We start from the raw sequence: 288358 nt of genomic DNA on the forward strand, positions 1-288358 counted from the left end.
TCCTTGATTAGGTTTCACCCATTGCTTCTTGTCCTACCCTCAAGTGCTTTGGATAATAGTTTGGCTCCCTCTTCTTTGTGGCAGCCTCTGAGGTATTGGAACACTGCTATCATGTCTCCCCTAGTCCTTCTTTCTCTTAAGCTAGACATACCTAGTTCCTGCAACCGTTCTTCATATGTTTTAGTCTCCAGTCCCCTAATCATCTTTGTTGCTCTTCTCTGCCCTCTTTCTAGAGTCTCCACATCTTTTTTACATCGTGGCGACCAGAACTGAATGCAGTATTCCAAGTGTGGCCTTACCAAGGCATTATAAAGTGGTATTAACACTTCATGTGATCTTGATTCTATCCCTCTGTTTATGTAGCCTAGAACTGTGTTGGCTTTTTTGGCAGCTGCTGCACACTGCTGGCTCATATTTAAATGGTTGTCCACTAGGACTCCAAGATCCCTCTCACAGTTACTACTATTGAGTAGTATATAGTGTAATATATAATGTAGTAGTGTATAATGGAAAAGTCTGTACAAAAATACATATTCAGGAAAATAATGTTGGGAAGAAAATATTACATTACAAATATTACCCAATGTATACAATACAATGGCTAAAATTACAAAGGAAAATGTTAGGAAAATGTGCATATTTTAATGTAAACTTTAAAACAACATTCTGAAGTCCCACAAATGTTATTTGATATATAAAAATGAGGAACAGAGAAAAGCCAACATTTACATTTGCCTATTTCTAATAAATGTCAAAGTCAGAACTAAAATCAGGATGTGAAATTTAAATTCCACTCATATAAGATGCATGTTTTAAAATATTGCAAATTTATGTGATTTTTATCACATAAGACCAAGACAAATGTGAAGAATAGTTGCCATAACATCCCTCTAGTCTGATGTTTAAGTATGCAATATATAAAGTAAATCATTACTAAAAAATGCAGATATAACTATAATGTACTACATATTGATTGGGTGATACATATCAAAAGATTTGTGTGGGATGACTAAAATACATTATAATCTATTAATATATCAAACGATAGAATTTCTGTTCAAATGCCATGTCAAAATTAAATTGATACCAAATTAATTTTATCTGTTTCCTGCATGTTGCACTTTAATACAATTGATCCAAAGAAAGGATATTTTAAAGAAAATGTTCAAATTCATTCTGTATGCTTAGTAAATCTATGCCCCACCTTTCTTCCTAGTATAAGGTAGCAGTCCTTCTCAAGGTTATTCCATGAAGTTCAAGAATGAATGAATTGGATCTTCTCAGTCCAACTTTATTCTGCAAACATCATCAAATCCTGCAGGGGTGAGATTCAAAAATTTTAGCAACCGGTTCTCTGCCAAGTTGCTGGTGGGTGTGGCCCACTCAGCCTCCTGCACCACAAGGGGGGGGGCATTTTTCCCTCCCCAGAGACTCTGGACACTTTTTTCAAGACTCCAGAAGGACAAAAACGGCCTCCCTCAGACTCTGGAGGCTCTCCGGAGACTGGAAACAGGCTGGTTTCTGGACTTCCAGAACTTCTGGGAGGCCCGTTTTTTCACCTTCCCAGAGCTTCCGCGTGGGCCCTGCACTTACCTTGTATCCAAAATGGGATGCTTGGAGACTCCTGGGAGGGTTGTGGCAGGGTAGGTGGGGCCAGCCAGTCCTTGCAACTACCGGTTCAGCAAACCAGATGTAAAATTAGCATCTGGTTCGCCCGAACTGTTTCGAACCAGCTGAATTCCACCCCTGCCTGTGAGTCACCTTTACAGAAGACATCTTTACAGAAGTCACAGAAGATCCACTCTGCTTTTAAATACACATTTAGAGACAACTAAGTTGGCAAGTCAAGAGAACTGTTGCAACATGAACCGATCCTAGTGTAAAACTAGTGTAGTATGCAACTACAATCTCTGGTTTGCTAACATCTTCCAGGAAATCCTGCTTCATAGCAAAAAAGAAACAATCAGTCTTATGGGCTGTTGGGTTCATGGATCGGGGACATGGTTTCTCCTCTAAAGATGGAATAAGCATATAGAGTGCTTATTTTTCAAAAGGCAACTGGGCTTTGTTTTTCCTTGAAGATGTTTCCTTTGTCATCCAAGGAGCTTCATCCAAGGAAAAACAAAACCGTTACCTTTTGAAAAACAAAAAGCACCTTTGGGATTCAATGCTAATTCCATCTTTCCCAGTAGAGGAGAAATCATGTCCCTGATCCATGAATCCAGTTTAGTAGCTGGAAAAGTAAAGTGTATAATGGTGGGAACCAGTGGTGGGATTCTTTTTTTTTTACTACCGGTTATGTGGGTGTGGCTTGGTGGGCATGATCTGGATAGGAGGGCGTGGTTTGGTGGGGAAGGATATTGTAAAATCCCCATTCGCTCCCAATCAGCTGGGACTCAGGAGGCCGAGAATAGATGGGGCGGGGCCAGTCAGAGGTGATATTTACCGGTTCTCCGAACTACTCAAAATTTCCGCTACCGGTTCTCCAGAACTGGTCAGAACCTGCTGAATACCACCTCTGGCCAGAACACACAGTTGTAGTTGATTGATTAGAGAGTACTGGCTCCTGCCTGAGGCAATCTGCATTATGATTGGTTGCTGCCTTCCCCTCTGCCTTTGTCTTCTGTGTGCTCTGTATGCTATGTGATTTCCTTGATGATTTACCTCATGACGCTGGTCGTTCCTGACTATTTTGTCTGCTGTAAATATAGATGTTAAATATATTTATTTATATAAAACTACAAAGTTTGTGTCAACCTCTCTGACTTTATTTGGACACCTACTGCACAATTTCCTGACAACAATCATAATACAATAATACAATAGTAGAGTTGGAAGGGACCTTGGAGGTCTTGGCCTGGATGGCCTGGTTGACTGAGAATCTCCACAGACAATAAGCATAGATGACTGAGAATCTCCACAGACAATAAGCATGGATGACTGAGAATCTCTACAGACAATAAACATAGAGGTTCCCAAACCCTATTTCACATGTATTCCTCCTCATAGTTGACATGCTATAATGTTCCACCTCTATACTGTATTGCTTTATTATTATTGTTTTTATCATGAATAATCTTCCACAATACACAGCCAGGAATTTACTAATTTCAGGGACAAAGAACTGGGAACAACACCAGGAGCTGATCAGAGTAATATTAACAGATTAACAGAGTTGGAAGGGACCTTGTAGGTCATCTAGTCCAACCCCTCCCGCACCCAAGCAGGAGATCCTACACCATTGCTGACAGGTGGCAGTCCAGTCTCTTCTTGAAAGCTCCCAGTGATGAAGCTCCCACAACATCTGAAGGCAACTTCTGTTCCATCGGTTGGTTGTTCTCACTGTCAGAATGTTTCTCCTTATTTCTAGGTTGAATCTCTCCTTGGTCAATTTCCATCTATTATTCCTCATCTGGCCTTCAGGTGCTTTGGAAAACAGGGTGACCCCCTCCTCTCTGTGGCAGCCCCTCAAATATTGGAAGACTGCTATCACGTCTCCCCTGGTCCTTCTCTTCACTAGACTAGCCATGCCCAGTTCCTGCAACCGTTCATTGTATGTTTCAGCCTCCAGGTCACTAATCATCTTGGTTGTTCTTCTCTGCACTCTTTCTAGAGTCTCAACATCATTTTTATAGTGTGGTGACCAAAACTGAATGCAGTATTCTAGGTATGTTTATTGCTACTCATCTATCTCACTAGACAAAATCCCCCCCCCCAATACATCTACTACATATACAAAGCAAAGTTCTAAGGAGAATTTACTTCTAGATTCTAGGGCCATGATGGCAAACCATGTGGCACACGGAGCCATGTTTAAGGGCACACGAGGTCAGCTGGCCAGCATGTTTTTTGCCCTCGTGAGGCTTCAGAGAAGCTCATGAGGCCTCCGAAGGGAGTCCAGGAGGGGGGCAGGAAGGCTGTTTTCACCCTCCCCAAGCTCCTAGAAAACCTCTGGAGCCTGGGGAGGAAGAAAAAACTGTGCCAAAAGCGGGGGGAAGCGCTGGTCACGCACACCTGCGCAAGGGGATGTGTTGATCGTATAGCATTATGGGTGTGGCACACCTGTGCACGACCCCCCCTGTGCTCCCCCGCTTTTGGCACGGGAGCCAAAAAGTTTCGCCATCACTGTTCTAGAGAGTCCCATCAGTGACTTAAGGCTAGCCAGCCTCTTCATTCCTCCCCTCAACTCAGCTCAACTTCACTCAGCCCCTCAACTCAGATTCCACCACAAAAAAGCTTTCACCATGAAGTTCAGATGTGAATCCTTTGCACACGCTATACAAAAAAGAAACATCTGATTCCATGTGTGTAAGTGCTCATTCAGGTAATCATATCCAAGTGCAAAATGATGCTTGGTTAATCCTGTATTAAGGTTTCATTTATTCTAAAATCTGAGGAGTCCTTTGTGTTCTCCAAACTTGGCTTTTTTTGCAGACGTTTCATTACCCAAACTAGGTTATATCATCAGTTCTAGGTGGTGATGTTACCCAGTTTGGGTAATGAAACTTCTGCAAGAAAACAACCAAGCTCAGAGACCACCAAGGACCCAAATTTCAACCCCGAGATACAAATGTTCTGGGGCTGGGGAGGGACTCATGGTGAATGTGCATGAACAATTTGGTTTCAAGATGAGGGGGAAAAAATATCCCATCAACCAGTGTAACGTATGAAGAGAATCTCACACCAGTGGAAAGCATTCCAATCCACTCTTTTAACACGTTTACTTTTGCAAGAATGAAAACAAACACCAAATCACAGCACAGCTAATGTAGAGATAATTAGCTGCTTTATATACTTATAATCAAACAAATTTTCCATCTGTACACAAACATGTTTCTCCTTCCGGCGACAGTGAAGCTCTTAATCAGATGAAGGTTGGAGAAAAATGTTCTCCAGACAGCTTTTTATTAGTTTCCAGATTGTACTTGTGGCCTGCTTTTTTGCACAATTATGAAAAGGATGCTAAGAATTTCAACACAAAAATACCATATTCATTGTTCATGGGGTGTGTGGGGTATCCAGGGAGGGGTAACACCTCTGGTGTAGGGGCATGTCATGTACTTTTGGGGCAGATTGTTTTAACTCAGCTCTCACCTGTGGCTCCTAATAGCTGTAGCATGCACAGCGGCCACACCCTGGGCAACAGCTTTGACAGGCTGGCCAAACCAGATTGAGAGTAAACGTTGGGTCATTGACCTTCAGTGAGATAGGGACCTGTCTATCCCAAGCATGTGAAGACAGATTCTGGTGGATTGAGTGGATGGAACCTATTAGAATAGGACAACGGTCATCAAGGCAGTCTCTGCAAGCGATGTGGTACACTAAGAGCACGGCAAGACACAAAAGATGCCCTGGTCAACCACTACACTCAGCCCATCTCCAACTGTCTCGACTCTTGTCCTCCTATTGGAGCAAGATGGAATCTGGGAAGAGAGAGTGAGGCTGACTTTGTGTACCCCTCCCTCACTTTAATCCAATTCACGTGCAAGTTTTGACATCCCATCAATTAGATGTCAAGCAGGGGTGAAATTCAGCAGGTTCTGACAGGTTCTGGAAAACCGGTAGCGGAAATTTTGAGTAGTTTGGAGAACAACAATTACCATCTCTGGCTGGCCCCAGAGTGGGGAGGGAATTGAGATTTTGCAACATCCTTTCCCTGGAGTGGAGTGGGAATGGAAATGTTGTACTATCCTTCCCCTAGAGTGCTGTGGGAGTCGAGATTTTGGCAGGGAGACTTCCCCTGCCATGCCCACCAAGCCAGGCCCACAGAACTGGTAGCAAAAAAAATCGAATTTCACCCCTGATGTCAAGGTCCTCTTCAAACAGAATGAACAAACATCAACCATTATTCATACCACTGTGATAACTGCTGTTCTCGCAGTGGTGTGAATAGTGGCATTTTTGTTTCAGGGTTTACTACAGAAGACTTTGGATGACAACAGTCCTGAGAAGGTTTCAAAGCCTACCACAACTTTTGTATCATTTTTAATATGATTATAATAAGGCGAGGATGGATTCCAAGTGGTCCATAGACATCTGGAGCTATCATTTGATTGTCTTCCATTGATGGGACTAGGAGCATGGTTGCTCACATGGTTAGGCCACTAGGTCAGATGTTAGCAACCCCACATTTAAGATTTGAGTGCTGCTGTAGGGTGGGGTGCACTCCCATCCTTTGTTCTCGTTCCTGTTGAAAGGAACCCCCTCCTGCCTCCGGGCAATGTTGATGTCACCGGCTAATCCTTTTAACCTGGAAGTGCAACTTGGTGCTCCTGACACAAATACGATCCATGGGACAGGGGCTATTAAATTCACTAAAATTTAATACAATAGTAAGAAAAACTTTAAATAGCGTTTAATTTAGGGGTAAAGCATGGTTCCAAGAGCCCTTAGCTGTCCTAATGTTTTGCTTGATTTACATTTTACATAGGGTTTAAACAGTATAGCAGTCTTTCAGGACCCTTCTGTTGTAGCCCGCCAGTAGCCAGCGGAGCTGGCAGCAGATTCGAACAGTGAGGAGGTTGGGGAGGAACATTGGCTAGTCCTGGAATCTGGGAAAGGCTCTGATGAGGGCTCTGTGTCCGAGGCAGAGATGGGGCCAGAGCCATATCAGCTGCCTTCGGAGTCAGACATCAGTGAGGCAGACAAACTGGAGCCTGTTCCCAGTGTCCGCATGTGCAGAGTTGTCAGATGAAGGAAACAGCTAAAGAACAAGAGTTGACTTGGGAGTAAGGCAGGAGTGGGTTCCTGCCAGTTCTAACCTCTTCTATAGAAGAGGTTCCACAAATCTACAGTGCCATTTACAACCGGTTCAAGCTCCCTCCCCCCGCCTGTCCGTACATCAAAGATGAAGAGCAAGAGGAGAAATTCTGGGAGTTGAAGTCCACAAGTCTTAAAGCTGTCAAGTTTGAGCACCCCTGGAGTTTTTTTTCTAAAGAGTTAGGGGTGCCAGGGTGTTGAACTTGACAGCTTTAAGACTTGCATGCTTCAAATGCCAGAGTTTCTGAGCCAACATTTTGGTTACTAAGCAAGAATGTTGTTAAGTGACTGTCACCACATTTTACAAGTTGGCCACGCCTACCCAGTCACATGGATGGCAAGCCACTCCCACCCACTCACATGGCTGGCAAGCCACTCCCACAAAGCAGGCCACACCTACAGAAGAGGTTCTAAAAAAATTTGAAACCCACCACTGGAGTAAGGCCACAGGTGGATAATGAATGGCCCCTCCCAAAGGAAATAAAAGAGGAGCAAAAGGGGAGTGGAGTTTGCAGGAGACAATTAGTTGCCTTAATTGGTTCATGACTCTCCGAGACTCCTTGCCAAGTTTTGCAGATATCTGCTTGTCAGCTCTCCGAGCCAGATAAGGTCTGTAACTGTAAATCCTCCTTTGAAAGACTTTACTGTATGTTAATGAGCAGAATTCACAATAAATTAATAAAAGGGGGTTTTGTCGGGACAAGGAGTTTGCTTCATGCTCTTGGAAAGTCTAGGTCAGAACACCTTCTGATAGTTTTCACAAATCCTTGCTCTTGTTCCTTATCAGTGACAGAATGTAGTAAGAAGGTGGGTTTCCTGGAGGAAAGAGGTGCATTCCAGAAGAGTAAGAGGCAACTCAGCCCAGATGTTATGTGCAAGAGAAAGAAGGTGAAGACAATCCCTTCCTAATAGTTCCCATGTTGTAGATGTAGATAGTAGATTGCTCACTATGGCAACATTTTGTCTATAGATGTCGAAAAATCAAGAACTCAGCTTGGAAGAATCACCATATAGCTTTCCTGGTTTTGAGCCTGATATTATTGGACCCCTTTCCTTAGAATAATAAGGTTGAAAATGATAATAAACTTGTGGTGGGGCTTTGAAATGTGTGCAGGATTGTTATCATTCAAAGAACAAGAATGTTGGAATAGTTACACAATGCAGTTTGAAAAGTACACTAGAAGCTTTCTATCCTACTTAATTAGTAAGAATTCATCAGAGAACATCTATCAGTAACAAGAGGCTCTTACCCAGTGGTGGGTTCCGGATCCCGTTGCAACCAGTACGATCAACGGGGCGAGGCTTCCACCACATGCAGGCGCGTAGCATGCACACAGCGTGCACATGTGTACTTACCGCCCATGATGCTCCAATCGGTGGAGCATCACTCAAGCATCATCCGCTCCTTGCGCATGGGCAAAAGCCCTGATCGGCTCAAATACAGGTAAGGAGAGTGGGCGGGTGGGCCCTCCAGAACACCGTACTGGAACGGTAACTGGTGCTCCCAGCAGGCACCGGTATGCCCACAACCAGTCGTATCCCACCACTGCTCTTACCTATTTCCTTCAAGTTTAAGAGAGGATAAAATGGTGTGCTTGTGCTCTCCAAGAAAATCAACTCAATAGATTTGGTGCTATGGAGTGAAGAGTAGTGGGTGCAAATTGTTTCAAATTCAAACCAATTTGCAAAATATGACCTGAGTGTCAAATGCCCATTTTGAGTGTAAAATGGACTATTTCAATCTTTTTGAGCTTAAAACAGAACACTTTGAACTCCAAAATAGAGTTGCTTTGAACTTACAACACCTCCAAAAAAGACAGAAGTAACCTATTTTGTACTCTGTAGTAAAACTACACTCTAAACTGCCATTTTGCTCTTAACAAGGGCATTTGAAATATTTTGATTTTGAAATGTTTTGTATCCCGCTAAGAAATGGGGTAGATTAATCTCAAACTGTAGCTTTTCTACCATAGAGATAATACTTGTTTAGCAACCATAGTTGTGACCAGAGATTGGTCATTAAGGGAAAATATTACTAAAGTGAAACCACAACAATACCTATGATATTGTTTTACATTTCCTTTGTCCCAAAAGTGCTTTTCCAAAAAGGCAACTAGAAGTTGTTTTTTCCTCCCTTGAAAACATTTCATTTCTCATCCAAGAAGTTTCTTCAGTGAGATGAGATGAGAAGCAAAACATTTTCAAGAAAAAAACAAAATCAAGAAAGTCCAGTTGCCTTTTGGAGAAACATCCTTGAGGCAACCATGACCTGGATGATTGAGAATCTCTATAGATACCTTTCCTTTCCTTTACTGACTTTTTATAGAGGATTGGCTGCAAAGCCACTTTTTCATACAGTTGTAACTGCAAACAATTGCTAAACAAACCAGTCACTAAACAAGGACTAGCTCCAGGGATGGGATTCAGCTGGTTCGGACCGGTTCAGGTGAACCGGTAGCTTTAATGGTCAGCTGGGGAGCAAACTGATTAGCTCTAACGATCAGATTGGCCCGCCCACCTGCCTCTGTGCTTTACTTACCTATATCCTCTCAGCTGATTCGCACGACAGAGTGGATTGTCACACCTCAGCTGTGTTACTCCCCAGAAGTAACGTGGAAGGTTTGTTAAAATTGCTGAAGCATGCAATCACCAGCCGGTTGTTAAACCGGCAGGATCCCACCACTGACTAGCTGTAGTTGGATCCTCAACACAAACTCAGTTACTCGCTACTTGTGGGAAATGCATATATTGGAAATATTTCATCTTGGTAAAGTGGTATGAGGGCTGCTTTATTAAGATGAAATGATTTTGAAATCTGATTAAATTTCATCTTTCTTTTCTTTGTTGGCTTTTTAAAGTCATCTTAAGAAAAGTGAGATCAAAGAGCTTACATCTTCTTACTTCTGACCTAGGTTGTTACCAAAGTGGCATTCATTCATTCATTCATTCATTCATTTATTCATTCATTCACTCAAGCTATTGTTCAAAGAAGATCTAAGCAGGGTGTTTAACAAGCCCAAGTCATTCAAAACCCCCAATTTTTCCCCCTTTTAAGCTAGAAGATAGAGCAAAGGCTTTATATCTGAAGGTTGGCGCAGAGATAATTTCTCCTTACTTCTTTTCTTCTCAACAAAGTAACTGAAATTGTAACTAGGAAAATTGGCATTGCCGTTCAATGTTACGCATAATGGAAAGAAATGTTTTTAAACACCTTTTGAGATAAGATGCCACAAAGCTCAAATGAACTAAAAGATGGAAGACAACCATTTATTTAGCAGAGTTTAGGGACATTCCGTGATGCATTTTGTCTTTAAGTCAGAGGCCTGTAACTTAGCTTAAAGTCAGGGGTGGGGTTCAAAAATTTTAGCAATAGGTTCTGTGCCCGGTTGCTGGGTGGGCATAGCCACCCTACTCGGCCTCCAGCATCAGGGGGGCCGTTTTTGCCCTTTCCAGGCTCAGGAGGCTTTTCTCGAGCCTCCGGGAGGGCAAAAACATCCTCCCCCAGGCTCCGGAGGTCCCCCGGAAGCCGGAAACAGGCCTATTTCTGGACTTCCGGAACTTCCAGGAGGCCCGTTTTTTGCCCTCCCAAAGCCTCTGTGTGGGCCCTGCACTTATCTGGTATGCAAAACGGAATGCACGAAGATTCTTGGGGGGGAGGGGTGGCCAGGTCCAGCCAGTCCTTGCAACTATCGCTTCAGTGAACCAGATGTAAATTTAGCATGCAGTTTGCCCGAACCGATCCAAACTGGCTGAATCCCACCCCTGCTTAAAGTTATGTGTCAAAATGTTTAATTAAAAGAGATGAAGAGGATCCAGCGTCCCCAATTTATTTATTTATTTACTGTGCTTCTAGACCGCCCCCTCTCCCAAGAGGGACTCGGGGCGGTGTACAGTCCATGCAAAGAATACATCACAATATAATAAATAGGAAAATTAAATATGTAAAGTTAAATATGGAGGAGGTTAAAATAGAGTTAAAAAGAACTGTACAGTTAGCCAGTATATATAAATATAATTTTGAAACCCCTAAAAATAACACACAAATTAAATTAAAAACAATGCCCCTAAAATAACCAGTTTATAATACGTCTACCAGGAGGTAACAGTTGTAATTATGCCAGGCCCGCTAATCAGAACAGGTGAGTCTTCAATTTTTGCCGGAAGGAGCGGAAGTCAGTGGTGGTTCTGATATCGGGGGGGAGGTCATTCCAGAGGGTTGGGCCCATCACAGAGAAGGCCCTACTCCTTGGTGTCGCCCGCTGGCATTGCCTAGTGGACGGCACCAGGAGAAGCCCCTCCCTGTGTGAGCGAATTGGCCGCAGGGATGTGTGTGGGAGGATGCGATCCCGCAGGTAACTAGGTCCTGTGCCATGGAGCGCTTTAAAGATGGTAATCAGGACCTTGAAACGCACCCGAAAAACCACAGGTAGCCAGTGCAGCTCGCGCAGGAGAGGTGTTACGTGGGAGTACCTAGTACTCCCCATCACAGCCCGCGCGGCTGCGTTCTGAACTAACTGCAGTCTCCGGGCGCGTCCCAAGGGCAGCCCCATGTAGAGAGCATTGCAGTAGTCCAGGCGGGACGTCACCAGCGCATGAGTGACCGTGCGCAGGGCATCCCGGTCCAGTAGGGGGCGCAATTGGCGCACCAGGCGAACCTGGTGGAACGCCCCCCTTGCCACGGCTGCCACATGGTCATCCATTGACAGCCGGGCATCAAGGAGGACGCCCAAATTGTGCGCCCGTTCCACAGGGGGCAATTGTTCGCCCCCTATGGCCAACGATGGGATCAGCTGGCTGAACCGAGGTTCCGGTAGCCACAGCCACTCAGTCTTGGAGGGGTTGAGTTTGAGTCTGTTGTCCCCCATCCAGACCCCGGCGGCTTCTAAACACCGGGACATCACTTCGACAGCCTCGTTGGGGTGGTTTGGGGTTGAAATGTACAGCTGAGTATCATCAGCGTACAGATGGTACTCAACCCCAAAACCACGGATGATCTCACCCAGCGGCTTCACATATGCGTTGAACAGGAGAGGCGAGAGGACCGACCCCTGTGGCACCCCACAAGTGAGTGGCCTCAGGGTCGACCTCTGTCCCCCTGTCAACACACATTGCTTCCGGTCGGAGAGGTAGGAGCCGAACTACCGCAAAACGGTACCTCCGACTCCCATCCCCTCCAGCCGGCGCAATATGATACCATGGTCGATGGTATCAAAAGCCGCCGAGAGGTCTAATAGGACCAGGATAGAGGAACAGCCTCTATCTCTGGCCCTCCAGAGATCATCGACCAACGCGACCAAGGCTGTCTCCCTGCTGTGCCCGGGTTGGAAGCCGGACTGGCGTGGGTCTAGATAATCGGATTCGTCAAGGTGTCGTGGAAACTGCTGCGCCACCACATTCTCGACACCCTTCGCTAGAAAGGGAAGGTTGGAGACTGGACGATAATTAGCTAGCTCCGTTGGGTCGAGTGAAGGCCTCTTAAGTAAGGGCCTCACCACCGCCTCCTTCAAGGCAGTTGGTAAGGATCCCTCACCCAATGAGGCATTCACCAGGCCCAGAAGCCAGCCTCGAGTCACCTCCCAAGATGCCAGTACCAACCAGGAGGGACACGGGTCCATTAAACATGTGGTGGGTCGCAGCCGTCCACACAACCTGTCCAAATCCTCGGGGGCAACAGAATCAAACTCCTCCCAGAATGGTCTCACAAGACTCACTGTTGACGGCCCGTCCGGTCCACTGAAGGGGGCCCATCCGCTCCGGATCTGAGCGACTTTGTTCTGCAGATATTCCCCAAACTCCTCTGCTCTGCCCTGCAAGGGCGCCCCCCGCGTCCCCTGCGATAAGAGGGAGCGGGTCACCCTAAACAGGGCGGCAGGGCGGTTATCAGCGGACGCAATAAGAGCGGCACAATATCCGGCTCCATCAGATGCTTGGGGCGGTACCAGCTTGGACAGTCTGGTCCCGCCTCCTCACGGTGGGGGGTAGCGCCAGGGAAGTCCAGCCGGAGACATGAGTGATCTGACCATGACAGACAAAACACAAACACGGTACTGTGAGGTGGATCATGGCTTATGATGGCTCCTCTCTTGTTTAACATCTACATGGAGCCCATGAGGGAGATCATCTGATGGTTTAGAGTGAGATTTCAACAATCCTTGTTTATTATTGATTAAACTGATATGCCAACCATCTCATCTGGTGGTTGACTCAATATTCTCATGATACCCAGCTTTACATCTCTACTCCAGGTAATTTGAGTGATGCCATTTGTCCCAGTGCCTGGAGGCTGTGTGGGTCTGGATGGGGCACAATAGATTTCAGGTCAATCCTAGCAAGATTGAATAGTTTGGATCTCCTGGTTCTGGGGACTTTCCATCTTTTGTTCTGGATGGGATTACATTGCCACTGATAGAACTAGTGAGCAATCTGGGAATCCTCCTGTATTCATAGTTCCTGCACAGCTTCTAATTGTGCATCAGCTGTGCCCATTCCTGGATTGTGAGGTCCTACTCATGATCACTCGTACCCCCTCATGACCAGATTGGACTACTGCAGCACATTCCACATGGGCTATCATTGAGGAGCATTCAGAAGCTTCACCTGGTGAAAATGTGAGCAATGTGCAGCAATGTGAGCAGTTAATGGTGTTGTTTTTTTGCGTTTGTGTGACACCATCGCTCCACAACCTGCTGTTGTGGCCCGCCGGCAGCCAGTGCAGCTGGCAGCAGAGTCGGACAGTGAGGAGGTTGAGGAGGAACATGGGCCAGTCCTGGGGGTTAAGGAAAGCTCAGACAAGGGCTCTGCATCAGAGGCAGAGAGGGAGCTAGACAGCTGCAAGGCAGAGGAACAGCTGGAGCCTGTTCCCAGTGTGCACATGCACCGAGTCACCAGAAGACAAGAACAACCAAGAAAGCAGGATCAACTTGGGAGTAAAGCCATACCTTGGAGGTGATTGGTGCCTCCAATAGGAAACAGAAGAGGAGCAAAAGAGGAGTGAGCTTTTGCAGGAAACAATTTGTTTATTCAGTCATTTCAAGAGTGGAAAGTTCTGTTTGTGACTATAAGAGACTCTGTGCCAAGTTTGTCTTGACCTGCATTTGGAAACTAGTTGTCTGGCAGCACTCCAAACGAGATAAAGTGTGTGTGGATAGAGGTTTTGCCAGGACCAAGACTTTGCTTTTTGCTTTCTAAGGAACACCTGCACTGGCTACCGGTCTGCATCTGGATGTCATTTAAGGTGCTGGTAGTTATCTTTAAAAACTTTCATGATTTTGGCCAGGCTACGTATAGGACAATCTCTCCATATTTGTTATCTACCCCTGGTTTTTAGATGTATCCAGTTTGGCTGGAGTGCCATGTTTCAGGCTCTATCAGCTAAGTAACGTTGACTTCCAAAGCTCCGTAGGGGAGCCTTGTTTCATGGCACCTGCCCTCCGAATGTCATCCCTACAGAGATTAGATTGCTCTCTGTCTGGTTGGTCTTCTGTAGTACCTGAAGACATGGCTGTGTGCTTCAACTTGTGACCCTGGATATGAGGCAGAGCCCATTTCTTGGTTATGTGGTTTTCATCTTATTGGTGTTATAATTTTCAGACTACCATGGGTTTTTGTATTTAATTTTTATTGCTTTTAATATTGTTAGCTACCCAGAGTCATTCATTTGAGATAGACAACCATATAAATCAACTCATTAAATAGCTGTTAAAGAAAATATACCTAGAATTTCCCAATAAAATGCATAGTTCAATTAAAATAGCATACAAAATCGTATGCTATTGAACTATTTGGCTGAAATATTTGGGTGGGAAAATGCATGTAATAGAAATTATGTATACGAAAGGGCTTACATTTGGGAAAAAAAATGTCCAGGCATGAAAATTTGCTTAGACTATTCTATGGACTTTTTTCTTTCTTTTTTCTTTTTTTCTTTTTTTAAATTGCGAAGTAGGGTAGATAAGGGATGAAATGACCATAAAGTTGAAAAATGATACAATGGGCAAAACCAAACATGACAGCTTCATCCATCTCGTAGTTTAGAAATCTAGCGTAGGCTGGAGGCATTCACGGTTCTCCGGACTTTGTTTTCTGTTCTCAAACATTGTTGGTCTGAAATCAATTCCCAGATGCAAACTGAAGCTAATCTTGAGATGTAAATTAAGAGAGCATGGACAGATAGAGCTGGGCTAGGGAGGAAAGCGTGTTGTGATATTGAAGAAGAAAGGAACCTGAAAGACATCTGTGGAGCTGTTATAAAGCAGATATAAAGTAAAAATGAACCAAAACAGAGCAAACTTTATATTCTCAGGATCCAATCTGGGTCGGTCACCGGGACCAGACGTATAGTCTTCTGAGCTTTCTGACCCATGCTGGAAACCATCCTCAGGGAACTTCTCTCTCACCAGAACGGCTCAGGGTGTCAACTTGCAAAGCATCCCTGGCCTGCTCTCGAGTTACCATAGGCAAGGGGGATGGGGAACTGACGATGCAGCATGGCAGCCACAAACAGAAGCACATTCCATGCATATCTCTCTCAAGGCTGTCTCCCAGGTTACCTGCAGTAGCTGGAGGGGCATGATCTCTACAGCCCACGAAAGTGCTCCATTGGAGAATGTGATTTATGACACGCCCTGGGGTGAGGGAGGAAACAGGGTCATAATTGGGTCATAAATTTTGTAGGGTCAGAGCTGGCTTCACTTGGGTATGTGCTGACATGTTGCTCCTAATAAATAACTGGATTTCTTTTGAAGTTTGGCTCAAGGCTCATGATTTAATTAGAGCATCCGCCAGAACCCTGACAGCGGGAGAAGTTTCCTGAGGATGGCTTCCAGCACAAATCTGAAAACTCGGAAGACTAAACCTCTGGTACTTGGTGACCAACCCAGATTGGATCCAGCAACATTATCCTGGGACACATATATTTGTCTTCATTCATTTATATTCTCAGTACTGCGTTTGATGAGAGCTTGTTTGGTACAATGGTTAAGGCATCAGGCTAGAAACCAGGAGACCAAGAGTTCTAGTCCTGCCTTAGACTAGAGTGGCAACTTGGTGACCTTGGGCCAGTCATATTACCTCAGACCTAGGAAGGAGGCAATGGCAAACCACTTCCAAAAAAACCTTGCCAAGAAAACTGCAGTGACTTGTCTATGCAGTCTCTGAGAATTGGAATACAATTGAATGGAAATAAAAACAACTGTGTTTTATTATTCTATTTACAGGGGGGAAAGTAACTACAGTTACTAAACTGATTATATTACATTGATTAAAGTGGCAAATTATTTGAATCCAGATAAAATAGTTTTCTATGTTTTCCTCAGGCACAAATTCTGCGAAGAAGAAGAAGAAGAAGAAGAAGAAGAAGAAGAAGAAGAAGAAGAAGAAGAGGAGGAGGAGGAGGAGGAGGAGGAGGAGGAGGAGGAGGAGGAGGAGGAGGAGGAGGAGGAGGAGGAGGAGGAGGAGGAGGAGGAGGAGGAGGAGGAGGAAGAGGAAGAAGAGGAAGAAGAAGAAGAAGAAGAAGAAGAAGTAGTAGTAGTAGTAGTAGTAGTAGTAGTAGTAGTAGTAGTAGTAGTCCTGACTTTTTGGTTCCCATTCTTGAAGAATTCTGCATGAAAAAATAGCAAGCTGCAGTTGGCTAGCAATAGAAAACAGTGACTCTGTAATGATGTCATCACCTGGCAACTCCTTCATGCAGGGAGAACCAAGTCAACAATTGGTCCAAATGTGCCAGCAGACCATAGCAACAGTCCAGCCCCAGACAGCTGGGCAAGAACAACAAGGGAGACAAAATTGCAGATTCAGTATATGATATCTTTAATGCAGGTCCGGGGATAAATACAGAGATTGCAAAATATAGATGTGATTTCCAACCTTCGTTTTGTGAATTCACTAAAGTGGAGTCTCTTTGCATGATTTGAAACATCTCTTTCCAGGTTTCCGGAGTTGTTCTTTATACGAGAAGATGCCGACACTTCCACCTTTTGTCTCCTCATTGTTTAGGTCTGCTCTCTCTTCCTTTCTGTCTCCACCCATCCTGTGGTCCCTCACAGCAAAGGTTTGTAAGCTTGTTCTTGGGAAGGTCTTTTAATATCCTAGAACTGTAATGGCGAACCTATGGAATGTGCACCACAGGTGGCACATAGAGCCCTCTCTGTGGACACATGAGCCGTCACCCCAGCTCAGCTCCACCGTGCATGCACGCATGCCTCCCACTGGCCAGCTGATTTTCGGGTCTCTGCCGTACAGGCATGGGGACAGGGGCATGTGGCAGACATGTGCGCATGTGCGGGGGGTCGCATGCATATGCATGGGGGTTGTACATGCATGTGCATGGGGTGGGGGAATGTGTGGGGGTGCAGCGCCCATCTGCAGCCCATGTTTGTTCCCAGGAGGCTGCTGGGAGGCCTACTAGGTTCAATATGGGGCGTGGGGGGATTGTGTGTGCCTGCGTGGGGGGCAGGGAGAGCGTGGAAGGTCATGCGCATATGCGCGGGGGTCAGAGGGTGTCAGCCGCACATTGCACACAATGACAAAAAGGTTAGCCATCACTGTCCTAGAATATTGCTGTTACTGGGCTGTTGTGGCCCAGCAGGAGCCGTTGCAGCTGCCACCAGACTCCGAGAGTGAGGGTCCCTATGAGTCGGCTCTGGAGAATGAGGAGGATCTTGGGCAGGGTTCTGACTCTGAGCAGGGATCGGAGAGTCTGGTCGGCCACCAGGAGCCTGAGGCATGGAGCAGCGGTGAGAGCCAGAGGAGGGGGGCTCCTGATGCCATGCCTTGGAGCAGTGGGGAGGAGTCACGAGACAGTGAATCAGAGATCAGCAGGGAGTTCTTGGACGCCCGTTATCGCCGCGCCCATAGACGCAAGGAGCGAGGGCGCAATTATCGGCAGTAAGGGCTCTCAGCTGCTGATAAGTAGACTCCTCTTCAGGCTATAAAAGGGTTGACTGAGCATACGCCCTTTGCAGCAGTCAACAAAGAAATCCTGCAAGAAGTTTTGGTCTTGAAAACGTAGCAAGCTGGATAGCTGCTTTCGTGTCTTGTGTTTGTGAGCCTTGTCGTGGTGGTTTACTACCACGGATCTGTCTGTCTGTCTGTCTGTGAAATAAACCCTGTTAAATAGTATTGTTCCGGAGCATGTTCTGTGTGGGCGAAGGAGGAAGGGGGGTCAGAACACTGGGCTATGTTTTCCAATTGTAAAGTCTCAACATTGGGCTTCAAGGAGCTAGTCAAAGTTGAATGCAATGATCCAACATCCACAAATGTATAATTAGCCATTGTAAAGGTAGTGACAGAAGCTGAAGCTTAGTACATCTGGAGAAATATTTTAGGCTGAGGAACTCTGCCCTAACAGATGCTAAAATATCCCTTTTATTTTATAGCATGACTGGCTGAAGAATTACGGGAGTTGAAGGTCCATAAGTCTTAAGGTTTCCAAATTTGGAACCTCTGAACTAGATGGGCCAGGAGTCCCATCCAGCAGGGCAATGCTTCTGTCCTTACCTCCATATGCTTCCAAAAGGCTACAAAGATCTAGCTTCTTTAAGGAAGGCATTTGAGTATGTAAAGGACTATCCTCATGGGCTCAGGGAGGTGTTTAAGGCTTGATTTATTTTTATTTTTAATGTGTGCTCTGACATTCTTTAAGCTCTTTAAAGCTTATTGGACTTTAGCAGCATACAGGAGAAACTTCAGTAAATAAAATAAATGCATTTTCTCACCGTAGCTCCAGGTTGTCTTTCATGTATCTCATCCGGCGTGAAGGGGGATGTTTCCCAACCACAATTTGTTATTTTGGTATTTCTGGAAAAGGGTTATCAAAGTTGTCTTTTCCTAGATGGGTAGCATCATTATATGATATGATATAGAAGAACGAAAAGCAGAGCCTGGGGTGGAGTCAAGAAAGGAATCAGCCTAGAGCAGGGATGTCCAAACTTGGCAACTTTAAGACTTGTGGACTTCAACTCCCAGAATTCACCAGGGAGTTGAAGTCCACAAGTCTTAAAGTTCCCAAGTTTGGACACCCCTGGCCTAGAGTCATTACTTTCCAAAAAGTGGTCCAAATTCAACCTGTCTTATATTGCGTTAACGCTTATCTAGTGTCAATTTAGTGCAGGCAGTTAATTGACTAGATTCTTGTGTATAGGCATGAGCAATAAATCAGTTTAACCAAAACTAAAGCTTGATCCTGAGTCTTCCCACCTGCCATGTCCCAAAGGTACTTTTCCAAAAGACAAATGGACTTCCTTGGTTTTTTCCCTTGAAAACATTTAGCTTCTCATCCAAACAGCTTCTTCAGAATCAAGAATGTCCAGTCGCCTTTGGGGCAACCATGATCTGGATGATTGAGACTCCCCACGGACACCTGACATATGGTTAGAATTAGTGGTGGGATTCAAATTTTACTACTGGTTCGGTGGGCATGTCTTGGTAGGTGTAGCATGGCTTGGTGGGCGTGGCAGGGGAAAGATACTGTAAAATCTCCGTGCCCTCCCCACTCCAGGGGAAGTTTACTGTAAAATCCCCATTTCTTCCCAATCAGCTGGGACTCAGGAGGCAGTGAACAGATGGGGGCAGGACCAGTCAGAGGTGGTATTTACCGGTTCTCCAAACTACTCAAAATTTCCGCTACCGATTCTCCAGGGCTGGTCAGAAGCTGCTGAATACCACCTCTGGTTAGAATAGAATAACAGAGTTCGAAGGGACCTTGTACATCATCCAGTCCAGCACCACCACCACCACCCAAGCAGAAGACCCTGTGCTATTTCTGACAGATGGCTGTCCAGTCTCTTCTAGAAAGCTTCCAATGATGAAGCTCCCACAATGTCTGAAGGCAAGTTCTTCCATTGGTTGATTGTTCCCGTTGTCAAAAAAAAAAACTTCTTATTTCTAGGTTGAACTGTTCCTTGATCAGTTTCCATCCATTATTCCTTGTCTGGCCTTCAGGTGCTTTGGAGACCAAGTTGACCCTCTCTTCTTTGTGGCACCCTCTCAAATATTGGAAGACTGCTATCATGTCACCCCTTGTCCTACTCTTCACTAGACTAGCCATGCCAAGTTTTTGCAACCATTAATAGATGATTCTGCGGGAAAGTAGTCTGGATTACATTCCAGAGGAACAAGGAGAGAGGGGTTACATTCCAGAGGAACAAGAGACAACTTGAAAGAGAAAGGGAAAGAGAAAGAGAGAATTGTTGAGAGGAAGAGAATAAAGATGGCTCTTTCCTAATAATTCCCAGAGTATATGCTTTATGTGGGTGGTAGTTTGCTTTAATTTAACAAGATGTTGTCTGTAGGAGAAGAGCATTAAAGAAATCTGCTATAAAGAATCACAATGTGTCTTCCTTGGTTTTTGGAGCCCGACAATGGCATTGAATTTTGTCTATGCAAAATCAAGACACTTATGCTTGCTTCTTACTCTTAATATTGATTATACATTTTAGATTCTGTTGCATCTTGAAGAGAGCCTGGTAATTGGAACACATCTTTGTCTACAAGACAATGGCAACATTTGCTTAATGTTCCTGAAGTTACTAATTATATCACCAATTTGCACAAAAATATAGTTTTCTTTTATTTAATATTATTGCATAAAAGCTAAAGCAAGCTTAATTGTGGGGTGGTGTTGTTTTTTACAAAATGGGTAAATGCTCCTAAATTGTTGTGATTTTAATGGAATCAAAACACCTGTTTTCCTTCATTGTTTTGTCAAAGAACAAAAGGGCAGCTGAGTCAACAACTGTGGAAGTAAAAATAACCCTTTCAAGCTTATTTTCCCTTTCTGTCAAAAAAAAAAAATCCCCGGCTTTACTAGAACATTTTAAAATTCTAGGAACTAGCTCTCCGGCATATTAAATGGAGCAATGACTTCTGCTTCAAACTGAGAGGCTGTCACTGCTACTGCAAATGAAATTGATGGTTTATCAGAACAAAGTGTTTGCAATTAAATTGAATGTATTAACTGTTTACTGATTAATAAATCATGTGTCAATAGTTGACCTTGGACATGTTCATTTGTTACATTAGAGCTTTTACTTTTCTAAGAAGATATGAGCCATAGCTCTGGTAAATTAAAAAGAACCGAGGAAAGACATATCTAGCAGAAGTGGAATTCAGTAGGTTCTGACCAGTTCTGGAGAACCGGTAGTGGAAATTTTGAGTAGTTCAAGAACTGATAAATACCACCTCCGGCTGGCCCCGCCCTCCCTCTATTCTCTGCCTCCTGAGTCCCAGCTGATCAGGAGGGAATGGGGATTTTGCAGTATCCTTCCCCTGGAGTGGGGAGGAAATGGGGATTATGCAGTATCCTTCCCCTGGAGTGGGGAGGAAATGGGGATTTTGCAGTATCCTTCCCCTGGAGTGGGGAGGAAATGGGGATTTTGCAGTATCCTTCCCTTGGAGTGGGGAGGAAATGGGGATTTTGCAGTATCCTTCCCTTGGAGTGGGGAGGGAATGGAGATTTTGTAGTATCCTTCCCCTGGAGTGGGGAGGAAATGGGGATTTTGCAGTATCCTTCCCCTGGAGTGGGGAGGAAATGGGGATTTTGCAGTATCCTTCCCTTGGAGTGGGGAGGGAATGGAGATTTTGTAGTATCCTTCCCCTGGAGTGGGGAGGGAATGGGGATTTTACAGTATCCTTCCCCTGGAGTGGGGAGGGAATGGAGATTTTACAGTATCCTTCCCCCGGAGTGGGGAGAGAATGGAGATTTTACAGTATCCTTCCCCTGGAGTGGGGAGGAAATGGGGATTTTACAGTATCCTTCCCCTGGAGTGGGGAGGGAATGGAGATTTTACAGTATCCTTCCCCTGGAGTGGGGAGAGAATGGAGATTTTACAGTATCCTTCCCCTGGAGTGGGGAGGAAATGGGGATTTTGCAGTATCCTTCCCTTGGAGTGGGGAGGAAATGGAGATTTTGCAGTATCCTTCCCCTGGAGTGGGGAGGGAATGGAGATTTTACACTATCCTTCCCTTGCCACGCCCACCAAGCCGCCCCCACCAAGCCATGCTCACAGAACCGATAGTAAAAAATTTCGAATCCCACCACTGATATCTAGGAATACTTAGAATAACTGGTCAGAATCTGATGAATACCACCTCTGGCCTGTGGTTAATATGTTGGGGGATGGGGCTCTCATGCTTTATTTTGATGAATGTTTTTTAGTCAAGCCTGGCTTGTTTCATTTTCTTTAGGTTTTTAACTCTTTGGATTTTGTATTAGATTTTATAAAACTCCCAGAGTCCTTTGGAATGGGCAATTTAATGAAATCAGTAATATAAAACCACAAGAGCAGAGCCAAAATTCTGCCCCATTTTACACTTGTGGTATTGTTACGGGTATGTAAAAAAAGAGAAAACACTGGGCATTGCTGTGGCTGCCATGTTGTTTTTTGGAACATACATACAAACACAAACATGTACACATATCCCCCAAATATCCAAATAATCAGTGAGATCAAATTTCACAAGGCAGCCAAAGTTTTTTGTATCTTCGACTGATCCTCACTGTTTTCGAAATCAATTCTTTAAATTTATTTTATTTTTATTAGCTTTTTTTAAATCTCACATTTATTGCTTTATAAGTAAAGGTGGCAAACATGTGTAAAATTCCTTCCTCTTCCTATTTTCTCCACAACAACAGCCCTGTGAGGTAGATTGGGCTAGAGCAGTGTTTCTCAAACTTGGCGACTTTAAGTCCTGTGGACTTCAACTCCCAGAATTCCCCAGCCAGTTATGCTGGCTGGGGGATTCTGGGAGTTGAAGTCCACAGGACTTAAAGTCGCCAAGTTTGAGAAACACTGGGCTAGAGAGAGTGACAGCCCCAAGGTCACTCAGCTGGCTTTCATGTCTAAGGCAGGACTAGAACTCACAGTCTCTTGGTTATTGGCCCTACGTCACCCAGTTGGAAGGGCCCTTGGAGGTCTTCTAGTCCAACCCCTGCTCATACCACCCCAGTCCAATGGTTGTCCAGTCTATTTTTGCAAACCTCTAGTGATGGAGCACTCACGCGCCAAGCTATTTTATTAATTGTTGCCATTGTCAGGAAATTTCTTCTTACTTCTAGGGTGGATATCTCTTTGTAAAGTTCTCACCCCTTGCTTCTTTTCCTGCTCTGTAGAGCTTTGGAAAATAAATCCATCCCCTCTTCTCTGTAACAACCTCTCAAGTACTACCCTGTTTCCCTGAAAATAAGACCTTATTACTGGGATAATAAGCCTAATCGGGCTTTTGAGCGCATGCGCTAAAATAAGCCCTCCCCCGAAAATAAGCCCTCTCTGAAAATATTGCAACACAGCAGCAGCCATGAGGTGACCATGCTCACTGCTTCCTGCACCTCAAAAATAATAAGACCTCCCTGAAAATAAGGCCAAGTGTTTATTTCAGGGGTCAAAAGAAAATAAGACCCTGTCTTATTTTGGGGGAAACACGGTAGAAAAAACTATTGTGTTTCTCGCAAATTCTTCTCTTCGATACGCTGGGCATACCTAGCTCCCTCAACTGTTCATCAACAGTTTGGCCACTCATCATCTTTCTTGCTCTTCTCTGACACTTTCTAGGGCAGTGGTGGTGAACGTTTTTGGCACCAAGTGCCCAAACCAGAATATCGGTGCATGTGCATGCATGGGCACATGCCAGAGTGTTGGAAACTCAAAGACCAACTGTGCTATTTTCTGGCCATTTTTCTGGCCATTTTCTGGCACTCTGGTGCCTGCGAAGACCATCTGACATGCGCCCCGGAAACCAGATGAGCAGCTGGCAATGGTGCGCGTGTCCACAGAGAAGTCTCTGTGTGCCACCTCTGCCATGTGTGTCATAGGTTCGCCACCCCAGTTCTAGGGTCTCAACATCATTTCTGTATTGTGGTAAGGTCAGATGAGACAGCACTGAAGGAGCACGGGAGCTGAGTTGTGTAGAGCTTACTAAGTTAAAAACAAAACTTTTAAGGGGCTCCCAAAACTCCAGTCAATCGATGACAGGGGTTCAACAGCAGGTGAGGGCAAACAGGACAAAGAAAAATTAGAGCTGAAAGAATGAGATGAAAGCATAAGAATAAGGTTAATTATAGCAGTCCGGATGTGAGATTGCAAGCTTCTGAATTCAACCTTTGAGCCTCAAAAAAAAAAAAAAAAAAAATTAACCAGATTATACACCAATGTTCTTTGTCTAAGCATAGTCAGAATTGCACAGAAGAGCTATTTTTATTTTCTCCAAGCGATTGTCATCTTTTTATTCAATCAACTTATACGTACTGTGGTTTAATTGCCTAAGGATCTGTTTATAGCTTAAAGCATCTCATTACTGCATTTTGGCATCATTTATGCCTTTCATTTATTCTTTGTACAGAAGCCGCGAAAGCAATCATGTGGCTGCCATTTTGCGGTTTGATTTAATTTGCTGAAAATCTGCGACCAACTACAATAGTGAAGGACTTGTTTTAAACTTTGTTTCTTCACAAAGGCACAATTGTAACATTAGCCTAGCTGGCTCCATATGGCTCTTCTAGAATAGATAATTAAAATGCCATCTCTCAAAGGGACTCAACTGATTTTACATGCAAAAGAACTGTGATCTGGTCTCCATTACCTATAAGAGGTCTTGGCCTCTAGCAGATTGGGATTACGCTATCAAAATACAGCAGGAAATAGCAACCCTCTTTTCTACTCAATTCTGGGGACACAAGTGTCAGAAAAGCTAGTACACCCAGAAAAGTTTCCACCTTAGAAAGCCCTGTTCCTATCCTGCCTGGGATTATATTGGCAAATTTCCATAACTTGGCATCTCACATCTGGAAACTACTGGGGGGGGGTAGAATTAAAATAGCTGAAAACTTGTTGTTTTTCATTTTCAGGACAAACATGAGCCGTGGTTAGAGCGCAGTGGTTAGAGTGCAGTACTGCAGGCTACTTCTGCTGACTGCCAGCTGTCTGCAATTTGGCAGTTCGAATCTCACCAGGCTCAAGGTTGACTTGACCTTCCATCCACCCAGACTGTTGCGGGCAAGATGCTGACTCTGTAAACCTCTTAGAAAGGGCTGTAAAGCATGGTAAAGCAATATATAAGTCTCAGGTCTGATCTGACTGATATCAAATTTCCAGGATTTCAGGTCAAAGAATTTTCATATTAGCAATAACACTTATGTTATTGCTAATATGAAAATTCTTTGACCTGAAATCCTGGAAATTTGATATCAGTCAGATCAGACCTGAGAATCTAGAATGATCCTGGTACAGTACTGCTCCCATGGAGACCTGTTTTGATGGTTCCCATTCAAGATTTTTTTTACATCCTTAAAAAATAATCCCAGAAAAGTTGGAAGAAGCCTTCAATCTAAAACAAAAAGTATCTTTCATATTCCATTCTTTATCTAACTCCTAGCTGGTACTAATGGTCAGTTGAAAATATTCCTGTGCATAAACACGAGTAACAGTAAATCAATTTAATTGGACTTTCTCATGTGGACATGATCTTTCACACCTTTCATGACATTTGAAAGCAAGAACAAGAGGGGGTGCTATGGATGGGCTTCTCACTAATAAGGTAACAATACACATTTCAGTGATGTGCGAGGTGGGGGGAAAGATCTACTGCGCCATGTGTCATATTTCTCCAGTTCTTGTAGACTTCATGGCTTCACCCAGGGCGACCATAGCAGAAAAGGTCCCTGCTCCAGACTTTTCAAATCAGGAAGAGAGCAGAGTAAGGAATCTGCATAAATATACAGAGAAAAAGAAAACAAAGTGGGAATAATCATTCTGTAAGAAGCTTAACAAAACTCTCAGAGGGTTAACTGCAGTGGCCATAGATAAGGTCCTTCTCCTTCCTCTTCTTCTTCTTCCTCCTCCTCCTCCTCCTTCTTTTTCTTCTTCTTTTTCTTCTTTTTCCTTCATCCTCATCCTCCACTAATTGTCTACAGGGAATAATTGTTATTTTGGTTTCCTTAACTTAAACTAGGGCCTTATTTGGTGTCAGCTAAATAATTTCTGAACTTCAAGGACTATATTATTTTCTGTGTGACAAAAAAACATTAAAAATTCCACATTGTTTAGAGAACATTGTTTTGGTGAGAAATAAGTACCCTTCAAGATTCACAGATCTATTGTGTTTTTTTTCTAAAATTCATAGTATTTTTATAAATACTAGCACTCTCAGAAGAAACTTTGAATGGGATTAATTGTAGATCATGACATGGAGTAGAGATCCCGGAATGAGCAAGTCAGTAGCCTGAGTTAAATTTTAGGCTGATAAATCAAGGTAGATTGTGGAAATAAAAAGGGTGTCAGTAAGAAAAGATGATGAATTTTCTTATTCTGGGTGCATTGATGGTTGAAATTCAATTCACACATAAGTATAGAAAAATCATAAGGTTCACATATTTTCTCTGGGAAAATTAGCAAATACCAAGCTACTGTGTCAGATATAGAAAAAAAGAAGCAGATTAGAATTGCAGAAGAAAGCAGCATAAATCATGTCCAATGAGGGGATTTTTGAAAGCAAGCTGGGGATATGGATTTATTGAGAAGCTAAGATTTCTATCTGACTTGGCAGATTGGATGATATCATGGGGCAGATTTTTAACCAAAACATGTAACACTAGATAAGTCCCACTCTCTGACATATTCCATTTTTCTCTGGAGAGAATGCAGAGAACCACCACTGTCAACTCTAAAAGCAACCCTGTCCTGCTCTCGAGTCGCCATAGGAAAGAGGGGATGGGAAACCAATGAAACAGCATATCAGCAAAAGACAGATGCACATTCCAGTCTTATCTCTCTCAAGGCTGTATTCCAAGGTTACTTGAAGCAGCTGAAGGGGAGTGATCTCTACAACCTGCAAAATTGCTCCATTGGCAAATGTGATTTATGACACACCCTGGGGAGAGGGGGAAACAGGATCATAACTGGGTCATAAATTACGTGGCGTCAGAGCTGGCTTCACTTGGGTATGTGCCAACATGTTGCTCCTAATAAATAACTGGATTTCTTTTGAAGCTTGGCTCAAGACTCATGGATTAATTAGAGCATCCATCAGAATGCTTACAACCACAACTTCTGCACTCCTGTGTGGAAATAGATGCTTGTTGGACAAAGGACAAATCCTAAAAGACATTCTGCCTTCCCCTCCAGAGATATAAATCAGGAATTTGCAAATCCAGATTCATACCAAAGGTAAATTGAGGCAGCTCAGTTTGACTCATAGCATGGAACAATTTACCCAGATAATCCCACTTTGCTTCCAGATTTGAAGTTTCCATGTCTGCTTAGAAGGAAAACAGTTATGATGAACTGCACCTGGCATGGAAAGCCAGAGTTAAGGTCACCTACTACCCTGTTGACATTCTAGTTATGTGACTTTAAACAGGGTTTAGACAAATTCATAAGAATATTATTGTTTAGTAACAGAAATATTCAAATCTGTTATAATCCTGGTGGACTCTGAAATATTCCTGAGTTGTTGTTGTTCCTTCCAGAACTTGCTTATTAAATAAATCAGAGCAACTAGAAGCAAATCTGTGTGGAACATCATTGTTGTACTAGTATATGAGAATGAATTTGGGATACAGGAGGAAGAGTCACAGACTAGCCAATGTGCAGACAAGTGACAGCTGGGTCTGCAGAAGGAATGTTGGCATGGCAAAAGTTTCAGAAGGAACTCTTCCTAGTTTTTTGAACCGTTCATAGTTTCTTGAATTGAGGAGGACGAGACATACTTTCAGACCTAAAAAATTATATTAATGTAACTTTTCAATAACATTAGAGCTATCCCTTTGAGTGTGTTTCTGGTCAATTTTTGCAATCAACTAAATAGCAAGAGCACTTAGACTTATATACCACTTCATAGTGCTTTTACAACCCTCTCTGAGCGGTTTACAGAGTCAGCCTATTGCCCCCAACAGTCTGGGTCCTCATTTTACCCACCTTGGAAGGATGGAAAGCTGAGTCAACCTTGAGCCTGGCGAGATTCAAACTGCCAAATTGCAGGCATCCAGCAGTCAGCAGAAGTAGCCTGCAGTACTGCACTCTATCCACTGTACTGTGGCTCATATTGCTGATGATGTTCATACATTTTTAGACACGTCTACCTGGTTATTCAGGAAACCCGTCTATGTGGTCCAGTTAGACTACGCCGACATTCCTATACTGAAAGCTACTGTTTTAGCATTGTTGGAGTTGTATTTGAATCAGGAAGACCCAAGATCAAGTCTTCAGCCAGTCGCATACTTGTTCATTTGGAGTGAATTAATTCAACCAACTTTGGTTATTGTTGGGGAAACAATGGAAGGGGGGGTGTTATGTATACCATATTGAACCCTCAAAAGAAACGATTAATAGCTCTAATTCTTTTAAGCATCTTCATCCTCTGCCATTGGAAGGAGAAGCTAGCAGAATTTAAATATGAAAAGCAGAGAAACAATTGCATGGCACGCTATCATAGTAAGCACACGGTAGGTTCAATTACTGGACCATAAAGACATAAACATTTTAGACTGCATTTCATTCTTCAAAGAAAAGGCATGTGATTATCTGCTTCTTGGAAGCATCCATCCATGTGGTAAGGAACACTTGCTGGAAGAGCTTGCTAATCCTCCCTTTGTGCAGACCAGGCCATGTGGTTCAAAGGGCTTTCAGCCTAGACCTGTAAAACAGAACAAAGGAAGCGTATCGCTTTCAATGCGCAAGACTCGCTTGGTAACAGGATGTGCCGATCCAAAGCCACAACTCTGGCTGGAGAGGAAAGAGAAGATCGGCATGACCAGCCCAAACAGGAAGCTTCGTCCGGATGAAGATGACTTGCCACGGGAACAGAATGGCTCAGTGTGCCGCAGTTGTGCAACAGACAAATTCCATGCCAGGAGTATTAGGGAAAATAACAAAAATAAAACTTTACCACTAACATTTCTGTGGGAGGGGAGGGGAGCCTTTATGCAAAGTAGGATATCATTACCCTTAGGAATCAAGATGATAGGCCCGTGATGGCGAACCCATGGCATGCATGCCACAGATGGCACGTGGAGACATTTCTGAGGGCACGCGAGGCATTGCCCTGTCAGCTCCAGCGCGCATGCCTGCATTGGCCAGTTGATTTCAGCCATGATTTTCGTGCATTTTTCTCCCTCCGGAGGCTTCAGGGAAGTCTCCGGAGGGAGAAAGACCACCCAATATGCAAACCAGAAGTTTGGACCACAACATCTCTTTTGGACATTTGTAATGTTCTGCGCATGGGCAAACCTACTTATAGGCAACTCGCTTGGGCACCGAACTGACAGTAATGCTGGCAGAAACCACCCTTGAGCATGCTGGCTGTTGCCAGCTGCTCTTCTGGTTTCCAACCTGCACATGAATGCCAGCCAATTAGTCTTCATGTAAGCGGAAGCAGGAAACCTGAAGACCAGCTGGCCAGTACCAGTATGAGCGTGCCGGTGCCTGCTGGGAGCACCAGGTACCATTCGAGTACGGTGCTTTGGACGGCCCACCCACCCCCACCCACCCGCCCTCCTTACCTGTATTTGAGACGATCGGGGCTTACGCGCACACACACAGAGCGCACGATGCCTGCGGGATGCTCCGCTGAGCAGCTGGAGCATTGCAGGCGGTAAGTATGCATGCTTGCGCTGCGTGCGTGCTGTGCACATACATGTGGTGGACGTCCAGCCCTGTTGCACCGTGCCGGTTGCAATCGGGATCCGGAACCCACCACTGGTGCCAGCCAGCTGCTCTTCTGGTTTCTAGCACATGCATGCCGTCTGGTCTTCGGGTTTCCAGAAGTTTCCTTTCACCTTGTAAGAGGTAGCGTTTTAATGGTGCTTGAACCAGAAACGGAACAAGGCAATGAAAATCACTGCAAAAGAAATTCGTTGTCAAATTTATCCTTTTATCCTTGCTTTTGTTAAGATGCCTTTCTTTACCATCATAGTTGCACAAACTACAGGTGTACGGGGAGGTTAATCTAATAAATTATGTGAATACATGAATTCAGAAGGTGCTTTTGCTCCAAGAAACAAATAATGTTGCTTTAACGTTAGGCACTAGTTAAGAGGGAATGCCAAACACAGATGTCTTTTAGTGAGACTGTGATATTTAATCATATACATACACACACACGCTGAATGGATAATCAGGCAGGCAGTTAGATCTGAGTCTGTTTTATGAATATTCATCACCTTGATTTAATTCATGGACGTTGTTTTTTTTTCTTCGTCTGGGTCTCCTGCAATTTATCTATTGTTTTAATAATGACCAGGAATGGGCCTCGGAAAAGTCAGGCTGTACAGTACCATAACAATCAATAAGCAGTCGCAAAATGGCCACACTTTGCATTGTTAACATTCACACCAACAGCAGGTAGTCCTCGACTTACGACCACATATTAAGCCACAGGTTTCTGTTGCTAAGCGAGACATTTGTTAAGTGAGTTTTGCCCATTTTGCCCCTTTTCTTACTACAAGTTGTTAAGTGAATCACTGCAGTTCTTAAGTTGGTAACATGGCTGAATCAGTGAAGCTGGCTTTCCCGTTGACTTTGCTTTCCAGAAGATCACAAAAAGGGATCATGTGATCCCAGGGTCATAAGAATGAGTCACTAGCCAAGCGGCTGAATTTTGATCACATGACCATGGGGACGCTGCAATGGTTCTAAGTATGAAACATTGGTTATTAGTCACTTTTTTTCAGTGCCGTTGTAACTTTGAAGTGTCACTAAATGAACTGTTGAATGAATTGGTGGCTCAGTGGCTAAGACGCTGAGCTTGTCGTTTAGAAAGGTCGGCACTTTGGCGGTTCGAATCCCTAGTGCCACGTAACGGAGTGAGCTCCCATTACTTGTTCCAGCTTCTGCCAACCTAGCAGTTCGAAAGCATGTAAAAATGCAAGTAGAAAAATAGGGACCACATTTGGTGGGAAGGTAACAGTATTCCGTGCCGGCCACATGACCACGGAGACATCTTCGGACAGCGCTGGCTCTTCGGCTTTGAAATAGAGATGGGCACTGCCCCCTAGAGTTTGGAACGATTAGTCCAGATGTGGGGGGGGGGAACCTTTACCTTTACCTTTAAATGAACTGTTGTAATTTGAAGACTAGCTATGTGTTGCAGATGTGTTGCAGCTCCCCTGATGTTTTGGATTCATAAACCAAGCATCCAAATTATAATTGATATCACAATTTCCTAAGGGAGAGGGTTGCTATTATTATCCTTTTGTTTCAGTAATATCCTTTTACATTTGTACAAAAATAGATTTTGCATTTGTATAATTTGTATAATATTTGTATAAAAATAGATTTCGCATAGCAGCCAGATTTGTTCCAAAGGAATTGTCATCATCTGAAGAATATGCATGTTTAAAATCTGGATAAATTTTTAATATTCTTGTTGTTTTTTGTTTTGCAGAGTAATTATAATGGGTTTAGCAAAGTGGTGATAGTTTATGGCAGGGGTGTCAAACTCGATTTCACTGAGGACCGCATCAGAGTTGTGTTTGACCTCGGGGGAAAGGGCGTGGCCAGATCAACCTCACTCATGTTGGGGGTGCCTATGGTGGCCTGAGGGCTCTGCCAGCAAAAATGGGCTCTCATTTTTGGTTGCAATTGCCTCCTGCAACCCTCTGCCAGTGACAATGGAGCTCGGGAAGGCGCTCGCATGCTCGGTTTTTGCTGGCAGAGGCACTGTGTCATGTAATACATGCATAATTTCACATTTATTTTGTCATGTTTATGTAGTGTATATTGGAGGTGGTAGCCCTTTGAGTTTTGCATGCCATGAAATTTCATTTTAATATATGCCGGTTGGTGTACATTCAAAGTGACAATAAAGTTATTTTAAGTCTAAGTCTAATTTACCAAGGCCAATTCATGTTACTTTAAACACATTATGCAAGCTCTCTAGAGAAGACTCTAATGCTGGGAAAGGTGGAATGAAAGAAGAATGAGTGATGTGCATGGAGGTGGATGGACTCAGCTACATTGCCGATGGGTGCACTATTGGATAACCTGAAGGACCATGTTAGGGGTAGAATGTTAGGGGTAGATAGTCATGGAGGAAGGTTATCTCTCTTTGTGATCACTAAGGGTTGACACTAATTTTATGGCACCCAATCAATCAATCAACCTATTTTAAAGCTTTGTTCCTGATTTGGTACCTTCTAGATAATTTTAAGGCACTGAGCCACTTAGCTCAGTGGCTAAGACGTTGAGCTTGTCGATCAGAAGCTTGGCAGTTCAGCAGTTCGAATCCCTAGAGTCGCAAAACAGAATGAGCTCCCGGTACTTGTCCCAGCTTCTGCCAACCTAGCAGTTCGAAAGCATGTAAAAAATGCAAGTAGAAAAATAGGAACCACCTTTGGTAGGAAGGTAACAGCATTCCGTGTGCCTTCGGCATTTAGTCAGGCCAGCCACACGACCACAAAGACGTCTTTGGACAGCACTGGCTCTTCAGCTTAGAAACAGAGTTGAGCATCACCCCCTAGAGCCGGAAACAACTAGCAGGCATGTGCACTGGAATTTTTAAGTTTAACTGGACTGAAATCACAACATTTCCATCCAATGTTGTGAACAGCTATTCACCATGGAGCTGTAAAAGCAACAAATCTATTAGGCACTAATGTGTAGGCAACTCTTGAGATCCCAAGATTCTTCTGAAGCATCCATAGGGAAGGTTCAAAAATGGAAGTCTGAATTTGAAGCCCCACATCTTTTTATATAAATCACACAGAGTGTGTTTGCGTGTGCATATAAAAGTTAGTTAGTTTACACTACATTATGTTACATAACATTGCATTATATGTTGTGTTATGATGTGATATCATTATAGTTTGCGAAAGAGTTGTGATTGTGGACTTGCTGCCACAATCCTGTCTTTTTTGTTACACGAATATCTTCGCCATTAATAACCAAGAGTTACTATGAAAAAAAAAAAACTCTGTCTGGCTTCTATCAATTTTTATGTATCTATTCTTGGGCAAATTGCTTATTATATACATATTAATTAGTCAGATAAGTCTGAGAAGTCTTTTTGAGGGGAATAAATAACTTTTTTTTTCTCAAACGCTTCTGTGGATGGTGAGGTGGGGAGAGTCTCCAATGCTGAAAGCATCTTTTGTTACAGACCTGAATGGCTGCCTGAAAGATTAAAATTTGGCGGCCACGTGTGGCCCTGATTAAGCCGGCATTATTCTGTGCCTTTCTTTGAATATCAAGGTAAGCAGACACGAGAGCAGCTTAAGACCATTAGTCTTCTAAACAAAACTGGAGCCGTTCGGCAACTGCCGTCAGATTAAAAAATTAACACGTAGGCAGGGAGTCTATCCAGAATGGAAATTAATGCTCTCTTTGACCCAAAGCTCATCAGTCACCTGAAGCACAAAGGAACATCATTCTGAGCTAAAGCAATATGCCTTCCCTTTGGAATTTAAAACAGCATGACCTCAACAGTTCCAGTTATGGAAAACTTATTGAAAAGGAAAAGATAGAGAGAGGAAAGAGAGAATAAAGCCACGGGACTCCATTATTTGTCCTGTAACTAGGGAATTATAAACAAATGCATAATGGAAACAAAGAAGAAAGAAGAAGAAGAAGAAAGAAGAAAGAAGAAAGAAGAAGGAGAAGGAGAAGGAGAAGGAGAAAGGAGAAGGAGAAGGAGAAAGGAGAAGGAGAAGGAGGAGAAGGAGGAGAAGGAGACGGAGGAGGAGGAGGAGGAGGAGGAGGAGGAGGAGGAGGAGGAGGAGGAGGAGGAGGAGGAGAAGGAGAAGGAGAAGGGAGAAGGAGGAGGAGGAGGAGAAGGAGAAGGAGAAAGGAGAAGGAGGAGAAGGAGGAGAAGGAGAAGGAGACGAAGGAGGAGGAGGAGGAGGAGGAGGAGGAGGAGGAGGAGGAGGAGGAGGAGGAGGAGGAGGAGGAGGAGGAGGAGGAGGAGGATGCAAGTCTGCTGAGGATTTTTTTAAAAAATTTACACCAAGGAGATTGGATCAATTGTTTGCTTAAATCCTTCCAACTCTATAACTCTATGTCACAACATCCAGGTAGTTAACAACTCAAATACATTGGAGCTGTACACTGAGTAAAAATTCTGGAACTTGCAGATCCCACTGTCCAACCTCTCTACAGTTGTGCAAGATCAAGAAAGCAAAATGTGTTCTTACTTAGGCTTCGCAAGAGCATGTCGCAAATTCCTGGTCCCAATTATTAATTTGCTGTGAATTCTGCTCATTCAAATACAGCAAAGTTTATCGAGGGAGGATTTACAGTCACAGACCTTATCTGGCTTGGAGAGCTGACAGGCAGATATCTGCAAAACGTGGCAAAGAGTCTCGGAGAGTCACAAACCAATTAAGCAAACTAATTGTCTCCTGCAAACTCCACTCCCCTTTCGCTCCTCTTTTATTTCCTCTGGGAGGTGCCATTCATCGTCCACCTGTAGCCTTACTCCAAAGTTGACCCCTGTTCTTTTGCTGTTGCCTTCATCTGGCAACTCTGCACATGCGCACACTGGGATGTCCAACTGTGAAGGCAGCTGATAACTGGCATACGGCTCTGACCCCCTCTCTTCCTCTGACTTTGAAGGCAGCTGATAACTGGCATACAGCCCTCATCAGAGCCTTCCCCAGACTCCAGGACTGGCCCATGTTCCTCTCCAACCTCCTCACTGTCTGAATCTGCTGCTAGCTCTGCTGGCGGCTTGCGAGCCACAACAAAACTATGGTGCTAGATTGGGACAAATACAGAATCTCGGAAACCATAAGAGTCTTCCCTTCATTGATAGTGCTTTCATTAAAATGGAGCCTCCTTGAATTATTAGAAGTGCTTCTTCTCATCTTCCTTGTGACATCTGGTCTAAGTCGCCATTTATGAGTTGAACTGCCAACATTCTTGCCTTCAATTTCTTGAATCTGCTCTCTCCTCCCTCTCTTCCCCAGCCTCCCCCCTGCCCTGAGCTTTCATACCATCACATCTTGAGATCCCCCAAGCTAAAGAAAAGTTGGTTTAAAATGTAGCCTTGAATCAACTCAAGTGTGCGTTAGAGCATCTGAGTTAAATTTCCCACTTGAGAGACGTGACTGTGTGGACTCCTTGAGGTTCGGCGACAGTAAGAATAAGTGACACAATGCAGTTCAGGTTCTGTAACCTCCCCATTATAAGGTGTTGCAAATGCATTTCCCAAGTCGCGGCATTAAGAAGAGTGATTACATTATTCATTTATACTAATTTCCTGCTCGGTAATGATTCAGCTGATTAGGAGCTTGTCATGCAAAAACCCCAGAAATTAGAGTAACTCATTAAAGGAAGAAGAACTTAGCAGCATCACTAACTTAGCTCCTTAGTTTGATGGAGAACCCCTGGCAGCGTGTCTGCAGCAGCCTACTCCCATTCTCTAAATGGATGCAAGGAAACGTGGTCTACGAAGGTGTTGAATTTATTTTACCAACAAAGAAACAAAGGGAGACTAGTATAGATCTATTTCAAATCTATACAAGTCTCCAGTGGTCGGATCCTCCCAGTTTACCAACCGTTTTGGTGATTCATGCCATTTGCTCTGCCACACAAATCAGCTGAGAAAGTAAAGGTAGGAAAATAGCGCTAGAAGGTGGATGGGCCCATCTGATCGTTGGGAAACTGTGACTGTGCGTCTTCCACGCATGCACTTTGCTCACATGTGTCAGTTGGAAAATGTGGCTAAATAGGACAGCATAGCGCTGGGGCAGGTGGGTAGCCACCCACAGGTTGCCACTACTGGTTCATCTGAACCAGTCTGAAGTGCCTGAATACCACCACTGGCTCTCTGTAATGACCCTGCCAACCCATAGATTGCAATGTGTTTTAATGCTTTTTAAAGAACGTTTTAGTTGTTAGTTTGATTGTGCACTTCCCACAGTCACATTTGTGACATGGGCACCCATATAAATTTGTTAAATAATGATAGGTGGGTGGAAGATGATAGATAGATAGATAGATAGATAGATAGATAGATAGATAGATAGATAGATAGATAGATAGATAGATAGATAGATAGATAGATAGATAGATGATAGATAGATAGAGATAGAAAGATAGATATAGAAAGAAAAAGGAAGAAAGAAAGATGGATAGATAGACAGATATTAGATGAGAGAGAGAGAGGGGTTATTAGATAATGATAGATGGAAGAGAGAGAGAGAATAGATGATAGATAGATAGATAGATAGATAGATAGATAGATAGATAGATAGATAGATAGATGATAGATAGATAGAGAAAGAGAGAGGGAGGGAGGGAGGGAGGGAGGGGGGAGAGATAGAAGAGAGCAGCAGGAGGCCGTTGTGGCCGAAAATGGAGCTCGTGAGCCACCACACACACACCCAACACAAGTGACATCAAGCTGTCCATGCCCAACATGGCCATGCCCACCCCAGCCCCATTTGTGACATGGCACCCATATAAATTTGTTACATAGATGATGGGTGGGTGGAAGATGATAGATAGATAGATAGATAGATAGATAGATAGATAGATAGATAGATAGATAGATAGAGATAGATAGATATGGATGGATAGAGATAGATAGATAGATAGATAGATAGATAGATAGATAGATAGATAGATAGATAGATATAGATAGATAGAAAGAGATAGATAGATATAGAAAGATAGATATAGAAAGAAAAAGGAAGAAAGAAAGATGGATAGATAGACAGATATTAGATGAGAGAGAGAGAGAGGTTATTAGATAATGATAGATGGAAGAGAGAGAGAATAGATAGATAGATAGATAGATAGATAGATAGATAGATAGATAGATAGATAGATAGATGATAGATAGATAGATAGATATAGATAGATAGATAGAAAGAGATAGATAGATATAGAAAGATAGATATAGAAAGAAAAAGGAAGAAAGAAAGATGGATAGATAGACAGATATTAGATGAGAGAGAGAGAGAGGTTATTAGATAATGATAGATGGAAGAGAGAGAGAATAGATAGATAGATAGATAGATAGATAGATAGATAGATAGATAGATAGATAGATGGATGGATGATGGATGGATGATAGACAGACAGACAGACAGACAGACAGACAGACAGACAGACAGATAGATAGATAGATAGATGATGGATGGATGATGGATGGATGATAGACAGACAGACAGACAGACAGACAGACAGACAGACAGTCAAAAAGAAGAGAGAGATGGAGGGATACATAGATAGCAGAGCCCATCAGGAGGCCATTATGACCGGAAATAGAGCTCGTGAGCCACCACACATGCCCCCAACACAAGCGACATCAAGCTGGCCATGCCCAACATGGCCACGCCCACCCCAGCCTGATGAGATCAAATACAAGCCCAATGCAACCCTCAATGAAACCATGTCTGACAGCCCTGAAGCAGGCAAAGGATGGCTACTTATCAGGGATGCTGTCGTATCATGTTCAGGGTTGGGTTAGGCCTCCTCTTCCATTCTGCAATTCCATGAACAGCAAATTGTGAATGGCTGATCCATTGCCCTGTAACTAAACGAAAGATTTTCTGCCTTTGATCACTTCAGGACCAAATTCAGTAACCCTTCCCCTGTGGTCTTTTTTGTAATGTTCTCAAGCTATTCACTCTGCAGCAGTAATCCCTTGATATAATAAATTCAATCTACTTTGCTCTATGCCTACTACCTGTAAGTAATTTCCAGGTCCCCAGAGGATAACAAGATTAAAACAAATGATCTCCTCTTTTGAATTTTGCATTCTGGAATGACTCACGTGATCTTTCCATCAAGCTGTTCCACTTAGTGCAATTAAGAAGGAATACATCACAGGGCAACAAATGATCTAACTCCCTTTATGCTCTCCTCTCTTTGATAAAATTACCCTCTTTTCATGATTCACGTTGACATTTTGGAATCAATGCTGCTTCTGAATTAATTTGGTTTTTCTTACATCAAGCCTGTTTCTCAATTGCAGGCTGTTTCCCTTCATGATTCTTATGTCTGCCTTATTCCCTCCTCTCTTTCCTTTTTATGATTTCTGATAATTTGTATAATTTTGAAGATCTTCTGAAATCTTACATCTCCTTTGACAGAGGTGAGAAGGATGCATACATTATTCCCTGATTGCTTTAGTCTCGTCAAAGAATTCAGGAGGTAGAGATGGAACTTTGTCTCTGGCCTCAATAAACTTTCAGGGATCCTACAGGCATTGGTACCACTTCGCTTCGTACCCGTTCACTGTAAATTATTCTGTGCATGCATGAAGACCCCGAAAAACTAATAAAAAACATAATGGCAATGGCAGTGGAGATCTGGGAACCGGTTTGGGGGCGTGGCTGGGTTGTTGCCGGTTCTGTGGCCCAGGCCAAATTATTACTACCGGTTCGCCCGAACCAGTACAAACCAGTAGAAACCCACCTCTGGGGAAGGGGAAGGATGTTGTTGTTGTTCTTAGTCACAAAGTCATGTCCGACCCATCGTGACCCATGGACCACGTTCCTCCAGGTCTTCGTGTCCTCTACCATCTCCCGGAGTCCATTTAAGCTCATGCCGACTGCTTCAGTGACTCCATCCAGTCGTCTCATTCTCTGTTGTCCCCTTCTTCTTTTGCCCTGCATCATTCCCAGCATTAGGCTCTTCTCCAATGATTCTCCAAGGAGAATCCTTCCTTCTCATTAGGTGGCCAAAGTATTTGAGTTTTATCTTCAGAATCTGGACCTCTAAAGGGCAGTCAGTTGATCTCCTCTAGGATTGACCGGTTTGATCGCCTTGCAGTCCAAGGGACTCGCAGGAGTCTTCTCCAGGGATGGGCTGCTGGGGGTTTGTAGAGGGTTGGGAGAACCTCTAGCTAAGATTCTGTGCAGTTCAGAGAACCCCCAAATCCCACTCCTGGTCGGCCCTGCCCACCCCACCCCTCCCAGAAGTGGGTGTAGGTAAGTGCAGGGCACATGCAGAGGCTCAGGGAGGGCGAAAAACAGGACTACCAGAAGTTTGGGCAGGCTGGAAATGGGCCCATTTCTGAAAACCTCCGGAGCTCAGGGAGGGCAAAAAACACCCCCCGCCACCATGGTGCAGGAACCTGACTAGGCCACACCCATCACGGCCACTCCTACACAGCAATTGGACAACCCCTTGCTAAAAATTTTGAAGCCCACCGCTGTCCAGCACCATAGTTCAAAGGCCTCAATTCGAAAAATGGAATACCTGCAAGCTATGTTCTTTATTTTAGAACTAAGAGACAACCCAGAGTTACCAACTGTTGCAGCTTATCTTGCCTGACCAATCATGGTAACTGGTTGTCCAAGAAAGACACTCTAGGAAATCTCAGATTAGCACTTGATTGTTAAACTCAAGATGGGTGAAGCACCATATTATTTCATTGCAACAACAAGGACACAAGGCTAATCTCCAAGGCCAATCAATAGCATGAATCTAAATCAGGGGTCCCCAAACTTGACAATATTAAGACTGGCTGGAGAATTCTGGGAGTTGAAGTCCACAAGTCTTAAAGTTGCCAAGTTTGAAGACCTCTGATCTAAAATATGATAAAGAGAACCTGAGAACAGTTCATTTTTATTTAAAATGGCTCTATTTTAAAAAAAAATTAAAGCAACGGTGCCAAACAAGCTGCAATTTGCAAATGTACATAATATGAGTTGTAGAAGTTGGCTTTCTTTGCCACTGAATTTGGATTTGTTTGGAGCAATATTGCAAAGCTGACTGTCCTGATCATTGTGAATGAGTGGCGGGAACTTGACAAAAAAACGGCAATGTTTCTTAATGAATCTGGATGTCTCCTGATTGGATAATTTTCCTGCCAGAAATCAGTGTTTGGCAGGAGAGTTAATGGGAAACAGCAGATTTGCATGGGAAATGGGCAGAAGAGAGGAAGACTTGTTATCAGGAAGTAGATGAAACAGAGAATGCTTCATTTGCTCCTTAGTAAACCTGAAAGCTGTGGCTAGAATGCCAACTTTGCTTGTACCTATGCTCTTATAATCAGAATATAATCATTTAGTTAAAGGCTTCCATAAGTTTTCAATGTTTTGTCATCAAAATGAAAATAATTCTGGGGTACGTGTTTTGGGAGCTGACTATGAGAGCATATCTATGTTTTATCTTCGGCAACATTATGGAAATAATGTTCCATGTTATTCTGGGAGGGTTTTTTTTCCAATTCTTGGTCTAGGGTACAGCCTTTCACACACAGTGCTGGCTCATATTTCAATCAATCAATCAGCATAGAGCTGGAAGGGACCTTGGAGGTCTTCTAGCCAGCCTCCTTATCAAGGCAGGAGCCTTATAGCATCCCAGCTAAATGGTTGCCTAGGTTTGTTTAGGGGGGGGGGGGACCTCCATTGATGGGGCACCCACAACTCCAGGAGGCAAGCTGTTCCATGGATTAATTGCTGGGGACTTCCGAACCCCCAAAATGCAATGTGCACATGGCCTATCCCTGCATGCTCCGCCCTCGTGCATGTGCACATGTCCCCGCACATGTCCCATGTATGCATGCACACATACACACATGTACCACGCCCCCATGCATGCACATGCACACCAAACACGTCCCGCCCCCCGGTAATGCACAGCAGAGATCCGAGGACCAGCTGGCTGGGGGGGGAGGCACATGTGCATGTGTGGCAGAGTTAAACTGGGGAGATGGCTTATGTGCCCACAGAGAGAGTGCTGCGTGACACATGTGGCACATGTGCCATAACTTCACAATCATGGTTCTAGGGTCCCACTATCTTTTTTGTACCATGATTATCAGAACTGGATAAGTATTCTAAGGGGGGTTTCACTAAGCAGTGTAAAGGAATGCTATAACCTCTCGTCTTGATGCTATATTTTTGTTGATGCAACCCACGGGTGGGTTCCGGCAGTCACTACCGCTGGTTCCCTTGTAAGCATGTCACATACATGTGCTTGATGCGTGCTGCAATTGATGCATGCTGAGTGCGCATTGCCAGTACAATAAAAACAGTTCTGTACATGCACAGAAGCAAAAAACAAAATGGTAGCACCTATGGTGCCACCCAGAGAACCGGTTCAGGGGGGTGGTAGGCCTGAGTCACTGCCGGTTCCAGCGACCCAGGTCGCCAGCCCACTATCAGTTCAACCAAACCGGTCTGAACCAGTAAGAACCCACCACCGATGCAACCTAAGACTGCATTGGCTTTTTTGGCAGCCGCATCGCATTGCTGACTTTACCTTTTAGAGATTAAACTAATAATCTAGAGGAGACAAGGACTTAATTGGGAAGCAAATCAGGATCACAGCCACTGGAGGAGGAGGAGGAGGAGGAGGAGGAGGAGGAGGAGGAGGAGGAGGAGGAGGAAGAAGAAGAAGAAGAAGAAGAAGAAGAAGAAGAAGAAGAAGAAGAAGAAGAAGAAGAAGAAGAAGAAGAAGAAGAAGAAGAAGAAGAAGAAGAAGAAGAAGAAGAAGAAGAAAAGCAAGAGACTTTCATTAAATCTCTACATGCCTCAAATCAGCCAAATACTTTAACTTACTAAGTTTGGTGCATTAAAAGGCATTGTGATTTATGTTCTGGAAGCTTGCAACTTGTGGTGCCGGGTGAATTATAAATACCCCCACTTAGAATAATAGATTTGCCTGGATAGGTAGCAAACTAATTATAAAATATTGAAATCTTTACATAAATAACTGGAGAATTAGCCTGCAATGCTACACTCAGGGTAGCCTATTTGAGAGCTTAAATCCCCCTGGGACTCAAGTAGCATGCTAAGTGTCTGGGCTGCAGTATGTATGACTGCCCTAAAATTGAACATTAAATTAAATTTCTTCTAACACTACACCAGAGCGGGGTTTATGTTCCAAGTTCAGGCAACCTTGTCTTGCCAATCTGCCAATTTCAACTTTTGCAAAATGTCTGAAAAAGAGATAATAGCTTGGTCTTTTAGAGCAGGGGTTTTCAAACTTTTTAGCCTGTAGAAAGAAATTCCATTTTCTATCAGGCCATCTCTCAAGCTAGACCCTACAACTCTATTAACTATAAACGTCTTTTTTAAAGTACCACTAAATAACAAGGGATGCGGTGGCTCAGTGGCTAAGACATTGAGCTTGTCGACCAAAAAGTTCAGCAGTTTGAATCCCTAGCACTACGTAACGGAGTGATCTCCCGTTTCTTGTCCCAGCTTCTGCCAACCTAGCAGTTCGAAAGCACGTAAAAATGCAAGTAGAAAAATAGGGACCACCTTTGGTGGGAAGGTAACAGCGTTCCGTGCGCCTTTGGCATTTAGTCATGCCAGCCACATGACCACGGAGATGTCTTCGGACAGCGCTGGCTCTTCGGCTTTGAAACAGAGATGAGCACCGCCCGCTAGAGCTAAGAACGACTAGCACATATGTGCGAGGGGAACCTTTACCTCTGCCTTAAATTGCAGTAAGCAACTTGTTTATTTTTAACTAGGACAATAGAAAAAAAATAGAAATAGTAAGAAAAGGAAAAAGATGAACTCTTTTTTAAGGCATTTTAATAAAGTTTCAAATACAGGTAGCCCCCAACATACGACCATGACTGAGCCCAAAATTTCTGTTGCTACGAGAGACAGTTGTTAAGTGAGCTTTGCCCATTTTACAACCTTTCTTGCCGCAGTTGTTAAGTGAATCACTACAGCTAGTGACACAGATGTTAAGTGAATCTGGCTTCCCCATTGACTTTGCTTGTCAGGTCACAAAAGGGGGTGAAGTGACCCCAGGACACTGCAAGGGTCATAAATACGAGCCAGTTGCCAAACATCTGAATTTTGACCATGTGATCATGGGAATGCTGCAATGCTCTTAAGTGTGAAAAATAGTCATAAGTCACTTTTTTTCAGTGCCTTTGAAACTTTGAATGGTCACTAAATGAATGATTGTAAGTTAAGGACCACCTGTGCAAAAACTAAAATCAAGTGTGGCAGTGAAAGAGTTAAGCTGTGGGGTGGGGGAGGTTCTCCGGAGTGTTTATTTTGTTTAATTGAATCCAAGGCTGGGTAGCCCTATAAAGAAGAATTGATCAATAAATTAGCACTTCGCTATCAGACAAAATAAAGTCATCTTCTTCCTTTTCCCTACTGTGCATTAATCTTTTGACTTTCTGTTGAAATTATACTATTTATGTGGATCTGTTTCTATAAATCAGCACAGAACATGTTCTGCTGTCTGTGTCCTCTGATTATTAATTGATTGGTTGTTCTTGGATGTTGGTGACTGTAGAATACTTTATTGTCATTGTATGTATATGTTACGGTGAAAGACCGAAATCTGGTGAATGTCGACATTCACCGGTGAAAGACCGAATATTTCATTGCATCGTTTTACATTCGGACCTTCACCGGTGAATGTCGACATTCACATAGTCGCTTGGTGTATGTCCGAAAATACCCTTATCCTCTCGACACCCTTACCCTAATCCCCTTACCCTAATACCTCGGCTCCTCGCTTCCTTTTAAGCGTCTTCTATTCGCGGAGTTTTTTTTAAAAAACCTGCCATCCTTAAGAAGATGCTTAAAAGGAAGCGAGGAGCCGAGGTATTAGGGTAAGGGGATTAGGGTAAGGGTGTCGAGAGGATAAGGGTATTTTCGGACATACACCAAGCGACTATGTGAATGTCGACATTCACCGGTGAAGGTCCGAATGTAAAACGATGCAATGAAATATTCGGTCTTTCACCGGTGAATGTCGACATTCACCAGATTTCGGTCTTTCACCGTAACATATATACACAGTCTACCCATATAACTAAATTCACATAATACCCAGAGACCAGGCCCAACACACATGACAATCCCCAAACATACCCCCACCCACCAAAAAGTCCCCACCCTTAAACCACCCAAACATCCACACAACAGACCAAATCATGTTGTCCAACAGCTCATTGATGGTGGCCCTTTAGTTCATTGTTGAGTGCAATTATAGCTCTGGGATAAAAAAAACTATTCAGAAGATGTCTGGTCCGAGTTTTAATTTTTCTGTATCTTCTGCCAGAAAGCAACAGTCCAAAAAGATTGTAAGCAGGATGGGAGGAGTCTCTGAGAACGTTGTGTGACTTCCTCAAACAGCGAGATGCGAAGATGTCATCCAGGGCTGGTAACTGGAGCCCAAAGATATTCTGGGCAGTTATAATGATTCTCTGTAGAGCTTTTTTGTCCACTGCAGAGCTGTTCCCATACCATACAAGAATGCCGTATATCAGGACACTCTCAATGGTGCTGCGACAGTAGGACAGAAATAGATGCTGAGATAGATTTATCTTCCTGAGCATTCTCAGGAAGTACAGCCTCTTCTGTGTCCTCTTCACAAGCTTGTTAGAATTCATAGTCCATGAGAGGTCCTCCGAGATATAAATGTCCAGAAATGCAGAAGTGAATGAAGTTTCCTGAGACTTTTGAGTAGACATCTGCAAACCCAAAACCCAAAATTGAACAAGCAAACTAAATCTGATATTAATTAGGCAAAACTGGGAGATGGGAGAGTGAGAATCCCAAAGGTGACTTTTTCAAAAGGCAACTAAACATTATTATTTTTTGCTTGAAGATATTTTGCTTCTCATCCAAGAAGCTTCTTTGGTTCTGAATGAGAAGCAGCTTCTTAGATGAGAAACAAAAAACAGAGAAAACCCAGTTGCCTTTTGAAAAAGCACCTTTGGGACAACCGTAACCTGGATGATTGCAAATTTCCATAGACAGAGAAAGTGAGAAGTAACCATTGTTTTGAAAAGTTTGGTATCATTTGATTTCTGAAGATAGGAAAGACATGGATCAAGCTACTTCTGAAGTGGAGATTCCCAGGAGGAAATATATCTTGCATATTTCCTGGAAAATAATCAGGTTGCATATCTGTACACTACTAAACTTCTTGTGTCAGTTTGATTGTTTGCAATCTTCAGTTCAGCAAGAAGGTGCCTCACAGGGCAACCATTTTTTGAATCAATGTACTTTGGATGAGCTAATTTATGGAAGGCATCCAAAATCCAGGAGTCATGACCCCAATGGGATTGAAATTTGGCAAAGTTGGGGTCTCTTCAATGCTACTGCGCTGCAATCAGATGATTATCATTTCTAATGCTCCCTCCCAACTTCACGCAAGAAAAGTCAATGGGGAAGACAGCAGGAAGTCAAAAGTCATTTCTTCTCCTTCTTGCTTTTTTGCACACCCAAGGTCATTCTGTGTCTTTGTTTTATGAAGGAAACATTTTTGAAGCAATGACACAAGAGCTCGAGGTTTGTCTACTAATCTAATAAATTTGTGGAAAGGAAGATTCAAAACAAGGACATGCAGATTCGTCGGTATATTCACTCGCCTGATTTATTCTGTGTGAAATCTCTCCTGCACATCATTTTCACTTCAACAGTTTTCTTCTCTATCTAAATGCAGTGTTTTGCCAAACCCCATGATAAACATATTCACTTTGCCAGTTTATACAGAACGAAAGATTGTTCAAAGCAGCCATGTTAGACAAATAGGCATGCAATTACCATACCTCTATATTCATTCGCATGATGTGACTTTATGAAGGAATTCAGGTACAGTGTGATTTTTGTTCTTCTTTCTTGGTGCAGACTTCAGTATTTTTCTATAGAAAAAGGATTATTACCTTCCTGGTCGACAGTATGCAGGAAACTGTATGCACAGTCAGCCATGTATAAAGGCAGAAAATGCTAATAAAAGGGATTTCTGTTTTTGACAATGTTAAGCTTTTTAAATTCATGCTAAGCCTGCAAGAGCTCAAAACTCCATCCCCAAACTTCTTCAGGATAGCAATTTAAGAATTTCAGAGACTCAGTGAGATGAATCCATACAAATCAATAGTAGAGTTGCACGGTGAGCTCACAACTGGCTTAAATTAGGGATATTTTAATGTGGATACAGGTAGTTCTTGACTTACAATAGTTCATTTAGTCACCGTTCGAAATTACAATGGCACTTTAAAAAGTGACTTATGACCGTTTTTCACACTTATGACCCTTGCAGCATCCCCATGGTCACATGATCAAAATTCAGATGCTTGGCAAACTCATATTTATGACAGCTGTCATGTCCCGGGGTCATGTGATCACCTTTTGGGAACTTCTGATAAGCAAAGTCAATGGAGAATCCAGATTCACCTAACAACCTTGAAACTAACTTAATAATTGTAGTGATTGGCTTAATAATCGTAGCAAGAAAAGTTATAAAATGGTGCAAAATTAACTGTCTCACTTAGCAATAGAAATTTTGGACAATAGCTGAGGTTGTAAGTCGAGGACTACCTGTATTTAAAAGTGTAACAGAAAGGGAGAGTCTTTGAGATTGCATGTAAACCAATGTTCATTTACCGAAGCTTCTTCTATGAAGAGCTGGCAATCACTCTAATATCTGCCTCCCATGTCTAGTTTAGAGTCTACAGTTGATGCTGCCAAATTTCTATTTAACTAGATACACTGAACTAGACATCTATTCAGAAACCATGAAGTCTAGATGACAATAATGCATTTATTGAGAGTTGACGTTCATTGACTAATTTCCTCAATGAATACTCGGTAGATCCTCTCTTCACAGTTAACCTTTTAGAAATATCTGTAGAGATTCTCAGACATCCAAATCATGGTTGTCCCAAAGGTGCTTTTTCAGGAGGCAGCTGGATTTTATTGGTTTTTTTTTTTTACTTTTGAAAACATTTTGCTTCTCATCCAAGAAGCTTCTTCAGCTCTGATAGGACAGTAGGGAATGGAAGGATTTATATTCCTTGCAGACAGCTGGTCATTTGCATCCTTTTAGAGGGTCATTGAAGCACTTGGAGATTTATCTATGTCCTCAGGGTCACCTGAGCAGTGCTCTTGGTTCCTGTAGTCTGCAATTTTTTTCCTCTGGAAATCCAATTGCCTCCTTGAAAAGCATCTTTGGGACTTTTAGAAATATGCAATCAGAATTGCCCTGGATTGCATTTAAAGGTATATTCTTAGTATACTAGCACTAATTCTTGTTTTAATGTTAAAATATTCCAATATTTCTAAGGGATTTGAGGACAATGATCAGAATGATCATATATTTTTCAAAAGAGTAATGGCTGTTGTTGTTTACAGACAACTTGGCTAAGTGGTTAAAATATTGAACTGACAGAGGAGAACCAGCTGTGTTTTGAACTGTAATTTCCAACTATAGGCCTCATAAAACCAGTACCTTTGTTGTATTGTATTGATAAAATGGTGGAGGGTTGATTCTCATGGGTGTCACTTTGAGCTCTTTAAAGATAGGCAGTATAGCCATGAAAAAAAAATGAGCAAATATGAACTGTACAGTTTGATTGTCTCTGTGCCAGGTAGGTTCCTACCACCACCGATATCGGTTCACTTCACAGTACCCTTGGAGGGTTATCTGTAGCATCAACAACTCTCTAAAAGAATGCAAATGACCAGCTGTCTGCAAGAAGTATAAATTCTTTCATTCCCCACTATCCTGTCAGAGCTGAAGAAGCTTCTGGGAGGAGAAGCGAAACGTCGTCAAAGAAAAACAAGAAAGTCCAGTTGCCTCTTGAAAAAGCACCTTTGGGACAACCATGATCTGGATCAACTGAGAGTCTCCATAGACTTCCTGGCATGATCCTGTTGGAGGAAATGTCCTTCTGGGTTCGGCTCCAAGTGGGGAAAAAGACACTGGAGACATGGAGGCTGCTTGGAAAGATGGTTTTAATGGTGGACAGGACCACATGGCTTGAGTCCTGAACAGAAAAGGTGATCACAGGCTTCAATGTTGGTGGAGAAGAAGAGAAGGGAGAGAAAGGGGCTTGCTAGGCTTTTTATAAACTGTTCGGCCCCACCTCTCTGTTTCCTGTTCCTGTGTAAGAAATGTATTCTGATTGGTTGTCAGACTCACATGGGGCCATGCAGGGGCAACTCTCTAGGCTGAGTCCAGGTTTGGTTGAATTCTCAGAGTTCTCAGATGCCATGTGGTCAGTTGAGTAAAGGCTTATATTATCATGCCTTCATTCCCATCCCCCTGGAGCTGAAGGGGAGAACTGTTTATTATGTAAAGGGACTGGCTTGGCCTTCCTAATGGCCCATTGACAAAGTGGGTGGAGGCAGGAAGCTACAGGGAGCCATTCTCAATTTAAAACATGTTTCTTCCTTTTCACATCCAGGGAAATATAATATTATTCTGCCTTTTCAATATTTCCTAGGATATTTCATTTTTCTGGGAGAGGGCTGGGTGATAACTTCCTACAATCCCATGACCAAAAATTGGCAGTAAACTATAGACACCACTAATTTAGCTGCTAAATTAGAACTTAGCAGAAGCATCAGAAACACAGCTCAGATTAAAGGAGAGACTTTATTTCAAACGAGAATGAAAGTCAGCTATTGTCCACCACTGAAGTGAGACTGCAGTCTCCCCCTTATATCCATGATGGTTTCAACCTGTTCCTTGGAGACTTTCTGCAACAGCTGCAGCAGCTGCAGGTGGTTGCCTTAAGCAGAGAAGATCCATGACTGGAATTGGATTGCCATGAGGAAAAACATCCAATCAATTCTCACGCTGGTAGTGTATGTAGCAGTGAGGTTTTTGCTCTAAGGTAATTCTCAAACTGATTTCCTAACAAACATGTGTGGGATCATGCCCATAGCTAAAGCCATTTTCTTCTTAAACCAAAATTCACCCCAAGAAAAATATTTCTCCATGCATGCTTCAACTTTGTATGCATTGCTAAAAACTCTCTGGAAAAGTTCTTTCACTCTTAAAATGCATCATCTTGTAAAGATATACACTTCTTTCCATTCTTTATACCTAGGTGATAAAATAAGTCTTCTATAGAAGATGACTTCATTGGAATGATTCTACAGATAATAGTTATGAGTTTAGAATATACAGTAAAACAAGCAGGCGCATTATGGTCTGGTTAATAAAAATGGGCTGAATTCAATTAATTTAAAGCTTGGTCTTATACTGGCTACTTAGATTCAAGAGGTATATTTTCAACAGGCTATAATATTGTTTTCATTTCTGACATTCTGACAGGATTAACAATTATATAAGAGTTTGGTTTTGCAATGTAATGTACTTATCAATCTCTTGGTATGAAATTTGACAAGATAACAGCAGAAAAATCACTACTGATTTAGACAGCTTGAATATAAAATGGTGCCTACTCAATTTGGGAACAGTGATTTATTTCTATGTTTGTTTAGACAAAATCAGCCGTTGTATCTCCAAGGCACCTGAGGGCAGAACAAGAAGCAATGGGTGGAAACTAATCAAGGAGAGAAGCAACTTAGAACTGAGGAGAAACTTCCTGACAGTTAGAACAATTAATCAGTGGAACAGCTTGCCTCCAGAAGTTGTGAATGCCCCAACACTGGAAGTCTTTAAGAAGATGTTGGATAGCCACCTGTCTGAAACGGTATAGGGTTTCCTGCCTAGGCAGGGGGTTGGACTAGAAGACCTCCAAGGTCCCTTCCAACTCTACTATTGTATTGTATTGTATTGTATTATCTCTACAGTAATAAATAAATGGGATAATACAGTACAATAGTAGAGTTGGAAGGGACCTTGGAGGTCTTCTAGTCCAACCCCCTGCCTAGGCAGGAAACCCTATACCGTTTCAGACAGGTGGCTATCCAACATCTTCTTAAAGACTTCCAGTGTTGGGGCATTCACAACTTCTGGAGGCAAGCTGTTCCACTGATTAATTGTTCTAACTGTCAGGAAGTTTCTCCTCAGTTCTAAGTTGCTTCTCTCCTTGATTAGTTTCCACCCATTGCTTCTTGTTCTGCCCTCAGGTGCTTTGGAGAATAGCTTGACTCCCTCTTCTTTGTGGCAGCCCCTGAGATATTGGAAGACTGTTATCATGGTGATCTGTGATGCTGCCCAGCTCAGTTTTCAAGAAATCCAATGCCAAAGAACCTTTGCAGATCCTCTGAGATACTCCAGACAAGAACACAATGATGAAGACTTCTTCATCTTTATTGTAAGGTTGCATTTGCAGGTTTGAAAGTATTCCTCTCCTCCTTTATATGTACCTTCCTGAAAACCAGGGAGGTTTGCTTCTGAGACACTTCCCATATACCCCCTCATCCTATGGCCTTGGATATCTTTGGCATGACGGTTGCCTAGGAGTGCCTTGCACTGCTGTTTTTATTAATGTGGTTATGTACTATTAAACCCGCCATCCTGGGCCCAACGTTTGGGAAGCCAGGCTCTGCCTTTCACAAGCCAGGACAAAGGGTGAGTGATGGAGGAGTAACACCTCCTTAAAAAACCTTGGTCCAGCTGGCCTGGCTGGTAGCACCTCATAAGGGCCACTTTCCAGAGCTACAGGAGAAGACAGTCAACGGTTTTGAAGGTGGAAGAGGGATCTATGCCCCAACGACAGATAAAGCGGAAGAACCATCTTCTAGGAGAAGGGAAACTCTGATTACAAACCTCCACTGCCTTGTGGCTCTATCCACTACTGGAAAAGGCTTCAGGAGTCAGCCTCGAGGCAAAATCCAGAGCCGGAGTCCCAGAATCAATTCATGACTGTGTACAACCACATTCTGGTAACCCCTGCGATGCAGCTGGAACCAAGCGTATTGGCTCTGCTGTTCCATTGATTATTTCAGCCACATGGAGAGGGGGGATCTGCTGCTTGGGTAACAGTCTATCCTCCATATTAATCTACTCAGGCCTCGTGCTGGAGAGGACACTCCAGCTTTGACCTCTTTCCAGAGCATGATACCATAGTCTTTTGAGACTGAAGGATGCCAATGAATGTACTATTGTTATTGTCAACGCATGCTTAACATAGGCCATCGGGGATCTTAGCAGAGACCTATTTAACCAGGTTGTGTAAAACATATGATCCTTCATATGAAACAGGCCATAAACTATTTCAACTCTTCCTTTCAGGATGGCGCTACAGGACATTGCAGGACAAACAGCAAGACATTTCCCCCCCACTGGCCATCATTTTGCTGATGTCAACTCACAAAGCATCCCTGGCCTGCTCTTGAGTTGCCATAGAAAAGGGGGGATGGGAAACCAATGAAACGGCATGGCTGCAAAAGACAGATGCACATTCCAGGCTTATCTCTCTCAAGGCTGTCTCCCAGGTATACTTGAGGCGGTCGGAGGGGAGTGATCTCTACAACCCAAGAAATTGTCCCGTTGGGGAATGTGATTGATGACAAACCCTGGAGGGACAGGGAAACAGGGTCATGATTAGGGCTATAAATTACATAGGGTCAGAGCTGCCTTCACTTGGGTATGTGCCAACATGAAGCTCCTGATAAATAACTGGATTTCTTTTGAAGCTTGGCTAGAGGCTCATGATTTAATTAGGGCATCCATCGGAACCCTGACAGCTGAACACCTAAATCTCACAGTGCTGTCTAATATCTACGTACATTTACCCATGTAGTGTTATTGTAGTATTATTATTATTTATCCTTAATATCTTTCTTACTCCTATTGGTATTATTATGATGATCATGATTGTCATTATTGTGTCACTGTGCAAGTACACTGAGAGCTTCTGTACCGGAGACAAATTCCTTGGGGGAGGGGGAGGTCTACTCACACTTGGCCAAATCAAATATTCAATTCAAGTTAATTCATATGAGGAGGAGTCATTTATCAAATGCAAGGATGCTCCTCAAAATATTAAAGTAGCTCCATCCTTTGTAAGGCTCAGTACAGCTGCTTTAAGTTTTTATCCACATGTTGATGTGATTGCATGCACAGCTTCCTCATTGTTCTGTCCTAGCTGAAAACATGCTTGCACAGATTCTTAAAGACTGCCTGGACAAGTTCCTGTTGTAGTAGTTTTGTGGCTAACAGGACTAGATTTCACAGTCTCCTGGTAATTGGCTTAAATTCACCCACCCGGCTTTCATGTCTAAGGTGGGACTAGAGTCCGCAATCACCTGGTTTCCACCCTGATGCCTTAACCACTGCACCAGATGGACTCTATTGTATATTTGCACAGGTACAGTAGGGGGTACCTTGCTCAATAGTAGTAACTGTGAGAGGGATCTTGGAGTCCTAGTGGACAACCATTTAAATATGAGCCAGCAGTTGCAGCACCTGCCAAAAAAGCCAACACAGTTCTAGGCTGCATAAACAGAGGGATACAATCAAGATCACGTGAAGTGTTTATTTTATATTACTTTATAATGCCTTGGTAAGGCCACACTTGGAATACTGCATTCAGTTTTGGTCGCCACGATGTAAAAAAGATATTGAGACTCTAGAGAGAGTGTAGAGAAGAGCAACAAAGATGATTAGGGAACTGGAAGCTAAAACATATGCAGAATGGTTGCAAGAACTGGGTATGTCTTGTTTAATGAAAAGAAGGACTAGGGGAGACATGATAGCAGTGTCTCCACAATGGGGGCTGCCACAAAGAAGAGGGAATCAAGCTATTCTCCAAAGCACCTGATGATAGGACAAGAAGCAATGGGTGGAAACTAATCAAGGAGAGAAGCATCCTAGAACTAAGGAGAAATTTCCTGACAGTTAGAACAATTAATCAGTGGAACAACCTGTCTCCAGAAGTTGTGAATGCTCCAACACTGGAAGTTTTTAAGAAGACATTTGATAACCATTTGTCTGAAGTGGTGTAGGGTTTCCTGCCTAAGCAGGGGGTTGGACTAGAAGACCTCCAAGGTCCCTTCCAACTCTGTTATTCTATGTAAGTGTGTAGGTGTCTGTGTTTTTATGTGAGTGTGTATGTGTGTGTGAATACACAAATCTGTGCGTATGCACACAGACACACACACGTTGTGTGTGTGTGTGTGTGTGTGGAGAGAGAGAGAGAGAGAGAGAGAGAGAGAGAGAGAGAGAGAGAGAGAGAGAGAGAGAGATATTTATTTTTCATTGCTTTACAAAATAAATTCCTTTGTGAAATGTTCGTGAAAATGTAAAGCTAATATGACAGCACAATCATTGACCATTAAGCCCCTAAAGACACAATTTCTCATTTCAAATTAGAGCTTACAAACAGGAAAATATATTCAGATTTCAAACTCAATGCAGAAAAATGGATATTTATAATTTGAATTAAGGGATGAGGTTTTCAGATCACAAACTGTTTTCCACAAAGTTATACCTTGTCCTAACACTTAAGCTGTGAATTCTTTTATTCAAGCCAGTTTTTGAAACAAACTGACCTTAGAAAGCCATATAAGAAAGACCATCCTTAAAAATAAAAGTTAATTACCTACTATTTGGACCCAAAGAGTCCTCCTTAGATTTAGATCCATCACTGCAGTACAACTTAAGTGCAAATCTGTCCTCTTTCTATCGGAAATCAATATTTTTCCTTTAGGTCTCATTCCGAAGGGGAGGCTGCAGTTACAGAAAGGAATCCATAAAATATGAGATATTAGACTTTGACATTTGTCAGAGGGCTGACTGGCAAAGCAATTCGTAAATATATTTTCCCCCTGATATCTCATATAAAAATATAGGGAGACAATTGCTTCATTATCCTGATATTAAAGAAAAGCCATTTCATATATTCTCTTGATAAAAAATGGAAAGGCACACAAACACACACACACACACACACACACACACACACACAAACATCCCCTGATGCGTTTTGAGGAAAAATATGACATAACTCATGAAATGTTTTCCTTCCCTTCATTTCAAAAACAAGGTAAGAGGTAGAATAAGTTGAAAAGTGAGCCCATCTTAAATTTGTTGTCCAAGTGTCCACATTTTCTTTATTTACTCAGTGTTCCTAATTAAATCCAATAACCTCAGAAGAAAGATTGAATTCCTGGGCATAGTCAACATGCAACAGCCCAAGGATTTGTGTGGATTGGAAGAATTATTCTGTGAAGAGCAGACATAAATGAGAAGAGTATCTGATTGAGCTATGTTCACCCATTGTACACCAGATCCATTTGAGTCCTTAACAAACATTGTTGGGAATTGCTATTCAGTTCAGACATCGGGCTGAATCATCAAAATATTTATTTAGCTTTGGCTAAGCATGTATGGACATAGCAAACTGATTTATTCAACAAACCAACACTTCAGAAGGATCTTGATAGACTTAAACACTGGACCCTTCCCAACAAAAGGCAATTCAATAGTGAGATGAGTAAGATTTTACACTTAAGCAAGAAAAGCCAACTGCACAGGTATAGAATAGGTGGAACAGCAGAAACTGTGGGAGAGAGCTAGGAATCCTAGTGGACAAACACTTACCATATTTTTCGGAGTATAAGACACACCTTTTTCCCTCAAAAAAGAGGCTGAAAATCTGGGTGCATTTTATACACTGATTACAGCATTTTTGGCCTCCCGAAACCCCGCCCACTTCTACAAAATGGCCATGCATAGCCTTTAGGAGCCTTGCAGTGTGCTCCTGGGGGCTGGGGAGGGCAGACATAAGCGAAAAACTGTTTTTTGCTCAATTTCCCCCCCCCCCAAGCCCCAGGGAGCACTCTGCAAGGCTCCTAAAAGCTATGCATGCCCCCTTTTTGACAAAAAATGGGCCAATTTTTGCTCATTTGGGGGACACCCCCAGGAGCACTCTACAAGCCTCCTAAAGGCTATTCATGCCCTTTTTTTTTTGAAAAAAAATGGGCCATTTTTGGGATGTCTGCAAAATGCAAAAACATTTTTTTATTTGCCCCTTCAGAACCTTGGTGCGTCTTATACTCCAGTGCATCTTATACTCCAAAAAATAAGGTAAATATGAGGCAGCAGTCAGCTGCCAAAAAAAAGCCAATTCAGATCTAGGCTGCATCAACACAGTATGAAGATCATGTGAAGTGTTAGTATCACTTTATACTGCATTAGTAAGACCACACCTAGAATATTCCATCCAGTTTTTATCACCATGATATATAAAGATGTTGACACTCTAAAAAGAGTCCAGAGAAGAACAACAAAGATGATTAGGGGATTGGAGGCTAATGTGTTTCATAAATGGTTGCAGGAACTCTAGTCTAGTCTAACAAAAAGAAGGACTGGAGGTGACGTGATAGCAGTCTTCTAATATTTGAGGTGCTGTCACAGAGCGGAGGGGGTCAACCTATTGCCCAAAGCACCTGAGGGCAAGAATAGCACTAGCAATAGTACCCAGACTTATATACCGCTTCACAGTGCTTTACAGTCCTCTGTAAGTGGTTTACAGAGTCAGCATATTGTCCCCAACAATCTGGCTCCTCATTTTACCCACCAAGGATGGAAGGCTGAGCCAGTGAGAACTGCCAAATTGCAGGCAGCCGGCAGGCAGCAGAAGTAGCCTGCAGTACTGCACTCTAATCACTGCACCACCGTGGCTCATAGAAGTAACAATTGGAAGCTTATTAAAGAGAGATCCAACCTAGAATGAAGGAGAAATTCCTGTCAGTGAGAACAATTAATCAGTGGAAGAGTTTGCCTCCAAAAGTTCTCTTGAGAAACATTTGAGAGATCGTTCCATGATTTTGTGAACCATCAAATCAGATATGCAGTCATTTCTTAAGTGATATCGACATATAATACAAAGTAGAGGCACAGCCATCACGGTTCATCAATCATGTGTCATTTTTATTAGACCTTTAGAATATAAGTAATCAGAATTTTATGCTATTGGTTCATGGACTTGAATCATAATTATATGTTCTATTTTAATTTCCATTTAGCCATAATAATGAAAAAGTTAAGATAATTACTAAGATACATTTATCACTGCTGTCTTTGCTCTCTCGTGGTTGTATTTTTAACAAGCTACATTAAGGAGGTCAAACATCTTTAGCCCTGATCTTGTGGGGGGGGAGCGTTTTTCCCAAATTTGAAAGTGGGGGCCTTGATCATGCTCAGTTTACCTGCACATGAAAGAGACAGCTATTTATGTTGTATGGATTTCACAGAACGATATCAAGTTCAAAAGGTACAACAATTAAAATAAAGACTTTCACTCAGATAAGGAGCTATTTAGTTATACATATTTCAGGGGGGGGGGGATACTGTATGCCTTGCTAAATCTAGTCACTTTTCCAATGTCCTACTTCTCCCAATTTTTCTTCTGGAGCCCAATCTATTCCAGAAGATATGGTTGGTTAAATTGCAGTCAATGCCTAAACATCATTCATTCATTCATTCATTCATTCATTCATTCATTCATTCATTCATATACAGTATGTATGTTTGGGGAATGAAGAGATGTTATAAACAAGGAACACAAGACAGCCGTAATCATTGGTGGGATCCTGCCGGTTTAACAACCGGTTCAGTGATCATGTGCTTTGCGCATGCATGTAAGCAGTTTTAACAAAAATTACATCCCACATTACTTCTAGGGAGTAACACAGATGAGGCGTGGCAATCAGCTCTGCTGCGCAAATCAACTGAGAAGATATAGGTAAGTAAAGCACAGGGGCAGGGAGGAGGGCCCACCTGATTGTTGGAGTGAACCAGTTCACCCGAACCGTTCTGAACCAGCTGAATTCCACCCCTGGCCCTAGTGATAGATGTAACAGTGCCAAGTGACATCAACATCAGTATGAGAAGCTGGAAAAGCACCACAGCCTGAAAGAGGAGCTAGAATAGATGTGGAAAGTCAAGGCCAAAGTAGAGCTAATGGGCTGTGACTCCCAAGCTGGGAAAGTGGCTCCAACAGATCCCAGGAACAACATCAGAGCTCTCTTTCCAGAAGATCACAGTGCTAGGAAGATCTAAGATACAATGCAGAACATTCAAACACCCAGCCTCTGGTAAAAGTCCCAAGATTGAGACAGAAACAGACTACACATTGGTGGTGGGGATTTTACACACTCACACTTACCTACATACATTTTCCTGGAAGACACAGTTGTTTGGACACAATGATATTGCTCTAAAGCTGAATGCGGAAGCCCTTCTCTCCCAACTTTCAACCATGCAACAAAGTTGCATACATACAATCTTATAAGTGGTGTAGGTGTGGTCAGGTTGAGTGAAACCTTCTGTATGAAGGGTCCAAGGCAAAGAGAAGATGGGCGATCAAAAAAGCCAAGATAGCCATTGTCAACATACAATCTAACTCTTTAACATGTGAAGCATGGTAACAAAGAGTTGGATTTCGTTCACACAGTCAACAGCTATTATCTTGATGTATTTTTACTCCCTTTCCTCTAAACAGATGCCCAAACAGATGGACAAATAATTTGTGACATACTAAGAAGAGTATAAAGTAAGTGTAGCTGTAAGCAAAACATACAGGTAGCGTAGGATGTTGGAAGCTGGCATGGGACCAGGTTACTTGAAGGATCATTCCTCCCTAGTTACATCTACCCAACTCATGCTGTCTGGACCATGCATGGATTCTGTCAGCAAAGGAATGTGGTTGAGAGTTACCATTTCTTCTATAGACTCATCTGCCTCTTACCTGACTGTTGTTTAGTCTGTGGCTCTTCCTTCTTTTCTCCCAAGGTCATTCCCTCATACCATTATATGGGCAAAGTAAACTGAACCCTGTGTTTGGTCAGGCTTGTTTGGTTTGGCTGTGGTTAAATTTCACCCACTGAGATTAGTTCACTTATGCACGACAAGCCGCTAGCTGTGCTTAATTGGCTAGCTAGCATTGTCATGAAATCGTATTTAGTGGACAATGCCTGATTGGCTACGCTCAGGAAATGCCATTGATTGGCTGGGATCATATAGGGAGGAAACAAAATGGGACAATGGACATTGCAAATGCAGCCCAGTGGTGAATCAGCAATTATCAAAAGTTAATAAAGCAGCCTTGAAAATGCTATTCAAAATTCCTATCCTATTTCTCAAATAATTGCATTTGAAGAGAAAAACTGCCTGATGTCCATTCACTTTAGCAGTAATGTACCTTTTCTTTAAAAAAAAATAGAGAATATTGGATTCAAATAAAATTGGAGCGTAGCAGAAGAAAACGTTTGCAGTTTTCTTTTGAGGTATAAAGGTAAAGTAAAGGTTCCCCTCACACATATGTGCTACTGGTTCCCAACTCTAGAGGGCGGTGCTCATCTCCGTTTCAAAGTCGAAGAGCCAGTGCTGTCCGAAGACGTCTCCGTAGTGTGGCCGGCATGACTAAACACCGAAGGCACACGGAACGCTGTTACTTTCCCACCAAAGGTGGTTCCTATTTTTCTACTTGTATTTTTACCTGCTTTCGAACTGCTAGGTGGGCAGAAGCCGGGACAAGAAACAGGAACTCAATCTGTTATATGGCGTTAGGAATTCGAACCGCCGAACTGCCAACCTTTCTGATTGACAAGTTCAGCGCCTTAGCCACTGAGCCACTGCGTTTCTCTTTTGAGGTTTGGAAGCTACAAACACATCTGCAAAAATGTGTGGTGTAAGTTGTCCTAGCAGGGAAAAAACCGACTTGCATCCCTTTTAGATGCCTGCGTCTAAAATTGCTTTATTGGAAATGAGAGCAAATTTTGATTCCAAATGTTTGAAATTGGTATCAAAATAAGGTCTGTGTGAAAACGCTGTGAAGAGTATCCATTAATGGTCTGCTCTCATTGAGCAGAAAGATGTAAGAAATGCTAATCATATTATCTATGACATTATTCTAAAGGAATGTTTCCATTAATAGAAGATATTCTCCTAAAGAGAAGTTGTAAAATGATTTTATAACAAGGAATTTTGAGGAAATATGGCTACATTTTTTATTAGGGGAAAAAAGAAATAATTCCTAATGGAAATGTTGAATACCCTTGAATTTCAAACATTGTCTATCAATTAAGTTACAGTGACCTCTAGAGGCATCCCTCGGATTTCAGACTTAAAAGTATTACAGTATCCAATCTACACAATGTGTTCACCCCATCCTTTCTCCTATAAACTTGGAGTGATTTAAGTAACATGAAGTTGAGTTCAAAGTAGGCCTAGCTTTAACCTTGGAAGCAGATCCATGGCTTCCTGCTACATCAGACACTTTTAAAGGATTTGTTATTCATGTTTTAGAGTTGGTCCAGGTTGAATCAACTTGGAAAGATTGTTCAATCAGCAGATGATAATAACAGAATAACAGAGTTGGAAGGGACCCTGGGGGTCTTCTAGTCCAACCCAGAGCTCGAGCAGGAAACCCTACGTCACTTCAAACAAATGATTGTCCAGTCTCTTTTTAAAAAAAAACTCCAGTGTTAGAGAATTCACAACTTCTGGAGGCAAGCTAGTTCTCACTGTTAGGAAATTTCTCCTTAGTTCTAGGTTGGTTCTCTCCTGGATTAGTTTCCACCCGTTGCTTCTTTTTCTGTCTTCAGATGCTTCCCCCCCACCCTATTCTTTGTGACAGAATAAAAGATAACAAAATAACAGAATAACAGAGTTGAGATGACATTAGAAATCTTCTAGTGCTGCACGCATGCTCACACGGGAAAATGGAAGACCAGCTGTTCTGGGTTCTGGCACTGCCACACACACAAAGGCCAGCTGATCATCATGTGCGCATGCGTGCCAGAAATCCAGAAGAGGAACAGGTGATGCCACATGTGCCGGGAGACATAGCTCCACTTTGGGCACATGTGTCATAGGTTCACCATCACGGCCCTATACCATTTCAGACAAATGGTTATCCAATCTCTTCTTAAAAACATCCGCTGTTGGAGAATTCACAACTTCTGGAGGCAAGTTGTTCCACTGATTAATCTCAGGAAATTTCTCCTTAGTTTTGAGTTGCTCCTTGATTAGTTTCCAGATATTGCTTCAGCATGATAGCATATATAATTCTCATTACACATCACTTTCTCCTTCTAACTCTAGTTCTTCTACGCTGAGCAGAAATAAGTTCCTGAATGCTGATTCCATACATAGATTAAATATATAATGGCTACTTTTAAATCACACCCACCCAAAACCTAGAAACACAGACCACAATCAAGCTACCAAAAGTTTGTTATTTTACAATGCAGGTTGGGAGGGCGTAGGGCCAAGGCTACAAATGGCCTCCTGAAGATCATGGGAGGCCCAGCTTGCTTTACTGAATAAATCAGAATTGGTCGCATGCACACAATGTAATAAATGACAAGCTGTGATTTCAGTGGTGGGCTGCAACCGGTTTAACAACCAGTTCAGCCTAACACACTTGTGTGCAGCATTCAAAATACAGCAGTTTGAAGGTCAGCTGCTTCCCTTCTAAGGCACCCCTGTAAGTCGAACAGAGTTTGTTGCAAAAATCATTTCCAGAAAGCACGCACAGAAAACTGATTCAGCTGGAATTATTAACTTCTTTATATACATAAGAATAGATGAATAGAGGCTGACAGGAAGTTCTTCAGCTGGACAGATGGGGGGGGCTTGTAAGAGCCTCACATGAACCCTGTCTGACAAACCATCTCCAAGATCCTTTTTGGATCAGAACCCCCACTGGAGGTGGGGGAAAAGAAGGGCAGCATCTCATCAGACCCAGAGGGAGGCAACTGGTCCCTTGCAGGTCGGAGATTTGCCTTATGAATCGGGACGGCAGACTGCAATATGGCTGATAAGATGCTGACTTATGGAAGGGTATGGAAGAGATGAAAGACCGGTAAGAAAATTTATCTAACCCACAGCTATAAATCAAACCTGGAAAAGGCAAAGAAATCTTGAGAACATAAATAATATTGATGATCAGATCGGGATTTTTTCAAAAGAAAGAAAGAAAGAAAAGGATAATGGAGGGTTGAAACACCAGCCCCACCCCACCCCCCAAAAAAGTTATTTATTTGAAACAATTTTGGACAGAAAAGAGAAAGTAGAGAAATGACAAACCCACTCAAATATAAACTCTAAACTTGGTTTTGGACTTGAAATAGAAACCAAACATTCTGAAGGAATTATTCTGTTTGAACTGTTTCCAACTAATATATCTTAACTCCAAAAAAAGCACTTCTTCTTACTGATAACTGATAACCTAACCTTGACTGTGAGGAAAGTTTTAATTAACCAACTGCCATAAATCAGAATTTGGAAAAGTAGGAGGCAAAGAAAAATAGCCGAATTTTGACTGTTTGAAAGTTTGTCTCAAGTGATATATTGAGAGCAGCTACAATTGACCGGACCCTGAAGCAGGCAAGGGAAAGAATAATAACAGAATAATAACAGAATCAAGAACTGGGAAACACTAAGGTTTTTTTTCTTGTTTTGTTTTTCTTTTCCTCTTCTTTTTCTCTCTCGGCAAAAGGTTAAGATAGACCCAGCTTCTCTTCTGGTTTGAATTAAATTAAGGTGGACCAGAATCTCGAAATAAGACTTGTATAACTAACTGCAATTTTGGAACTGGATATTAAGGAAGAACAAAAGACTAAGTTGGCTCCCATCGTTCTCCCCCACAGCAATTGAAGCAGACAAACTTAAGGTGGAACAGAACTCTGAAATAAGAACTGTATAACTAACTGCAACTTTGGAACTGGACATCATGGAATACTGGGAATTCAAAGAACTATGTAAAATTATAAAAAATATGCATAAATCATTAAAATCAAGCCTAAATAGAATTCTGAATCTAGAGAAGCAGATATCTAAAGAAGAATTTAAAGAAGGAGGGGGGCAAGACAATGAAGGAGTAGAAATGGAGGGAAATAAAGGCAGACAAAAAACTCCATTGGTCCTGGAAGTGGTGTAGGGAAAATTGTAAAAAGGGAAGGTGTCCCAACAAAAGGAAATAAAAAGTAGACAAAAGTGGTTTTGGAGGTTGTTAGTGGCATAAGGAAAATTGAAATAGGAGATTATGCCCCAACAAAGAGAAATATAAAATATTCTTTTGACCTGGGGAAAATTGAAGGGAGTGGATATGTCAAAATAAAGAAAAAGGAGAAGTCAGGAACAGAGAAGTGGGACAAAAGACTCACTAGGAAAAAAATCAGATAATTAGAAACTATTATATGGGAAAATATAAAGTTAAGATACAATACAATACAATAGTAGAGTTGGAAGGGACCTTGGAGGTCTTCTAGTCAAACCCCCTGCCTAGGCAGGAAACCCTATACCATGTCAGACAAATAGCTATCCAACATCTTCTTAAAGACTTCCAGTGTTGGAGCAATCACAACTTCTGGAGGCAACTTCTGTTCCACTGATTAATTGTTCTAACTGTCAGGAAATTTCTCCTCAGTTCTAAATTGCTTCTCTCCTTGATTAGTTTCCACCCATTGCTTCTTGTTCTACCCTCAGGTGCCTTGGAGAATAGTTTGACTCCCTCTTCTTTGTGGCAACCCCTGAGATATTGGAACAATGCTATCATGTCTCCCCTAGTCCTTCTTTCTCTTAAGCTAAACATACCCAGTTCCTGCAACCGTTCTTCATATGTTTTAGTCTCCAGTCCCCTAATCATCTTTGTTGCTCTTCTCTGCACTCTTTCTAGAGCCTCCACATCTTTTTTACATCGGGGTGACCAGAACTGAATGCAGTATTCCAAGTGTGGCCTTACCAAGGCATTATCAAGCGGGATTAACACTTCACGTGATCTTGATTCTATCCCTCTGTTGATGCAGCCTAGAACTGTGTTGCTTTTTTGGCAGCTCCTGCACACTGCTGGCTCATATTTAAATGGTTGTCCACTAGGACTCCAAGATCCCTTTCACAGTTACTACTACTGAGCAAGGTATCATCTATACTGTACCTGTGCATTCTGTTTTTGTTGCCTAAATGTAGAACCTTACTCTTTTCACCATTGAATTTCATTTTATTAGATAGTGCCCAATGTTCAAGTTTGTCAAGATCCTTCTGTATCTTTAGCCTATCTTCTGGAGTGTTGGCTATTCCTGCCAGCTTGGTGTCATCTGCAAATTTGATGAGTTCCCCATTTATTCCCTCATCCGAATCATTGATGAAGATGTTGAAGAGTACTGGGCCTAAAACAGAGCCTTGGGGTACTCCACTTCATACTTCCCTCCATGTAGATGCAGTTCCATTGAGGACTACACGTTGAGTGCGGTTGGTCAGCCAGTTATGAATCCATCTGGTGGTGATGCTGTCTAACCCACATTCTTCTACTTTATCTAGTAGTAGGTTATGGTCTACCTTATCAAAAGCCTTACTGAAGTTCAAGTAAACTATATCGATGGCATTCCTCTGGTCCACTAATTTTGTTTTAGGCCCAGTACTCTGTTTTAGGCCCCGTACTCTTCAACATCTTCATCAATGATTTGGATGAGGGAATAAATGGGGAACTCATCAAATTTGCAGATGATTGTATTGTCACATTATCAAAGAATGCAATAAGATTAGTCTGGCATGGTCTGTTTTTGACAAATCCTTGTTGGCTTTTGGCTATTACTTTGTTTGCTTCTAGGTGTTCGCAAATTCGTTGCTTGATTATTTTTTCCAGAATCTTTCCTGGTATTGAGGTCAGGTTGATAGGTCTGTAGTTTCCTGGATCTATTTTTTTCCATTTTTTGAAGATGGGAATCACATCAGCTCTTTTCCAGTCCTCTGGTAGTTCCCTGGTGTTCCAGGATCTCTGAAAGATATAATTCAGTGGTTCTGAGATCTCGTCTGCTAGCTCCTTCAGAACCCTGGGGTGTAATCCATCCAGTCCTGGTGATTTGAACTCATCTAGGGTAGACAGGTGCTCACTTACCATTTTCTTCCCTATTTCAATTTGTGTTCCTAATCTGATTTTTGTGGTGCTGCTTTTGATAGGTTGGACTGTTTTATCCAGATGCAAAACATAAGTTAAATAGTTCTGCTTTCTCCCTGTTGCTTGTTACCTTCATGCCACTTTCTCCTAGCAATGGACCAATTGTTTCCTTAACTTTTTTCTTGTTTTTAACATGTTGGAAGAAGCTTTTTTTGTTAAATTTTTACTTTTGTGGCAAGCTTTTCTTCATTGTGAGCCTTAGCTTTCCTCACTTCATCTTTACAGGCTCGGGCTATTTGCTGATATTCTGCCTTAGTTATCTCCCCCTCCTTCCACTTTTTATACTTACCTTTTTTATCTTTCAGTTTGTCAGATAGTTCTTTATGCAGCCATGCTGGTTTCTTTGGGGAGCTGTTATTTTTCTTCTTCATTGGTATTGTGCTAGACTGGGCTTTTGTAATCTCATTTTTCAAAATTTCCCAAGCTTCTTGAGTTGTTTTCCCCTTGAGGATTCTCATCCATGGAATTTTTCCCAAGCTCTCTCAAAGTTTATTGAAATTAGCTTTCTTAAAGTCCAAGACTCTAGTTTGACTTTGTTCTACTACTTGTGTTTGGATAATGTTGAGTTCCAATATTGCATGGTCACTTGCCCCCAGGGTTCCTATGGCTTCAACACCTTCTATCATTTCCTCTCTGTTAGTGAGAATTAAGTCCAATATGGCTGATCTCCTTGTTCCCTTCTCTACTTTTTGGAAAACAAAGTTGTCTGCTAGGTTTGTTAGGAACCTGTTGGATCTTCCACTTGGTGCAGAGTTTGTTTCCCAGTTGATGTCAGGGTAGTTAAAATCTCCCATTACTATTGTGGTGTTGTACTATTGTACTATTGTGATAAGGGCTTTATTCCTAAACTATGACAATAAAATGAAGTTGCTAACTGGTTGAATATGATAATGGAAAGATAACTAAATAAAGGTTAAAATATAAGGAATATGGATAAATATGAAACTGATATGGGGCAGTGGTAAAGCAGAGGTTTGTGATCCAACTTTTTAACATGATAATTAAATTGAGTTGAGAACTGATTGAATATGACAATAGAAAGACAACTAAGCATGGGTCAAAATATGTTTACGACTTGTTGTTTTATATAATAGATTAGGGGAAGTGTAACGAACATTGAACAGCGAGGATTGCCATCTAGAGACAATTGAGGGTAATCCAATCCAAGATATGGAAAAATGGAGAGGGAACATGAAATACACCTACAATGAGAAACTATTGAGATAAAAAGAGAAAATCACAAATTGGGGGCTTGTAAGGATGCATAATTATATAAAGATAATGATGAGAATAGTGAGGAATTGTAACCAGGTCTACATCTCGGCCAAAATTAGACTGGGGGGAGGGAGATTAAAAGCACAATGACTATATATGTATATTTTTTCTGTTATATTGGTTTTTTTTTACTAAAAAGGAGGAGAAAAATTAAATATGTACAGTATATCGAAAATGAATTATAATTACCATCAACATAAAATGGAGCTCGCTCAGAAGCTGAAATACACCAAGTAAATGAGAGGAAGAGTGGGAAGTAGAGGAGAAAGATAAGGGAAGAAGAGAGGGATAGGAGAGAGGGCAAGGGGGGGAAGAGTTGGAGAGAAAGGAGGAGTGGAAAGAGGAGAGAGGAGAAGGGGAGAGGAAAAGAAAATAGAGAAGGGAAGGGAGACAGAGGGAAGAAAGGAGGTAGGGAGAAGGAGGAGAGAGGGAGAAGGAAGTGATAGATAGAGTACAAATATGGTGTATGGAGAACAGAAGAGCCAATAATTGGTTTTTGGGGAGTTGTTGGTAGATGAATTGATGTAAACATTTAATAATACAATATGATGTTGGTTGTGTATTAGTATACATGTGATTATATGTTATGAAAATGAAAAAAAAACTTTAATAAAAAAAGAATAGATGAATAAATGTACAATACCAACAGGTGGTTCTTCCAAGTAAACACAAATCAGAATAGTTACAGGCAAACACAAGCAGTTAGCTTCATTTCAGCAGACAAGCCCAGACAGAGTGCTTTCTTCCTTCTCAGAGCAGCAGACTGCTTAATACAGTTAAGCCACATCCAGATTTCGTGCTAAATTCTGTTTCAATTCTCTGCACAGACTCAGATCTGTTTAAGCTCCCATTGGCTGACTTAGGCCTATTCATTGGCTGACCTTGTTACCATGTCTCTCCCAGTCCTGAATATTTTAACACCGTGTGAATCAGCTGAGCCAGAAAAAAGGAAATATAGGACAGGATAGGGTGGGTGGGCTGGGTCAGCTGATCGTTGAAACTACCGTTTCACCTAAACCGGTTCGAACCAGCTGCAGCCCACCACTGGGTGATTTACAAACCAGAGTATCTCAGTTGATAAAACTTGTCAAGCCACAAACAAACCATGGGAACTCAGCTATCAAGACTTCGGTTAAAAATAAAAAAAACTGAATTCCATCCCCAGCAGATAATATTCTGAATTTTTCTCTTCTTTGATTCCGCTGCCTCATTGGATTTTCATTTCCTGGGAGAATGCAAGACTCCTTTTCTTCAAGAATAGGAGATAACTCAAAGGTTTTTTGTTTTTAAATTGAATCAGAGTTGTCATTCACACTTAATAAATTTGGGGCATAATTTGTAGGTTTTTTTTTTTTAAAAAATGCTATTGTATTGCTAAGGCAATTAAGGCATAGTAAATACAACTGCCATCCAGAATGCAGAATTTGTCACGCTGATTTAATTTTCACGTGGTAACAACTCCATGTGGAGGATTGCAACATTTGCAATTGCCTTGCCCCATCTCACCGAGAGACTTCTTGCCTCTTACAGCTTTTATTAAAACAAATATATCTTATAGCACTTTTACCAAGAAACTGAAGAACAGATTTGCTTGTTGATACTGGAATTTTCTGTGGGATTGAAAAGACTTGTTGGAGTTTCAAAGATATCCATACATATATTATCTTCGTGTAAATACATTCTCCTATTATCAACATGCGCAGTGATAGAACTGGTCCAACAAAACAAACGTCTCAAGGCCAACCTACTAACAATGTGTAGAGACACCATACTTCTCCATATGCCTAAGCATATTCGCATTGCATTTGTCCTTACACAGAATGTGAACATAGGATCATAGGGCTGGAAAGGATCTCAGAAGCCTTCTCTGTGACAGTCCTTCAGGTTTTGGAAGACAGCTGTCATATCAGCCATAGACTTTCTTTTTGTTAGGCTAAACCAGAAGTCGGCAAACTTAAACACTCAAAGAGCCATTTGGACCCATTTCCCACAGAAAAGAAAACACCAGGAGCCACAAAGGTCCTAACCCAGGGGTGTCCAAACTTGGGAACTTTAAGACTTGTGGACTTCAACTCCCAGAATTCTGGGAGTTGAAGTCCACAAGTCTTAAAGTTCCCAAGTTTGGACACCCCTGTCCTAACCAGAAGCCTCCCATTCAATTCTGGAGCTGACCGGAAGTTCAGTTTCTCCACCATAGAGTCTCCTCCTGGCACAGTGTCCTTTTTCCTCACCTGTCCTAACCGAAAGCCCTATCAATTGGGGAGCTGACTGGGAAACCTGCCCCTTGCCATATAGTCTCCTCCTAGCATGCTGTGCTTTCCCCCCCCCCAACTGAAAGCTCCTCTCAAAATTGTGATGCCAGTCGGCGACAGGGAGCCGCAGCAGAGAGATGAAAGAGCCACATGTGGCTCCAGAGCCGTGGGTTGCCTAACATACCTAACTCCCTCAAACATTTTTCATACAATGTAGCCTCTCTTTTCATCTTGATTGCTCTTCTGTGCACTTTCCAGGGTTTCAGCATCCTTTTTGTAGTGTGGTGACCAGAACTGCGTTGTAGTATTCCATGCGAGGTCTATGATAATTCATTGCAGCCATTTCACCATGGTCAACTCACCACAACTAACTCGCTGCAGGTCAATTTGCCATAGCCGTCTCGCCATAGAACAAGAGTTACACTAATATCAAAGAAGTGGTGGAATAGCTGTGGTGGCACAGTGGTTAGAGCGCAGTACTGCAGGTTACTTCGGCTGTTTGCCGGCTGCCTGCAATTTGGATGTTCAAATCTCACCAGGTTCAAGTTTGACTCAGCCTTCCATCCTTCTGAGGTTGGTTAAATGAAGACCTAGATCAGCAATGGCGAACCTTTTTTGGCTCGCGTGCCAGAAGTGGGGGGAGCACAGGGGGGTCGTGTGCGGGCGTGCCGCACCCATAATTCAATGTGCGACCCCCCAGTGCGCATGCGCGCACTACAGCCACTCCCCCCCCATTTTTACATGGTTTTTTCGCCCTCCCCAGGCTCCAGAGGCTTTATAGGAGCCTCGGGAGGGTGAAAAGAGCCTCCCCTGCCCCCCCAGACGCCCCCCAGAGGCTTCAGGGATCATCCGGAGGCTTCCCTGAAGCCTTCGGAATGCTTAAAATGCCCCTCCGAGCAAACCGGAAGTCCGGTTTGCTTGGAGGAAGTCTGGTTTGCTCGGAGGGTCGTTTTAAGTGTTCTGAAGGCTTCAGGGACTGTCCAGAGGCTTCCCTGACGCCTTCGGAGCGCTCAAAACGACCCTCAAAGCAAACCGGAAATTCCGGTTTGCTTGGAGGGTTGTTTTAAGCATTCCGAAAGCTTCCGGGAAGCCTCCGGGTGGTCCCTGAAGCCTTCGGGAGGGGCGGGGGGCTCTTTTCGCCCTCCCCAGGCTCATATAAAGCCTCTGGAGCCTGGGGAGGGCAAAAAATGGCTTTTAAAAATGGTGAACTCAGCTGGCCAGCGCGTGCATGCGCGCTGGCCAGCAGACAGGGCAGCGCCTTGCATGCCCTGACAAATGGCTCCGCGTGCCACCTGTAGCACGCGTGCCATAGGTTCGCCATCACTGACCTAGATTGTTGGGGGGCAATAGGCTGACTCTGTAAACCGCTTAGAGAGGGCTGTAAAAGCACTATGAAGCGGTATACATGTCTAAAGTGCTATTGCTATTGCTATTGCTATAGAATCATTAAAGAAAGAATGCAAAAGGAGGGACAGAATGAAACACGAATGGCAAAAATTAAAGTAACTTGTATTTATTCAAAATAATTAAATAGAATCATTAAATTGTCCCGTAGTAAGTTGTCCCATGAATTGAATTGGCCATAGTGAGTTGGCCACAGCAAGCTGGCTGTGGCAAATTGTCCCATTCCCCTCCATGTGTGGCCTCACCAAAGTGGCAGCATTGATTTCCTGTGTTGTACAAAAATAAAGCTGGGTCATAAATCTAATAATAAGCAACAGACAATGCGACTTTAAAACATGGGTACAGTTATGGGGGAAATAAGGCTCCTTAGGACCCACTTTGCCCAAGGAGAGGCATAAGTAGGAATGATCATAGGTAGGACTCAATTAAGCCTTCACTTGGGTCAGTCAAGATTGAAGTTGAGTACATTAAAAAATAAGTTGTTCAGTGCACATTATTATAAAGCCGTGATGCCACAGCTGTGACACAAGCCGTCACCCCAGTTCAGCTTCACCGCACATGCGCACACACTTCTCGCCAGCCAGCTGGTTTTCAGGTCTGTACCGTGCATGCGCAGGGAGCAAAGTGCATGTGGGAGATGCATGTGCATGGATAGGGGGGGTCACGTGTGCATGTAGGGGGAAAGTGGGGGAGCTCACACATATGCAGGGTGCACACAGAGGTCGTGTATGCATGCAAGGGGGCAGGATGCACATGGGGGGTCACACGCATTGCATTATGGGTGCATTGCCAGAGGTGGTATGCTTCCGGTTCACACCACTTCGCGAAGCAGTAATGGGGGCGGCATGAGGCCCCTGCCCACCCACCCAGACGCCATCATGGATCTTCTGCACATGCAGATAATAGGATACCATTACAGGTGCACATCAGTGGTAGGTACGACCAGTACGCCCCTGTACGGGCGTACCTCTGCCTGCTGGGAGCACCAGGTACCGTTTCAGTACGGTGTTCTGGAGGGCCCACTCGCCTGCCCGCCCTCCTTACCTGTATTTGACCCAAACGGGCCATTTGCACATGCATACGGAGCATACAGCGGGCAGTGGGTACGCATGCGCGCACTGCATGCATGCATGTGGTAGATGCCCAGCCCTGTTGCAATGTACCGGTTGCAATGGGATCCGGAAGCCACCACTGGGGCACATGCTTTTGGCATGCAATGACAAAAAGGTTAGCCATCACTGTTATAAAGCCACTAAAATTCATTTACAGGAGAGAGGCCAAATTTATCAAAAATAATCATGCCCTGAGTGTAGCTTTTCCGTAACCGGGCTCTGAAAGGCTCATCGGGTTCCAAGTCTACTAGATGAATGGATTTTGCTGGACACGGCTCCCAAATCAGCTTTTCCACACAATTTAGCTACCAACAAGCCTGATAATTGGTAGGGAGTCCCCAAACAGGCATTATTGGCTAAGGGAGAACGGTATGAACGAGCAACGGAAGATGAGCGGCACAGCAGGGAGTTCAGCATCTCTACCCTCAAAGCCGGAGTAAGAAAGTGTTTTTGTTACTTTTACACACATTCAGCAGAAAGCCATTCTGTCTCACTTCCCTAGCAAAAGCCATTTGGCAATTCCTTAAAAAAACGGTACCTTCAAATCTGTGTTTAAACATGTATTTGCTCATTTTTCTCCAAATACGCAATTTTCAATTTTTTATTCTCAAATATACATGTTCAACTGCAGATTTAGACTTTTTTTTTCTTTAAAACCCAGAAATAATTACAACCCAAAAAATAATTGTGCTTTGAGCTTACAGAAAATCGAGGAAGTTAGGCTGAGTTCGGGACCTCTTTGTGTTTGTAAAAGGTTGAATTTCTCAAAAAATCCCACTTCGATAACTCAATTAGACATTATATCTTCCTGAATTCTCAGAATTTTCAGCCAATAGTCAACTATTTGTCTAGTCTGCAATTAATTAGGTCTCCCCAAGCACTAAAATGGAAGGTGGTGGCTCAGTGGCTAAGATGCTGAGCTTGTCGATCAGAAGGTCGGCAGTTCAGCAGTTCGAATCCCTAGCGTCACGTAACGGGGTGAGCTTGTCCCAGCTTCTGCCAACCTAGCAGTTCAAAAGCATGTTAAAAATGCAAGTAGAAAAATAGGAACCACCACTGGTGGGAAGATAACAGCATTCCGTGCGCCTTCGGCATTTAGTCATGCTGAGCACATGACCACGGAGACGTCTTTGGACAGCGCTGGCTCTTTGGCTTTGAAACAGAGATGAGCACCACCCCCCTAGAGTTGGAAATGACTAGCACATATGTGTGAGGAGAATCTTTACCTTTAAACACTAAACCAGTGGTAGTCAACCTGGTCCAGGTTTCATGGTGGGTGGTAGCGTTTGCTGTAACTCTGCTTTATAAATGTTATAAAGTAAAGTTACTTCTCTACTTTATAAATCACCATTACTGTGGGCGGTCAGAAAATTGTACTACTAACAGAGATACAAAAGTGGGCTGTAGTTATAAAAAGTTTGACTAAACAATGGTGTTATCTCTAATAAGCGTATAAGATGGTGAGAAATTCTAAACCAAGCACACATAAAACATAGAATAATAGGATTGGAAGGGACCTTGGAGGTCTTCTACTCCAACCCTCTGCTCAAGCAGGAAATCCTATACCATTCTGGACAAATGGCTGTCCAGTTTCTTCTTAGTAACGTCCAGTGTTGGAGAAATCAGAACTTCTGGAGGCAAATTGTTCATTGATTAATTTCTCTGTCAGGAAATTTCTCCTTAATTCTAGGTTGGATCTCTCTTTAATGATTTTCAACCGGTTACTTCTTATCCTACCTTCAGATGCTTTGGAGACTAGGTCAACTTTCTCTTGTCTTTGACAGCCCCTCAATATTGGAAGATTGCTATCATATCATCCCAAGCAGGGGTGGGCTTCAAAACGTTTAGCAATGGGTTCTCTGCCCAGTTGATGGGTGGGCGTGGCCATGTTGGGCATTGCCTCATTGGGCTCTTGCATCACGGGAGGGGGGCGTTTTTGCCTTCCCTGTGCTCCGGAGCCTTTCCTCGAGCCTCCAGGAGGGCAAAAAGAGCCTCCTCAGACCCCCTCTGGAGGCCAGAAACGAGCCCGTTTCTAGCCTTTCCGAACTTCCAGTAGGCCCATTTTACGTCCTCCCCCAACCTTTCCGTATGCCCTGCACTTACCTGCATCCAAAATGGGCCGCTTGGGGACTCCTGGGAAAGGGAGGGAGGGGTAGGGCCAGCTAGAAGTGGGATTTGGGGGTTCTCTGAACTGCACAGAATCTTAACTAGAGGTTCTCCCGAACCCCTGCGAACCCCCAGCAGCCCACCTGTGACCCCAAGTCCTTCTCTTTGTTAGACTGGACATACCTATTTCTCTTAATCGTTCATCATATGGCTTAGTCAGATTGCTGCACACTTTTCTTGGGTCTCAACATCTTTTTTAAATCATGGTGACCCAGAATTGGACGCCTTTTCGTGCAGTTTTTCTGAAGTTGGTGGGCCAACATGAGAAGATAAAGCTAGAGGGCATTGCATCTTGAGGAGAAATAACTCCCAATTCAATTTGAGGTGCAGCTGTTCCATATCTGGATTTGAACAATGTCCTTGGCCGTGTCTGAAGAAACAGACTCATTTAGGAGGCAAAGGCAGGTTCAGCAGAACCTACTTTTGTTCTCCACCAGGAATCTACTGCAGTGGTGGGTTCCAGATCCCAGTGCAACCGGTATGGTGCAACGAGGCCTGGCGTCCACCACATGAACGCGTGCAGCGTGCGCACACATGCACATGCGTCCTTACATCCCGTGACGCTCCACAGCGCCTCCGTGACACTCCAGCTGCTCGGCGGAGCATCACGCAGCCACCATACGCTCCATGTGTATATGTGGAATACAGGTAAGGATGGCGGGTGGGCGTGTGTTTCAAAGCCGAAGAGGCAGTGCTGTCCAAAGACATCTCCGTGGTCATGTGGCTGGCATGACTAAATGCCAAAGGTGCATGGAACATTGTTACCTTCCCACCAAAGGTAGTCCCTATTTTCCTACTTGCATTTTTTACGTGCTTTCGAACTGCTAGGTTGGCAGAAGCTGGGACAAGTAACGGAAGCTCACCCTAGGGATTCGAACCGCCGAACTGCCGACCTTTCTGAGGGACAACCTCAGCATCTTAGCCACTGAGCCACTGCGTCCCTTGGGATTGAGAAAGCCAGCCCCAATGTAGCAGATCTCTGTTGGGGCTCCAGACCAAGCAGCAGAGCCCAAATTCTAAGCTGTTCTAGAAGGGCAGGGATGTGGGTGTAGATCACACCTCTGACGATAGAATATTCCAGAAGATGGGGGCCATAGCAGAAAAGGCTCTTCTCCTGGACCCTACCAGATGGAATTCTTTGGCTGACAGGATCTAGAGTTTACCTTGTCATATAGACAATTTCCTATTCTTATTGCTTGTGATCTGGTCAATGTCTGTATTAAAGAATACCTATCAAATTGTCATCTATCTAAACTATTATAAACTTTTAACTGAAAATTGAATATATCTGTCAGGCCTGGAAGCCATCTTTTGCATTGGGCCTTCAGCCCTGCCAAATTTAATGCTGTGGGAAACTGAGTGGGGGGAGTATATGGAGTATGGGAGATATAGTCAAAATAACATTCCTTTCTCAGAGAGTCAAGGTCATCCTGCCCTGCACCTGGAGTGGTGTGACTGGGAGGCATCCCCAGTTGGGACGGTGCTTGATTGGACCATACGATGGACATGTGGGTAACGGGCAGGGACTTGGACTTTCGTTTGGGTGGGAAAAGCCTGGAAGCTTTCAGATTCGGGTTTTCCCAGATGTGCAAAGATAATATGACATCTCTAATAAAATGGAGCTTTGAGGAAACTCAAGCCTCTGAGTTTTTCTTTGTTAGGGGTGTTACATGGAACCTTGACAATGTCATTTGTTCTCCTTGATGAATAAACGCCAGTGAACTGCAAGACTAGCCTACCAGTCATCTTATTATTATACAAAATAAAAATCATCCTTCATCTTCCGTGTATCCGTTTCTATTCATTTGGGAAAACCATTTCATTGAAAAAATACTTTCCTTTTTTTTTATTAAGCTCATCCTCACAACAACCCTGTGAGGTAGGTCATGATTTCCCCAGTTTACAAAAAAGGAGGACAGAGGCTCCAAAACCGGTGTGGGAAAATTGCACACTCATCGAAGTGCTTCCGTAATTGGGTCAGAGTGCAAATAAATTTCCCAATAATCTTAACAAAGGCCTTAGCAGCTTGACATTCGGGATTCCCCTATATTTTCACTGAACAATATTATCTCTGCCTAATGCACAGTAATAGAGATAAGAGCTTTGCCTTAAATTATAGTACATTACTCTAAAAATTGTAATTGCTCTGAAATAAATGTATTTATTTCTCTTTAGAGAATGATGATGGGTCAATTTATAGATTCCTTCCATTCGGTTCCAGTATAAAAAAAAATCTTTTATATAATATATGTACAAGAAATCATGACACAATTTATTTTCTTTGTTTAGTTTTTTTTAACTGGGAAACAATCTGTTTTCCTAATCTATTCTTGGGGGGAAAAAACCCGCACACATAAAAAGAAGAAGAAATTCTCATTATTTAGTGCTTGATAGTTCGTGGCTACAAGATCGCCAACTTGGCATCGAAAAAGCTCAGCTTCCATCTTCAGGAACTGTTTGACGTCACCAAATGAATAAAATAAAAAATAAAAATGAGACTTTTGAAGTCGTAAGACACAAAATAAAGAGTAGGGTCTTTCCTTTTTCTTTTCCCCTTTTTTTCTTTCTTTTCTTAACAAGATATGTACATCAAAAATAGGATAATAAAATAATAATAATAATAATAAGAGCCGAAAAAGGGCATTGGTTTTTAATGCTATTAGAAAGCTATATAAATGTGCAGAGGTCTTCTTTCTTCTATCACAAAAGACCAACGGAAAGCGTAAAAGCGCTTCCAATTTCCAGAAATTTTTATCTGGGAGTCTCTTTGTCTTTTTTTTTTTAAGTACCTGTAAAACAAAACAAAAAAAATGGAGAGGAAAGAGAATGAACGACGATGTTTTAAATGACGTATAATTGTTCTTTCAAATCAAAAGCTACAACATGGCCAATCCCGGAAAGCCTAACACGAGCTTCTTATGTACTCCGGAGTCTCAAGATGGCTGTGGTAGTTTAACTGAACTTGCCAAGAGCCTCAATTTTCTACAGAAAACCACTTCTCATCATTCTTCTCCTCTCGTTCTGCTGAAAATTAGTCCAACGGAACTCAATGGGCGCGCGCAGAAAGATTGAGCTGTCACTGGCTTAAGTTCCTGTTATTTCTTACAGAAATTGGAAGAAGGCGGGGGGGATTGGAAGGGGAGTCCCATCTGCTTCTTGTCTGGTGCAAGAAATGAGGCACTGCCTGCAGATAAATAAGTGGATGAGCAGATAGGCCGCACCGGGGAAAAGCTCAAAGGGAATTCTTCAGAATTGGTAGCCATTGTGATGGACAACAGGGCCCGTAAACACTGGAGGCTTCAGACTAAATAACAGCTTAGTCAAAGGAATCGGTCTGAGTCCATCATACATCATAATGGGTTTTTTTTTCTCTCCATCATCTCAGGGCACTGCAATAAAGCATTTCTGGGGATTTGCTCTCGTTTTTAAACTGTTATACAGAACACACTTTTTTTTTTAAAAAAATAACTTTTTAAATAGAGAAGAGATGAAACTAGGCCTGTTTCTGTTTCGGGTTCAGTTTCAAATGCATGGCTGCTAAGCATTCGGAGGAGGGATTTTTCTAACACAGAATTTTGCAGCCGCTTCAGAAATATGGTTTTTAATCCCTTGCCCTTCCCCACTACGTGGAATTCAAAATATAAGGGAAAGATTTGTTGTGTGCTACCCAGAGTCACTTGTTTGTGAGTTGGGTGGCCGTATGAGAGATGGATAGATGCAGATTAGGGAGAGAGGGAGGGAGAGAGGGAGGGGGGAGAAGGGTATATTAAAGAGGTGTGTGTGTGTGTGTGTGTGTGTGTGTGTGTGCACGTGTGTGTGTGTGTGTGTGTGTGTGAGAGAGAGGAGGGTGGGAGGGTGGGAGGGAGGGAGGTGGGTGGCCATTTGAGAGATGGAAACATACAGATTAGGGAGGTAGGGAGAAGGATGTAGGAGGTGTGTGAGAGAGAAAGGAGAGAGAGGGAGGGAGGAGAGAGGGAGGGAGGAAGAAAGGGAGAAGGATGTATTAAAGAGATGTGTGTGTGAGAGAGAAAGAGAGGAGAGAGAGAGGGAGAGAAAGAGGGAGGGGAGAGGGAGGGGAGAGGGAGGGGGAAAGAGAGAGGAGAGAGGGGAGAGGAATGGAGAAGGGTGTATTAAAGGTGTGTGTGTGTTTGTTTGAGAGAGAGAGAGAGAGAGAGAGGAGGGAGGGAGGGAGGAAGGGATAATGGTGTATTAAAGAGATTGTGTGTGTGAGTGAGAGAGAGGAGAGAGTGAGGGAGATGGGTGGCCATATGAGAGATGGAAACATGCAGATTATGGAGAGAGGGGGAGAGTGAAAGAAGAGAGGGGGAGGAAGGGTGCATTAAAGAAATGTGTGTGAGAGAGTGAGAGGAGAGAGGGAGGGAGGGAGGGAAAGAGAGAGAGATCATTCTACTACTCTTTCCCCCCCATAAGCTTGGGCTGTACCTGATTATTTAATTCTTATGCCTCTTCTCCATTGTCCATTTCAATCTCATCTACTTCTGGTGCATCCGCAGCCCGGGACAAGATATCTGCCATCAGTGCCTCCTCCAGTTTTTTCCGTACCTGTTGCACTCGCTCCTCTTGCTTCCTGTTGAATAATGCAAGAATCCATAAGGGAAAGGTTTTTGGTTCAAGCCGAACACGGAATGCAAAAACGGTCAGCCAGCCAGCCTCAGTACGTGGCTGCGGAATCGCTAAGACACACATCCTTCTCGCTGGGGTAAATCATACATAAAGCAATGCTTTCCATCAGATAACGGAGAACACCCAACATCAAACACAATGCCTCTGGTTGAAGCACCAAGGGGAAAACTGGTCCCCTGTTTATTTGAAATTAAAATATACTCTCCCTATCAAAGCAGCAGGAAAGTTGGGGGGGAGGTGAGAGAGAGCAAGAAACTTGATGAACTAGCCTCATCCTTTCAAGAACCATTTTTCCCCTCTTCCCCAGGCAAAATCTATTGACATCACCCTGCAATTATTTTTCTAGAAATTGAAAAGCTCATTTGGCGATCAGCTCGCATTTTTAAGTTCTGAGAATTCCCAATGCACCCATTCGAACCTCCACCGTCTCCATAGCCTCGGCAACCTTGGGGAGATTTAGCACAGTTAAAGAAAACCACTTTGAAGCTGTGCTGCAGGTTTTTTTAATAGTACTTTTATTAAAGTTTTCAATTGCAAAGATAAAAACTAATAGAAACCAAGAAAAGTATGAAGCAGTAGAAAGAGATAAAGTTAAAAATACTCTCTCTATATATATAGTATTAGATATTAAGGGTATGTATGTATGTACTGTATGTATGTATGTATGTATGTATGTATGTATGTATGTATGTATGTATCTCTATCTGCATTTGTATCTCTGTGTGTGTGTGTGTATATACACACACACACATACATACATACACACACATATACATATACATGCATGCATGCATACATACATACATACATACATACATATCTCAATATATCATATATATATATATATATATATATATATATATATATATATATATATATATATATATATATATATATATATATATGAAATATATGAAAAATGATATATAAACAACTTCCACCTTCATCATGACAAATAAAAACATTTGCAATAACTTATTATGTTCTCTAATACTACAACAAAAATAAAGCTAAAGGTTCCCCTCGCACATATGTGTTAGTCGTTCCCGACTCTAGGGGGCGGTGCTCATCTCCATTTCAAAGCTGAAGAGCCAGTGCTGTCCAAAGATGTCTCCATGGTCATATGGCCGGTATGACTAAATGCCGAAGGCGCACGGAACGCTGTTCCCTTCCCACCAAAGGTGGTTCCTATTTTTCTACTTGCATTTTTACGTGCTTTCGAACTGCTAGGTTGGCAGAAGCTGGGACAAGTAATGGGAGCTCACTCCGTTACGTGGCGCTAGGGATTCGAACTGTCAAACTGCCAACCTTTCTGATCAACAAGCTCAGTGTCTTAGACACTGAGCCACCATGTCCCTTTATCTATTTATTTATCTATTTATTTATACTCTTCATCTAATCTTATCTCATATTTACACATATTCTAAAAATCTCATCATTTAACTCTAGTCAAGAAGAATCTATTAACCGTGTTAAGGAACAATAATTATATATTGCAACCTTGATCAAATAAAATAGTCTATATTCCTTTCCTTTATTTTTAACACAGTAACATCATTTTCTCTAAAAAATACAACAAAGGAACGCTCCTTCTCCTATTAACTATAAACAACTCTTTACAATCTCATTTGTTCACAGTCAAAAAAATCCATTAAGAGTTACCAGGAACAACAAAATACAATATACATTTTTAACTTTGTCCAAATAACCTCACTTTATATTCCTGCACTTTACTTTTAGAGTCCTAGGACTTGATTTGTAAGTGCTCCATCACTGGAGGCTTTCAAGATTGGACAACCATTTGCCTGGAATGATATAAGGTCTCCTGCCTTAGGTAGGAAGCTTGACTAGAAGACCTCAAATGTCCTTTCCATCCCTATGATTCTACGTATTTCTAAAACTCTGGTTGTTCTCCCAGGCCTTGAGATAGTACAGTTGTGGAGCCTCTTTTAGTTATGCTTGGTTTATTGTTCTTCTGATTGGCTGTTATTTCTTTTTACATGTATTGTTTTTCTTTTTATCTGTAAACTGCCAAGAACTGTCAAGGAGTGAGGTGGCACCAAAATTGGATAAATAAAATAAAATTTAAAAACCCAATATCTAAGAAATACTTTATAAAGCAAGGCCTTGAATACCTTTTCAGAACCCATCAAAGATCAGATTCTCTAAGAGAAATAATTTACCTCAGAGAGAGCCTTGAATCAATAAGACCTACCTCTGACAGTTGTGGTTCCAGCTGTAAGGCTGCATTACTATTACTATTAGTCTTCTCATAGTTCCTATCACCCATCTCCTCCCACTTATGACTGCATTACTGTAACTTTATTGCTTGTATCCTTATGATTTATATTGATATTGATTGTTTCCTGATTGCTTATTTGTGCTCTATAATCATCATTAAGTGTTGTACCTTATGATTCTTGACGAATGTATCTTGTCTTTTTATGCACACTGAGAGCATATGCACCAAAGACAAATTCCTTGTGTGTCCAATCACACTTGGCCAATAAAGAATTCTGTTCTGTTCTGTTCTGTTCTATTCTATTCTATTCTATTCTATTCTGTATCTTGTCTTTTTATGCACACTGAGAGCATATGCACCAAAGACAAATTCCTTGTGTGTCCAGTCATACTTGGTCAATAAATAATTCTGTTCTGTTCTGTTCTGTTCTGTTCTGTTCTATTCTATTCTATTCTATATCTTGTCTTTTTATGCACACTGAGAGCATATGCATCAAAGACAAATTCCTTGTGTGTCCAGTCACACTTGGTCAATAAATAATTCTGTTCTGTTCTGTTCTGTTCTGTTCTGTTCTGTTCTGTTCTATTCTATTCTATTCTATATCTTGTCTTTTTATGCACACTGAGAGCATATGCACCAAAGACAAATTCCTTGTGTGTCCAGTCACACTTGGTCAATAAATAATTCTGTTCTGTTCTGTTCTGTTCTATTCTATTCTATTCTATTCTATATCTTGTCTTTTTATGCACACTGAGAGCATATGCACCAAAGACAAATTCCTTGTGTGTCCAATCACACTTGGTCAATAAATAATTCTGTTCTGTTCTGTTCTGTTCTATTCTATTCTATTCTATTCTATATCTTGTCTTTTTATGCACACTGAGAGCATATGCACCAAAGACAAATTCCTTGTGTGTCCAATCACACTTGGCCAATAAAGAATTCTATTCTGTTCTATGGTGAGGTGAACATAAATACAAACAAAATTTAAGAGGGGAGAGGAAGGGAAGGGAAGGAAAGGAAAGAGAAGAATGGAATGGAAGAGAAGAGAAGAAGAGACGAGAAAGGAAGAGAGGGGAGGGGAAGGGAAGGGAAGGAATGGAAAGGAAAGATAAAAAGAAGGGAAGGGAAGATCAAAGAAGAAGGGAAGGAAAGGATAGGAAAAAGATAAAAGAAGAATGGAAAGGAAGGGAAGGGAAGGGAAGATAAAAGAAGAATGAAATGGAAGGGAAGGGAAGCCAATTCACTTTTGGAATACGTGAGATTCTCACTTAATATGGTTACATGTTTTTTCAGCTTATAACCATGTAGATTTCCACTCTAATGATAGAGTTTCTAATCCTAGTTAATCACAGGGGCAACCTGTACCAGTCTTTAAAAGTACAAAAAAGATCTCTTGGTTTTATTTTTAAACTAGAGATCAAACTTTAGAATGGAAATCTACAAAAAAAGAAAAGAAAGAAAACCATGGAATGGATTTAGATCAATCCACACATCTAAATGTTAGATAATTTAAGTCTTCCCACCCCCACTGCATTGCAGCTTAAAAGAACTGAATGCTTTTCAAACGCTAATGTTTTTTTTTATATCACGGATAAGATATTACTAAGATTTATTTTTCTTGGTTTATTACAAAAAACAACAACTTGGATTATTTGCATGCCAAGACTGTAAATGTACTTGGTAAAACAAATAAACAAAAAAAATATTAATACATAGAAGTGGTATACATTGCTGTTTACAGAACTTTTATTTTTATCTTTCCATATGGCATATTACGCAGAGCCATATTTTAGTAGCATTTGGGGGGCAGAGAATGTCAAAACTGATGAATGAGATTTATTTTTAAGCAACATCCAGGCAATATAATCATATTTCTGTAAAGTATAAAACTGAGGATCTGGATAAAAAAAGCTACATTTCCCTGAAAATAAGAGCTCCCCAGATAATAAGCCCAATCGGGCTTTTGAGCGCATGTGCTAAAATAAGCCCTCCCCCCCAAAAATAAGCCCTTCCCCGAAAATAAGCCCTCCCTGAAAATATTACAACACAGCAGCAGCCATGAGGTGACTACACTCGCCGCCTCCTGCACCTCACAAATAATAAGACCTCCCCGAAAATAAGGCCAAGTGCCCTGTCTTATTTTTTGGGAAACACGGTCTCTCTCTCCCTCTCCCCCTCTCTGTCTCTGTCTGTCTCTGTCTCTCTCTCTCTCTCTCTCTCTCTCTCTACCTACCTACCTACCTACCTACCTACCTACCTACCTACCTACCTATCTATATCATTTTACCTACCTTTCAAATCTAGAGATCACTTATCCCATTTAGAGAATGACATATCCTGTTTCCCTGAAAATAAGACCTCCCCGGATAATAAGCCCAATTGGTCTTTTGAGCACATGCACTAAAATAAACCCTCTCCCCAAAATAAGCCCTCCCCAAAATATTGCAACACAGCAGCAGCCATGAGGTGACTACACTCGCCGCCTCCTGCACCTCAAAAATAATACGACCTCCCCGAAAATAAGGCCAAGTGCTTATTTCGGGGGTCAAAAGAAAATAAGACCCTATATTGGTTTTTGTTAAGGACTCACACAGATCTGGTGTAATACAAAAAAAATGCACAGGTACAGTGTATGTGATACCTTGTTCAATAGTAGTAACTGTGAGAGGGATCTTGGAGTCCTAGTGGACAATCATTTTAATATGAGCCAGCAGTGTGCAGCAGCTGCCAAAAAAGCCAACACACTTCTAGGCTACATAAACAGAGGGATAGAATCAAGATCACATGAAGTGTTAATACCACTTTATAATGCCTTGGTAAGGCCACACTTGGAATACTGCATTCAATTTTGGTCGCCACGATGTAGAAAAGATATGGAGACTCTAGAAAGAGTGCAGAGAAGAGCAACAAAGATGATTGGGGACTGGAGGCTAAAACATTTTTAAAAATGTTTGCTGGAACTGGGTATGTCTAATTTAATGAAAAGAAGGACTAGGGGAGACATGATAGCAGTCTTCCAATATCTCAGGGGCTGCCAGAAAGAAGAGGGAATCAAACTATTCTCCAAAGCACCAGAAGGCAGAACAAGAAGCAATGGGTGGAAACTAATCAAGGAGAGAAGCAATGTAGAACTGAGGAGAAATTTCTTGACAGAACAATTAATCAGTGGTGTAGGGTTTCCTGCCTAAGCAGGGGGTTGGACTAGAAGACCTCCAAGGCCCCTTCCAACTCTGTTATTCTATTCTATTCTATTTCCATTCCATCCCATCCTATCAAAGGAAATATACTGGTTTCCTCTAAGTAAGAACAGAGTTGCAGATCTTTTGAGGAAGCATCGAAGGAGGAACCCCACAACAGATACCGAGCTACTTTTCTCTTTTATAGATTTTATAAGACTCAGGGATACAGTTTTTAAAAATACCCAGACAGCAGCCATCTTCCCCTCAACAAATTACTGTCATGTGAAAAAGCATCATTACAAGTTAAATAAGAGTTCTGTGCCTGAAGCAAATGATTTGTCCATTAAAGTGTTCAGCTTGATTTCCAGTCCTAATTTCCAGAAGCAGAACTGTGTGGAGAGAAAAAAAGATCCCCTCTATGCAAATGAATCAACCATTCGTGCCGATATATATATATATCCCAGTAAGGGTATGGCTAGCTGATGAGAGCTAAATAGCTTGAAATAGATCTATACTAGTCTCCCTTTATTTATTTATCAGCACAAATACAACACAAACATAGCAAAGGCAACATTAAAAATAAAAATATGGTTTTCTGCCTGGATGGTCTTCTGTAATGAGCTGAAGGACAGAAAGGGGGAGTAGTGAGCTCCCTCCCATATTTGGGCATACCAGGGGTTGTAACACACATACATACATACATACATACATACATACATACATACATACATACATACATGCATACATACGAAATGAATATGGTATGGCAGGCTAGAAATGAGAAGCAGGCAAATTTTAATAGTTAAAAAGGTGGATGAAACAGTATTTCTACTATGGTTTTAGAGTGCCCTCTGCTGGCGAATACAGGATATCTGAGATGCTTTTTTTTTTTTAAAAAAAGATCCTTTAGAGCAGAGGTTCCCAATCTTTTTCGGTTTGCGGCTCCCATAACACTTCGGATTTTTTCCGCGGCTCCCTTAATAGGTACATCCGATTTTTTTTAATTTTTGACTTTTTAAGGATTTGGAAATCTACTTTTTAGTTCGTTAAGGTTAGGTTAATTGAAAAATAAATTAAACACGAGCTTTAAATTCACAATTTATTGAACATCGTTTAATGATTTAAAATTATTAATGGGATGGATGGGCTTGTTGTTCGCTGCACAACTTCTCAAATCTTGGATCAGAAAAATAGCTTTTGAAAAGTAACTTAACCACCACACTAGCCCAGTGGTGGGCAACCTTTTTTTTCAACTGAGCCAAATCTCGCCAAAACCACGATTGAAATTTATTTGGAGAGCCGCTCTTGCTTAGCAACCAAAATTTTGGGCTCAATTGTGGTCATATGTTGTTTTTCTTTCTTTCTTTCATCTCTCTCTCCCACTTTCTTTTTTTCTTTTTCTTTCTCTCTCTCTCTCTGGCTCTTTGTCTCTCTCTCCCTCCCTCCCTCTCTGTCTCCCTCTGTCATTTTCTCTGGGTGTCTATCTGTCTCTCTCTCTCTCTCTCTCTGTATCTCTCTCCTCCTTCCCCCATCTCTGTCACTCTGTGTGTGTGTGTGTGTGTCTGTCTGTCTCTCACTCTGTGTGTGTGTGTGTGTGTGTGTGTGTGTCTGTCTCTGTCTCTGTCTCTCTCCCCTCCCTTCCTCTCTCTGTCACTCTGTGTATGTGGGTGTGTCTGTCTCTCACTCATTCACTTAATCACTCACTCTGTGTGTGTCTCTCTATCTTTCTCTCCCTCCCCCCCCTCTCTGTCTGTGTGTGTGTGTGTGTCTGTCTGTCTGTCTCTCCCTCTGTCTCTCTCCCCTCCCTTCCTCTCTCTCTGTCACTCTGTGTATGTGGGTGTGTCTGTCTCTCACTCATTCACTTAATCACTCACTCTGTGTGTGTGTCTCTCTCTCTGTCTGTCTATCTTTCTCTCCCTCCCTCCCCCTCTCTGTCTGTGTGTGTGTGTGTGTGTCAGTCTCTCTCTGATTCCCTCCCTCACTCCCTCTCTCTGTTCCTCTCTCTGTCTGTCTGTCTCACTCACACACACACACACACACACTGTGGTCACCACAGTGTGTGTATGTGTGAGTGAGACAGACAGACAGAGAGAGGAACAGAGAGAGGGAGTGAGGGAGGGAATCAGAGAGAGACTGACAGAGACGAATCAGAGAGACGTACTTTTAGCTACCTGGCAGCGGCGTTTTGCCTTGGGGGGCTCCTCAGAACTTCCCAAGACTTCGGAGGGAAGTTTACAGCCCTCCCTCGGAACGCTTCGGAGGGAAGCTTCTGCAAAGGCAAGTGGCAACAAGTCTCCCAGGCTTTAATTTGCCGAGCTGTGCGCACGCGCCTGTTTTCCATGGCGTGGAGCAGCAGCGAGATTCTGCGCGGCGAGCGATGATTCCAGGGGCCATCCGGGAAGATGAGGAACGCGAGGGGGACCCTGCCCCCCCCACTGATGCCCCCCGGAATCATCGCTCGCCGCCCAGAATCTCGCCGCTGCTCCACACCGTGGAAAACAGGCGCGCGCGTACAGCTCGGCAAATTTCAGCCTGGGAGACTTGGCATGCCCGGGCTTTTGCAGAAGCTTCCCTCCAAAGCCCGAGAGGAGGGAGGGAAGCGGGCGCCCGGAGCAGGTATTAATTGAATATTTCGCGGCGCCCTTATGACGATAGGGCGGCTCCCCAGGGAGCCGCGGCGCACACTTTGGGAATCACTGCTTTAGAGAATTTATTTTATGAGTCGATAGTCTTCTGCTGGAGGCAAAAATAATAATGTGGGGGAAAGAAACCCATGCGGTGTTAACTATTACACTTACATTACATTGCTCAGGATATGGTGAAGCTCAAAAATGCTTAGTCCCAAGTAAGTGGGGAAAGTAAAAAAAGGAGCAGAGGGGTGTTCGGATATCGGAGATCATGCAGCTGCATCCTTTTCTTGAGTTCAAATATTTCTGAAAACTGATCAATCTTTAACAAGTTTTCATAACTTATCTTACTGAGGTTCATTTAACCCAGGGAGGTTCCAATGCCAGCTGGGGAATTCTGCGAGTTTGAAATCCATAGCTATGAAAGTTGCGAAGTTTGAAAAACACCGATTTGACCCACCCAACTTTAATTTACAAAAATTAAGTAACTTACACACACACACACACACACACACACAAGGCAAATCGGCCAGTTGTTAGTAGCTTTGGAAAAATGGTGATCCAGGCCTACTAATCAATTCCAGTGTCAATTGTGTAACTTCACATTGTAGTTGTGGTGCAATGCAGGGCTTCTGATCATTTTATATTTCATTTACGTGTTTGTTTGTTTAGTTAGTTAGCTAGTTAGTTAATTAGTTAGTTAGTTAGTTGTTTATTTGTCACTCATGTACAAGAAAACAGGAATAAGAATAAACATGATTATGAATACAGGAATGGATAGGAATAAATGGGGACAGTAGGACAGGGATGTTAGGCACGCTGGTGCGCTTATGCATGCCCCTACTGACCTCTTAGAAATGGGGAAAGGTCAACAGTAGACAGTTTAAGGTTAAAGTTATGGGGGTTTGAGGATGTAACAACAGAGTCAGGTAGAGCATTCCAGGCATTGACCACTCTGTTGCTGAAGTCGTATTTTCTGCAATCGAGTTCAGAGCGATTTACTTTGGGTTTGTACCTATTGTGTGCCCGTGTATTATTCAGGCTGAGGCTGAAGACGTCATTGACAGGTAGGATGTTGTCATATATAATTTTGTGTGCTATGCTTAGGTCAGATGGTAGGAGACGTAGTTCTAGGTTGTGCAAGCCCAAAATTTCAAGCTTGGTGGCATAATTTTATCAGTGAAAATAGCACAGTATCAGAGTAGCAAATTTGGTATGTCTGAAAACACCAACAGGGTATTTTTAGGTCTGAAAGGCTTATCATCATTACCGTACTATCACTATAGTTATTCCACGGTGGACTGAAAAACTGAATCTACCACCTCCAACGCAGAAACCTCACCTGGTGCTGTTTGCAGAAGTTCCCCTCCTACAATGTGATATCGCAAGTACAAGGATGGGGCCCAAACCTTAGAATGTTTCAGCAGCTGAACCATTAATGATATCACACCTTGGTGTGGATTTGAATCATCAACTACCAGAGAGCCAACCGTGGTAGTTGATGATTCAACTTTGGCTGAAAAGCAGAGGTCGCTGGAGGAGGAACAGTTTAAAAACTAAAACATGGTGAAAACCAGAAAACCTCCTAACAAACTAACAGAAGCGCTATTTGTCCCCAGTTGTTCCATTCTTTTGACACTGTGTCTCTCCATAGAAGATAGAATCATCGGGCTGGAAAGGGAACTGGGGGTCTTCTAGTCCAACCCTCTGCTTCAAGGCTGGAGACCTTACATCATCCCAATTCAAATGGTTGTCTAAACTCTCCTTGAAAACTTTGGAGGGCCCACAATTCCAGGAGGCAGGGTACTCCATTAATTGTTCTTACTGTCAAAAAATTTCTCCTTACTTCTAGTTGTAATTGTCTTTAACTACGCCAGGAGCCACAGTGGCACAATGGTCAGAGTGCAGCACTGCAGGCTACTTCTGCTGACTGCCGGCTGCCTGCAATTTGGCAGTTCAAATCTCACCAGGCTCAAGGTTGACTCAGCCTCCCATCCTTCCGAGGTGGGTCAAATGAGGACCCTGATTGTTGGGGGCAAGAGGCTGACTCTGTAAACTGCTTAGAGAGGGCTGTAAAGCACTATAAAGCGGTATATAAGTCTAAGTGCTATTGATATTGATATTTCTTACTTCAAATCTCATAGACTCATAGGGCAGAAGGGACATTCAAAGTCTTCTAGTCCAGTCCCCTGTTCAAGCAGGAGACCCAATACCATTTCAGACAAATGGTTGTCTAATCTCTTCTTAAAATTCTCCAGTGATGGGCCACCCACAACACCAGGAGGCAAGTTATTCCATTGATTAATTGTTCTTGCTGTCAGAAAATTTCTCCTTACTTCTAGGTTGGATCTTTCTTGAAGAAACTTCCACCCATTACTTTTTCTCCTGCCCCCTGGTGCTTTGGGGAATAAGCCAATTCGCCCTTCTCTGTAGCAGCCCCTCAAATACTGGAAAACTGTTATCTTGTGCTTGATCTCTTTTAAATGTTGATAAATCCCCAACTTTAACATCAAAAATACAGTGATACAAGAAATATACATACATACATACATACATACATACATACATACATACATACATACATACATACGGGGCACTGCAAGCAAATTCAAGTCCATGGCACATCATTAGTTCTCTCTGAGGGCGATATATTCATGTGTCTGGCTAGGTCAGGGGTGGGCAACCTTAAACACTCAAAGAGCCACAAAGGTCCTAACCGGAAGCCCCCTGCTCAATTCTGGAGCTGACTGGAAGTCCGGTTCCCCCACCACAGAGTCTTTTCCTAGCACAGCATCCTTTTTCCTTTTACAGCTGGAAGTCCGGTTCCCCCACCACAGAGTCTTTTCCTAGCACGGCAACCTTTTTCCTTTTACAGCTGGAAGTCCAGTTTCCCCACCACAGAGTCTCTTCCTAGCACGGCATCCTTTTTCCTTTTACAGCTGGAAGTCCAGTTCCCCCACCACAGAGTCTCTTCCTAGCACGGCATCCTTTTTCCTTTTACAGCTGGAAGTCCAGTTCCCCCACCACAGAGTCTCTTCCTAGCACGGCATCCTTTTTCCTCTGCCTGTCTGAAGTCTGGTTCCCCCACCATAGAGTCTCTTCCTAGCGTGGCATCCTTTTTCCTTTTACAGCTGGAAGTCCGTTTCCCCCACTACAGAGTCTCCTCCTAGAATGGCATTCTTTTCCTCTGCCTGCTGGAAGTCCAGTTTCCCCACCATAGAGTCTCTTCCTAGTGCGGCATCCTTTTTCCTTTTACTGACCAGTGACAGGGAGCCGCAGCAGAGGGATGAAAGAGCCACATGTGGCTCCAGAGCCGTGGGTTGCTGACCCCTGGGCTAGGTTCTGTTTCCATAAGACTCCTGAAGGTTTGCAACCCCCCACTTCTGGTTGGGTCTATTTTGAAGGTGAATGAGGCTGCCTGTTTACTTCCAAAATCTTTTTTTTTTTACCAGAAGCTATCTCTTTCCAAATCAGATTGTAATTATTTTTTGTTAAAACATCTGAGTGAAAATCCCTACCCTTTTCTTTCTTCGCTTTGCAATGCTTTCAAAATATCCAGCATTTGGGGGAGTGGGCGTTTTATTGCTCAGTTTTCGCCTAACAAACACTATGGTTGTTTACCCAAAGCCCAGCATCTCAAAATTTGAAAACTTCAAAGGCTAGTATTTAAACATGCACTTAAGAATAATCTCAACCCCGAGATTCATAAATATCTGAAGCCCGGGTATCGGTATTTTGAAAACAGAGGAAAACGGAGCTAAAGAAGCTAACCAAATCCGGAGCACATTTCTTGCAGCAATTACCATGAGATCAGCAGGAAATCAATCACAGATAGCAGTAATAAAAGATGATCTGAGTCTTAAAAGCTAGAGGTAAATGGAGCATTTAAAAAGAAAAACGAAGCATAATCAAATTGGACTTGGTGGTGCAAGATTGGGAATATGCCCTCTCATAACTCCTAAGGCATGCTCTGATGGTTTACTTCTTTGTTTATGAGCCATCCCCAAGTGAACATTGTGTCAGCAAAAGCTGGGAAGGAAGGAAGATGAAGGAAGGAAGAATAGAGAAAGAGAGAGGAAGGAAGGAAGGTGACAGGAGGGAGGGGGAAGGAAGAAAGAGAGAAAGAGAGGGAGGGAAAGAAGTGGAACGAGAGGGAAGTAGCAGGAGAGAGGGAGGGAGGGAGAGAAGAGGGAAGGGGAGAGAAGAGGGAAGGGAAGGGAGGGAGGGAGGACAGAGAAAGAGGGAGGAAGGAAGGTGGCAGGAGGGAGAGGGAAGGAAGAAAGAGAGGGAGGAAGGAAGGAAGGGGAAAGAGAGGGAGGTAGCAGGAGAGAGGGAGGGAGGGAGAGAGGAAGGAAGGAAGGAAGGGAAGGAAAGGGAAGGAAAGGGAAGGAAAGGGAAGGAAGGAAGGAGGATGAAGGAAGGAAGAATAGAGAAAGAGGGAGGAAGGAAGGTGGCAGGAGGGAGGGAGAAGGAAGAAAGAGAGAAAGAGAGGGAGGGAGGAAGTGAAGGAAGGGGAAAGAGAGGGAGGTAGCAGGAGAGAGGGAGTGTGGTAGAGAGGAAGGAAGGGAAGGGAAGGAAGGAAGAATAGAGAAACAGGGTGGAAGAAAGGAAGGCAGGAGGGAGGGTGGAGAAAGAAAGAGAGAAAGAGGGAAGAAGGAAGGGGAAAGAGTGGGAGGTAGCAGGAGAGAGTGAGGGAGGGAGAGAGGAAGGAGGGAAGGAAGGGAAGGAAAGGGAAGGAAGGAGGATGAAGGAAGGAAGTATAGAGAAAGAGGGAGGGAGGAAGGTGGCAGGAGGAGGGGGAAGGAAAAAAGAGAAAAAGAGAAAGAGGGAGGAAGGGAAGGAAGGGGAAACAGAAGGAGATAGCAGGAGAGAGGGAGGGAGGGAGAGAGGAAGGAAGGAAGGAAGGGAAGGAAGGAAGGAAGGGGAAGGAAGAGAAAGAGGGAGGGAGGGAGGAAGGAAGGTGGCAGGAGGGAGGGGGAAGGAAGAAAGAGAGACAGAGAGGTTTCTTTTTTTTAAAAAAAAAGGATACCCACAGAAAACAGAGTGCATTTTTCTCTGACACCACCAAGGCACCATCCAAACATACAGTGATGCAACTCCCAAGATTTTTGATGAAGACACCTGAGGGACACAGATTGGAAAGAACCAAAGAAACGGGCTAACTGGGATGAAACTTGGATTCTGGCTGTCTAGGGAATTCAATACAATAAATACAATAGTAGAGTTTGAAGGGACCTTGGAGGTCGTCTAGTCCAACCCCCTGCCTAGGCAGGAAACCCTATACCGTTTCAGACAGATGGCTATCCAACATCTTCTTAAAGACTTCCAGAGTTGGGGCATTCACAACTTCTGGAGGCAACTTCTGTTCCACTGATTAATTCTAGGAGTTGAAATCCACAAGTTGCCCAGGTTGACTTTGCAGGTCTCCAGAGAGAGTCCAGCGTGTGGCAGGGAACCAGGCCTGTGAAGGACTCACCTAATGTCTTCATCCGTAACAATGAAGGCTTTGCAGAGAGGCTGCGATGTGTTTAACCACACCGCTGGGTTTTTTTCCACGGCGGCCGAGAGCTGTCCTGTGATGGGCGCCGAACTCGTGTGCAATGCGCTGGCCACCGCCGACAAGAGGGTGTCGTCACTGTTCCCGGGGCCCACTCCTAGAGAGCAAATGCAAAAGTGGCTCATTAAAACATGGCATATTCAGAGGGGCGGATTTGCAATCAAAAATGCCAAATAAAATAGCTGCCCCCAAGACAACGCTTAGCGTGAGCTCCGTTTGTTAACAAGCAAATTCTACCTGTAATTAGGGGAGGGCTGCAGGCAGTTCGCAGAAGTTCGGGAGAACCTCTAGCTAAGATTCTGTGCAGTTCAGAGAACCCCCAAATCCCACTCCTGGCTGGCCCTGCCCACCCCACCCCTCCCAGGAATCCCCACGCGGCTCATTTTGGATGCAGATAAGTGCAGGGTGCGCATGGAGGCTCGGGGAGGGCAGAAAATGGGCCTACCGGAAGTTGAGAAGGGGGGAAATGGGCCCGTTTCCAGCCTGCAGAGGGTCTCCGGAGCCTGTGGGAGGCCATTTTCACCCTCCCAGAGGTTCAAGGAAAGCCTCCAGAACCTGGGGTGGGCAAAAACATCGCCCCTACTGGGGCGCAGAAGGCCAACTAGGCCATGCCCACCCAGCAACCGGGCAGAGAACTCCTTGCTAAAATTTTGAAGCCCACCCCTGCCTGTAATTGATATAATGCAAGTAGTCCTCAACTTACAAGCACAGCGAAACCCAACACTTCTGTCCCTAAGTGAGACAGGTGTTCAGTGAGTTTTGCCCCATTTTACGACCATTCTTGTCACCGTTGTTAAGTGAAATCACTGCAGTTGTTAAATTAGTAACATGGTTGATAAGTGAATCTGGCTTCCCTCACTGACTTGGCTTCTTTAAAAGGTGGTCACATGACTCCAGGACACTGCAACCATCATAAATGTGAGTCAGATGCCCAGCATTCAAATGTAAATCACGTGACCATGGGGATACTTGCCAGAAGGACCTAAAAGGTGGATCACTGATCCCGGGACACTCACTGCAACCGTCATAAATGTGAACCAATTGCCAAGCATCTGGATTTTCGTCATGTGACCACGGGGATGCTGCAATGGTCGTAAGTGTGAAAAATGGTCATAAGTCACTTTTTTCAGTGGCGTTGTAACTGTGAATGGTCACTAAGCGGACCGTTGTAGATTGAGGACTCCCTGCAGTCTTTTAGAACAGTGTCTTTTTTCAAATTTGGCAACTTCAACTCCCAGCATTTCCCGGATGGGATGCGCGAACAGATTTCCTGCACTTCAGTTCATGGATTACCACTAAATCCATCTGCTCAAAGGGATCTATCAGGGGTGAAATGCTACCGGTTCGGACTGGTTCACCCAAACCGGTAGCAAAAAATGGTTCACAGAGTCGGTACTAAAAAATATTTTTAAAAGTTTTTTAAAAAAGTTCCAACGATCGCACAGCCAAAAATGCAAGGGGGGGGGTGAGAAAGAAAGAAGGAAAGAAAGAGAGTGAGAGAGAGAAACAGAGAGAGAAACAGAGAGAAAGAAAGGAGAAAGAAAGAAAAAGAAAGAAAGGGAGGGAGGGAGAGAGGGAAAAAGGAGAGGGAGGAAGGACTACAAACCTGGCATTAGAAGCAGCTTCAGAGGATAATCCAAAGCTGGAAGGGACCGGGAGGTCATCTAGTCCAACCCTGCTCCAGTAGGATATTGTTAAAGTGAGTTTCTGTCCTTTGATTCCCCCAGTTACATGACTACATAGTCCCATGACCCCCACCAAGCCACGCCCACAGAACCGGTAGTAAAAAAAAAATTTAGATTTCACCACTGGATCCCTTAAAACCTCAACATTACCTTGAAGGCCTTTAGGAAGCTCCATGGATTTAATGATTTGCTCACTGACATCTGACGCACTTAAGCCTTGAAGCCTCTTCTCCCAGAAAAGCTAAAAAAGATTTTAAAAAACAACAACTATGATTAATGGGCACCATAATTATTCGTTAATATACATGCACACAGCCATACAAGGAGCCCTGGGCTTAAAACCAGAAGAGGGATCGGAAAAATCTGAAAGTGATTTGATGGATAAGCGAAGTGTCATGTGACCACATCTCTTTTTATGGTCTTTTTTTGCCACCGTCGTTAAGCAAGTTGGCTGGGGACATTAAGGGAGACATCACCTGATCATGACTTGCAACTTTGCCTGCCGGCTTCCCCGTTGACTTTGTCAGAAGCCGGCAGGGACAATCACAAGTGACAACCCTCTTGATTGGAGGGATGCATTCCTATCATGCTTCCCCTAAAATAAGACCCACCCCAACAAGAAGCCCTTTCATGTTTTTGAATGCACGTGCTCAAATTAAGCCCTACCCCCAAATTTGCCCTAATTAAGACCCCGGATCAATCCGGAGCTCTGTTTATCGGCTGCAGAGGGCTTTCCAGAAGGCTCTGATGGCAAAATGGAGGCCAGGGGTGACACATGCGAGCAGTGGCAGGCAGCCGCAGAAGTGGGCCGGCAGCTGGCTCCTACTGGGGAGGGGCTCAGATGCTGCCGCCGTTAGGTGAGTCAATAATTTGACCCCTCCGCTGTTATAATATGTAATATTAGATACATTGACCCCTTACTATAATTTTCTGTTATGGAATAACTAATAGGAATAACTCTGGTTTGAGTTCTAACCTTTGTCCGGTCATTTCTTCCAACCACATCTGGACATTTCCCCCCCCCCAAAAAAAATCACTTTTTTACATGTCCACCACATGTGGTAGTAAGTAAGAATGGTATATGCCCAACAATGGAAAAGTCAGGGTGTACCTTCAGAGAGGGAATTAATAAATAATATATTTTTACGTGCAGAAATGGACAAGTTGACACTAGAAATTAAAAACAAAGGAGAATCTGAATAAAACGATATATGGGATAGGTTTTACCATTTGTTGGAAATGAGAGGCGGTAGTTGGAACCAGAAGTAATTTGGATTTGTGAATATGGCAAGTAATGCAATGTACGTAATATATGTAAACACAAATGAGTATATTGACTCGAATATATCTATATGTATAATTAGTCATTCATCGTAAGAGGACAACATATGATAATATTTGTATAGTTTGGGCTGTACACTTTAATATGTATGGTGGAGATAACGCCAAGATGGTTGCACTGTGTCCGATATTTTAATAAGAAATGAATAAATAAATTTTCTAAATAATAATATTAATAATAATAAGTCAATGATGCATTTTTGAATGTTCAGTTGACTGAGTTTCTTGTTTAATGAATAAAGTAATAATAATAATAATAATAATAATAATAATAATAATAATAATAATAATAATAATCTTATATTTTAAGAAGGTACTTGGTTGATACCTAGGACGCTGGCAGCAAACCATATCAACCATTAGCACCAGTCACTGGTATTTGTGATGTATTTTTGAATGTTCAATTGGCTGAGCTTCATGTTTAATGAATAAAGAAAATAATAATAATAATAATAATAATAATAATAATAATAATAATAATAATAATAATAATAATAGTAGTAGTAGTAGTAGTAGTAGTAGTAGTAGTAGTAGTAGTAGTAGTAATAAACAACTGGCTGCTGTGATACAATTGTATAATAATAATAATAATAATAATAATAATAATAAGTGGTGGTGGTGGTGGTGGTGGTAGTAGTAGTAGTAGTAGTAGTAGTAGTAGCAGTAGCAGTAGCAGTAGCAGCAGTAGTAGTAGTAGTAGTAGAAGTTGTAGCTGGCTGAGTTTCATGTTTAATGAATGCTGTGATGGTCATAAGGGTGAGGACCGATAATAAGTCAGATTTTTTTCAGTATCATTGTAAGTTCAGTCCCTGAATGAATAGTTGCAGGTTGAGGACCACTTATATATAAAAATACTACAAGTTGCTGTCTCATGCACAGGTTGAAAGGAGCCCTCTACAAACACCATCCAACCATCTAAAAAGTCCCCATTTTTCCATGGCATTCCAGAAAAATGTGACACGGTGGCTCAGTGGCTAAGACGCTGAGCTTTTCAATCAGAAAGGTCAGCAGTTCCAATCCCTAGCGCCACGTAATGGAGTGAGCTCCCATTACTTATCCGAGCTTCTACCGACTTGGCATTTCAAAAGCATGTAAAAATGCAAGGAGAAAAAATAGGAACCACCTTTGGTGGGAAGGTAACAGTGTTCTGTGTACCTTCGGCGTTTAATCATGCCAGCCACATGACCTTGGAGACATCTTTGGACAGCGCTGGCTCTTCGGCTTTGAAACGGAGATGAGCACCACCCCCTAGAGTCGGGAACGACTAGCACATATGTGTGAGGGGAACCTTTACCTTTACTTTATTCCAGAAAACAAAACATGAACATTCCCATTTGGGGAGGCAGACAAAGAAATCAAGGGAATGCTCAGCCGGGCAATTCATTATTTAAACAATCCTTTTTCACAGACCTACTTTTTCTCTCTCTCTCTCCCTATCTGTCATAATTAATCATCCTCCGTGGTTACTTTCCGCTCCTTTTTCCACACACAAGCTAGCAGGCACCCTTTTTAAAGCAGCCTGCACAGCGCAAAAGCGAGATGTAATGATAAATGCACAGTTGGGGTTTTTTTACAGGTGGTTGGAAAAACCGCAAGCATTAGCAGCCCAGACAGGCCTGGCTAAGAATGGAATCGCAACCCGTGTGGGAGGCAGCAAAAATTAAAAAAAACCCACTTTCAAAGGTCATTACCGAAACTGCTATTTGCATGGCCAAAAAAAAAAAAAAAATCTCACTGCCTCCATCGACATTTCCACCCCCTCAAATAGCAGCTTCAAAGGAGGCGCTTAGAACCGAGCATGGGAAATAAAGGGTTAATCTACCCAACACACACACATACACACACAACCATACTTCCTTCCTGCTGCAAATTTGACATTTAGCTGTCACCTCCGGTCAATGCAAATCATTAGGCTAATAATGCAAATATGAACTTCATGCCCTACAGAGCGGGGTTCCAGGGGGGCTTAAAACTCTGCAACAGGGTTGTCAGAGCGATGCTTGATAAGCCCGATGGGGATTGAAGTCTGGTGAGAGATGACGGTTGGATGAGAATCTGGGTTGAATGGCCTAAAGCAGGGATGTCTAACCTCAGCAACTTTGAGACTTGTGGACTTCAACTCCCAGAATTCCCTTTCCAGTGATGGACATCCCTATCCTAAAGCACTGTGGACTTTCTTTAAAGAGTGGTTTGGATTGGATTGGATTGGATTGGATTGGGGTGGGATGGGATGGGATGGGATGGATTGGATTGGATTGGGATGGGATGGGATGGATTGGATTGGATTGGGATGGGATGGGATGGGATGGGATGGGATGGATTGGATTGGTTGGGATGGGATAGGATGGGATGGATTGAATTGGATTGGATTGGATTGGGATGGGATGGGGTAGGATGGGATGGATGGGATGGGATGGATTGGATGGGATGGGATGGATTGGATTGGGTTGGGTTGGGTTGGGTTGGGTTGGGTTGGGTTGGGTTGGATTGGATTGGATTGGATTGGAATGGAATGGAATGGAATGGAATGGAATAGAATAGAATAGGGAATGGGAATAGGAAGAAGAGAAGAGAAGAGAAGGGAAGGGAAGGGAAGAGCTTTATTGGCCAAGTGTGATTGGACACACAAAGAATGTGTCTCCGGTGCATAAACTCTCAGTCTAGTTCTTTAGTTTGGGTTTAACGCATTGTAGGAACATAGGCATATCTCTATAAACCAGGCTTAAAGCAGCTACATCTGCTGCATGAATCCAGCCAAACTGTGATGCAGACCAAATCTGCCCCAGATCATTCATAGCAGTGAGATCCTATCCTGATAAACTATTGTTTTTCAATGTTTTAGCACAGTGATGGCTAACCTTTTTGTTGTCATGTGCCGAAAACATGTGCACGTGTAACACTGCGTGCGAGAGCACACCCATAATGCAATGCACACGCGACCACTCCCACTCTCATACGCTCCGTCCCTGCACTGCTATCATGTCACCCCTAGTTCTTCTTTTCTCTAGACTAGCCATACCCAATTCCTCCAACCGTTCTTCGTAGGTTTTAGTCTCCAGGCCTTTAATCACCTTAGTTGCTCTTCTCTGCACTTTTTCCAAAGTCTCAACATCTTTTCTGTAACGTGGTAACCAAAACTGGGTGCAGTATTCCAGGTGTGGTCTTCCTAAGGCTTTATAGAGAGATTCTAATACTTCATGTGATTTTGATTCTACGCCTCTGTTTACACAACCAAGGGTGGTATTAGCTTTCTTTGGCCACTTTTGACACTCTCTGCCCCACTCCAGTCTCAAATGAAAATCTATGAACTATATGCAAATTCAGCATTCCTCTAAAGACAATCCTCAACTAACAACATTGTTACGGCATTGACAACCAGTATTTGCGTCCACAACTATGAGCATGCCCTCGGTCATATAATCAACATTTCAGGTGCTAGGCAACCAGCACATATTTACAATGGTCGCAGTGTCCTGGGGTCAGGTCAGGGGTGGGATTCAGGCAATTCACACCAGTTTGGGTAGCTCCAGTAGCTTCGACAATCAGGTGGGCCTTGCCCACCCCTGCGCTTTACTTACCTATATCCTCTTAGCCAGGGGTGTCCAAACTTGGGAACTTTAAGACTTGTGGACTTCAACTCCCAGAATTCTGGGAGTTGAAGTCCACAAGTCTTAAAGTTTCCAAGTTTGGACACCCCTGCTCTTAGCTGATCTGTGCAGCAGAGCAGATTGCCGTTTCTCAGCTGTGTTACTCCCCAGAAGTAACGTGGAAGGTAAGTTTTGTTAGAACTGTGCAAGCATGCAGCGCGCATCAGGCGCGGGCATGCACAGAGCACTTGTACACGGAGCACGCGCTCACCGAACCGGTTGTTTAACCAGCAGGATCCCACCACTGGATCATGTGCTCATCATTTCCTCACCAGCTTCCAACAAGCAAGGTCAATGAGGGAAGCATGATTTGCTTAACAACTGCAGTGATTTGCTTAACAACCATGCCCTTCCCCCTAAAAAAAGGTTGAAAAAAATCTGGTAGAACTCACTTAACAACTGCCTTGCTTATCAACAGAAATTCTGATCCCAACCGCTGTTACAAGTCAAGGACTTATAAGTAACTGTGTTGTTCATTAAAGTAGCTTCCTTTTTCAGCTAACTACAGGTAGCCCTCAACTTACGACCACAACTGAGCCCAAAATGTATGTCGCTGAGTGAGAAATGTGTTCAGTGAGTTTCGCCTCGTTTTACGATTTTTCTGCCATGTTTGTTAAGTGAATCACTACAGTTGTTAAATAGGTAACACGGCTGTTAAGGGAATCTGGTTTCTCCCTTGACTTTGCTCATCAGAAGGTCGCAAAAGGGGATCACGAGGCCCTGGGACCACTTCAACCATCATAAATGTGAATCCATTGCCAAGTATCCAAAGGCGAATGAAGTGATCGTGGGGATACTGCAAGAGTCATAACTGTGAAAAATGGTCGTAAGCAAGAGTAAGCTGCTATGGGTTGGTTTGGCTTTGGGAGAACCCGTAGCTAATGTTATGGCTGGTTCAGAGAACCTTCAAATCCCACCCCTGGCTGGCCCCGCCCACCCCTTCCCTCCCCTTTTACCCACCCCTCCCCTCCCCTCCTACCCACCCCTCCCCTCCCCTCCTACCCACCCCTCCCCTCCTACCCACCCCTCCCCTCCCCGGAGTCTCCACGTGACCCATTTTGGATGTCAAGTAAGTGCAGGGCCCACACGGAGGCTTAGGGAGGGGGAGGAACAGACCTCCCAGAAAACCTCCAGAGCCCAGTGGAGGTAGTTTTTGCCCTCCCGGAGGATTGAAGAAAGCCTCCGGAGCCTGGGGAAGGCCAAAATACCCCCACCCACTGTAGTGCAGGAGGCTGACTAGGCCACGCCCACCATGGCCACGCCTTCCCAGAAAACCAGGCAGAGAAGCCGTTGCTGAAATTTTTGAAGCCCATCCCTGGTCGTAAGTCACTTTTTTCAGTGCCGTTGCAACTCCAAACAGTCGCTAAGAAAACTATTATATGCCGAGGACTATCCCTACATAGACCTGGGGAAAAAGTTGTGGCTGCATTAAGGAACTGATTACACAGCGCTTGAAACAGCTACACATTTGTTCTACGTTTTCTTAAAAGCCAGGGAAAAAAATAGGCAAACTTTAAGGAATAGCCGAAGCTCTATATTCACGTGAGACCTTCTTCCAAATTGTTTTGAACTATACATGCAGCCCTTGTAATTATTCAGCCGACATTAATTACTCATTAGGAAAAGGACAATACGTTTCTAATCCCATTGCGTTTAGCTGAAGCAGGAACACAAGCGATACTAGTATTTTCATTTGCCATTTGCATGATTACTGGAAGGACTTTATAAAATGCTCTCATTAGTTTTAAATCAATTTAGGATACAATTATGTCAAATGTTATGTGATCCCCGAAGGGCACGCCTGGATTGATAATGTGACGGATGAGATTTGTATGTTAATGTAATTGCTTGCCTGCAATGCTCCCTGTGCAAATCATTAATACTTCATTGTCCAATTAACATCAATTTTAAGTCAATCATGATACAAACCGCTGGGGTCACGAAGCTTCACTCACTATTTACACATTTAGCACAACTTAATTATTTTGTTGCCGGTTTTCTTTTGTCTTAAAGATCAATTGTTTGCTATTTCAAAAAAAAAAAAAATAGAAATGGCACCAGCTGGAAGAGGGGGGGAAAACAAATGACTTATTTGGTTGCACAAGTTAGTTCTGTAGCAAGATCAGTTGCTTAAAAGGGAATGCCTGAAGTGACCTTATAACAGGTTGAATTGTTTGTTCACGCAGGTTGGAATCCTATGTAAATGACAGTAGAGGGGATTCTGGCTGAATGCTGAAGAATATGTCCTTCCCGTAGTCATGCACAAATAAGATGCACCTTTTTCCCTCAAAAAAGAGGCTGAAAATCTGGGTGCATCTTATACACTGCATACAGCATTTTTGGCCTTCCGAAACCCCATCCCCTTTGCAAAAATGGCCATGCATAGCCTTTAAGAAGTTTTTAGAGTGCTCCTGAGGGCTGGGGAGGGAAGAAATTAACAAAAAATGGGCCGTTTTTTGCTTGTTTTTGACCCCCAGCCCCCAGGAGCAGTCTATAAGCCTCCTAAAGGCTATTCATGCCCTTTTTTAAAACAAAAAACAGCCCCATTTTTGAAAGGTCTGCAGAGTACAAAACCTTTTTTTTTAATTTGCCTTTCAAAATCTTGGTGCATCTTATACTCTGGTGCATCTTATACTCCAAAAAATACAGTAATTGAGGGCGGTAGGAATCTTCCACCGTTGTGAGAAGCTAGGCAAGCATTACAAAAAATACTTTCATTTGGATCCTAGCATTGGGAGCTAGTAGGATGGGTTTCCTATTTCTGTGATTTCATCTTGCCTGCCACTATGTTCTGATCTAGGCTTCCCCAAAAAGCACGAGACAGAGTCCTGGTCCTGACAAAACCCCTTTTATTAAATGCATGTGAATAAGTAATATTTATCAGAACAGACCTTATCTATCTTGTAAAGCTGCCATGTAAATATTTTCCAAATGAGGTGCTGTGTGCAAGGAAACACTTGGCACAGAGTCTCTGAGATTCACGGACAGATCATCACACTCCTGAAACGAATCTAACGACCGAACAAACAAATTGTTTCCTGCAAAAGCCCACTTCCCTTTTGCTCCTCTTTTATTTCCTACGGGAGGGCCCATCACCTTCCACCTGTGACTTTACTCCCAAGTTGATCCTGATTTCTTAACTGTTCTTTTCTTCTGGCAGCTCTGCACACTGGGAACAGGCTCCAGCTGTTCCTCTGCCTCACTGCTATCTAGCTCCGAAGGCAGCTGAGAACTGCCAGACGACCTTGGCCCCGTCTCTGCCTCCGATGCAGAGCCCTCGTCCGAGCCTTCCCCAGCCTCCAGGACTGGCCCATGTTCCTCCCCAACCTCCTCCTGTCTGACTCTGCTACCAACTGCAATGACCACTGACGGGCCACAACATATAAGTCTTCCTTGGTCTTCTTGCCCAACCTGGCTCTTTCCACATCTACTAAAGTTTCATTCTCATCACTAGCTAACATCGATGAATGAATGACTCAATCAATCAAACAACCAAACAATCAATCTATGAAATATTGAAAGTCCTACATATCTGGAAGACCATAGGTTGAGGAAAAAAATATGTCACACAAACTTTTCTGTTTGGTCTTTACTGGGGGATATGCTGTGGAAAAAGCTCCTAAACTTTCAGCAGACAAAGCATGTAGTCTGCAAAGGAGCTATTTAAATCATCTCCTTCTCGGAGAAATTAGGGGAGCTGGAAAAATTCAGTAATTCTGCCAGGAGGAAAACTTGGGAGCACTTGCAGGACTGAACAGAAAGCCAATGAACATGTTTTTCATCCCAGAGGCGAAGAAACCCATGCTACAACTTTGCTCTTAAAAGGCAAAGCATGTAAAGTCCTGGGGGTGTTGGGAGAATTTAGCCAAGCCTAGCTTAACCTGCAGCATTCCCAACCTATACGTTCTTCTCCATCTTTGTTCCACCACGCTCATACAGATAGTCCTCTCGACTTAAAGACACTATTGGGACCAGAATTTCTGTGGTTAAGCAAGGTGGTTGTTAAGTGAATCATTCCCAACTGTGCTACCTTTTTGCAACATTTGTTAAGTGAATCACTGCAGTTGTTAAGGGAGTCATATGGTCTTTAAGCAAATCAGGCTTCCTCCATTAATTTTGCCTGTTGGAAGCCAGTTGGCAAGATTGCAAATGCAATTGGAAATATGGAATAACAGAGTTGGAACGGACCTTGGAGGTCTTCTAGTCCAACTCCCTACTCAAGCAGGAGACCCTATGCCCGTGATGGCGAAACTATAGCACGCCTGCCATAGGTGGCATGCAGAGTCCTCTCTGCGAGCACACCAGCTGTTGCCACAGCCCAGCTCCACCGCACATGTGTGCATGCCTCCCACCGGCCAGCTGGTCTTTGGGTCTCTGCCGCGCATGCGCAAAGGTGGGATACATGCAGGAGACATGTGTGTCCCGCATAAGAGGGCGGGAGAAAGAGACAGACACAACGAGACAGAAAGACAAGAGAGAAATATTATAGCTAGTTAGCTAGAGGATGGATGGGTGGGTGGAAGGATGGAGATAGATGATAGATAGATGATAGATGATAGATAGATAGATAGATGATAGATAGATAGATAGATAGATAGATAGATAGATAGATAGATAGATAGATAAGATGATAGATAAGATGATAGATAGGTAGGTAGGTAGGTAGGTAGGTAGGTAGGTAGGTGGGTGGGTGGGTGGGTGGATGGATGGATGGATGGATGGATGGATGGATGGATGGATGGATGATAGGTAGGTAGGTAGGTAGGTAGGTAGATAGATAGATAGATAGATAGATAGATAGATAGATAGATAAGATGATAGATAGATGATAGGTAGGTAGGTAGGTAGGTAGGTAGGTAGATAAATAGATAGATGATAGATAGATAGATAGATAGATAGATAGATAGATAGATAGATAGATAGATAGACAGACAGACAGACAGACAGACAGACAAACACCATTTAATAAGATGGGAGGGAGGAGAGAGAGAGAGAGAAACTTTCTACGAAGGTAGTCATGAAAAAAGAAAGTACACTCTCTTTGAGTTCTTTATTTTACATATCATATAAATAGTAAATCTATGTAATGGACATAGTAAAAAACCATCCAGTCCTTTGCCATTCTTAAAAGTAGGTAAATACAAGCTCAGGTGAACAACAAAACATGACATATCACACCATGTTATTATTTATCTTGCAAAGAGAAAGCCAAAAGGATGTACTCTCTCTTTCACAAGACTGGAAGTGCAAAAAAAAAAAATTCAATAGCAAAAGTTTATTTCATTTTCGCCACATTTAAAAGGCTAAGTATAGAAGGGAAAGGTTCGTTAGGGACTATATGCTCCCCACATATTTAACAGGATTGAATAAAAAAACTCAAAAAGTTGATTTGCAAAAGACGCCGCCGTTAATGGTAACCTTAGTTTTAGGTTTGAATGCTGCAGAAATCCAATAAACCTGGTAAATTTACACAAGAACCCAGCAGTGGGTTAATTCAGTTTCTACTTTATGGGTTCCCGGATAAACACAGCTCATGTTGTTCAGCTTATCGTATTTTTCGGAGTATAAGACACACCGGAGTATAAGATGCCCCAAGGTTTTGAAGAGGCAAATTTAAAAAAAAGTTTTTGCACTCTGTAGACCTCCCCAAAATGGCCCATTTTTTTTAAAGGCATGGGGGCGGGGGGGGGGGGCAAAAACAAGCAAAAAATTGCATGCATAGCCTTTAGGAGGCTTAGAGAGTGCTCCTGGGGGATGGGTGGCAAAAGTGGCCCAGCCCCCTGGAGCTCTTTGAAAGCCTCCTACAGGGTCTGTGTGGCCATTTTGGTGAAGGGGGCGGGGTTTAGGGAGGCAAAAAATGCTATATTCGGTATATAACAGGGATGGCGACCCTTTTTTGGCTCGTATGCCACAAGTGGGGGGAGCACAGGGGGGTCGTGTGCGGGCGTGCCGCACCCATAATGCAATGTGCGACTTCCCCAGTAGGCATGCGTGCACAACGCGCGACCCCCCCATTTTTACATGCTTTTTTCGCCCTCCCCAGGCTCCAGAGGCTTTATAGGAGCCTGGGGAGGGCGAAAAGAGCCTCCCCCACCCCCCCGGAGGCCCTCCGTAGGCTTCAGGGACTGTCCGGAGGCTTCCCTGAAGCCTTCGGAACGCTTATAACGACCCTCCGTGCAAACTGGAAATGGCATCAGGGAAGCCTCCGGACGGTCCTTGAAGCCTTCGGAATGCTTAAAACAACAAACCAGAAGTGACGTTTTAAGCATTTCGAAGGCTTCAGGGAAACCTCCTGACGGTCCCTGAAGCCTCCGGAGGCCCTCTGGGAATGGCGGGGGAGGCTCTTTTCGCTCTCCCCAGGCTCCTATAAAGCCTCTGGAGCCTGGGGAGGGCAAAAAATGGCTTTTGAAAAGGTGAACTCAGCTGGCCAGCGCGCGCATGCGCGCTGGCCAGCTGACAGGGCAGCGCCTCATGTGCCCTGACAAATGGCTCTGCGTGTCACCTGTGGCACGCGTGCCATATGTTCGCCATCACTGGTATGTAAGATGCATCCAGATTTTCAGCCTCTTTTTTGAGGGAAAAAGGTGCGTCTTATACTCCGAAAAGTACGGTACTTCACTACTGATTTTTTTTTTTTTTTTGTAAAGCAACTTTTCCCAAACGTGGTACTCTCCAGAATTTAACTTTTAAAATCCTAAACAACAGCCCTGCTAGTTAAGAAATTCTGGAGATGTAATCTTACTATGGGATCGTAAAATCTAGCACATTTCAAAGGGACCATCGTTCCATTATCACACCTCATCTTCTCCTTGTTGAGGTGGGCCAGCCTCTTTTCCATTTGCAGCATCACACATTTCTGAAAGCTATCCTCAAAAAAAAAAAAGAAAAAAGAAAAGAAAAGAAACCAAAAGTTTCTTTCCCCACCATCAAGGGTGCCGCTTCGGACCAGTTCAGGCGAACCTCATGTTAATTTTAATCTGGTTCGCTGAACCAGTAGTTGCAAGGACTGGCTGACCCCACCCACCCCACCCCTCCCCTCCCAGGAGTCTCCACGCGGCCTGTTTTGGATACCAGGTAAGTGCAGGGCCCGCACGGAGGCTCTGGGAGAGCAGAAAACAGGGCCCCAAGAAGTTCCAGAAGTCTGGAAACAGGCCCATTTCCAGCTTCCGGAGCTCGGAGGGAGGCCGTTTTCACCCTCCTGGCACAAGGAAAACCTCCGTAGCCTGGGGAGGGTGAAAACGCCGCCCCCACTGCCATGGTGCAGGAGGCTGAGTAGGCCACTCCCACCCAGCAACTGGTTGCTAACATTTTTGAATCCTACCGCTGCCCACCACCCCATTTTCACCATCTCACTGTGTTACCTCAATATTAGCTTCAACAACATCAGAATTTTTGGGGTCTCCAAAAAGGACATCCTGTAAAATTAAGACCCGCTTGATAACACTGCCCACTGAAGAAGAAACACTATAGTTAGAAATGAGCAGATTGGGTTGCGCTGACATTCAGCTGCCTACTCTCGATTATAGAATTCATGTTTATGCCGTTCTATTCAGAGCTGTATTTAAAAGCAATCATCTTCTTTCTGTGGCTTTAAACATAGGCTTTCCCAAGTGGGCTGGAGTGCTTTCAGATCTCAAGAGGATAAACAGAGACTAGTTCTAAAGATATTTTGCCTTCCTCGCCTGCTGGTTATATCCTCAGAAAGGAATGGAGCAGAAAAGGAAATAAAGAGTTTTCAAATGCTCAGCATGTGCGAATTGAGGGATATCTTTTTATCCTGGTAATGGATGGTGGAGGGATAGAATTCTAAATTACCAGGAATCGGCTGAAAATCAAATAATCTCATAGCTAACGCTGGCTGGGGAAAAAAAATGTCCATGTCTCCAAAGTCTCTGAAATAGGAGTAACTGTTGATTTGGAAGACCTTGGTCTTCCTCAACACTTAAAAGGTGGACTTTAAAACTTCTCCAGAAGCTGACACAAATTGTAATTTTGTGGGCGTAGAAGTGGGGAGGTGTTGAATTCATTGTCAAGCATTAGGCAAAGATAAAATCTCACTGGAGTCAGACTCAAGAGTTACTCCTGCAGGGAAACTCTATAGTATATTTTTCCTTAAATGTTTCATTATTTTTTCATGGGAATATAGGTAGTCCTTGTTTAATGACGACAATTGGGACTGGTAACTAGGTCATTAAGTGAAGCAACAGCTAAGTGAAATGTCTGTGGGGATTCTCGGTCATCCAGGTCCTGGTTGTCCCAAAGGTGTTTTTTCAAGAGGCAACTGGACTTTCTTGTTTTTCTTTGAAGATGTTTCACTTCTCATCCAAGAAGCTTCTTCAGCTCTCTGACTTTCTGGTCAGAAAGTCCAGTTGCCTCTTGAAAAATCACCTTTGGGACAGGTAAGTGAAATGGCAACATTGCTCACAATCTTACTTAGCGTTCCTTTGCTTTACAGACCTGTGAAAGTCATGAAGGTGAACATTGATCATAATGTTACTTTTTCATCACCGTCATAACTGTGGATGGTTGCTAAACCAGGAAGTCACTGACTGAGGTCTAGCCATACTTCTTACTGATTCAGATAGTAATCCAAGGTCCAATTCTGTGTAACTTTTCAAGTTCAGGTAGGCTTAATTAATTCAATTTCATTTGATAATTTACCTCCAAACTAGCAAATAAGCCTATTTTCTGTTTAAATATTCCAAGGCAGGTTAGTGTGACAAAAGCCAACTGTAGTTTCTGGCTTATTGTCCCTGACCCATAGACTAAATGCATGGTTAAAAAGACTGCTGTTTTTTATTTTATTTTAAAGATTTTTTATTGTTTTTTCCCTCTATAACGTCTTACAATCATCACATTAACATTATGTCATCATACCTGTATATCAATCTTATATCGCTTCTATATTTATATACATTCATCTACAGTTCTATACATTTCTCTATTGTTTCTCAGCTGAATTAACTTTATTCCTGTTATGCAACCATTTATACCAATTATCCCAAATTTCATAGTATTCAGACTCTTCTTTATCCTTTAATCTTAATGTTAACTTGTCCATTTCTGCACAATCTAAAATTTTCTGAATCATTAATTCATCTGGGGGAATATTACTTTGTTTCCAACATTGGGCAAACATTATTCTAGCTGTAGTCAACAGGTGGATTAGTATGTATTTAATTGTCTTTCTATATTTCCCCTTGGTTATTCCCAGCAGCAAGAGTTCCGGTTTGTATTCTGTTTGTTCCTCTGTAATTTGTTGTATCCATTTCCAAATTTTCATCCAATGTTTTTGAGTTTCCGGACAGCTCCACCATATATGATACAAAGTCCCTTGTGGTTTTTTTGCACTTCCAGCAATTCGGATTCATGTTCAGGTACATTTTGGCAAATCTTATTTTTTTTTAAACTAAGCATCTGTATTCATAAATCTCATTTCCTTTAATCTCAATAAAGAGTTTACTGAATTGCACCCTAAAAATCCAGGGTAAATTATATCACCTCCTTCCTGCTTATGGTAGCCACAAATCAATTTTTATCAAAACCTCTGTAATCATAAATGAATGCTCGGGGTTCTGTTAGCCCTTGCTGTTGGGTGCTAAAACTTGAGGATGTGTTAATCCAAGTGATAACGTTCATTTGGGAGAATTAATTAAATTTGATGGCGGCTTCCAAGAAATGGTCTGAGATTAGTTAATTAAACTGGAATGGAAAGATAGTTGCAGCAGGGTCTTGGGTGACCAGATGCAAAGAAAATGAAGAGGCCCCTGCAGTTTTTGAAGCCCTGGGCACATCCATCAGGAAACCAGCAGCTCATTCTGTCCTCGTTCCCACCTGCCAATCCCAGATGGGAAGACATGAAGAGGAACCAAACGGCATACGAGTGTGTGCGGGATGTCAATTAACTGAAATCGCTTGGGTACAATCTGGATGGGAGACGAGTTTGCCTTACCCTTTTGTACAATTGTACATCCCAATAACTATTTCTAAATTTGCATTACCGTGTGCAAAAGTTATGCCCACGGAGATTGGAGGCATATGGCATATGTCTTTTAAGTACTCAGGAAAGCCTCATGGAAGGCATTGTCATGCTGAGCCAAGCTGCCAAGCTTTTTAAAAAAGGTGTAATTTGTATAATATTGAATATCCATCCAGACTTCAAGGCTTAGTTCAGGCTTAGTTCTGCGGTGGAAGAACTTGGGGAAAAGAATGGATATTTGGACCAGGCTCTTTCACTGTTCAGGCTGGGGGTTTGCAGGGGTTCAGGAGAACCTCTAGCTAAGATTCTGTGCAGTTTGGAGAACCCCCAAATCCCACTCCTGGCTGGCCCTGCCCATCCTGTCCCTCCCAGGAGTCCCCATGTGGCCAATTTTGGATGCAGGTAAGTGCAGGGAGCGCACAAAGGCGCAGGGAGGGCGAAAAATGGGCTTAGCAGAAGTTCGGGAAGGACAGAAAGCCTCTGGAGCCCTGGGAGGGCAAAAATGCCCCTCCCCCACCATGGTGCAGGAGGCCGACTAGGCCACACCCACCATGGCCACACCCACCCAGCAACCAGGCAGAGAACCCCTTGCTAAAACTTTTGAAGCTCGCCCCTGGTTCAGAATATTCTTATCATCCAAGGGAGAGCTGTTTAACCTGAACGATGCTTCCTTTGGAGCATTGTTTTCCAATCCGTGGCTCCCAGTTCCATGTTCTCTTCATAGGCTGGTCTGAAAAGCTGGGGCACACTCCCCAAATGCATCGGCAGCTATAGCCATAGTAATAATGCCTTTACAATTCTAGAACACGTAAAAAAATCTATCCTGAATCCTGGTGCAGGGCAATACTTGGAGATGAAGGGGAAAGGTGGGCATTTACTACCACGGAATGACTTCCAGCCTCATTTTTTAATTTCACTTGGCTGCGAAGCTGATTTCAATTTATACTCTGGGCGCACAGGATCTTAACCAATCATAATACTTGAAATATGAATATGAATTCTAAATATGAATGTTAAGTTTCCCTCCAAAACAGTTGGAGTTAACAGTTAGGGAATCACTGGAGAAGAGTCTGATGCTGGGAAAGATGGAGGGCAAAAGAAGAAGGGGACGACAGATAATGAGGTGGCTGGATGGAGTAGACGTGAGCTTAAAGGGACTCCAAAGTACAGAACAGGGAGGCCTGGGGGAACGTTGTCCATGGGGTCGCAATGGGTGGGACAGAACTTCACAACTAACAACAAAGTCATCCAAAGAACTCAACCCGAATTTTCTGATACTAAAGAAATGTTCCAATATCTCAGGGGTTGCCACAAAGAAGAGGGAGTCAAACTATTCTCCAAGGCACCTGAGTGTAGAACAAGAAGCAATGGGTGGAAACTAATCAAGGAGAGAAGCAACTTAGTACTGAGGAGAAATTTCCTGACAGTTAGAACAATTAATTAGTGGAACAACTTGCCTCCAGAAGCTTTGAATGCCCCAACACTGGAAGTCTTTAAGACGATGTTGGAGGGATAGGAGGAGCCAACGTCGCGATAATACGGACGTGCGGTCTTGATGCTCCGAGACCGCAGCCGATACTTTTGCCACTGGGTGGTCCAATCGGACCTAAATCGTCCCGCAGAGATGGTGAACAGGAAGAATACGTCTTGCTGATCTCAGGGACATTGCAAAGTCCCTGATCGATACAAGAGAAGTTCTTCAAGCCGGCGACAAAAAATCCAGCCATTAGGCTGATGAAGTTGGGGGCGGCTCCAAAACAGAAGGATACGGAAAAAGAAAGTGTTTCCAGCTGGTGAGGAATTTTTACCGTTTTAAAAGAGACTGCCTATAAAAATTTTAAAGTTAATTTAAATTTGAGAACAGAAGAAATAAGCGGCGGAATTAAGCTTTGAATGGTTTTGGACAGTGGGTTATCTTACTTTTTGCTATGCCCATGGATGGAATTTATGCAAGCCTTTTAAAACGAATGTATTAAGTTTTTTTCTTCTTCTATTTTTTTCTTTTACTATTATTCTTTGCAACCTATGGACTAAAATTCTCCTTCTTCATTACTGCGGGGGGTTTTCCCTCCTTCTTCTCTAACTCATTTAAGAATCTGACCTTTTTTTAACTTGGAATATAAAAAAGATACAAAAGGAAACAAAGAAAATTGTAACAACAACACTGCTACTCAGAGGCTGGAAGTTTGTGTATTGGAAATGAAACAATTTTACTTTCCTTACTGATTATCCTGGGTTGGCACCCCAAGGTCTCACTGCTTGTTTATAGAGAGTGATAAGAAGAAAAGCATACAGATGTTCCTTTGAAGTGTTATTGGAGGATTTTAGAAATAGTAAATGAAATGCCAGTATGTGGTTATGTTTTAAATCTTGGTATATTTTATGATGAAGGACGTTTAAACAATTATAGTCAAATGAAAATGGAGGTATGATGATGGTAATATATATAAATATCTGAGTTAAAATACTTGAATTAATATGAATTACAGTTGATGACTGTGGAAGAGATGCACGAAAGTCTTTTGTAACCAACTGATACACTTTCTACAATATGTAAAGAAGGAGGATTCTTTGTGTTGTGTTTGTTTTGAAATAAATAAAGAAAGAAAGAAAGAAAGAAAGAAGATGTTGGATAGCCATTTGTCTGAAACGGTATAGGGTTTCCTGCCTAGGCAGGGGGTTGGACTAGAAGACCTCCAAGGTCCCTTCCAACTCTGCTACTGCTTTGTATTAAATAATCACCAAAGAAAAGTAATTGATTGTTTAATTCAATCTTAATACTTTTGAAAATATGGAATGTTATTATCCTGAAAGTAGTTACAGATAGTCCTTGACTTACAATGGTTTATTTAGTGACTCTTCAAAGTTACAACGGCGCTGAAAAAAGTGACATGACCATTTTTCACACTTATGACCATTGCAGCATTCCCAGGTTCACATGATTTACATCTGGATGCTTGACAACTGGTTCATATTTATGACGATTGCAGTGTCCTGGGATCTTTTCAAACTTCTGGCAAGCAAAGTCCATGGGGAAGCCAGATTCACTTAACAACCAGGTTACTAATTTAACACCAGCAGTGATTCACTTAACAAATGTCGCAAGAAAAATGGAGCAAAACTCACTAAACAAATTTCTCACATAGCAACAGAAATTTTGGGCTCATTTGGGGTCATAAGTTGAGGACTACCTGTACTTGATCTGATCTTAGAGATACCATGTCACCCCCGAAATAAGCGCTTGGCCTTATTTTCGGGGAGATCTTATTATTTTTGAGGTGCAGGAGGCGGCGAGCGTGGTCATCTCATGGCTGCTGCTGTGTTGCAATATTTTCAGGGAGGCCTTATTTTAGCACATGCACTCAGAAGCCCAATTGGGCTTATTATCCGGGGAGGTCTTATTTTCAGGGAAACAGGGTAGTTTCGATTTAGACACAATGCAAGGAGAGAATTCAGGAAGGTGCAGTCTCCCACTGATACAGAACCTCCTTGGATAAAACAGACTCCGTTGCTACATTTGCAACATTATTCATTTAGAAATGGGGTGTCAAACTCAAGGCCTGTGGGCCAGATCCAGCCCACAGGGCTGCCCTGGAAACAGCAAAAGACCAACCCACGGTGCCTCTACCAGTGAAAATGGAGCTGGGAGGGGGCAGGTGGCCCTCTCAACCTCCATTTTTGCTGGCAGAGGGTTGCAGGAGGCTGTCAGAGCCAAAAACGCAGCTCGGGAGCCCGTTTTCCATGGGAGAGCATTCGGGGTACCACAGGTGCCCCCGACACGAATGAAATTGAGCAGGTCACACCCACCCTGGTTACACCCCCCCCCAAAAGTCAAAGACAACCCTGATGCAGCCCTCAATGAAATCAAGTCTGACATCCTGTTCTAGAACATATCAAGAAAAGGAAATCTATCACCACCCAACCCTCATTACCTGTCTGGGCTGTTCAATCACTCGTTGTGGGTCAGACTTCACTTTGTTGTTAGGATGGTTCGTAACTTTGGTAACAGGCTGTTTAAAAATAGAAGCTGTCTGTCTGATTGGCAACGTTGTGTTTAAATCTGGTTTACCCTGTATTGAAGAGGAAAGAGAGAAAATAATTGTATATTACTTTCGGTTGATCTACCAGCCAGGTCGGTATGAAAAGTCAATACTTGATCAAAACGATAAGATCCTAATATCTTTTGAGCAGAACATAAAATGTCCCATTAATTAGTTCAACACAAATTTGAATGTTATGGACTGATTTATATTTGTATAAAAAGGTAAAGGTTTCAGTTTACTTGTTCCCGACTTTAGGAGGCAGTGCTCATCTCCGTTTCAAAGCCGAAGAGCCAGTGCTGTCCGAAGACGTCTCCGTGGTCATGTGGCCGGCATGACTAAACGTCAAAGGCACACGGAACGCTGTTACCTTCCCACCAAAGGTGGTTCCTATTTTTCTACTTGCATTTTTTACGTGCTTTTGAACTGCTAGGCTGGCAGAAGCTGAGACAAGTAATGGGAGCTCACTCCGTTACATGGCGCTACGGGGTTCAAACCACCGAACTGCCAACCTTTCTGATCAACAAGCTCAGCGTCTTAGTCACTGAGCCACCACGTCCCTTCCATTATGTATTTGTATAATACATAATGCTCAAAGCCTGGGATCTCCGTTTATGATGCCAAAAAAGTTTATTTAAAAATTCCTGATCTTCAAGCCAAATTATTTCAAAATGGGGGGAAAAAAGGAGGGGGGTGGGTCATTTTACTATTTGTCAGGCTTCTAGAAATCTCCACAGCGTGGAAACTTTCTGCGCAATGAAAAACTGCATCATTCTTATATAGAGAAGCTGTTGATCCAAAGCTGAACGAAAAGGAAGGGTAGCTCCCTTGAATGTTTTCGAGAGAGAGAAAATAATCCGCCCTTCCTGTTTTGAGAGGTTATTTTCAAGGACTGAAAGGGGAGAAATGGGTTTATAAAAGCAGTGTAAAATGAGGTCAGTCAAAGATGGAGAAGACAAAAGAACGATGTGGTTTGTTACCCAGCTGAATTCATTTACCTCTGATCAAGTGATATCTGTAAGTTAAAATAGAAAAACTGGACCAGAGCAACAGTAGAGCGCCATCAATAGGAGACAATATTTGTAGCTCGAGGTTGAATTGTGGGCTCCTTAGTGCTCTCTCAGCTTATAAATGGCTGTGTCTAAGTATGCTCCAGCATAATAATAATAATAATAATAATAATAATAAGTTTGAATTTATTAGCCGCTCCCTTTCCAAGTATAATTCTGGAACACCTCGAGCAATTTTAACCAAACTTGATATACAGATTACTTACTATCTGGAAACAAATACTGTGGGGGTAAGACACCCCTAAACCCCCTTTGGAGTGTGTGTTCTGTTAAGATACAGGCTGTTATGTCTTAAAATGGCTTCTACTGTACTGCCGTAAAATGGCTTCTACTCTGCAGTGCAGTGGAGTTGCCATGGTAATGGCTTCAAGTACTCCACAAGGGGGCTCCCTCTGGTAAAGGGGAAAATCCAACATTAGAAATTACGTTTGACGGTGAGTGCGTCTTATGCTCCAAAAAATACGGTAAGTCTAAATGCTATTGCTATATATCAGTTTTCAATTTATTTCCCATTTGGCATGCCAATCTTAAACTATTTCGCCACTCTCAAATACTGCTTCAAAATCTGCACCCGCTCCTATCATTGATCAAGGTAAATGCCAAGTTATCAAGGGGATTATTAAAAATGGTGAACAGATGTTGCCTTCCCTTTTTTATTTTAAAGGCGTTGCAATGAATGAATTGATAAAAGCATGCTTGCAAGCAAACCTTATTTTGATTGAGTGAATCATTCCGCAATTTCTGTTTGTTCTTCTGCAATTTACTTGGCATCATCTTCCCTGTCCTGAAGTCGAAACTGCTGAGGTCAACCGTGTTCCCCAAGTACCTGGCCAACTGGGGTTTGCTTCGGAACTTCTTCCCACTTGGACTGCAAGGTTTATAGAAGAAAAGAAGAAAATGCTTTATTATTCAAGGCAAGGACTCCTTTTCAGACCACTAAATAAATAGGGGAAGGTAATAGCCCCAAAGAGTTACAAGCATAAGCAACATTCAAGATTTTATTCAGGTGTTGACATCGATAGCTCGGGGCTAGACCAAGGATTAGCAACTGTGGCCCCTTTATGGCTTTAACAAATTAACAGAGTTGGAATGGACCTTATAGGTCAGTGATGGCAAACCTTTTTTGGTTGCTGTGCCAAAAGCGGGGGGAGCACAGGGGGGCGTGCCCTGGCATGCCACACCCATAATGCCAAGCACGCAACCCCCCCCCAGCGCACGCACATGCACACAATCAGACACACACACCCTGTTTTTGCCACTTTTTTTCACCTTCCCCAGGTCCCAGAGGCTTTCTAGGAGCCTGGGGAGGGCGAAAATCCCCTGCCCCCCCCCAGATACCCTCCGGAGGCCTCAGGAGCTTCCCTGAAGCCTCCGGAGGGCAAAAAACCGACCTACGGGGAACTCGGAAGTTCGGGAATGGTGACTTCTGGTTTGTCCGTAGGGCCGATTTTCAACCTCCGGACCCTTCAGGAGGCTTTCCTGAAGGCTCCGGAAGGTGAAAAATGATCCTACGGACAAACCGAAAGTCACCCTTCCCAAACATCCGAGTTCCCCGTAGGGCTGATTTTTGACCTCCGGACCCTTCAGGAGGCTTCCTTATACATGTGACACCCCCCCCCCGCGCGCGCATACACATGCAACCAGTGACAGACACACACACACACCGCTTTTGGCACAGTTTTTTCACCCTCCCCAGGCTCCTGACGCTTTCTAGGAGCCTGGGGAGAGTGAAAACAGCTCCCTCGCCCCTCCCGGACACCCTCCGGAGGCCTCAGGAGCTTCCTTGAAGGCTCCAGAGGGCAAAAAATGAACCTACGGACAAACCGGAAGTCACTTCCGGTTTGCTGGTAGGGCCGGGTTTTGCCCTCAAGAGCCTTCAAGGAAGCCTCCTGAATCCCCCGAAGGCTCCAGAGAGAGAAAAAAAGGACCAACGGGGAACCTGGAAGTTCAGGAATTGTGACTTCCGGACTGATTTTCGACCTCCGGAGCCTTCAGGGGGATTCAGGAGGCTTCCCCAAAGGCTCTGGAGGGCCAAACCTGGCCCTGCAAGCAAACCGGAAGTGATTTCCGGTTTGTCCATAGGGCAGAAGAAATTCAGGCTCTTCTTTAATTCTACTCAGCTAAGAAATTTAGGCAACGGATTCTGGATGAACTTACCAGCTCAGATATACTGCATGTATCTTTGTATATTGATAAGTCTACAATATCTCTTTTATTCATGTTTCTATATTACTCCATTTCTTTTTGCTCAGTTATGGTGAACGTAAAGGTAGGACTTCAAGGAGGAATGGATACAGGGGTGGGATTCAGCCGGTTCATACCGTTTTGGGCGAACCAGATGTTAATTTTGCATCCGGTTCGCCAAACCGGTTGTTGCAAGGACTGGCTGGTCCCGCCCACCCTGCCCCTCCCCCCCCAGGAGTCTCCACGCGGCCCGTTCATCATACCAGGAAAGTGCAGGGCGGAGGTTCTGGGAGGGCAAAAAATGGGCCTCCTGGAAGTCAAGAAACGGGCCCATTTCTGGCCTCTAGAGGGCCTTCGGAGCCCGAGTGAGGCTGTTTTCGTCCTCCTGGAAGCAAAAACATCCCCCTACGATGGTGCAGGAGGACCTGTAGGCCACCACGCCCAGCCAGCAACCGGGCCGAGAACTCCTTGCTAACATTTTTCAATCCCACCCCTAAAAATGAATTGGGGCAAGAACGATTCAACCTGACATTCCTCCTCAAATCCTCTGCACCAAATCTAAAGCACTTTATCTATTATTAAACCAATTGACATGAACAACTCTACTAAAAGGAACTCTGGGCAGCCATATACATTTTCTAAATAAATAAATACTTCATGGCGTCAAAAGATGCTTACATGGAACAGCCTACAAAAATCTACAACATCTCTGAAACTGTTTCTGAAGCAGATGTAGGCAACTTAGCAGTTTACAAAAAGGCTCTTTTTAAAAAAACACAATTCAGGGATTCGGTCTTAGAGAATGTTGCCCAAAGAGCCGCTTGATGGTTTATTTTGTGGGTTCCTCGTTGCTCTATAGCAGGGGTGTCCAAACTTGGGAACTTTAAGACTTGTGGACTTCAACTCCCAGAATTCCCCAGCCAGCCATGCTGGCTGGGGAATTCTGGGAGTTGGAAGTCCATAAGTCTTAAAGTTCCCAAGTTTGGACACCCCTGCTCTATAGGCTTGGTTGTTTTCTTGCAAATGTTTCGTTACCTAGTTACCTAGTTGGCGCAATGAAACATCTGCAAGAAAACAACCAAGTTCAGAGATCACTGTTGGAAGAAATATCCATCTGGTTCAATTCCATACTGGGAGAAAGGTCCTGGAGACAAAATGGAGGCTGGAGGCTGATTGGAAAGAGGGTCCATTTATTGATGAAGCAGAACCCCCCCAAGAACGTGTGATCCTGGGCAGCTGACCCCATGGAGTTGAGAGGGGATATTTATACCTTCTCTTGGGCCTTGCCCTTGAGCTTCCTGTTTCTGTGCAAGAACATGTATTCTATTGGCTGTTGTCAGATTCCCATGGGGCCATGTAGGGATTATGTAGGGGGTCATAGCTGGCTCTATAGGTAAAATACAAATCCTACTGTTTGCCTGAGCTACGTTTGGTTGATGTTTCTGAGGGTGAAGCAGTGAAGGGGCATTGGGCAATTCCTATTGTGGCTGAGAGCTAATCCTACCTTTGTTGGATCTTGTGTATTTGCTTATGAATAGAGCTATCTATCTCTTTACCTCTTAAGTGCTGACATCTGCTGTGAGCTATTAAGGAAAGTGGGGCTGCTTTCCAAAAGCATGTTTCTCCATTTCTCATCCAGGGAAATATAATATTTTGCCTTTTTATTATGTCTCAAAATAGTTCACTCCTCTAGGAGAGGGGTGGGTGCTAACTTTCTACAGCACCAAGGACCGCTCATTTGAACCCTGAGCTACCAATATTCTCCTTTATGGTTTATTCTCTCTGGCTGTGGCTCTGGAGCTTTATAAAGCTCTATAAAATTACAAAATACAATCAGAATGAAAGTAGCTAGATTTTGGAACAGACATTTTGAAACTAAACTGCCCCAGCAAGTTTCGAACACACGTTTATTCAAATCTAAAACTAACCTGACATTCTTTTCCAGACAACTGACTAAAGCGGGATTGCGTTAACAAATTTCCTGTGGGTTTTTTTCTTCTCTTTCTTAAAGCACAGAAAAAAGAGACTTTCCTTTGAGTCATGCTTGACTTCTGATGACTTCATCAACACGGCCTTGAAGTTTTCTTGGCAACCCTCCCTCCCTCTTTCCATCCTCCTCTTCTGCCATTTTCTTCCACTTCCACTTCTTGTTTACAGTGCCTTAGAATTCCTTAGTCTCCCACCTAAGCATTAACCAGGTACAATCCTGTTTAGCTTTTATAGAATCAAGCAGAATCAAATAAGTACTAATACCACCCTAGAAAGCCCTAGTAAGACCACACCTAGAGTACTGCATCCAGTTTTGGTCACCACTCTATAAAAAAGTTGTTGAAACTCTAGAAAAAGTGCAGAGAAGAGCAACCAGGATGATTAGGGGACTAGAGACTGAAACATATGAAGAACGATAAAGAACGGTTGCAGGAACTGGGCATGGCTAGTCTAGTGAAGAGAAGGACCAGGGGAGACATGATAGCAGTCTTCCAATATTTGAGGGGCTGCCACAGAGAGGAAGGAGTCAAACTGTTTTCCAAAGCACCCGAAGGCCGGACAAGGAATAATGGATGGAAACTGACCAAGGAGAGATTCAATCTAAAAATAAGGAGGAACTTTCTGACAGTGAGAACAATCCACCAATGGAACAGAAGTTGCCTTCGGAAGTTGTGGGGGCTTCATCACTGGAGGCTTTCAAGAAGAGATTGGACTGCCATCTGTCAGAAATGTCTCTAGCAATTTTTAGAGAATCTATATTTACCCACATACTTACCCCGGTCTCCCATCATGTAAACAAGGGCAAGAGCCATACTGTTTGATAACCTTGCATTTTATTATTATGGATACTACTACTACTTATTATTATTATTATTATTATTATTATTATTATTATTAGTAGTAGTAGTAGTAGTAGTAGTAGTAGTAGTAATAGTAGTAATAATATCTTTTAACACTATTGTAAACAGTGATAATACTTGTCTATTGCTGGTCTATGACTGTAATAAAGTGTAGGAAGTTAGCACCCACCTGTCTCCTGGGAAAATGAGATATTTTTGGAAATATTGAAAGGGCAGAATATTTCCCCTAAAAGCGAGGTGGAAACTCACCCTCCCCCCACCTTTGTCAATGGCTATTAAGGCTTGGGCCAGTCTATTCTACATAACAAAGATCTACCTCCTTCAGGCAAAGCCATAGTAGGAATTGCCCAAAGCCCTTTCATTATATCATCGCCCAGCAAGACTCAACCAAGCCTGGGACAGAGACAACCCACAAAGTTACCCCTGCATGGCCCCATGGGGGTCTGACAACCAATCAGAATAAAAGCTCAAATTCAAAAGCCCAGAGAGGGCATAAAACCCAGGCACTCTCAGCATTTCTCCCCTTTTTGCCCAGGACCTCAAACCATGTGGTCCTGTCTATCATCAATAAATCTCTTTTCAAGTAACTTCCATGAATCCAATGTCTTTTTCCCCACTCGGAACTGAACCCAGAAGGACATTTCCTCCAACAAACATTTTACCGCCCTATGAAGATTCTTTGGCTGAAACTTTATGAAGGCAAAATGACCCTCTGAAGTTCTGCATTCCAACCTATTTCTAGCTTGCCTAAAAGTCCATGTTTGAAGTCCATCTTCCTTTTCATCTCACTTCCTGGGAGAAGAGAGATGGGGTCAAGGAAGGAAGAGACTGAAGAGATAGTAGGCAAGGTGGGGTAGTGGTTTAGATGTTGGAGTAGGAGTAGGAGTAAGGAAACTCAGGCTCCCAGTCACAGGTCCTCCAGAAGTGCCTTTGGGTCAGCTCTCCCCTCACATCCCAACCTATCTCATAGGCCTGTCGCTGGAAGAGACACTATTAGCACGTTTCAAGGTGCTGATTGTCATCTTCAAAGCGCTCCATGGCTCGGGACCTAGTTACCTGCGGGATCGCATTCTACCCCACATTGTGACCCCACATTGTGACCAATCCGCTCTCACAGAGAGGGACTCCTCCGGGTACCTTCCGCTAAGCAGTGCGGGCGGGCGGTGCCTAGGAATAGGGCCTTCTCTGTGATGGGCCGAACCCTCTGGAACGACCTCCCCCCCGATATTAGAACCACCTTGGACCTCCGCTCCTTCCGCAAGAAACTCAAGACCCACCTGTTTCGACTAGCCGGCCTGGCCTAATTGTAATGGTAATTGTACTTACAGGGAACACCCACTACTGACCTTCCTGGATGGCTTTCTAAATTTTAAATTTTGGAGTTTTAAACTGGTTTTAGAAGTGTTTTTAATTATTTAATTAGTTTGGGTTGTATATACAGATGGTATGTGTGCGTTGTTTTGTCTGATGTTTTATGTTATGTTTTGTTGTTTTATACACAAACGGTCTGTACACCGCCCCGAGTCCCTATGGGGAGAGGGGGCGGTCTATAAATTTAATAAAACCTAAAAAACCTATTAGATAAGTCACTTTGGGCTCCTAAAGAAAATAAAAGGTATAACTCTAATAAACTAGGTTATTCAACACAGAGATACACAATGTGATTTCTCTGAGATTAGCTTAGCACCGTGATGGCAAACCTATGGCAGGCATGTTGGGGAATGCGCACACTGGCCAGCTGACTTCGGCCTCCATTTTCGGCCATTTTTCTCCCTCTGGGGACTCCAGGGAAGTCTCCTAAAGCCTCTGGGGGGTTCCAGGGGGCGAGGAGGCCGTTTTCGCCCTCCCCAGGCTCCTAGAAAGATACTGGAGCTTGGGGAGGGTGAAAACGGGTCCATCGTGTGCCTTGGGGGTAGGATGGGGGGGTCGCGCACGCATAAAAGTATGGGCACACCCGCGCACACACACCCCTGTGCTCCCCCCGCTTTTGGCACACGATGGGAAAAAGGTTAGCCATCACTGGCTTAGCATATCATTCAAAACCAATTTTGGTTTATTCAACAAACCATGGCTGAATGTAATATATGAATTCGGCCACTAGATGGCTTCTTAGCCTCACTTACATCGTAGGACAGCGGATGTTTCTCAATCTTGACAGTTTTTAAGACGTGTGGACTTCAAACAGAATTCCCTAGTCAGGTTGCCAGCTGGGAAATTCCGAGAGTTGTAAGTCCACACATCTTAAACGTGCTAAGCCTAAGAAACACTGTTGTAGGTATTAAGTTTACAACTTGGTAAATGTTCATGAAATCTTTGGAATACTTCCAAACTTTCAACAAATATTATCCTGGCCATATTACAAATGACTGAACAAGAAGAACCGCAATAAAAGTTGAAACTCATTAAGTCAGGGGTGTCCAAACTTGGGAACTTTAAGACTTGTGGACTTCAACTCCCAGAATTCCCCAGCCAGGGGAATTCTGGGAGTTGAAGTCCACAAGTCTTAAAGTTCCCAAGTTTGGACACCCCTGCATTAAGTAATAACTGACATTCTTCGTAACTAAAAACGACTGGCCCCTATAAGAGGAATTGGAAAATAAAACAAAAGGAAAGAAAGAAAGAAGGAAAGAAAGAAAGAAAGAAAGAAAGAAAGAAAGAAAGAAAGAAAGAAAGAAAGAAAGAAAGAAAAAAAGAAAGACAGACAGACAGACAGACAGACAGACAGTTTGGGTTCAAGACTTGAGGGCTATATGACGGGATGAGCTCCCATTCCTTGCTCCGGCTCCAGCCAACCTAGCAGTTCGAAAGTATGCAATTGCGAGTAGATAAATAGGTTCCACTTTGGTGGGAAGATAACAACTCTCTGTATGCCTCGACTTATAGTCATCCTGGCCATATGACCATAGAAGTGTCTTTGAACAACATTGGCTCCCTTGGCTAATAAATAGAAGGACGCAGTGGCTCAGTGTCTAAGACCCTGAGCTTGTCAATCAGAAAGATCAGCAGTTTGGTGGTTCGAATCCCTCGCGCCGCGTAACGGGTTGAGCTCCCGTCCCTTGTCCCAGCTTCTGCCAACCTAGCAGTTTGAAAGCACGTAAAAATGCAAGTAGAAAAATAGGAAACACCTTTGGTGGGAAGGGAACAGCGTTCCCTGCGCCTTCAGCATTTAGCCATGCCGGCCACATGACCACAGAGAGGTCTTCAGACAGAGCTGGCTCTTCGGCTTTGAAACGGAGATGAGCACTGCCCCCTAGAGTCGGGAACAACTAGCACATATGTGCAAGAGAAACCTTTACCTTTATCTTACTACTCTGTAGAGTTGGACACTACTGGACAGGAGAAAGCTTTAGATCCACTCCTCCCATTAACTTTACTTGTTGGAAGCCAGCTGGGAAGGTCACAAAGGCAATTCACAGGACCCCCAAATGCTGCAACTGTTGTATGCAGTTGTCAAGCACCCAAATTTTTGATCACATGGCCATGGGGATGTTGCAACGGTCGTAAGTGAGGAGCAGACATAAATCACTTTTTTTCAGTTCTACTGGCACTTGAAATGGTGTAAATCAAACGCTTGTAAATCAAGGATTCCTTACAATGTACTGTCCTATGGGAATCTTGGTGAATGCACTCCTTAGGTGGGGATGTCCTAGTTAAAATAGTTCTGTGCTGTTGTTCCCCCCCCTCTCTCTCAATAGGTTGGCTAAGAATCAGCATTACAAGATATACAGAGATATTTTGCAAGATCAAGAAGCACATCTGTAGGAGAACACATCAAACAAGCCTCAAACTGCCTAGCTGGCACTTTATTTCAAGGGGTTTTTTTTTGTTTTTGGCAGAACACGTCATTGCTCAAGGCGCTGAATTGAATATAGCCTGAAGTTCTGTCTTGTTTTTTTCCATGAGGAATTCCAATACCAGAAGTCATCCTTGCTACAGCTTAAAACACATATTAAGAACTGCGAGTATATATTTTTTTAAAAAGGGTTCCTTCAGTTCAAATGTTCTATCTACCCAAGGATGTTTTTTTTTTCTTCTTCAGCCAACATCTTTAGCTGTTAGCTTTTTAAGACATGAAATACTGCAATCCTAAAGTCTTTTCCCCCACCTTCTTCTTAGTGTTTTACCACAAGTTCAGGTACCACTTTTTCGTATCAGATGAGTATTCACCCACTGGTTGTAACAGAAATTGATAGACCATTTGTACTGAGAGGGAGCGACTTGCCCAAAGTCACCCAGCCAGGTTTCATGTCTAAGAAAGAACTAAAACTCACAGTCTCCTGGTAATTGACCCAAATCAACCAGCCAGCTTTCATGTCTAAGGCAAAACTAGAACTCACAGTCTCCTGGTAATTGACCCAAATCAACCAGCCAGCATTCATGTCTAAGGCAAAACTAGAACTCACAGTCTCCTGGTAATTGACCCAAATCAACCAGCCAGCATTCATGCCTAAGGCAAAACTAGAACTCACAGTCTCCTGGTAATTGATCCAAATCAACCAGCCAGCATTCATGCCTAAGGCAAAACTAGAACTCACAGTCTCCTGGTAATTGATCCAAATCAACCAGCCAGCATTCATGCCTAAGGCAAAACTAGAACTCACAGTCTCCTGGTAATTGACCCAAATCAACCAGCCAGCATTCATGCCTAAGGCAAAACTAGAACTCACAGTCTCCTGGTAATTGATCCAAATCAACCAGCCAGCATTCATGCCTAAGGCAAAACTAGAACTCACAGTCTCCTGGTAATTGATCCAAATCAACCAGCCAGCATTCATGCCTAAGGCAAAACTAGAACTCACAGTCTCCTGGTAATTGATCCAAATCAACCAGCCAGCATTCATGCCTAAGGCAAAACTAGAACTCACAGTCTCCTGGTAATTGACCCAAATCAACCAGCCAGCTTTCATGTCTAAGGCAAAACTAGAACTCACAGTCTCCTGGTAGTTGGTCCAAATCAACCAGCCAGCTTTCATGTCTAAGGCAAAACTAGAACTCACAGTCTCCTGGTTTCTACCCTGGAAACCTCAACCAGCTTCAACCACTGGACAAAACTACCTCTCTTGTAATCCCCAAAACATTGACCTGATTTAACGCAATTTCTCTAACTTTGTTTTGATGAACAAATCCAAACTGGTTAGCAGATTTGTAAGTCATAAATCCTTAGTTACAATATATAATGGCTGGTCCATACAAGCCAGACCCAAACCGACCACTTTATGGCTTATATTTATAGCCTTCATATTTAAAAAGCCAACAATGGCCTTGTGGGATCATTTCCCAGTTCTCTAATCTCCTTTCCTTTCTCTTTCCCCGCCCTGGAAATCTGAAACAGCACAAAAGGGGCACAAACACACATATTATAGGTAGTCCTCAAATAATGACTGCAATTGAGCCCATAATAATGGTGGTAAGTCGTGATTGTTGTTAACTGGGTCACCCTGTGACCATGCCCATTTTTATTGACTTTTATGCAATCATACAGTGAATGTCACAATTGTTAAGCGGACCCAATGTTCAATTTGGGGCATTTTTTTGCTAGAACCTGGAAGTTAATGCTGGCTTTCAGCAAAAAAAAAACCTTCATCAATTGTGATCACGTGACCATGCATAAACGCAAGCTAGTTGCCAAAAACTATGATCATGTGACCAATGGGTGGAACCCGGCTATCGGAACTTCAAATCCAGTACCCTTTGGGGGGAGGGGGGTGTCCATCACAATTTGAAATGGTTGCTAAGCAACCGGAAATACGTTGAGGACTACCTGTACACTTTTTTTGCCGTATTCAAGCTTTATGATAATATTTCTCAACCTTGGTGATTGTGGAGTTCAATTTCCTTCCCCAAAGTTTTATTTCTCTCCACTCTCCTCAATGCTCATGTTTTTTTTTTAAGTCCAGTGTTCCTCATCTTCAGCAACTTGAAGACGCATGGACTTCAACTCCCAGAATTCCCCATGCTGACAGAGGAAGCCTGGGAGTTGAAGTCCAAATGTCTCCAAGTTGCCAAGATTGAGAATCAATGCTTTAGAACAGAGGTGTCAAACTCAAGGCCCAGGGGTCAGATCCGGCCCACAGAGAGCTTAGATCTGACCCCCTGGGCAGCCCTGGAGAGAGCGAATGACCATCCTGTGGTGCCTCTGCCAGCCAAAACGGAACACAGGAGCACCGCGGGCAGCCCTCCAGAGCTCTGTTTTTGCTGGCAGAGGGCTGCAGGAAGGCGTCACAGGCAAAAATGGAGCTTGGGAGCCTGTTTTCATTGGCAAAACCAGTGGTGGGTTACGACCGGTACGGGCTTACCAGTGCCTGCCGGGCCCACCAGCTACCATTCCGGGATGGTGCTCCAGAGGACCCACCCACCTCCCGCGCTCCTGATCGGTATTTGAAGGTTTGAGGGCTTCCGCGCATGCGCATGGAGCATCTGGCCCTGCGCAACACTCTGCAGAGCAGCTGGAGCGTCGTGGGCGGTAAGTACGCATGTGCACACTGCGCATGTTCATGTGGTGGATGCCCAACCCCGTTGCAACGTACCGGTTGCAATGGGATCCGGAACCCACCACCAGGCAGAAAGCTCGGGCCACCAGAGGTGCCCCCTACATGAGTGACATCGACCTGGCCATACCCACCCCTGCCATGCCCTTCCCAGCCTCCCGAGGTCAAACATAGCCCTGATGCAGCCCTCAATGAAATCAAGTTTAACATCCCTGCTTTAGGACATTAAGGAGACCCCTAGAGACAATGGCTAAGTGTCAAGGATTAATCAGGAATGTGTTGAACCAGGGCATTAAAATTTTGCCCAGTGCAGCTATTAACCAACAAACCTCACTATGATTATTTCTTATTTATTTATACAAATATTTTGCACAAGTCACTTCATTTCAGCACTAGTAATTCCACTTTCCCCCACAGCAATACATCCAGAGGTGGTATTCAGCCGGTTCGGACCCATTCACCCAAACCAGTAGCAGAAATCGCAGTTGGGCGCACTACCCCCACCCATACCCATCCACCCCCACTCATCCACCCCCACCCATTCACCCCGGCTCTATGGCGTCCTATTTAGGCACATTTTTTAGGCCAGGCGCATGCACGCAAGGCACACGTGTGAGCAGGGTGCATGCATGGAAGGGGCATGTGCCGCGAACCGGTGATAACAAAATGTGAAACCCACCATTGAATATATCCACTAAAGACTGTGTTGACTGATCTTGTTGTTGTTTGTAATACTCCGATTATGTTTTTCTACATAACCAGAGAGTGTTATGCCCAAAACCAGAGGTGGGTTCCTACCGGTTCGTAGGCCGAACGGCTGGACACACCCATGAACCAGTTCGATTGGCAGCGCCACAGGCACCGCCATCTTGTTTTTTGCTTCTGCGTATGTGCAGAACAATTTTTTTTTAATTTCTCTGCATGTGTGCCCCTGAGCAAACTGGCAGTAACAGAAGCTGGAACCCACCCCTGCCCCAAAAGTGCTTTTTTCCAAAAGGCAACTGGATCTTCTTGGGGTTTTTTTCCCTTTGAAAACATTTCATTTCTCATCCAAGAACCTTCAGTTCTTCAGTTTACTTCTTGAAGAACGGTTGCAGGAACTGGGTAACGAAAAGAAGGAGTAGGGGAGACATGATAGCAGTGTTCCAATATCTCAGGGGTTGCCACAAAGAAGAGGGAGGGAAGCTATTCTCCAAAGCACCTGAGGGTAGAACAAGAAGCAATGGGTGGAAACTAATCAAGGAGAGAAGCAACTTAGAACTGAGGAGAAATTTCTTGACAGTTAGAACAATTAATCAGTGGAACAGCTTGCCTCCAGAAGTTGTGAATGCCCCAACACTGGAAGTCTTTAAGAAGATGTTGGATAGCTATTTGTCTGAAATGGTATAGGGTTTCCTGCCTAGGCAGGGGGTTGGACTAGAAGACCTCCAAGGTCCCTTCCAACTCTGCTATTATATTGTATTATTGTATCTTGACTGAGAAACAAAATATTTTCGAAGTGTGGGGGGAAACAAGAAAGTCAAGTTATCTTTTGGAAAAAGCATCTTTGGGACAACCATGACCTGAAGGATTGAGAATCTCATAGACAAATAGCAGTACTTAGCAATATTCCAAGCTCATGTCTTAACCATTAGGAATTCTTTGTCACTGATAAGGTGAATTATTTGAATGGGTAAAATCAACCAATGTTTTAAAGCTGAAGGATGGGCGAGTCTGTTCCTTCTGTGTTACATTGCCATATAGCTCCACATACAACACGGACCAAGTATATTTATCTAGAAGAGAAGATTACCTATTTCTTTAATTAAGTTTTTTGTTTTCTTTTTCTTTTTTACAAACATATCAATGTGTGAACAGTGTGGCACCTGAGTATCATACATTCTAATGCAAATAAAACCAATAGCATTAGTCATAGTTATTGCTTTCAACCAACTTATATATTTCTAATAGTATTACACATTTATCTAAAGTTATCTAAATAATCTGTCATTATTCAATTATTCCATGTTTTCTCTTATTATTGCTCTTATTTTGTTATGTAAAAGTGTATACACTAATATTCCCCTTTTCTCTTATTTCTATCTCTTATTCTAAATTTTAATCATGTCATCCTTTGTTTTTTAAAAATTCTTTCTATCCTATCTAATTTCTAATCATGTCACCTACCTGCCCAAAAAAAAAAAAGGAAAGAGAAAGTTAAAGAGAAGCAAATCAAAAAATTTAATGGTAAAATTAAGCTATTAAGTAAATTGAAATGAAGAACTGGAGCCCACCCCCTTCCAAAAAGTTCAAAGTGTAAGCAAAGATACTGCACCATGGAGAGTCTATCTTTATTGTAAACTGTTCCTACATAAAGTTTCTCACCTAATTGAAAGATTTATGAATTCTTTTCATTTCCTCTGCTTATCCTCTGAACATGTAACACCCTCTGTGTTTAAAACATGGCCATCAAGCTTAAACTTGTCCTTTTCTGCATTTTTATGGCCTGAATTCTGGGCACCTACAATTGTTGTATTTTTTTTTCTTTAGGTAAAGGTAAAGGTTCCCCTCGCACATACGTGCTAGTCGTCCCGATTCTAGGGGGCGGTGCTTATCTCCGCTTCAAAGCCGAAGACCCAGCACTGTCCAAAGGCGTCTCCGTGGTCATGTGGCCGGCATGACTAAATGCCGACGGCGCACGAAACGCTGTTACCTTCCCACCAAAGGCGGTCCCTATTTTTCTACTTGCATTTTTACATGCTTTCGAACTGTTAGGTTGGCAGAAGCTGGGACAAGTAACGGGAGCTCACTCCGTTACACCACACTAGGGATTCAAACCACCAAACTGCTGACCTTTGGACCAACAAGCTCAGCGTCTTAGCCACTGAGCCACGACATCCCTCCTTTCTTTAGGTAAAGGTTCCCCTCACACATATGTGCTAGTCATTCCTGACTCTAGGGGGTGGTGCTTAAACTTGTCCTTTTCTGCGTTTTTATGGCCTGAATTCTGAGCACCTAAAACTGTAGTATTTTTTTTCTTTAGCCCCTTACAAATCAATTTACTTCAACCTCATTCTAAACTAAAATAATTGCAACCAATTACGCAATGTTCTTATATGTATAAACTATGTCTGTGCTTACGCTTCGTGCTTAACTCTATTTTACGGAATAAAGGACAGGGAATGAGCAAGGTACCACCTATGCTGTACCTGTGCATTTCGTTTTTCTACATTTAGACAAAAAAATGAAATGCACAGGTACAGCATAGGTGTTACCTTGCTCAATAGTAGTAACTGTGAGAGGGATCTTGGAATCCTGGTCGACAACCATTTAAATATGAGCCAGCAGTGTGCAGCAGCTGCCAAAAAAGCCAACACAGTTTTAGGCTGCATAAACAGAGGGATAGAATCAAGATCACATGAAGTGTTAATACCACTATATATAATGCCTTGGTAAGGCCACACTTGGAATACTGCATTCAGTTCTGGTCGCCACAATGTAAAAAAGATGTGGAGACTCTAGAAAGAGTGCAGAGAAGAGCAACAAAGATGATTAGGGGACTGGAGACTAAAACATATGAAGAACGGTTGCAGGATATGTCTAGTTTAATGAAAAGAAGGACTAGGGGAGACATGATAGCAGTGTTCCAATATCTCAGGGGTTGCCACAAAGAAAAGGGAGTCAAACTATTCTCCAAGGCACCTGAGGGTAGAACAAGAAGCAATGGGTGGAAACTAATCAAGGAGAGAAGCAACTTAGAACTGAGGAGAAATTTCCTGACAGTCAGAACAATTAATCAATACAATACAATACAATAGTAGAGTTGGAAGGAACCTTGGAGGTCTTCTAGTCCAACCCCCTGCCTAGGCAGGAAACCCTATACCGTTTCAGACAGATGGCTATCCAACATCTTCTTAAAGACTTCCAATGTTGGGGCATTCACAACTTCTGGAGGCAAGCTGTTCCACTGATTAATTGTTTTAACTGTCAGGAAATTTCTCCTCAGTTCTAAGTTGCTTCTCTCCTTGATCAGTGGAATAGCTTGCCTCCAGAAGTTGTGAATGCTCCAACATTGGAAGTCTTTAAGAAGATGTTGGATAGCTATTTGTCTGAAACGGTATAGGGTTTCCTGCCTAGGCAGGAGGTTGGACTAGAAAACCTCCAAGGTCCCTTCCAACTCTGCTATTGTATTGTATTATATTGTATTGTATTGTATTGTATTGTATTGTATTGTATTGTATTGTATTGTATTGAATGGAGTTCACAAAACACACTAACACTAAACAATTCCTGAGATTATAGTTTAAAGATAAAAGTCTGGTTCACCCAGCTGGTTAAGATAATGGCTGGGCTCCCACAACCAGCTGAACCACAAACATCTCACCTTACTTTAGTGTTTAATGGTCCTTAGAACCCAATGGTCCTTAAACCATGGTTTACCTGGTAGAATGGCGGGTTTGCAGAAAACACTACGCCAAAATCAAAACAAACTATATTATTAGGTAGGATTTGCATGGCCTGGAGCTGAAACCAAAATTTCTTGAAACCGATACACTTTGTTCATTCATAATTATAAATCGGCAAGCTGAGTGAACCAAGCCATTATCAGCAGCATTAGAAATAGAAATAAAATAATTTACAAGTCTCCTTTCCCCTTCCCACCATACTTCAACCCAGTTTTTAAACATTTATAGATTAGTGTATATGTAGCCAGCCTTTTTTTTTTTTCAAATAACTCAAGGCAGCGAACCTAATTAATATTCCTTTTATCCACAACAACCCTGTGAGGTGGGTTGGGCTGAGAGAGAATGACTGGCACAAGGTCACCAATTGGCTTTCATGGCCAAGGTGGGATTTGAACTCAGGGTCTACCAGTTTCTAACCTAGTGCCTTAACCAGTAGACCAAGCTGGCTCTTTTATAAGCATTACAAACTAAAGCCACCCACAAGCTGAGCTCAATTCCTGAGGATAACATGAGTATGTGGAGAAGGAGCACAGAGTGGTGCAGTGGCCTAGAGGTAGAGCTCTCGCCTCTACCAATTAGGAGGCTGTGAGTTTGATCCTAGGTAGCGGCAGATAATTCTCTCTCTGGCCACATTGAGTACTTATAAGCTGCAAACTCTGCATTGGCAACAGGAAGCGCATCTGGCCAGTAAATGCCCTGCTCCATTCAGTTGCCCCGACTCCATCCCACAAGGGATTATGAGATCACTAGCTGGATACCTGTGCTTCGCAACGAAACTATGTAATGGGCAACGCAGAACAAATACGGTTCACTCTGGTTCAATCCGTTGGCTCAGTGGTGGTCGGTGTTTGAAACACATAGGGGAATATTGCTCCTGCCGCCTTGAGTCCATAGGTGGAAGGCGTAGACATTTTGATGAGGTACCGACATTTAGTACTGTAAGGAATCCCAGACCACTCCTGAGTGAAGGAGTAGAATGTCTGCCAGTTTGAAATGAGGTAACCGAATGTGAGGCAACTGGCAGTTGGAACAGATTTCTTTTCAGGTGGGGTGGGGGAGTAGAATGTCTAACATCTTAGCATCAGAGCATGTTAATTACTGTATAAGAAATACTAATGATCTGATGGTCTTTTCGAAAAAAGCCTTTCTTAGAGAGCATCTAGAAGCCAAGAGAAATATCCATGCCAAATTTCAAGTTTGTAGGCTTTATGGTTCTGGAGACTTTGTGATGAGTGAGTGGTATTATAAGAAGATATAAGAAGATTAAAAGACCAAAAAAATGGAAAAGGAGAACACAATCCTGATTTGATTTGCCCTTGTCTTCCTCTGGGATTCTTCTGAGTCTATTGCTGGGGTAATTCCTAGTGGTGTAAAATCCCTACTTCATTTTCCATGATGAGCCAAAGTTGGCTGGGTGTGTTCCCATCTGCCTGAGTTTTCGAAAGCATCACCTCTACCCTCAAGCAGCCACAAAACAACTGGGTGCTACCACAAATTTAGAGGCCCAGTTAAGTAGCTATTAAAGTTTTCTTAAGCAGGAAAGGTCTGAATTGTTTTAATGATGCCAGGAAGTAGCACCGGATCTGACGAAGAAAAGACAAAAAAAAAATCTAACGGTGCTCAGTTTGTTGGTATCTTTAATTTGTAATACTGAGGAGCCGTACTGGGATTTTTCAGCACCCTGTTGCATCTAAGGTTTTCCAGAATTTGTGAAATTTGGGAGGAAGAATTCAAGGATAAGGAATTAAATGAAAGGTAGAAAGAAAGGGAAATTGTGGAATTCTTGATGCTCTTTGAACTTGGTCATTTTCTTACAGACATTTCATTACCCAACTAGGTAACATCATCAGTTGGATAAGGGGGTGAGGTTTGTTCTGTTTATATATCAGGGGCTTGCCCTGTCAGTATTGGCGGGAGTGGTCTTCAGTGGGGGTTCCTTGATTGGCCTGTTATATACCGTTAGCTTAGCTGTTGTTAGTTCCATGATTAGGGTGTTATTCACTTCTCAGTTGTTGGTCTATTGTTAATCTTGGTCTTAATCTCTGCTGATATGGGTGTTGATTGCTGGCCAGGAGGTGTTTTTGGAGTGTGAACAAGACCATGCACATAAAGGTAAAGGTTCCCCTCGCACATATGTGCTAGTCGTTCCTGACTCTAGGGATTGGTGCTCATCTCCATTTCAAAGCCAAAAAGCCAGCGCTGTCCAAAGACGTCTCCATGGTCATGTGGCTGGCATCACTAAACGCCGAAGGCGCACAGAACACACCTTCCCATCAAAGGCGGTTCCTATTTTTCTACTTGCATTGTTACGTGTTTTCGAACTGCTAGGTTGGCCAAAGCTGGGAAAAGTCACAAGAGCTCACCCCGTTATGCGGCACTAGGGATTCGAACTGCCGACCTTTCTGAACGACAAGCTCAGCGTCTTCGCCGCTGAGCCACCGCGTCCCTGTATTAGTAATCCCATAAAGGCACAAAGCCACCTCAGCCTGTCACCCCCAGTTAATCACAACTGAAAGCTGAAATGCACACGGTGAGGAAAGCTTGCTCCCAGAGCTTAATTCAGAAGTGGGGGAGAAATCAAGAGAACCTTCGTCCCAAACCAATGCGAAGAGGGGGGAACTTCGGCTTCTTCTCTCAATGACTTTATGATAAGACTCTCCCCCAGCCAAGAGTTGGCTTTTGCAGAGAGTCAACTTTCCGGATGGACTTGCATCACACAAGGCCACGGTGGTGAGACGATGCTGGAAGCTGGCCAATGACGGGCTGGCTCATTTCCATATATCTGGGGACACGGGGCGGGGGGGAAGACATGATGCAAGACAAAGGCGAAAGTAACCTTGGAAGATGGAAATAATAAGGGAGGGAGGGAAGGGTTTGGGAGCCGGAGGGCACAGCCTTCTATCTCTTCCCGGAGAAACGCCCAGCTGCCTGCCAGCAATCTTTTGATTGGAAGCCAGGATGTTCTGGCATCGTTTTAAACCACTTGATGGTTGACGGAGCAAAAATGGGACACAAACATTTCTTTTCCTAGGAGAGCAAAGTGTGTGTGTGTGTGACTGCGTGTGTGTGACTGCATCTGAGCGCACAAGGCTGCTGCCAACCGTTGGTGCTAAACAATAGCAAGCGAAGCCTTGGCTGGGGCAGCTGCTTATAAACAGGAGGGGGTGGTGGTTGCAAAACAGTCAGAGAAGTAAAAGTACAGAGGCTGAGCGGAGCCTATAATTCCCTATAAGTGTTTGCAGTTCTATGGTTCTAGATGACAATCTAAGGCAGTGTTTCTCAAACTTGGCGACTTTAAGTCCTGTGGACTTCAACTCCCAGAATTCTGGGAGTTGAAGTCCACAGGACTTAAAGTCGCCAAGTTTGAGAAACACTGATCTAAGGCAAAGTTGGAACTGCAGTGGAAATCAGGAGGGTCTGAATCAGAGGTGGGTTGCTACCGGTTCGCACCAGTTCGGGCGAACCGGTAGTGGTAATTTGGCTTGGGTCGCAGAACCGGCAGCAACCCAAGCTGGCCGCACCTCCCCCCCCTTCTCAAACCGGTTCCCCGGTTGCTGCTTGCCGTTGCCGGCATGTTTTTTCTTAGTTTCCTCATTGCACGCGCGCACGCAGTTGACTGTAGATTGCTCTGCGCATGCGCTCGAAGCGAATCAGCAATAACACCGGCAAGAACCCTTCCCTGGTCTGGATGGCTCTGTAAAAAGGGATCTGTTTGCAGCTGGGAGGGGCAGGGATTTCAAAAAAAAATAACCATCAATGATCTAATTGAGTTTGAACTGTCCATCAGGTCTCTCCAACGGTCCCCATTGTAGAACAGCCTGTTCCCTAATCAAACTTGTCAGTGCGATACACACCACTAGCTTTTCTGAAATGCAAGCAATATCCCCCCACCTACCTGCCTACTCCTGCAAAATGTCAATTGTGTTACTTTTGACTTTTAAAAAAACAATGTCCTCCAATTCGCAAAACTGAATTGGGTTGCTTGTTCAGCTTCCTCCTTTCCAAAGTTGCGTTTCTCTTCAATCTTCCTGCTTTTCGGCAGTCGCCCCCAACCCCCAACCCCCCACCCCCCACCCATGTCTCCGGCGTTTCTCTGCCTCAGCAATTTTAAGACGTGTATTTTTCAACTCCTAGAATTATACAGGCCGTCTGGGGAATTCTGGGAATTGAGGTCTGTTGCACCTTAAAGTCACGGGGGTGGAAAAACAACTTTGCTATTCAGAAGAAGAGTCAGTGGGGATTTTTTTTCTGCATCCCCCTGGGACGTAACTGAGAAATGGAAAACAAGGAGGCTGAGAAGATCTGAGGAGAAGCTGGCAGAGTGATAAACAGGTGCCCCCCTCCCCCACAACAAAGCCTTTAGTTGACTTGTATTGTAGGAAGTCCTCGACTTACAACCAGCTAAGCCCAAAATTTCCACTGCTATGCAAAGCAGCTGTTAAATGAGCCATGTCACAGTTTGTGACTTATTTTGCCACAGGTAAAAATCACTGCAGTTGTTAAGTGAATCATGAGGTCGTTAAGTGGATTTGGCTTCCCCCATTGATTTTCCTAGTATGGAAGCCAACTGGGAAGATTGCAAAAAGTGATCACATGATCCCAGGACAGGGCAACTGTCATAGATACACCACAGTTGCTAAGCGCCTAAGTTTCGATCACATGCCCATGGGGACCCTGCAACAATCGTATGTGTGAAACCTGTTGTTTTCCCAGCGCCATTGTAACTTCGAATGGTCACTAAAGAACGCTTGTAAGCAGAGGGGGTTTGACATAAACTTTACCACCAGTTTGCCACACACCAAAAATGTGAGCGTGTGCCTGTGCGCGTTCGCTTAGCTCACAAACATGCCATCCACGCATGCGCTTTGCTCCCACGTGCGGTTTGCACGCATGTGCACGGTTTAGAAAACGTGGCTAAATAGGACAGCATAGCACCCGGGGGTGGGTAGGCGAGGTGGGGCCACCTGCAGGTCGCCACTACTGCTTCGCCCAAACCAGTCCGAACTGGCTGAATACCATCACTGCTTGTAAGTTAAAGATTACCTGTATCTCAAAGCAAAAATAATATTGCCTTCCTCACACCCACCCACAAGATTTCCATTCTTCAATTTTGGGAATCAAGAAAAAAAATATATCGCCCCGTGAAGGAAAAGGGTGAAAAATAAAGCTAAAGAACATCTCAGCCCATCCTATGAGAAACCGTGCTTTATACCTTCTCGTTTATGGAAATATATATTTTAAAAAATAGAAACCTGGAGGGAAAGACCTGGCCCACACATGGATATTCCCTATCTATCTTCAACATTTTAGTTTTTTGCCACTTTGAGGCAAGAAAAGAACATAAGTACTTTTGTTTCCACATGGAAATCGATTCTGAACTTCATGCTTGATGTGGAAAAGAATGAAACTCTTGACTTTGGGTTTTTCCTGATTAGACTGATAAGATCTTTATAGAAATGGCTTGTCCATATTATTATGAAAAAGCAAAGAGTTGTGATTTGATGTTAATGCCTTATTTTACTGTAACAGAGAAAGTTGGAAGTCAACAGTTCTTTTTTTCTTTTCTTTTTCCTTATCTTTCCTCGCTTCTCTTTTCCCCTCCCCCCCCTCCCCCACTGCTCTTCTATTTACTTTGCATTTTGTATTTTATAATACTCCATAAGTCATCAAAAACGTTGACAGGGAACATTTTAGTTTTTACAAACATCGCTCCAGCCGTCTTATCCAGGCTGGAAATAGCAGCAACACGCAACTCTTCTCGTAAATTGGTCAAAAGAAATAAGCTTGTTTTCTGGCTGATGATAACCAAATGAAGGGATTGTGATCTCACACTGAGCGCCTGATGCCGAATAAGATACATATGGCATGTGCTAAATGCCTAGAACAGAGATGTCCAACCTTGGCAACTTGAAGGTTTGTGGACTTCAACTCCCAGAATTCCCCAGCCAGTCATCGGGGGTGGAGAATTCTGGGAGTTGAAGTCTACAAGACTTCAAGTTGCCAAAGTTGGAAACCCCTGGCCTACAAATGAGCATTTCCTATATGTCCATGATGGTGAAACTATGGCATGCGTGCCGGATTTGGCACACAGAGACATCTCTCTGGGCATGAGAGCTGTCGCCCCTTACTCTTCTGGGTTCCCAAGCGCTGGCCAGCTGGTCTTCAGGTATTTGGGAGCGCCGGAAACTAGAACAGCAGCTGCCCGGTGCCCATGCGCACGCCGGGAAGAAGATATTTCAGTTTCTGGCATGTACATGCACACCGGCCAGCTGATCTTTGCACGCACATGTGTGCCAGAAACCGGAAGACCAAATGTCCGGTGCGCATGTGCACGCCGGAAAGTGGAAGAGCATCTTCCTGGAGTGCGCATGTGCACTGGGCAAGCACACTGGCCAGCTGATTTTTGTGCATGAATGCATGCCAGAAACCAGAAGACCAGGTGGCTGGTGCACATGCACACGCCGGAAACCGGAAGATCATCATCGGCTGCTCTTCTGGTTTCCAGTGCACATGCACATGTGCTCCCGTTTTGGCACTTGGTGCCGAAAAGTTTTGCCAACACTGCTATATGGCAACTTTTCTATACTTTCTATCAATGGGCCGACAGAGGGAAAGCACATGTATTTTTTTAGTTAGAAACCGTGTCTCTTATGAAGCACCTTGAAAAACAGCACCAGACCTGGAGGGAGTAACTTACTACCAGTCCTTCTACTTATGACCATTGCCGCATTCCCATGGCCATGTGATCCAAATTCAAGGCTGGGTGTAGCATTCTGGGCTCATGCGATCACCACTTGCAACCTCCCCAGCTGGCTTCCAACAAAGTCAATGGAGGAAGACAGATTTATTTAGTGGCCATGTGACTCACCTACAGTGCTTCGCTTTACAACTATGGCAAAAAAGGTTGTAAAGTAACATTGGTAAGCAATGGAAGTTTGGAACCCAATTATGGTCATAAGTTGAGGACTACCTGTAATAGACTAACCTTCTGCTTAGAGCAGAGCAATGCCAAGTGGCAGGTTCTCCAAGAAGTGATTGCCCCCAGTGGTGTATTTCACATTTTGTTACTACCGGTTCGCCCCACGCGCCTGCTCGCTTGGTGCCCCTTTTGCACATGCACTTTCCTCTTGTGCGGGCCTTTCACGCATCACGCAGCCTCAAAAAAGTATCCAAATAGGACAGCGTAGAGCCAGGGCGGATGGGCAGAACCCACGATTTCCGCTATCAGTTCGGGCGAACCAGTCCGAAGCGGCTGAATACCTGGTTGCCCCACTACTGAAAACTTCCAGTAGGAGCAGTTTCACCTGGGAAAACATTTATGGGGATTCGCAATCATCCCAATCAGCATTTCATTGAGTGACCGTTCGAAGTTACAATGGCGCTGAAAAAAAGTTGACTTATGACCATTTTTCACACTTATGACCGTTGCAGCATCCCCAGGATCACGGGGTTTACATTCGGATACTTGACAACTGGTTCATATTTATGACGGTTGCAGAGTCCCAGGGTTACGTGATCACCTTTTGCAAACTTTGAACGAGCAAGGGTGGCTCGGTGGCTAAGATGCTGAGCTTGTCGATCAGAAAGGTCGGGAGTTCGGCGGTTCAAATCCCTACTGTCACAGGCCCAAAATGGGGTGCGGGGAGGGGGGAGGCCTCGCACTGTCAAAGAGGCTGCGGCTTCAGGCCATTTACACTGGCAAAGAGGTAACAGCAGCAGTGGCTGGCCAGTGTCTCGTGCCCAGCTGCACCAACAAAGGCCAGAAATAGTCGCCCGCCATGTTTTAGTTTCCAGATTGGTGCAGGAGGCTTTCCAGACCCAAAACGGGGTGCAGAGGTGCCACGCAAGGGCTCCCTGTGCCCCATTTTGGTCCTGGAAAACCTCCTGCACCAACCTGGAAGCCAAAGCAGGGCGGGGGGGGCAGCAAATGTGCAGGGGGGAACAGAGCACAGGCACGGCCATGGGGTGCATGCACAGGGAAGAGTGCATGTGCATTTTAGGGGTTTGGGAATGTGCGTGGGCATTCGCACATACTTTGGGCCCTCGGCACCAAAAAGCTTAACCATCCCTGCCTGAATCCATTCCGTCTGTCTCTCAGCAATGAGCAGCAGCACCTGACAGATTTTTCTCGGTGCTCAGAAACTAAGTAGACGTGGATGTGGTCAGTAGCTTTCCCAGGAAGACACCAGAGAATTCCAGGGCTGGCAAGTCAACAGGAATGTTGAAAACCATCCCAGAAGGAAACTGTGACACATAGCACTTGTTCCGTTGCCAAGAAAACTCCATCCCAGAGTTCATGCAATCTGCAGGAGTCCAGCTCAACTCAAGGAACTCTTTGCCTTTAATTCTTAGTAGCTATGGAATCCTGGCAGGGATCCAATTTAGGTTCAGAATCCTCCCACATTGTTGGAAGAGGGGAGGGGAGAGAAAGCAAGCTGACTGGAGAGGAGGCCTCCCCTAAGGCTACCTAGAGGCTACCTAGAGAGTTTTGGGGCAGAAGGAAAATTTGAACTTTAATCCTTTGTGATTCATAATTAATAAGAGAGACCTAAACCTGCCTAACTAAAATAAAGTTTCATCCTTCTGTAGATTCTGTAGCAATGAGGTCATTCCCCCCCACCACCCTCCAAAGTGACTACATGGAGACGATCTCATCTGTGGCCTTGGTGGTGGAAAAATAGTCTTGTTGGATTAAGAAAAAGCTATCCTCGGTTGACTTTTTAGTGAAAAGAGTGGGGGGAACGAACTTGGATCTACGGGTTTGATGAATATGGAGAAAGAGGGACGTAACCTTAGAGAGAGAGTATAAAATAGGAATATATTTATAACTGTTGTGAAGATTGGAAGAAACAAAATACACTCTAAAACCCACATGTTCCCAAAAGTCTAAATAAATATGCCCATTGGGTTAAAAAAAAAAGAGGATTTCTACTGTAAACTTGAAACAGACAGGTGAAAAATAAATGTTTTCTTAAAAGATGGATCAGGCTGCACCCTTCGTGGAAATTCTATAATATTTGTGTTTCACACAATTGTATAGAAAGCAACTCTGTCCAAAGCAGCATGGAATTCTGCATGAAAACCAAAATGAAAATTGCTGTTGGTCTGAACTCTAATTCTCAAAGACTGGATTTAAACACCCCTGCTTAACCATAGTTGGCATAGTCATGGATTATTGAACAAATTAGTAACAAAACAATGTTAAACAGGGTCAAACCATATTAGTAGACCATATACATATATGCATAGAGTCAAGGGGATGGTTTTCCCAGTTGCAATGTATGGCTGTGAAAGTTGGACCATGAGAAAGGCTGAACGCCAAAGAAATGAGGCCTTTGAACTATGGTGCTGGAGAAGACTCCTGTGAGTCCCTTGAACTGCAAAGTGATCAAGCCGATCAGTCCTAGAGGAGATCAACCCTGACTGCTCTTTAGAAGGCCAGATCCTGAAGAGGAAACTCAAATACTTTGGCCACCTAATGAGAAGGAAGGACTCACTGGAGAAGAGCCTCATGCTGGGAACGATGGAGGGCAAAAGAAGAAGGGAACGACAGAGAAGGAGGTGGCTGGATGGAGTCACCAAAGCAGTTGGCGTGAGCTTAAATGGACTCCGGGGGATGGTAGAGGACAGGAAGGCCTGGAGAAACGTTCTCCATGGAGTTGTGATAGGTCGGACATGACTTCGCAACTAGACCATATACTACGTTAATAATAAAAGAGCTATTTTAACTTTTTATAGTTGCAAATGGCTAAGATGTGGCCATTTGTAGAACCACCTTATCTCTAATAAGCTGAGAAATTCTTAGAGCCTTTTTGGTCCTGGTGCTTCAACTGTAGACCTTTGAATCTGCATCTCTCCCTTGACCCAAAACTTTTCAATAAATCGCCTGTCTAACTGTCCCAGTTTTTTAAAAAGCTTTCATTCTAGGGATTTAATGAGCTAAATCCTCACCTATTTCATTTGCTTTTGGGGTGTTTTGGTCTAAGTAAGTATTGGTGAGTCTTTTCGGCACAGAGTGCTGAAACGGGAGTGTGCGTGTGTGCATGTCCCCCTTCAGCCCCCAGGAGCACTCTACAAGCCTCCTAAAGGCTATGCATGCCCTTTTTTTGCAAAAAAACCGAGCCCGTTTTCGTGAAAAACTAGCCATTCCTTGCGCATTTTTGCCCTCCTCAGCCTCCAGGAGCACTCTACAAGCCTCCTAAAGCAGTGATGGCGAACCTATGCCATGCGTGCCACAGGTGGCATGTGGAGCCATTTGTCAGGGCACACAAGGCGCTGCCCTATCAGCTGGCCAGTGCGCATGCGCGCGCTGGCTAGCTGAGTTCACCCTTTTTAAAAGCCATTTTTTGCCCTCCCCAGCTCCAGAGGCTTTATAGGAGCCTGGGGAGGGTGAAAAGAGCCCCCGCGCTCCCCCGGAGGCTTCATTAGCTTCCCTGATGCCTTCGGAGCGCTCCAAACGACCCTCCGATCAAATCAGAAGTCACTTCCTGTTTGCTCGGAGGATCGTTTTGAGTGCTCCGAAGGCTTCAGGGACCATCCAGATGGTCCCTGAAGTCTTTGGAATGCTTACGACCCTCCGAGCAAACTGGAAGTGACTTCCGGTTTTCTCGGAGGGTCGTTTTGAGTGCTCCGAAGGCGTCAGGGAAGCCTCCGGATGGTCCCTGAAGCCTTCGGAGTGCTCAAAACAATCCTCCGAGCAAACCGGAAGTGCTCGGAGGGTTGTTTTGAGCGCTCCGAAGGCTTCAGGGACCGTCCGGAGGCTTCCCTGACACCTCCGGAGGGCATCCAGGGGGCAGGGGAGTCTGTTTTCACCCTCCCCCGGCTCCTTTAAAGCCTCTGGAGCCTGGTGAGGGCGAAAAAAGCATGTAAAATGGGGCGTTGCGCCTGTAGTGTGTGCATGCACACTGGGGGGTCGCGCATTGCATTATGGGTGCGGCACGCCCGCAAAGGACCCCCACTGCACTCCCCCCACTTATGGCACATGAGCCAAAAAAGGTTTGCCATCGCTGTCCTAAAGGCTATGCATGCCCTTTTTTGGCAAAAAACGGGCCAATTTTTGTGGAAAATTAGCCGTTTCTTGCTTGTTTTTGCCTCCCCCAGCCCCCAGGAGCACTCTAAGAGCCTCTCAAAGCTCTGCATGCCCTTTTTGTGTTTTTGTTTGCATGCGCACATGCTGAAAACCAGAAGAGCATCTGCCTGTGCTCACTGGAAAGATGATTTTCCAGTATCCAGTGGCTACCTGGTCTTCAAGTTTCTGGTGCGCATGCGCATGTGAAGACCAGCTGGCCGGTGCACATATGCATGCCAAACACCAGAAGATCATCTTCTGGGCGCACACATGTGCACTGGGCAGCTGCTCTTCTGATTTTGAGCACTCCCGTGCTCAATGTATAGCAGGCATATTTCCTTTTAAATCATGGCTCTCCAAACCTTTTGGCTTGCCAAGGCTGCACTGAGTGAAGAGAAAGTGTTTTGGGCCACATGTAAAATGTATAATATAGTTCGTGTACATAAGCCACATAATAATGTCAAACCTTTATGTTCTTGGGGGTGGCGCATTACTAGTTGTCCAGGGCTGCATGCGGCCTGCGGGTTGGACACGCCTGTTTTAAACCGTTCCAAGCTACTTTTTAAGTTTCTGTTTCCCCACTTTAAAAATGGAAAGTTAAATTCAGTGCCATGCTGGGGAAACAAACAGATGTTAAAAAAAATCCACCTGTCCCTTCAGTACTACAAGATGAACCTCCAGTTCACAAGTTAAGGATGCTGGTTTCTCAAAAGAGATGCTGGAACAAGGTAACACCTGTGCAGGTTTGGCTCCCCAGGTACAGAAGCTGCAGGGTGCACGGCCTACCAGCCACAGGAAAGGCAGCTGCTACAACCTCAGTGTGCAGTGCGCATGCAACAGGACAAATAAAGACGTCTGTGGCTGTCACACCTGCCACAGTTACAGTTTTGTAAGTGTATCCTCAACAGAGTTCATGGTTTCTTTGTTTCCCCCCCCCCATGTTTGCAAAAGACACAGGTGCAAAATCCAATGAAAGCTTGGTATACTAAGAAACACACTAAATGATGTATCTCAAGCTATCACAAGAAAGCCAACAACTTATATCACATCTCTGCCACTAAATTCTCTGTTCAGATAAGGCACTTGCTTTCTGTGTTGTATTTTAAATACACACTCACACACCCAAATACACACAGCTGCATATAAAGAGAAAAAGCAAGGAGCTGTAAGTTGCAAGGAGAGAAGGGAAGCTACCAAATTTTTTGGACTATAAGAGACTGGAGTATAAGATGCACCATGATTTTGAAGAGGTAACTTTTTTTAAAAAAACTTTTTGCACTCTGCATGCCTCCCAAACCCTCTGCACGCCTCGGTTTTTTGCAACAAAAAAGGGGGGCATGCAGAACTTTAGGAGGCTTGTAGAATGCTTCTGAGGGCTGGGAGGGGCAAAAACGAGCAAAAAATGGCCCATTTTTCAAAAAAGGGCCACTTTTTGCAAAATAAAAGGGGATGCGGAGCTTTGGGAGCCTTGTAAAGTGCTCCTGGGGCTGGAGGGGGGGGGAATGAGCAAAAGTGGCATGTTTTTTGCTCATTTTTGCCTTCCCCAGCCCCCAGGAGTACTCTGGAAGCCTCCTAAAGGCTATATATGTCCATTTTTGCAAAGAGCGTAAGGTTTCAGTAGGCCAAAAATGCTGTATTCAGCGTATAAGATGCACCCAGATTTTCACCCTCTTTTTTTGAGGGACGGAGGTACATTTTATAATCTGAAAAATACGGTATTTAGCTATTTCTTTTCCAGCTACTTCTTGAGTAAATATTACTTGCAAAAAATGTCCAATAAGAAAAGGAAAGGAGAGGAGGGGGAGGGAAGGAGATGTTGGGTTTTGTGAGACAGGAGTAGGAGGTTGTGAGATTGATCCTAGGTAGAGGCAGATGTAGGATCTCTTGCTTGGGCAGGGGGTTGGACTAGATGACCTGCAAGACCCCTTCCAACTCTGTTCATCTGTTACTTCAAGCAAGGTTAAGTACCAGCAAGTATTCCACCAACACATACACCGCACCCCCCCAAAAAAAACCCTGCTTCTTGGTACCCAACTGAGCACCCAGTTCCTCTTTGTTTATTTTATTTATTTAAATATCATGGAAGATGGAGGGAAATTTATGTCAATCTGTGGTAGAAAAAAAATCAGGAAGAATCTGATAGCACGTAACACATTTTAGTAAAAGGCTGAGGTTCACAAGGTTGAAGTTCACAGAAACTCAGACCTTGAATAAAACCTGTTCATCGGGGGGGGGGGGGGAAGGCTGCTAAGATTCTTTTAGAAAATTATTTAAGACTTTCCAGAATTCGCTTCTTAATGGTAAAGGTTGGGGGGGGGGGCGGCAAAGCTGGCTGGGGAATTCTGGGAGTTGACGTCCACAACTCTTCAAGTTGCCAAGTTTTTGATAAAGAATCTGCAACCACCTCGTTAAGAAATGTGAACTCACAGTTCGTAAGCTATTAGTAAAGACAGAGTCGCACAGCAATGCCCCTAGTCTCAGCCACAGTAACAGGCGAGGACGGGGCTGCTTTCAAGTTGGAAAGTGAAAGGGAAAAAAAAATATCAAGTTGAAAATCAAAGTTGAAGGCCCATGCTGATGTCAAGGTATTCTTCTGCCGTGTGCGTTCCAGCAGATGATAAAAAAATATATGGAGGAACACCCAGTCTTGGATTCCAGCCCACAAGAGCGAAGAATGGGATCATGGGAACATTATTACAGGATTCCCTTCCAGCAGAAACGAGAATGCCAAGTCGCTTTGGTTAGCCAGACCTGCAGTGAAGGGGTTTTTTTCCCCTTTTTTTTGGAATGTACCACCCGAAATTGGGGAGTGTCAGTTCAAACCTCAAAGAGTGGCACACCAGGTTGATGGAGGAAAGAAACCACATGTTACTACTCCCGCCTTGGGCAGAATAAGATTAAGCAGGGCTGCCTTTTAGTATAAATCTGGATTCCAGTAAGATGTTTCCCTCACTTACTGCTAAGCCACCAAAACCCCCTGCCATCTCACAGTGAAATCAACCAAGCGTGGCAAGCTGTTAGGCCTTAACTGTCTTGGTTAGGCTTGGGTGGGTGAGTGCACAGTTTTCATACGGGTCACCAAGCACTCAATCGTCGAGACTTATGTTCCAGTAAAAGCTTCCACTATCCCCCAACACACACACACACACAGAGCCAGCACCCTGCACATTGTTGGGGAAAGAGGCCGAGTGAAGGGACAGGAGGACATAAGCAAGACAGACGTCTCCCCAGGGCCTCTCTCGCCTAGCCGGCCGGGTTAGTTAATAAACTAACTAAACTAACTAAACTAGCCCAACCTAGGAGAGCCACATGTCCTGGACTTCACTCCACAAACACTGGCAAGTTCACCTTATCAGGCACAAACAGTTTTTCGTTGGAAAAAAGTCGCTGTTTTTCACAGCGGGCTTCTCAGAGCTACAAATAAAGGTAAAGGTTCCCCTCGCACATATGTACTAGTCGTTCTCCACTCTGGGGGGGGGGGGAGAGTGCTCATCTCTGTTTCAAAGCCAAAGAGCCAGCGCTGTCCGAGGACGTCTACGTGGCCCTGTGGCCGGCACAACTAAACGCCAAAGGCGCACAGAACGCTGTTACCTTCCCACCAAAGGTAGTCCCTATTTTCCTACTTGCATTTTTTAACGTGCTTTCGAACTGCTAGGTTGGCGGAAGCTGGGACAAGTAACGCGAGCTCACTCCGTTACACAGTGCTAGGGATTCAAACCGCCGAATTGCCAACCTTTCTGATTGACAAAAGAACTTCTCAGAGCTATAAATGGATCCATCCAAATAAACTTTCCTTCTCTCCCTCCCTCCTCCTGCGGTAGCCAGGGTGAACTATTAACTCAGGGGATATGGCACAAACACATGGCCTCAGAAATCACGAACCAAGCCGAAAGAAATGAAATCGAAAGCACCTTCTCTCTTGGCTGCCAAAAGTTTCCCTCTCTGGATTAAAATGTTCAAAAGGTGCAGTTCACCCAACCAGCCAAGTGGCTTGGAAGATTCAGCCTAACGCATCCGAAGAGCACCAGGCAGAGGATGGAGGCTTCATCCTTGCCCCCCACCTCCCTCCTACCAGCTTTTAAAAAACAGGTTCCTATACTTGGCAGACAGAAGAGCAGCCCAGAAGTTTTATGCCGCCTCTGTAGGATTGCAGGGGAAGGCTCTGCTGCCCCTCCGGGGTTTGGAGAGGAAAGTTGGGCTATCAAGAGTCAGAAGTTTTAGAAACTGTTAAAGAGGCCACCTGTGGCCTGATATAAGGCAGAGCCCCGGTTAAATTTGTCAGGTGGCCATTGCAGCCAAAGGCTCCGAGGCAGAATGGGGTTTATTTTCCCAAGGCAGTTAGATGAAACTTCAAGAAAGAGTGGATTGGAGGAGGAAGGGGGGGGGGGGCATGAAGTAAAAGAAGAGAAAGGAGTGTGGTACCCGAGGGGGGAGCGGATGCGGAGGAAATGTGAAATCAATCCAAGGTGGGTGAAAGGGAGGAACGGATCTACTTTTACCACTCTTTGCAACAACTCTCGGGGACTTTACACAAGCGGTCTCGCCCAGCGCGAAAAGTGAAGTTTGAAAAGTAGGGATGTCAAAATCGTCACGCTTCCAACTGAAAAGTTACGACTGCGAAACTTTTCCACGCCGGTTCCCACGCGTCTGAAAAGAGAAGTTTGTGTTTTTTTTTCCTCAGACACGCGGGGACGAAGCGTTCAAAAGAAAAAAAGAAAAAAGTAACGCCCCCAAAAGTTCTGCCCCCCCCCCTTCTTCTCTAGACATGCTCAGAGGCACCGCCGCCGCCTCTCGCCCGGCAAAGCCAGAACCGGAGCATTACGAAACCTCCTCCGGGGTTACGCCCTGACTCAACCCTGGCAGCCCGAGCTTTCCTACGCGGGCGGGCGGGAGGTCAAGGTCTCCCGGGGGGGGTGGCTTTCCCTGACCTCCGGGTCCCCTTCTTCGGCCCCGGACACCCCACAAGACCCCCACAGCCCAAGCTTTCTCCCTCCTCCCCACCCCGGCCGGCTCACCTGAAGTAATAGACATCGCTCTTCCCGGCGCTCAGCCCCGATTTGCGGATGACCTCCTCCTTCTTCCACCCAGGAGGCAACGCCGGACAGTCCACTCGCTTGCCCCGCTTCTCCATGGGGGCGCTTCGGCGGTGCCCCTCGGCCGGAGACGACGGAGGAGTGGAAGCCGGGGAAAGTGGGGCGCTCCCGAGCTGAGGCCTGCTGCCGGCCAGCTCGCCGGCCCCTTCGGCAGGGGCGGAGGGGAGAGGTCGGCGGGGCGGGCGCCAAGAGCGGCACTGGCCCCTTTGGGCCGCGGAGCGTCGGGCTCGGAGCGGCTGTCCAGCAGCAGCGGCGGCGGCGGCGGCGGTTCCAGCGTCCACCCGGGGCCGCCTCCTCCACGGCGTCCGCTGCTGCGGCTGCGGCTGCCGCTGTCGAGCCCTCTCGGCCAGTGCCGGGAGGAAGAGTCCGGGCTGCGCGCGCAGGGCTTCCCTTCGGCCAGGTGGCGGCGGCGGCGGAGCAAGAGAAGGAGAAGGAGGCGGAGGCGGCGGCGACAGCGGCTGCGGGGGGAGCGGCGGCTGCTGCTGCTGCTGCTGCTGCGGCTGCTGCTTCCGTAACTGAGCCTCGGAATCCGTGTCATCGGCGCTCGGAACCTCGGGGTCATAGAGCCCGCGCGGCACAGCCGAGGGAGGGAGGAGAGTGGGAAGGATGACGGCGCGCCAGCCAGCCAGCCAGCGAGCCGCCGCGCCCACGCCCGCCCCAGCCACAGTCCCAGCCCCGGCCCCGACCCTGGCCAAGAAGGCATTCCCGGCTTCCCTAAGACCGCCCCCTTTTCCTCGATCCCGCGCCCCGCTTCAGACTGGAGCGGCCCCGGGCGATGCTGCCCCGGTGGCATTCAAGCCGACACTTTCCTCGGGGAGGGCTTGAAAAGGACGGTTTGCGCGCCTTTGGTTCGTGGGAAGGGGGAGTGAAGTCGCGCCTTTACGCGCCTTCGAGGGGCTGGTTGGAAATCCTGGAATTCCTTGGGGGGGGGGCTGGGATTGAGAATTTTAAGGTTTTGCCATCGGGAAAAAGCAGGCGTGCCCGGGACCATGTGCAGAGTTTCTCCCCCCCCCCTCTCCTTCGGTTCCCCGGGAACGCTTTAGAATCTGTGTCTTTGGAAAGGAGGGGAGGGTGACAAGGATGGTGTTGTAATTTTGAGTCCGGACTTTTGAGCCCGGTCCAAAGGAGCTCTTTCTTTCATTGCCAGTAAGACCGATCGATTTCACATATCTAAACTTAGATGAAACTTTCCAACGAGCTACCGACAGTGGGGTTTTCCCGTCCCCCCCCCCCTCCTCTGAAGTTAAGAATCTGGGGAGAAAGATAACAGAGTTACGATTGTCAAGATGATCTCTGGCCACGTGCAGAGTACTTGCTTTGAGCAAGCCCGCCCCCGCGCACGCGCACACACACCCATAACATGCCAAACTGGATCTGGTGGGTGCAATGGGATATCCTGAAGAGCAGTAATTTTCAGGAAGCCCAGATTGATACAGTAGCAAGGAAACACCGCGTGGGTGGGCCGAACCCACCGAATTTTAGCCAGGAGGTGCCACGCAGGACCTCAAAGGCGCGGGGAGAACCTTGAAGCGTTAAGAGCTTCTGATTGGGAAAGCCTCGGGAAGTGAAAATTGCTCTCGGATCCTTCAGCAGACGCCGCAGCGAGAGATGCGGAGGTCATTTGAGGGCATACAGAGCTCTTTTGCTGGGTGGCGGGAAGCGAGAAGAACTAAAGAGAGCTGGGCATTTATGGGTTCGTGGAAAGGATGACGATCACTTTCTTCACGGATATTCAAAAACTAGCAGTGTTCCGACATCTCAGGGATTGCCACAAAGAAGAGGGGGTCAAACTATTCTCCAAAGCACCTGAGGGCAGGACAAGAAGCAATGGGTGGAAACTAATCAAGGAGAGAAGGAACCTAGAACTAAGGAGAAATTTCCTGATAGTTAGAACAATTAATCAGTGGAACAACTTGCCTTCAGAAGTTGTGAATTCTTCAACACTGGACGTTTTTAAGAAGACGTTGGATATCTATTTGTCTGAAGTGGTGTAGGGTTTTCTGCCTAAGCAGGAGGTTGGTCTAGAAGACCTCCAAGGTCCCTTGCAACTGTTATTCTTTTCTATTCTGTTCCATTCCATTCTAGATAAAGACCTGTAGAAATGACAGAAGTCCGTCTCCTGGCACTTGAAGGTCACTTAATGCTTCCAAGTGGTTCAAAATGAGCTTTTAAAGAAGGTGAAGAGGACGAAAGGCACTTAAAAGGAGATAAGGGATCGGTGAAGTTGAACGTGGACTTTTCAAAAAAAGGCGCTTGCACAGCAATTTCCCCCTCCCCCCTAACTTGGCGCCCTCTGATGTGTATTGGCTCCGGTGAAGATCAAAACGCTGCCCTGGAGAAGTTAACTTCACAGTTATACGTAGCTTGACGCCGGGGGTTAAGAAGACCCACCTGTTGTATTTTCATCCATTAAGTAAGGGAAGAGCTTTATGAAGTCCTACGAATCCAGTTCCTTGGTTAACGTCGAGTTCCAGAATATTGTAAACCCAGAAAAATGCCCCAAAGGTTCTTTTTCCAAAAGGCAACTGGACTTTCTTCAGTTGGCTGATTTCTTTTTATTCTTTGAAAACGTTTCGCTTCTCTTCCAAAGAAGCTTTGATGCATTTTCAAAGGAGAAAAAAAATCAAGAAGGTCCAGTTGCGTTTTGGAAAAAGCACCTTTGGGACAACTATGACCTGGGATGACCGAGAATTCCCACAGGCCACTCAGTAAATGGGGTTGGTTAATTTCATAACAGGATTAAACTGGTTGTGTGAACACACCGTCACACACATTTGAATTACTTCAGCAGCCCCTAGCGTGTTGTTCACACCCAAAGCATAAAGTTAGCTTCTGGTTCATTAACAGATTAACAGAGTTGGAAGGGACCTTGCAGGTCATCTAGTCCAACCCCTCTGCCCAAGCAGGAGACCCTACTCATCATGTTCTCCAAACTCCAAACATCCTTCGGTGAACTTGGCGAGGTTCCTACAATAGACTCGCCCTTGGTTTAACGCGAATAAACCACACTGGCTGGATTATATACGTACATCACACCCATTACTTTGATGTGCGGTGCGAACCCAAATCCTGAAATTCCCACTCACGTTCGTTTGTGTAAACAAAAAAATCTGTGCTGTCGTTTTCTAATCAAAAGGGTACAATTTTGTTCTTCTTTGTTTCTGTTACAGAAAAGAAAGTGTTACCAACGTCTCCGACTACAGCTCAACTTTTTTTTTCTATTTCATTGCGAAACGGGTATTTCCTAATGTTAGAAAGGAAGTGGGATTCTCTCTCTTTGGGGGGAACTTAAATAGGTTTTATTCACCACAGTGTATTCTAATAGCGCGTCAATGAGCCATTTAGGGACCCCGGGGTCTTTTCAGTCCGTGGTTATCTCCTGTTTATCAGGAAATGGCTCTAATCCCTTTCACTTTCTTAGAAAAGCGAACTTAAGTCAACGGAAGCGTCTAAAACAACAGTGTTTCCCAACATCGGCAAACTTGAAGAGGTCCGGACTTCAACTCCCAGAATTCCCCAGCCAGCAAATGCTGACTGGGGAATTCTGGGAGTTAAAGTCCGAACATCTTTAAAAGGCCAAGGTTGGGAGACACTGGTCTAAAGACTTTCGTTATGCGTTGCAAGCCTATGCAGGGAAAGAAGAAGCACGTGACTTGTTCCTGGAACAGTCTGAGCCCGCGGCTAACCCGAAAAGGCCGAGTTCCCACAACCACTGAGCTAAAACGATCCTGGCTAAGTTTGCTGGTAGAAGGTGTGAACGCGCCCGAGATCGACTCGCCGGCTTAAAAGAAGTTCAAGGCTCTAAACTAGGGGTCCCCAAAGTTGGCAACTTTAAGATTTGTGGACTTCAACTCCCAGAATTCTCCAGCCAGCTGGCTGGAGAATTCTGGGAGTTGAAGTCCACAAGTCTTAAAGTTGCCAACTTTGAAGACGTCTGGTCTAAGCAAGGCCGGCCGAGCGATCCGTGACCGCGCCCCCCCCTCCCCGCCTTCTCATTGATGCGCGCGCGGAGAGAACAAGAAGGATGATTGGACGGCTCTGCTCTTAAAACTCCTCCTTCCAGGCTGGGCATCTGAGTTCGGGCTCCGGGCCGGGGCTCCGGACGGAGGCGGAGCGCGTTGACTGGCCTGTCCTGAGCCACCGCTTGCGCAAACGCCGCGCGGAATGGAGGACTCGGAAGGCGAAGGGGAGGAGGAGGAGGAGACTGAGGCCGAGTGGCTCTTGCCGGGACCCAGCAGCGGACTCCAAAGAGATCCCCCTGCGGCCGTACAAGGTGTCTCGCGTAAAGTCCTAGGAAATCTTCCACCGCCCGCCAAGGGATCTAGCCAGCCTTGGCCCTGTGGACTGGGAGTAGGGCAGTGCGTACTCGGAGAGAAAGCACGAGAGCTCAGACGAGGCTGGGGTTGGGGGATACGATCTTTTAAGTACTTTAAGAGTGTGTGTATAAAACATATGTAATGTATGTATACATACATATATGTTGTGTATGTATAAGTATATGTATGTATATGTATATATGTGTGTTTATATGTCTTTGTATATATGTATGTATATACGTGTGTATATATATGTACATGTATGTATATGTGTGTATGTAGGTATACATACATGTATACCATGCATAAGGAATGTGGTGGGTGGCTCTGGCTAAGACACTGAGCTTGTTGATCGGCAATTCCGTGGTTCAAATCCCTAGCACCCTAGTAACAGAGTGAGCTCCTATTACTTGTCCCAGCTTCTGCCAACCTAGCAGTTTGAAAGCAGGTAAAAAATGCAAGTAGAAAAATAGGAACCACCTTTGGTGGGCAGGAAACAGCATTCCGTGCCCCTTCGTCATTTAGTCATGCCAGCCACATGACCAGAGACGTCTTCGGACAGCGCTGGCTCTTCGGCTTTGAAACAGAAATGAGCACCGCCCCCTAGAGACGGGAACAAGTGGCACATGTGCAAGGGGAACCTTTACCTTTTATATGTACACATATACATATACATACATATGTATACTGTACATACATACATACACACACGCAAACACACACACACTTAAAAGTACTTATTTTAAGTGCTCATTCTTAAAGGCCATATTTCACATGAGTTACTGGGCCCTAATCTAGCCAGATTTTCCACCTAGTATATTAGGTGAGTCTAGTCCAAGTAGTTTATGGATTCAGTGTGAAGTGGAAATTCAAAATAAATATATGAAGATAATCTTGTCTCTGTCCCTACCTATGTTGTAGTTGATATCAGTAGTACATTGGAGCTGATGGAAGTTTTTTCCTTTTGCAAAAAAAAAGGGGGGGAGGGTTCAGGAGGCATCTTCAAGGTCAGAGTTAGGAAAAGGACATTGATAGAGTTCCCTCCTTGCCCAAATGGGAAACAAACCAGGATGCTTTGCACACACAAAAAAATCATTTTGGCCTGGATCTGGAGACTAATTTTACTGGAATTTAATTCCTGGAACCTTCACTTCCTGGAATTTTTCCCTCTCCTTCTGAGAAAGAGCAGGAGAGGTCCTAAGTGTTGTTTTTACTAATGTGTGATCCACATTAATCAGTTTTCTGCATCCATTCAACGCTTTAAAACAGACACTAGGGGCCATGGTTAGGTTTGCACGGTACTCTTGGCCGAAATGTTGTTGGCTTTGTTGTAATTCCTTGTAGTGTGGAAGTGCAGAGATTGAAATTATTCTACATAATTGAAATTATTCCACAGGCTGCAGCCTGCACCTCCGTGGTAAGGAGTAATATTTCCTTCCAGATGCAAAAAAATGTTTGCATCTGTTTGCATCCATAGAGCTTGTTAAACCAGACTGGGATCAGTTCACACTGAACAATATCTTATAACTGGGCCACAGACCAGCCAACTCTGTTTGCAAACTTGTATATGAGATAGGAAGACCCTTAAGGATGCTTGAAATGGCTCAGTTGCTAAGACGCTAAGCTTATTGATCAGAAAGGTTGGCAGTTTGGCAGTTCGAATCCCTAGTGCCACGTAACGGAGTGAACTCCCGTTACTTGTCCCATCTTCTGCCAATCTAGCAGTTCGAAAGCACATAGAAAATGCAAGTAGGAAAATAGGAACCACCTTTGGTGGGAAGGTAACAGAGTTCCATGCGCTTTTGACGTTTAGTCATGCTGGTCACATGACCACGGAGACGTCTTCGGACAGCGCTGGCTCTTCGGCTTTGAAACAGAGGAGCACTGCCCCCTAGAGTGGCGAACAACTAGCACATATGTGCGAGGGGTACCTTTACCTTTATTTGTAGGATGCTCGATGCGGATAGAAAGAAAATGACATATGAACTGTAAAGTGATGTTTTAAATGGAAAACTCTTCTATCAATAAAGGTTAAAGATGTAGGGTTTTATTTAACCAATAATGCATTATTGTTAGAAAATGACAGGTGATTAAAGCAGTTCAAAATTCAGCATCCTGGTTTGAAAGGCCCAAAACAGAAGGGATTGTGGCTATGCTGAGTGATGTGTGAAGAGGGGCTGGAAACCACAGAGGTAATATGAAACGGATATTTTTCGGAATGTCAAATTTGCTTGCAGGTTATCATGGCCAAGCTGTGCCCAAAGGAAATCCTTGGAACCGAATCATTGTGCATCTGGACTTGGATTGTTTTTATGCCCAGGTAGAAATGATCTGCAATCCTGAATTAAGAAGCAAACCTTTAGGTAATTCCCCCCCCCCAAAAGTAGGTGGAAATGTCTGTGAGTCTTATAGACCGAATCCTGGCCTGTTTTTGGCCTCTCGAACCCTCTCCCCATTCCGCTTTTGCCCTCCCTGGCTCCACAAGCATTCTGGGACCCGCGGAGGGTTTGGGAGGCCAAAAATGGTACATGCAGAGAGTTCAGGAGGCCAAAAATGGGACCCACGGGGGGTTTGCAAGGCCCAAAAATGGTACCATATTTTTCGGACTATAAGATGCACTCCCTGCCCTCAAAAAAGTGGGTGGAAATATCTGTGCATCTTATAGACCGAATATGGGCCTGTTTTTGGCCTCCTGAACCCTCTCTGTGTCCTGTTTTTGCCCTCCCCGGCCCCCAGAAGCACACTGCAGGACAAAAAAAGGCCCATTTTTGGTGAAAATAGAATGAGTGGAGTGTTCGGAAGGCCCAAAATGGGACCCATGGAGTTCGGGAGGCCAAAAATGATACCGTATTTTTCGGGCTATAAGATGCATTTTCCCCCCACCAAAAAAAGTGGGTGGAAATGTTTGTGTGTCTTATAGAACGAATATGGGCCTGTTTTTGGCCTCCATCCTGTTTTTGCCTGCCCCATCCCCGCAGAAGCACTCTGCAGGCAAAAATGGGCCCATTTTTGGTGAAAATGGGATGTGCGGAGTGTTCGGGAGGCCAAAACAGGGTCCATTTTTGCAAAAATGGGATGCACGGAGGATTTGGGAGTGCTTCTGTGGACTGGGCAGGATGAAAACAGGACGCGCAGAAGTCAAAAACTATTTTTTTCTTGTTTTCGTCCTCTAAATCTATGTCTTATAGTCTTATAGTCCGGTGTGTCTTATAGTCTGAAAAATACGGTATTTTGTTTTCTGTAATAATCAAGATGATAGTGTTTCTTGTGGTGGTTTAGCAATTCTCATTGGCTTAGTTAACCATTGGGGCAGGGCTCACTCGGGATGCTAATCCATAACATGGTTTCTTTGGTTCTGGCTTCATATGTGACCCAATCAACAGCCTAGGACAGTGGTTCTCAACCTTCCCAATGCCACAACCCTTTAATACAGTTCCTCATGTTGTGGTGACCCCCAACCATAAAGTTGGTGTCTCGGTTCCTAAGACCATCAAAAATATGTGCTTTCCTATAGTCTTAGGCGATCCCTGTGAAAGGGTCGTTCGACCCCCAAAGGGGTCCCAACCCACAGGTTGAGAACCACTGGACTAGGATTTAGAGTGCTGTGTGAATGTACTCCGTTGTTGCTCATTTAGTAAAAATCTGGTCAACACATAATAATAGAGTATGTTGTGTGAGTTAAGTGTTGGCTATAATACAACTCAGTTACTTGATTCGGAATGTCAACTGGATTCAGAAAACCAGAAACACAATAAGATGCTTCAAGCCAAATCGAGAGGGTGGGGAAGGGCCGTTTTCAGCCTGATTCAGAAAAGGGATTCAGTTCTGAAATTCAATCAAAATGAAACTCTGTGTTTTTTCAATTTCAATCATATTATGGGCAGATATCAGAGCCGGATTGCCCACGTCAGTGTGGGACAGCTTCTGAATACTGAGAATTATCTGTTTCAGGCTTGAAATGATACAAATGTTTTCTCTCCCCACTATCTGAGAGCCAGGTGGAGGAGCATGGTGGCCTAGTGGTGAAAATACCCCCCTCCCACTCAGAAGGCTGAGAATTCAATCCTAGGTAGTGGCAGATTTTTCTCTCCCAAGTTGCAAAGAAAAAAAAAAATCTGCTGTGAACTCCCATGTAGACATCAGGAAGGGCATCCGGCCAGTAAATGCTCAGCGCCATCCAGTCACCTGGACTCTATCCCATATCGATTTCAGGGTCATAAAAAAGGGAGTTTTTAAAAGGTTGGTATAGCGGTTAAGGCATTGGAGTAGGAGGGCAACTCTACGTTAGCTCTATGTTAGCTCAGGAAATCACATCTTCTCGACCCTAGTAAGAAGATGATGACAAACCACTTGTGACAACATTGCAAGGAAATTTAATTTGTTGGGAATAAAGACTGACTCAGAGGCAAATTGATACCAGAGGTGGTATTCAGGAGGTTCTTACCAGTTCTGGAGAACAGGTAGCGGAAATTTTGAGTAGTTTGGAGAACCAGTAAATACTACCTCTGACTGGCCCCGCCCCCATCTATTCTCTGCCTCCCAAGTTCCAGCTAATCGAGAGGGAATGGGGATTTTGCAGTAACCTTCCCCTGAAGTGCAGAGGGAATTGAGATTTTACAGTATCCTTCCCCTGCCATGCCTACCAAGCCATGCCCACCAAGCCATGCCCCCAGAATCGGTAGGAATTTCAGTGGAAATTCAAAATTCAGTGGCATTTTGAATCCCACCACAGATAGATACACTCCAATAGGCCTATTGGCAGCAGCCTGTGTACCTGTACACATGCTAAGTAGTGTAACATTATGAGGTTTCTTTTATTTAGAAGTGCTTAGTTAGAAGGCTAAATGTATGTACTGCCTCCAAAATGCAATCGTTGTTTAGTATTTTTTTATACCCTAAATATCTGCAATTATTCTCGCTGCACAACAGTCAGAATAGGGGTGTCATTTCCGGCCCAAAGGGTGCTTAGATCTGGCCCACAGGGGTCTGTTGGAAATAGCGAAGGACCAGCCCACGGTGCCTCTGCCAATGAAAATGGAGCTCCCTCCTGGGTTTTGCTGGCAGAGGGCTGCAGGAGGATTCCTCCAGCCCTGCCAGGCCACCACAGGTACCCCCAACAGGAGTGATGTTGAGCTGGCCACGCCCACCCCATCCTGCTGAGGTCAAACGTAACCCTGATGTGGCCCTCAATGAAATCAAGTTTGACACCCCTGTCCTAGAACTTCTTAACTGTACTAATCAGCATTTGGCCAGGGCAAAGTCTTTGTTTATGTATTGGTTCATTCTTTGACACAGAAAGAGGAAACAGTATTGGTTCATTCTTTGTCACAGAAAGAGGAAACAGAAAACAGAATCACAGAGTTGGAAGGGCCCTTGGAGGTCTTCTAATCCAACCCCCTGCTTAGGCAGGAAACCCTACACCACTTCAGACAAATGGTTATTCAACATCATCTTAAAAACTTCCAGTGTTGGAGAATTCACAACTTCTGGAGGCAAGTTGTTCCACTGATTATTTGTTCTCACTGTCAGGTCAGGAAATTTCTCCTTAGTTCTAAGTTGATTCTCCCCTTGATTAGTTTCCACCGATTGCTTCTTGTCCTGCCCTCAGGCGTTTTGGAGAATAGATATTGGAATATTTAGATATTGGAACTGGAATTGGAATATTGGAAAAATTGGACTCTCCATGGTATATGTGACAGGATCTAATGGAATACATATGAAATGAGCTAGGCAGCCCCGAATGTATCAAGAAATCTGCTCCAGATGGAATTGTAACCGAGAGTAAATTTACACAAAGTTGCATTGCAAGCTTTGGAAATAAGAGCTACATTGTAAAAAAATTTGTTGAAAGGTACTTGGCATGAAGCCACCTGTAATTCTTAACTGTGTTGTGTTTCTACCTAGGTGTGCAACAGAAATACCTGGTCGTCACCTGCAATTATGAAGCCAGGAAGCTTGGTGTGAAAAAACTCATGAGTGTGAAAGAAGCAAAAGAAAAATGTCCAGATCTGGTGCTAGTTAATGGAGAGGATCTGACTAAATACAGGGAATTCTCCTACAGGGTTACAGGTACACTGTTTTGATTTTTATCCTTTTAACACTGGGAAATGTTTTCTTGGGTTTAGTTGCAATATGCCCTCTTTGCCTAGAGACTAGAAGTAGTCCTTGACTTACAACCATGATCGGGACCAGAAACTCAGTCGCTAAGCAATGTGGTTCTTAAGTGAGTCATCACTCAACCATGAGTGATTTTATAAACTTTTGTGGCATGGTCATTAAGCGAATCCTACTTGGAAATCAATGGACCCAGTGGCTTAGTGGCTAAGACTCTGAGCTTGTCAATCAGAAAGGTCAGCAGTTTGGCGGTTCGAATCCCTAGTACTGCACAATGGAGTGAGCTCCTGTTACTTGTCCCAGCTTCTGCTAACCTAGCAGTTCGAAAGCATGTAAAAATGCAAGTAGAAAAATAGGAATCACCTTTGGTGGGAAGGTAACAGCATTCCGTGCACCTTCGGTGTTTAGTCATGCCAGCAACATGACCACGGAGACGTCTTTGGACAGTGCTGGCTCTTTGGCTTTGAAACAAAAATGAGCACTGCCCCCTAGACTGGCACATATGTTTGAGGGGAACTTTTACCTTTACCTTACTTAGAAACCAGTTCTAGACTATGTGCTTGAGGTGGAGGGGGAGAGGAAATTTTGATCAGGTTTTACCAATTAGGTAGATTTGCTATTATAGAAATGGCTAGTTTAAACTATTGTATAAAAGTAAAAAGTTGAGGTTTGATGTTAATGCCTTACTCTACTGCACCAAATGGAGTCAGAAGTCAATGCCTTTTCTTTCTTCCCCCTTTCTTTTCCACACTTTTCCCGTCTTCCTATTTTACTTCCTATTCATTTTTGTATGTTTTAACATAAACTAATCAAAATGGTTACATTAAGCGAATCCGCTTTTACGCCCTAACATTGCTTGTCAGCAGCCAGTTGGGAAGGGCACATCTGGCAATCACTGGACTCCAGGGTACTGCAACTATTGTAAATACACACCAGTTGCCAAGCACCCAACTTGCAATCACATGATCTTGGGGATGCTGCAATGGTTATAAGTGTGAGGACTGGCCATGCATCACTTTTTTTAGTGCCATTGTAACTTGAAACAGTCACTAATATTGTAAGATTGTAAGGACTCCTTGCATTCCTACATTTTTTCTTTATTTTAGTCATACCTAGTGCTAACTCATAAAGCATGATTTATAAGCCACAATGGCTGGGTAGATATCCCATATTAAATCCAAACGAAAGAAACAAATCCTGTGCTTTGGTTTAACATATTTGAACCTAGCCATTAAGGATGTAAACATGAACTATATCACTTAACAAATCATGCCAATCCAGCCAAGTTTAGCTTATTCATATCATGGTTTGTGAACCATGTGAATCCAGTCCACGGTAATCGAATCTTGTGATCTTGTTCTTCAGATGTTTGTGTCAAATTTCTAGCAAGCTTGACAAGAGGTTTGTCAAGAAAGAAGTACCAGTAGGTGCGGAAAGACTGAATGCATTTCTCTTTCTGCTCCCACTTTTGCTACACTTTGTGTGATCAAGCCAGGAGTGCGTAGTTGAGGATTTTCCTGAAAGAATTTACTGTGCAGGAATGATGTCATAGAACTCTGTTCTGAAGTATTGTCCTTTCGGTTCGACTGGGTTTCTCAGCAAGGGGTCAATCTGTCCAGAGCTGAGGTGGCCAACTTTGTAGGCGTATTTCCTACCTGTTCTGACCTAGGCTTCCCAAAAGCATGAAGCTGACCCCTCTTCCCGATAAAATCCCTTTTATTTAGTTTAAAATGAATTCCTCTCCAGCAAAGTCCCGGCCAACAGTCTTTCAAGAGATTTCACAACTACAAACCTTTATCAGGCTTGGAGAGCTGCCAGGCCAATATCAGATAACAGATCTTAACTCTAATGGAGTGAACTAATTGTTTCCTGCAAACTCACCCCTCCCCTTTTTGTTCCTCTTTATTCCCTATGGGAGGGGCCATTCACTGTCCACCTGTGGCTTTACTCCCTAGTTCCTTAGCTGTTCCCTTCTCCTGGCAGCTCTGCACATGTGCACACAGGCTCCAGCTGTTCATCTGCCTCACTGATGTCTGACTCTGAAGGCAGCTGATAACTGGCATACGGCCCTGGCCCCCTCTCTGCCTCTGACCCAGAGCCCTCATCAGAGCCTTCCCCAGACTCCAGGACTGGCCCATGTTCCTCCCCAACCTCCTCACTGTCTGAATCTGCTGCCCAATCCGCTGGCAGTCCACAATGCTACCTTGCTTGTGCTGATTTCAACAGTGCTTGTTCCTTTTAAACCAGGAGGGACAAACACAAGGCCTGCGGACCAGATCTGGCCTGCGATGTGGTTGGATCTGGCCCACGGGACTGTCCTGGAAAATGTAAGGGGACGGCCCGCATTGTTTTAGCCTGGTCTACCTAATGCAAAGAGGAAACATCAGGCCAGCGTGGCTTTGGCCCAGTTTACCCAGTGCAAAGAGGAAACATGCCAGCAGTTTGGGGAGTGGAATCAAGCTGGCCACGCCCCCCCCCCCCCCCGTTGGCCATGCCCCCCACAACCTTCCCCCAGGTCAGTCACAGCCCTGATGCGGCCCTCCATGAAATTGAGTTTGACACCCCTGTTTTAAACTTAGGATGGAAGCCAAAATTCCTGGAGATTTGCTTCAATCAGAAATCAACTTCCATTTTGGGATCCTGACTAAAGTGCTTTTGAGATGTAAACTGAGGAAAGAGACATCAGGCTATTTCACAATGGCTTTTAGGATCAAAAGAATCTCCTCTCTCTCAAGCATCTCAACAATTTTGAGTGTTCATTATGTATCTATAGAGAGAGAGAAAGCGAGAGAGAGAAAGGGAGAGGTGGAAAATTTTATCTCCACCTTCCCAAAGTAAAAATGAAGTTGATGACTCAACAAGAGGTTAAACATTACAAAATTGTAAACATAGTAAACCTGTACAGCCAAAGAGAAAATGGATCTCATTGGGCTTATCAAATGTGTTCTCAAATGCATTATTAAAATAAAATAAAGCGGAAGAAAGCTCTAAAGCAAATCTCTGTAGGTGAAATGTTCTGTAATCACCATTAGATGGGAAGTCAAATTTACGCAACTAGTTATGGTTAACTTATCCATCATTTGTTCAACTCAGTTTTCTGGATTTGCACCACACAGGCAGTCCTCTACTTACGACCTCAATTGAGCCCAAAGTTTCTGTCGCTAAATGAGACATTGGTTAAGTGAATTTTGCCCCACTGTATTGCCTCTCTTGCCACCGTTGTTAAGTGAATCTGGCTTCCCCCTTGACTTCGCTTGTCAGAAAGTTGCACAAGGTGATCACAGAACCAGGGACACTGCAATAGTCATAAATAGGAGTCAGGTGTCTGAATTTTGATCGTGTGACTGTGGGGATGCTGCAATGGTCGTAAGTGTAAAAAATGGCCACAAGTCGCTTTTTTTCAGTACCGTTGTAATTTTGAACGGTCACTAAACAAATCCTTATAAGTCAAGGATTCCGTGTACGCTGAAGTATAAACTAACCATTCAATTTTTATAAAACCATGCTAGATGAAAATGCGTCTTTCTGATTTGTGGTCCCTCTTTTTTGGTGGGTGTGATTAAGGATAGATCTACCTACAGCAAGGGTGTCAAACTCAAGGCCTGGGGGCCGGATCCAGCCCATGGGGTGCTTAGATCTGGTCCATGGGGACACCCTGGAAACAGCAAAGGACCAGCCTGTGGTGCCTCTGCCAGCGAAAACTGAACTCGAGAGGGCTGCATGCGCCCCTCCCAAGCCCCATTTTCTCTGGCAGAAGGTTGCAAGAGGCCTTTGCAGTCGAAAATGGAGCTCGTGAGGGCCAACCGCATCTCTCTCAAGCTCCGTTTTTGCTGGCAGGAAATTTCTCCTTAGTTCTAAGTTGCTTCTCTCCTTGATTAGTTTCCACCCATTGCTTCTTGTTCTACCCTCAGGTGCCTTGGAGAATAGTTTGACTCCCTCTTCTTTGTGGCAACCCCTGAGATATTGGAAGACTGCTATCATGTCTCCCCTAGTCCTTCTTTCTCTTAAGCTAAACATACCCAGTTCCTGCAACCGTTCTTCATATGTTTTAGTCTCCAGTCCCCTAATCATCTTTGTTGCTCTTCTCTGCAGAGTCTCCACATCTTTTCTACATCGTGGTGACCAGAATTGAATGCAATATTCCAAGTGTGGCCTTACCAAGGCATTATAAAGTGGTATTAACACTTCACATGATCTTGATTCTATCCCTCTGTTTATGCAGCCTAGAACTGTGTTGGCTTTTTTGGCAGCTGCTGCACACTGATGGCTCATATTTAAATGGTTGTCCACTAGGACTCCAAGATCCCTCTCACAGTTACTACTATTGAACAAGGTTCCACCTATACTGTACCTGTGCATTTTGTTTTTCTTGCCTAAATATAGAACCTTACTAAATTAGGTTAACACTCTTAACCCAGTGCTACATATTAACAATCTTTTTTTTAAAAAATTTTTTTACAGACTTGTTAAAAACATTTACTCCATTGGTAGAAAGGCTCGGATTTGATGAAAATTTTGTGGATATCACTGAATTGGTTGAAAAGAGACTGAAAGAATGGAAAAAAGCAACACTTACTAACATCTCTGTTTCTGGTCATGTATATAATAATCAGAGTAAGTACTTTTTTTTAACGCAAATGTCGTACTTGTACATCAAATCCCATCATAATGCTGCATTGATAACACAAAGCACATTTCCAGCATAGAATGACATTCAAGCTCGACGTAAAAAATACAGGTAGTCCTGGACTTACAACAGTTCATTTAGTGACTGTTCAAAGTTACAACAGCACTGAAAAAAAGCGACTTATGACCATTTTTCACAGCTACAACGTTTGCAGCGTTCCCCGTGATCCTGTGATCAAAATTCAGATGCTGGGCAATTGGTTCATATTTATGATCGTTGCTGAATCCCAAAAGGTACGTGCTCCCCTTTTGCGACCTTCTGGCAAAGTCAATGGGGAATTCACTTAACAACTGGGTTATTAACGTATCAAGTGCAGTGATTCACTTACCAACTGATGCAAGAAAGGTCATAAAATGGGACAAAACTCACTTAACAAAACGTCTCGCTTAAGAACAGAAATGTTGGGCTCAATTGCAATCGTAAATCGAGGACTACCTATATACAGATAGTGCTTGACTTACAACCACTCATTTAGCAAGCATTCAAAGTTACAGTGACACTGAAAAAAATAGCAATAGCGCTTAGATATCGCTTCACAGTGCTTTTACAGCCCTCTCTAAGCGATTTACAGAGTCAGCCTATTGCCCCCAAAATCTGGGTCCTCATTTTATCCGCCTCGGAAGGATGGAAGTCTGAGTCAATCTTGAGTCGGTGAGATTCAAAATGCCGAACTGCAGCTAGCAGCCAGCTGAAGTAGCCTGCAGTACTGCATTCTAACCACTACGCCATCAAGGCTCTTGACCTATGATGGGTCCTTGCACATGACCACTGCAGCATCACCACAGTGATGTGATGTTTCCTGCCTAAGCAGCGGGTTGGACTAGAAGACCTCCAAGGTCCCTTCCAATTCTGTTATTCTATGAAACTTTGAGTCCTTGGCAACCAGCATATATTTATAACAATTGCAGCTTCCTTACGGTTAGGCAATCACCATTTTCAACCTTCCCCGCTGACTTCCACCAAGGAAAGTCAATGGGGGAAGCTGGATATACCGTACTTTACGGATCATAAGACACACTTTTCCCCCCCTGAAAGAGGGTGGAAATGTTGGTGCGTCTTATACACTGAATGCAACCATTTTTGGCCTCCCAAAATCCCGCCCCGTACGTCTATTTTTTTGCAAAAACAGGGCACACAGAGGGTTTGGAAGGCCTGCAGAGTGCTCCTGGGGACTGGAGAGAGCAAAAACGTCACTCCTGAGGAATTTGGGAGACCAGAAATGGACCCGTTTTTCACCCATTTTTTTGAAAAAGGGCACGCAGAAGGCTTGGGAGGGCTGCAGAGTGCTCCTGGAGGCTGAAGAGAGCAAAAACCGGACGCGTGGAGGCCAAAACTATTTTTTCTTGTTTTTCTCTTTGAAATCTTGGTGCGTCTTATACTCCAATGCATCTTATAGTCCGAAAAATATGGTAAACACCTGTACAATTTACTTAACAATTGGGGATGTAAGTGGAGGACTACTTATACATATATTTGGCAACCGACTCATATTTATGACCCTCATTTCAATCCTTAACTGCAAATATTCTCTTTTATTGGTAAGGATAAATCTGCCAGGTGATCTCTTGAGATTTTTCCCCTCCTCTTTCCTTCACAGCTGTTGATTTCCATGAGCCGATGCATGGAAGACTAGCTATGGGATCTCAGATTGCAGAGGAGATGAGAGATGCCATGGGCAGCAGGCTGGGGCTCACGGGCTGCGCCGGAGTGGCCACCAATAAAGTCCTTGCCAAGCTGGTCTCTGGGACCTTTAAACCAAATCAGCAGACAATTCTTCTGCCTGAGAACCGGCAAAACCTGATGGCCAGCCTCGATCACATAAGGAAAATACCAGGTGAGCTGACCTTGAGTTTTGAAGATAAGTGTCAACTCGCGAAGCATTCCTGGCCTGCTCTCGAGTTGCCATAGGCAAGGGGGATGGGAAAACTGATGAAGCAGCACAGCAGCCACAAACAGAGGCACATTCCAGGCATATCTTTCTCAAAGCTGTCTCCCAGGATACCCACAGCAGCCAGTGGAATGATCTCTGTAGCCCACAAAAGTGCTCCGGAGAATGTGATTTATGACACACCCTGGGGGAAGGGGGGGAACAGGGTCATAATTGAGCCGTAAATTACGTGGGGTCAGAGTTGGCTTCACTTGGGTACTTGCCGACATGTTGCTGCTAATCAATAACTGGATTTTTTTTGAAGCTTGGCTAGAAGCTCATGATTTAATTCGAACATCCATCGGCACCCTGACAATAAGATTGGACTGGACTTGAGAAATATTGTAGCTTTTTCAATATGGGCTTATTTACATTTCATATGTTACATGTCACTCCCTAGATCAGGGGTGTCAAACTCAAGGCCCGGGGACCGGATCCGGCCCATGGGGTGTTTAGATCTGGCCTGCAGGACCGCCTTGAAAATAGCAAAGGACCGGCCCATGGTGCCTGTACCAGCGAAAACTGAGTTCTTTCGCTGGCAAAGGGTTGCAGGAGGATGTCGCAGCTGAAAACTGAGCTCGACAGCCCATTTTCAGTGGCAGAGTGCTCGGGCCACCACAGGGAACCCCAACATGAGTGACGTCGAGCTGGCCACAGCCACCCCAAGGTCGAACACAACACTGATGCGGCCCTCAATGAATTGAGTTTGACACCCCTGTTCTAGATGAAATTAAAATAAGAACATTTAATGAATATTGGGCTCTTAATATGCACATTTTTAGATATTTTATGAATTGGTGTGATTTTCTTTAAAGTTAGAAAGAAGTGATTGTATTGTTAATATCTCTTGCTAAAAAAAAGTGGGAGGTCACTTATGTTACATTTGTTTGATGTATTTTGTTAACTTGTTTTGTCACTCCCTTTCCCCTTTGTGTTAGTTTTGTATTTTAATGCATGATGTCTTAAGTTCCACTTCAGGTATGAAAGCCATTGAGCCATGGTAGCTCAGTGGTTAGAAGGCAGTACTGCAGGCTAATTCTGCCGACTGCCAGCAGTTCCATTCTCACCAGGCTTAAGGCTGACTCAACCTTCCATCCTTCTGAGGTTGTTAAAGTGAGGACCCAGATTGTTGGGGGCAATAGGCTGGTTTTGTAAACTGCTTAGAGCGGGCTGTAAAGCACTATGAAGCGGTATATAAGTCTAAGTGTGATTGCTATTAAAACCTAATAAAGATATTATAATTAAAAAAAAGGAAAATACCAAGTAAGATGGGGAAACAAACAAACTTGTTTTGGCTTTGATAAATGCTTGTGAGAGAGATTTGTCTGGTAAGGTGCTGTAGCAAACTATTTTTCTCGTGCAGGGATTGGCTTTAAAACAGCAAAGTGCCTCCTAAATCTTGGGCTATGTTCTGTGCAAGATCTCCAAGACTGTTCAGCTGAGATTCTGGAAAAAGAACTGGGAATTCCAGCTGCACATCTCATCCAGAAGCTCAGTTGGGGAGAAGACCATTCTCCAGTCGTCCCATCAGGAGCTCCTCAGGTAGAACCGAAAACTAGCTAAAGATAAGAATTGTCCTATCCTTTATGTCTGAGAATTCTAGGCCAACTGGGGTTTTCCAGAAGTAAAGACTACAGCTTCTTGATTTATCACTCAACAAAGACCAGGGTTGAATATATCAGACATCAGAGAATTGGTGGTCCCAATCCATCTGGAGAGCTATCTTGAGAAATTTTGTCCCCTATCATTGAATGAACAGTTTCATTTCTCAGGAAGAGATCCTACATGCCCACGTATTGGACTAAACAATTGTGATTTGTTTAGTATGGTTTTGGTGGTTGCACGAACAAAGCTGTTGTAGGTTTATAAGATATAGTTTATAACAATGCAGGAGGACATGAGTATTTTTAAAAATCCCATTGATGTTTTTAAAGACTGGCCAATGTGCCTTGATCTAGGACTTAGTATGCTGGGAAAGAAATTAGGGTTTATTCAATAAACCATAATTAAACCACAGCTTAGCATAATAAAACAGATCTACACCTCCTCTTTGTTAGAACAGTGATTATCTTATTTTAGTTTAGTAAGAACAGAGGATTAATCAGAAATATATGTTTGATGAATCCAATTCACTGTTTGAAATACTGTAATATAATTTTATGGCATGATCCTCTGAATTTTTGAAAAGGAAATTTTGGAGACAGAAAAATCAACTCTGAATTTACAAATACATGAATGTCTGTTCTTTATGTGGTTTCATATAATGAATTGTTATATTCATTGTTTATTTTAAACACTATACTGCAGTCTCTCAGTGATGAGGACTCCTTTAAAAAGTGCTCTTCTGAAGCAGACGTTAAGAAGAAAATTGAAGAATTGCTCACTAGTCTTCTGGAGAGGTAATTTTAACTTAAACAGTTCTGCAATATTTGGAGTCTGAGCAAAATTTTGAAACTGGGAGCTGCATTGTGTATGTGTGAATATATAAAATGGGTGGAACAGTGGCACAATGAGATCACAAGTAAATATTCAGTTCCTTTTTAGTTACTTGTATATTAAACACTTCAGATTTACACACTTTTCTCATCAGAGAGGTTCCTTCTGGTGGGGTAGTAATCGTTTGTTAAAATATTCATGACTGGGAGAGACATGGGAACAAGGTCAGCCAATGAATAGTCATAGCAACTAAGAAAGCCAATGGGGGCTTAAACATGTCTGAGTCTGTGCAAAGAATTGAAATAGAAACTTAAGCAGTCTGCTGCTCTGAGAAGTAAAATAGCAGTCTGTCTGGGCTTGTCTGCTGAAATGAAACTAACTGCTTGTGTTTGCCTGTAACTCTCCTGCCTTGTGTTTACTTGCAAGAACCACCTGTTGGTATTGTACATTTATTCATCTATTCTTATGTATATAAAGAAGTTAATGAATCCTGCTGCACCAGTTATCTGTGTGTGCTTTCTGGATTTAAATTTATGCAGCAAACTCTGACATCCTTGATCTCAGCTGGCCTGGCAGGAACATGAGAAAGGATCGTCTGCAAATCCTCAAAACAATGTAAACTTCTGTTCTTGGGGAAGGGGTTGTCTCCATATTTCTTGAGCTACGACACAGACCACAATGGAAGGGAATTATGCATGGCATGTACCAGTTCACGCCAGAATTAAGCAATAGCAATAGCACTTAGATTTGTATACTGCTTCACAGTGCTTTACAGCACTCTCTAAGCCAGCGATGGCGAACCTTTTTTGGCTCGTGTGCCACAAGTAGGGGGAGCGCAGGGGGGTCGTGTACGGGCGTGCCACAACCCTAATGCAATGTGCGACCCCCCCAGTGCACATGCGCGCACAACGGGCGCGTCCCCCCATTTTTACATGCTTTTTTCACCCTCCCCAGGCTCCAGAGTCTTTATAGGAGGCCCCCCAGAGGCCCTCCGGAGGCTTCAGGGACGGTCCGGAGGCTTCCCTGATGCCTTCGGAGCATTTAAAACGACTCTCCGAGCAAACTGGAAGTCATTTCCTGTTTGCTCGGAGGATCATTTTAAGCGTTCCAAAGGCTTCAGGGAAGCTTTCGGACGGTCCCTGAAGCCTCCGGGGGGCGGGGGGCTCTTTTCACCCTGCCCAGGCTCCTATAAAGCCTCTGGAGCCTGGGGAGGGCGAAAAAATGGATTTTAAAAACAGTGAACTCAGCTGGCCAGCGCACGCATGCACGCTGGCCAGCTGACAGGGCAGCGCCTCGCGTGCCCTGACGAATGGCTCCGCGTGCCACCTGTGGCACGCATGCCATAGGTTCGCCACCACTGCTCTAAGCAGTTTACAGAGCATCTTGCCCACACCAATCTGGGTCCCCATTTTACCAAACCTGGAAAGGATGGAAGGTTGAGCCAGCCTTGAGCTGATCAGGATCGAAGGAATCAAACGCCTGGCAATGTAAACAGAGTTAGCCTGTGATACTGCATTCTAACCACTGCTTAGTTCACCATGGCTCATTCACCACTCCACAATCTAATGATCTCTCTTACTGCTTCATTTTGTTCCACAAATTGTTCATTTAGGAGGTTATACTTGTTGGCGAATTGCCAATTTGCATTAATGCTTGATTGCCTTTCTAGATGGGGAGGGAATCCTCCTCCATTTCTTGAGCCAGGCCAGGTTGAAATGTAGAAACGGTGGACACGTTGCTTGTTGATGGCTCCATGTTTTCAACAGGTTGTACAAAGATGGCAGGAAGCCCCATACCATCAGATTGACCATCCGTCAGTATTCTGCTACCAATAAATGGTTTAATCGAGAGAGCCGTCAATGTCCAGTTCCATCTCACTTGGTCAAGAGGATCGGTTCAGGTAATTGTGACTCATGGGCCTTAGTTTTCTCTTTTGACTTGATGTCCGAGAGAGTTCATGAATATATTGCTTCCCCCCCCTTCTCTCTCTTATTCACATAACATACAGCACTAAACTAAGTATACCAACTTTTCTAACTGACCCCCGTCAAATTCCTTAGGATTGCAACTCCCAACATTGCTAAGACCCTACTGCCTTTGAATTCTGGGAGTTCCATCCTATCTAGTGGGTTGTAGATTGCCCATTGAACAAGTCTCCATTTGAAGTAGGTCTCCATGTTACTCATTTGTGCATTACTCCAGACCTGGTGCTCCAAGAAAGAGTGAGATCCTACTTTGGGAAGTCCATTCCCTTATTTAATGAAGCCTTGTCCCAAATCCTCATTGTTGTCCTTGCCTCTATCAGCTTTTTCTCTTCTCAAGTTCACTGTCTCTTTGCCATGGACATCCTTCAACGTCTTCTCCGTCTTTTCAATTCCAGCTGACCTGGATGCTTTCCTTCATGGAAACTAGATCAGCCTGCTTGCTTGCTAAGGAATGTCAATTCTTAAGATCCTTAAACTTGGAGAACAAAAATTCAGTTTGTCAGGTGCCAGCAAGTTCCAAGTCCTTTGGAGCTTGGAAGTAATCACTACTCAAAGACATTAATTGTTAGTCACCATCTTCCCAGGGCGAATCTTAGAGGTTGGAGTTATTTGCTGATTTCACAGTGTTGATGTCCCAGCTATTTCTTGCCTTTTAATGTCACCATTGAGGAGTCCTTGGTGGTCTCTTGAGCATGGTTGGTCTCTGAGCTTACAGACATCGCATTATCCAAACTAGGTAACTGTCAGGGTTCCAAGTAACACACCCAACGAAAGAAGACTCCAAGGCTTGAGTTTCCCCAAAGTTGCATTTTATTAGAGATGTCATATTGGTGTCAGCATTCCAAATATCATCCAGAATTAAATCAGAATTCAAGACATAGCTTTCATCAAAGTTCCAATTTAATAAGATAGACATGTTGGTACAAACTGTGGAAACCCGAATCTGAAAGCTTCCTGGGTTTCCACCCAGTTGAAAGTTCAGAACTTTGCCCCCACACCCACAAGTCCATCACATGGTCCAATCTTCCTCTGCCACGCTGGCATTTCCACCCATCTAGTTCCGGTCAGGTGCAGAGGTGTGGAGACAAAAGATGACCTTGGCCTTCTAGAAAGGAATGTTTTATCATGACAACAACACATTCTACAATTCTACTCCTTACTATTCCCCCTCCCAATTACTACACTAATGAAACAGCATAATGAAATAATAGAGAGTGTGGCAGGCCAAAGATTCTAAAAGGAATAGGCCTGCAGGCCTGACAATTGGCACATCTGGGAAAACCCGAATCTGAAAGTTTCCAGGTTTTCCCCACCCAAGTGAAAGTTCAAGTCCCTGCCCAGCACCCACATGTCCATCACATGGCCCAATCAGGCACCGTCCAAAATGGGAGATGCCTCCCAGCCGTCTTATCGCAGTTGCTGGGCAAGGTGTCCTTGACTCTCTGAGAAAGGAATGTTATTTAGACTATATAACACTCACCTGTTTCGATTAGCCGGCCTGGCCCACTCATAGTTTTATCTTACCTCCTGGCAGATATTTTTAATTGGGGAATTTCATGGGTAATTATTTTAAATTCAATTTTTTGGGGTATTTTTAGGGGTTGTTTTTAAATACTGCTTTTAATGCTTTACTTGATGGTACAGTTTTATATAGCCTCCTCCATTTATGTATTTATGTATTTATGTATTTATTGATATGCATCCTATTTGTGTTTTAGCCTGACTGTACACCGCCCCGAGTCCCTTTTGGGAGAGGGGGCGGTCTAGAAATACGAAATAAAGTAAAGTAAAGTAAAGTATATATCTCCCACACTCCATATAATCCCCCCCCCATTTTCCCCACAGTAGAAATTGTGGCAGGCCTGAAGGCCCAGTGTTAAGAGACAGCTTCCAGGTCTGACACTAACATCATCAGCGCAAGAAAACAACCAGTTTCAGAGGGCACTCATTTTCTTGGAAATTTCATCAATGCCTAAAAATCCCACCAATTTCTGTATTTCTCCATTCCTTTGTTATCCAGAGTTGGAATTATTATTATTGTTGTTGTTGTTGTTGTTGTTGTTTTCTTCTTGAGTAAGTGTCTGCTTACGTGATTCTTTTCCTCCATAATTTATTTCCAGGAGACGCCGGGGTAAAGGCTCAACTCGTTTCCATTCTTATGAAACTGTTTCGAAAGATGATCAATGTTGAGGCTCCATTTCATTTGACCTTGCTAAACGTCTGCTTTTCCAATCTTAAGGACCCACCAGCTACTTCCAAGGAGTCTATTCAATTTTATCTGAGTCAGTCGTCGCCTTCTTTAAGCTCCAACAAACCTTTTCACGTAAGTTAGACGCTTCTTAATATACATAGAGTCCTTGACTTGCAACCATTTGCTTAAGGTAAAAGGTAAAGGTTCCCCTCACACATGTGTGCTAGACGTTCCCGACTCTAGGGGGCGGTGCTCATCTCCATTTCAAAGCCGAAGAGCCAGTGCTGTCCGAAGATGTCTCCGTGGTCATGTGGCTGGCATGACTAAATGCCAAAGGCACACGGAACGCTGTTACCTTCCCACCAAAGGTGATTCCTATTTTTCTACTTGCATTTTTACATGCTTTCAAACTGCTAGGTTGGCAAAAGCTGAGACAAGTAACAGGAGCTCACGCCGTTATGTGGCAACTAGGGATTTGAACCACTGAACTGCCGACCTTTCTGATCAACAAGCTCAGTGTCTTAGCTACTGAGCCACCATTTGTTTCATCTGGTTCAAAGTTACAACAACACTGAAAATAGTGAGTTACAACAGATCCTCAAACTTACGACTGTTGCAGCACCCACACAGTCACATGATGAAATATCAGACACTCGGCAACCAGATGTTATTTACGGCAGTTGCAATGTCCCAGGGTAATGTGATCACCATATGTGAAAGAGAAATCTGACCTGCGCAATAAAGCTTTCTTAGTTTAACTCTTGAATGTCAGTTTCAGTCAGTTCATGTCTAGCAAACTTTTTAACATCGTGACAATATGCAACTGGGCATCCTTTTTTTTTTAACTATTACCATCTGGCAGACGGTACAGGATAATAAAAACAAGGTTGAAGAACAGCTTCCATCCCAGACCAGTAAATATGTTGAACACTACTGTATAGTGCAATATTAATGCAGGATCAGAGGTTTTCAATTCAGTTGTGTAGAATGTGAGGGGCGTGTGTTTTTGCTTTATTTTTTTATAGTTTTCTTATGTATGATGTACACGGAAGATGGCATTTAATTTTGTTGTACGAGGTGCAATGACAATCAAGTAAACTTACCATATTTTTTGGAGTATAAGATGCACCTTAGTTTTGGGGGAGGAAAATAGGGGGGGGGGGAATTGCCTCTGCCTACCAGGTATTCATCTGGCTAGAGTCCTTAGCCCAGTCAGTTTCAGCACATTAGTTTGCTGGTTGTGAGCGAGTGCACGGGCCTCGTTGGGGCTGATAAGCAGCTTCTAAAGCACAGCTGATTGTTGCAGGGAGCTTCAGTTAGTAAAGCAGGTGAAGCGTAGAAGTGGTAAGACAAGTCAGCAGCTGTTCCGAGTTGCCATTTTGGGCTCCACGCCTCGCATTCTCAGCCTCCAAAATGCTCCGTTTGAGATCCGTTCAAGGCTGCGGGGATCGCCTGAAATGCAATGTGCAGAGGCCAAAAATGTGGTGTGTGGAGGTGGCGATCGGCGGCAAGGTTCTCTGGCGATCCCAGCAGCCTTGAAAGGGTCTCAAACGGAGCGTCTGGAGGCTGAAAAGGCGAGGCAGCCATTGTCTGTGGCAATCTCTGCAGCCAGGAAGAGGATGCATGGAGGCCGAAGGGTGGGCGGGGCTACATTCAGAGTGTAAGACGCACCCAAATTTTTAGCCTCTTTTAGGGGGGGGTGCGTCTTATACTCCGAAAAATACGGTAAACTTAAACCTTGCCCCATTGTACGACCTTACTTGCCACAGTTATTAAGTGAATCACTGCTGTTGTTAAGTTAGCAATGTGGTCGTTAAGTGAATCTGGCTTCCCCATTGACTTTGCTCATCAGAAGGTCGCCAAAGGGGATCCCTTGACAGTGACGGCTACCATGAGAGCTCATTATGTGATAATTGGATGAACTGAATTTAAAAAAATATCTTGATTTTCAGGCTTGCTTGTCTATCTGTCCCCACCCAGAGTTAACAGAGGTGGAGGGATTGGTTTGCCGCTAGTCCATGACACTTTTACGGATGTCTGTGTCTGTTCCTTCCTACTTTGGGGTTAATATGCATTAAAAATACAAGAGTACTTGAATACATATATTCAAACATATAGATACTACAGGAGGGACTAACAATTTATCATGCATATATGATTGTAGAACAAATGGTGAGGTGACCTAGAGGTGGAGCTCTCACCTCACAATCAGGAGGTTGTGAGTTCGATCCTAGGTAAAGGCAGATATTTCTCTCTCTGGGCATGTTGAGAATATATCTTCTGGATATAACTCCGCATTGGTGACAGGTAGTGCATCCGGCCAGTAAACACTCAGCTTCATTCAGTTGCCCAGCCTCCACCCTGCAAGGGATTATGGGGTTGTATAAAAGGAAATGAGGATAGGATAGGATAGGATAGGATAGGATAGGATAGGATAGTTGGAAGGGACCTTGGAGGTCTTCTAGTTCAACCCCCTGCTTAGGCAGGAAACCCTATACCATTTCAGACAAATGGCTATCCAACATCTTCTTAAAGACTTCCAGTGTTGGGGCATTCACAATTTCTGGAAGCAAGCTGTTCCACTGATAAATTGTTCTGTCAGGAAATTTCTCCTCAGTTCTAAGTTGCTTCTCTCCTTCACCAGTTTCCACCCATTGCTTCTTGTTCTGCCCTCAGGTTCTTTGGAGAATAGCTTGACTCCTTCTTCTTTGTGGCAGCCCCTGAGATATTGGAACTGCTATCATGTCTCCCCTTGTCCTTTTTTTCATTAAACTATAAGATTGTACAACAATTCTCTCTTGTATGTAGTTTAAATAAGTTCTCATTTGCTATGTAGACAACAGAAGACAGAAACTCAGAAAACACGAGGATGGAACTTCAAGGGGAAGACAGTGATGTTTTATCAGGAGAGAGAAACACAAGTTGTGTCCAATCTCAACTCCACACTCCTTGTCTGCCAACGGCAAGTGATCTTCAGTGCCCAAGTCCATTGCTTCCTGCTGGAATAGATTATGATGTGTTCAACCAGCTTCCAAGTGACATTAAGGAGGAAATAATCTCTAGCCAAAAGAAGGTTAGGGATTCCACAGAGACTTTGTGGAGCCAGGGAGGAGCTGAGCTAGGGGAAAAACCACCATGCCATTCAAAAGCCAAAATAAGCCCCATTTCCTTACATTCTGGAGACCTTGGTCAACGTACGAGAACTTTGGAATTTTATGACATTGAACCCACAAATGAAGAACCACCACTAGAAGGGCAAAACCTCCTTGGAGAAGGCTCTTCCCAACATCATTCAAGCCAAGGATTGAAAGTGGCCCTTCCTCCTTCTGTAGACCCCAAAACCTTTTCGGAACTGCCTGCAGAGATGCAGAAAGAACTGCTGACCGAATGGAAGAGTCAAAAGTGTGTTTCCAAAATGCACGGCACCAACGCTGTGACACTTAAAGGAACCAAGAAAGGACAGGCGTCATCTCCAGGGTCCAATAGTTTACTACGCTATTTCAAACCAAGATGACTATCACTTGTTGGAGAGACTATGCTTGCAGATCAATTATGTAGCTGGAGATAGAGCCTTCCTTCAGCCAAAGGAAGCTAAGGTGATACGATTTAAGGAAATGGGGGGGGGGGGGAATTTCTTTTTAACGCATCCATATAACTTCCTCTCCAGAGATCATATTTTGCAAAGAATAGATATCTTAAAATCAATTTGGCTGGAAAATTTGACCAACTGTCACTCCAGATATATTGTAACTGTATCAGGGTGGGAAAGCAAAGTTCAGATGTGCACATATTTGCAAATGAAACAGACCTCCAGTACAATGTTGACACTTCGGTTCCTGGCACATGAAAATGGTTTCCCACCTAAATAAATGTCCCTTAAAATTTGAAGAATATATAGAGGCAAGGGAAAGAACGTTGAAATACAAAGCAGTCGCAGTAATTTTTCTCCATTTCCTTAGTCATAGAGGCTAGGGCACCATCCTGGCATACTTTGATTTGTGTAGACTTCTAATCTAATTGCTAGCATTCTTAGCGATGGCCCTACTGGATTGAGAATCCTGGGAGTTGAAATCCAGACACCTTAAAGTTTCTCAGGTTGAGAAACACTGCTAGAGGGTTATACATTCTTGCCAATGGAAGAACAATAACACATAGACTTATATACCGCTTCACAGTGCTTTACAGCGCTCTCTGAGCAATTTACAGAATCCGCCTCTTGCCCCCAACAATCCGGGTCCTCATTTTACCCACCTCTGAAGGATGGAAAGCAGAGTCAGCCTTGAGCCTGGTGAGATTTGAACTGCCAAATTGCAGGCAGCTGGCAGTCAGCAGAAGTAGCCTGCAGTACTGCACTCTCACCACTGCGCCACCACGGAAGTACTGCATTCTAACCACTGCACCACAAGCAGAGTGAGGCCATAGACCTAAGAATATATGTAATCATCCAGATTATAGAGCCTTTTTTTTTTTTTGGTCTTGGCTCCCCCTCCCAAAATGGTTGTGCCACTTCAAGAAACATTTTAGAAAGCAAATGCGAGGCTGAGAAGAAGTCAATTGTCAGTATTTGGGGGGAACCATAGTTAGCTCAGTCTTCAGAAAGCCTAGATATTATTTTCCGTGGTTTGGTTAATCAGTAAATTTGTTTCCAGCTGCATTTCAAGACCAGCAGCCAGGAAAGAGCAGAGTGGCTAGAAATATGAAATACAAATGGTGGTCATAAGCAAATTAGACTAAAAAGGAAACATGTTTCTACTCTTCTAGGTGCCCAGGACAAAAAAGCCAAAATCAAATACCTTCCTTGAATTCAAATTTCCACTTATGTGAGAAACATGGATACCTTTTCCATGTCTAAGCCTATGTTTTAACCTGGGGATGTGATCAAGAGCTTAGCATTGGCAGTGGAAAAGTCTCTTCTTCCCCCTTTTCTTATTTATCGCTAGATTCTAAAGGTAAAGGTTCCCCTTGCACATATGTGCTAGTCGTTCTTGACTGTAGGGGGCGGTGCTCATCTCCATTTCAAAGCCGAAGAGCCAGCACTGTCCGAAGATGTCTCCGTGGTCATGTGGCCGTCATGACTAAACACCAAAGGCGCACGGAACGCTACTACCTTCCCACCAAAGGAGATTCCTATTTTTCTATTTGCATTTTTTATGTGCTTTTGAACTTCTAGGTTGGCAGAAGCTGGGACAAGTAATGGGAACTCCATTATGCGGCACTAGGGATTCGAACTGCCGACCTTTCTGATCAACAAGCTCAGCATCTTAGCCACTGAGCCAACCCGTCCCATTTTTTTGTTCTAGTGCAGTGTAAAGCTTTTCAGATCCTCCTCCCAATTTTATGCTCTTTAGGTAACCTTGAAGCAAGGAGAAATGTTAGTTGCATCTACTCCTTATCTGAGGTTTTGGGCTACCTGAAAAGCCACAGTAGTCAGAGTGTGTCTTACCTGAATGCTGTCGGCCCTGAATTTGGATGTCATCCTAGGTAGTCCTCAATTTAGGACTGTGATTAAGGCCACAATTTCAGTCGGAAGTGGTGACAGTTCTTAAGACGGTCACTACAGGGCCGTGTCCAATTTTACAGCCGCCTCTGCAATGGTTGGCCAGCAACCCGAAGTAAATGCCTGATTAGCTAAATACAATACAATACAATAGTAGAGTTGGAAGGGACCTTGGAGGTCTTCTAGTCCAACCCCCTGCCTAGGCAGGAAATCCTATACCGTTTCAGACAAATAGCGATCCAACATCTTCTTAAAGACTTCCAGTGTTGGGGCATTCACAACCTCTGGAGGCAAGCTGTTCCACTGATTAATTGTTCTCAGTGTCAGGAAATTTCTCCTCAGTTCTAAGTTGCTTCTCTCCTTGATTAGTTTCCACCCATTGCTTCTTGTTCTACCCTCAGGTGCCTTGGAGAATAGTTTGACTCCCTTTTCTTTGTGGCAACCCCTGAGATATTGGAACACTGCTATCATGTCTCCCCTAGTCCTTCTTTCTCTTAAGCTAAACATACCCAGTTCCTGCAACCGTTCTTCATATGTTTTAGTCTCCAGGCCCCTAATCATCTTTGTTGCACTTCTCTGCACTCTCTCCAGAGTCTCCACATCTTTTTTACATCTTGGCGACCAGAACTGAATGCAGTATTCCAAGTGTGGCCTCACCAAGGCATTATAAAGTGGTATTAGCACTTCATGTGATAATACCACTTTATAATGCCTTGGTAAGGCCACACTTGGAATACTGCATTCAGTTCTGGTCGCAACGATGTAAAATGAATACCGGGTTAACACACCGTCCCAAGAAAAGTTGTAAAATCAGTCACAGTCACCTGGCGACCACTTAACAGCTAGCACAATTTAACAACCCTAAGTTCAAGTTCAATTACGGTCATAAATCAAGGACTTGTGATGCCTTTAATCCTTTATATCAGGAATTGGCAAGCTGAGGAAATTGCACGAAGCGCCTGTCCTCTTCTGTTGGCCTCTGAAGCTACTTGTGACCGTAACTGCTGAAAAACCAGCTGAATGACTCCCTGCCCACCTTGAGATTGGAAATGCCACAAACTGACGGTCCCAAAGGTGCTTTTTCAGGAGGCAACTGGACTTTCTTGGTTCGCTTGTTTTTCCCGTTGAAGATGTTGCACTTCTCATCTTCTGAAAAAGCACCTTTGGGGCAATCATGACCTGGATGACAGAGAATCTCTACAGATGTTTAGCTATGCAGTTTGGGATGAGCACCCTTGGAATGGTGTGGGAGTAGGAATGGATTTCCAGAGGAAAAATGGCAGACTATAGGAAGCAGGAGCACTATTCAGGTGATCCTGAGGACACAGGTATACCTCCAAGGGTTTCAAAGACCCTCTAAAAGGATGCAGATGAGCAGCTGTCTGCAAGAAATATACTGTATTTTTCGGAGTAGAAGATGCACCTTTTTTCCTCAAAAAAAAAAAAAAAGGGTGAGAATCTGGGTGCGTCTTGTACACGGAATACAGCATTTTGGGCTGCCTGAAACCTGCCCCTTCACCAAAATGGCCATACAGAGCCTTTAGGAGGCTTCCAGAGTGCTCCTGCGGGCTGGGGAGGGCACAAGTGAGCGAAAAACAGGCTCATTTTTTGTTCGTTTTTGTTCCCCCCTCCAGCCCCCAGGAGCACTCTATAAGCCTCCTAAAGGCTATGCTTGCCCTTTTTCTGACAAAAAACGGGCCCATTTTCGTGAAAAACAGGCCATTTTTGGGAGATCTGCAGAGTGCAAAACTTTTTTTTTTTTTAATTTGCCACTTCAAAATCTTGGTGCGCTTTAGACTCCGAAAAATATGCTAAATCCTTCCATTCCCCACCATCCAGTCAAAACTAAAGAAGCTTTTTGGATCAGAATCGAAACGTCTTCAAAAGAAAAAAACAAAAGTCCTGTTCCAAAACTCCTGAAAAAGCACCTTTGGGACAATCCTGACCTGGATGACTAAGAATCTCTACAGATTTTTACAAACTGACAATATCCTTTTCTCCAAACATGGAGGGAAGGGGCTGGGAAAGGGGGGCAAAAACAAAAATCTATTTTGCATCCCTCCCCCCAAATGTTGAGTGAAGTTCTCAACCCTGAAAAACCTTGCCTATCTCTTATTGACATTAAACCAAACGTGGGCCTGCTGTGTATTGAGGACAAGCTTCCTTGCACCCTCTGGCAGGGTTTTTATGTCGTCGTTTTTGTTAACATCTTTAATCCAGTCTTGCAATCGGTCACAAAGTTTATCAGGCTCATAGGCATAACGGAATTGATCACCGAAGGCAATAGAAAGCCTCCCAAATCCACCTGGACGATCATCATAAGTTTGGTGTGTTCTGGGTTCCTGAAAAGAGAATGGGGTTTTATCAATAAGTTCTGAGGAACATCCCTCCCCACCTTCTCTGAATCCGGTGTGGATCGATGGCTTTCAACCTCTGCTAAGTGCAGGAATCCCTTTGACCCATTCCTGCTTCTCTTCCCCAGAAGGCGATCGATATATTCTGCTGGTTGCCTCCCTCCAAAGTTCTCCACCTAACCCAGGGATGTCAAACTCAAGGCCCGCGGGCCACATCCGGCCTGCAAGGTGCTTAAATCCGGCCGGTGGTGCCAGCCTGGAAATATCAACGGACTGGCCCGCGGTGCCTCTGGTGCCTAAAATGGGCTGGATTCAGGGGCCCGTGCCTCATTTTCACCCTCCATGGCTTCCTGCAGCATTCTATTAGCCAAAAACGGCCAGCAGAGTGCTGCCAGAGGCAATGGAGGGTGAAAACAAAGTGCAGGGGGGGGGGGTATGGATCCCCACACTCCGTTTTGGTTGGCATGGTGCTGCAAGAGGCATCCGTGTGTCCCCCGCCGCTGGCCCATGGAAAACTACAATGTTGATCCGGCCCTCGAAGAAATCCAGTTTGACGCCCCTGACCTAACCCATCTGATCATGGTTTAATCTAGGCTTGCAGCACTCAAATTTTGGGTTTTCAAGTCTCTGCTTCCTCCAACAAACTCTTTAAAGATGAGTGTAGAAAGACTCTCATGCACACATTCAGGTAATAACATCAAGCCATCATCTTGACGCTTCTGGAAAATGAGTAGAGTCAGGTTCATTTACAATGCTTCCAGCTTTCAGGTTAAATCAGTGATGGGGAACCTTTTTTCCCTCGGGTGTCAAAATTGTGTGCGCGAGCGCAATCACGTGCACCCATGTGCCCACACTCATAATTCAATCCACCCATGCCCTGACCCCCTGCGCATGCGTGCGGGACCATGCCCTTTTGGGCCTAGCAGGCCTCATTGAAGCCTCCAGAGTCCGGAAACAGCCCATTTTCCAACTTCCGGTGGGCCTGGTAGGCCGCTTTTTGCCCTCCCCGGGCTCCAGGGGCTTTCTAGGAGCCAGGGGAGGGTGAAAACGCCCTCTCCCGCCCCCTGGAGGCCCTCCGGAGGCCGAAATCCATCTCCCAGAGCCTCCGTGTGAGCCCTGGCATCGCGTGGAGACTCCTGGGAAGGGAAGGGCAAGGTGGGCTGGCCAGCAGAAAATCAGCTGGCCAGTGTGCGCTGGAGTGAGCTAGGGCAACGCTGGTGTGCCCGCAGATATAGCTCCACATGCCACCTGGCTCCATAGGTTCGCCATCACGGGTTAAATGTTTTCCCAGGAATAAGACTTTTTTTTTGCAATTCAGCAGCTCAAAGTGCTTACTCTGGTAGTGGAAGACAGGCATAGCCGGAAGAGAAAGTAGTGCCCCGAATATAATCTGGAGTTGGAGGTAAATCGGGATAAGCCACGCTGATGGCTATAAGAAAGAAGAAAGCGAACGTTGAAATCTTTTTAAGCAGCCAAGCTGTCTGAATCCGAAAGCCATCCAAATATGAAATCAGGTTTTATTAAACAACAGACCATGCTGATCATTGAAGTAGAAAGAAAATGTGCTTATGTATCCAAACATGGACTTTGGGTCTGGTTTATTTTTGGGCAGTCTGACACCATCAAGAGGTGTAGGACCTTCTAAGCCAGGGGTGTCCAAACTTGGGAACCTTAAGACTTGTGGACTTCAACTCCCAGAATTCCCCAGCCAGCACTGGCTGGGGAATTCTGGGAGTTGAAGTCCACAAGTCTTAAAGTTCCCAAGTTTGGACACCCCTGTTCTAAGCAAACTTGCTAACAAAATGAATATTATTAGCCAGCACAATACTCCTGCCTGGAATGGGACAACTTGCCATAGCTAACTTGCCATGACCAATTCACCAAGGGACAACATGCAACTCACTATAGAACAATTCAACTCAATTTAATTATTCAAAATAATGAAACATTATTTTAAGTTTTGTCGTTCACATTTTGCCCTTCCTTTGGCACCCTTCATTTAATGATCCTATTAGACTGTTCCTTCAATATTGGTGTAACTCTTGCCCCACAGCGAGTTGGTTGTAGCGAGTTGGCCATGGCGGGTTGGCCGCAATGAGTTATTGTGGAGTCCACCTGACAGTCCCTCTGATAAACTGACATAAAAGAGAGGGTGATGACATAGTCTAAATCTGGGGTGTCCAACCTTAGCAACCTTAAGACGTGGCCGGCTGAGGAATTCTGGAATTAGAAGTCTACAAGTCTTAAAGTTGCCAAGGTTGGATGGCTCTGGTCTGTGGTAGACGAAATCTGAGTCCTCAGATTTCATGAGTCCTCAGAAACTATTTTCTGAATAAATGGGCCAGGTTAAAAGAATTGACTTCTTAAAAGAATGTCACAATTTAGAACGGTGTTGCCCAACCTTAACACAACTTCAAGATGTGTGGACTTTAATTTCCAGAATTCTGGGAATTGAAGTCCCTATATCTTAAAAGTTGCTGAGGTTGAAAAACACTGCTATAGACTCTTGAAAGACTGGGGAAATGAAGCTCTTCCATAAGACTTGGGGTACCCATTTTATCACCTAAACCAGTGTTTTTCAACCACTGTTCCGCGGCACACTAGTGTGCCGCGAGATGTTGCCTGGTGTGCCGTGGGAAAAATTGAAAAATTCGAAAGATTTAAAAAAAAATGTCAAATTTTCGCCCACTAGGCGGGCGCCGGACTGTGTCCTGGGTATGGGGGGGTGGGGTTTTTGACCCCACCCTTGGCCAGCAGGGGCGCCAATTGGCGCTCCTCAGGGGGACACCCTCCACTTTTCTGATGTCCGGGCTGTGATTGGTCCAGACTCCAGCCTGGACCTATCACAGTAGGACATCATCTTCCGACTTCCTTCCCGCCCGAGCACAGTGTGCGCAGCAGCGGAGAGAAGAAGATGTTGCGACTCGAGTCACCAGGAGGACCGGAGCAGGAGGAGACGGACGGAGACCAGGACTCGGCGGTATACTGCCAAGGAGTTCCCCCTTCTGGCAAACAAAGCTATTTTGACATTGCTCCCATTTTCCATTACATATCTGTGTGAGATGAGCTTTTCAAGCATGATTGCTATAAAAACTAAATACAGAGAGAGACTGAGAGCTGTTGACGAAGAGCTACGTGTGTGTCTTTCTTCGATTCCAGCCAGAATATCAGCTTTGTGTTCAGCCAAACAGGCCCAGGTTGCGCACTGAATAAAGTATTTTATAATTTTTCATATTTCTGTTTACTTACTATTTCATAATAAAGTAATTATAAAATACTTTCTTTGTGTTTATTTGATTCCTATTCAAGAGAATTACTTTATATATAGTCAATATAGGCACAGAGTTAAATTTTTTAACATTTTCTAATGGTGGTGTGCCTCGTGATTTTTTTCATGAAACAAGTGTGCCTTTGCCCAAAAAAGGTTGAAAAACTCTGACCTAAACCACCATCAATCTCACCAAAGTAATAAAAAACAGCAAAATTGGAGGACTTGCCACTCAAATGACTATCAACTGCAGTCCACTGGCAAGGCATAGAGATGAGTTTGAAGGGACATTGTTTTACCAGGACAAAGGAATTAGTAGTTTGTTAGGTGCAAACTATCAGGACCAAACTATTTAAGTTGCAGTCAAAAAGATGTATAGCTCAAGCTTATACATAAGAATCTAATCAACTACTGTTCAATGCTATATTGGGGGTAGATAAGGGTCAAGAGAATTCAAGAGGGAATTGACTTCAACCATTTGTGGGAATGTAACAATTCTAGGCTGATGAGTTGCTTAATTCTGCCCCCCCCCCCTTCTGGCTGTTGTTCTCCTACAGTTGTTTAACTAATTGCATAGACCTTTCTTTCCTGAACATTTGTGTCCCAATTTGCACACAAACACATTTATTCCTTAATCACCATAATTTTTATCTTCTCCCAGTAAACAATTACTTACAGTTTGTTGTCATTAAATTTTCATCATAGGTTTTTAAGTGCAGCAGGTAGACAAAATCTCTCTGGGAAACCATTCCAAAGCCGTAACTGTGGGTAATACTGCGATAAATAAAGGTGTCCTATGATTTAATTTTAAAAGAAGTCCACAAATGAAAATGCTGTCTAGTGAATTAAAACAGGCAAGCTGTCAGCTTAGAAAAAAAAGTGTAAATCAAATTGTGCAATTTTTTAGCCTGAGATATTTTTTATTACGCATCAGTGGACCTTACTTAAAAACTAGGTTTGTAGAGTCATTTTTATGTATGAACTACCAGTGAGTGGCTTAAATACTCTTCACTCCAATTCTTCACTGAACAAATTAAGGCACTACATATATTTGACACAGAACAAATATTCTTCATGTACCCATAAAAAATATGACCTGCTGTTAATTTACACATAGAATAACAGTTGGAAGGGACCTTGAAGGTCTTCTAGTCCAACCCCCTGCTTAGGTAGGAAACCCTACACCACTTCAGACAAATGGATATCCAACATTTTAAAGATGTCCAGTGTTGGAGCATTCACAACTTCTGGAGGCAAGTTGTTCCATTGATTAATTGTTCTGTCAGGACAGTTCTTCTTAGTTCTAAGTTGCTTCTCTCCTTGATTAGTTTCCACCCATTGCTTCTTGCCCTACCATCAGGTACTTTGAAGAATAGTTTGACTCCCTCTTCTTTGTGACAACCCCTGAGATATTGGAACACTGCTATCATGTCAATCCTAGTCCTTCTTTTCATTAAACTAGACATACCCAGTTCCTGCAACTGTTCTTCATATGTTTTAGCCTCCAGTCCCCTAATTATCTTTGTTGCTCTTCTCTGCACTTTTTCTAGAGTCTCCACATCTTTTTTACATGGCGATCAAAACTGGATGCAGTATTCCAAGTGTGTCCTTACCAAGGCATCATAAAGTGGTATTAATACTTCACATGATCTTGATTCTATCCCTCTGTTGATGCAGCCTAGAACTGTGTTGGCTTTTTTGGCAGCTGCTGCACACGGCTGGCTCATATTTAAATGGTTGTCCACTAGGACCCCAAGATCCCTCTCACAGTTACTACTATCGAGTGAGGTACCACATATACTATACCTGTGCATTTTGTTTTTCTTGCCTAAATGTAACCTAGGCAAACTGTCTCTTTTCTTATCTCCGGAGATTCTCAATCTTCCTGGTCATGGTTGTCCCAAAGGTGTTTTTTCAAGAGGCAACTGGACTATCTTGTTTTTTTCTTGGAACATGTTTCACTTCTTATCCAAGAAGCTTCTTCAGCTCTAACTGGATGGTGGGGAATGGAAGGATTTATACTCCTTGCAGACAGCTGGCCATTTGCATTCTTTTAGAGACTCATTGAGGCCACTTGGAGGTTTGTCTGTGTCCTCAGAGTCACCTGAGTAGTGCAAATGGGTGTGGAGACTTCTTGGAACTGCTGAAAGGACTGTGTTATGGAGCTGTGTTTTCTGCCCTGTGTCCCCTCTCCATCTTAAACTGAAGTGCAAATGCTTCCTGTAGTCTGCAATTCTTCTGGAAATCTGTTCATACTCCTGCACCATTCAAGGATGTTCATCCCAAAGTACATAGCTAAATGTCTATAGAGATCCTCTGTCATCCAGGTCAAAGTTGTCCCCAAAGCTGCTTTTTCAAGAGGCAACTGGATTTCCTTGTTTTTTTCTTTGAACATGTTTTTTTCATGTAACATGATAATGTATAGGTGATTTCAATGAAACATCCAGCCAATTATGCACTTCAATCACAAGGTGAAAGAAAATAGACAAAGGGCCTACTTCATGCCTAGCCACAATTTTTAGAACTATGTTTGATAAATAGATGAAACCAAAAAGCAAGTTAACAAAACCAAATACATCATAGTTTTTTGTGCAATGTTTAAATGTGATCAGATCATATTCACAGAGTTGGAAGGGACTTTATAGGTCATCTAGCCCAACCCCCCAACCCCCTGCTCAAGCAAGAGACCCTACACCATTTGTGACAAACGGCAGTCCTGTCTCTCCTTGAAAGAAGAGATTCTTTCTCTTCTTCTTTGGTTTTCCATTTTATCCTAAAGTGCATATTTTTCTTGCACAGACTCCCAGAATTTCTGAACCAGCATGGCTGGCTCAGGAATTCTGGGAGCTGAAGCCCATAAGTCATAAAAAGACAATTGTTCCCCACCCCTGCTGTAAGTGGTATGTGGCCATGACCTTGGGAAACAGGAGGAGGAGCAATAGACTAAGAGGTGGGTTCCTGCCAGTTCTAATCTCTTCTATAGAAGAGGTTCCACAAATCTACTGTGCCGTTTAGAACCGGTTCCAGCTCCCTCCCCCCTCCCGTCTGCACCACGCTTGCCCCGCTCACTGATTGGCTGGCTCACCAATGGCCCCACCCGCATCTAAGAGTCCTATTTAAACCTTAAAGTCTTAAAGCTGTCAAATTTGAACACCCCTGGGTTTTTTTTTCTAAAGTGTTCAGGGGTGCAAGGGTCTTGTAACTTGACAGCTTTAAGACTTGCACACTTCAATGCCAGAGTTCCTGAGCCAACATGACTGGAAGAGGAATTCTGGGAGTTGAAGTCCACAAGTCTTAAAGCTGTCAAGTTTGAACACCCTTTGGGTTTTTTTTTCTAAATGTTTAAGGATGCAAGGGTCTTGTAACTTAACAGCTTTAAGACTTGCATGCTTCAAATGCCAGAGTTTCTTAGCCAACATTTTGGTTGCTAAGCAAGAGCGTTGTTAAGTGAGTTTCACCACATTTTACAAGTTGGCCACGCCCACCCAGTCACATGACTGCCAAGCCACTCCCACAAAGCAGGCCACACCTACAGAAGAGGTTCTAAAAATTTTTGAACCCCACCACTGAATAGACTAGATTCAGTGATGGCAACCCTTTTTCTTATGGCGTGCCAAAATTCTGTGTGTACGCACTATCACGTGTGCTCGCATGCTGACTCAATTCCCTACCCACCTGTGCATGCAAGCACAACACCACCACCAACCGGAAGTTCTGGTTGGCCCGTTGGGGCTGTTTTTCACCCTCCCCAGCCTCCGGAGGCTTTCCTGAAGCCCGGGGAGGGCAAAAACGGCTTTCCCTGACCCTCCAGAAGGGCGGAAAATCAGCTGACGGCTGGTGTGCCCCCAAATATGGCTCCGCGTGCCACCTGTGGCATGTGTGCCATAAGTTCACCATCACGTGACTAGATAGTCATCATGCAAAAGGTATTTTAATCGGGAGTGGACCTTTCCCTAAGTTTCCAGACAATAAAAGGAAAAGAGGAAGCAAAAAAATTCAGATTTAAATTTTTTTGTTACTGTACAGTTACAATAAAGATAGAGCTAGTACTCCAGTGGTGGGTTGCAGGGGGTACGCCCCGGTACAGGCGTACCGGAGCCTGCCCGGAGCACTGGGTACCGTTCTGGTACGGTGCTCCGGAGGGTCCACTCACCCGCCCGAGCTCCTTACCTGTCCTTTAAGCCTTTCGCGCTTCCGCAAATACGCAGGGCGCATGGCTCATATGGCACCTGCGCGACTCTCCGCCGAGCAGCTGGAGCATCGCGGAGGCTTGCAGAGGTGTCGCAGGCAGGTACGACCCATGCGCGCACGTCCCTGTGGGCAACGCCAGGCCCGTTCCAACTGTACCGATTGGAACGGGATCCGGAACCCACCACTGTAGTACTCATAATTGTACACTCTTCTCCGATCTACCTCGAAAGGCTAATAGAGGCCAAGCATTGAGTGCCAGAAGTTTCGCTATCTATATCAGAGATGGAGAACTCTGGCCCCTTTTTAAAAAAAGTTTTTATTTTTAAACATACATAAACAGACAAAACAAAACAAAACAAAAACATAAAATCATCTTCCATTAGGAACAGTGTGTCGATTGTTTACAAAATTTTTGTGGATTCTTTCCATAGTCATCACTTTCCATTTACATCAAATCACGTATTATCAAATCAAATATATTTAAATACCTTATTGTTATTATGTCTCATGTGCTTGAGTATAACCCTTTTTTCTTCATTTTAAACGAGATCTAGTAGATATTGGGTTCATTTATATTATAACAATTCATAACATTATCCTAAATATCTTCAGTAATAAAATCTGTTTATATTATATTCCATATCATTCCATTATTCTTGTATTTACTACCTTCTAATACCTTTCATTTCTATGTTCTTTTTATCTAACCACCGATAAAATAAGTCCCAGATCCTATAAAATTGTTTATCTTCTTGTTCTCTAATTTCAAAGGTCAATTTACTCATTTCAGCACATTCCATTATTTTGTGAATAACTTCCTCTGGCCCTTTAAGGCAGGGCCACCAAGAGGATTATTAAGAACTGGAACAAGACACGTATGGGCTCCTTCCCCTACACATGTACACATAAATCAATAATGTCCTTATTGTATATTTACAATGTACAGTGTTTTTGAGCTCCAGGTGACTTTTCACAACTGTTCATAAACTGAAATGAAATATAAAATATATTCACAAACGAAATGAAACTAAGCGTGCAAACTTAAATAAGTAATGAAATTAACATTCAATAAATTACATAACGGTTCACTGAGTTTCAGGTTAATAAAGGTTAGGCCATACAAGGCTGCAAGTTGGTTTTGCTATACACACATAGAGTATGAAGTATATGTCTAATATTGTTTTTCTTTTTTAAAAACTGGTTTTGTAATTTTTTTAAAAAAAATATTCCCATTCATGAGCCCCCTTTGAGCTCCATGGCAGTGGTGGGATTCAAATAATTTAACAACTGGTTCTCTGCCCTAATGGCCAGCTGGGTAGGCAGGGCTTGGTGGTCATGTGACTGGGTAGCGTGGCCAACTCAATGTCACTCACGTTGATGGGCACTTTGTCTTAACTGTTACAATGTAATAAGGGTTAACCGAAGAGGCAGTTTCTGTAAGCAGGGCAATAAAGATTAGGCTAGAAACAACACCACAATGTTTCCTTCCTGCCTTCCTTACAGGATTAGCCCTGTAGAGGGGAAAAAAACAAAATGAGATTTCTTCCACCAACCGGTTCTCCAAACTGCTTAGAAAGTTAACAACCGATTCTCCTGAATAGGTGCGAACTGGCTGAATCCCACCACTGCTCCATGGGCTCCAGAACAATGTACCGGCAGTACACCCCCTCTCCTCAAGTCTGCTTTTAAGACTTATGGACTTCAACTCCCAAAATTCCTGAGCCAGGAATTCCCCACCTCTAATTTATATCCTCAAATAACACCCCAAAGCCAGCTCATTGTTGTCCTGCATTTCAGTTCCCCTAGAAACAGCCAATCGATGGGGGAAAAAACTTTCATAATTTGCTAAATGCTAAATAGCAGCTGCTCATCCTTATCTCACTGAATCACCTGGTCAATGCAGTCTACCAAGGTATACGACTGCAACGATTTGTCCCACTTGCTGCGATACTCAGGCAGGTAAAGAAAAGGGAATAATTGGTCAGGGGGAATCTCCAGCGACACTTCAGTCCGGTATCTGGAAACAAATATTTCAGGATTAATTGAACAAGAGCATGATTGCCAATGCATCTCTGGGGAAAGGTCTTTCTAAATTCTCTAGGGATAAATTGTCGGCGGTGGGGTGGAGAGTATTTTGGGGGATATTGTATGCCCCTTTTGTTAAAGAGAGAGAGAGAGTTGCTGGAGAGTTGGGTGCAGGGGTGGGCTTCCAACATTTTAGCAACGGGTTCTCTGCCCAGTTGCTGGGTGGGCGTGGCCATGGTGGATGTGGCCTACTCAGCCTCCTGCACCATGGGGGCAGGGCTTTTTGCCCTCCCTGGGCTCCAGAGGCTTTGCAACACTGCAATATACCGTATTTTTCAGAGTATAAGATGCACCAAGGTTTTGAAGAGGCAAATTAAAAAAAAAAGTTTTTGCACTCTGTAGACCTCCCCAAAACGGCCCGTTTTTCGCAAAAACGGGCCTGTTTTTTTTTAAAGGCATGGATAGCCTTTAGGAGGCTTATAGAGTGCTCCTGAGGGCTTGGGGGGGGCAGGCAAAATTGAGCAAAAAAACTGCCTTTTTGTTGCTCATTTCTGCCCTCTCCAGCCACAGGAGCACTCTGAAAGCCTCCTACAAGCTCTGCACGGCCATTTTTGCAAAGGGGGCAGGGTTTCAGGAGGCAGAAAATGCTGTATTCAGTGTATAAGACACACCCAGATTTTCATCCTCTTTTTTGAGGGAAAAAGGTGCGTCTTATACTCCAAAAAATATGGTACTCCAAAAATGGAGAAGGAGCAGGCTATGCAGGATCATAGTGGTATGTCTATGCAGATATTAGATTTAAACAGACTCTTTTTATTGCGTGAACCTAGGTGAACCAAATTGTCTCTTTTCATATCTATGGAGATTCTCAATCTTCCTCGTCACAGTTGTCCCAAAGGTGTTTTTTCAAGAGGCAACTGGACTTTCTTTTTTTCTTTGAAGATGTTTCACTTCTCATCCAAGAAGCTTCTTCAGCTCTGACTGGATGGTGGGGAATGGAAGGATTTATACACCTTGCAGACAGCTGCTCATTTGCATTTTTTTTACAGAGTTGTTGAGGCCACTTGGATATTTATCTGTTTCCTCAAGGTCACCTGAGTGATGCAAATGGGTTTGGAGCATTCTTGGCTTCAGGATGATTTCTGCCCTGTGTCCCTTCACTTTTGGAGACAGGTCCAAGGTTGTTGAGGATGTGTCTGTGTTGCCTGAATCTAAAACTGAAGTGCAAATGGGTCCTGTAGTCTGCAATTTTTCTGGAAATCTGTTCATACTCCCACACCATTTAAAGGGTGTTGATCCCAAAGTGCATAGCTAAAAGACTAGAGAGATTCTCAGTCCTCCAGATAATGGTTGTCCCAAGGGTGCTTTTTCAGGAGGTACCTGAAAAGGCATCTTTGAAACAACCATGACCTGGAGGACAGAGAATCTCCATAGACTATTAAGAACTGTCTTGCTTAGCAACAGAAATTTGGGGCTCAATTGTGGTCGTAAGTCAAGAAGTACTGCGTTTCCCCGAAAATAAGACAATGTCTTATTTTCTTTTGACCCCCCCTCCCAAATAAGCACTTGGCCTTATTTTTGGGGAGTTCTTATTATTTTTGAGGTGCAGGAGGCGGTGAGCGTGGCCACCTCATGGCTGCTGCTGTGTTGCGTGTCGCTGGGCCTGCCCCTCTTTTTGCGGTGGCCATTAGCTTGACAGAATGGGCGCAGTGGCTACGGTTGCGGGAGTGGCCATTAGGTATGGGCATATGGGGTGTGGAGGTGGGTTGCTGCCAGTTCGACCCTGTTCGGCCGAACCGATAGTGAAATTCAGGTCTGGGTCACAGAACCAGCGGCGATCCAGGCTTGCCACGCCCCCGAACTTGTCCCCTCACTGCTGCTTGGCCGCCGCCATTTTGGATTTTAGTGACTGCGCATGCGCAGTTCACTGTAAATTGTTCTGCAGAAAAATGTACGTTGAGCAGTGTGCACAGATTGCCAGCAGCAACCCAACCCTAGTGGGGTGCATGGGGCATGTTCACCCCTCCCTTTCACCCCCTCCGGCCTTGCCTCCCCATCTTTTGTTGTTTGTGCAGCAAGCAACCAGAGGAAATGGCGGGGACCGGCTGCCCATGCATTTAAATACAATACAATACAATAGTAGACTTGGAAGGGACCTTGGAGGTCTTCTAGTCCAACCCCCTGCCTAGGCAGGAAACCCTATACCGTTCCAGACAAATGGCTATCCAACATCTTCTTAAAGACTTCCAGTGTTGTGGCATCACAACTTCTGGAGGCAAGCTGTTCCACTGATTAATTGTTCTAACTGTCAGGAAATTTCTCCTCAGTTCTAAGTTGCTTCTCTCCTTGATTAGTTTCCACCCATTGCTTCTTGTTCTACCCTCAGGTGCCTTGGAGAAAAGTTTGACTCCCTCTTCTTTGTGGCAACCCCTGAGATATTGGAACACTGCTATCATGTCTCCCCTAGTCCTTCTTTCTCTTAAGCTAAACATGCCCAGTTCCTGCAACCGTTCTTCATATGTTTTAGCCTCCAGTCCCCTAATCATCTTTGTTGCTCTTCTCTGCACTCTTTCTAGAGTCTAAATATTTTCAGGGAAGGCTTATTTTGGGGGGAGGGCTCATTTTAGCGCATGCGCTCAAAAGCCTGATTGGGCTTATTATCCGGGGAGGTTTTATTCTCGGGAAAACAAGGTACCTGTACTTAGCTTCATGAGATATTTGACTCCTCAGCTGACGAAGATGTCAAACCACGGCCCCTCCCTCTGATTCATACAAGTAGTATCCCATTATGCTATGCCCATTTATGAATGCAGTTCATAAATAGCTGTGCTCAGAATGGAGAAGACTCTTTCAAAGTCTCCCGCTTGTTGATGCTGCTTTTCACAGCTCTGGTGGGTAACCAAATGCAACGAAAGCAAAAGGGATACTTACAGGAGTCCTGGAAATTCTGTTGAAGGTTTGGCCACGACATTCATATATTTCTCAAATAGAGAAGAAAAGGAACAGGCATTAACCATTCTGTTTTTCTGCAATATCCCTATAATTTGAACTGCATAAAGTACTGTTTTATTCCTACTAGCAAAGCTATGTACTCTGTAAGGAAACTTATTCCTAAATAAATATGCTGAATAAAAAGAACCAGTAGCATTTCAAAAAAAAAAAAAAATGAATTCCAATTCCAGGTGCCTCTGGTTTTAATTGCCCATTTGGCCCAAATAATTTCTTGAACAAAGCTTTCTGCATTTTCTTATAAATAACGATCTCCTGCCTAAGAGTCTCTATAGAGATTCTCAGTCATCCAGATCATTGTCGTCCCAAAGGTCCTTTTTCAAAAAAGCAAGTGGACTTTGTTTTTCCTTGAAGACGTTTCGCTTCTCGTACTAGCAGCTTCTTCAGTTCTGGAGAACTGAAGAAACTTCTTGGAGGAGAAGCAAAAAGTCTTCGGGGAAAAACAAAGTCCAGTTGCCTTTTGAAAAAACACCTTTGGGACATCCTGCCTAGGAGGGTATCTCTGTGCTCTAACATCTTCTTGTTTTTATTTATTTATTTATTTTTCAAGCATGTATAAGATAACAGATATAAGTATAGACATGATTATGAATACATGGAATGAATGCAAATACAAGGGAATATTAGGACAGGGCCGGTAGGCACGTTGGTGCGCTTATGCGCGCCCCTTAAGGACCGCTTAGGAATGGGGCGAGGTCGACAGTAGACAGCCTAAGGTTAAAGTTTTGGGGGTTTGGGGAAGAAACCACAGAATCAGGTAGTGCATTCCAGGCCTTGACCACTCTGTTGCTGAAGTCTTATTTTCTGCAATCGAGTTTGGAGCGGTTTACCTTGAGTTTGTATCTATTGTGTGCTTGTGTATTGTGGTTGAAGCTGAAGTAGTCATTGACAGGTAAGACATTGTAGCAGATAATTTTACGAACTACGCTTAGGTCAGACCGAAATCGGCGTAGTTCTAAGTTGTCTAAGCCCAAAATTTCAAGCCTGGTGGCATAAGGGATTCTGTTGTGAGCAAAGGAGTGGAGGACTCTTCTCATGAAATACCTCTGGACTCACTCAGTTTCATTTTCAAGGGACAACTAGTTCAAATAAGACAAACATAGATCATTTTCTTACCGTAGATTTTACCACTTTCCATCCTTCTGTATCATGGAGATAGCAATATATATTTGCCGAGACTTCTTCAGCACATTCCTTATAATCCATCTAACTGAGAAGATATGAAAGCAATATGTGTATCAGTGGCATGGAGTATGACATGAGAGATTTTCTCTCTGGTGTTCCTTCAAAGGACTTCAATTCAAAGCTTTTAAGCAAGGATTTTTTTTTTAGAAAAACTAATTTAGAATAACAAGAGTTGGAAGGGACCTTGGAGGTCTTCTAATCCAAACCCCTGCTCAGGAGGAAACCCTACACCACTTCAGATAAATGGATATCCAACATCTTCTTAAAGACTTCCAGTGTTGGAGAATTCACAACTTCTGGGGGCAAGGTGTTCCACTGGTTAATTGTTCTAACTGTCAGGAAATTTCTTAGTTCTAAGTTGCTTCTCTCCTTCATTAGTTTCCACCCATTGCTTCTTAGTTCTACCCTCAGGTGCTTTGGAGAATAGCTTGACTCCCTCTTCTTTGTGACAACAAGTGTGCAACAACACACACAGAAACACATGCACACATAGAGAAATGCTGAACCAGGGCAGCGGTCTTCAATTTGATGCCCTCTAGAGGGACCTGGGGCAGTAGTTCCCAGAATTCGCCAATCAAGACAACCAGGCTGGGAATCCTGGGAGTTGTAGTCTCAACATAGCTGACGTATGCCAGTTTGAAGACTTATTGTGAACTCATCCAAAAACCACTTCTTAATATTCTATCACATTTCCACATGATTGTATTCTACTTTCAGGAAATTGCTTGTAATACTGACTACTTCAAATCTCTGTTGGCTTTGTAATTCGTGAATATCTTTGTGAATCAAGCTGTAACAATCCCTTTAAAAGATTAGTTCCCTCTTGAGTCTTACATTATATTGTTTTCTTGACTGCAGCATGAAGTGGTTTGCTACTGAATTCTCTCAGAAAGTTCATTTGATCCTCCAGTCCACTGTCGCGGGATTTTCTTAAACCCCCCTTTGATTTATTTTTTTTAAAGCAGTGCATAAAAATACTTGAGTAGGGTTGGAATGGATGGGAGACCACTAGGAAATCCTTAGACTCTAAGGAAACCTGAGATCAGGGAAAGGGTTTTTCCAGGACAAACTGCCATCAAATGTCTATGGGGATTCTCAGTCATCCAGGTCACGTTTCTCCCAAAGGTGCTTTTTCAAGAGGCAACTGGACTTTCTGTTTTTTTCTTTGAAGATGTTTCGCTTCTCTCTTTTTTTTTCATATATATATATATATATATATATATATATATATATATATATATATATATATATATATATATATATATATATATATATATATATATATATATATATATATATATATATATATATATATATATATATATATATATATATATATATATATATATATATATATATATATATATAATTAGCTTATAATATACAAAGAGAATACAAAAGCAAATATCAGGGAAATTAGGGAGGGGAAAACAAGAAGTGGGAGAAAGAAAGGGAAAAGAAAAAAAAAGGCTTCCGACTCCTTTGGTGCAGTTGAATAAGGCATTAAGATCCATGCTCAACTGTTTACTTTTTCCCAATAATAGAAATTTCTAGCCATTTCTGTAACCACAAAGAAGACGTTTTTGACTGGATGATGGGGAATGGAAGGATTTATATTCCTTGCAGGCAGCTGGTGCTGTCAGAGCTGAAGAAGCTTCTTGGATGAGAAGCGAAACGTCTTCGAAGAAAAACCAAAGAAAAGTCCGGTTGCCTCTTGAAAAAACAAAGCACCTTTGGGACTGCCTCCAAATGTTTGTTTGTTTTTCCCCAGGACAAAATGCCATCAAACCGTGCTGGCAATATTATTTCTTTGAAAGAAGTGCAAATTGTCTTGTGTGAGTTTCCTGACGCTGCTGCCTTCCAGATGTGCCGGGCAGCTGTTGATCCTTCCCGTCTTCTCGAGATCCCCCGCTTGGCTTGGATCGAAGGCATTAAGAGTCCCATCCCCGGAGATAATAACCCACCGTGCCTATTGGCAACCCATCCTCTCACCTCCGGGCATCCCTCGCTGCCTCCGCCTCCCCGGCTGCCAGCTGTAACTGCGAAATCCCAGCAGGAGAGGGCGGTGTGGCAGGCCGGCATTGTGATGCCTTCGGACCCCGAGGCCTGCTGGGAGTTGTGGTTTCGGGTTCTCTGCTGCGCCTCGCGTGAGCCAATGGAATCGCGTCAGGGACGGAGCATGCGCCTTGGCGTCCAAGCCGACGCCATTGGTATGGACGGGCTTGAGGCGTTTTCAAACAGGCGGGCGGGAGAGCGAGGAGGTCCCGTCGGGGATGCAGGTGAGGTCGAGGGGGAGAGCGGTTGGATTTCTTTTACACGGCTGAAGGAGCCCGGAGAGAGTTAAGCCGACCTCTGGAACTGCCGAAAGCCTCCCTCCGTTTTAAAAACAATAAAAGCCTGTAAGGCTGTTCTGTTTGAGCAGGGGGCTGGACTAGACGACCTCCAAGGTCCCTTCCACCTCATTCATTCTATTCTCTTCTGCTGATAAAATTCCTTACAGGTAGTCCTCGACTTACACCTTTTCAGTTACTGACCATTCGGATTAGGACGGCACTGAAAAAAGTGACTTTTGACCATTTTTCACACTTATGACCATTTTTCACACTTATGACCGTGGCAGCATCCCCAGGGTCATGTGATTTACATTCGGATGCTTGGCAACTGACACACATTTACGACGGTCGCAGTGTCCCGGCGTCACATGAAACCTCCCCCCCCTTTTTTTTTGCAAACTTCTGACAAGTAAAGTCAAAGGGGGAAACCAGATTCACTTAACAACCGGGTTACTAATTTAACAACCTCAGTGATTCGCTTAACAAAAGTGGCAAGAAAAGTCGTAAAACGGGCCGAAACGCGTTTGACAAATTTCTCACTTTGCAACACTTACTTAAACTCACAATTTGGGGCTCAATTGTGGTCATAAGTTGAGGACTGCCTGTATATGTTCTGAGATGTATCTTCGTGTGGCTTCTGGATCTAGTAGCCCAGGCAACTCCACATAGGGGTTACGGTTTTAGGTTATTTACTGGTAAATGGTGGTAAATTGAGGGTTTAGGCATGAAGTTAATCTTAGGTACATGGCAGAAACATGTAATTAATTATGACCGGTTGGTAAGTCTATTATCTCAAGGGTTCTTATTTAGGATTTGATCCAGCTGTTGTATTGGATGGCTGTACAGACATAAATAATGTGAGACGGTTGTGAGGTTCACTGCAACAGTTTACAGCCTGCAACTATACCTCTTAACACCAGCAAGCATCAACATCTAGGAAGGACTTGATAGGTGGACAAAAATGCCAACTTCAGTCTGAACATCTGGCTGGCTGTACGAAGGACCGTAATATTTTTATTCTAATAAGCGCCACGGGTGCAATCCCAAAACAACTGGCACACTACTTGAATATCATTGGCATTAAAAACGGTACCTTTAATACCATCAGAGAACAGCATCTGCCTATCCAAGGTCCCTGGGAAGGACTTAAATCAGTGGATAAAAATGCTTTTGTTGTTGTGAGTTGCAAAGTCATGTTCAACCCATCGCAACCCCATGGACAATGCTCCTCCAGGCCTTTCTGTCCTCTACTATGCTCTGGACTTCATTTAAGCTCATGCCTACTGCTTTGGTGACTCCATCCAGTCACCTCATTCTCCGCTGTCCCCTTCTTCTTTTCCCCTCCATCTTTCCCAGCATCAGGCTCTTCTCCAGTGAGTCCTTCCTTCTCATTAGGTTTCATCTTCAAGATCTGGCCTAAAGAGCAGTCAGGGTTGATCTCCTCTGGGACTGACTGGTTTGATCGCCTTGCAGTCCAAGGGACTCGCAGGAGTCTCCTCCAGCACCAGAGTTCAAAGGCCTCAATTCTTTGGCACTCAGTCTTTCTTATGGTAAATAAAAATACTAAATCCAGTCTAAACATTTGTCTGACTATGAAACCAACCATAATCTTTGTAATTATTGATTGAAGTTATTTTAAATAAGAAAAGAATTTAGATTATTATTAATGCAGTTAATTGAAATAACAATGGAAGTTATTGAATACTTTATGGCCAAAAAAAGAAAAAAGCAATAATAATAATAGATGGCTTTAAGTTTTTCCAAGTAAAGCTGCCTTTTGCAATTGACGGATGGGGATTTTGTGAATGCAGATGTTGTTCAAGTGGTGCCGCAAATATTTTGGGATTGCAAAAGGCAGCTTTATTTGGAACAACTTACCATACATCCTGCAATAATGCCTTTAACACCATCAAACAACAATATCTGCCACTCTCAAGTCCTTCCCGGACTCAGGTGGATAAAAATGTCAAAGCTAGTCTGAATATCTGGCTGACTGTGAAATGAACTATAATAATAAGAGATTACTGGGTTGAGGTGCTAATTATAGCTCTTTTATGAAGTAAATCACAATTGACTGGGTTCCCACAATACGGTAAGCCATATATTACATTTTTCAAACCCTGGTTGAATTCAAGCCTGGATAAACACAAAATGCTAAACTGGCAAACTTTCTCTACTTAGAACAGCCAGCAGTGAGTTGCTCCAAATTGTTCTTCCTCAGCTGCATTCACTATATATTCGTCTTCCTGTGAAATGTTGAATATAAAACTTTTCCTGGTTTTTTTTTTTTAATCTGTAATATTTACCATAGTTTTCACAAGCTAGTGAGCACCCTGGGACAAAGTAGGTGTATCAAACTATACAGTGTAGTTTCTCTTTCAGGATTGTGATTGAATTTGACAAGAAAACACTTTTTGCAGGCCAATTTAGCAAAAATTATTTTGGTTTTCTGTCATTAACTGTAGATTATTCCTACAGCCCTATGAGATTACTACAGTCAGTATCAATTGTAAATGAAATAATTTAAACAATATACCTCCTCTTTAGGGAGGATGTTTAATGTGAAAATCAAGGCATATTTGAAAATGTATTATTGTGCCTCAGGGTGACTCAAAATCTGCACATTTTTTTGCTTATTGACAGCTCTTGAAAGCTTCAGGAGACGTTACAGAAGGCCCCTGAATGAAAAGTAATGTCCTGCTTGGTTAAAAAAAGGAACATCTGTTCTCCAGAAACAACTGTGTCATCTCTCCTAGCAAGTGGTAACTTTAAGAGTGGCCATGATTCCTTGAGTCACAGTTCAATCCAATACAAGGACAAATGGTATAGTTCTGCCTCTCAAGCTTTAGAGGCCTATATTCAAGATTTCAATCTCAGTCTTTCATCGCCGGACGTCAGAACTGGAAAAATTGAAGTTCTTCCGAGGGCTCCTGAAAACTTCACGTCCTCGAAGGACGATTTTGAGGCCAAGAGTGGTACGTGTGTACGTTTCCTTTTCAGTAATGTGTGTGAGGAGGAATCTACCCGTATTGGAGGTCACTCAGAAAATAACCTCCAATTGTCAAGCTAATATATATTTCTTATTCATTCAAGTATTTATTAAATGTATTTATTTATTAACTTTTTATGATACCCATCTTTATAATTAATTCACAAAAATTCCTTATACAAGTTTGGTGTTATTTGGATTCCCCCTGTTATGTGTATATGTGTGTGTGTGTGTGTGTGTGTGTATGTATATGTATGTATGTATGTATGTGTGTGTGTATATATATATATATATATATACACACAGAAAGAGGGAGTAGTGACCTTCCTCCCATATTTAGTCATACCAGGGGTTGTAACACAAATACATACCTATTTCCCTGGCTCAACTGATAAAGAAGAGAACCCGTGGCTTAGTGGTTAAGACTCTTGCCTAAGATATATACAGCCTGGGTTCTAATCCCAGTAAGGGTATGGCTAGCTGATGAGAGCTAATTAGCTCGAAATAGATCTATCCTAGTCTCCCTTTATTTATTTATCAGTACAATTACAACACAAATATAAAAAGGCAACAGTAATATATATATATATATATATATGGTTTTCTGCCTGCATGGTCTTTGTGATAAGCCGAAGGACAGAAAGAGGGAGTAGTGACCTTCCTCCCATATTTAGTCATAACAGGGGTTGTAACACAAATACATACCTATTTCCCTGGCTCAACTGATAAAGAAGAGAACCCATGGCTTAGTGGTTAAGACTCCTGCCTAAGATATATACAGCCTGGGTTCTAATCCCAGTAAGGGTATGGCTAGCTGATGAGAGCTAATTAGATCGAAATAGATCTATCCTAGTCTCCCTTTATTTATTTATCAGTACAATTACAACATTATATATATATATATATATATATATATATATATATATATATATATATATATATATATATATATATATATATATATATATATATATATATATATATATATATATATATATATATATATATATATATATATATATATATATTAGTGGGTTGGTGATACATTTCATGGGGAATATAAGTGAAAGTGAAGCCCATGTAGTGGATGACTTCAACTTCCTCCTCCTCTTATTCCTCCTTCTCTTCCTTCTCTTCTTTGCCTTGATTTTCTAGAAGTACAGTATGTAATGTTCATTGGATTCCCTATCCTGTAGTGCATTTGTGTTTTTTAGTATAAGTTGGGGATACGTTTTATGGAAGTTAGTAAATATAGTTGATATAATCAATTCATATTATTATGGTTAGCTATTATTATCATTACATTCATATATTGCCTGTATTTTGTAGAAATGAAAGTAATGTACATTGTGTCTTAGCTTCTTTTTTCCTCAAGAAACAACCCGGTGAGGGTGGTTGGGCTAAGAATGAGTCATTACTCCACTACCCCTTGTGGAAATGTGCCCACCAGGTTATCGAGCATTTCACCAGCCTCGGGCCCAGGGAAGGGGCGGTGGGGTAGCAGTGATTATCCGGGAAGACTTAGAGCCAAGAGAGTTCACCGTGCCGCAGACATCCGGGTGTGAGTCCCTCGTCGTGAGATGGGGCCCAGGGAGGCAGTTGGGCCTGCTGATAGTATACCTGGCTCCTCGCTATACGTCAGCGGCCCTGCCCGAACTCCTTGAGCTGATCTCATCGGTGGCGGTTGAGACCCCCAAACTTTTAGTGATGGGGGATTTTAACCTGCCGTCGATGGGAGAAGCGTCTGAGGGGGTGCGGGAGTTCATGGCTTCCATGACAGCCATGGACCTGACCCAGTTAATTCAGGGCCCTACTCACGAGGGAGGCCACACCCTGGACCTGGTTTTTGTCTCTGGCCAGTGGACGAGTGATCTGGGAATAGGGGATCTAGACATTATTCCCCTGTCATGGTCGGATCACTCACTTCTCCGGCTGGACTTCCCTGGTGCTACCCCCCGCCGCGAGGAGGCGGAACTGGAAGGTATTAGATGGTTCCGCCCCAAGCGCCTGATGGAACCAGATAGGTTCCAGACGGAACTTGGGCCACCTCCTGTGGACCTGACCCGCCCCCGGGTGGAGGACCTGGTAGACGCATGGAATAGTGCGACTACCGGGGCCCTAGACCGGGTGGCGCCTTTGCGGCCTCTCCTGCGGCGACGAACCACCCTGGCACCTTGGTTTACCGAGGAGCTAAGGGTGATGAAACGCCACAAGAGACGCCTAGAGAGTCGTTGGAGATCCTCCCGTTCCGAATTTGACCGAGCACAGGTACGAGCATATTTGAAGACGTACCTCGTGGCATTAAGAGCGGCCAAACGTCAACATTGTGCCACTCTTATTGCGTCTGCAGATAACCGCCCTGCCGCCCTCTTTCGGGTGACCCGCTCCCTCTTGTTAGAGAGACCACGGGAAGCCCCATTACAGGGCAGAGCAGAGGAGTTTGGGAAATATCTACAGGACAAAGTCGCTCAAATCCGGACGGGATGGGCCCCTTTCAGTGGTCCAGTAGAGACGCCCGTGGCGAGTCTTGAGGGACCGCTTTGGGAGGAGTTCGACTCGGTTGCCATCGAGGATTTGGACAGGTTGCGTGGACGTCTGCGACCCACCACATGTTTATTGGACCCGTGTCCCTCCTGGCTTGTACTGGCATCCTGGGAGGTTACGCGCGACTGGCTCCTGGGCCTGGTGAACGCCTCGTTGGGTGAGGGGTCCCTACCGGCCGCCTTGAAAGAGGCGGTGGTGAGGCCCCTGCTCAAGAAGCCTTCCCTGGACCCAACGGACCTAGTCAATTATCGTCCAGTCTCCAACCTTCCTTTTTTAGCGAAGGTTGTAGAGAGTGTGGTGGTACAGCAGTTCCCTCGTCACCTGGAGGAAAATGATTATCTAGACCCGCGCCAGTCCGGCTTCCGACCCGGGCACAGCACGGAGACGGCCTTGGTCGCATTGGTTGATGATCTCTGGAGGGCCAGAGATAGGGGTTGTTCCTCTATCCTGGTCCTATTAGATCTCTCGGCGGCGTTCGATACCATCGACCATGGTATCCTGTTGCACCGGCTAGAGGGGCTGGGAGTCAGGGGCACCGTTTTACGGTGGTTTGGCTCCTACCTCTCTGATCGGACGCAACGTGTGTTGGCAGGGGAGCAGAGTTCGACCCGGAGGCCACTCACATGTGGAGTGCCACAGGGATCGGTGCTCTCGCCTCTCCTGTTCAACACATATATGAAACCGCTGGGCGAGATCATCCGTGGTTTTGGGGTGGGATATCATCTGTATGCTGATGATACTCAGCTATACATTTCCACCCCGAACCACCCCAATGAGGCCGTCGAAATGATGTCCCGGTGTCTGGAGGCCGTACGGGTCTGGATGGATGGCGACCGACTAAAACTCAACCCTTCCAAGACGGAGTGGCTGTGGCTTCCGGCCTCCCGGTTCAACCAGGTGCTTCCATCTCTGGCCATTGGGGGCGTCCAACTAGCCCCCATGGAACAGGTGCGCAATTTGGGCGTCCTCCTAGATGCCCGGCTGTCCATGGATGACCATGTAACAGCCGTGGCAAGGGGGGCGTTCCATCAGGTCCGCCTGATGCGCCAATTGCGCCCCTTATTGGACCGGGATGCCCTACGCACAGTCACCCATGCGCTAGTGACGTCTCGCCTGGATTACTGCAATGCTCTCTACATGGGGCTTCCCTTGAGATGCACTCGGAGACTACAGTTGGTCCAGAACGCGGCCGCGCGGGTGATTATGGGGAGGACTAGATACTCCCCTGTAACACCTCTCCTGCGCGAGCTGCACTGGCTTCCTGTGGTCTACCGAGTGCGTTTCAAGGTTTTGATTATGATCTTTAAAGCGCTTCATGGCATAGGGCCTAGTTACATGCAGGATCGCATCCTGCCCCACACATCCCTACGACCAATTCGCTCACACAGAGAGGGACTTCTCCGGGTGCCGTCCGCCAAACAGTGCCGGGGGGCGACACCCAGGAGCAGAGCCTTCTCTATGATGGGCCCAGCCCTGTGGAATGACCTCCCCCGTGACATCAGGATTACTTCCGATCTCCGCTCCTTCCGTGTACAGCTGAAGACCCACCTCTTTCAATTATCTGGCCTGGCTCAATCGTAATTTCTCTTATTCCTCCTAACTGTTTTTTAAATTGTCTTTTAAACGTTAAATTCTTAATTGCATATTGGGTGCTTACAATTGGGGTATTTTAATGCTGATTTTTAACTGTCTATATGATGTAATTTGTTACCTCCTCCGTGTCCGTGTCCGTGTATGTGTATGTGTGTTTTGTATGTATGTATGTCTATGTGTTTTTATACATCTTCTATGTTTTATATGCTCCATTGTACGCCGCCCCGAGTCCTACTTGGAAAGGGAGCGGCTAATAAATTCAAATTATTATTATTATTATTATTATTACCTCAAAGTCATCCAGCCTGCAATATAACTTGAAATGCTGGACACTAATTTGTCTTTGCATATTTATGTTATGTTAATTATGTGATGAAACAGTCAAAATAGTGTATTTATATTCAGGTAGGACAGGTAAAAGAATTTGACAAAAAACATATGTCTATCAAGAAAACGTAGGACTTCAGTTAGCAGCAGCCGATGGCTGATGAATCACCATGATATCCTAAAATGATCCCTGTAGGTTCCCGAAACCAGTTTTAATAGCTGTCCCAAACATTGGAACATCAGCAAATCTCCCAAGATTTCAACATTATCATATGAAATTTTAGATTGAGATAATGAAGATCTTCAAAATTTCAGATTTTAAAGAATGTGGTGCCCAGACCATCATTTGATAGCACTCATGGTCTGAAAAAATAGCTCATTTCTTGATGAAAAAATGTCTTTTAATCTCTAGAAATGAGTCTCAACATTAGAAGGAAAAGATGGTATAGAACAGCGATGGCGAACCTTTTTTGGCTCGTGTGCCATAAGTAGGGGGAGCGCAGGGGGGTCGTGCGAGGGCATGCCACACCCATAATGTAATGCGTGATCCCCCCAGCATGCATGCGCGCATGGCGGGCGCAACCCCCCCATTTTTGCATCTTTTTTTTGCTCTCCCCAGGCTCCAGAGGCTTTATAGGAGCCTGGGGGTGTGAAAACAGCCTCCCCCGCCCTACGGAGGCTTCAGGAGCTTCCCTGAAGCCTCCGGAGCCCAAAACACCGGCCCTACGGGCAAACTGAACTTCGGGAACAGACTTCCGGTTTGCTCGTAGGGCTGGTTTAAGCCCTCCGGAGTCTTCAGAGGTGACTTCCGGTTTGTGCGTTGGGTTGTTTTTCGTCCTCCAGAGCCTTCAGTGAAGCCTCCGGAAGGCCCCTGAATGCTCCGGAGGGCTTAAACCGGCCCTACGAGCAAGCCAGAAGTCCGTTCCCGAACCTCCGGTTTGCCCGTAGGCCTTTTTTTTTTTTTTTTTTGCGCTCCGGAGGCTTTAGGGAAGCTCCTGAAGCCTCTGGGGGGTGTTTTTGCCCTCCCCAGGCTCCTATAAAGCCTCTGGACCCTGGGGAGAGCAAAAAAAAGCATGCAAAAAATGGGGTGTCGCGCATTGCGGCACGCTTGCCATAGGTTCGCCATCCTGGGTATAGAATGTTCTGTTGGCTTGGCTGACAAGAATTATTACGTAACTTTTGAAATATTTCCTTTCTTGGAACCTGTAGATTAAGTCAAACTATGTCTCTTCTTGTTTTAGAAAATGTCAAGCAGCATACACTTCTGGGAAGAAGAATTGTTTGTGAGCCAGATATAGTTAGTCTGACTACAGATGATCTTTTAGCATTTCCTGCAGATGGTTCCCCCTCTTTCAGGATTTCTAGGTCTTTAGCTCAGAGAAGCAATGTGAACAGGAGGTCCTGGATGACATCTGCTTCTTGTTCTCATCACTGCACTTCATCCGTCCACGATAAAAAAAGAGAAGATTCTTCGAAAAATTCCTTGCTTCCTTCCTCATCCCATGAAGGTAGCAGAAAAAAGGGTACACGGTATAAATTTCAAAAGCATCATTCTCTGCTGCCTGGAAATGACCAGCTTGCGAGCCGAGAGACCGTGCTTCATAAGAATTATCCAAGATGGCTGACAAGCCATAAAACTGAGTTGAGCATTTCAGACCTAAGCAGTATTCCTGAATCCAAATATCCCATCTGGCTGAAGAATCACAATCTCTTATTGGATCCAAGTAATGAAAATTCTACACAGACCTCCCATGCGTCTTTGCAAGATAATCAGGAGTTGGTGGAGTTTCAAAATATTAAAAGACATAATGAAGTCGTGAGCCTAAATCACGAGTGTGATGCCCAATCAAATCGCCCAAAAGAATCTCCAAGTGCCTGTTTTCTATTTCAGGGCTTTAGAGAGCACAAGGATCCGCTTATAGGTAACCCATAATAGCATTTATTTTGATGTCAGATTTCGTCAACTTTTGGGAATGTGGCACAGTAGCAGTTCAGTTCAGATACTGTGAAGAACCATGCTTTATTTAGCAGTGATTTAATGAGTAACATGCAATTGTTAATTTCAATTCCCAGAATTCTTCATGGGTTGGGGCCTGGTTAGGGATTTCTGGAAGTTGAAATCCATTGACCTTAAAATTGCCATGGCTGTGAATAGCAATAGCTCTTAGACTTACATACTGCCTCACAGTGCTTTATAACGCTCTCTTGTCAGCATATTTCCCCCAACAATCTGGGTCCTCATTTTACCGACCTCGGAAGGATGGATGGCTGAGCCCATCAGGATCGAACTGCTGGCAGTGAGCAGTGAATTAGCCTGCAATGCTACATTCTAACCAGAGGGGGAGGAAGGGAAGGGCAATAGCAATAACACTTAGACTTACATACCGCTTCATAGTGTTTTTACGGCCCTCTCTAAGCAGTTTACAGAGTCAGCCTCTTGCCCCGAACAATTTGGGTCCTCATTTTACCCACCTTGGAAGGATGGGTGGCTGAATCAAACTTGAGCCCCATCAGGATCAAACTCCAGGCTGACGGCAGAGTTTGCTTGCAATCCTGCATTCTAACCACTGTTCCCGAGGGCTCCTAACCTTGCTTTAGACACTCGTATTTATTTGAAAGAATATGCAACATGTATCTTATGCATGATATTGTGGCTCTAATTGTGACGTAATTATTTTAGATGACACAGAGAAACTGATTCAGAAAGCAAGGAGGGCTCTGGGACCTTCCGCTGAGCAATCAACCAGTCTCCTGAAAAATGATGGAAGTCCATGTACAGTGGATGTACTAGAAGCAGAAAGATTGTGGGATAATGTTCCAATTGGCTTGTGAGTATACGATATATATTCTTATATATTAAGTTTTTTTTAACGGATACACAGAGTGGGACTCTTCAGCAATAGCCTGAGGGATACCAGCTTCTTCAACCTACCTGAATGTGATAAAATGATGGTCTTTGTACAAGAAACCTGAGAAGACCCCTGCTAGACCCTTTTATCGCAATGTGAAGCCAGATTCTTCATGAATTTGTCCACTCCCCTTTGAAAGTCATCTCTTTCACCAGTGCATCTGTAGTTTTAACTGTATGCTCTCTATCTCTCCTGACTCGTCAACCACTTACCTTCACCAGCTGTCTCCAGATCATTGTATTGAGGAAGAAAGACAGAGTTCCAGATTCACTTCTCCTTAGTAGCTTGAGAAGCTATCAAATTGCAAGTGGGATCCACAGAACTCTTTCCTGCTATTATAACCGACCAGTCCCTGTTACTCACTCACTTGACACTGGCTCACTATCCCCCAAGGGACAAATATTTTTCCTTGAAGATTTTTGGCCCTTTTATATGTGCTCATAAACTGGTTATTCCTTTTGTGCTTAAGTACACTCTCCATGGGAGTCTCTGTTGCAGGACCATGCAATGCTTTTGAGAGGCCAAGGGTGACTTGAGTTATGGCCAGGAACTGTGTCAAACATGTGGGCAGGGCTGTGTTTGAGGAAGGCTGCTGTGTCTTTTCCTTGGAAATGTGATTTGTTTACTTTAGGAACATATGTTCTGCTCTCCACATTTAATGCAGAGGGAAATAGCTGTCAATATTCAAGGTCAGAAGACAACAAAAAGGGTCGGGAAATAGAGCTACTTCCCCATTGTTAGCCATTGACATTGAATACAGGTAGTCCTTGACTTACAAGCATTTGTTTAGTGACTATTTCAAGTTACAATGGCACTGAAAAAAGTGACATGACCAGTTTTCATATTTACGAGCTTTGCAGCATCCTGATGGTCACATGATCAAAATTCAGACACTTGGCAACCGGCTCATATGATTACCAGTATCCCAGGGTCATGTGATCCCCTTTTGCAACCTTCTGAGAAGCACAGTCAATGAGGAAGCCAGATTCACTTACCGTATTTTTCGGAGTATAAGACGCACCGGAGTATAAGACACACCAAGATTTTGAAGAGGCAATTTTTTTTTAAAGTGTTTGCACTCTGCAGACCTCCCCAAAACAGCCAATTTTTCGTGAAAATGGGCCCGTTTTTTGTCAAAAAAGGGCATGCATAGCTTTTAGGAGGCTTATAGAGTGCTCCTGGGGCTGGTGGGGAGGGGCAAAACGAGCAAAAAACGGCCCATTTTTCGCTCACTTCTGCCCTCCCCAGCCCCCAGGAGCACTCTGGAAGCCTCCTAAAGGCTATGCACGGCCATTTTGGTGATGGGGGTGGGGCTTTAGGAGGTCAAAAATGCTGTATTCAGTGTATAAGACGCACCCAGATTTTCACCCTCTTTTTTGAGGGAAAAAGATGTGTGTGATACTCTGAAAAATACGGTAATAACCAGGTTACTAACTTAACAACTGCACTGATTCGTTTAACAATTGTGGCAAGAAAGGTTGCAAAATGGGGAGAACTCACTGACCTGTCTTGCTTAGCAACATAAATTTTGGGCTCAAATATACACATATACACACACACACACATTTATTACACCACTCAGTTTGGAGATACAAAGGTTTCAGATAAGACACTAGAATAAGGATGTAATGAAAATAGTGCTTTTTCATCTATTTTCCCAATCTCTTTGTGATTGGATAGGTGTGGTAAATCCTCTTTTGAGTCAGGTTCAATTCTTGGTGGCTTCATGGAGAGGTCCATATAGTTTTCTCTTTCAACATTACAAAAGTTGTTTGATACTGCCTTATTCCAGGGTAGTTTTTTTCTACTTCCCTTTGGCCTCCCATGAAAATATTAAGCAGTTGGATTCCGTGTCACGGTTGACTGTTCTCTGATTCCAGGATGCAAATGTTCCCAACATTATGAGATGCATAACTACCTAGTTGAAGGAGCAATGCAAGTGGCACCTTCTCTATGTACTGTATGGCTGTGCAGATCCTTTCAGTCTCTTTTAGTGCCGTTCAGGTGAGCCCAGTAAATGCTTTGAAGCAGGGGTGGGTTCCGGAAGTCACTACTGCCAGTTTGCTTGTGGGTGCACCATGTGCGCATGCGCAGTGCAATAAATAATTTCTGTGCATGTGCAGTAGCAAAAAACAAGATGGCGGAACCTATGACGCTGCCCGGAGAACCAGTTTGGGGACGTGACAGGCCTGGATCACTGCCGGTTCCAGCAACTCAGGCCACCAAACCACTACCGGTTTTGCAGAACCGGTACAAACCCATCACTGTTTGCTTGTTTGTTTGTTTGTTTATTGGATTTATATGCCACCCTTCTCCCAAAGGACTCAGGGCGGCGTACAACATTAAAAAAAAAACACATTACAAAAGTTAAAAAGGAAATTAGATAGAGTATCCAAAAACAAACCCAATTAATATTAACAATAACATTTTAAAAATTAGATTAAAATTTATTTATTTTATTATTTATTTATTATTCGTATTTATAGACCGCCCCTTCTCCCGAAAGGGACTCGGGGCGGTGTACAGTCACTAAAATGCGTTATGAAATACATACATAAAACAGTTAAATAATTAAATACGTAGGTGGAGGAGGTTGCAAGACTGTATATAGAATAATAAATATAGTACATTAAAAGCTTATTAAAACCCCAAACCCAATTAAAATGAATAAATCCCCGGGAGGTAAAACTAAGAAAGTGCCAGGCCAGCTGATTGAAATAGGTGAGTCTTTAACTTTTGCCGGAAGGAACGGAGGTCGGTGGTAGTTCGAATGTCTGGGGGGAGGTCATTCCAGAGGGTTGGGCCCATCACAGAGACGGATCTACTCCTAGGTGTCGCCCGCTGGCATTGCCTAGCAGACGGCACCAGGAGGAGCCCCTCTCTGTGTGAGCGGATAGGTCGCAGGGACGTGTGTGGTAGGATGCGATCCTGCAGATACCTAGGTCCTATGCCATGGAGCGCTTTAAAGATGGTAATCAATACCTTGAAACGCACCCGAAAGGCCACAGGTAGCCAGTGCAGCTCGCGCAGGAGAGGTGTTACGTGGGAGTAACGAGTACTTCCCATAATAACCCGCGCGGCTGCGTTCTGAACTAGCTGCAGTCTCCGGATGCGTCCCAAGGGAAGCCCCATGTAGAGGGCATTGCAGTAGTCCAGGCGAGACGTCACCAGCGCATGAGTGACCGTGCGCAGGGCACTCCGGTCCAGTAGGGGGCACAATTGGCGCACCAGGCGAACCTGGTGGAACGCCCCCCTTGCCACGGCTGCCACATGGTCCTCCATTGACAGCCGGGCATCGAGGAGGACGCCCAAATTGCACGCCCGCTCCACAGGGGACAGCTGTTCGCCCCCTATGGCCAGCGATGGGGTCAGCTGGCTGAACCGAGGCGCCGGTACCCACAGCCACTCAGTCTTGGAGGGGTTGAGTTTGAGTCTGTTGTCCCCCATCCAGACCCCGACGGCTTCCAAACACCGGGACATCACTTCGACAGCCTCGTTGGGGTGGTTTGGGGTTGAAATATACAGCTGAGTATCATCAGCGTAAAGGTGGTACTCAACCCCAAAACCACGGATGATCTCGCCCAGCGGCTTCACATATGCATTGAACAGGAGAGGCGAGAGGACCGACCCCTGTGGCACCCCACAAGTGAGTGGCCTCAGGGACGACCTCTGCCCCCCTGTCAACACACATTGCTTCCGGTCGGAGAGGTAGGAGCCGAACCACCGCAAAACGGTGCCTCCGACTCCCATCCCCTCCAACCGGCGCAATAGGATACCATGGTCGATGGTATCAAAAGCCGCCGAGAGATCTAATAGGACCAGGATAGAGGAACAACCCCTATCTCTGGCCCTCCAGAGATCATCAACCAACGCGACCAAGGCTGTCTCAGTGCTGTGCCCGGGTCGGAAGCCGGACTGGCGTGGGTCTAGATAGTCGGATTCGTCTAGGTGTCGTGGAAATTGCTGCGCCACCACATTCTCAACAACCTTCGCCACGAAGGGGAGGTTGGAGACTGGACGATAATTAGCTAGCTCCATTGGGTCGAGCGAAGGTCTCTTGAGCAAGGGTCTCACCACCGCCTCTTTCAAGGCGGTAGGTAAGTATCCCTCACCCAATGAGGCGTTCACCAGGCCCAGGAGCCAGCCTCGTGTCACCTCCCAGGCTGCCAGTACCAGCCAGGAGGGGCACGGGTCCGTTAAACATGTGGTAGGTCGCAGCCGTCCACGCAACCTGTCCAAATCCTTGGGGGCAACAGAGTCAAACTCCTCCCAGAATGGTCTCTCAAGACTCGCTGTTGGCAGCTCGTCTGGTCCACTGACGGAGGCCCACCCGCTCCGGATCTGATCGATTTTGTCCTGAAGATATTCTCCAAACTCCTCTGCTCTACCCTGTAAGGGTGTCTCCCGCGCCCCCTGCGATAAAAGGGAGCGGGTCACCCTAAACAGGGCGGCAGGGCGGTTATCCGCGGACGCAATAAGAGCAGCACAATGTCTACGTTTGGCCGCTCTTATTGCCACAAGGTAAGTCCGCAAATAGGCTCTTACCTGTGTTCGGTCAGATTCGGAGCGTGAGGACCTCCACCTGCTCTCTAGATGTCTCCTGTGACGCTTCATCACCCTAAGCTCCTCAGTAAACCAAGGAGCCCGGGTGGGTCGATGCCGCAGGAGAGGTCGCAAAGGCGCAACCCGGCCCAAGGCCCCAGTCGTCGCCCTATTCCAGGCGGTCACCAGGTCCTCGGAGCGGGAGCGGGACAAGGCTACAGGAATTGGCCCAAGCTCTGTCTGGAATCTATCAGATTCCATCAGGTGCCTGGGGCGGTACCAGTTTATAGAGTCTGGTTCCGCCTCCTCGCAGTGGGGGATAGCGCCAGGGAAGTCCAGCCGGAGGGATGAGTGGTCTGACCATGACAGGGGCGTGATGACTAAATCCCCTATTCCCAGATCACTCGTCCACTGTTCAGATACAAAAATGAGGTCCAGTGTGTGGCCCCCTTCGTGAGTGGGGCCCTGCACTAATTGGGTCAGGTCCATGGCCGTCATGGAAGCCATGAACTCCCGAGCCACCTCGGAAGCCGCTCCCGTTGACGGCAAGTTGAAGTCCCCCATGACCAAAAGTCTGGGAGTCTCAACTGCCGTCGCTGAGATTAGCTCGAGGAGCTCGGGCAGGGCTGCTGATGCATAGCGAGGAGCCAAGTATACAATCAGCAAGCCCCACTGCCTCCCTGGGCCCCAGTTCACACCAAGGGACTCACACCCGGGTATCTGAGGGACAGTGAACTCCCTCGGCTCTAAACATTCCCGCATAACCACCGCCACCCCTCCACCCTTACCCAGGGCCCGAGGCTGATGGAATGCACGGAAACCCGGTGGGCACATTTCCACGAGGGGTAAACCACCCTCGTGGCCCAACCAGGTCTCCGTTATCCCTGCAAGGTCTAGCTCCCCCTCTGAGATCAACTCATTAATGAGGGGGGCCTTGTTGGTGACAGACCTTGCGTTGCAAAGCATCAGCCGCAGGCCCTGGCTCTGTAGGACCTGTCCACCTAGACTGCAGGGGTTGGTGCAAGCGACCGGGCGTAACCAACAGCCGCGGTCTCCCAACCGACCTTGGGATCTTATCCTGTCCTCGCATCCCCTCCTCCCCGCGACCGTTGTAATAGGACAACCCTCTGCTTTAGTGACCTTTATATTCCCCCCCTCCACCGCATCCCCGTCCTTCCTGGACTCACCTGTCTGTCCGGCTCTGGCCCTCCTCCCGGTCTGATTAACCCTCCCCCCCACCCTGGGACCCCCTAAAAAAGATAAAAAACATTTTACTAAAAATCCCCTTAGCTTCCGGTTCCTGCACCTCTCGGGGTCCACGAACCCGTCCTCGAGGCGGGCCCTTGAAAGAGCCAAGGGCCAAGCCTGCGAGAGAGGGGCCTCCCGCAGGCGGAGCAAGTCTAACCTCGAATACGTTATTAAAAGTCCCAATAGGGTAAGGTACTGATAAAACAAAGTTGATAGGTCATAGCCGGCAGGGCTAGGGTCTCAATGAAGGACCAGAGTCTTAAAGTCTAGATGGTAGATAATAGTAAGTAATGTCTGGATGGTAACTTCAGAGGAAGATGGTAAGTAATAGGTGGTAAATAGATGGTAAATAATGTCTAGATGGTAACTAGATGGTAACTTCAGAGGGAGGGGGGAAAATGGGAGGTAGTCAAGTGTCGCAAATGGTGGGGAGAGGCAAAGATGGTAAATGGGAGAAAGATGGTTCAAATGGCCCCAGGTGAATAGAAATTCCTTAATGGGTGGGGGGGGCCTTCTTGTCCTGATTGGTTTAGGCTGGGCAGCTGCTCAGACCTGTCCATGGCTCCAAGTGCCTGCTCAGGCTGCTCAAGCCTGTCCATATCCCCAAGCCATGATCTCCAGTGGCCTCCAGGCTCCAAATCATCCCCAGCCATAATTCCAGAGCCTCACCGATGTCTTTGGTGCCTCTCCGGTGCTCTCCGGCACTCCGTTGCTCCTTCCTTGTTCCTCCCTGTGCCCCAGATGCTGGTAATGACCCTCCCGTGCCTCCGGTAGCTCTCTGGGGGCTCTCCGGGGTTCCTTCCCTTTGTTCCTTTCTCTTTTTGCTTTTCGGCTTTTCGGCTTTTTTAAATTTGCCGGCGTCAGCGCTGCCCGCGCAGCCGCACTGCGCCGTCGCCATGTTCACAGGCTTCTTCCCAGCCGATTGCCGCTTACAATCTTCAACTCCTTCCTGCTCTCCGATCTTCACCGACCACCCTGGAAGGCCAAAACTGGCCCAAAACAAGCCAGGGTGGTCGGGCTATCAACTCTCAGCCCCCTCTGATGTCATAGGGCCGGTTGCAGTCCTTACCCGGTCGGGCGCTCCATAGTTCAACTCCGGAGCTCAGGAGGCAACCGCCATCGTTGGAAGCTCCTCCTCCTTCCTTAAATTAACAATTAAATCAATCTTTTATTTTATTTTGTTCAGGCCAGGCCAGTTTGCTGGAAAACCCAACTTTTTAGGGCACGTTGGAAGGACCGGAGGTTGGGGATTATGCGAAGCTCCGGGGGCAGCTCATTCCAGAGGGAAGGCGCTCCCACAGAGAAGGCTCTCCCCCTGGGGGTCACCAGCCGACACTGTCTGGCCAACGGCACCCTGAGGAGGCCAACTCTGTGGGATCGCACTGGGCGGTGGGAGGCTACTGGTGGCAGTAGGTGGTCTCGCAGGTACCCTGGGCCTAAGCCATGGAGCGCTTTAAAGGTCATAATTGAATCGCACCTGGAAAACAACCGGCAATCAGTGCAGGCCACCTAAAAGGGGTGTAACATGGGAGCACCTAGGTACCCCCATGATAACCCGCGTGGCCACATTCTGGACCAGCTGAAGCCTCCGGGTGCTCTTCAAGGGCAGCCCCATGTAGAGAGTGTTGCAGTAGTCCAGGCGAGAAAAGACGAGGGCATGAGTGACTGTGCACAGAGCATCCCGATCCAGCTTTGAAGCAACCTGGGCTATAAGAGAGCAACTGAAAGCACCAACATTTCTCATATACAGTAAATAAAGATTGCTTGAAGAACCAAAAACATGAGGATCCTGGAAGGCACTTAGTAAACTAAGATATTTTCTTGGCAGGTTTTGATCATAAAGGTAGCTCTCAAACGTCCATCACTAAATGGTGCAATTGTGAAGGGAGTCATCATATGACAGTGACTGATTTTGTGACCTTTGGGCTGCAGTCATTAGACCAACTGGATGGTCATGTGAAGTGTGTGGTTAAGTAAAACCATTGATTGTGCTTATTGGAAGCTGGCTGGGAAGATCACAAGCAGTCCTCATGTGATTCTGGGATCCTGCAACCGTTGTAAATACATGCCAGTTTTCAAGTGCCCAAATTGTGATTATATGACCGTAGGCATGCTTCAGTGATTGTAAGCATGAGGACCGATTATAACTCACTTTTTTCATCCCCATCATAACTGCAAATAGACACTAAACAAATAGTTGTGAGCCAAGAATTACCTGTAATCAGCCAACCATGGCCAGACTTCGTTCTTTTTTCTTTCTTTCTTTCTTTCTTTCTTTCTTTCTTTCTTTCTTTCTTTCTTTCTTTCTTTCTTTCTTTCTTTCTTTCTTTCTTTCTTTCTTCCTTCCTTCCTTCCTTCCTTCCTTCCTTCCTTCCTTCCTTCCTTCCTTCCTTCCTTCCTATTTATTTATTTATTTATTTATTTATTTATTTATTTATTCTTCGCACTTCTAGACCGCCCCCTCTCCCAAAAAGGACTCGGGGCGGTGTACAGTCCACACAACAAATAACAGATAATAAATACAAATATAAATATAGATATAAATATACATATGGAGGAGGTTAAAAAATTAAAAGAACTGTACAGAAGAATATGAATATGGCTCTAAAAGCCCTAAAATCAGTTAGATTTAAAACAATACCCTTAAAATACCAGTTGAGAATATATTTCCAGGAGGTAACAGTTGTAACAGTTATAATTCCTTCCTTCCTTCCTTCTTTCTTTCTTTCTTTTTTATCCCACCTTTAGTATTTCTTCAAATAAGGTGGCAATACACCTTCATTTTCTTATTTCCCCCCATAATGAATGCATGGCTCTATTCACCAGCCCACCTCAGCAACTTGCTTGTTGTACTTAACAAAAGGCGGGGGAGAAAGATCTTTTTTATGGCTCTGGAGACCCTTTCTGTAAGATCCTCATTTCCCTGAAGTCCACTCCAAAACCTTTCTGTTTCTCCATAAAACCCACACAACGAATAGGCACTCCTGTTTAGTCAAGAAGGTGACAAGTGTCCTGCAGCCATCCGCCCGGCAACAAAGCTGGGGGACAAAATCCACGTCAGTAATTCTTTGCTCGTTTTGACAATTTGCTTATTTTTCTCCCTCTCCTAGGAAATTCTGCTGAGAATCAAGTTGCATTTTTGAAGTATATTTGTTTCTTAAGAGTATAGTAAAGCTGGGGACAGACTTTCCTATAAGTAAAGGACTGGGGAGTTGGAAAAATGACAGCTGAGAATCTGCCTGTGGAGTTTTATTGTTTTCTAGCCCTTCCTTGTACATATGTTGCTTGGTGAATACTAGCTCAACTGTTGGAAGGAAGGAAGGAAGGAAGGAAGGAAGGAAGGAAGGAAGGAAGGAAGGAAGGAAGGAAGGAAGGAAGGAAAGACTCACTTTACTTACTGTATTTTTCGGACTATAAGATGCACCAGAGTATAAGAAGCACCATGATTTCGAAGAGGTTTTTTTTTTTTTTTAAGTTTTGCACTCTGTAGGCTTCCCAAACCCTCTGCACGCCTTGTTTTTTGCAAAGAAAAAAAAAGTGGGGGGGGGGGTATGCAGAGCTTTGGGAACTATCTCTGACTCTGAGTCCTTCTGATAAGGTGAGACCATCTGGTCAATCAGCAAATGACTAGAATGGTACTTCATAGTAAGTCTAATACCTTTCTTGGTGTTAAAGGATGGAAGCGACAGGAAATGGATATTGTGTAGCAGGAAGTCAAATCTGCCTATTTTCTAATGAACTTAGAAGATTTGCCTCACATTTCAAATGCCTCTTACTATTTGGACGTAGAACTGTTAATGTAGCCACTCCCCTGAGGGTGGAAGTTGTGATGCCCTAAGATAGCTGTATTTTGCTGGTTGTGTATATGAAAGCAATGCATTCCCTGACCCACTAGCTGATGATGGGTATCTTCCCAGCATTCTTGCTCTATTGGGGACAAATAACCCTTCAGCCCTCTGGGCCTCAATGTTACATCTCTGGTATTAATAAACTGGAGGCATTTAGCTGGTGCCAGATGTCAACCTTGAAGCTGGCCTGGCTGAAGTCATCTTGAAGTTTCAACGCTGCCACACTAGAACTAAGGGATGAGGAAAGGGGATTAGAGATAGCTGGGGCTGTGTATTCAAAATAAAATACTTTCTCTTGGGAACCAAGGATGTTCTCACACCTGGTCGGAGGAAGGAGAAATGATGTCACCAGATCAGGAGATGCTGTCTTGATTGGGCCATGTGACTGATTATTTGGGATTGGGGAGAAAACTTTCTCTTTTAATTAGGTGAAAACCAAGGGGCCCTTTAGAGTCGGTTTTCACCAGATCTGTGCCAACATGATATTTCCAATAAACCTGTGCTTTGAGGAATCTACCTGCCTCGGAGTTTTGCTTGCAATGGATCTATTACTTGGAACCCTGACACTAGGTTCATTTCGTTGGATGGGTAGGTCAGGAAGAAATTGGGAAGCTCAGTCTCTTGGGCTCAATGGAATCTGGCATTGATCTTGATCACAAAAAGGATACAGGTGTAGCATCGCCTTGTCTTGATGGAATTTGCATGGGTCCCTTCATACCGAGAAAGCCCCTAGTTGTCCAAGTGTCTTAGTTGAGATTAAAGCTACCAGAAAAGGCTGATTTGCAAGTGAAGGTTTTAATAAGGGTCTTTCTGATGAATTTGGAAGGGACAGTAGATAGAGCTCTAAATGCCAATAACAAACCCATAAAGGAAAAAAGGATAAGAGGCTAAAAATTGAAGGGAAAAGCAGAATGATTGGAATTTATGAATAGATTTATGCATTGGATTGTAATGATTTGTTTTTCAACTACAGTGTACAAACATAATTCAGAAACTTTAAAAAGTGTTTCTTACTTCAGGTTCCTAACTTCTACATTTCTATCTACAGAAAACCTCCGGTATCTGTATCCTGTGTAGAGGAGACTTCGCCACCAAACCCCAAGGCAAGGATGGTCAATAACTTTTTAGAAGACTGTTTGCATAACGGTCAACAGGTAAATAAAACATGAAGGGATGAACATTAACATTAAAGCCTGCATTAGTTAAAGCAGGGATTTCCAAAGATTATGCACAATTGTCAATACCAATTAGGGATGTGGGTGAATGCTTTCAATTTCACTGAGGCAACAATAAAGCCAGGAATGCTGGCATGTGAATTAGATATACATACATATCTATCACGCTGTTTTCTTTCCAGCTAAGAAGTGTAATGCAAAGTGCAGAAAAAAAGTAAATAGTAAGCAAAATAAAGTCAAAATATAAAAGTAAAGGAAACTTAAATCTAGATTCAACTTCTCCATAATTTTCTTCCTTTCCTCACTTTCACTGTGTGCATAAAACCTATTCTTTTTGCTTTGTCTTTTGTTCTTTAATCGTTTAATCTCTCTTGGAACTGTCATCAAGTTATCTAATCGCCATTATCCTTTATTTCTTCATACGTTTTTGCATTCCTTTCATTCTTTCTGTATAACCAAATACATTCAAAATACTTATTTCATACTGATCATTCACTCTGGCTGGCGTTCAGTTCATATTCATTCGTCATGCATTCTTTCCTGACCATACTTTTAGCCACACAATTCTTAACTATCTCATTCCCATTATAGATGGCTTGCTTTTATGTTTTGCCTGGCATAACTAACTCTTGCTCCCATATAACAATAGGAGAAACAAGCTCTTACACTAAGACATGTTTCTATTTATTGCAACAAACATTAAGTCCTCACAAAGACAGCAGGCTGTCCATTATCTTTCTGTCAGCATTTGCACATCTTAAAATGTGTCTTCATCTTCTTTATCTAAACATTTTGTGAAGATACACAAATTAATCTGTTTGTTCCAATTGTTTACCATTGGCATAGAACTTGCAATCATTTGGGCTGTTTCCCTCAGCAACCATATTTTTTGGAGTATAAGACGCACCGGAATATAAGATTTTGAAGAGACAAATTTAAAAAAAAGTTTTGCACTCTGCAAACCTCCCCAAAGCAGCCCATTTTTTGCTCATTTCTGCCCTCCCCAGCCCCCAGTAGTTCTCTGGAAGCCTCCTGCAAGCTATGCATGGCCATTTTGGTGAAGGGGGGAGGGTTTCTGGAGGCAAAAAATGCTGTATTCAGTGTATAAGACGCTCCCAGATTTTCAGCCTCTTTTTTGAGGGGAAAAAGGTACGTCTTATACTCTGAAAAATACACTACCTTGATCTACCTTTAATTCCAGAAAAAAACTCACATTCTGGAGGGAATCAAAGCACCATACTTCTGTTTCAAGTGCCAAAGTTGTCCAAGTGCCCAGGGCTTAAAGAGAATATTTTGGTTAGACTTCTTAACTTCTAGGTTCCAAATATCTGATTGAATGTAATATTTCTATCTTAGGACAGAGCAAATGCTAAAGAAGAGATTTCCTACAGAGACAGCAGAATGTTCTTTATGGGTAATAGGAAGTAAACATAAGGGGAAAATTCATTTTTACATCACAGTCCAAAACTCTCATTTGGGAAAGATAACTTTTCCCCCCCCTTTGATAGGCATGGTCTTTCTTTCGTTGATTCCAGGAGAGTACGTTTTCGGGTGGAAATCATCATGGTCCTGTAGAAGCTTTGAAACTCATGCTATTTAACCTTCAAGCAGTTCAGCACAGCTTTCACAAAAACAAATCTGACAGACCAAATGAAGAGTCCCCAAAAGTAAGCGGTTCTGTATAAAATGAGATTTTCCATGGTGTTTAATTATTGTACGCTTATCTGCATCTATCTCTGTGCTATTAGCTCCTAACTGAAGGCCTGGGTTCCTAGATTTATTCTTGAGTGGTGAGACTTTGACATTTTCTCCCAAAGGTGGCAGTTCAGTAGATGGATGGATGGATGGTCCAAGGACCCATGCAGGAAACACATCCATGGGTGCTACTATCTTTACGCTATAGCTATACAGTCCTATGGAGAAAAAAATCACCTTCTTTTAACTTCTCTGAATTTTTTACATCATCATCATCATAATAATAATAATAATAATAATAATAATAATAATAATAATAATAATAATAATAATAATAATAATAATAATTTAATTTGTTAGCCGCTCCCTCTCCACAGGGGACTCGGGGCGGCGTACAACAAGAGCACATACATATATACATATAAACATACACATACACGCATACACATACACGGAGGAGGAATAGTAATAAAATTAGCAATTAAAATACCCCAAATTAAAAATTACAAATTTAAAAAAGACTGTCAGGAGGAATAGGATGAAACTACGGTTGAGCCAGGCCAGATAATTGAAAAAGTCTTGAGCTTTACATATCTTTGCCAGTGAGTGTTTTCAGTTTCTTGTGAGTCCTAATGGTAAATTATTGGACTCAGAATGCAATGACAGTTACATTATAGTTTGGTGCTTTTTTTTTCATTCTATCACCTGATGTAACCCTACAACTCTTGACGTTTAGAAAATAAAAGCATTTCCTTTAAGGTCCATTTTGAGACAATAACAGCATGATATTGCATTCCCATCCACCCAACACACATAAAAGAGTGACAGAAAGGAAGAAGATTAAACAAGATCAACTAAAGAGCAAGCAAGTATGCTAATACAAGACATGGTAGGCAAAGTGTAGGTAGAAAAGAGGGATATCAAAATAAGGATCCATGGGAGGGCCTTTTTTTGGGTGGTGGAAACATGTGAAAACATCTGGAAGACAGATTGCACTGGAGAACATGAGGTCCAGAGCCCCAATTGATGCTGTACCAGGAGATTCCTTATCCATTTTCACCTTCCTTTTCCTCCTTATGGAAGAGCCAAAGAGGGGGAAAAGCAGGAGTCTGGGCAGGGGGCATATAGATGGCATTGCCATGCAGAGGGTGAGCTACCAGCCATCTTCTATTCCCCAAATAGGCAACCTGTCTCAAGCTGCTTTCCGCCTTAAGGACCGTGATTAGGCCAAGCAGCACTAACAATGGTGATCTCCCATTCCAAATCCAGAAAGCTGGATGGGCCAGCGGCCCTCGGGTATGAAAAGAGGGGCCAGTCAATAACAATTTATCCTCCTCTTAAGCTGCTAGAGATATAAAAGTCTCCCTGTCTTATGTGGCAGCACCTATGTGTAATATTCCATCAGAGTTAAGGCAAATCTTGGCAAACTGGCTTGTTTTGGGGATAGACCATAGATTCCTCCTCACAGTTCAGAAGGAACCAGATAATGAAAATGGAGTAATATGGTAGGTTTGACAAGCATAAGCGGAGATGAGAAAAGATGTTATCTGGGACATCTCACCCCATTTTCTTAGCCTTCCGACATAGTTAAACACATCTCTGTTCCCAAGCTTTTGATTGTTAATGTTATGAATGCTTGATTGAATGAATGTTCATTTTATACGTATTCATTGACTTTTGTTTTATTATTGTAAGCTACCTTGAGAATTGGAATAAACAGAAATGCAGGGGATGCATTGAATAATCAAAACAGAGAAAAATAACATACCTGTTTGATCAATTTAGTTAATGACATAATTATGGCCACTTCATTGAACAATTAGATATGATTTGAGTCGACCCTGCCCTATAATCAAAACAAACTTCAACTTTTTTCTCTCCTCTCTTTAAAGTTCTCCCTGCAATTAAAGAGGCAGGTCGTGCCTGGCTCACAGACATTTACAAACACTTCCATTTAACAACAACAACAATTAAAGAAAACCACAGGTCTATTACACAGAAAAAAAGTTAAGAGAAGTGGAATTTATAGGGGTCTGTGGATGTTATGCCAGTTATGGATGTTACACCAGAAAGAAACTTCCAATACAGGAAGTCCTTGAATTACACATCAAGGTCCGTGGGCCGGATCCAGCCCGCTGGGTACGTAAATCTGGCCAATGGGGCCAGCCTGGAAATAGCTAAGGACCGGCCCGCGGTACCTCTGGCAGCCAAAATAGGGTGCAGGGGTGTGTGTGTCATGTGAGGCCTCCCCCGTGCCCTGTTTTAACCAGCAGGGTGGTGCAGGAGGTATCTGTCCCATTCTCTTCTCCCCCTGCCTGGGCCAGCCGGCCAGCGGAGAACTACAATGCTGATCCGGCCCTCAAAGAAATCCAGTTTGACACCCCTGACTTAACACCCATAATCGACCCATTTTACCACCTTACCTGCTACAGTTGTTGGGGGGATCATTGCAGTTGTTCAGTTGGTAATCTGAATGTTAAGTGACTCTGGATTCCCCGTTGACTTTGCTTGTCAGAAGATCGCGAAAGGGGGACCACATGACCGCTGGACACAGCAATCCGCATAAATACGTGATAGTTGCCAATTTTGATCATGCAACTGTGAGGATGCTGCAATGGTTCTGTGACAAACAGTCATCAATCCCTTTTTTCTTTTTTAGCAGATTTTTTTTTATTTTTTCCCTTCTACAACACATTACAGTCATTATATCAACATTATTATATCATCATATCTGTGCATGTGTATAACATTTCGCTTCTATATTTACACACCTTCATACACAGTTATATACATATTTATATACATATTGTTTTTCGGCTTAATTAATTTTCTTGTTTTTCAGCCATTTGTACCAATTGTTCCAAATTTCATAATATTCCGACCCTTCTTTATCTTTTAATTTCAGTATTAATTTATCCATCTCTGCACAATCCAACATTTTTTTTATCACTAATTCATCCGAGGGGGTATTATTTTGTTTCCAGCGTTGGGCAAATGCTATTCTAGCTGTAGTTAGCAGATGTGTTAATGTGTATTTAATTTTCTTTGTATATTTCCCTTTGATTATTCCCAGCAGAAAGATTTCGGGTTTGTATTTTATCTGTTCTCCTGTAATTTCTTGCACCCATTTCCAGATTTTTGTCCAATATTTTTTGTGTTTCCGGGCAGGTCCACCATATGTGATAAAAAGTCCCTTGTACTTTTTTACACTTCCAGCAGGTCGGCTTCATGTTTGGGTACATTTTAGCCAATCTTGTTGGCGGTAAATGCCAACGATACAACATTTTGTACATATTTTCTTTAAGTGCTGCCAATCGTGTTAGTTTATAATTTGTGTTCCAGATTCTTTTCCAATCCACTAGATCAATCACTTTTTTCAATGTCAGTGTAACTTCAAACAGTCCCTAAACAAATTGTTGTAAGTTGAGGATGACCTTCGACTTACGACTGGTCACTTAGCAACTGCCCAATGGTACAAGTAGTCCACACTTTATAACCAACATTTGAGCCCAACATTTCTGTTGCTGAAGGAGACAAGTGAGTTTTGCCCCATTTTATGACCTTTCTTGCCATAGGGGTTAGGTGAATCACTGCAGTTGTTATGTTAGCAACCCAGTTGTTAAGTGAAACTGGCTTCCTCATTGACTTTGATTGCCAAAAGGTGATCAAGCAACCTCGGGATACAACATTGGTTATAAGTATGAGCCAATTTGCCAGGCATCTGAATTTCGATCACATCGTCGTGGGTATAAAGGTTGTAAGTGTGAAAAATGGTTGTAAGTCACTTTTTTCAGTGCTGTTGTAATTTTGAATGGTCACTAAACGAACTGTTGTAAATCCAAGACGGCCTGTACATAATCCAGTTCTGAAATCCCAACAGCTGTCCCCAGTTCTTCAGCCACATGACTGCATTTCAGATGGTCAGTAACCAGGACACATTTACAGCTCTTTGCAGCATTACAACATTTTTGCCCCAAACCTGCATTTACTTCCAGTTTTCAGCAAACCTGGCCCGCAGCGAACAGTTGATTCACCTAACGACCACTGCAAAACAGGTCATAAATTTGGGTAAATCATGTGGGTGACCCACTTTATGCTCATCACAACTTACAACTATAATGGGCATGCTCCATTGAGCTCATAAGTCAGGGACTACCTATAAGACAGAAGTGGTATTCATCCAGTTCTGGCGAACCGATAGTGGAAATTTTGAGTAGTTCGGAGAACCGGCAAATACCACCTCTGGCTGGCCCCGCCCCATCTATTCGCTGCCTCCCGAGTCCCAGCTGATCGGCTGGGTCTTCTTCGGTTGGCCTGCACAGGAGAATGGAGCTGGAAAGCAGGTTAGTGGGGTGGGGAGGGAATGGGGGATTTTACAGTATCATTCCCCTGCCACGCCCACCAAGCCATGTCCACAGAACCGGTAGTAAAAAAATTTGAATCCCACCACTGCTCTAAGAGCATCATAATCAAGTGTCCAGCATGGCAGAAGTAGGGTTATCCTTGCGCGGGGGGCAGGGTGTGTGTGTGTGTTCCTTTGTAGGGTCCTGCACCACAGGTCATCCTTGAAGGAAGCCTGACTTTAGCCCATCCCACAATGGCAAAGGAGACCACTGAGACATCTGGCTCACCACTGGCACTGGCTTATGCGGTCAGTGTTCCCAGTCACAGAAGCATTGCATTTCACAGTGCCTTAAGTCAGAGAAACATTATGGCAGGATTTGAAACGAGCTGTTCATGGTCAAAAACCCTCGAGAGTTGAGCTAAAGCAGTTTCCAGGCAAAATGATATGAAAAATTGATTGTCGATTACAGGAAATATAAACAGCTAAAAGGTTGGGCAACTGATGAGTAAATCTAGACTAGATGTCCACACAGGCGTATTGCAGGATGGAAAGTTTTGTTTCGGAAATAATTGAAAGAAGCACCATCCTTTACTGTTACTTATTTGCTTAGGCTTCCTTGTGTCTTCTCGCACATCAGGATTTAAATGAATCGTTGATAACATTCCGGGCCAAAGACGCCTTTCAGAAATGCGAAAAGAGGTAGATACTTTTTCATGGAATTATATAGAGCTCCAAATATTTAAACTTGAGTAAGTTGTACAATAAAGTCATTCTTATTTGTCAATACCTTGGAAAGTGAAGCAGCCTTTTAAACTTGTCCTTGGATTTTCCCTCGAGGAGAAATAATAATAAAATAACTTCTACTACCCCAGGCTATGCTATTGAGCAAAGTTTCCTTCTTCTTTTTTTCCTTTTCTGTTTTTTAAAGGTTTCAAGTGAAGATGAAAATTTCAAGTTGATCGATTGTGATATGATCCCTGTGGCCCGATCTCTTCAGAGGTAAGAGGGGCTAACATTCAGAGGCTGAGATCCCTACCGTGTTTTCCCAAAAATAAGACAGGGTCTTATTTTCTTTTGACCCCCGAAATAAGCGCTTGGCCTTATTTTCAGGGAGGTCTTACTATTTTTGAGGTGCAGGAGGTGGCGAGCGTGGTCTATGAGAAGGAATGGAAAGTTTCCCTTCCCCCTCGATCGAGGTGCGGATCGCCAGCCCTCCTTGTTAGCATATCTCCAGATAAGAAATAAAAACCCGAGAACATGTTCTAATTAAAAACAAACTTTAATATAAAAATAAAATAAAACAAATCTATCTAATTGTTACATTTTGGCAAGAGCAATTGCTGCCCACCTTCGGTAGGCAGACGAATATCAGAAGTCTCTGGAATGTGTGATGTATTAAGAAACGTGTTAAGAAGCATGCGCAGTAAATCATTGTCAGATAAGGCCTATGACCTGCGCAGTACATCTTCAGCACGGCTAGCAAACAATTAACGCAGTGACAGTCACCTCATGGCTGCTGCTGTGTTGCAATATTTTCGGGGAGGGCTTATTTTAGCGCATGCGCTCAAAAGCCCAATTGGGCTTATCCAGGGAGGCCCTATTTTCAGGGGAGCAGGCTAGTCGAGCTATACTGAAGTGTGCTGTGGTTGCAGTTGATGCTTTGGAGCACTCTTTCTCCTGTGCCACAACCTAGGAGTTTTAGGATCCATGACAGTAGCCTATTCTAAGGTGACCTCATGTGCATGGTTTCACTTTCTTTCCTCTTCAACTCTTTTCAAGTACAAGAGAAATCATTTGAACGCTGCCTGTTGAAGCTGGCATTTTCATTGGGCTCAGTGCGGAATGAGATGACTTAGAGCGGCCAGGTGGATGTGGATGGATGGACGCAGCTCAGTCAGTGTGACTGGGTGGGGGTGGATGGATCGGTGCCATTGACTCGGTGCAACCAAATGGATGGGGCCATTTGGGTGTATCTGAGTGGACGCGGATGGGTGGGGTGGATGGTGCGATGTGGAAAAAGTCACACTGGCTAACTGGACATAGGAACAACTTGGCACCCCACAAGCTCCTCGCCAACTGAACTGCTGGTCACTGTTCCCTCTAAGGTGCGTGGCTGCGCGCCCGCGCAGGTGGCAAAAAAACACCGTGCAGCAGTTTCCAACTGCCGCGCAGTGCTTTCTGCTGTCACAGGCGCCGGAGGCTGGGGAGGTCCTTTGCAGACAGCTAGAACTGGCCGCCCGCAAAGGACCTCCAGGGACTTGTTTTGGTGAGCGCGGGGCGACTGACGCCAGGAAAGCAAGCCCGGGGAGGACGTCCTTTGTGGGCGGCCAATCCTAGCTGCTTGCGCCCGGCGCTGCAGCTAAAGTAAAGCCCCTGCCGCTACCGGAATATCTGCTGCCGCCGCCGCCTCCTCTAACAGCACCAGATTTGCTGCCCAACGCTGCGGCCGAGGTGAAAAGATGCCAAAGCTCCCGCCGGCGCCCCCACCTGTGGCAGCGGCGCCTCCCCCTCCGTTCAGAGCACCTGAGCTGAGCCCCGCGTTACCCCTGCCCCCTCCTCCTCTGCTGTGCTTTTGAGGAGCCATGAGGCCGCGGGAGCCAGTAGGAAGGCGGCGGAGGGGGCAGGAGCAGGGGAAAAAGGCCTCATGGCTTCTCAAAAGCATGGCGGCGGCGGAGAAGGCAGCAGGGGTAACGCGGTGCCCAGCTCAGGTGCTCCGAGTGGAGTCCAGCGGGAGGTGCTCCGAGTGGAGTCCAGCGGGAGCTTCGGTGGCTTCACTCCAAATGTAGTGGTGCTGTTGGAGGAGGAGGAGGAGGAGGAGGCAGCTGTTATTCTGGTGGCGGCAGGGGCTCGTCGTCGGCATCTTCAGCAGCAGCCCTGCCCCCTGTGAAAAAAGCCGAAGATGGATCCACGCAGATGACGTCGCCGCAACATGACTGGAGGAGGAATTCTGGGAGTTGAAGTCCACAAGTCTTCAAGCTGTCAGGTTTGAAGACCCCTGGGGTTTTTTTTCCCTAAAGGGTTAGGGGTGCAAAGGGTCTTGCAACTTGACAGCTTTAAGAATGCACATTTCAATGCCAGAGTTCCTGAGCCAACATGACTGGAGGAGGAATTCTGGGAGTTGAAGTCCACAAGTCTTAAAGCTGTCAGGTTTGAAGACCCCTGGGGTTTTTTTCCCTAAAGGGTTAGGGGTGCAAGGGTCTTGTAACTTGACAGCTTTAAGACTTGCGTGCTTCAAATGCCAGAGTTCCTGAGCCAACATTTTGGTTGCTAAGCAGGAGCGTTGTTAAGTGATACTGACATTATATAACACTTTTAATTAAGTGGGTACCTTGAAGAAACATAACTTTGAGTTTCAAATAATACTGATTTCGTTGTTGTCTTAGGTGACATTTGTGAAAAAAATTCAGGTGCTCAGGCATAAAAATGTGCCGCTGAAATACTATACTTTTCTGCTCACACTGAAAAAAAATTAGAGGGAACATTGCTGCTGGTAGCCAAGCACATGCATACCCATCCATACCCACCTGGCTGCTGTGAATCATCCTAGACCCGGCTCCACAAGACAATATCTGCAACTACCCTGTCATATGGGCCCCCCTCACCCGGATGGTGCCAACAAATTCTCAAGCCTTAATATAAATTAATTTTAAAATTAGAAATGAAAGTAGTTTTGCAAGATCAATTAAAAACGAGTGAGATGTCACCAGTTCGCCAAGTCTCATGAGAATGCAGTGTTCTTGCTAACACCCTGTGGAAAGAGGTCTGATGTTGTGAAGTCTTATGTCCAAAAAGGGAAGGGTTTGTCTTAACAGCTACAGGTAATCCTCTATTTACAACCGCAATTGGGACCAGAATTTTTGTTGCTAAAAAGAAACTTGTCAAGTCTGAGCTACACCTGATTATACAACTTTTTTTTTTACCGTAGTTGTTAAGAGAATCGCTTCTTAAATATTTTTTATCAGATTAAAAAGTAAAGTACAAAAATATGAAAGCAAAGAATAGGACACAGTGGGAAGGATAAGTGGGGGGGGGGGCAGGAAAAAAAAACGTTGACTTCGGACTCTTATCAGTTGCAGTAGAATTACCATTAACATTGGTAATTAACGTTGCTATTAACAATAGCATTAACATTGAACCTCGACTTTTTTTTACTTTTCCAAAACAATGTAAACTAGCCATTTCTATAACCACAAATCAATCTAATCAGTAAAACCCAAAATCAACGTTTCATTTTTTTCCCACCTCAAGCACAAAGTCCAGAAACGGTTTCCATGTAGCAACAAAAGTACTTATATGCTTTTCTTGAATCAAAACAGTCAATTTAGCCATCTCTGCCAGCTCCATTAACTTCTGAAGCCATTCGTCCACGGTGGGAATCAAAATGTCCTTCCGTTTTTGTGCTTACAGTAGTCCTGCTGTATCTTGAGAATCCCTGCAGTTGTTAAATGAATCACAAGGTCGTTAAGCAAATCTGGCTTTCCCTTCCGACTTTGCTTGTCGGAAGCTGGCTGGCAAGGTTGTAAATAGTAAACATTTGTAAATAATGCCAGTTGCCGAGTTCCCCAATTTTGACCATGAGAATCCTGCAATGGTCTTAACTTCAAGGGCCAATTGTAAATCATTTTTTCAGTGCCATTGAACAGTCACTAGATGAATGTAAGTTGAGGACTACTTGTACTTTGTAACAGGTTCTATTAAAATGGAGAGTTTCTTTTTTTAAATAAACAATCACTGGGCTCTCCTAAATTACAGTATTTTTCAGAGTACAAGACGCAACAGAGTATTAGACACACCTTATTTTTTGGGGAGGAAAATAGGAAAAAGAAATTCTGCCTAACAGGTATTCATCTGGCTAGGGTCGTTAGTCTGGTCAGCTTCAGCACGTACGTTTGCTGGTTTTGAGCACGCGCGCATGCACTTTTTATCCCCTGGTTGGGGATAAAAAACAGCTTCTAATGCAGGGGTGTCCAAACTTGGGAACTTTAAGACTTGTGGACTTCAACTCCTAGAATTCCCCAGCCAGCCATGCTGGCTGGGGAATTCTGGGAGTTGAAGTCCACAAGTCTTAAAGTTCCCAAGTTTGGACACCCCTGTTCTAAAGCATAGCTGATGGTCAAGAGTGAAGCAATGAGAAAAGCAGCAGGGAAGATCACTTCACTTGCCAGCGCCACATTAGGGCTGAAAAACAGCTTCTGAAGCACAGCTGATTGTCAGAGGGAGCAGCCATGAGAAAAGCAGGCAAAGCATGAAAGATCGCTTCACTCGTTAGCGCCTCATTAGGGCTGAAAAAAAGCTTCGAAAAAGCTATATTCGGAGTATAAGACGCACCCAAATTTCCAGCCTCTTTTGGGTGAGGGGGAAGTGCGTCTTATAATTCGAGAAGTACGGTACATGACAAACCAACGTATAAGTATTTATTAAGTTATTTTTGAACCTGGATTGGATGGAGAAGAAATTGTGAATTTATTCCACTTGTAAATCTTAAATTAGATTTCTTAGCCCTCCACTGAGGCACTTAAAATTTCCCTTTAGTTATCCAACCGATTGGAAGCTGAATTAAAGCACACTTTGAAGCAAATTCCTTGATGCTTCATGAAAAGTAGTCTCTGGGTCAGTTTTTGTTGCAACCTATGGATATGCTACTCTCCTGTCATTTCATCATCCTCATCTCCTGTTCCTTTCGCACAAAGCGTATAGGGCAGCAAGATTCTTCCAGTGAATCCTTTTCTGCAGCAGCGTACTCTAAAATATGCATGTAGAGAGAGATTTGAAAAATGCAATTATGGTTTTTTTTTAATCCCATGTTGTGTCTAAGTAAGAGCAATCATCCTTCAGCCTGAACAGAAATGCCCCAAAGCCACATTAAATGATGCTTTTAGAGGTACATAATCTGCATTTCGAGGGGCATGTAGCAGCATTGACTTCGCCTGTTAGGAACTGAGTCCTTGGAATCCGGTAATCTGGTTCACACATAATATAGTAAATAACAATGTGTTGCTTAAGGATGAGCGTAATGTATGATACACTCCTAATTGCGTGGACCAGGATACTCTAGATTAGTCTGTCATTTAGCTTTATATTTTTTTGTATACTTACATTGTAAGCAGAATAGTCTTTTTTTTTTCCATAGGGCTTTGCATCATTTATCTCGACTTAAAGGATTGGTTAACGATACAAGTGGTAGAGAAGAATCAACAGAATCGCTCAAGACATGAAGCATTGATCATAAATATGTGTACAAAATACATAATAATGTAAAACAACAGTTAAATGCAGGGGCACGTATTAACCTCTCATGAATACTCATGAACTCAGCTTTTTTCCAAATCTTGTATTTCTTTAAATATAAATGTATTTATATATGTATCTAACTCGAGTCTCCAGAGGCATGTTATATTTTACAAAACTTTGCCAGGCAAAAGAAATGTGCAAATTATAGAAAGGAGTTGCTCTACTTTGAGATTATTTCTTCCTTAATAGCTACGTCCTACCCTAGCTGGGTAGAAATAGTGTGAGCAGCACAGGCACTTCCTAAAGAAAAAAAGCAAGTTTTAAACTCTGAAAACTAATTTTATAATTTTTTACTATTCCTGACAACAGAGGCCAGAATACAAATGATTATTGTTAAATCAGATGTGGTATGGTCAAAAATATTAATTGTATATAGGGATAAGGATGACGAAATGAAGTGTTAAGGCAACATTATTGTAGAAATGACTTCTTGTGTCTCACTATAATAGACCCGCATAAATATAACTTATTTTTAAATGCACGTTTGGTCTGTTGGAATTTAAAATACTAATGTCTCCAAAGATGGATTCTATTTCCATATTTTTATTCCTTCCCCACTAAACCACAGACTGGAGTTCAGCATAGCAAATACTTTGGATATGCATAGAATGACATCACAATTCTCTGCAAAATTTACATTGTATAGTCGTTACGGCTGAACTCCATGGTACATTGGATCTCTTATCTTGGGATCCACTCTTATTGATTCAGACAGTTGTTTTTCCGAAGACAACGTACGTACATTTGTTTTTCGCTCCAAAATTTGTCAGCCTGTGGTTCTAGACCAGCGATGGCGAACCTTTTCAGCAAAAAGTGCCCAAACCACATCAGAGCGCCAGAAACCCTGGATTTCCAGCACACGCATGCATGCCAGCCAGCTGGTCTTTGTGCATGCCGGAGCACTGGAAACAAGAAAATCATGTGGCCAGCGGACACCAGAAGTGTAGCTGGTGACGGTGCGCGTGCCCATAGCTTTGCCATCACAGTTCTAGACAATCTGAAAGTCTGATACAGAATTTGAGACCAATTTGATCTCTGGATGAGATCATCACTTAGTCAATCTCATTTGGAGAACTGCTTCAGTTGGGGGAAAGCCTTTTTATACACATGCAGACGGCTGTCAAATAGCTGGATCAACTTGGAAAGCATTGATTCAATTTAGAGGTCTAATTTAAAAAGTCAATTTAGTTCAGGGGTTTGATTGAACTGCTTTCAAACTGCAGTCCTTTGTGCAGCCATCATCTCCGTGAAATTGTCGGCTGGGTAAGTGTTTCTAACTGCTGTAATTTATTCAATAAACTATGCTTAAACTATGATTGAGTGTAATTTATGAATCTAAACAAACTCTGCAAATGCACTTAACACCAGTTCATTTAGTGACTGTTCAAAGTTACAATGGCAGGGGTGGGGAGGAGACCATTTTTCACAGTTATGACCTTTGCAGCATCTCCACGATCAGGTGATCAAAATTCAGATGCTTGGCATCTGGTTCATATTTATGACCATTGCCCAAGGTCATGTGACACACACCCCCCTTTTGTGGCCTTCTGACGAGCAAAGTCAAAGGGGGGAGACAGATTCACTTAACAACTGGTTTACTCACTTATCAACCGCAGTGATTCACTTAACAACTGAGGCAAGCAAGGTCCTAAACTGGAGCAAAACTCACCCAATTGGTCACTTAACAACAGAAATCTTGGGCTCAATCGTGGTCATAAGTTGGGGGCTACCTGTAGGTCTAAAGCAGGGGTGTCCAAACTTGGGAACTTTAAGACTTGTGGACTTCAACTCCCAGAATTCCCCAGCCACCTGGCTGGGGAATTCTGGGAGTTGAAGTCCACAAGTCTTAAAGTTCCCAAGTTTGGACACCCCTGGTCTAAAGCATCTTAAATATGATGAGAGTGATTTATCTTATAGTTGAGTAACCAATAGAAGATGATCCACACTGACTGGAGTTCCACATTACAGGATAATTGTTCTCCACTCTCCTCAGAAATTAGGAATTGGGGAGAACTTTTAAGTAATTCCCTATGGGTCTTACTTTTTAATATACTAATTTTAGTAGAACCCTTGATTTGTTAGTGCAATAGAATTTTAGTAATGGATATTCCTGATGTTCTTGGTCAATACACGAGCCATAATTTTTAGAATGATTCAGCGGTGGGTTGCAGGCGGTAGGTGCGTACCGGAGCCAGCCCGGAGCAACGGATACTGTTCCGTTACGGTGCTCTGGAGGGCCCACCCGCCCGCCCAAGTTCCTTCCCGGTGTTTAAAGGCTTCTGCGCTTCCGTGCAGGCGCATCGTGCATACAGTGCCTGCGCAACGCTCCGCAGAGCAGCTGGAGCATCACGGAGTGTTGCGGAGGTGCTAAGACACGTGTGCACGCGCACTGCGCACGACCATGAGGACGCCGCCGGCCCCGTTCCAACCGTACTGGTTGGAACGGGATTTGAAACCCACCACTGGAATGATTGTAGAAGTTATAGCACGCGTGACTGAGAATAACCCAGGTTAGTTCCTTATGCTATGAAGTTGGAGAAGACTAAGCTAAAAGCAATTCCTTAAACTAGTTCCTTCATTTATCTTGTTCCTCACAAAGCTATAATACACATAGAATGGCAATGTACCAGACGTGATATTCAGCCGGTTCGGACTGGTTCAGGCGAACTGGTAGTGCTGACGGATCAGTTGGCACCACCCACCCGCCCTATCCTGTCCTTTATTTCCTGCTTTCTAACTCATCTGAATTGCACGGCACAGCTGATTCCCGCCCCCCCCCCCCCCGTCCTACTTACCATTGCTGACATGGAAGGTAAGCAGCTGAGCTTCTAAAAGCTCCGTTTTCAGCGCTGCATGCAAGTGCTTTAGGCGCATGCGCCCGCAAAGCTTGCACTCACCGAACCAGTTGTTAAACCGGCAGCATCCCGCCACTGCAATGTACATTCCCTTTATGAAAAAAGATCAAGTCTGCTCTGAAGATAGATGTATATGGGAATTTACTCATACCACCAGTAGCAATCTTTTATGCCTATAACTGCTCTGTATACTAGATAACTCCAGAATACCGACAAAAATTTACCAGCTCCTTGACAAGAACTGCATATGACCGTTTTGACAAGTGCTTTACATTTTCAATTTATTTATAGTGATAAAGTCCCTAGAAGCACTCTGGAAGCCTCCTAAAGGCTCTGCAGGGCCATTTTGGTGAAGGGGGCGGGGTTTCGGGAGGCAAAAAATGCTGTATTCAGTAAGACACACCCAGGTTTTCAGCCTTTTTTTGAGGGAAAAAGGTGCATTTTATACTCTGAAAAAGACGGTAATGTCTCCCATGATAATCTGATCAGCAAACCTGGTTTGGTTTGAGATGTCCCTTTCTTGTCCCTTTGTTCTCAAATGAAACAGCCAAACACAAAAAGAGTTAAGGTCTACCTTTATTTATAAAAGAACAACGATCATTGGGAACTTCTCCCTAATGGGCCATAGGCAGTATGATAAAAAGAAGAGAGAAAAAGAGCAACCTAGATCTAAGAAGAAATTTCCTGACAGAACAATTAACCAGTGGAACAACATGCCTCCAGAGGTTGTGGGCCTCTAACACTGGAAGTTTTTAAGCGATTGGACAACTATTTGAAATGGTATAGGGTTTCCTGCCTGAGCAGAAGACCTCCAAGATCCCTTCCAACTCTGTTATTCTGTTCTGTTCTGTTCCATTCCATTCCAAAGAACTAAAGAACTATGCTAAAAGCTTATGCAGAGGAGACAAATTCCTTATGTGTGCAATCACACTTGGCCAATAAATACAATACAATACAATAGTAGAGTTGGAAGGGACCTTGGAGGTCTTCTAGTCCAACCCCTGCCTAGGCAGGAAACCCTATACCGTTCCAGACAAATAGCTATCCAACATCTTCTTAAAGACTTCCAGTGTTGGGGCATTCACAACTTCTAGAGGCAAGCTGTTCCACTGATTAATTGTTCTAACTGTCAGGAAATTTCTCCTCAGTTCTAAGTTGCTTCTCTCCTTGATTAGTTTCCACCCATTGCTTCTTGTTCTACCCTCAGGTGCCTTGGAGAATAGTTTGACTCCCTCTTCTTTGTGGCAACCCCTGAGATATTGGAACAATGCTATCTTGTCTCCCCTAGTCCTTCTTTCTCTTAAGCTAAACAGTTCCTGCAACCGTTCTTCATATGTTTTAGTCTCCAGTCCCCTAATCATCTTTGTTGCTCTTCTCTGCACTCTTTTTAGAGTCTCCACATCTTTTTTACATCATGGTGACCAGAACTGAATGCAGTATTCCAAGTGTTTGCCTTACCAAGGCATTATAAAGTGGTATTAACACTTCACGTGATCTTGATTCTATCCCTCTGTTGATGCAGCCTAGAACTGTGTTGGCTTTTTTGGCAGCTGCTGCACACTGCTGGCTCATATTTAAATGGTTGTCCACTAGGACTCCAAGATCCCTTTCACAGTTACTACTACTGAGCAAGGTACCACCTATACTGTACCTGTGTATTCCATTTTTGTTGCCTAAATGTAGAACCTTACTCTTTTCACCATTGAATTTCATTTTATTAGATAGTGCCCAATGTTCAAGTTTGTCAAGATCCTTCTGTATCTTAAGCCTATCTTCTGGAGTGTTGGCTATTCCTGCCAGCTTGGTGTCATCTGCAAATTTGATGAGTTCCCCATTTATTCCCTCATCCAAATCATTGATGAAGATGTTGAAGAGTACTGGGCCTAAAACAGCCTTGGGGTACTCCACTGCATACTTCCCTCCATGTAGATGCAGTTCCATTGAGGACTACACGTTGAGTGCGGTTGGTCAGCCAGTTACGAATCCACCTGGTGGTGATGCTGTCTAAACCACATTCTTCTACTTTATCTAGTAGTAGGTTATGGTCTACCTTATCAAGAATATAAAGCTATATTCTGTTCTGTTCTATTCTAAAATCTATACACAGATTGGTCGGCTTTTTTCAAAAAAGAAAAAAATCCCAGGATCCATATTTAACCAATATTCATATATTTATTAAAGAATAACCAAGATTACATCATGCCATCTGCAGATTGCTCCTTTTAGAACATTTGTCATAGTAGCTGCATTGACTAAGGTGGTTTGCCAACTCATAAGGTTATTTTAGAAGTTGTCTTCAAGGCTATCTAGTTCCTGCTACTCTCTGCATAATCTGCTTGCTTGATATATTAATTAATCAAGCTTTCTCCATACCTGAAAGGGGCTGTGTCATGCTGGTTAGGCATGGACTTAATGCCAGGCCTCAGATTAAACCATACTCATCATGTGTTCAGCAATGGGTCCTCATGAAACTGGAGGGAGATGTCAAACGGACTACTATAGAATTCAGTCCTGACCCCAAAATTGTCCTTCGGGACTTGAATGGACTGGTTGTGATCCGGGTACTTGGAGATCAGCTTGCATTGATATCACAGCATCATGTGATCAGATTATCGCCAGTGATCTTCACCGCCACCTTCCAACAAGGAAAGTCAATGGGGAAATACAATACAATATACAATTCAATAGTAGAGTTGGAAGGGACCTTGGAGGCCTTCTAGTCCAACCCCCTGCCTAGGCAGGAAACCCTATACTGTTTCAGACAAATGGCTATCCAACCTCTTCTTAAAGACTTCCAGTGTTGGGGCATTCACAACATCTGGAGGCAAGCTGTTCCACTGATTAATTGTTCTAACTGTCAGGAAATTTCTCCTCAGTTCTAAGTTGCTTCTCTCCTTGATTAGTTTCCACCCATTGCTTCTTGTTCTACCCTCAGGTGCCTTGGAGAATAGTTTGACTCCCTCTTCTTTGTGGCAGCCCCTGAGATATTGGAACACTGCTATCATGTCCCCCCTAGTCCTTATATTAGAATTCTGGGAGTTGAAGTCCACAAGTCTTAAAGTTCCCAAGTTTGGACACCCCTGATATATGGGAAAGCCAGCAGGAAGTCACAGACATCAATCATGGGCATTGCACTTAACTACAAGATGCTGGCTTTGACCTTTAAAGCCTGACGTGGCATGATGGCAGTATATTTAAGGTGCTGCCTCTCCCCATGCATCTCACCAAATCCAACATGGGCAAGGAGCTACATTTGGTGGGCTTTAGGCAATGGCTCTTCTCTGCTGTGACAACCAATTTATGGAATATCCTTCCCCTGAAGTGAGACTGCTTTCATCACTTTCTTTCCGAAAGTTTCTCAAGCCCTGATTGTGCCATCAGACCCGGGAACTAAGTGAGCTACAATATAGGCAATGTCTCTTTGCCAAATATCCCTTTTTATTTTTTTTATAGTTTTCTTTAAATAAGAATTATAATATTGTTTAGTATTTATTGACTACCTGACAGCCAAAGTCTTTTGCTGTGAGATTGGTAGTTATATAAATTTTATAAAATAAGTAAATAAATAAGTTGGTTAGTGTTTTGTAATAAAAAGCTCCCTGGGGAAACACAGAGAAGGTGGGAGATTTCTAAATTTGAAATATAAGTACATAAAAGCAAATAAGGGTAAAGGTAAAGGTTCCCTTCGCGCATATGTGCCAGTTGTTCCTGACTCTAGGGGGCGGTGCGCATCTCTGTTTCAAAGCCAAAGAGCCAGCGCTGTCCGAAGACATTCTCCATGGTCATGTGGCCGGCATGACTAAACGTCAAAGGCGCATAGAACACTGTTCCCTTCCCACCAAAGGTGGTTCCTATTTTTCTACTTGCATTTTTACGTGCTTTCGAACTGCTAGGTTGGCAGAAGCTGGGAGAAATAACAGGAGATCACTCGAACCGCCGAATTGCCGACCTTTCTGATCGACAAGCTCAGCTTCTTAGCCACTGAGCCACCGCATCTCGATAAGGGTAGAAGGGTAGAAATAAGGGTAGAAATAGTCTAATTGTTGCCAGTCTATATTATTTCCCCAACCCACCCCCCACCCCCAATAATCTCTTCAGATTGATGCATTTAAGGGTTTATAAGAATTGGCTGTCTAAGTTGTATTAGCTTGCAAAGGAGAAAGAAGGAATAGGTTTTTGAAAATAGGTAACTAGAATGAAGAAGTTATTTTTTTAAAAAAAAATCAAGGATTTTCAGCTTGGCTGTCACTGATACTCCTGCCAGAACTTTACACAGTTACCTAGATGTTACTCATAGACCACATTCGCAGTCTCAATCTCCATGCCAAAAAATCAATCTGTCTTGCCTTTCATACACCAACAATCAAAATCATTCACACCCAGTAACACTCAGTCACACCATACCCAACCAGAAACACAGACGTCCTACACGGACAGCTATGCTTCCCGATGAGAAACCTCTTCACACTTTGAAGACTCTACAGCTAGTTCCATTCTTGCCTTGAGCAGTGAGCTTTGTTTGCCGGACAGGCAGGCAAGAAGCAATGAATGGAAACTAATCGAGGAAAGAACCATCCTTAGAACTAAAGTGAAATTTCCTGACGGAACAATTCATCAGCGGAACAGCTTGCCTCCAGAAGTTGTGGGTGCGCCAACATTGGAGGTTTTTAAAGAAAAGACTCGACAACCATTTGCCTGAAATGGCATACTGGTTTCTGCCCAAGCAGTGGATTGGGCTATAAGACCTCTAAGGTTCCTTTCAATTCTGTTATTCTGCCAACTAAACCAGTTATATGGCGGGACATACTAGGTCTCTTGTTCACATCCAGATGAACAAGGGTGTGATCTCCACACTAATTACTCTCACTGAAAAACTGCTGCACCATCCAACAAACGATGGTCCCCATAGATATTTCCCAACCTTCAGCTAGGCATCTGCGAGCTGTTACATCTCCTATCACCTTCAGGACTCTCCCCTGAAGTTGATCTAACTCAAGTCACGTGCAACCTACAAGACACAGAGAGGTAAAAGAAACACAAACACCACAAACAAATCTCCACTTACTTGATGTTTGTATCTCTTGCCAGAATAACTACCCACCTGAAGAGCCGAGTCAGTTCATACAGCCCAGTTCGTCAGGGCAGCAGAAGATGTTAGTTAAGAGAACCGGGCAAGGCCTAGTGGCAGATCCTGGAGGAGCCCCCAAAATTGTTGTCCCAGAAAACTAGTTCTTCCCAACTCCCAATAAACCACACGCCCAGATGGAGAGTTGCAAAAGCTTTATTCTGCACAGAACAAAGGACACGGGAGAATCATTCCCACGGGGTCTGTGGAAAGACCACTTCTTCAGCAGTACAATTTTAATCGGTATTTTTCCAAGAGTCCACCTGAAGCCAACCCCTCTTAAGGCATCCTGGAACCAGTTTTCTGGAACCACAGACTTCATGGCTAAATTAAGAAATAGATTAGTCATTGTGAAATCCTTCCTGCTGTAAATTGTTCTGCTGGGAAAAAAAAAAAGGGGGATATCCTCATTTGCAGTCATGTTCACACTGAAATTTCCATTACCAAAACACTTATAAAATAAACACCTGCTGCCTTTTTCATTTACAGAAGTATCGGTGATAGGATCAAGATATTATTTTTTTCCTCCCACCTTGAGAGGGATGCAAAGTTGTACTTTGCTACTACAAAATGGATAATTCGGGATTTGAGCTGAATGAAGAAGCACCTCCAAGCAACTTCTCCAAGCCAGAAAAGATTAAGGAAGAATGCCATGTAAGTTGCAATAGTTTACAATGTTTGCAAAATATTTAGAAAGCTACATTAGTTCTTCTTAACAGGAAAAAAAATCTGCATTATAACATGAGTAGGGGAGTATAAAACCTAGAGAATGCACAATTAGACATTTATCTTTTCTCCCCCATTCCTAGTTAATCCAGAGAAACTGTTTGCTGGACCAAACTCTAAATAAAGTAGCATTTCTCACTCTACTGAAGAGGGCAATAGTTAGGAACAGACAGGTCTTGTGAGGTTGCTTTCAGATTTTTGGAAGATCATGATGAGATCTTTGTTGAGATTTAATTTCCATAGTGTGAACACATGTTTGTCCTGCACAGGATATGCAATAATGCCATGCATTCCAAACGGACAGATTCATGACTAGAGTTAGGTGAATTTGTCTTAGATAGTGACAAAGAACACATTGTTAGATCCATTTAAATAAAATTCATACACCATAACTCTGGTTAATGAAAACACTAGGTATAATTAAGGAAAGTATGCTTGATGAAAACAACCGTGATTTCATATCATTCACATGACAAGCTCAACCCACAAGATGATGGCAGGAAAACCTATCTTACATGCCTCACACATGTGAGTTGGCTCTTCCCACTGAGTAGCAGGAGCTTTTAGAATATGCAAGCAAGGCACTAAATAAATACATTTGTTTACCTATATTTATGCAATTTTTCATCCCTTATCTTAGCATGCTATTCAGGCATTTTTTTATAAATTATGAAGCTGGCTTGGTCTCAGTAACTATAATTAAAATAGGTAATCAATCTTAAGCCAGGCAGATAATAAAACTGGTTTGGCTAAGAGGGGACTAGAAAACTTTGGATATTGTAAAGTTAATATTGATTATTACCGGTATTAACTTTTCCACAGTGGGAGAAAAGAAAAAAAGCAGGAGAGAATTCATCAATGTTTGTTTTAGCATTAACTCAAACAATTCTGTACTTTACTTAGAAAATTGAACCAGGACAAGATAATTCAATTATGGAGTTGAACGTCAAAGCTAAAAGGCAGGATAGAAAGAGGAAACTTCCCTTCTTGAGTAAAGCAATGGATTAGTTTCCCAAGCCCATCAGTCAGTGTTATCTTTGATTATTACAGTAACAAAGCTGCCTGTTGCTTCACTGTTTTCCAGAGCTGCCAATTTTATAGATTCATAGATTCATGGGGCTGTAATTGGGTGTGTGTGTGTCTTACAGTCCAACCACATACTCAAGGCTGGAGATTTTATATTGCTCTAATCAAATGTTGTCCACTCTATTTTTGAAAACCTCCAGTGATGAAGCATCCACAACTCCGGGAGTAGCTATTCCATTGATGAATTGTTCTCATTGTCAGGAAATTTCTAGTTTGCATCTCTCTTTAACAAGCTTCCATCCATCACTCTTTATCCTGTCCTCAGGTGCCATGTAGAATAGATTGGACCCCTCTTTTCTGGAACAGCCCCTCAAGTATTGGAAGACAGTTATCATGCCCCCCCCCCTTAACTCTTCTCTTCACTAGACTAGACATACCTAGTTCCCTCAATCGTTCATCGTATAGTTTAGCCCCCAAAGCCCCTTACCATTTTGTCGCTCTTCTCTGCATATATATCTTTTCCTTCCAGGGGTGTCCACAGAGTGTGGTCCAGAAAGTCAAGGCAACAGCCACGATGGTGATGTCAAAGCTATGCCCATTTTCATACATGTAATTTTTACTAAATAATTTTTAAACCAAATTTAAAAGCTACAAAAAAAATCAAAAGAATGTAGAAAAGAGGGGGAAAATATATAACAAGAGAAATAGGAAAGATAGAAGAAAAAGTGAACAAGAGTGTAGATCCCGAAAAGAGAAAGAAAGAAGTACGTAAGAAGTGACTTCTAATCTTTGCAGCAATAACAAACATAATTAATACGGTTTCTTCTCTCTCAAATTACACAGTTCCCTTCTTCCCTATACAGCTTTTTAATCAGTAAATCCAGAGATCACTGTTTTTATCCGTTTTCAGGGAAAAAAAGTGCATAGAGGCTTTCCAGTCTTTTACAAATGTAGTTATTGCTTCTTCCCTAATCAAAACAAGTCAATTTAGGCGTCTTGGCAAGTTTTGCCATCTTCACAATCCATTCCACATATAAGTATGTGAAAATAGTTAAGGTCCTATCAGGTCTGTCTACAGTTCTGGCTTTGTAGATGCTGCCTCCAGGGATGCTGAGCTCTTGTGCTCCTTTCCTTTTCTCCTGCGCTGAATTCTTCAGAAAATTCTTCAGAAAATTCTTACTTCCTGCAAGAAAAGCGGAGAAGAAAGCCTGCCTCTGTTACAGGAAGTAAATCCTCCTGAGCGCCTTCGAAACCGTGTTGATTCCTGGCAACTGCCTGGACAAGTCCCTGCAGTTTTCTTGGCAAGATTTTTTCAGAAGTGGTTTTTTTAATTGCCTCCTTCCAAGGACTGAGATAGAGTGATTGGCCCAAGGTCACCCAGCTGGTTTTGTGTCTAAGGCAGGGCGAGAACTTAATCTTGCCATTTTTAGCCTGGTGCCTTAACTACTGCTCCAAATGGGTCTTAATTTGAGGTGGTGATGTTTCAAACATCACTTCGCTTCACTTTCAAACATCTGAATTCACTGTTAAATAAGTGATGGTGGTTTTCCCAGTTGCAATGTATGGCTGTGAAAGTTGGACCATAAGGAAGGCTGAGCGCCAAAGAATTGAGGTCTTTGAACTATGGTGCTGGACTCTTGCGAGTCCTTTGGACTGCAAGGCAATCAAACCGGTCAGTCTTAGAGGAGATCAACCCTGACTGCTCTTTAGAAGGCCAGATCCTGAAGAGGAAACTCAAGAACTTTGGTCACCTAATGAGAAGGAAGGACTCACTGGAGAAGAGCCAAATGCTGGGAAAGACTGAGGGCAAAAGAAGAAGGGGACAGCGGAGAATGAGGTGGCTGGATGGAGTCACCAAAGCAGTAGGTGTAAGCTTAAATGGACTCCAGAGGATGGTAGAGGACAGGAAGGCCTGGAGGGGAGTTGTCCATGGGGTCGCGATGGGTCAGATACGACTTTGCAACTAACAACAACAAATGACCGTGGATGATTTGATACAGTTGGGTATTTTTAATCCAAAAGCTGAATGATAACTTGCTCTGAGAAGATATGGATGGCAGTACAGCTCTGCAGACATAGCAGAAATAGAACAATATAGTCGTGATCCATTTTTACAGAGTTGTCTTGTAATTCTTCCCTTTTTCTCCCTTTCTGCCCTAAAGGTGAAAAAGAGCCACTGGTCTCTTCTCCGTGTCTTTCTGGTTTGTCTGTTGGCCTGTGCAATAACCACAGTGATGGGGGTGTTGATTCTGTCCCTGGTTTATGCTAGGACCACTGACTTTAAAAGACAACAGCATGAAGTGAATCTAGAAAATCATGGATCAGCTTCCCGAAAAATTCCCATAACATTTGCCTACAAGAGCCAGATGGACCTCAAGTTCCAGTTTCTCCACCATCATACTAAATCCAAGGTATAACTAAACTATTTCTTCCATATTTGTTTTGCACAGGACAAATATTTGGGAATCTTAGTTTTTAAGGGTTTTTATCCCTGGCTAAAGTCTTATTCTTTGGTGAAATCTGGCTAAATTGCTATTCTTTGGTGAAACTCAAGAATAGGTAGATTCTTTAAACAGGGGCATAGAAAAACTGATCAGCAAAAACTCATGGGTTAAAGGCCCCCTTGTGCAGTTTCCCCAAACAACAGAATTGAATGAATGAACTGAAGAAACTTCTTCAATGAGAAGCAAAACGTTTTCAAAGAAAACACAACCAGGAAAGTCCAGTTGCCTTTTGGAAAAGCATCTTTGGGGACAACCATGATCTGGATGATTGAGAATCTCCATAGACATTTCGTCACCAGAGCATCAAGTCATGTCAGGAGGGGAGCTGTGGTTTCCTGGCCATCCATTCTCTTTATATATATATATAGCACCTGGGCAAACATATGGTAACTGGATGGGCTTCTTCCCCACCCCACGATGGCACCTGCAATGTGGTACTAGGCTATGGCCGTTCCCATAATTTGGTGTCTTCTATGCCATGCATATAGGGACGGTGGCTCAGTGGCTAAGATGCTGAGCTTACTGATCAGAAAGATTGGCAGTTCGGTGGTTCGAATCCCTACTGCCGCACAACAGAGTGAGCTCCCGTTACTTGCCCCAGCTTCTGTCAACCTAGCAGTTCGAAAGCACGTAAAAATGCAAGTAGAAAAACAGGAACCACCTTTGGTGGGAAGGTAACAACATTCCGTGCACCTTCGGCATTTGGTCATGCCGGCCACATGACCACGGAGTCGTCTTCAGACAGCGCTGGCTCTTCGGCTTTGAAACGGAGATGAGCACCGCCCCCTAGAGCCAGGAATGACTATCGAATATGTGCAAGGGGAACCTTTACCTTTACCTTTTTATGTCATGCATCTTTGTGCAGTACACAACTTCCACACCTGCTGTGGTCGTCCTGGTTGAAGGATCACTCCTGGATCTGTGCTTTATTGATGAACTATCTAGCGCTATGTCTCTCCATCCTCACAGTTTGGGGATGTGTGGACTTCAACTCCTAGAATTCCATAGCCAACATGTTGGTTGGGGAATTTGGAGAGCTGAAGTCCACATATCTTCAATTTGCAAGGTTGAGGGTCACTGCTCTAGTGTTTCAACACTGCTTTCGAACTTTTTGGCACGAGCGACCAGTTTGGGGGAAGACAATTTTTCCACGGACCAGCGGAGGAGGAAGAACATGCAACCTAGATACCATGCATGCACAGTTTTGCTCACCCACTGCTTACTTCCAATTGTGCAGCCTGTATCCTAACAGGCCCAAGACAGTTGAAGACCCCTGCTCTAGTGTAATGTTCATTGACTGTTTCACACATTTCAAACCTTAGTAAACTTTATCTGGAAGTGGATACAAGCGTCTTCCCTTCCATTGCTTTCCTCTGGGTTATAGATGTAGAACAAGTTCTGTCTGAACAATTGCTGCTCCGAGCTGCCTAAAACCACAGGGATCAAAAGAGATTCACACTGCGGAACAGCTTGTCCAGATTCGATGATTAAAATGTATGTTTAAATAGTTGAGAAATTAAACAGACCTTATCTGATTAATTGGTATTAATCCACCAAGTAAATATCCTTTGATATCGAGAGGGCGCAAATCTTCATTGGATGTTTAAAAGCTATTTATGAACTGCATCAAAACCAATAATATTGTCACGCATCTGCAACTTCCCAGATGCACCAGTTTCCAGGAGGTGCAATTCAGTGGTCAAGATTTCGCAGGAATGGCGATGAATACCAGAACAAGGAAGAAATGGCGTTTGGAACAAGTATCAATGCTCAGCGTTCCAAGTTGATGTTTGGGACTCTTCTGATCAAAAGCCAAGGACTGCGTGCGCCACACTGGCATTTCAATGCCAACGAACAGGGTTACCTCGTAAAGGTAATATTGAAAGTAGTATTTTAATTGACCTAATTATTTTTAAACGACTGGAGAGGGGGGGAGAAAGAATATAAAAGTAACTAATAGTGGACGAATGGAAGGAAAGAGCTTACAGGTAGTCCTCAATTTATGATCATAGTTGAGCTCAACATTTGTGTTGCTAAGCAAGACATTTGTTAAGTGAGCTTTGCCCCATTTTATGACCTATCTGGCCCCAGCTGCTAAGTGAATCACTGTAGTTATTAAGTGAGTAACACTGTTGTTAAGTGAATCTGGCTTCCCCATTGACTTGGCTTGTTAGAAGGTGGCCCGTGAACTCTGAACACTGCAACTATCATAAATACGAGCCAGTTGCCAAAGTATCTGAATTTTGATGCTGCAACATCAAACATTTTTCATAAGTGTGAAAAATGGTCATGTCACTTTTTTCAGTGCTGTTGTAACTTCCAACAGTCACTAAATGAATGGTTGAAAGTTGTGGACTACCCATATTGAAACATCTGTGCCTATGTATAGAGCAAGGGTCCCCAACCTTTCTGGGTTGGCAACCTGGAGCAAGGGGAGCGGGGAAGGAGGGGATGCTTTTGTGGGAGGGGCAAGCACATGTGTGCATGCATGTGCATGCGTGCGCATACCTGCAGTGTTCAGGGCAATGCTTCTGCAAGTGGGGCCACAGGCACCTGGGACAAGGCTTGCATGAGTAGGGCTGGGCGCATGTGTGGCCATGTGCACACTGGCCAGCCACTCACATGGCGCCCTGGTGGAAATTAGCCTGCAGACCACAGGTTGGGAACCCCTGACGTAGAACATCTAATCCAGTGGTGGGTTTCAAAATTTTTTTAGAACCTCTTCTATAGGTATGGCCTGCTTTGTGGGAGTGGCTTGGTAGTCATGTCACTGGGTGGGCGTGGCCAACTTGTAAAATGTGGTGAAACTCACTTAACAACGCTCTTGCTTAGCAAGCAAAATGTTGGATCAGAAACTCTGGCATTTGGAGCACGCAAGTCTTAAAGCTGTCAAGTTGCAAGACCCTTGCACCCCTAACCTTTTAGAAAAAATACCCCAGGGGTGTTCAAACTTGACAGCTTTAAGACTGGTGACTTCAACTCCCAGAATTTCTTCTCCAGTCATGTTGGCTCAGGAATTCTGGCATTTGAAGCACGCAAATCTTAAAACTGTCAAGTTACAAGACCCTTGCACCACTAACCTTTTAGAAAAAAAAAACCCTAGGGGTGTTCAAAATTGACAGCTTTAAGACTTGTGGACTTCAACTCCCAGAATTTCTCCTCCAGTCATGTTGGCTCAGGAACTCTGGCACTTGAAGCATGCAAGTCTTAAAACTGTCAAGTTACAAGACCCTTGCACCACTAACCCTTTAGGGAAAAAATACCCCAGGGGTGTTCAAACTTGACAGCTTTAAGACTTGTGGACTTCAACTTCCAGAATTCCTCCTCTCGCTCTTCATCTTGATGATGTGCGGACGGGCGGGGGGAGGGAGCTGGAACCTGTTCTAACGGCACTGTAGATTTGTGGAACCTCTTCTATAGAAGAGGTTAGAACTGGCAGGAACCCACCCCTGATCTAATCCCTTCCATCTTCTCACCCCAACCCAAACAAACAGGGCAAAATCCAGTAGCAGAGATTAGCTAGGTAGGCAGCATTTTTCTCCAAAAACCCTATGAAATAATTATTGGGAGATAAATCTGATTTTTAAACTCTTTTTCACCAAGATATATCTCAAAAGAATTCAACAGGATTTTGGTAAATAATCTGCCAGATAATGGGAACTAAAGATAAGTAATGGGACAACTTGCAGTCAAGAAAAGAACTTGAGAACCTGTAAGCTACGTTCCCTCTAAGGTGCGTGGCTGCGCTAGCGCGCAGGTGGCAAGAAAACACCGCGCAGCAGTTTTCAACTGCCGCGCAGTGATTTCTATTGCCACAGGCTTTGGAAGCTGGGGAGGTCCTTTGCAGGCAGCTAGAACGGGCCGCCTGCAAAGGACTTCCCCAGACTTGCTTTGAGGAGCACGGGGCGACTGAGGCTAGTTGTGAAGCCCCAAAGCCCCCACCGCCACTGGAAGAACTGCTGCCACCTCCTCCTCCTCCTCCTCTAACAGGCAGCACTGCCGGATTTGCCGCCCGGCGCTGCGGCTGAGATGAAGCCGGCAAAGCTCCAGCCGGAATCTCCGCGCGTGGCAGCGGCGCCTCCCCTCTGCTTGGAGCACCTGAGCTCAGCGCTGGGTTACCCCTGCCTGCCCCCTCCTCCTCCTCCGCTGTGCTTTTGAGGAGCCATGAGGCTGCGGGAGACAGTAGGAAGGCGGGGAGGGAGCAGGGGGGAAAAAAGCCTCATGGTTCTTCAAAAGCACGGAGGAGGAGGAGCGGGCACGGGTTACCCAGCGCTGAGCTCAGGAGCAAATCTGGTGGTGCTTTTGGAGGAGGAGGAGGTAGCAGCAGTTATTCTGGTGGCAACTCGTCGGCAACTTCAGCAGCAGCCCTGCCCACAATGAAGAAAGCAGAGATGGAGCAGATCCACGCAGATGACGTCGCTGCAACATGACTGGAGGAGGAATTCTGGGAGTTGAAGTCCACAAGTGTTAAAGCTGTCAGGTTTGAAGAGCTCTGCATTTTTTTTCTAGGGGTGGAAGGGTCTTGTAACTTGACAGCTTTAAGACTTCCATGCTTCAAATGCCAGAGTTCCTGAGCCAACAGGACTGGAGGAGAAATTCTGGGAGTTGAAGTCCACAAATCTTAAAGCTGTCAGGTTTGAAGACCCCTGGGGGTTTTTTCCCCTAAAGGGTTAGGGGTGCAAGGGTCTTGTAACTTGACAGCTTTAAGACTTGCGTGCTTCAAATGCCAGAGTTTCTGAGCCAACATTTTGGTTGCTAAGCAGGAGCGTTGTTAAGTGATACTGATATTATATAACACTTTGAATTAAGCGGGTACCTTGAAGAAACATAACTTTGAGTTTCAAATAATACTGATTTCGTTGTTGTCTTAGGTGACATCTGTGAAAAAAATTCAGGTGCTCAGGCATGAAAATGTGCCGCTCAAACACTATACTTTTCTGCTCACATCGAAAAAAAATTAGAGGGAACATTGCCTGTAAGAGACTATGATGGAATGTAGTGAGGAGGTGGTCTCTTAGGAGTAAAGGGGCGTATTCCAGAGGAGTAAGAGCCAACTCAGCCTGAATATCGTGAATGTGTGAGAGACGTTGAAGATAGCTCCTCCTTAATTGTTTACATATTATAGACGCAGGTAGGATCCTCAGCCTCTATAGGTGGGAAACAATATGGAACTCAGTTTGAAGAAGCATCATGTGTTATTCTTGGTATTGGATCTGGTACTGTGTGAAAAAAAAGCATGCACATTCAGACTTGCAAGATTGTTACTATAACCTTATCATAAAAATAGCACCAATGTTCCTAACTCTGGTTTCCTAGTCTGGTCTACCATGAAAGCTGACTTCAATCTCCCATCCCCTCCCTTTTTTTCCATGAGAACTAAGGAAAGTTTAGTCTGAGACGCTTTCTTGATATTTATGCTCCAGACTCAGATTCCTTTTATCTGACCATGGCCTTGGTTGCAGCTCTTTCATCTGATCCCCGAGTTGTTCCTACTGCTCTTTACACACGATGATCTTTTTACGGCCATATAAATATGTGTTTACCCAGATCATAAATTTGGTGCAGATGTTGTTCAAGCCAAATCAATTTCAGACTCTCATTTGCTGGGGTATTCTCTCCCCACATGACTTCCTGGTCAATTGTAATATTTTGTTTTGTTGCTGATGTGTTTCACAGGGATCTGCATGGATTGGAGTAGTTGATGCTGGTGGAAATACAACAGCTACATACAACATCACGGCAGGACAAATTATTTTCTTCCCTCAAAATACCTTGCACTGGGTCAAGAATGTCGGTGTAGAAGATTGTTTGTTCTTGACGTTTTTTACAACCCATGAGGAGCTTCAGACTCTGGACCTTGATGACACATTTTTCTTGACACCCAAAGACATTGAGGCAAGATCCCTAAAGGTATGTACAACTGGAATTCCAAATCCTATTTCTTAACAGATCCACAACTATTTTGACTGCCATTCTGAATAGCCTGCTTCATGGATACCCATCCATTGTCAAATTCAAATAACTTTCTGGATAAGATATAAAATAAGCAAGCAGACTTTGACTGAAGCTAACCATGAGCACTTTTTCTCCATGCCTTCCCTTCAAAAGGAGAAACCTTTACAATCTTGCAACTTAATCTTTGAAAGAGAAGGAATGGCAGAACATGAAGGTGGAGTCAAAAGAGGAATCAGCCTAGAGTCTCTAAATAGCCACAAATGGACAAAGTCCAACTCTTGCTGAATTCTGTTTACCCTTAAAGATAAAGGTAAAGGTTCCCCTCGCACATATTTGCTAGTTGTTCCTGACTCTAGGGGGCGGTGTTCATCTCCGTTTCAAGGCTGAAGAGCCAGCGCTGTCTGAAGACATCTCCGTGGTCATGTGGCTGACATGACTAAATGATGAAGGTGCACAGAATGCTATTACCTTTCCACCAAAGTGGTCCCTATTTTTCTACTTGCATTTTATATGTGCTTTCGAACTGCTCAATAGGCAGAAGCCAGGACAAGTAATGGGAGCTCACTCTGTTACGTGGCACTAGGGATTCACACCACCAAACTGCTGACTTTTCTGATCGACAAGCTCAGCGTCTTAGCCACTGAGCCACCGCATTACTCATGTTGACCCTTATCTAGTGCCAAAATAAATAATAATTGAGTAAATTCCTGTGCACAAGCATTAGTAGTAATAAATCATTTTAACTGGAATGTCATGTGTGATCTTGCTCTTAGGCACCTAACAATCTTCTGCATTTGGCTCATTACCACTCACCTCTTTGTAAGCAAAAAGTTACTTTGGTGGATGAAGTCATTACCATTCTTACCTGGATCCACCAAATACAATATTTACTTGTGTTTTCTAGCCTCAAGGTGGTATGGATTTCATCCGGTCGTTCCAGAAACAAGCAGAAGACCAAGCCATCAATCTTCCACCCAACTTAGCAGAGCTTGTTCAGAAGGCCAACTACAATCAGTCTGCAGATAGACTTGTATGGCGGTACTTCTTTGACCTAAAAGGTACTACAGAGCCAGCTAGGGGGACATAGAGAAGAGAACCACTTTTGCCTGATAGGACTCTTGGGCTTTTAATGCAATGAAGGTTGTTTCCAATCAGATACAGAAATGTGTTCCCTGGAAATAATGTAAGAGTGGGATGGAATGTAGTCGAGAAGGTTCTTTCCCAGGAGAGAAAAGAGACAATAAACTTGGAATCTTTGGTATGCAGGAAAAGGGTGAAGAACCACCCTCCCTCCCTGAGCAGATCTTAGGGTGTATCTAATAATCATGCAAATAAGTGTTTAGTCTGGCAAGAGTTCTGTCTATAGGCAAGCAACAATAAAGAAACTATTCTGAAGTAACTGCTCTTGTCATTCCCGGTTTCTGGGGCCTGAAAAGGAGTCTCTAACTATATGGATCAACAGCCTGAGAGAATGCCTTCTCCCATACATAAGCTACACAACAGTTGCAATCGTCATCAGAATCTCTCCTGGTTGTGTAATATGCTGCAGATAGTATTTTGGCATTGGCTAAGAAGGCCTTTTCTTGCTTGCTACAATAAAGCATGTATTGCAGTGGTGGGATCCAAACTTTTTTACTACCAGTTCTATGGGTGTGGCTTGGTGGGCGTGGCATGGCTTGGTTGATGTGGCTTGGTAGGCGTGGCAGGGGACGGAAACTGCAAAATCCCCATTTCCTTCCAATCAACTGAGACTCGGGAAGCAGAGAATAGATGGAGTGGGGCCAGCCAGAGGTGATATTTACCGGTTCTCTGAACTACTCAAAATTTCCACTACTGGTTCTCCAGAACTGGTCAGAACCTGCTGAATACCATCTCTGATGCATTGGTATTGCTACAGAATAAAAGAGTTGGAAAAGACCTTGGAGGTCTTCTAGCCCAACTCAATGCTCAAGCAGGAAACCCAATAACCAGTTCAGACGAATAGTTGTTCAATCTTTTCTTAAAAACCTCCAGTGATGGAACGCCCACAACTTCTGAAGGCAAGTTGTTCCACTGATTCATTGTTCTAACTGCTAGGAAATTTCTCCTAAGTTCTAGGTTGCTTCTCTCCTTCATTAGTTTCCATCCATTGCTTCTTGTCTTGCCTTCAGGTGTATTGGAGAATAGGTTGACACACAAACATCTCACCAGATCAGGTCCATGTTGAAGCTATTTGTTATGACATTTGATATTCTTGCATTATTTAGGTCCTAGATGTTTGCAAAAAAAAAAAGAGAGAGTAAACTTTTGTGAATGTATGTATGCTTGATGTTGGTACTATAGACAGATAGATAGATCCCAATAACAAAATTCTGCTCTGCCAAAGAAGAAGAAAAAAAGAAAAAAAAATCATGTGGTCTTTCTTATTTTTAAGTTGAACAATTAAATCAAACACTTTTAAAATATAAATTTTAATCATCTCATTGTTAACCATATAGTTTCTTCTATACACTTTGAACCAGGTATAGAAAAGAACATCAAAAATTCATACTAAAATGATAATATATTGAGAACATCAATGTTAAATAAAGTAAAAAAAATACTGTCAGATCAGCATCAGTTACACAATTCTTTTTCAACATAATATTATTTTGAGAAAATATTTCTCCATTCCTAGTAAGCTGTCTCTCCTCGTTGTTATTGATCAATGGACTTCAATTAACACTCCATTGGTAGCATTCTTTTGGAATATTGAGCTGATGATAAATAATCTTGCAAAGAATTTATCTTCATTGCTGTTAATCACCAATACCTAATTGATGGCACTCAATCAATCAATCAGTCAATACAAAGACTTCCTGCAGGCAGAAAAGCTTTGGAATTACTGTAGCATGCATATAATAAAAGTTCAGTGTGTCCTCTACACAACGTGCAAAACATTAGCTCTCCATCAATCAAAAATAATACTACATAAAATAATGGAGCTAGTATAAAGCCCTTGATTATCACTCAGGAGCGTACTAATTTTTCCGCTATGTTTATTTTCAATTCAGGATCTTCCAAATTCCAGTTTCCAGGGGGAGTCATCCAGTGGGCTCGGTACATAAAAGGCGGAAAAGGCTTAAAACCCAATGAAAAAATTTACAGCGAATTTCTCCATTCGGTAAGCATCCCGGTAAAAATTTGCAATCTTACTCTGGAAACTAATTAGGGTAGTCATTATCTTCTTTTAATTTCATTTTGGAAGTGGGAAGGGTGTCATTAAAAACTCTTATAAAATGTGAGCTCATATATGTATCCATTTACAATATTGAAAATTATTCCACTCTTTCACAATTCGTGGACTAAATAAATAATTCACTCCTGATTCCAAGGTATGCACCGTATTAAAATATCTGCAGTATATACAATTCTCCACAATCAATTAAAATTTAAAAGCAAATAATGATAAGAAGGATACCGTCACAATTTCCCCATTGCTACTGTTGTGTATATGCAGAATTTGTTGCTTCTTTTCAGAAGGAAGATGCTCTTACCTTAGCAACGCTCCGGCTCTCCAGCAATGCTTTACGTCAGCCTCATTTCCATCTCAATGCCAATGAAATGGGTTATGTCATCAGTGGCTGCGGAAAGGTAATAACTTAAGTTTAACCACTGTGATGCAAGCCAACATTTCTCAAAGTTAAGAATTCTGGGAATTATACAGTAGTTGAAGAATGCCACACTGGAATAGAATGATGTAAGCTGCAGTATCTTCCCTAAGAAGATGTGTACTGAGTCTCACAGATCCTGGATAAGCTTTATAAGTAGACTTTGACTTACAACCATCCATTTAATGATCACTCAAAGTTGCAACAGCACTGAAAAAAGTGACATTTTTCACATTGGTGACCATTCAACGTCCTCGTGGTCACATGATCAAAACCTTAAGCTTGGCAACTAGTTTCTATTTATGTTGGCTGCAGGATCCCAGGGTCATGTGGTCACCTTATGCAAACTTCTGACAAGCTAAGTCAATGGGGAAGCCAGATCCACTAACAACTGTTTTACTACGTTAACAATTGCAGTGATTCACCTAACAATGGTGGCAAGAAAGGTCATAAAATGGAGAAAAAAGTGACTTAACAACTGTCTTGCTTAGTAACAGAAATTTTGAGCTCAGTTGTGGTCGTAAAATCGAGGGCTATCTCGTTTTCAATTTCAATGTGAGGTAGAGTTGAGGAGGTAAGAAAACAAACCATTGGCCCATGACAGATGATACCATATCCATCAACCTATTTCAAGGAATGAAATTATTCTTCCCCAATCATCAGCTTTTCCTTATGCATTCATACAGCTTACTATTAATCAGGTAATTTGCTCACAAGAGGAGGCCACCAATGTTTCACTGGGAATCCACCTGCAGGTGTAAGCCACCTAACATGTTACTTTTGTAATAAGGGTAGTCCTTGACTTACGACAGGGGTGTTCAAACTTGGCAACTTTAAGACTTGTGGACTTCAACTCCCAGAATTCCCCAGCCAGCGAAGTCCACAAGTCTTAAAATTGCCAAGTTTGGACACCCCTGACTTACGATTACAATTAGGCCTTGAATTTCCATCGGTAAGCAAGGTGGTTGTTAAGTGATTTATGCCTGATTTTATAAGCTTTTCCCCCGTGGGTGTTCAGCAAATTAGTGCAGTTGTTAAGTGAATCATATGGTAGTTAAGCAATCTGGTTCCCTCGTTTGCTTGTCAGAACCTGGCTGGGAAGGTTGTAATGGTGAACCCATGATAGGATGCTTCAAGCACTGAGCCATTAGAGTTAGAGTGCAATACTGCAGGCTACTTCTGCTGACTACCAGCTGACTGCAGTTCAGATCCCACCAGGCTCAAGGTTGACTCAGCCTTCCATCCTTCCGAGGTGGGTAAAACGAGGACCCAGATAGATGGGGGCAATATGCTGACTCTGTAAACTACTTAGAGAGGGCTATAAAGCACTGTAAAGCGGTATATAAGTCTAAGTGCTACTGCTATTGCTATTGTTAATACATGACAGGTGCCAAGTGTCGGAATTTCAATCACATGACCCTGGATATGCTATGATGGTCCTTAGTATGAGGATCAGTTGTAAGTAACTTTTTTTCAGTGCCGTAACTTTGAACGGTCGCTAAATAAATGATTGTAAGTGAAGGACTCCCTGTAGAATAGAGTGAAACCAAGTTTCTGACAAGTATTTATTTGTTCTGGTGCATCTTATTTTCAGGTAGGCGTTATTGCTTCAACTACTCTTTCTACTGACTTTACCATTGAAGTTGGAGATGTTGTGTTCTTCCCAGTTGGAAACCAACACTACATCAAGAGCACATGTGATGAGGACCTGCTTCTCATTTTGGCATTTAGCACCGCCGACCAGGTGAGGCCTCTGTTTGAGTTCCTAGAAATTCTGCTATGCATGCCAGCAGAAACCTACAATTTCATTAGGCCCCTACGTTATTATGGACCAAAGGCAAGTATTAAATGTTTGGGAGATCAAAATAAAACAGGTGACTGTGTACATTCTGGTACGTTGTACATATTACTAAAATTGCTCTGTGCCCTTATCCATGATGCTGAACCTACCCTGGCTTCCTATGGTAAGTTTTGAGTTTTGATTTTATTCCATAAGATCTTCAATAACTACTCACCAGAGAGTCTAAGAAAACAGCTTCTCCCATACAGAGCTGCCTATTAGTTGTGAACAGCATTGATTGAATCATCTTTGATTGAACCACTCCCTGTGTTTCTTATTAAGAGCCCCGGTGGTGCAGTGGTTAGAATATAGTATTGCAGGCAAACTCTGCCCACAGCCTGGAGTTTGATCCTGATGGGGCTCAAGGCTGACTCAGCCATCCATGCTTCTGAGGTTGGTAAAATGAGGAACCAGATTGTTTGGGACACTATGCTGATATTGTAAATTGCCCAAAGAGTGTTATAAAGTACTATGGGGTGATATATAAGTCTATACGCTATTGCTATTTGTTTGGATCTAGAAGGGTGTTTCAGATTCAATTCCAAAACTATCAAACCTCACTTTTGGTCGCAGCAGTAAATCAGCGGTCTCCAAACACTTAACCATAGCTCACCTTCTGAAACAGACTTGGCAGAAGATCTGTAAATAAGAGTTGAACTAGATTAGATCTTTAGGGAAGACAAAAATGAAGTCTCACATATTAGAGTTGATTGCCCCTGCTATGTAAAATGCCACATATTTCTGTATCTTCTTGAGGGATTAAACCCTAGGCTGCTTCTTCCTGTTGTCCTGATTTAACACAAAGGAGGTGAGCCACTTAGTACCCTTGGGCATCTGTGATAGGGTTACCTACTGGTGTGTTCCTTGCCAAAGGAGGCTGCTGAAGAGCCAGATCTTCATAGATCTTATAAAAAAGCCATCCAGATCATGGGGAGGATCTCATTCCAGAGGGCAGGCACACCTTCTCATAATATTACATAATATTGCATAGTATTATTCACATGTTCATGTAATATTACTTCGATGGTATATAAGCATTGACACATATTCAGATGCCTCCAATCCATATGTTATTTGTTGGTTTGTTTGTTTTGGCAGTTGCAAACTCTAGATATGGATGACTATTACCATGCAACAGCAGACCATATATTAGCCCAGCTGTTCTTCAAAAAGCAAGCTGAATTTAAGAAGATCCCAAGGTTGAAGGAGGATCAGGCAATTAACCTACCATAGCAGCTTATTTTTAATTCTACATTTTAGATTTTAATTCTAACATATAAGCTAGCGAGAGTTGCTTTTGCAACTGGGGTGGTACATCAGTCGATTAATTAAAAAAAATCAACGGCGATAAAAGGATATCTCTATTCATTCTTTTTTTTTTTTTTAAGAATGCCAAAGCAACCTGCCATTTTCTAATCTCTTGGTTGAGCTTTATAATATACTACAAATAAAATAATTTAACAACCAACATGGGCATCCCCTCTTCATTTGTGTTAGGACAGTGGTGGGCAACCTTTTTTTTCAACTGAGCCAAATCTCGCCAAAACCACGATTGAAATTTACTTTGAGAGCCACATTTTTAAAACCGAAAATACATAGGATGGTACACTGTTTTTAGTTTCAATAAGTTTTTATTGAGAATATTCTGCATGCAAGTATCCACATAGGTCGGGAGGATACAAATAACACAACTAATAAAACAAAAACTTTAGAACGATATTATTTATCGATAACGTTAAATTCCGTAAAATTTGCCTTACAATGTAGAGAAAATTACATCCTGACATTGACTGACAAAGTCACAACCACTAATGTGAACATTGGCCTTGCATTTCCTTGGATAGTTTGAGTAAGTCAGGTTTGTATGTTGTTGTTTTTAATTTCATCTCTCTCTCCCACTTTCTTTCTTTTTTTCTTTTTCTTTCTCTCTCTCTCTCTGGCTCTTTGTCTCTCTCTCCCTCCCTCCCCCATCTCTGTCACTCTGTGTGTGTGTGTGTGTGTGTGTCTGTCTCTCACTCACTGTGTGTGTGTGTGTGTCTGTCTCTGTCTCTCCGTCTCTTTCCCCTCCCTTCCTCTCTCTCTGTCACTCTGTGTATGTGGGTGTGTCTGTCTCTCACTCATTCACTTAATCACTCACTCTGTGTGTGTGTCTCTCTGTCTGTCTGTCTCTCCCTCCCCCCCTCTCTGTCTCTCTCTGTCTGTGTGTGTGTGTCTGTCTGTCTGTCAGTCTTTCTCTGATTCCCTCCCTCACTCCCTCTCTCTGTTCCTCTCTCTGTCTGTCTTTCTCACTCACTCACACACACACACACACACACACACACACACTGTGGTCACCTTGTTGAGTGTTCCAATCACATTTGAAACACTCAACAACTGGCCTGCATTTATGGTATTTTGCAGCATTCTGCAGTCATAGGACCAAAATTGGTTGTCACTCGCCCGGGCTTTTGCAGAAGCTTCCCTCCGAAGCCCAAGAGGAGGGAGGGGAGTGGGCACCTGGCACACAGAAGAGCCGCATTAAAGGGTGTAAAGAGCCGCATGTGGCTCCCGAGCCGCGGGTTGCCCACCACTGTGTTAGGATATTGAATTTAGTAGCTGGAACAATGAAGTGTACAATCAGCCAGTACACACACTTGTAGTTGATTAGTTACAGAGTGCTGAATCATGCGTGCGGCAATCTACGTTATGATTGGTTGACGTAAGTACAAAGGGAGAGTTTCCCGTTTCCCCCGCCTTTTTCTTCTGTGAGTTTTGTACGCTGTTTTAGGTTTACCTCATGAAGTTCCTGTCTCCTTGTCGACTCTCTTGTGTTCTTCCTTTTCTCGATGATGACAAAGATAAAAGACTATAAGTTTATGTCAGTGTCTCCTACTTCATCCGGAGAGCCGCTGCACAATTCCTTGACAATTTGCACGTGCTATAATTGAAAGCATTATAACAAGGTTGTCTACAGTTGCCAATTTCATAGAGTTCCAGCACATTTTAGGACATTTTAGGACTTGAAAAAAAGTTAAGCAGTAGCAAGTTTGCTTAGTGTTTCTGTGGACATTTCTAGGAAATTCTAGGGCAGTAGGCTATACTAAAATATTTTGGGATATGGCGTTAGCCAATCACTTCTTGTTGTTGCTGAGAAAACTACATAAGTATATCCATTAAATTACCCCCAGTTAAGCTTGACTTAGGACCTTTCTCCTTTTAGAAGAAAATAGGCCCTCATTATCTGCAATTTGCTATTGGCCATTCTCCCAGTGCTATGATAGATTCACTTTCTAAAGCTTCTTAAGGCTAAGCTACCCCTACGGTCCTTAGATCCAAAGCTTTGGAAAGCATAACTATATATCTGGTATATACCATATGGTATATGGTTGGAAGCTTCTTTCTCCGGTAACATTGTACTGCAAACTAGGGCATACAAAACCTTTGCCAGACCAGTTCTCGAATACAGCTCGTCTTCCTGGAATCCAGGCTGTATATCGGACATTAATACAATTGAGCGGGTCCAGAGTTATTTCACGAGAAGAGTCCTTCACTCCTCTGCTTGCAATAGAATCCCTTATGCCACTAGGCTTGAAACTCTGGGCTTGGACAAACTGGAACTATGCCTTCTATGGTCTGACCTAAGCATAGACACAAAATTGTCTGCTACAATGTCCTGCCTGTCAATGGCTACTTCAGCTTCAACCTCAATAATACTCAGGCAAACAATAGATACAAACTCAAGGTAAACTGCTCCAAACTACGGTATTTTTCAGAGTATAAGATGCACCTTTTTTCCTCAAAAAAGAGGTTGAAAATCTGGGTGCGTCTTATACATCGAATACAGCATTTTTTTGCCTCCCGAAGCCCCGCCCCCTTCACCAAAATGGCCGTGCACAGCCTTATGGAGGATTTCAGAGCTCCTGGGGGCTGGGGAGGGCAGAAATGAGCAAAAATGGGTTGTTTTTTCCCCAATATTGCCCTCCCCCCCAGCCCCCAAGAGCACTCTATAACCCTCCATAAGGCTATGCATGCAATTGTTTTGACAAAAAATGTTTTTTGCTCATTTTTGCCCCCCCCCCCAGAAGCACTCTGCAAGCCCCCCCCCCCAAAGGCTATTCATGCCTTTTTTGGAAAAAAAACGGGCTGTTTTGGGGAGGTTTGCAGAGTGCAAAAACTTCCCCCCCCCCCTTTCGGAAAGCTCTTTAACTGATTGATGAGAATTAGATTGATCAAGTGCTGTGCCAGCAGAAACAAAAGTGCTGCAGATTGTCAGCGATTTCCTTCTCCAGCACATGGATAAATACACCTGGAAACATCTACCTACCTACTCTCTCTCCCTACCTACCGTATTTCTCTCTCTATCCACCTACCTACCTACCTACCCTCTCTCTCTCTCTCTCTCTCTCTCTCCCTCCCTCCCTCCCTCCCTCCCTCCCTCTACCTACCAACCTACCTACTCTCTCCCTACCTATCTACTGTATTTCTCTCTCTATCCTTCTATCTACCTACCTAAACTCTCTCTCTCCCTACCTACCTACTGTATTTCTCTCTCTTTCTCTCCCTCTCTATCCTTCTACCTACTTACTTTTTTTAACTTTAACTTTAACTTTAACTTTTATTTGATTTCTAAACCGCACCCTCTCGCAGAAGGGACTCGGGGCGGTGTACAGTCATATTTAAAACACAGTAATATACATAGATATAAATATAAAATAGGTGTAGGTGTGGCTGGAGGAGGTAACATATAATTTACTGTACAATAATAGTTAAAGTTCAATTTAAAATTTAAAAATTTAAAAATGCATTAAAAACTACCCCTAAAAACTATCCCGGGATAAAATGTTTGCCAGGAGGTATACAATGAGACTATAAATGGGCCAGGCCAGCTAATTGGAACAGGTGTTTCTGTCGGAAGGAGCGGAGGTCGGTTGTAGTTCTGATATCGGGGGGGGGGGAGGTCATTCCAGAGGGTTGGGCCCATCACAGAGAAGGCTCTACTCCTGGGCGCCGCCCGTTGGCATTGCTTAGTAGACGGCACCCGGAGGAGTCCCTCCCTGTGGGAGCGAATTGGTCGCAGGGATGTATGAGGTAGGATGCGATCCCGCAGGTAACTAGGTCCTGTGCCATGGAGTGCTTTGAAGATGGTAATCAACACCTTGAAACGCACCTGAAAGACCACAGGCAGCCAGTGCAGCTCGCGCAGGAGAGGTGTTACGTGGGAGTACCTAGTACTCCCCATAATAGCCCGCGCGGCCGCATTCTGAACTAGCTGCAGTCCTCGGGTGCATCTCAAGGGGAGCCCCATGCAGTAGTCCAGACGGGACGTCACCAGCGCATGAGTGACTGTGCGTAGGGCGTCCCGGTCCAATAGGGGGCGCAATTGGTGCACCAGGCGAACCTGGTGGAACGCCCCCCTCGCCACGGCTTCCACATGGTCATCCATCGACAGCCGGGCATCTAGGAGGACGCCCAAATTGCGCGCCCGTTCCACAGGGGGCAGTTGCTCGCCCCCTATGGCCAGCGATGGAGTCAACTGGTTGTACCGAAGCGCTGGTAGCCACAGCCACTCTGTCTTGGAGGGGTTGAGCCTGAGTCTGTTGTCCCCCATCCAGACCCGAACGGCTTCCAAACACCGGGACAGCATTTCGACGGCCTCGTTGGGGTGGTTTGGGGTGGAAATGTACAGCTGTGTATCATCAGCATACAGATGGTATCCGACCCCAAAACCATGGATGATCTCACCCAGCGGCTTCACATATGTGTTGAACAGAAGGGGCGAGAGGAGCGACCCCTGCGGGACCCCACAAGTGAGCGACCTCAGGGTCGACCTCTGCTCCCCTGCCAACACACATTGCATCCGGTCGGAGAGGTAGGAGCCGAACCACCGCAAAACGGTGCCCCTTACTCCCATCCCCTCCAGCCGGCGCAATAGGATACCATGGTCAATGGTATCAAAAGCCGCTGATAGATCTAATAGGACCAGGACAGAGGAACAACCCCTGTCTCTGGCCCTCCAGAGATCATCAACCAACGCGACCAAGGCCGTCTCCGTGCTGTGACCGGGTCGGAAACCGGACTGGCGCGGGTCTAGATAATTTGCCTCTTCAAAACCTTGGTGCGTCTTATACTCTGAAAAATATGGTAGATTGCAGAAAATGCGACTTCAGCCACAGAGTGGTCAACGCTTGGAATGCTCTACCTGACTCCATTGCTACGTCCTCAAACCCCCATAGCTTCAACCTTAAACTGTCTACTGTGGACCTCACCCCACACCTAAGAGATCCGTAAAGGGGGTGTGCATAAGTGCACCAGCATGCCTTCCCTCCCTGTCCTACTGTCCCCATTTATTTGTACCCATTTCCCTTGTTCCATGTTTATACTTATACCTGTTACCTTGTACATGTTTCACAAACTAATTTTTTTTAAAGTATCCGTATGGTTTTTGTATTTATATAAGGAAGTACACATTACCACAGTGTTAATCCTAGGCACTGAATTCTGACTTAGCTGTTTCTTCTGAAAGTCAACAGGAAGTTGGCTTCTTGTTGAATTGCTCAATGATAAAATGTTTATCATTTGGAACTCTACTGACAGTGCGATTGATTAATCTCTGGCAAGTACAGAACAAGGTATTTTCCAGCAGATGTCTCTCTTTAGCTGCTTTTTAAAAATATATATTGTTTAACGTAAAGCTTTGCTATATTTTGTTCTAAAAGAAACTGTGGTTCAAATGATATGCTTAAGTCATTTGGATACATTCACTCACGACTCAGAGAGCAAAATCAAATATCGTTCCTATTCTCAAGTAGCTCAAAAGGGACGATTGTTAATATTTTTTTTAAAAATTCATTCAGGAAACTTTATAATAAAATCAAGCTGTGCTGTCCCATAAAAAATCTGAAACCAGTTGTTGGGATAACAATAATAGATAGGCAGATAAAAATGCCAAATCCAATCTAAACAGCTGGCTGACTGTGTGATTGACCATAATAATTGTTTAGATTTATAAGACCTCCAAATCATGGAGACTACCCTGTTTCCCCAAAAATAAGACCTCCCCAGATAATAAGCCCAATTGGGCTTTTGAGCGCATGCACTAAAATAAGCCCTCCCCTAAAATAGTTAAATACGTGCACAGCCTATCCCTGCCATTTCCTGGGGGGAAGGGGGGAACATGCCCCATACATGCCACATCTACCTGCCATCCATGCGGAACAGTCTCACAGAAGCCGCTCCCACAAATCCTACCTACCACGCCCCTTCTCTTAGTGGCGGCTACAAAAAGAAGGCCAGGCCCAGCGATGCTAGAACTGGCAAGAGTGTGCCAGAAACAGAGACAGAACTTCCAGTCCTCTCTGGATCAATTGATCCGTGGGCAAGGTTAAGGGGCCTCCTGAACCTCGAAAATAATAAGACTTCCCCAAAAATAAGGCCAAGCGCTTATTTTGGGGGTCAAAAGAAAATAAGACCCTGTCTTATTTTTGGGGAAACACGGTAATACCATGGCACACAAACACAAAAAGGTAAACATTTGAGTTCTCAATAGTTCAAAAGATGATAGGATCAATGAAGTCTCCCCCCACAAAAAAAGCCCCAAAGTAGCCGAAATATTGCATGTTAACATTGTTGATTACAGATTCTACACAACTTCAGTATAAAGGCTCAATACAGTATTTGTATTAGATATAATAGTGTCAGATTTTGTTTTGTATTCATGCAACCACAACCACAACAGTTTGATTCTTACACATACTAAGTCAAAACATAGCATTGCACTACATAGAATAACTGAATTATGGTGAAGGAAACACAAGGATCATTTCTTCAGGCAAGAATCTTCTATGCACAAAAATGGAAAAACACATAAATTCCCATAAGGCAGGGGTGTCCAAAGTTGGGAACTTTAAGACTTGTGGACTTCAACTCCCAGAATTCCCCAGGCTGGGGAATTCTGGGAGTTGAAGTCCACAAGTCTTAAAGTTCCCAACTTTGGACACCCCTGCCATAAGGGAAGCATGGGTGTTAAACTGATGGGCTTGGTGGAGATGGCAAAGCTGACAGATTTAGGACAACTCGACATGGCCAACTTGTCACAGCCAAGTCGCTGCAAGAGAAGAGTTACACTAATATTGAAGAAATGGTGGAATAAAAGCATTAAAGAAAGGATGCAAAAGGAGGGACAAAACAAAATGGGAATGACAAAAATTAAAATGTTTTTTTAAATTATTTTAAATAATTAAATTGAATTGCTAAGTTGTCCCACAGCAAATTGGCCACAGCAAGTTGTCCCTGTGGCGAGGTGGCTATGGCGTCCATAGCAAATTGGCAGCAGTGAGTTGGCCAAGCCAAGTTGGCCATGGCAAGTTGTCCCATTCCAAAGCTGACAGCTTTAATGAAAGATAAGAGCTGATCCACTTGGAAGCTGTTTCTGGACTTTATGAACAAAACAGACAAAGATGAAATTTTGATTTTCGCTTAGACTAATACCGTGGCAATAGAAATGATTTGGGTCTATTAGAAATGTAAAGCAAAAAGTTGTGAGTGTAACTTTTTTGTACTCTTCTGCACTGAAAAAGTCAGAAGTCGCTGCTTCCTCCCCCCTCCCTTTTTTTGGTTTCTGTCTGTTTGTACTCTTTCCCATTTCTCTTCTCCCTTTTTTTCTGATTTTTTTGCCATTTGTTTTTATATCATAATAAACCTTAATAAATACCTTAAAAACATCATGTAGTCCTTTAAAAGTCCTTGACATTCAGGGAAGAGATTGCTAAAGGCACAGATGGTGTAGCTTTTCCCACCAAAGGGCACAAAGATGAAACAGACACTTATTCGCTTGTTTGTTGGTTTATGGAAATATTTGATTTTAATTCACTTGAGTGTGCTTAAACGAGCTATTAGCTGGCAGCAGAAATATACAGATATTTTTTTAAAATGTAAGCAAATAACTATCACATAATCGTCAAAGTGTGGCAATAATAAAAACACAAGGAGCAACAGAGGGGAACTTTGAGAAGAAAATTATTTGTCTAATTACACGTCATATTGTGGCTTGTTTGCTTTTGCTTGGCTTAACAAGACGAGTGGATTCTGGTTTGTGAACTTTGGTTTGTGGTTTAGCACAAAGACCACACTTTTTTAAAAAGTATTTCTTCCCACCCAAGGTAATGGTATGATTTTTGTGTGATCATATCAATGGAAGGGGACATTGGCGCAATAGGAACATTTTTGAGGATCACTGTTGTAAATTGAGGTCTACCTGTAAATCTGTCACTTATATGCAATGCATGTGTGTTTCATGAACAGGTCCAGGCTATCAGTGATGGGTTGCTCCCGGTTCGGCCTGGTTCAGCAGAACTGGTAGTAGCGGCGGGAGGAAGTGTTACAGAAGCATTGCACATTGTTTGTTTGTTTGTTTTATTGGATTTATATGCCGCCCTTCTCCCAAAGGACTCAGGGCAGCGTACAACATTAAAAAACACATCATATCACAAAAGTTAAAAAGAAATTAGATAAATATCCAAAAAAAACAAACCCATTTAATATGACAATAACATTTAAAAAATGAGATAAAATTAACAGGCCAGGCCGGCTTGCTGGAAAAGCCAACTTTTTAGGGCGCGTCGGAAGGACCGGAGGTCAGGGATTATGTGAAGCTCCGGGGGCAGCTCATTCCAGAGGGAAGGCGCTCCCACAGAGAAGGCTCTCCCCCTGGGGGTTGCTAGCCGACACTGTCTGGCCGATGGCACCCTGAGGAGGCCAACTCTGTGGGATTGTACTGGACGGTGGGAGGTTACATGAGTGCGCACAGGAGCAAGCCCGAACCGGTAGTAAAAATATTTGCCACCCACCACTGCAGGCTATGTTCACAAAACATGCTCAGCCAAATCATGTATCTGGCTTGCTAAGTTTGGTTAGTGGTTAGATGAAGTCTAATCCACAGTGGGATTCAAAAAAAGTCAAGATGGTCGCTCTGACGCATGACGGAGGCTTCATCCTCTGTTTATGCATATGAGGGGTCCTTGGTGCTCTCTGAGCTTGCTTGTTTTCTTGCAGATGTTTCATTGCCCAAACTAGGTAACATCATCAGCAACATGAAGATGCTCCCTACGGTAGTTTGGATAACGAAACATCTGCAAGAAAACAAGCAAGCTCAAAGAGCACCAAGGAGCCCTCGGGTCAACCCTGAGCTACAAATATTCTCCTTTATTGATATATGCATGGACAAATTCAGTTTATTCTGAGTGAGGATCTTGAGCTACCTCGTCCTGTTTAATTGATACTCTTTATATATTTAGCCCAGCCTGATTTATTTATTGTTTGCTTGTTTGCTTGTTTATTTATATCCCACTTTTATTTAGATCATATGCAACACACCCTAACCCTAACCCTTCCTTCTCCAGTTTTCCCCACAACAACCTTGTGAGGTGGGCTGAGAAAGAATGACTGGCTCAAAATCACCCAGCTGGCTTTCATGGCTAAGACAGGAGATGAACTCATAGTCTCCGGCTTTTTAGCCTAGTACCTTAACCACTAGATCAAACTGAGTTGCTTGCTTCTATTTATTTCTTTATTATTGAGAAAAAGGTTACAGATGTTTGAGGAAAGTAGTATAATAAGGTATTGTTCACATGCATAGTTCTCAACCTACGACCACAATTGAGCCTGGGATTGTAATTGTAAGCTGTTGTGGTCATTACGGTAAGTAGGTTGCTATGTCACCAAATCCAGTGGTGGGTTTCCATTTTTTTTTACTACTGGTAAAGGGCGCACACTAGGGAACCAGTAGTAACCCCCCCACACACACACCACTTCTGCACATGTGCAGAAGCGTCTGGGTGAGTGGGCGGAGCCTCCCGCCACCACTACTACCGGTTCACCCAATCCGGGCTGAACTGGGAGCAACCCACCTCTGACCGAATCAAACTTTACAACGTTTTTAAAGTGCTTTGCTGGAAATTGGAAATAATCAATAGAAACAGGCAAAAAGGTAAGTAAACATGGGTCTTACCGCTGTGAGACACTGCAAGAAGGGCCAGTTACCAAGCCCCCAAAATGCGATGATATGACCAGGGAGGGATTGCAGCTGTCGTAATTTTGGATCAAAAAATTGGATCATAAGTATTTTGAGTGGTGGTTCATTGTAACCTCAACAGGTTGCAAAGCTGTCAAGAGCTACATGTGAGGAAGTGGATGGATGGCTATGGAAGGATAGGATGGGAAAAATTGAGTGCATAATAACAATATCTCTGATATAATTCTGGCAAGGAAACTTTCGCATTATTTTAAATGCTGTCAATGCCATTATGTTTTCCAGGTATCTCTGGGAGAACTTAAAAAAAATCAAACCATAGAATATAGAAAAATGTCCAAATATTTCTGCCTTTATATCCTCCTAGTTCCTTTCAGGATAACATTGTATGGAAAAATAACTTTCTGCAGGCTGATTAGAACTTAGAAATCTTCCAATCAATAACAAGAGTCATACAATATTAATGAAGCCTCCAAGCAAAGTTTAAGCCCATGTTGCATTTAAAAAAAAAACCTGAGAAATTGACAAATTTCCAAGATATCTTTTTCCAGGGTATTTAATAGCTTACCATTGCCCAGAAATAATTACATTAAAGTGAAATGGATTATCTACCAAAATCTCAGAGAGAGCTTATATTTGGCATATTGTAAGCTTTTGAATTCATTTTGCAGGGCTAAAACAGGAGAAAAGCTGAAATAGGGCTTTAATAACTGGAATTAAATTGTGTTTCTTTTCCTTCATCAAAATGCAAAGGTACAAGAGACCAAGTAAATAAACAAGTGCTTATGTAAAGACACAGAAGAGGGTGGAGTTTCATGAAAAAAGTATTGTGTTTGTAAAATTCTCAGCTCAATTTCATTTGCAGAGAGAGAAGCGTGTGAAATAACCAGGACTGGCAATGCCTGTTGTCACAAGCTCTTCTTTCAAGAGGACCTTGTGCTCCCATCCAAGGTCACTCTGCAGCTGGAGTGCTAGCTGATCTAATTGACTGCATGATGACTTCCCTAACCACTCAACAGTTAGGTGCAATCAAGAGCCAAGGTGGTGCAGTGATTAGAGTGCAATACTGCAGGCTACTTCAGCAGTTTGGCAGTTCAGATCCCACCAGGCTCAAGGTTGACTCAGCCTTCCATCCTTCCGAGGTGGGTAAAATGAGGACCCAGATTGTTGGGGGCAATAGGCTGACTCTGTAAACCACTTAGAGAGGGGTGTAAATCTAAGTGCTATTGCTTTTGCTATCTTACTAGGAATTTATCTTTAGAAAGCTAAACCAAAGGAAATTGGCCCAAAAGTTTTGCATTGAGTAGGAAAGCATCTACGTAGTAATAGTGATTCATGACTGAGATCCCTTCTTTCTAAGATGTTTTGCTTCTCAATTTTCAATTCTGAAGAAGCTTCTTGGATGAGAAGCAAAATGTCTTTAAGGAAAAACAAAGGAAGTCCAAATACTTTTTGAAAAAGCATGCCTTGAGACAACCACGACCTGGATGATTGAGAATCTCCATAGATGTATGGATTTCAACATGATTATTGTTGAGATTTTTGGAAGGTGAAATCTATATTTTGGGAGTACCAAGTACAGAACAAATTAACTTTAGTCAAATGTCTTGGAAATACCTGCAATACTGCTAAACCTATAGGATTAAAAAAAAACATTCATTACTTCTTCACATCACTTTGTCTTCATTGACTACATCTTTCAGAAAGGCCACAAAATATTTCTGGTTTTTATGGCAAAGCAAGAACTGTCTTTAACAAGGCCAAAAAGTTATATATTTTTGCTTTAGTGCTGGAATTTGCCACATGTTCCAGTTTTCCATAATAAATCAAACAAAAATGGACTTTTGATCTGCATAACTGCAGTAACTTGGAGGTAATTGTGGAAATAATAAGACATTAAAAAATAACAGGAAGGCAAGCTAGTTAAAAACATTAAAGTCATTAAAGTTTTGACATTTGACTATGAAATATTTTGGTGAGGAAAAATTATGTCTTCTGTTTTTTTGAAACTCCACTCTAGGAAGATTCAAGTATAACTCCATAAACACATGAATGAAGGAACAAAATAAGAGCGGACAGACTGCACATACATAAAGAGATGCTTAGAAATGGCACCATGGCAACAAAAGTAGGGGGAACATTGCCATGGCAACAGAGAAGCAACTGCTATGATGACATCTGAGAGGCCATCTAAACTTTCATAAGAATAGTTCTTGCAAAGTTCTTCCCATGATTGCATTCACACATCAAACTTCACTCAGTTGCAGAATCAATGTAGTTACTAGCTTGGTAGCAGCTCTTGACACCACAAATGAAGCTGCATTCACACAGGTCACCCAGCTAAAAAAAAGTGCAAACTGAGGTTAATTTTAAAAAGTTCATGTGTTGTGGGAATGCATTCCCAAGTCTTTTCATAGAACATAGAAAGTTAGTTGCATACTGTGAAGGCAGAAACTTACAAGGAAGTGTTGAAGGGAGACAATTTCATACGAGCTGTGCTCTTTGGGTGCTGCTGAAAGCACCAGTCAAATACAGATAACAGAAGCAGTGATACAATACAATACAATACAATAGCAGAGTTAGGAAGGGACCTTGGAGGTCTTCTAGTCCAACCCACTGCCTAGGCAGGAAGCCCTATACCGTTTCAGACAAACGGCTATCCAAAACCTTCTTAAAGACTTCCAGTGTTGGGGCATTCACAACTTCTGGAGGCAAGCTGTTCCACTGATTAATTGTTCTAACTGTCAGGAGGTTTCTCCTCAGTTCTAAGTTGCTTCTCTCCTTGATTAGTTTCCACCCATTGCTTCTTGTTCTACCCTCAGGTGCCCTGGAGAATAGTTTGACTCCCTCTTCTTTGTGGTAACCCCTGAGATATTGGAACACTGCCTCCCCTAGTCCTCCTTTCTATTAAATGATGAGTGTGGGCACCTGAAAGACCGAAGATGCGTCCAAATAGTTTACAGATTGATATAAACCCCCAGAAATTGTAGTACTGAAAGCAAAATTTTCCTGTAGGCTTCAGCCTAGAGAGCATTCCAGAAAAAAATCCATTGGCATGCACCTGCAAGATACCTCATGGTGGTTCTGGACTTATGCAGTAGAATCAGTCCTGATGTTCTGTGATAATACAGGTAGTCCTTGAGTTATGACCAGTTGCTTAGCAACCTTTGAAAGTTATGGTAGACCCCCTCAAAAGCTACTTCTGGTTCTGAAGTGTTGACACTTCCCTGCAATCACATGGTAGCATTTTGTTCGCTTTGCACAAACCTCAAATTTACAGCCATTTGCAGTGTTCCATTATCATGATTTTCAGAAACTAGCATTGATATCCAGTTTCCAGAATGAGTTCACTTAACATGGCATTTGCTTGATTTCTGCCCCCCCAAAAAATAGTCATATGATGTGACCTGCTTTATGATTGTCATGACTTACAACCACAATTGCCAGGCTCAATTAGAGTTGAAAGTCATGGACTAGCTGTAGATCTCCTCCAAGAAAAAAGTTCAGTTGCAGAAGCACTGTCTTCTTAAGCACCATAACCAGAAAATGACTCCATCAAAACAAACCTATCCAATTGAACTAGAAAGTGCAACAAATTACCTGAGTGTGATCTGAATCAAAAACAGCATTCATGTGAGCATGAAGACAATTGATTTTATCCGCCAGATGCCTTACAAATTTGCCACTGCAAAGATTTGAGGGCAACTCTCTGGGTTTTCTGGAGAAGCCCATGGACTGCCCTAAAGAGATATGTTGTGTTTCTACTTGAAAATGTACTGGCCACATGATTGCTGAAGTGTCTTTGGACAATGCTGGTTCCCTCAGCTAAGAAATGGAGATGAGCAAAGTCCCCTAGATATGGTCATGAATGAGTAATAGAAACCTTACCTTTAAAAAGGTTTGCTGTAGTTCTATCAAAAGGAAGAGGAGGTCAAGTTATTCTCCAGAACAGCTGAGGTCAGGTCAGGGAACAATGGATGAAAACTAATCAAGGAGACAAGCAACCTAGAATTAAGAAGAAATTTCCTCACAGTTAGAACAATTGCCTCCAGGAGTTGAGATTGTTCTGACACTGGAAGTTTTTAAGAAAGAAGAGCTTGGAGAACTATTTGTCGGAAATAGTATAGGGTTTCCTGTCTAGGGTTGGACTAGAAGACCTCCAAGGTCCCTTCCAACTCTGTTATTCTAATTCTAATACTTGATAATGTAGTGGAGACCACAGGTTAAGATTTCTTTGGTCCTCCGCTACCACACAGTAGGCATGACTTTAAAGTATGTCCAGTCAACTTGAAAATAAATCTTATCTGTCTTGTAGTTTCCTTTGGGCCTCTTTAATCAACCAAATTTTCCCAGGAAATCAGGGAGACACCCATGCCCCACAATGCCGGTATGAGAATTAATAATAGAAAATTCCCCCAATCATTTTATAATTAATAAGGTTCTATCGGTTTATAGGAGGGCCTATCTTAATGTCTCCCTCAGCTAGACTACAATGCCAACACATCATACTCAATAGTGGACTGACCATGACAATTGAATAATATTTAATTCCCTCAATACCCAGGCCTCAGCCTCCTCTTTTCCAGCAAAATCTGGCTCAAAGATGTGACCCACCCACCATAAGTTATATCCCAGCAATAGTTGGATTTGGACTGATCTGTGGCTTCCATAAAGACAAATCCTGAACTGGCCTTAGCACAAATGTTAAATACTCGAGGACAGTATGTTTGAGTCCTCAAACATCATACTAAATGACATACTAGTAACTAAAGGGATACCAGCATGGTCAAAGAAGATATTAAAGAACAAAATGAACAAGTGTTTCTCATCCTTGGCAACTTTACAATGTATAGACTTCAATTCCCAGAATTCCCAGTCCATATATCTGTAAAGTTGCCAAGCTTGAGAAACACAGGTCTAGACTATTCATCTATGTAGTACTGGAGGAGAAGGGAAGAGCTACAGGGCCTGTATGGTGAATGCAGCCTCCAGCCACAACTTTTGTGGTCGTCAAAGGTCACCGAGACCTTACTGCTGAATGTCCATGAGCAAATTGCTGTTTGAAACAGAACAGTTTGGGAGTAGAGCACTATTACAACTAATTGGGTGCCATCAAGTCATTGTCAACTCTCAGGAGCTACATAAATAATCTTTCTCCATGTTGATGTGACCTTAACCTGATATTTCAAGTCTTCTAACAGTGCCCCGACCCCACTGAGTCTATCCACTTTGCTGCTAGTTGTCCTGTTCTTCACTTTCCTTCCATCTTTCCCACCAGCATTAGAGCCACCTCCTCCTCTTCCTCTTCCTCTTCCTCCTCCTTCCCCTAAATCTTCACATAATGTGTGGAGGATAATCTGAGTCCCATCATTTTTGCCTTGACTGCCTGTGCGATGATCTATTCCATGATCCATTGGTTTGTTTCCTTGATGAGCATTAAAATACCATTAAGAAATTGGAAAAAAACCACACAAATACAGTAATGCACTTTTGACCTTTTTTTTAGTACAGAAAGAAAAGGAAAGGAAAAGAGGTGCTGGGAAACTCTGTCTGATTTGTTTATGGAGATTCTCAGTCGTCCTGGTCATCTTGCTCTGATTTAATGCATTTATTTGCCTTCAATTACCTCTCTGCAAGAACATCCTCAAACCACAAGAATAGCAAAACAGAACACAAACAAGTGATGTCTGTTGTCAACATCCTATCCCTGATGATGTCCACAGTGGCCAAACCTAGATATATAAATAAATTGTAGTTTTCAGATTGTCTGCCTCTTTTCTTGAAAAGAAGAAAAAATAAATAAAAAGAGGAGGGATTTTTTTAAAATGCCTGTCATTCTCCCCCCTCCCTTTTTTCCAGCAACTGTTTCAGAACTCTTATATATTTGAATATATTCCATTCTAAGACAGTTGGGGCAGTTGACCGTTTGAATTACTTTGTTAGAGACGCTGAGTAGCCCATTTACTGGTTGTCCAACGGCTGGTTAGACCTGGCTTTCCTTGGAGAGGTGACTGTTTGATGCTTATTAGGTTTAGTTACTGCAAACTAATTTGAGGACAATTCTTAATTTTCTGCTCTCAGTTTGGGCTATGCCTGTCAGTCAGCATCCTTAGCTCTGCCTGCTGAGACTGAGGGGAGGGAGATCACCTCAGGCACGGTCAACAGCTTTGAATGGTGGGCATAACAAAGATTGAAACTTTGCCTCCTTTTTACATATGTGTGATACCCACTACACATACTAAAAATGTAATTTGATAATGTTGCTTTACTTTTAAAAAAAAAAAATCTTAATTACTCAGTTTTTAACGTTTTATTACATTGATTAAATTGTATACTGCCCAGAGTCCCTCTACAACAGAGATACCTGATTACAAAATTAGATAGATGATGATAGATAGATAGATAGATAGATAGATAGATAGATAGATAGATAGACGGTAGAAGAGAGAGATGGAGATATAGGCAGGCAAGTAGATGATAGATAGAGATAGCTAGCTAGATGATAGCTAGATAGCTAGATAGCTAGCTAGATAGCTAGATAGATGATAGCTAGATAGATGATAGATGATAGATAGATAGATAGATAGATAGATAGATAGATAGATAGATAGATAGATAGATAGATAGATAGATAGATAGATAGATATGGGGTTTTGAACATCTCATTACAACAGCACTTTGATGCTTGTGGCTCCTAAGAATAATCCCAATCTTTTAAAGTTTACCTGAAAACCTGTTCTAGAAAAATATTTTCTATTCCTCAGGGTCAAAAGTGAGAAATGGCTGACTTGCATTAATTCATTTTTAGTTGTCTCCCCTTCAGTGTTGCCTCTTTGAAGACATTTTACTTTTTCATAGTACAAAAGAGGGGAAAGTCGAATCTGAAGAATAGTTTAATTTTTTTTCGGGATCCAAAATGAAGCTGCAACCCTGTTACCAGAAAGTGGGTTAAATTGTAGCATATTATTTAGACAGGAACAGTCTCATATAATCTTGGGAAAAACTATGATGTACAGCTGCACAGAAATAATCTTCTCTGTATTTGAACAGCATGGTTTTTTTTTAAAGCTTATATGAGATTCTTCTGAATTTCATCAAAAGTAGCATTTCTTTTTTCTTTTCTTTTTTTAAAGAACAATAACACAGTGCTCCAGAACAAATGAAAGCTAGCTCAGTAGATTTATTTTAAAATATGCCTCAATAAAACCTGTCAAAGGCCAAGATCACTTAACTGGACTTTTATCCTCAACCCAAGTCAGTACTTTATTTTGGAAAATTGTTATGTTTAGTTAGCACCCAGCAAACTCCCGGTCACAGCCAGAGGAGTCAGATTAGATCAAACATGTAGAAGTGTCCTTGGCTTACAACCATTCTCTTAGTGACTATTTGAAGTAAACAACAGCACTGAAAAAGTGACTTAGTTAAAAAGCGGAAAACTCACTTAACACCTGTCTTGCTTAGTAATGAAAATTTGGGGCTCAATTGTGTTCACAAGTTGAGGGCTACATCATTGAGTTCAGTCGGCAAAAATAAAGGTTATTTTATTAAACATCAGCAACATCAAAAACATATAACTGGCAAATATGGGGCTAAAGGCAGGCAAAAGCATAGAGAGAAGGATGAACAACGGGCAAAAATTAAGATCATTCAACCATACACCCCAAAAGGCACAGAATCTTCCAGAGCCAATAAAAATAGTATTATGAGTAATTAGCATGGACAATCCCAAAGATAAAGGTCTTTATAATTGCTTTAACCCTTTTATGTATATAATAGCAATAGCACTTAGATTTATATACCGCTTCACGGTGCTTTATAGCACTCCCTAAGTGGGTTTACATAGTCAGCATATTTCTCCCAACAATCTGGGGCCCCATTTTACCAACCTCGGAAGGATGTAAAGTTGAGTCAACCTTGAGCTGATCAGAATCAAACTGCAGAACTGTAGGCAGCTGGCAGGCAGCAGAAGTAGCCTGCAGTACTGCATTCTGACCACTGCGCCATCACGGCTCGTGTCTGTAGAATAGAAACTGAAATAATAGAAAACATAATAGAAAGTATGACCCCAGATGATCCCTTCTCTATTCTGCACCGTGAAGGAAACAATTTGATAGAGGGTAATGATGTAACCAACATGCCAGCTGTACGATGAAGAGAAATATCTCTTTAGGTCAAATGTGACTGCATCTGGCTGCATTTTTGTTGTTGTTGTTTAAAGTGAATGTGTTTTTGAGGAAAATGATGTCATAGATCAGGTATTTTAGGCACAGAAGAAGTGGATCGAGTGCTGGTGAAAATTAACAAATATAAAAAGCAACCTCTCGGATTCGATCAGCTTCTGAATCTTGTGCTTCCTGTATCTTACTGTGAGCTGAGGGGAAAAGTTACCCCCACCAAAATTTCTGCTATTTATTTAATTAGAATCTATTTAATTTAATTTAAATTGGATTTATTTAATTGATTTACCTCAGTAATTGGTCCAGACACCAAAATGGTAATGGAGTTGAGCTTCATTCTTGGTATGATGCTGTTTTATGGGCCTTGCAATTTAGAATAGTTTGCCTCTGTCTTTCTCTAAGATAGTTCTGGATTTTCCACCCTAATCCCCAATTCTATAAACTCTACTCCATGCCCCACATGTTTAACATCTGATCCTAAACATGGTTGTATGGTATTCAGAGTACGCTAATACGCCAGCTAGTTGAAAAGAGAGATTTGACTTCCATTCCTTTCCAGAAAACAGAGCTCTGTGCAGTTGGTCTTCGGTTAACAACCACACATTCAGTGTCCATTTAAAATTGTGATGGCACTGAATGAGTGGTACCTATGACCAGTCCTTGGAGTTATGGCAATCACACGTTTCTTTCCTATGGTCATGAGATCACAATCCAGGCATTTAGCAAGCAGTCTGAATTTCTGACCATTGCAGTATTCAGCAGTCATGTGGTAGCCATTTGAGACCCTCTTTGGCCTTCCTTCACCCTTGTCTGATAGCAAAGTCAGTGGGGAAGCTGGCAGGAAATCACAGCTGGCAACCACATAACATCCTCGCTTAATGATCTGTGTGGTTCTCGCTTAATGACCATAAACAGCAAGGATTACCATCGTTAATGGAGGACAGTAAAGCAAGGATTCGAAGTCCCTTTTGACTAGCAGTATAAGCTATTAACCTTACCAGGTAGACTTTTTTGTAAGCCTGACAGAGGCATGCATATATTTGAATGTAATGAACCAGAGATTTGTGTTGTTTTTTTATTTATAATAAAATTTTATTGGGTTTTCAACATTTATAGGGAAAAGGGTAAATGGACAGGTCTACAAATTTTGGCAGTTGCAAAATGTGAAAGGCGCCCCTCCCTCCATACCCATAGTATACATTTATATATAATGCATTGGTATATAATTGATTACAATCAGCATATTAGTTCTATTACTAAATTCAATCAGATTAAACATTACAGTATAAAATCCAAGTATAATTCCATTATCACTTTCGGTCAATTTATAATAATATGATTTTCTTGTTTATTTTTGTGATCTGAGTCTTCTTGCTATTGCCCCATCTCCCTCCACTGGCAGAGCTCTGGCCCCTCCCGTGTCCTGCGTGTCCGTTGTAATGTCTGGTGTTTTCTCTAGGAGTGTTTTATTTTTTCCCATAAAGGCCTGCGCCTCTATGGGTGAATTGATTCTGATTCTTGTCTCCTCCCAGAATATCAGCATACCTTCAGGCATCAACCATCTAAACCACACCCCTTTCTGGTATAATTTATTCGCTAATTGCGAATAATTCTTCCTTTTTTCTCTAATCTTCTTAGGGATCTGCTTCAGAATGGTTATCTCCATATCATGATATGTCAATGCTTGCCCCCTTTGTACACCCAGAATTTCATCTCTTGTGCTTTTTCTAAGAAATTTAATGTGAACCTCCCTGGGTACATTGTGTGTTCTAGCATAAGCTGAGTTCACTCTATAAACCAGCTCTATATCCCACCCCATCTGTTGTTTTTCTTTGTGTGTGTAGTCAGCCAGGATGTTTGTCATGATGTCCCTTATGTTTTCCCCATCTTCTTCTATAACATTTTGAAATCTAAGATAATAGGACATTCTCTCAAATTCTAATTTCATCTGTTGGATGTCAAGATCTTTGTTCCCTTTCTGCACAGCTTCTACCACCCCCTTCACCTCCTCCACCCCCCCTTCCACAAGGTTCAGTCTTTGTGAGTTCTTATAAATTTGGGCTTGATTTTCTTTAATTTCATCTTTCATTTCCCTTAGCTGTTTCTTGATTTCCTCCTGGCCCTGTAAAATTTGTTGAAGCATTTGTTGAAAGTCCATCTCTGTAGTTTTGGGTTGCATCAGTTCTGTTATCTTTGACTGTGTGGCTGGACTGGATGTTGCAGATGTTGGAGCAGACGTGGCAAAGCCAGGTTTTCCAGGAGGTGGTCTTTTGGATGCCATCCTTTATAACGTTAAAAGTTCAGTCCATATATAAGATAAACAGTTAGAAAAGAAGGGTAGCCAGGTGAATTCCGGGAGCAGGAGAACCAGGCAGAAGAGAATCTCTCTAATAAGTCTGGCAATAGATGAAAAGTTTCCCCTAGAAAGTTCAAAAAATACCAATCCACAAGAGTTTCCTCTGGGAGACACGGAGACAAAGACCGGAAGCCTGAATTTTAAAGGTGGAGTCAGGTTTCACAGTTCATAAAGACAACGGAAGTGTGCCATCTTGCCCTGCCAGTTTTGGGCACAGAGGCATAACAAAGTTTTTAAAAAAGTTCCAGAAGTCCTCAAATCACAGTAATATATAAAATTAAATTGAAAAGAAAATCATCTCAACCTGGGTGAGGCTTCATTCGTTGGCTCTCCCCCCTCCTCCTCCCCCGGGGGCTGAGAGCAAAATTGTTCCTCGCCGCTTGTCCAAGGGGGGGGAAAACCCCCCTCCCTCCAGCCGCGCCTCCAACTTGCTCCAAAAGTTGTTTTAAAGAAAGCTGAATAATCCTTCGTGCAGAATAGGGAGTGAAGAGAGAAGCAACCTCACCGCACCGCAGCTGCGTCCTTCTATTATTGCATTCTCCGGTCGGCTTTAGCGAGGCGCGAGGCGCAGAAACGCGAAGCGCCCTCCGATCTTGCTCCCCGGTGCCTTGGGCGCACGAGAGACCTCCCGCCGGCCGCCGCCACTGCAGGAGACCCCCGCGATGCCGCCCCTCCGGCAGGACCCCTCTGCGGGGTGTCCTGTGCCCCCCAAGGAGTGGGGAAGCCCACCGGGGAGCCCGAGCGGGCAAAGAGCTGCCCGTCGCCACCGCCGCTGGAACCGGAACTCATGTTTTTTTCTAATCTGAACACCAACATTTTTATTCTTTAAAGGATATTTCTCAACTAAAGTAGAGCATGAGAAGAATAGGAGAGAGAGAGAGAGAGAGAGAGAGAGAGAGAGAGAGAGAGAGAGAGAGAGAGAGAGAGAGAGAGAGAGAGGGAGATCAGAGAATGCTAATTTCCCAACACATGTGCACATATTTTTGAGCATTATTTTGATATACAGGACAATACCTCTAGTTAACCTTCTGGTTAAAAATAAATAAATATACCGGTGTAAAATCAGGGGGGGGGGTCTGTAGAGGTGAAAATGTCAAAATGTTGGTCATGACAATCAACAATGCCATAAAAAACATGGAAAACCTCTTGCTGAAGCCACCATCTTGTTTTTTTTCCATTGGTACCCCATGGATGCCTTTGGAAAGATTCTATCTTCCCTCCCTGAAATCCCCCATGCATATATGGTAGAATCCTTGCTTACATTCTTACTTATAATTATTGATTATATATCTGTATGTATAATCCCATCTCTTTATTTATTATTTTATTTCATTTGTTAAATTTATTTGCCACCCATCCCTAGGAGGAGGGGGAGGACACCCATCCCTAGGAGGAGGGGGAGGACACCATTCCTATACAGGGCTCTTTAATTCCAACGGTCGCAGGGAGGGGCAGATATGAGGACAGCTTAAGAACCTACAGTCGGTTGGGAGACCATGGTTGCTGGTTACACCTGGTCGCTTGTACCAACCCCCGCGTTCTAGGTGGTCAAGAGTTACAGACCCAAGGCCTGAGGCTGCTGTTATGCAATGCGAGGTCCGTTGTTAACAAGGCCCCCCTCATTCACGATCTAATTTTAGAGGGGGAGCCGGACCTCGCGGGAATAACGGAGACCTGGTTGGGCCACGAGGGAGGTCTTCCCCTCGTCGAAATGTGCCCACCAGGCTACCGAGCATTTCACCAGCCCCGGGCCCAGGGAAGGGGCGGTGGGGTGGCAGCAATTATTCGGGAGGACTTAGAGCCGAGGGAGTCTACTGTGCCACAGACGTCCGGATGTGAATCCCTTGTTGTGAAATGGGGGCCTGGGAGACAGTTGGGCCTGCTGATAGTATACCTGGCTCCTCGCTATACATCAGCGGCCCTGCCTGAACTCCTCGAGCTGATCGCATCGGTGGCGGTTGAGACCCCCAAACTTTTAGTGATGGGGGATTTTAACCTGCTATCGATGGGAGAAGCATCAGAGGGGGTTCGGGAGTTCATGGCTTCCATGACAGCCATGGACCTGACTCAAATGATTCAGGGCCCGACACACGAAGGAGGACACACTCTGGACCTTCCGGTCGCTTGTACCAACCCCCGCGTTCTAGGTGGTCAGGATCTGCAGGCCCAGGGCCTGAGGCTGTTGTTATGCAATGCGAGGTCCGTTGTCAATAAGGCCCCCCTCATTCACGATCTGATTTTGGAGGGGGAGCCGGACCTCGCGGGAATAACGGAAACCTGGTTGGGCCACGAGGGAGGGTTACCCCTCGTGGAAATGTGCCCACCAGGTTACCAAGCATTTCACCAGCCCCGGGCCCGGGGAAGGGGCGGTGGGGTAGCAGTGATCATCCGGGAGGATTTAGAGCCGAGGGAGTCCACTGTGCTACAGACGTCCGGATGTGAATCCCTGGTTGTGAAATGGGGCCCTAGGAGGCAGATGGGCTTGCTGATAGTATACCTGGCTCCCCGCCATACATCAGCGACCCTGCCTGAGCTCCTCGAGCTGATCTCATCGGTGGCGGTTGAGACCCCCAAACTTTTAGTGATGGGGGATTTTAACCTGCCGTCGGTGGGAGAAGCATCAGAGGGGGCTCGGGAGTTCATGGCTTCCATGATAGCCATGGACCTGACTCAAATGATTCAGGGCCCGACACACGAGGGAGGTCACACCTTGGACCTTGTCTTTGTCTCTCGCCAGTGGTTGAGTGATCTGGGAGGAGTGAATTTAACCATCACTCCTCTGTCATGGTCAGATCACTCACTCCTCCGTCTTGACTTCCCTGGTGCTACTCCTCGCCGCGGGGAGGCGGAACCGGAGAACACTAGATGGTTCCGCCCCAGGCGCTTGATGGAACCAGACAGGTTCCAGACGGAGCTTGGGCCACCTCCTGCAGCCCTGACCCGCCCCCGGGTAGAGGACCTGGTGACCGCGTGGAATAATGCGACTACCGGGGCCTTGAACCGGGTGGCGCCTTTGCGGCCTCTCCGGCGGCAACGATCCACCCTGGCCCCTTGGTTTACCGAGGAGCTAAGGGTGATGAAGCGCCGCAAGAGATGCCTAGAGAGTCGTTGGAGATCCTCCCGAACCGAACTTGACCGAGCACAGGTACGAGCCCATTTAAGGACGTACCTAGTGGCATTGAGAACGGCCAAACGTCAATATTGTGCCGCTCTCATTGCATCCGCAGAGAACCGCCCTGCCGCCCTGTTTCGGGTGTCCCGCTCCCTTCTGTTTCAGAGGCCACGGGAGGCCCCTTTACAGGGCAGGGCAGAGGAGTTTGGGAAATACCTGCAGGATAAAGTCGCTCAAATCCGGAAGGATTGGGTCCCCTTCAGTGGCCCAGTCGAGACGCCAGTGGCGAGTCTTGAGAAACCTTTTTGGGAGGAGTTTGACTTGGTTGTCATCGAGGATTTGGACAGATTGCGTGGGCGACTGCGACCTACCACATGTTTGTTGGACCCGTGTCCCTCCTGGCTTGTACTGGCATCCTGGGAGGTTACACGCGACTGGCTCCTGGACCTAGTGAACGCTTCGTTGGGTGAGGGGTCTCTCCCGGCCGCCTTGAAAGAGGCGGTGGTGAGACCCTTGCTCAAGAAGCCTTCCCTGGACCCTATGGAGCTGGTCAATTATCGTCCTGTCTCCAACCTTCCCTTTTTGGCGAAGGTTGTGGAGAGTGTGGTGGCTTCTCAGTTTCCACGACATCTGGAGGAGAATGATTATCTAGACCCGCGCCAGTCCGGCTTTCGCCCTGGGCACAGCACTGAGACGGCCTTGGTCGCGTTGGTAGACGATCTCTGGAGGGCCAGAGATAGGGGCTGTTCCTCTATCCTGGTCCTATTAGACCTCTCGGCGGCTTTTGATACCATCGACCATGGTATCCTGTTGCACCGACTGGAGGGGTTGGGGATCCGGGGCACCGTCTTGCGGTGGTTCGGCTCCTACCTCTCCGGCAGGACGCAACGTGTGTTGGCAGGAGAGCAGAGGTCGACCCTAAGCCCCCTCATCTGTGGGGTGCCACAGGGGTCGGTCCTCTCGCCACTCCTGTTCAACACATACATGAAGCCGCTGGGTGAGATCATCCGTGGTTTTGGGGTGGGATACCACCTGTACGCTGATGATACTCAGCTGTACATTTCCACCCCGAACCACCCCAACGAGGCCGTCGAAGTGATGTCCCGGTGTGTGGAAGCCGTACGGGTCTGGATGGATGACAACCGACTCAGGCTCAACCCTTCCAAGACGGAGTGGCTGTGGGTCCCGGCTCCCCGGTTCAACCAGATAATTCCATCTCTGGCCATTGGGGGCATTCAACTTGCCCCCGTGGAACGGGCGCGCAATTTGGGCGTCCTCCTGGATGCCAAGCTGTCCATGGATGAACATGTGACAGCTGTGGCCAGGGGGGCGTTCCATCAGGTTCGCCTGGTGCGCCAATTGCGCCCCCTATTGGACCGGGACGCTCTACGCACAGTCACCCATGCGCTGGTGACGTCTCGCCTGGACTACTGTAACGCTCTCTACATGGGGCTTCCCTTGAAATGCACTCGGAGACTACAGTTGGTCCAGAATGCGGCCGCGCGGGTGATTATGGGGAGCACCAGGTACTCCCACGTGACACCACACCTGCGCGAGCTGCACTGGCTTCCTGTGGTCTATCGAGTGCGTTTCAAGGTTTTGATTACGATCTTTAAAGCGCTCCATGGCTCAGGACCTAGTTACCTCCGGGACCGTATTCTGCCCCATACATCCCTACGACCTATTCGCTCGCACAGAGAGGGACTTCTCCAGGTGCCGTCCACTAGACAATGTCATGGGGTGGCGCCTAGGAGCAGAGCCTTCTCTGTGGCGGGCCCAGCCCTGTGGAATGACCTCCCCCCGGATATTAGGACCACTACAGACCTCCGCTCCTTCCGTGTTAAGCTCAAGACCCACCTTTTTCAAATATCTGGCCTGGCCCAACCATAACTTGGTTACGCTCCTGAGGGGTTCTTAATTTAGCAATTTTATTTAGGGGATTTTAAACTGTGTTTTAACTGTGTTTTTAGCTGTGTTTATTGTCTTTCACTTGCAGGTCTACTCTCCTCCATGCACAAATGTAATTGTCCTTGTTTTTTCGTATGTATGTGTGTCCTATGTGTATTTTATCTTTTTGACTGTACGCCGCCCCGAGTCCTTCGGGAGAGGGTTGCGGCTAATCAAATAAAATTTGATTTGATTTGATTTGATTTTTGTCTCTGGCCAGTGGCTGAGTGATCTGGGAGGAGGGGACTTAACCATCACTCCCCTGTCATGGTCAGATCACTCACTCCTCCGTCTTGACTTCCCTGGTGCTACCTCCTGCTGCGGGGAGGCGGAACCAGAAAGTTCCAGATGGTTCCGCCCCAGGCGCCTGATGGAACCTGATAGGTTCCAGACGGAGCTTGGGCCACCTCCTGTAACCTTGACCCGCCCCCGGGTAGAGGACCTGGTAGTTGCGTGGAATAATGCAACTACCGGGGCCTTGAACCGGGTGGCGCCTTTGCGGCCTCTCCGGCGGCAACGATCCACCCTAGCCCCTTGGTTTACCGAGGAGCTAAGGGTGATGAAGTGCCGCAAGAGACGTCTAGAGAGTCGTTGGAGATCCTCTCGCTCCGAATTTGATCGAACACAGGCACGAGCCCATTTAAGGACGTACCTTGTGGCATTGAGAGTGGCCAAATGCCAATATTGTGCCACTCTCATTGCATCCGCAGAGAACCGCCCTGCCGCCCTGTTTCAGGTGTCCCGCTCCCTCTTGTTTCAGAGGCCGCGGGAGGCCCCCCTACAGGGCAGGGCAGAGGAATTTGGTAAATATCTGCAGGATAAAATCGCTCAAATCCGGAGAGATTGGGTTCCTGTCAGTGATCCAATGGAGACGTCCATGGCGAGTCTTTTGGTATCGATCTGGGAGGAGTTTGACTTGGTTGCCATCGAGGATTTGGACAGATTGCGTGGACGACTGCGACCCACCACATGTTTATTGGACCCGTGCCCCTCCTGGCTTGTACTGGCATCCTGGGAGGTTACACGAGACTGGCTCCTGGGCCTAGTGAATGCTTCGCTGAGCGAGGGGTCTCTCCCGGCCGCCTTGAAAGAGGCGGTGGTGAGACCCTTGCTCAAGAAGCCTTCCCTGGACCCTTTGGAGCTGGCCAATTATCATCCTGTCTCCAACCTTCCCTTTTTGGCGAAGGTTGTAGAGAGTGTGGTGGCCTACCAGTTTCCACGACATCTGGAGGAAAATGATTATCTAGACCCGCGCCAGTCCGGCTTCCGCCCCGGTCACAGCACGGAGACGGCCTTGGTCGCGTTGGTGGATGATCTCTGGAGGGCCAGAGACAGAGGTTGTTCCTCTATCCTGGTCCTATTAGACCTCTCGGCGGCTTTTGATACCATCGACCATGGTATCCTGCTGCGCCGGCTGGAGGGGCTGGGGGTCCGGGGCACTGTTTTGCGGTGGTTCGGCTCCTACCTTTCTGACCGGACGCAGCGTGTGTTGGCAGGAGAAGAGAGGTCGACCCTACGCCCCCTTACTTGTGGGGTGCCACAGGGGTCGGTCCTCTCACCACTCCTCTTCAACACATATATGAAGCCGCTGGGTGAGATCATCCGTGGTTTCGGGGTGGGATACCATCTGTACGCTGATGATACTCAGCTGTACTTTTCCACCCCGAACCACCCCAACGAGGCCATCGAAGTGATGTCCCGGTGTGTGGAAGCCGTATGGATCTGGATGGATGACAACCGACTCAAGCTCAACCCCTCCAAGACGGAGTGGCTGTGGGTACCAGCTCCCCGGTTCAGCCAATTAATTCCATCATTGGCCATTGGGGGCATTCAACTTGCCCCCGTGGAGCGGGCGCGCAATTTGGGCGTCCTCCTGGATGCCCGGCTGTCCATGGATGACCATGTGACAGCCGTGGCAAGGGGGGCGTTCCACCAGGTTCGCCTGGTGCGTCAATTGCGCCCCCTACTGGACCGGGACGCCTTACGCACAGTCACTCATGCGCTGGTGATGTCTCGCTTGGACTACTGTAACGCTCTCTACATGGGGCTTCCCTTGAAATGCACCCGGAGGCTACAGTTGGTCCAGAACGCAGCGCGCGGGTAATTATGGGGAGTACTAGGTACTCCCATGTGACACCGTTCCTGCGCGAGCTGCACTGGCTTCCTGTGGTCTATCGGGTGCGTTTCAAGGTTTTGATAATAATCTTTAAAGCGCTCCATGGCTCAGGACCTAGTTACTTGCGGGATCGTATTCTGCCCCATACATCCCTGCGACCAATCCGCTCGCACAGAGAGGGCCTCCTCCAGGTGCCGTCCACAAGACAGTGTCGGGGGGCGGCGCCTAGGAGTAGAGCCTTCTCTGTGGCGGGCCCAGCCCTGTGGAATGACCTCCCTCCGGATATTAGGAATACCTCTGACCTCCGCTCCTTTCGTATTAAGCTTAAGACCCACCTATTCCAAGCAGCTGGCCTGGCTCAACTTTGATCTAACCATATCGCTCCTGACGGGCTTTTACTGGGTATTTTAATTATATTTAATTATCTAGGGGTTTTTAAAGACTGTATTTTAATTGTTTTATTTATCAGCCGACCTCCTCCTTGTGTATGTCTCGGTATATGTCTCTGTTATATGTTTGTTTTGTCCATATTTATTTCATATGTTTCATTGTACGCCACCCCGAGTCCTTCGGGAGAGGGTGCGGCTAAGAAATAAATATTTATTATTATTATTATTTATTATCCTCTCATGGGCTTACTCTGAGCAGCTTAAAACAATTAAATGGAAGGAAAGTGTCATAAACATGTAAAAATAACAATAGTAAAGGAACAAAACAATAAAAATAAACAGTGGAACTATAATGATATGAAATGAAAAAGATGATCAGAGGGAGAGAAGGAGGGCAGATGAGAGAGAGAGGGAGAGAGAGGGAGAATGAATATGTTTTATAGAGATACTATACTACAATAAGGCAGGACTTGAATCATCTCTCTCTCTCTCTCTCTCTCTCTCTCTCTCTCTCTCTCTCTCTCTCTCTCTCCCTCTCCCTCTCCCTCTCCCTCTCCCTCTCCCTCTCCCCCCCATCCCTATGGTTATAATATATCAGTCCTATTGATTTTCTAACACATTTTTCTTTTTTACTCTAATGCAATTATCTCCCCCTTTATGTATTTTCTAAAAGGTTTTCAAAGGGGAGGAGATTTGACTCAAGAGTGGTTTTGAATCAAATCTGGGGCTTTTTGCTTCTGATGTAACCACCTTACAGCTTTCCCTGTCTTCAGAAGCAATTTAGTAGCTGATTGCAACAAGAAGTAACCACAACCACTAGCACTAGGACCCCACAGACATCATTTTGAAATTCTGGCTGGTAGTATGCCAGAGGTATAGATACAGAGTACCTCTTGCTATTACGCAATGAAAGGGGTAGAAGTCTCTCCCAGAGAAGCATCTTTTGCTTCCTGAAAGGTATTTCACTACCTGCTTGATACCTGCAGCATCTTTATCTTCCCAAGGGCTTTTATCTGAGCCTAAGCAAGTCAGCTGCATTGCCAGATCCTCAGTTCTGTCTCTGCATTTCGCCTGCCTCTCAATACCTTTATTTTCTTATGTCCATAGAACAGACAGGAGCAACAGTGCCAGAGAGAAATGGGCTAGTTATTTTCCTGCTGACAGACTCCAGAAGAATAATTTCACATCAAAAGGTGTAAGTCGATTCTGTTTTTTCCCTTGCCTGGCATCTTCCTATCTTCACAAAATATTTTCTGTTTTTGTGTCCATCCTCTTGGGGGGGGACGGACAAATGATCAAATGAAATATTGATATGACGAGGAGCCTACAAATCAGTCTTTGGAAAATGCAAAGGGTCTTTGCTTGTTTGTCCATGATGAGAAATGATTTTGTCTGCTGGGTGTATTTGGAAGAGATGCTCTGGAGATAAGGCAGGAGGGAAAACCCTTAAATAGGGCCAAGATGACTTGGGTTAAAATCAGGAAGCAGCTACTTAAGCATGGGAAACCAAATCACTTGTATCTAATCCAATTTAGTCCTGCTGACTTCAGTGAAATATATTTCAGTCTAATGGGTTTACAGTATGTTTAGCCATGTTACAGATGAAATTCAGGAGAGATTAAAAGCTCCAAGTTTACAAGTGGCACAAAAAGGCACCAGTGTCATTTCAGAGCTCTGAATCAATCCTGTAGTGCTGTAGAGAATGGTAGCCAGAGCCAATCTATAGGGAGACTAATGATAGGGTGCCATGGGGGCTGTGGTATTATGCATGGGTCTACGGAACATTGAAATGGGATGTCACTCAGAATGTTTTGGTTTTCCAAAAAGGGGCGTACCACTAGACAAAGCATGTTCTGTCCAAAACAGAGGAATAAATCTTGCACTTGTGGAAAAATGCTAGAAAGAAGGGGAAAAAACAGGCATTAGGATTTCCGTGTTTGTGTGCTATGCATTATGTGGATCACATACAAATACATAGTTTCTCAGCCTGGCAGAAGGCTGAAAGAGATCCTCAGCCATAGAGGATCTATTCGGCTTTGCAGAATTGAGATCATCACTAAGCAACAATATGCTAGTATTAAATATTGTACCCGAGGGGTCTTTTTATTGCTAAATAAATGCAGATTTTTAGATATTGCATACAGTAATAGATACATATTCTGTAGGCAAATGTCAAGAGAAACATTTTAAATTAAGAACCTGGCATCTTGCACATTCTTTCAGGAGCAGTATTTGATTTTGCTTTATTCACCACCAGTGTTGTTACTCCAAAGTTGTCACTTCACTTTTCATTAGCTGTTACTGTTCTCCCTAGTTTGGATGATTGGATGATGATGCAAACCCATTGTAATTTGGATTTGCAAACGATTTGACGAAGACCGTGAATGGATGTTGATTGGACTTCAGTTTTGTTTGTTTGGTTTAATGGGTGTTGTGAGTACTCTTCATGATAGGTGAGGCTTGATACATCCATAAAAAGAGGACTCTGAATTTACAGTGTTGCCTCCTCCCCAAAAGAAGATCATATGGGGGGTGGGAATTGTCTGGTTGGTCTTGGTCATGAATCTATGCATGAGTAGCAGCAGAGTCACCAGCACAAAAATAGGTGTAGAGAAGGAGACGTTAGTACAAACACTGTTGCCCCATCTACAGTGTTGCACATACGCATGCCTACAGCATCCGTGTGAATTTTGCTACCATCCTCTAATCAAAACAATCCCAATATGACAGTTTCCTCCCAAAAACCATAAAGTGAAGACCCATTCAACATATGGCAGCTATGAAGATGCCTTCATTTTACGTAGATGCTCAAAACAAAGTAAAGAACTGAAAATAGATGAATTCTCTTTTTCTAAAGTCTTGTTGGGCTCACGGATCTAGAAATTTCTTAATTTATGATAAGGAACTTTTTCTCCCTGTAAACAAGGATGGCAAACATACAAAGTAGCAGCTACAAAGGCGGTAAGCTTCTATTTTGCTAGAATAACAATCAGGATTTCTCGAATTACAGTTTTGTTATGTTCTGAGCTATCAGAACTACCATTTGGAACTGCACTCACTTTTCACATTCTGAAGTAATCCCACCTGTTGAAGTCCCATTGGAAGACTTACAAAAAAAATTCTTTTTGAACATGAACTTGATCCTGTTCTTTATCATTAATTTCTTTGGCTTGGTTTTCATGATTTGATCTATTGGCACTATTCCTGCGTCCTAGCTCTTAGAACTAGATAGATGTTTCAGACTCAATCATTCTAACCAAATTCCCAGAGGGACACCTCCCACTATGGCTGTTGTCACTATAAGCCTCCCTTGAATGATGGCGAGAGTTGTGGAATGATCTTCCCTGTTGATCATCCTAATAATTCTATTTGCTAGTAGTAGGATTCAAATGGGTAAGGAACAGTGGTGGGATACGACTGGTATGCCCCAGTACGGACGTACCAGTGCCTGCTGGGAGCACGTTCTGGTGCTCTGGAGGGCCCACCCGCCCGCCCATCCTCCTTACCAGTATTTGAGCCGATCGGGGCTTATGCTCACGTGCATGGAATGTATGGCACCTGTGCGACACTCTGCCGAGCAGCCAGAGCATCGCGGGCGGTAGGTAAGCATGCGTGCAATGCACGCATGCATGTGGTGGACGCCCAGCCCCATTGCACTGTACCAGTTGCAACAGGATCCGGAACCCACCACTGGTAAGGAATGAATAGTTAATGACATGGTCAAAGTTCAGAAGGTGCTAAAAGGTGCTGTCATCTAGCCAACATTCTTCCAGATGTGGAGTTCAATTCCTTGACCTATGCCCTTTCTGAATAGTATTAAGGAGAGTTGTGACTCAAAAGATCTAGACCAGGGGTGTCAAACTCAAGATCCCCAGGCTTGATCCAGCTCACTGGCCCATGAGGCCGATTTAGAAACAGCAAAAAACTGGCCCACAGTGCCTCTGCTAATTAAAATTGAGCTCAGGGCAGGGGTGGGTTCCTGCCAGTTCTAACCTCTTCTATAGCAGAGGTTCCACAAATTTACAGTGCCGTTTAGAATCGGTAACAGCTCCCTCCCCCTGCCCGTCCGCACATCATCAAGATGAAGAGCGAGAGGAGGAATTCTGGGAGTCCACAAGTCTTAAAGCTGTCAAGTTTGAACATCCCTGGGGTTTTTATCCTAAAGGGTTAGGGGTGCAAAGGTCTTGTAACTTGACAGTTTTAAGACTTGCACACTTCAATGCCAGAGTTCCTGAGCCAACATGACTGGAGGAGGAATTCTGGGAGTTGAAGTCCATAAGTCTTAAAGCTGTCAAGTTTGAACACCCCTGGGTTTTTTTCCTAAAGTGTTGGGGTGCAAGGGTCTTGTAACTTGACAACTTTAAGACTTGCGTGCTTCAAATGCCAGAGTTTCTGAGCCAATATTTTGGTTGCTAAGCAAGAGCGTTGTTAAGTGAGTTTCACCACATTTTACAGTTGGCCACACCCACCCAGTCACATGACTGCCAAGCCACTCCCACAAAGCAGGCCACACCTACATAAGAGGTTCTAAAAAAATTTGAACCCCACCACTGACTCAGGGGGGCCATGTGTGGCCCCCGGTGCTCCATTTTTGGCCACAATGGCCTTCTGCAACCTTCTGCCAGAGAAAATGGAGCTTAGGCTGGGTGGGTGCAGCCCCCCACACCCCATTTTTGCTGGCAGACGGTTGCAGGAGGCTGTCGTGGTGAAAACCAGGGGCTCTATTTCTGCTGGCAGAGGGCTATCAAAACAAACTAAAAACAAAACAAAAGGAGAAATGTTTCCCCTTTTGCATTTGAGCATGCAAGAAGGGCCAGGAAAGGAGAAAAGGAAAGAGGAAAGACAACAAAAGAAAGATGGGAAGAGAGCAAGGAAGGAAAAATAAGGAAAGGGGAAGGAAGAAGAAAGAATGAAGAGGAAAGGAAGAAGCAGAAAAGGAAGGAAGGAAGGAAGGAGATTATAACGACAGTGTGGGAGGGTCTCAGAGAAGTCCTGGCTTAGCACTTGGCCACCCCAGGTGCCCCCGACACGAGTGATGTCGAGCTGGCCATCCCCACCCCCAACCCTCCAAAGTCATACACAACTCTGATGCAACCCTCAATGAAATTGAGTTTGACACCTCTAATCTAGATAGTAAGCAAGGCTGATATAGACGTTTTTTTCCCTGTACTATGCTTTAGCTAGTAGCAAACCACTGAAATATGTGGGGGGTTTTTTGAAAAGTTTTTTTTATTTTTTGTTCTCTACATACAGTTATAGGTATACATTCACATAGTAGCTATTTTTTTTACGTTTGTCGTTCTTATACATTTGTCATTCCATTTACAGGGTTGTACCATACCATTTGGTTTGCTTTGTTTACCATCCCTTGTCTGTTTTGACACCACCTTCTTTTCCCTTTCTTTTCTCCCTCCCTCTCTTCTCTACTTTCTTCCTTCCTCTCTCCTTTCCCTTCCTTCTTCCCTTACCTCTCACCTACTTCTCTCTTCCTCTTCCCCTTCCTATCCTCTCTCTTTCTCTCCTTCTCCCTTCCATCTTCCTCTCCTCACCTCTATCTTCCTTCCCTCCTCTTTTTCGCATCTCCTCTCCTCCTCTTTTCCTTTCTTTTTCTATTGTTGTAGGTGTCTCTGTTAAGTCTATCCCCGTTAGGCGATTAGAGTTGTGCAGCGGAAGTTAGTAACGAATAAGCCGCTGAATAGTCACTCACAGCCAGTTAAATATAAGATATAGTTAAATATCATGAAATATGTGTTTTAAAAGAAGGATCACAAAGTCCCATTTAGGAGACAACATACAGTTCTTGGGCCACCTATGGCCTGCTAAGTAGCCTTGTGCATCCCAATAGTGGTTTTTGAAAGCTGAGTAAATTTCTCATTGCCAAATGCCGCTGCCAACACTCCAAAAGGGCTTCCAATGCCTCCAGGTTTCCTCAGTGCTGCCAGTTCTTGTGGTGCTGCTATTCTGCTAGCTGCTGAACAGCTGATTGGTACACCAAGTATTATTTTGCAACTCACAATAATTTTTAATTTTATAAATGTTGCCTTTTTGCCTCTACAAGTTGTGCAGCTCTGATCTTCATACTGAACCTCCAAGTTTGGCCTGGGAGATAGCACTAGCACTAGTAATAGCACTTAGACTTATATACCGCTTCACAGTGCTTTACAGCCCTCTCTAAACAGTTTTACAGATTCAGCATATTGCCCCCAACAAGCTGGGTACTCAGATACTAGATATATGGGCTTTTCATTCTCGGCTTCACCTGTATGAACTACTTCACAGACAATATGCATGTATTTTTAGGTTAATGGAATATTCACTTTTAGTCAAGAATGTTGACTTGTCTTCCATTTAAACAACTTTGTTTTATATGCAATTTTTCCAAACTTGTGAACAAGCCTAAAATTTGTTATAAACTGTTCTCCTGATATCTAATATGAGCAGAAACAAGAGGCATTCTACCAGCATGTTTATTCTGCCTTTTGCGGTGTGGTTCTCAGTCTGTAAATAGAAATGTATTGTACATTGTTGAGTATCAAGAATGTGTTAGCAGAAGGAGCAGACATGTTGTAAATATGTCCATATAGAAGTCGGTGGATTAACTTTGTGGTATCACATTACTGCTACCCCTTAGTGATCACTTAGATTGACCATCTCCAGTATGATTACAGATCTTGAAAGCTACAGATGTAGCTGCCAGGACAATTGAGTTCACCTACCTTACTGTAGATCTTTCCCAACATTACAGAATATTTTCTATTCTGCTTCGTCAATGTCCATGTTTTAATTTCATAGTATGTCACCAGATACGGGGATTGTAAGTACTTATCTTTTAAACAAACTTATTTAGCCAGTCAACTGAGTTATTTGGTGCAGAAGTGGCAGACACAATCATCATGGGCACAGAGTTATCATCAATCTAGGTTGGCCATCACTACCATAATCTGTACTATTCAAAAGGCAGTATATGCCTATTCCATTATCCATATCTATATTCTACACTTTTACAGAAATCTAAAAAAAATGTGAAAAGTCATCATAGTAAAATGGCATTTGGATGTCAGGATCCAGATCCGTGTTTCTCAGCCTTGGCAACTTGAAGATGTGTGAACTTTAATTCCCAGAATTGCTGGCTGGGGAATTGTGAGGGTTGAAATCCACGTATCTTCAAACTGTCAAGGTTGAGAAATATTCATTTAGGTCCTTACTTAAATGCTCTTTGATGGGTAAGATTTAAATAGATAGGAGGATATGATTTAGAACAGAAGATAGGATTTCTATGAACTGTCATTCAGTTGGTAGAGATCATAAAAAATAAAGCCTAACACGTTTTGGCTTTAGAAAGCTGCACAGGTAGCCCTCGACTTACAACAGCTAATCTAGTGACTGTTCAAAGTTACAACAGCACTGTAAAATGTAACATGGTCATTTTTCACACTTAGTACCATTGCAGCATCCCCATGGTTACATGATCAAAATTCAGATGCTCAGCATGTGGTTCATATTTATGACGGTTGCAGCGTCCCAAAGTCATGTCATCACCTTTTGTGACCTTCTGACAAGCAAAGTCAATGGGGAAGGCACATTGACTTAACAACCATGTTACTAACTTAACAAATGCAATGATTCACTTAACAACCATGGTAAAAGTTGTAAAATGGGACAAACTCACTTAACAAAGCAAATGTACTAAATTTGTGGAATGGTTACAGGAAGTTATAAAAGTAAGCACACAAATTCTTAACCTGCACAACTTGTTTGCATTTTAATCCTGGATGCATGAGAATTGACATATCCCAAAGTAGTATTTCAAAAGTTTTGTTTTCACTGAAATGATTTTTTGAAGCCGACTAATGAAATTTCCAGTATATGTTTTCACTTAATATGTTTAATTCATATTAAGTGAATTTGAAAGCATAATGTTGTCATGATAGCCCACTTTTTAAAGTGCAAATCCTGTGCAAATATATACTTCTAATCGCCTGCTTCTAGGACTGAAGTGCATTTCATCCAGTATGTTTGTTTTGTTTATAGAGCTATAATCAGTGGTGGGATTCAATTTTTTTTACTACCAGTTCTGTGGGCGTGGCTTGGTGGGAGTGGCATGGCTTGGTGGGCATGGCTTAATGGACGTGGCAGGGGAAGGATTCTATAAAATCTCCATGCCCTCCCCACTCCAGGGGAAGGTTACTGCAAAATCCCCATTTCCTCCCGAACATCTGGGACTCGGAAAGCAGAAAATAGATGGGGGCGGGGCCAGACAGATGTGGTATTTACCAGTTCGTCAAATTAGTCAAAATTTCTCCAGAACTGGTCAGAACCTGCTGAATACCATCTCTGGCTATAATATTGCTGTTAGCTGTGAGGTTGTGTCTGACCCATTGCGACCCCATGGACAACGTTCTTCCAGGCCTTCCTGTCCTCTACCATCCTCTGGAGTCCATTTAAGCTCATGCCTACTGCTTCGGTGACTCCATCCAGCCATCTCATTCTCTTTTGTCCCCTTCTTCTTTTGCCCTCAGTCTTTCCCAGCATTAGGCTCTTCTCCAGTGAGTCCTTCCTTCTCACTAAGTGGCCAAAGTATTTGGGTTTCCTCTTCAGGATCTGGCCTTCTAAAGAGCAGTCAGGGTTGATCTCCTCTAGGATTAACTGGTTTGATCGCCTTGCAGTCCAAGGGACTCACAGGAGTCTTCTCCAGCACCAGAGTTCAAAGGCCTCAATTCTTTGGCGTTCAGCCTTTCTTATGGTCCAACTATAAGAGCTATAATATTCTCCTAGGCGCTGCTTGGAGTGTCCAAGCCAGTGACGTGCAGTCAGGTGAGGCAAGTGAGGCACAGCCTCACCACTCTCATCATGAAAAAAAAAGGAAAAGGAAAAAGCTGAGCTAGTTGCTGCCTCACCGTGGATGACTCTGCTTAACCTCACTGGTGCTCTCCCTCCCCAAGTGTAGTGACTTCCTCCCCAGGCCCCCATTCATTTCTCTCTCACACACACACAGCTGGATAAAACTATATAAAAATCTAGCCCAGCTTCACTGATTACAAGTTTGAAAAGGCAACGTGGCTCCACCTGCAATCAAACTACACTTGGGGAGGGAGAGCACAAGCGAGCACTGAGGAGACCACAGGAGGAGGCAGGAAGCCAGGCAAAGAGCCATGCTGTAGTACACACACTTCCCCCCAGCCTCTTTCTTTTGGAAGGCTCGGCTCCCCTCTGGCTTCTCTGCCTCTCCTCTCACCCCAGCCTGCCAGCAGGAGGTGGTGGGTGGGCTTTATTGTGTTCCAGGCATTTCCCACCCAGACAGCAGGCTGCATTTGCAATGGTGGTGGTGTTTGGGAAAGGCAGCAGGGGAATGGGGGGGGATGGCAGAGGAGCTGCTTTCAAGCCACTGGAAAAGATATCCAATCCAACTTTTGTGTGTGTGGGGGGTTTGTTTGAGAGTGAGTGAGAGAGGGAAGGGGTAGGAGAGATAGTCCAATCCAACTTCTGTGTTTGTGTGTGTGTGTGTGTGTGTGTGTTTGAGAGAGGGGGAGGAAGGGAGAGAGGGAGGAAGGAGGGGAAGGAGAAGAAAAAGAAAAAGAAAGAAGGAGCAAAGGAGAAAAACAAATGGAACTGAGCACGCCTGGCTGTGGAATTCTGGGAGTTGAAGTCCACAAGTCTAAAAATATTTGAAACTCAGCACTGTGTCAGTGCCTCACCAGTCATAAACCTCACCGCACGTCACTGGTCCAAGCATGGGTTAACTTCAGCTTGCTGCCCAAGGACTGAGTTCAAAGATCGTGTAGCCACGCCTCTTGCTCCCTTCAGAGGCTCAGTTTTAAAAAATTCAGTTGCCCTACAGGACGCTTTTTGGGGAGCTCCAGTCCTTGAGCAACAGGTTGGACTCTCCTAGCTAGTGTAGTGTAGCCTCACAATTTATTATTTTTGTATTACTTAGACTTATCTTCCTATTTGTTGGTTTTTGACTCTCGTTTCTTCTTTAATCAATCACAATGCGCGGAGCAGGCTGCCTGGAGCGTGGCTGGCTATCGCCTGCGACGATTACAGCCGCACCGGGGGAGGCTTGCTTAGCGGCTGCTAGCGAGCCTCTGAGGGACAGGTAGGCAAGTCAGGGTCCCCCAAAAGGAGCGTTAGGCTCCTCTACCATCCCCTGGTGTCACCCCAGGCATGCGGTGGCCATTTTGAAATCGTGGTGGCCATTTTGAATCACAAAATTGCCACGTTTGTTATTCTGAGACTTGTCTTTGCCACGCAGCCTGTCTCCTAATGGAGATCGCCGCTGGAAGGGATTCTAAATATCAGGCCTAACTCCGGGTCTCCAGACAGGCATCTTCCCTCCTCTGGACTTCCATTAGGCAGCCTCAGGGATTTTGGCCATTGCCAGGCCATCCCCTGCTTACTAGAACAGTGCGGATCTGCCAGCGCCCTAATCACTGCATTCATCACCAATTTCAGAAATTGCCAACGTCTGAAGGCCTTTACACCGCCTCTGCCTACAACTGCCCCGCCAGCCATTGCAGCCACGTCTCTCCCTGTGCCAGCACCGTGGCAGCTGAAGTGGATTCTCAAGCTGGTCCTACCATCAGTAAGCGCAGCAGGCCCCATCCTGCTGCCAAGGGTGAGGGGGCTGGGTGCCCAGCGAAGGGGAAACATCCCAAGATTAAGAAAGTTTCTAAGGCAGTCGAACGAATGGACCAGAGATGCCAAAAGGCCTTGGAAAAACAATTCCAAAAAGGCCCATTCAGCACTGCAGCAGCCCCCTCTCCACCTAGGGAGGTTGGGGCAGGCCCTTCCCTCCTCCCCCCACAGTGAGAGGGATCGCCTTCTGTGGCAGCTGAGGAAGATTTTGGCTTTTCGCCCAATCCATCTAGGGCTTCTCTGGGGTCCCCCTGCCCTTCCCTGGCTCAGGATTCCATTGATGACATGGGTTCCATTGGAGGGGAGGAATCTGTGGCTCCTTCTGAGATAGGCCTGAGCCTGCCTGGGAC

At 43.8% G+C, this 288358-nt stretch overlaps 5 protein-coding genes across 11 annotated transcripts; 3 read left to right on the forward strand and 2 right to left on the reverse strand.

The window, feature by feature from the left end:
* Nucleotides 1–73263: 73263 nt before the first annotated feature.
* On the reverse strand, nucleotides 73264–143962 carry MBD2 (methyl-CpG binding domain protein 2). The gene is made up of 7 exons (XM_081942043.1): nucleotides 143510–143962; nucleotides 112169–112328; nucleotides 110283–110420; nucleotides 91534–91624; nucleotides 89618–89795; nucleotides 75890–76034; nucleotides 73264–74235 (listed from the first exon to the last, which is right to left on the reverse strand). Exons 1-6 carry the CDS (start codon nucleotides 143623–143625, stop codon nucleotides 75905–75907), a joined length of 813 nt encoding a protein of 270 aa, XP_081798169.1. The 5' UTR covers nucleotides 143626–143962; the 3' UTR covers nucleotides 73264–74235; nucleotides 75890–75904.
* A 3693-nt stretch (nucleotides 143963–147655) lies between these two features.
* Nucleotides 147656–171184, forward strand: POLI (DNA polymerase iota). 3 transcript variants are annotated; one of them, XM_081942032.1, is made up of 10 exons: nucleotides 147656–147869; nucleotides 150141–150266; nucleotides 153808–153972; nucleotides 158479–158631; nucleotides 160302–160538; nucleotides 161995–162173; nucleotides 162939–163030; nucleotides 164834–164967; nucleotides 167173–167375; nucleotides 170080–171184. In XM_081942032.1, the coding sequence occupies exons 1-10, from the start codon at nucleotides 147752–147754 to the stop codon at nucleotides 170755–170757; spliced, it is 2085 nt and encodes a 694-aa protein (XP_081798158.1). In that variant the 5' UTR covers nucleotides 147656–147751; the 3' UTR covers nucleotides 170758–171184. The 3 variants fall into 3 exon arrangements, with proteins under 3 accessions (XP_081798158.1, XP_081798159.1, XP_081798160.1); XM_081942033.1 differs by having other exon boundaries at nucleotides 147656–147860; XM_081942034.1 differs by lacking the exons at nucleotides 147656–147869; nucleotides 150141–150266 and adding an exon at nucleotides 150011–150095.
* Nucleotides 171185–174609: 3425 nt separating this feature from the next.
* STARD6 (StAR related lipid transfer domain containing 6) lies at nucleotides 174610–191777 on the reverse strand. The gene is made up of 7 exons (XM_081942046.1): nucleotides 191670–191777; nucleotides 188704–188797; nucleotides 187510–187559; nucleotides 184444–184570; nucleotides 179039–179156; nucleotides 176430–176523; nucleotides 174610–175082 (listed from the first exon to the last, which is right to left on the reverse strand). The coding sequence occupies exons 2-7, from the start codon at nucleotides 188791–188793 to the stop codon at nucleotides 174926–174928; spliced, it is 636 nt and encodes a 211-aa protein (XP_081798172.1). The 5' UTR covers nucleotides 188794–188797; nucleotides 191670–191777; the 3' UTR covers nucleotides 174610–174925.
* LOC309386542 (lung adenoma susceptibility protein 2) lies at nucleotides 190929–225925 on the forward strand. Of its 5 annotated transcripts, XM_081942037.1 has the most exons (9): nucleotides 190929–191051; nucleotides 193749–194080; nucleotides 199800–200480; nucleotides 201239–201386; nucleotides 212154–212259; nucleotides 213816–213947; nucleotides 218958–219019; nucleotides 219249–219319; nucleotides 224451–225925. In XM_081942037.1, the coding sequence occupies exons 2-8, from the start codon at nucleotides 193798–193800 to the stop codon at nucleotides 219277–219279; spliced, it is 1443 nt and encodes a 480-aa protein (XP_081798163.1). In that variant the 5' UTR covers nucleotides 190929–191051; nucleotides 193749–193797; the 3' UTR covers nucleotides 219280–219319; nucleotides 224451–225925. The 5 variants fall into 5 exon arrangements, with proteins under 5 accessions (XP_081798163.1, XP_081798161.1, XP_081798164.1 ...); XM_081942035.1 differs by lacking the exon at nucleotides 218958–219019; XM_081942036.1 differs by lacking the exons at nucleotides 190929–191051; nucleotides 218958–219019 and adding an exon at nucleotides 191252–191272.
* Nucleotides 225926–232855: 6930 nt separating this feature from the next.
* Nucleotides 232856–249672, forward strand: DYNAP (dynactin associated protein). The gene is made up of 9 exons (XM_081942040.1): nucleotides 232856–233245; nucleotides 236506–236754; nucleotides 238514–238720; nucleotides 242524–242757; nucleotides 243707–243860; nucleotides 245835–245944; nucleotides 246301–246414; nucleotides 248026–248175; nucleotides 249370–249672. The coding sequence occupies exons 1-9, from the start codon at nucleotides 233162–233164 to the stop codon at nucleotides 249502–249504; spliced, it is 1437 nt and encodes a 478-aa protein (XP_081798166.1). The 5' UTR covers nucleotides 232856–233161; the 3' UTR covers nucleotides 249505–249672.
* Nucleotides 249673–288358: the final 38686 nt, after the last annotated feature.

The sequence above is a fragment of the Natrix helvetica genome (genome assembly GCF_964273705.1).
Source record: "Natrix helvetica genome assembly, chromosome: 2".
Lineage (NCBI taxonomy): Eukaryota > Metazoa > Chordata > Lepidosauria > Squamata > Natricidae > Natrix > Natrix helvetica.

Coding starts and splice junctions, on each gene's coding strand:
- MBD2 (XM_081942043.1), bottom strand. CDS start 143,625: ATGGAGAAGCGGGGCAAGCGAGTGGACTGTCCGGCGTTGCCTCCTGGG. Junction 112,329..143,509: donor AGCGATGTCTATTACTTCAG/GTGAGCCGGCCG, acceptor TAAACCTTGCAG/TCCAAGTGGGAAGAAGTTCC. Junction 76,035..89,617: donor GTTACGGATGAAGACATTAG/GTGAGTCCTTCA, acceptor ATTATTCAACAG/GAAGCAAGAGGAGCGAGTGC.
- POLI (XM_081942032.1), top strand. CDS start 147,752: ATGGAGGACTCGGAAGGCGAAGGGGAGGAGGAGGAGGAGACTGAGGCC. Junction 158,632..160,301: donor TCATGTATATAATAATCAGA/GTAAGTACTTTT, acceptor TTTCCTTCACAG/CTGTTGATTTCCATGAGCCG. Junction 162,174..162,938: donor TCCCATCAGGAGCTCCTCAG/GTAGAACCGAAA, acceptor ACTATACTGCAG/TCTCTCAGTGATGAGGACTC.
- STARD6 (XM_081942046.1), bottom strand. CDS start 188,793: ATGGATTATAAGGAATGTGCTGAAGAAGTCTCGGCAAATATATATTGC. Junction 184,571..187,509: donor ACAGAATTTCCAGGACTCCT/GTAAGTATCCCT, acceptor ATTTGTTTCCAG/ATACCGGACTGAAGTGTCGC. Junction 179,157..184,443: donor TGGTAGACTGCATTGACCAG/GTGATTCAGTGA, acceptor ATTAAATCATAG/GACACCTTTATTTATCGCAG.
- LOC309386542 (XM_081942035.1), top strand. CDS start 193,798: ATGTCCTGCTTGGTTAAAAAAAGGAACATCTGTTCTCCAGAAACAACT. Junction 194,081..199,799: donor CGATTTTGAGGCCAAGAGTG/GTACGTGTGTAC, acceptor TTCTTGTTTTAG/AAAATGTCAAGCAGCATACA. Junction 213,948..219,248: donor CAAATGAAGAGTCCCCAAAA/GTAAGCGGTTCT, acceptor TGTTTTTTAAAG/GTTTCAAGTGAAGATGAAAA.
- DYNAP (XM_081942040.1), top strand. CDS start 233,162: ATGGATAATTCGGGATTTGAGCTGAATGAAGAAGCACCTCCAAGCAAC. Junction 233,246..236,505: donor AGATTAAGGAAGAATGCCAT/GTAAGTTGCAAT, acceptor TCTGCCCTAAAG/GTGAAAAAGAGCCACTGGTC. Junction 238,721..242,523: donor AACAGGGTTACCTCGTAAAG/GTAATATTGAAA, acceptor TGTGTTTCACAG/GGATCTGCATGGATTGGAGT.